At 44.3% G+C, this 233,958-nt stretch overlaps 1 protein-coding gene across 1 annotated transcript; it reads right to left on the bottom strand.

Moving 5' to 3' along the window:
- Positions 1-40,569: 40,569 nt before the first annotated feature.
- On the bottom strand, positions 40,570-185,255 carry ITGA8 (integrin subunit alpha 8). The gene is made up of 30 exons (XM_056114641.1): positions 184,959-185,255; positions 184,207-184,340; positions 166,043-166,143; positions 161,375-161,498; positions 156,298-156,359; positions 155,121-155,166; positions 152,766-152,891; positions 150,973-151,017; positions 148,842-148,885; positions 146,465-146,521; positions 144,786-144,838; positions 132,381-132,586; positions 130,750-130,941; positions 109,542-109,587; positions 106,313-106,420; positions 100,397-100,452; positions 99,455-99,609; positions 94,129-94,266; positions 93,632-93,699; positions 91,873-92,020; positions 87,288-87,380; positions 81,975-82,054; positions 77,555-77,635; positions 73,027-73,132; positions 70,108-70,266; positions 58,871-58,999; positions 54,618-54,731; positions 50,027-50,128; positions 43,177-43,299; positions 40,570-40,688 (listed from the first exon to the last, which is right to left on the bottom strand). The coding sequence occupies exons 1-30, from the start codon at positions 185,129-185,131 to the stop codon at positions 40,602-40,604; spliced, it is 3,156 nt and encodes a 1,051-aa protein (XP_055970616.1). The 5' UTR covers positions 185,132-185,255; the 3' UTR covers positions 40,570-40,601.
- Positions 185,256-233,958: the final 48,703 nt, after the last annotated feature.

Consider the following 233,958-nt stretch of genomic DNA (forward strand, 5'->3'; position numbering starts at 1 on the left):
GGACCCCACCCTGAGGTGCTCAGGGGCTGTTCCTGGCCCTGTGCTTAGCATCTGGCAGTGCTCTGGGGACCATATGCATCGCAAGCGCCTTAGGTCCTATACTATTCTGGGGCGAAATGAGTAAGATATTTCAAACTGGACAGGGTACACAGACACAGCGCTTTTATTTATTCCTATTTAAACGTTTTAAAGATGATGATGATGATGATGATGATGATGATGATGATGATGATAGTGTTTCAGGCCCATGATCTGCGGTGCTCGGGGATCCCTCCTGGGAGTGCTTGGGGGTCCGTATACGTTGCTGGGGACTGAGGCCAGGCTGACTCTGCAAGGCAAAACGCCCTACCCACTGCACTCTCCTGCCCTGGTTAACCGGCTCTCCTTACGGTCCACTGGTGTCACACTTCTATTCCATTCTGAGCTGCTGCTCCCAGCACACTGTGTCTAACTTGTACCTTCCCATGGGTGGGCATGCACAGGAAATGGGACACTCTGCAGGCACCCCTCGCTTAGTAAAAGCTTGCCTGATGGCAGCCAATTCTCATTGACGACAGCCCTGGGCTCTCGTTTGCCACAGGAACTGAAAAGTGCCATGGTACCCGGCGCTGGATGCTTTGTGAGTGTGCTTGGGGCAGGGACGCGGTTATTCAGTGTCACACGTCATGGTTTGACGTCATTCCCTCACAGGAACGGCCTTCCAGGGACGCTCCCCTCAGCCAGTTTGAATGGAAGCCAGGGGAAGGAGTTCCTGAGTCCAGTGAACCCTCCGTGGGCACCCAGCACAGCCAGTCACCCTCTGTGGCTTCTGTCCCTCCAGCCTCACTTGCTCTCTGGCCAGTTCAGATGCCTTCCTCTAGGGCCTACCTCCGTCACCAGGTCATCCCCTTGTGCTGGCTTTATCCCAGCCCGTACCTCCCTGGGTGGCCAGGGGCCAGTTAGGATGATCTCGACCCCCAAGATTAAGGCCTTGGAGGGCAACCGTAAGGCTTTGCTTCTCTGCCCAAGCCTAAGAAGATTCTGGTAGGAAGTGCAGCAAATTTGCAGCAACTTTTGATGGAATTCTATATTTCTTTGACACTTTCTGCAAATGCCAGGGCATTGAAATAAATTTATTCAATGTCTTCCCTTCTTAGAAAAAAAAGTTTATTTAAAGTTTATTTATTTAGGGGTTATGGTGCCGCCAGCAGGTCAATCTATACCTGTGAGGCGAGTGCATCAGCAGCCTGATGGCGCCTTCAGACTTCCAGATACCCCAAAATTGCTGCTGTGCCTTTGGCCAGACCCCAAAAACTTGGGGCAAAGATTACCAAGAAAGTAAACGGCCAAAAGTTAGGTATGTGGGAGACACACCCACAAACCACCTCTGGCTCAGCTATATAATTGGAGGTATGGCCTCTCTGGTTCCTGATTGAACTGCTTAATGGCCATGATCCCAGAGACTCAGAAACAAATCTCGAACCCCAGTGGCTTTTGGCAGAAATGCGTCTGATCCCTGCAGTAGGTTACCGGTGCTGGACCAACCCAGGTGGTAATAGGTTTCGTGCCTTGGCCTGTTCCCCCTGGTGGCTCAGTGGCCGTCATCCTCCAGAGGCCATTGGACAGTCAGGTTTGGGCCTGCAGTGACGTGACATGTTGGGCCTCAGGGGATGGGGGTGGAGCCGGTCCTTTCCTCCCCATCCCAATGAGACCCCAAGTCATCGCCCATGAATGGCCTCTCTGGCTCCTGATCAAGCTGCTTAACGGCCATGATCCAAGAGATTCAGAAACAAATCTTGAAACCCAGTGGCTTTGGGCAGAAATACGTCCAGACCCTGTAGTAGGTTACTGTCGCTGGGCCACCCCAGGGGGGAAAGGGTGTTGTCCCTCTGCCTGCTCCCCCTAGGCGGCTCGGTGGCCACCATCCTCCAGAGGCCACTGGACAGTTAGGTTTGGGCCCTCAGTGACAAGACACGTGGGGCCTCATGAGATGGGGGTGGAGCCGGCCCTTTCCTCCCCGCCTCAGTGAGATCCCGAGTCGCCACCCATGAACGACCTTTCTGGCTCCTGATCAAGCTGCTTAACAGCCATGATCCCAGAGACTCAGGAGCAAATCTCGGAACCCAGCAGGTTTTGCAGAAATCCCTTCTAATTTAAGTGTTAAAATTTTGGAATTTCAAAATCGCATGGCCACTACTGCAGCCACGTGGCATCATATGTTATTCATAACCATCAATAGAAAACAAATTGTCTACTGTTGCCTTTTCAGCAGATCTGAGTGTTGGGGTAAAATCACAAATAATAATGGTGGGTCTGGTGTCAAAATATTGAATGTGATCAAAGTAGAGAGAGAGTAATGTGGAAATCATCTGCCCCACAGGTAGGGGGAGGGTGAGGGATGGGGGTATACTGGGGTTGTTGGGGGTGGAGAATGGGCAATGGTGAAAATACAGGTGTTTCATTGTATGACCGACACTTAGACCCGAAAGCTTTGTAACTGTTCTCACGGTGATTCAATAAATAAAATTATAAAAAAAATAAAAAAAAAGTAAGGTGGAGTTCATGCCCAATGCAATCAGCTAATCAGTGGCTGAATAAATAGCAGTACTCCTACATAAAAAAAAAAGTTTGTTTATTTATTTATTTTTTATTTTATAACGTAGTTCACAATATTTGATTACATTTAATATTCAAACACCAATCCCACCACCATTACACCTTCCCACCACCATATTTTGAATGTTTCTATCCTGAACCCCAATCCCTGCCCAAAAGCAGAACCAAAATAATATATTTTGTATTATTTGTTATGAAAAGCTGCTGAAAAATGTCCAAAAAATGTATCCTTAGAGGAAAGAGTGTGAAGATTGTTGTATTTCACCTAGGGGCCATTAAGCCCTTTTATAAGAGATCACTGACATGTTGTTAAAGGTTGAGCCTTGTGTGCTTTATACCTGTAAGAAAAAAAAACTTTCCCTTTAAGATTGGTTTCTTCCTACTTTGAACCCCATCAAATGTGGTGCAGTACTCTTGGACTATGGGTAGGGTGTGTCCTATGAAATGTTGCATGGCCGCATTTGCATCTCCTGTAACTCAGTGGTCATGCCCATAAGCCACCCATGGCTGGCACCAGATAATCTCGTTATCGACCTCCATTCAGATCACATGTCCTTCTCTCCTGGAAGGGAGCATAACATGATGCTTGCCATAACCATGCCGCCAGACCCCATGCCAGACTGTTTCACTCAGGGCGCCCCAGAGGGGGCGGGTGAGAGCCATCCTGGCCCCAATGGACCCAGCCCCTTGGAGCTAAAAACCTCCAGAAAAAAAGTTTTTACAAAGCCTTTGCACCTAATTTTATTTTTCAACTTTTAGCTTTTTTGTGTTTTTTTAAATGATTAAAAAATTATTGTCTTTTACCCACCATGATTTACTGTTTTTTTTCAATGCTCTCCATGGTAAGGGTTCGCGCAAACAGCACTCTATTACCAGATCTCACCCCCAACCCCAGAGCACTCGCTTCCCTCCACCCTTGTAGGGAGGGGTCACTTCCTTTCCTGCCATCCCCATGCCCAACCTCACTGCCCAGATCAGTTCCATTCTGTAGAGCAGGTCTTAGATTCTGTTGCTTTGAGTATTTGTTGTTCCCATGTGGTGTGCTTTTATCGCCTGCATGTGAGGGAGACCATATTCTGTGTCGGCCCTTCTTCTGGCTGACTTCACTCTGCATGAGACACTCTAGTTTCACCCCAGGAGTGGAAAGTTAAATGATTTTGTCTTTTTTTACAGCCAAGTAGTCCATTGTGTATATATACCATGGGTTTTTTTTTAATCCAGTCATCTGTTCTTGAATATTTAGGTTGTTTCCAGATTGGCTATTATGAGTATTGTTACAATGAATATAGGAGTGCAAATATTCTTTTCTGAGGAGGGTGTTTGGGGCCTTGGAGTAGACACCCAGAAGTGGAATTGTTGGGTCATAGGTAAGCTCAAATCTTAGTTTTGGGGGATGTGTTCATATTGTTTGTCTAGAAAGGATGGACCAGTCGACATTCCCACCAGCAGTGGAGGAGATTTTTTTCTCCACATGCATACCAACACTGGATATTTTCATTATTTGTGATGTGTGCCAGTCTCACTGGAGTGAGGTGATAGCTCATTGTTTTGATTTGCATTTCTTTTGCTGATGAGTGATGCAGAACATTCTTCTTTAAATATACCTGTGGTCATCTGTATGTCTTCTTAGAGAAACCTTCTGTTATTCTCCCCATTCTTTAATGGAGTTGTTTGTTTTTTTCTTGTTGAGGTTTACATTTCTTGTAAAACAAATCTTGCTAAAACAAAACACCACTTTCAAAACATCTCTTCAAGGTGGGGCCCTGGACACAGTATCTCTCTCTCTCTCTCCCCACCTGGGTACCAGGAAAATAGGCAACAGAGGGCTGAATGTATTTCTCCAGATTGCTTTTCTGAGAATCTGCACTGAAGGAATGACTCCGATGGTGGATGTTTTCGGCTCCTAAGGAAAAATGATGATGTTGAGGCGTGTGTTAAGAGCTGTCTTTCATTCTTGAATGTCCCAGGGATAAGATTTTAGAGTTGGTTATTAAAAGGACTATGAGTTCTCCAGTAAGAAATAAACATTCACCTGCACCCAGTCCCTGAAAACAAGTGTGTCACATATTATGAAATCCCCAAAGTTCCAAGGACTCCACATATCCTATCGTTGATGGAGTTTGTAGACCTCAAGCTCAGAGAATGGCCTGGACTTTTAGATGTCAAGAGGTATTTGATGAGATTTGTTCATGATCTTCTTGTGGATGAAATGGAGGTGGCACCTCTCCAGTATGACCCCCCTAAGAGACATATGGTTTCTACTTTGTAGAACATCGAGTTCAATGAAATCCATGGAGAACGGTTTTCAGCTTCATGTTCCGACTGTTCCACAGCTCTGGAGATTTATGAATGTAACTTGAGCAGGACAGGCAGAGAGGGCACTTGAGTCCGGGAGATGTGTTGCAATGCAGTGCCCTTAAGTCTTTTTATTAAAAAAAGTTTTTATTAGAGCACCAGGATTTTACAAAGTTATTCATCATTAAGTTTTGTCTATGATTCTTGCTAAAGCTACAGGCCAGTTTGGTTGAGTTATGCTCTCCATTTGTGACCTAGCCTGTGACACATAGCCTTGTCAGATTCTTCAGGGCGGGTCATCTTGCATATTGAAAGCGCATTGGACAAAAGTGTCCCAGTCACAGAGAGAGCCCAGTGAAAAACACATCTCTCAGCCTGCCACCAGGACAGACGGTTGTCTCCCCACACTCCCGTGGGTCATTAGGGGGTGCTATGCTTCAGTTCTTGGAGGCCATGGTGGCAGCCAATGGTGAGGACGACTGTACCTGAGGGCCCAAACATGGGCTCCAAGACTGCAGGTTCCTCTGTGGCTGGTGATTCTAAGACATCGCGACTCTGACCCAGAAGCAACGAGCGTTTCCTGTTATTCCAGGACTGGCGCCAAAGCTGGCCACCCACCGCCCTCAGACCACCCTGGTGAGGCCAGTGGCCTCCTTGGCCTCGGCCCCTGGGCCTCCAGGCTTCTGCCTGCCACACTCAGAGGAAGCGGTCGCCCTGAATCTCGAATGTGGCTAATGGCTTTCTCTTGGTGTTCTCGCTCAGGGCCTGCCTGGGAGAGCTGACCAGGCTGGGGGTCGGGGCCATAACTCCTGGGGGCCACTAGGTCGATGCTGTCTGCTTTGTTTTCCTGTACCCTGAAGCAGCCTGTAGAATAAACAACTCTTTCCGCTCACAAACCAAGACACCGAAAACAAAAAACAAAAAACAAAAAAGAAAAAAAGAAAAAAAGAGAAAGCAAAAGCCTACTCGGGCCCAACTGCTGCTTTCCAGGACTCATTTTTCGGGTTCCTATCTGACATTCTCTCTGATTTCTGGCCCTTGCAGGTCTCGCACTCAGGAGCCGGGCACAGAGACCACAACATTAATCCCCTTCCTTGTGGGAAAGAGGCTGAGTTACAGGAATCTTCTGTGTTTTCGTAAAGGTTGTTTCCTTACAGTAATCAAGATTTAAAAAATTCCACCAGGAAATATTTCCATTCCTGGTCATGCTTGATATCATGCGTCGCTTGGAATGGGAGGAACGTAATTAAAACAAGCAGGGGATCCAAACTCACGTCGAAATAGCCGACCTTTTGAGTGCCAGCACAGGAATCGAGAGTTGGTATCCCTTCCTTGCCTCCCTTGGTCTTTCTCCCCAGCTTTACGGATTAAATTGGTGGCTGTTTTCATGTGTCAACCCATCGACGGATGCACAGGTGTGCAGGGACCACTAAAAAAAATGCAACTGTTGACAGCCCCCCTTATCCCCCCCATCCCCCCGCCCCTGCTGTGTTCTTGCTGCTGCTGATTTCTTTAGGACAAACATAAGATGTTTGCAGAACACAAATGCTTGTAAAATGTAAATACCATTTTGAAGACCAGTCCCACTGCTCCTGATTAGAAATCATTTCATTTTCTTGTTTACCCAAAGCGCATTTCTCAGAAATCGCTGAACCTGGAAATGCTGAACAAGTCTTCTGCTCTTCTGGCTCATTTAAGGGACTCTACCCCCACCCCGCCCCCTTATATTTTTGGTAGAGAAGTTTTTTTTTAATCTTAAGTCCTCTGTCCCCTTCTCTCACCCCACCCCGCACCCCACTCCTGCTCGGTGACCTCAATTCTGCTGCCCGGGTACCAGGGTGCTGTTTGCATTTGCTGCTCTTCCTTGCTTGTTTTCTGTACGCCTTTGTTTCCCTGGTCTCTGATTTCATTCCCTTAATGTCCACCCTGGTCTCCTCCTCCCGCCCCTGACTGCGTGGTCATTTCTGGGACTCACCTTTCCTGCTCCCATCCTCAGTCACTGAGCACTCCTACCTGGGATGCCGCCACCGCAGGGTCCCCCCCAACTGCAGAGCCACAGGCACCACCCTTGGGGCCTCCAGAGCACGGGGTCCAGGCTCCCTGCACAGCCACACTGGCCACACGGAGCCAACCCCTGGTCCCCAAGTCTGGTCCGCTTATCTTGTCTCTTTCGGGAACACAGCTTTGTCTCTGGCTGGTGTAGGAGACCCCCTTGAGAAGAGACAAGCTTTCTTGGACCCCGGCACCCAGAGGCTGCCCCTTTGACAGCCAAGACGGAGGCATGTTGGCACATCAGAGAAGCAGGAGTGTGCCAGGGAGCTTGGTAGAGAAGCAGGATGTGTGCGTGTCTGGCTGAGGGCAGGCCGTGTGCTCGCTTGGCTGAAAAACAGGACCCCTGACACAGGGTGTGTGTGGGAATCAGTCAAGAGGGGAGTGTGGGGCTTAATTTTCAGCCCCTGTATCAATCAATCAGTTGTTTAACTCTTGGATGTCTGTTTTACTATTGTTTAACTGTCTAATCTTTGTGTTTCTTATTTGAGGGGTGGTTTCTATATTAGTCAATGAATTGTTGACCTATTGCCCTGCTAATTGTCCTATTTGGTAATCAATAGATTACTTTGCTAATGACTTATCTTTGGGCTTCTGTATCTGGCCATCTTGTTTGCTTGGCCTGGGAATGGGAGGTGAATGGGGTCCATAGAAAGCCGGTTTGGAGGCTGCTCTGCTGTTCAAATTCTGGGCACAGGGAGAACGGTCATTGCTCCATTGATAAAGAATTTCTGACTTACACCTTTCAGGTGTGCTCACTTCCTCGGCCCTAACAGCTGGTTCTGGGCACAGACGTCTCGGGTTTCCCTCCTGGCCTCTTTCAGCCCCAGGTGGGGGCTGTCCCTGGGGTCACACCCCAGCTGTGATGCTTGCTTGCATGGACCTGACGGGAGTGGGGTGGGGTGGCAGGCACCACTGTGCAGGGGCCTCGGGACTGTGCGTGGTGGGGTGGCACAGCAGGGGGCCCTTGTGACCCTTCATATGGCCCCCAGCCTCCCGCACCCGGGCCCTGTCTTTTATACCTGTCTGTAGTATGGAGACGCCCGGCGGAGTGGCACACGTGTCCTCCTGTTGTTCCCCCTCTCTCTAGGCAGCTTTGTCCTTCCTTACAGCAGGGACCTGTCACTCAGGCCTCTTCCTGCGTGTGGACATGAGGGGATCCTGGAGCCAGGGACACTGCCCCCTGGCCCCTCCCCCCATTGTTTGCCTCTTGGCCTCCCAGTCAGTGTCCCCCACGCCAGGTCCTTGGGCACTGCTGCTCCCTCCTGTGGACACTGCAGGTTTCTCCAAGGCTCCCTCCTGAGATGGGCATGGGGGGGGGGGGGGAAACGAGTCCCACGTGGTGTACTGGTGAGCACCGCAGCCAGCTCTGGGTGCCAGGTGGGCTGTGTGTGTGGGGGGGGGGTTGAGGGGGGCAGGGTGGCCACCCCAGAGACCTGGGCCCTAGGGTCTGTCCGTGTTCTCCAGCCTGGAAATACCTCATCACCTCTGCTGTAGCCTGTGACCCCTTTTCTGGGGTTCACTCATCTGTGGAATCCGCCTCTTCTCTTCGCTCTCTCCCCTGCCAGAACCCCTATGTCTGCTTTAACCCAGACCCTTGTGACTGCCTCCTTCGCTCCCTGCTTGGATTTCAGCAGAATTCATCTGTCTTGGAGGCCGCACCCCCACCCTGCTTATAGGCGCCTCCCCATGCAGCAGTTCACCTAGGATCAAAGACTCAAGGGCATCTTGTGGGCCCAAGTGAGTGCTCTGGAACACCCGGCCCCACTCCCCCCCACCCCCCCCCCCACCCCCCCCCCCCCCCCGCCCCGCATCCCTCTCCCACCCTTCTCCGGGGGCTTGGTGGCTATATTTGACTTCCTTTTAATTTCCTGTTGTATCCTCCCCCTCGAAATGCCCTTTCCCCTCCTCTTCTGCCTCATCACCTCTGCTGTAGGCTGTGACCCCTTCTTCCGGCCTGTGACCCCTTCTTCAGGCTGTGACCCCTTCCGCCCTGTGACCCCCTTCTTCCGGCAGCTGCCTCAGGCGCTCCTGCTCTCTGCTCCCCTGTGAGTTCCCTTGTGGCTGCCAGCGGCTTCTGTGTGTGTCCCTGAGGCCAAGTCTTGACACAGCTTCTCCCAGTCCGGAAACTTGCTTTCCAGGCCACACTATGGTCTCTTGGTGTTCCCAACATCCCTGACCCGGGGTCTGTCTCTCCTGGCGGCTGGATCCGCCCCACAGGGCATTTGGGCAGTGCTCCAAGGCAGAGTGCTTCCTTCATCTCTGGTCCTTGTAGACTGTGCTGGCGTTTTTTCAGTGAACGTTGGGACTCTCGGAGCAGGATGAGCAGGTTCCGTCTTTCATCTGGACAAGCTGTCCGCAATAGTCGTTCTGTGAGCAGGGTCCCTTAGTTCCCCCCACAGGCCACTGAAAAGCCCCCCATTTCTGGCTCACCCCACTGTCTTGTCCGCGGCAAGTCGGCCTGTCCCATCTGCGTGCCTGGTAGGATGCTCACCTTCAGCCCACGGTGTGCGCTGAGTCGCCAGCATTTCTCCTGGAGGTTCTGTTGCACTGCGTGGGTCCCAGCCCACTGCGGGAACCTGTGCACAGTGGACAGCTGGCCTCAGAGGCATTCTTGTCCCCAAGGCACGCGAGACCTGTGGGTCCTGATACCCCACTATAAGCAAACATGGCGTCAGTCTTGCTCATTCCCAAGGGTGCTGGGATTTTGGGCTTCTGTTTTATGGACTGGAGGGGATTCATGAAATCTCACATTTCACGAGTCTGCAGAGAACTGAAGTCTCTGCCTGCCTGCTAGTGGCACAGAGCCGGACCCCAAGTCTCTGCCTACCCGTTAGTGGCACAGAGTCAGACCCTGAATCTCTGCCTGCCTGTCAGTAAAGCAGAGTTCACACATGTTCCCCACATCCTCTCCAGGATTTACGTGCTTCCCGTGTCCTTCATCCCTTCACTGTTTTCCTTGCTGTCCCCTCAGACATGGAGTGCCCAGGATACCTTGGCCCTGGGGCTAACTCTCAGGGCTGCAGGCCTGCCCGGGGCCCCTTCTTAGCCTTTGATCCTCTGTCCAGGCTCTTTCTCACGGGATTCCCAGTAGCAGAGCTGCTGGCTCCCCTATGGCTGGGGCAGACGGTGCCTGGTTCACACCGTGGCCTTGCCTTACTGGGCATGTGCCTTAGGCTGTAGAGCCACTAACCTGTCCCCAGACCCAGACCCTTTTTGGTCTGCACGAGGGTGGTTTCCTGCTGGAAGACGCTGGTCTCTTGGGCTGGGGACTTGCTCAAGGGGTCTTCGTGTGTGCTGTCCTTGGGCCGTGGGTGGCATGGCTGCACGGCTGCGAGAAGCAAAGCAGAGTTTCATGCTTCAAATTCCATTTTGTTCCTCTCTGGGTCTCCCTTTAAAAAAATTAATTTATCTTTATTAAATCACCGTGAGATACACAATTACAAAGTTGTTCATGATTGAGTTTCAGTCATACAATGTTCCAAAACCTGTCCCTTCACCAGTGCACGTTTCTGGCCACTAATGTCCCCAGTTTCCCTCCCGCCCATTCCCCCTGTCCCCCTCCCCACCACACACACCTGGCCCTGTACCCACAGCCTGCCTCTATGGCAGACACTTTTCTTCTTTTTCTTACTTTTCTTTTAGATACTGTGTTTTGCAGTACTGTTACTGGAAGGGTATCATGCATATCACTTTCCCTCCTTTCAGACTCAGCTTTTGTCGAGAGTGATCATTTCCAACTATCATTGTCGTGGTGGGGTCCCTTCTCTATCCTAACTGCAGTTGCCCTTGGTGGCAAGCTTCCTGCCATGGACAGTTCCCCTGGCCCTTGTTTCTACTGTTAGTAAATATCCTGATTTCCTTGAACGTGGCTTCCTTTGCCCATCTCATTTCCTTCTTTCTGGTCACAAAGACGTGTGATGATCAAGTGAATTGATTCATTTCTCACCAAACCAATTTCCCACGGAAAGTAAATCACACATCTTCTTACCTTTTCATCCCTCTTTATCGTAAATTAATTTTTTTTCCTAAAAAAAAGGAAGCACTATAACCACAGGGTTGCAGACTACCTTACACCAAACAGCTGGATTTATCGAATCATCCAGGTGAAAGAATTTAGCCAGTGCTCATTTCTCAGGGAGGGGTGTTGCTTAGTTTAACTCTGACAGCTCAGACAATCTCTGGCATTCTGAGGAGATGTGAGAGAATAAGGGCAATGCAGCCCCAGAGCATTTGTTTAGGCTTCCCCTCCATGCCACGTAGAGTATCGAAGAATCCTGACCTACGGATGGACTGCCTTACTCTTTATCTTCTTTATTGTTCATTGGTGAACTTCACCACCTTTTCAGAGTCTCAAATCCTCAGCTTTACCTCACTGTTTTCCCAGGGACTAACTCTAGGCTTTTCCTCCCCCAACAGCCTCCCCTCAATTCCTCCCTTGAGGAGGAAGAACTTTCTGGAAGAAATGGAATCACACCTATACTTGTGGGGGTCAAATTTGTCCCTTCTCAGCGGGGTTCCTTGTGATATGGGGTTCCACCTGATGTACCCCACGAGTGTGTTGGCTTTCTGGCTGAGTTGTCTATGGAAACCCCAAATCATGTTCAAACGGGGTTCAAGGAATGGGGGTTGGTGGAGATCTCTGCTCAGTAGTCAGGGTTTGGCCTTGCGGAGCTTGTTCGGTACCATGGGGGAGTGCAGGAACCCAGCACAGCTGTCAGCCTGAGGAGTCCTGCTCCCCGAACCCCCACAGGCCCTGCTGCTCCAACCACTTTATCCCAGCTACGCGTTCCGGCTGTCTGGTTGTTTGCTTTGGAAATGTCACAGTCGGTAATTGGAGAGAGGATATTAGAAAAAGGCTCGGGAGTCTTTGGGGGACAGACAGCCTCCTGCATGTGGTCTGAGAAGAGGAAATCACTATAGATAATATTTGCTTTTTCTGCATCCCCCAAGGACAATAAAACAGAAACAGGAATAAGGAGTAGAAAAAAAAATAGAACCCTTGTCCCCCCAAACAAAACAACGCTGCTATTTGTCTACCAAGTGAAGCCATTCCAGCCTCTTTGGTCCATCAGGGACACTTGATCTGGAGCTGACTGCATGCGGGGGTCTCAGGAGAGAGCGTCCCTCCTCCTGCAGCCCCTGGACCCCTCCCCGTGCCTCTGGGGGCAGCCTGAGGGCTGGGGGCTGTTCATGTCCCCCGGGTCTTGGTCCCTCCTCAGGCTGTACCATAAGGCTCTTCACTTTGGAACTTGGGGACGGTTTTGCGGTCAGGGCTGGAGGGTGGACGACAGTGTGTCATGTCCCAGCAGCACGGCCTCGCCCCCTCCCCGCCAAGATCCCTGAGCATCTGTACAGGAAGGGCTTGACCTGTGAACTCTCCACTGTGGGAATCCAGGACCCCAGGCCAGGCCGGCCGGCCATGGATCCCTTCTGCTCAGGACAGCGGGCACTGGATGTGATCTGGGGACCCCTCTGCCCCTTTCTGCTGGAGCAGCTGCAGCCCCCCAGGGCCCGGATCATGAGAGGCTTGTTCAAGAAAGGGCCCCTTCCCCCCAGAGCTGGTTTGCGTCGCTTTTACTCGCCACCAGGAAACAGATTCCTGTGTCCCTCAGCTGGGCTCTGCGTGAGTCAGGAGATGGACAGAGCCTGATCAGTGGCCCTGGAAGGCCCCATTGGACCAGGGGAGCTGGAAGGCTTGAGTGTGGCCAGGCCCTTGGTGCTCTGAGGGGAGTCGGCCTGGCAAGGAATGATGGATTTTTCTCTATGTCTCCTCAGCAGATTCTGCTCAGGTTGGAGCTGACAGAAACGAGGAAAGCATTTGATTATTTAATCTGAAGTGGGGAGTCTGAAGGGGCTGAAGAGATGCGTGTGGCTGAGAGGAGGGAGGAAGCCAGAGTATGTTTAGGATAAACCCAGGAAAGCCGAATTGAACAAAAGGCACGGGTTGTGTGGTGTAAAAGCCTGCCAGGCCCATCACTGCAACTTGTTTCAAAAAAGGAAGAAAATAACAAGAAAGGCAATGCCAGGAACATGGGTCTTGCAGGAGCCTTCTTGTCCCCAGGGCCCATCTGGGGGTGTTAGGGCTCTACCTCTGTGCTGGGTCACTGTGGGGTTCGGGGGAGAAGACTCAGGGTGAGGTGCAGGCACCAAGATGTTGGCAGGAGAAACGCCCGTGTTGGGGTATGGAGATCCGTCAGCCCATTTCCCACCACGCCGTGAGGGGCCCTAGGTGTCCCTTATCTGTTGGGTGGAAACACCCCAGAGAGCCTATCAGCTCTGGGAAGGCGGCTGTGGGGGTGGATGCAAGGTCGGGTCCCAAGTGAGTCCCCCAGGCATGCCCTGCCTCATGCCATGCGGTCACTGGCTGGGAGCACCTGGGGGGTTGGGACAAGTGGGATGATGGGTTTCAGGGCTACCAGGGTCCTCCTGAGTAGTCATTGTCTCTTCCTGTGCTTGGTAGTTTGCCCGAGGAATTCTCCAGGCCAGCACAGTGGCTGACAGTCCACTAGAGCAGGCTGTGCTTCTGTGGCTCTGGGAAGAAGCCCAGGGGTCGTTGCTCTGTCCTCGCCTTTGCATACTGAGACTTGCTCCACTGTCCTCCCCCTATCCCTGCACTCTGCCTCCCTAGCGCAGTGGGGGGCGGTGGGGAGCTGACCTGCTTGATCACTTGATCACTTGACTTCCCGTTAATTATCAATTTGCTTGAGCAGGCGCCAGTAATGTCTGCATTTGTCCCTGTCGCATGCTAGTGTAGCTCAATGGTGTCTGTTTGTTCTAGGAACACAAAGAGCCTCAAACCAACCGTTCAGGATCTTGATGAAGAAGTCTGACCATCTGGTAGGTGGGCGGCCACTCAGTCTTTTGACGTCTGGTGGAATCCAGTCGGTAACGGCTCTAGTCCAGCGGTCGTCTCCAAATCTCATGTCCAGCCCATCTGATTTTCGACGCCTTGGCAAACGAGACAGCGTCCCTGATTCTTGACCGTTGACAGAGGTGGGAACTCCGGATTCTTTCTCTCATTTGAGTGAAACGTGATATTCCAAGCATAGCTCTTTGGATTCCTCTTGAGGAGACCTGAATAGTGTTCTCATCCTGTTTGCATAGGGCCCAGGTCTCTGAGGCTTATGTTAATGCAGGAAGAACAGTGGAATCGAAGAGCTGTGCTCCGAGCCGGAGGTTCTTCGTCTTCTTTGCTATTTCTTCGATGCTCTTGAAGGCATTCCAAGCCACTCTCTTCCTCCTGCGCAACTCAGGTGCCAGGTCATTCGTCATGTTGACTTCTCAACCTAGGTACACATAACCATTGCATTCGGAGATGGTCGTTCTGTTGAGAGTGAATGGAGCGTCAGGAACGAGGCTGTTTCTCATAAACATTGTCTTTGAGATTCAGCTGTAGTCCGACCTTTCCACACTCATGGTCGTAGTTGGCCAGCATTTGTGCCGCTTGGCTAGTGTTTGGTGTTATTAGAACGATGTCCTCCCCCCACCCCTGCACCCTGCCTCCCCAGTGCAGTGGGGGCCGGTGGGGAGCTGCTCTGCTTAGAACCTTTAATTCGGGTCTCGGGCTCTGGTGTTCTCTCTGCTCAGCCACTGACACTGGAGACGAGGTCACTGCTTTAAAAAACAAAGTTTGTATGTCTGATCATGAAAGTATACGTGGTGTAGAATATTTGGAAAATAAAGAGAAGCAGCAAGAAGGAAAATATCACTCATGCTTGCTCAACAACTCATGGCCCCAATTCTTAATTTTCTAATGTTTCATTTTCTTACAATTTTTGTCTCTATGCTTTTTTTATATGTCAAAGTGAACACTCTTGCCTGCCATATGGCAGATCTGTTTTGATTCCCGGCCTTACATATGATCTGCCAGGAGTGTCTCCTGAGCACAGAGCCAGGAGTAAGTCCTGAGCACAGAGTGAGGAGTGATTCCTGAGCACAGAGCCAGTTGTAACTACTGAGCACAGAGCCGGAATGACTCCTGAGCACTGTAGGTGTGGCCCCAATTATATTGTTTTTTAATTTCACACAGCACCATATTAGGGGGATTTTTAAGTTCCCATATTGCACGCTTATCTTCTATTTATGTGATGAGGTGATGCAGTTGTCTTTGACTCAGCTATTAAGAACTAGGTAAGAAAGAAATGGACATTTTAAGATTTGGGGCCTTACTTGCTCTAGTTTGGGTTCTCATCCCAGGTTGGTACTTGGGGCTGTTTCTGGAGGTGCTTGAAGTATGGTGCAGTGCCAGGGATTTAACCCCAGCCGCCCACATGCAAAGCCTATGCTGCAGCCCTCAGAGCCAGCCCGGTAAAGGAACTTGTAAGGACATTGAAGAGTGTAAGTTTTCATCAAAACATCTCAGAAACTTATTGTTTCAACTTGGAGTATTTATCACTGTATTACTGTATCACTGTCATCCCATTGTTCATCGATTTACTCGAGCGGGCGCCAATAATGTCTTCATTCGTCCCAGCCCTGAGATTTTAGCAGCCTCTCCTTACTCGTCTTTCCCAACGCTGTCGTATTGGAGACTCTTTTGGGGTCAGGGGAATGAGACCTGTTATTGTTACTGTTTTTGGCATATCAGAAGCTTGCCAGGCTCTGCGGGGTGGGCAGGATACTCTTGGTAGCTTGCCGGGCTCTCCGAGAGGCATATATATGTATATATATACACATATAAATATATATTTCCCTCTATGATTTGTTGTCTACTGTCTGAACACCATCAAATGGTGGTGATTATGGAAAATGGGTAGGGAGTGTCTTATGATGTGTCTTTTGAGGCCACGTGGTCCAGGAATATGTTCACTCATGTGAGGTTCGGCCCAACCGTGTGGAAAGTGGCCTGGAGGGTGGCAGTGGTTAGGTAGTGGAGATCGGCTGCTGGGGCTTCATGCCTTGGGGTGGGGAGGGCTCTCAGCCGACTGCCTGTGGGGTGCCCCGAGTGAAAACAGCCGGTGCAGAGTCCAGTGGCATGGTTAGGGGGGCCTCATTTTATGCTCCCCCCCCCCCCCCCCCCAGGGCCATACCATGGCATCCTGGAGGCTGATCCTGGTGTCTTTGCAGACCCACAGCTGAGAGTCTCCATTGTCCAGGAGATGACCATTGGTTTCTTCAAGCATTTGTGCAGAACTGTTTTGCAGGTAAAATCCTCATGGAGAACATTGCTTTGTGAGTCTGCATGGGGTTCCCCAGATCTCTGGGTGGCTACAGTTTTGAAGTAAGCATGACACACATTTATTTAGCATGACTGATGAGGTAGGGGAAGTCATCTGATCTGTTCACTGCCCGTTTTCAGGACTTGCCCCTGTTCTCTCTCACGGGAGACCCACGGAGGGGCCCAGCGTCTGCCTGGTGCTGTCTGAACATTTTGTCCACGCTTGGTGCTGAAAGCACTTGATCACGTGCTGACCAGGGGTGGGGGGAAGGATGCAGTGGGAAGGAAGGGAAGGAGAATCCATGGGCTCCTCCATCCTGCTGTAGTTCTTCTGCACGTGCAGAGAATGGAATGGTGGCCCCAAGTGTTACCCATCAGAGCATTCAGAGTACAGAGGTAAGTGGAAATGCCTTCCTCCAGCCCAAGATCAGGGGCCTGTCTCTGTGGGAAAGACCCTGCCGGACACTTTTGTGGTGTCCTGTCATTCCACGCCCTGTCACCAAGTGGGACTGCCCACTCCTGACTTCGGGCATTGGGTATCCCACTATTGTTGGCCTCCCTCCTTCCCTGCCATCCTCCGTCCTCCATCCCTCCCTCCCCTCCCTCTCCCTGCAGCTGACCAAGTGCTGGTCCTGGAGTGAGGCATGTACAGCAGAATGGGTGAATGCTTCCCTGGTTATTAGTTTGAGCCCAAGTTCTGGGGTGTTTTTCTCCAAGCCTGGGCACCCCAGACTTAAGACTGAGGCCCTAGTTCACCCCCATGGAAAGAGGCCACCTCCTGGCCATGACCTCTGGAATGAGTGATCACCCAGGTGGGCTTGGAGAAGTGCCTCCATCCAGAGATGCTCAGAATATTGATGTGCTTTCTTAACTTCTGAAAACGGTCCCTTCCCAGTGTTGGAAAGAGTTCCCGAGCCCCGGTGACTAACTGATTACTCCAACCTCCTGGCAGGTTCCTGCGGCAGTGGGAAGGGAAATGCCATTGGCATAACAAACTAAGCCCCTTTCAGGGAAGAAACGATTGAAGAAGTTGCCAGAAGCCTTGGGTCCAAAAGGGCGTCTCTAAGCTCTGTTTGCTCCTTTTATTTTTTTTAAGTGAATCACCATGAGGTACAGTTACAGACTTACAAACTTTCGTGTTCGCATCTCAGTCATACAATAATTGAGTACCCATCCCTCCACCAGTGCCCACTCTCCACCACCAATGATCCCAGTATCTCTCCCACCACCCCTCTCCCCCCCCCCCCACTCCACCTCTGTGGCAGGGAATTCCCTTTTGTTCTCTCTCTCCTTTGGGGTGTTGTGGTTTGCAATAGAGGTATTGAGTGACCATCGTGTTTGGTCTATAGTCTACTTTCGACACACATCTCCAACCGGCGCGGGTCCTCCCAACCTTTTCTTGGTGTTCCCTTCTCTTGTCTGCTCTTGAGAAGACGGCTTTGGGGTGAAATGCCAGCCGTTGGCCAAGGGCTACACAACACAAACTCTTATCTCAATGGTCCAAACTTGCCTCCTTAGACATGAACTCCGAGCAGGCTGGATTTCCTGACATCCTGATCCGACATTTGTAAGTCATGAAAGAGCATCTGGACATGTCTATTGACTGTTTTAGAAGCATTCATGTTTGCAGCTGCATTCTTGGGTGAGTCCCTGCACCATGCTTGGAAGACCCCAGAATGATTCACTTTGTAGCTGAACTTTCTGTTTCTTCATCCCCTCCTCACCTTTGGTCACCGCTGACCAGTCTTCTGTCTCTCTATTTTTTAGTTTAGAAAGAAAAAAAAACTTTGAGCATAGTTGGTTTCTTAGATGCCACATGTAAGTGAAATCATATGCTATTTGTCGCTGCCTCTGACTTGCTTAGCATAATACCCGTGATGTGGTTCTTCTAATTTAAGGAAGTGGGAAGAGAATCAGTGGGTGAGTGTGGACCTTATACCAGGGACTTGCAAGTGTGTTGCAATCGTGTTGATTTCCTGTTGATTCCTGGTCCCAAGAGCAGATCAAATAACTTCTGCCTGCCTGGTTTTCATTATTTAAGACTAAAATTAGAATAAAGTCGCTTCTGAGAAGATCAGAGCCGTGAAAGGCCAAGTATGGGCGGCCGCTTACATCATCAGCGCCACGGCCCATCCCACCTGCAGGACCGCATTGCCTATTGACTGCAGACGCCGGGTCTGGTGGGCCAGTGCCCTCAGCGACAGAGCGAGCTGATTGGTTAGGTGCCAGGCAGGCAGCACTTGTGTTTGCTGAGGTGGGAAAGCGCTGACATTTCAGCCCTCTTGAAATGGACTGGAGGTGGGTCTGGCCAAGGGCTGCTCCTGGGGCTGCCCCTGAGGCTGGTAAGGGGCCAGTCCCCTGTGCTGCTTCCACAGGCCCCTGTTCTCAGGCAGTCTGCTCCTGGTCCCTGTGCTGTGGCCTTCCCAAGGATGGTCTGTCTGAAGCCGAGATTTGCCTTAAGGAAACCTTTCCTAGACACACTCTTTTTTTAAAAAAATTTTTAAATTTTTATTAGTGAGACACCATGAGTTACAGTTGTAGACTTACAAATTTTTGTGCCTGGGTTTCAATTATACAATGATCAAATACCCATCCCTCCACCAGTGCCCATTTCCCACCACCACTAATCCCAGTATCCCTCCCACCCCCCATCCTCTCCATCCTACCCTGCCTCTGGCAGGGCATTCCCTTTTGTTCTCTCTCTCCTTTTTGGTGTTGTGGTTTGCAAAAGTGGCATTGAGTGGAAATCATGTTTGGTCTATAGTCTACTTTCAGCATGCTTCTCCCATCCTGGGAGGATCCTCCCAACACCCTTTATTTGGTGCTCCCTTCTCTATCTGAGCTCCATTTTCCCCTAGCATGTAGGACACACTCTTGAAGGTGCTATAATAGAGGGTAAATTCTCTTTCCTTTTCAAACTTTGATGGGAAAGAGGAGATAGAAGTACAAGGCCTTGGTCAGAACCATTGGGTCTAAATCAGGTCTTTCTTCTTCTTCCTTTTCTTTTCTTGCTCTTGTCTTCCTAGGAGACCTTTCCTTTGTTAAGGCTTGTTAAGGCTTTCCTTCTTGTCTGTTCCTTCCTGGAGGTAGCACCACTGGAATCTGCTTAGGGGCGGTTGGTCATCAGCTACCCTTGTTGGTCCCAAAAAGGTCTCTTCCCAGTCACACTTGTTCTCTCTGGACTCTCACAGAAACAAGAATAGCTCTGGTAGCTTCTCTGCTCTTTGTTTTATTCTTATTTATTTATTTTTGCTTTTTGAGCCCACATAGCTCAGGACTGACTCCTGGCTCTGTGCTCAGCAGTCCTTCCTGGTATGCCTCCAGGGACCATACGGGATGCTGGGGATCAAATCCCGATGGGCTGTGTGCTAGGCAAGCACCCTGCCCACTGTACTATTGCTTCGGCTCTTTTCCTCTCCTTATTTAAGTGCCTTTTTCCTCAAGCTATATTTGATTGTTTGTTTTCTACTGACCCAAACAAAATATGTTGCCAGCCTTGTAGACAAGTGTGTGTGTGTGTGTGTGGGGGGGGGGGGTATGAGAGCAGAACCACCTGAGGGAGTAATATCAGTAATATGTTATATTGGCATCAAACAATAGTTTCCAAATAACACAAATGATCTCATCTTCCTGGGATCATTCTGATGAGTGGACAGTTTGATGAGTGGAACAATTTATGTTTCCAGATGTACAAATGCCTATAGTGAAGAAAGTTCTAGTCTGAAGATGCTTGTGGGCACACAGAAAATGTGCACACACACGAGTGCACAACACCCACACACACCCACACACACACCATGAGGATCCAGGCCAAATGAAGCAGCGTGCTCAGATAGCCAGAGGAGTGGGCGTCTGGTATATTTTCAAGGTTCTGTTTTGGTGTCAGATTAAGTGGAGATAGAACATCCATTCATTTAGCAGAGCATCTGGGATCTTTAAAGCCAGGAGGAGTCACACCATTTATCAATCTTCATTTGCTCACACCACGGTGAGACAGGGACAATCTCTGGGAAACTGTGACGGGATACAGATGTTCCCTGTGGCCCCTTAGCACTGTCCCCTACCCCCACTCCCAACTGCTCAGCTCCACCCCCACTTCCTCAGCCTCCCCCCCCACCCCCAAGACTTGCCCCTTGTACCCTGGCCTGCTGAGCGAATGCTGACATGGTCTTTGGAAGCAGAAGTGCGCCAACCCAGTTAGGCATCCTGCTAATCCTCCTCATTCCAGGAAATGACCCTGCTGGGAGCTGTTGGCTCTGGGGGCCAGGGGAAAACTTCCAATAGAATAAACATTTATGCTCTTAATTAGCAGCTGGCCGGGAGAATGGGGGGACCCACCCGCTGTGCAGGACCCTCAGAGGTGCAGGTGTGCTCTCCCCCAAGCCAGTGGAAGGCTTAGGAGAGTCACGTGAGTGTTTGGCTGCTTTGCAGGTAGGAACAGAGTGGAATCCTGCTGGTGTTGCTCCACTCACACTTCCTCCTCTAATGCAGTACACAGCGGTGCTCAGTGAATCGTGCAGGGTTCAGTGGGATCAGTGGAAAGCCAAAGTTTCCCACCTTCATTTCCTTTTAAATTCCTTCATGTAGCACTGTCCTCCCATTGTTCATTGATTTGCTCGAGCGAGCCCAGCAATGTCTCCATTGTGAGACTTGTTGTTACTATGTTTGGCATATCTAATACGTCACGAGGAGTTTGCCAGGTTTTGCTATGGGGGCGAGATACCCTCGGTAGCTTGCCGGGCTCTTTGAGAGGGACGGAGAAATCGAACACGGGTCGGCCCAGTCGTAAGGCAAACACCCTACCAGCTGTGCTATGGTTCCAGCCCTTAAATCTGGAAGTTGAGACGCAGCAGTCGGAAGCATCCGGAGTGCTGGGTGCACTGAGGCAAGCCCGCACATCCTCTGTGCCAGGTGAAAGGAGGTTACAGTCCCTTTCTCCTTTGTCTAGGGTGGAGAAGACAAGACTTATTTGAACTCCTAAAGCACAAGCAGCAGTGAGCTGGGTGAATTAAAACTCACTGGACAAGGGGTTTTAATTCACCTCATTCCAGGAAATGACCCTGCTGGGAGCTGTTGGCTCTGGGGGGCCAGGGGAAAACTTCCAATAGAATAAACATTTATGCTCTTAATTAGCAGCTGGCCGGGAGAATGGGGGGACCCACCCAGTGTGCAGGACCCTCAGAGGTGCAGGTGTGCTCTCCCCCAAAATCAGGATATTTTGCTGAAACAGTTTTGATGAGAGAGAGAGAGAGAGAGAGAGAGAGAGAGAGAGAGAGAGAGAGAAGGAGAGAGAAGGAGAGAACACATTGGGGAGATTTTCTCTGGATTTTCTCTGTTGGCTTGTGGAGTGGTCATGAGGCCAGACAGCCCTTGTGAGAATCAGTTTCTATGATGGAGGTTTAAATTACTTAAACCAAGTGGGTTAAATCATTTCTACCAAGATTTAACTTCGTGTCTTTCTGTGCTAAGGGTTGACTCCTGGCTCTACACTCAGGAGCATGAAGGACCATGTAGGAGGCCGGGGATCGAACCTGAGTCAGCTGCATGCAAGGCAAACACCCTCCCCATTGAACCGTCTCTCAGGCTCCCACCTCATTCCTTTTGTGTGCCTCCCTTTGTGCCTGCCCCACTGCTGTGTTTGGAATTTTCTAGACCTGCAGGTCCTGATTGCTGACTTCAGATGAAAGTCATGCCATGAGCGCCCAAGTCAAGGTGGCCCCTCTGAGCACCCACGCGTCTTTTTTTTTTTTAATTTTATTAGTGAAACACCATGAGGTACAGTTGTAGACTTACAAATTTTTGTGCTTGGGTTTCAGTTATACAATGATCAAGTACCCATCCCTTCACCAGTGCCCATTTTCCACCACCACGGGTCCCAGTGTCCCTCCCACCCCCCATCCCCCCATCCTACCCTGCCTCTGTGGCAGGGCATTCCCTTTTGTTCTCTCTCTCCTTTTGGGTGTTGTGGTTTGCAAAAGAGGCAATGGGTTACAATCATGTTTAGTCTATAGTCTACTTTCAGCATGCTTCTCCCATCCTGGGAGGATCCTCCCAACACCCTTTATTTGGTGTTCCCTTCTCTACCTGAGCTTCCTTTTCCCCTAGCATGTGTGGCTTGCCTCCAAGCCATGCACCCACGTGTCTTGCTCTGCAGCAAGATATGTGAGTGTCGTCGAGGAAACTTCCCAGTGGCCCGTCTTGCTCCGGTGACCTCTCTTACCCTCTCACTTTATCAGCTCATCTCCCAATCAGACACTTTCGCCCAGTCGGCTGTGACTATTTTCAGATTTATGGAAGATATTTCCCCAGAAATGGCTCTCAAAATGCTCTGTGCCATGTGGCCCCAGTTGCCCACTGTTTCCCCACTGGGCTTTCCTTCAGATCATGTCCTGAGGGGTCGTCAGCCTGGGCATTCTCCTGCAGGCTCTCCTTGGGGGAAGGGTCCAGTGGACCATCTGGTCCTTGCCATCAGGGCGTGGACCAGAGGAAAGCACAGGAGCACATGCACAATTGTTTTGCCTTCAGGCAGACAAAGGCAAATGGGACAGAACAGCCAGGAGCCTGAGACCGACACTCGGGGGCTGCATGGCCTCCAAGATGCTTCAGGAGGGACCTACCTGGGGTTGGCCCTGGAAGGTAATGGTGGTGCTGAGTCCCAGGCAGGAGGGCAGGGGGCAGAGGTACGGCATCAAGGTGCCTTGAAGATGCAGCGGTACCTGGGGGCATTAACATGCAGGACCCTGGACTGCAGATAGACCCAGGGGTCTGATCCCCCTGCCTTCATTCCTGGGACTTTCTCTCTGGAGAAATTTTCAACACTTCCTCCCTCCCCTCCCCCACCATCCCTCTTCCTACCTGCCTTCCCTGTCTGCCTGCTGGTCACTGGCCCCAGCTGGGCTTTCCCTTCCCTCCTCCCCTCGTGGCCACTACAGCAGAGAAACCCCCAGACCAGTCCCCCTCTCCCGGGCCTCCTAGGCCAGTACGGTGGGCTCAAAATCCCCCACCATGCCCTGCCTCCTGGCCCCTGCAACCTGGGTGTATATTTTCGCTTGCCCCCTACATATGACATGAGCAGTTGTGCTCAAATGACCTGTGGACCCCAATTTAGGACACTCCCCAACCCCTCTCCCCGTGAGGGGTGCCAGCCCACACAGCTGCCTCCTGAAGCCCCCGCACTTTCCTTTTGCATGGACACAACTGGGTCCTCAGACTCTGGCTCCGGTCCTCCCTCCCGGCTCCTTGTCTCCACACCTCCTACTCCTGAAAATCTGTGCTCCTCACCTGATCCCTCTTTTCTGGGAACACCTCCCACATCTGGAGGGCTCTGGCTTCAGGACAGGTATGTTTGAGGTTCAGGTCCCCACGGCCACATTGCCTGGACCTTCTCTCTGTTTTCATGCCCACAGCGCTGGGACAGGCCTGGCTTCCCATTTCCCAGCTAACTCGGGCTCGGCTCTGTTGGCCCTTTAGGTAGTTGCCAATCTGATTGGGGGAAATATGACTCTGAACTTGGGCAGGAGAATCTGATCTGCTTTGATCTCCGCAGTATTTCTCAGCGTCTGTATTTCCACCTTTGTGAATTGCCTCTTTGTTTTAGCCCCCCAAGTGAAGAGTTATTCTTTCTCATTGCTTTATAAAGTGCCCTTCTCTAATCACCTTGAAAAACGCATTACAGGTATGTCTCCTAGCTGATTATCTCCCTATAAACTTACATTATGTTGCGTCTTTTTCCCCTCCTCAAAGCCAGAAGGAAGTTTTAAATGTATTACAATTTTTAATTTAATTTCTGAGCTATTGTCCCACTTAGATATCTGTCATGTTAGGATTATTAGGGGCTGGAGCCATAGCACAGCGGGTAGGGCTTTTGCCTTGCACACAGCCAACATGGCCAACCTGAGTTCAATTCCTCCGCCCCTCTCAGAGAGCCCGGAAAACTACTGAGAGTATCTCGCCCGCACGGCAAGGCCTGGCAAGCTACCCGTGACGTATTCGATATGCCAAACACAGTAACAACAAACCTCATGATGGAGACGTTACTGGGCCTGCTCGAGCAAATCGACGAACAACGAGAGGACAGTATCCAATTTTTGAAGAATACATTGATAGGATTATTATGATTTTTTACATGTAATTCTCAGATATATTCAGAATTTATATGGGTATTAGGTGGGAGATAGGAGTTTATCTTCATTTCCCCCATCAAGATGACCAACCATGGTTTCAGCAGGATCATATCTTTCTCCACAAATCACCTACTTAAATGACCTGGACATTGGTGTGTGTGTGTGTGTGTGTGTGTGTGTGTGTGTGTGTGTGTATGTGTGTGTGTGTGTGTAAGATGCCTCTGTTTGTGTGTGTGTTCATGATGCCTCTATGTGTATGTGTGTGTGTTTGTGTGTGTGTTCATGATGACTCTGTGTGTGTGTGTGTTCATGATGCCTGTGTTTGTGTGTGTGTATTATGTGTGTTTATGATGCCTCTATGTGTGTGTTCACAATGCCTGTGTACATTGCGTCCAGTTGCTGGGCTCCCCACTTTCCCTCTGTGGTCTCTCATTCTGTCCCTCTGTATGTTCTGTCTTGCTGTCATGTCTCCATCCTGTGCTATGATAGCTGGCGAGTGACTTCCCTCTAGAGTGCAATTCTCCTGTGGCCCTGCCCTTGCGCTCCCAGGCATGAGGATGGGATCAGAACCTTCGGCTGCTGCCCTGGGGACAGTGGTGGACTGGAACTGGGGCATTCTTTTAGCAGTTCGGAAGGTAGGGGGACAGTTTCAGAATGGAGGAAGTCTGCAGAGCCACTGGGATCAGGCTGTTCTGAAATCCTGAAGCTTGAGTGTGTAAGTCTGTAACAGTGAAGATTCTAGAAACCAACCCGGTGCCTTCTGGGTAGAAAAAGGAGGGAGGGCTAGAAAAAGGAGACTGTGATTTTGAACTCTGTCTCATTCCCATGTGCTCTCCATACATTGAAACATCCCACATTCACAGCTTTGTGATCCCCAAGTGGGATCCCTGAATCTTAAATAAAGAATGCGGGAAATGACAGATGGCAAATCTGAGCACCAGAGCAGAGGATGCTGTGTGCCCTGCCTATCTACAGAAGGACAAAGCCTTGTTTATGCCTATGAGGGAATTCTTATAATAGTTTCAGGGTGCTGAGGAGAGGGGTTCTACCCTGGTGTCTCCTCTGGGCTCCATCCTACCCTGTACCCAAAGTGAGCCCTCTCACTGGTCTTTGCTCCTCAGATATTCCTGTTTCCAGCCATGGACACTGTTGTGCTTCCTCACTCAGCTCAATCACACAAAATGTCACCTGCCAGAAGAAAGCGGGCTGGGACAGCAGCAAGTAAGGTTTGGGTTAAGCCCACCCAAAACAGGTGGCAGTGGGACCCTTAGGTGCAGAAGGAAAATGGTTACACAGGTCAGGTTCCAAGAAAGCAAGCCTTGGGGAAGACTGGTCTGTGATTGGGGGCAGGCAATCTTTTGTTGCTGTGCATTTCTGTGGGAACTAGATTTCATCTAGACATCGAGATGGCATGGCTGTGTCCTGTGTCGTGTGGGGATTTAGGGGCCAATCAGCTCTCAGAGGTGACCTGCCAGGTTTTCAGAGCCCAGGGCTGCTGTGGGAGGTGGCGCATTTCTGAGAGGTGGTGTCATCAGGAAGTGTGCGTGCATGACGTGGGATTTCTCCACAGCACTGCAGATGTCTTTAGACACCTTATTTCTGCTGCGAGTTTACCAAATCAAACCCAGATTTTGCTCTGAGAGATTCAAGCGGGATGGTTCCCGCGTAGAAGCATGGTCAGAGTGAGTCAAAATGAGGCCTTCATTAGTGTCCAATTGTGCTTTATCGTTTCCTGTGTCTGCATTCTTGAACACTACCAGTCCTCGGGGAGGAAGTGAACAAAGAAGATAATTTTAGTTTAACTCTAAGGAAAAAAGGCTTGTGTGGTCATCCATAGTGCCCCTGAGGTAATCTGCCCAATCCAAAGAAGAGCCTCAGCTCTATGTAGCACTATATATGGTCTCTCGAACTCCACCAGGAATGATCTTTGAACACAGAACCAGGAGTCAGCCTGGAGCACCACTGGGTGTGGCCCCCAAACTAGGGAGACACAAAACCCACCACACAAATAAATAAAAAGGCAAGAAGGAATGTGCCAAATTTCATCTTAGGGCTTAAAAGCCATTGGTGTAGAAGGAGAAAGAGAGAGAGAGAGAGAGAGAGAGAGAGAGAGAGAGAGAGAGAGAGAGAGAGAGAAGAAAAGTATCTGCCATAGAAGCAGGCAGGGGGTTGGGGGTGGGGGGTGATGGGAGGGAACTTGGGGACATTGGTGCTGGGAAATGTACACTGGTGGAGAGATGGGTGTTAGAACACTGTATTACTGAATTCCAATTACAAACAGCTTTGTAAGGGTCGATCTCATAGTCATTCAATTAAAAAAGTTTAAAAAAATTAAAAATTTCTGTCATGCCAGGATTGTGTAGCATGAGAAAACACAACATTGAATGACCTAGGCTTTCATTCATTTCTAACTGATTTCTTACCTTGTTTCTAATAAATTACTCATGATAAACCAGGAAAAAAAAAACAATGGTGTTGATATGGGTCTTTATTTGGGAAAAAAATCATAATTTCTGTTGCTCTATATTATTAGTGTGTTTGCTTAAAATCACGGTGTGTAAATGTTGTTAATAAGGGTATGGAAACCTTATGGAAGGAAAGCTGAGGAAAGGAAAAAAGGACAATCAGGCAAAATTTAGCAAAACTCTCTGTCCAAAAGCAATCACAATGAAATCGGATATGTTTTCTTCCAGTTCTTTCTCTGTGCAAGGTCTGAAAAAAGTCCCCCACCCCCCCTTTCCTTTCCTTCTACTGAAGTCATAGTTCTGACATCTGGGATGGGGTGTCATGCGTGTGCCTGGCACTCTTGGTTATGGTGCTCGCGTTGAGTGTGTGCCAGGCCCACGAGGGCACACACATGCTCCCCCGCATGTGTGTGGGTCCTGGCAGAAGTGCCTTCGCATCGTTTCAGACGTGGGGCCCCCATACCCCTGGTGCCAGGCTCAAGCGCAAAGCAGGGAGGCTCAGAACTGTGCTGGGCTTGGAACTTGGGTCAGCTGCACGCAGGGCAAGAGCCTTACCCCCATGTTAATTTTTGGAGCCCAGGAATCTTTGGCCTTTTGCTAATGATTTCTTAAAATGTAATTTTTTTAAAAAAATTGCATTTCCTTTGTCACTGCTGACATTTTTGAATGCTTATCAGTCATTTAAATTTTCTCTCCAGTGAACTGTGAAGAGCCCTTGCACTTCCTTCCCCTCCCCCACCCCCGCCCGCTTCCACCCCTCCCACACACACTCCCCTTTTTTTCTGTTTATCCAGGTACATTCTGTGTTTTGATAACATTAACTTATAATTGGGAGGGAGGCTTAGGGATCTGCTTTAGAAGTCAGGTCGCCTGACTTCAAATGATGGGTGTGTCAGTTACCAGCCCATGCTCTTGGCCAAGCCACCCCACTTGTATATTTCCAAACCAAAACATGGAAAGGATGATATAATGGTATCTAGCTCATGTTGTAAACAACTGGGATGTTATAGTCCAGTAGTAAGTATCTGACAGAGAGCAATAAGTACTATGGGAAGCAATTGTTCTTGTGGTAGCTTGTGAATATTTCCCTATCTGCTACTCATATTTAGCTTGGTGTTATCTTCTGTAAGTTGTTGGGTTTTGGTGTTTTTTTTTTCTTTTTGGACTAAAGCTCATCTATCTCTTCAGCACCTTGGAGTTGCACGTCTTATCTGCAAGACTTTATCTTCCATAAACTTTAACCTAAAGTTAGGAACAGGTTCTGTTTATTTCCACTTCAGTTTTCTTATTTCAGTGCGCTCCAAAGCATGTGGGTTTCTCTTTTTCCTTTGCTATCTGGTTGGGTGGAGAGTGTGGGATGGAAATCTGTCCCCTCCATGGCAGAGGCAGTTGATGTAAGCCCTCTCCACTGGCCAGCTGGTCCCCAGGGGATGGTGCCTCTTGGATCCCCTTGCCGTGGTGTGGAGGAAGGTCATTGCAATTGAGTGTGTCCATGGCCCAGGTCCGTCACCCTCTGTTCGGTGGCTCTGGAGGATGACTGCTAAGGCCGTCTCTGCCCTGGATAATGTGTCCTCTGGAGTACTGGGCCTGGCCAATGACTGTATTGGTAGGGAACTAGGTAAGAGAATTCACTTCTTTTATTCTTTCCCCGATTGTCCATGTTGGCCATCTGTTAAGGTTCCTCGGTTCAACCCTAGTGTCCTGTTAGGATTTTGCCCACTACAGCAATGGAACTACCACAGATCAGATGGCACAGACAGAGCTTTTGAGAGAAGAAAGGCATTTCAGCTGACATAAGACGGGGCTTGTGAGTAATCCAGTTCCAGGAAACAGCCTGACGAGTGTCCACAGTTGATTGCCTCTCTTGGGGAGTTGCTCATTCGCGGTGAAAGTTAAAGGGTTCTTTCAGCAGTCGGAGGGGAACCGGCTGAACGTGAGCTCACGTGCTGTGCATGGAGGAATATTTGTGTTCCGTCTGTGGGGGAAGGAAAGTGAAGGGGAAAGGAGGGAGTCGAGTGCCGCTGTCAACACATAATTAAAAGGATTTTTTTAAGGTCATGTTTTTAAGGGACCTATGATTCTTGGGAGATAGCAAGGATGAAATGCAGCCTGAGCTCCAGAAGCATTGAAAGAATTTTTAGCTATTGTATACAAAACCCTTTGACCTCCATACTAAGACTTGTGCTGTGCTTTAAACTCCTTTAAAAATAGCCTGGTTATTGTTGCGGAGGGCTGGCCTCATTTTTCACCCACCTCCTATAAATAAGAACACCATGGCCTGGCCTTGAAGAAAGCAGGAATGCTGAATGAAACACATGGCATTCCTTATGTAACGGCGCATTAATGGGAGATGGGGAAGATTTTAAAAGCGTAGAACTCCACCTCACACAATTGTAATTATCTCCCCCTTATCTCGTGCTCAGTGGACATGTGGAAACAGTTCCTTTGCTTCCTTCTGATTTGCTCGGAGCCCTTTGGTGCTGCCTACTCTTGAAACCCACTTGAAGTCAGATGCGACGTGGTGTGTGGCTGACGTGAGGGTGTGCCTGTGTGCTCCTGGCAGGCGTGGGGAGCACGGATGGGGAAGGTGTTGCCATTGCAGGGTTTGTGTGGGGTGTCCTGGCCTTGGTTCTGTTTCTGATCAGGGGGAAACCTGTTCCAGCTGGAACCCTCGGCAGGAAGTGTCACTTCCCACCCACTCTGTTTTGGCTGATCTCGTCTCCTGTCTTTTGGGTCCTGTTCAAGGCGAGGGGCCAGAGTATGGCTTGAGGTTGTGGTTAGACAGCGCATATGCTCTGCCAGGTAGCATCCATTCCTTCAAACTTATTTGGAGATAACTAAAGCTGCTGGAAAATTTGATTGCAAGTAACTATTTCAATATTACTTCAAGGTTATCTTATTTGTGGTCTGTTCATCCATGAGACTGTGGCTCCACCAGCAAGGGAGCACTTTTTTGGTTGTATATGCAAGAGTCCAGTGTTTGTTCATGAGATAATTCAATATTGGCCTTCTTAAGCAAGGGTTTAGTAGAAAGGACTCTGGAGAATGAAGAAGTTTTGAGTGGTATGATAGAAGAAATTTCTTTTCTTTTCCTTTTGGGTCACACCCAGCGATGCTCAGGCTCTGCATTCAGGAATTACTCCTGGAAGTGCTTGGGGGACCATATGGGATACTGGGGATTGAACCCAGATTGGCCCCATGCAAGAAAAATGCCCTACCTGCTGTGCTATCGCTCTGTTCCCAAGATTTCTTTTTTGAACCATGGAGTAGGTAAAATAATAGTGACTCTCCTACCTAAAGCTCTATGTTTGCTTTCCTGGAGTCTGTGAAAATACTGATGGGCTGATCAGTTGGTCTTAAGAGAAGGGGATTCTCCTGGGTCATCTGCATGGGGGTCTTGGTCATCACCAGTGTCCTTTAAGGCCAGAGGGAGGCAGAGCCAATGAAGTCACTGGGCTGTGAGCTTTGAGGAGGCAGGGGACATGGGCAGACACTATGCCATGGGGCTTCTCAAGGGAATAGCTCTCCTGATGCTTTGATTCTAGCCCAGTAGACCCACCTCATGCTTGCTACACGCTGCCCTTGAGGATTTCCTCTCCTGTGTTAAATATGATGTGGGTCTGGCTGATTGGAAAAGCCACGCTGCCTGGTCATTGTTAGGGCTTCAGGTGGCACATAGTTCTTAGGGAAATTTAAAGTGAATGACTTTGAAAGCCGGATGCCCAGGACTGCCCAGAATGTTCTGCTAGCCTCCCAACCAGACAAGCCCCTGGGCAGGTCAGTGATTTTGAGTGCGGGCTAGCTGAGAAACATTAGCACTACTTCGGCTACTTAGAAGAATGAAAGTTGGGAGTGTTACGTGGAATTGGAAATTGAACCAGAAATAATCTTTCTTGGAGAGAAATAGTTCTGCATCCAGGACAGGCAGCAACCCAGGACCCTCTGCCTCTGTGTTCTGAGTGTAACTCTGCCCTGCTCTGCTTATGTAGCCCCCCCTCCAGCCTGGCCAGACTTCAGGAGAAAGGCCCCCGGCTAGCTGCTGTAGGACCCGCATTCTCTCAGAGCTTCATCTGTGCCCGTGTAGTAGATCTCCTCTCTGCCCTACTGCCTTTTCTGAGGAGAGCTTAAGGACTTAGCCCTGGAGATGCCTCAGCTGAATGCCACAGGGAGCCAGAAGCCAAAGACCATCTGGCTCCGAAGGAGAGAGGCCGGGGAGCCAGAGGACGCTGCTGTCGAGTTTCTTGGTTCAATGAGCGAATACTTTTCTTTTCATGCATACCCCAGTTTCCACTAGGTCGTCCAGTTCATTCACCTCATTTGTACCGAGGAGGCAGTGAAAGTGACAGAAACATCTCTATGTTGTGTGGTTTCTTATCTGTGTATGTATAGCTGTACACACATGTACATGCATAGGCATCTAAGCGTAATAGGTGTGTACATATAGATATGTGTACTCCTATGTATATATCCACAGGTATATGGAGATACATGCATATAAATGTGTGCATGATATATGTGCATATAAGCAGACATGTACATTCATTCATGTATGTATGTGTGTATATATGTAAATGTGTCTATCATTGCATGTATTTTCTTCCTAGAGTGTAAGTTATTTCCAACCAGTTGATTTATTTGTTTAGGTTTTGGGACACGACCAATGGTGTTCAGGGGTTACTCCTAGCTCTGTGCTCAGGGATCACTTTTTGTGGGCTCAGGGGACCATATGTGGTGGGAAATAAACTGGGCACATTGCATGCAAGGCTAGTGTCCTATCCACTGTACTATCACTACAGCCTTATTGACCAGTTATTTTTTTCATCTTCATTCATGCCCTCCTTCCCTCCCAACACTGCCGATTGTTGCTCTGTGTAGACATTTGCAGGGTCTGCTTGTATCTCTGCCCCTGTGATTCTGCCAGAAAGGGGCGAATGCTGTCTTTGACAGTCAGGGTTATCTCAGGAAGGCAGTGCAAGGTTATGGGATTTTGCTGTAACAAGTGTTACTTCTGTTTCTGGGTCCTCTGCATTCTAACATTGTTGGCATGATAAAAGTTTCTCCATCTTTTGAAAACAGAGCCTATTAAAACTTGCAGATATCACCCAGAGATCATTTCTAAAGTGCAGTGAGTTTTTTTTGGAGCCACACTTGGTGGTTCTTGGGGGACCACGAGGTACAGGGGATCAAACCTGAGGCTCCTACCTGCAAAAAAAAAATACCTAGATTTCAGTGAATGAACCCATTACATCTGTGTGTGCATGTGGGCAGAAGGGTTCTATCCATATTTAACTGATCTTAAAAACTCACCAATCTACTTTTATATTTAGCAGCAGTTTTATTTGTTGAGGTGTAATCAGCTCCTCCCCATCTCCCTCTTTTCTCAGCCTCCCCAAATCCCCCCCGCCCCCCCGCCACTGGCTTCACTTCATCTCTGAACATGTCATCACTTTTCCTTGACCCAGACAGAGTTCCAGTCCTCAAAGGAACACTGTGCTCCCTGTTGGCTACCCATCAGGGAGTGAGTCAGGGGCAATCCATTGTTCTAATTGTGCAGAGAGAGCATCTTGATGAGAAGAAAATGCAGAGCATTTCAGCATCACACAACCCAATGTGCATAGGAACAGATGTCTCAGAAGACCTGCCAGGTTGAGGATTCAATTGGAATTCTAGTTGCTGGGAGTTAATCCTTCATTCCTTTGGGTTCCCAGAGAAGAAACAGAATTAGCCCATCAGCCTCTGAAGCAGTGAGAGGGTTAAGCAGGAGGACCCCAGAGTCACCATCCAGTTAAAACTTTAACTCTAGCTGTATCACCCTATTTAAGTTTTTAGAATTCCTGGAGTTTGTGACCTCTCATACTCTGTACCACTGATGTAACAGGAGTCACACACCACACTGGATGGGATGCAAAGCTGAGGAGCTGAGTATCCCATTTCTCAGAACATGACTGAATTTGGAGGCTGGGCCTTCACAGAGGTTATGGAGTGAAAATGAGGTCCTTGGGTGGATCCTAATCTAGCATGTCTGTGTCAAAGGGAAAATGTGGTTGCAAGGATGTGGAAGGAGGAGGATAGGAGATGCACCTGGAGGCCTCTGTGGAGAGAGGGAGAGCTGGAGCAGGAGTGCCCAGGATAGCCAGCAGCTACCCAACAGCAGGACAACCAGAAGTTTCCCAGCAGCAGGGAATAGCTCCTTCCCGAGTGTGGCTGGCACAGCTGACACCTAGATTTGGAGTCTCAAGAGCTCTGTAATCAGTTTGTGTGGTTGCAACCCATCCTCAGCCCTGTTTGTGTTACTTTATTATCAAACTTAAGAGCTAGTTTGAGAAACGTTTTAAAAATTTTTAATCATTAAAAATTCTTATAGAAATAGGACTAGAGAAACAGGGCTAATACAGTGATTAAGGTATTTGCACTGCATGCCACTGACCGGGTGTGATCCCCTGCAATGCATGGTTCCTTTTGGAAGCAACTTCCAGTGAAGAGCTGGGAATAGCCCTATCTCTCCCCCCAACAAAACAAACAGAATTAAAAATTATTTATTTTTTGGGCTGGAGCTATAGCATAATGGGTAGGGCGTTTGCCTTGCACACAGCTGACCTGGGTTTGTTTCCCAGCATCCCATATGGTCCCCTGATTCCTGAGTGCAGAGCCAGGAGTAACCCCTGTGCATTGCTGAGTGTGACCCAAAAAGCAAAAAAAAATTATTCATTTTAAAAAATAAGTTCATTAAGGGAAGGAGAATTGAAGTATAAAAGATTTTAAAGCCAGGAAGATCCAATTTATTATTATTATTATTATTATTATTATTATTATTTGTTTTATTTGGGGGAGAGGGACACCTCTGACTCTTCTCAGATCTTACTGGTTCTGTGCTTAGGGATCACTCCTGGCTGGGCCTGGGCGGCCCTATGGGGTGCTGGGGATGAAACCTAGGTTGGCAGACAAGTTGTGTGGAGGGCAAGCGTTCTACATGCTATACTGTCTCTCTGGCCCATACAAAATTATTTCTTTGAAACCCTCCCTCAAGTGGTCTGGCAGGGGCAAACCCCAGGCTGGATGATCTAGGCCTGGGGTTCCCATACCACAAGCTCAGAACATTAAGGACATTCCTACCATGCCCAATCATGGTGCCAACAATGAGCTCATTAGGTCACAGTTGATTAGGTCAGAGTCAGAATTGAATAGGGTTTGTGTTAGGAGCATTTCCACCTGGGTTTGGGCCAACAATCATAAATAACAGAGCCTCCTCATCAACAACCACCAAAGGCTGTGTGCCAGGCACATGGAATTTTGTGGGTGTTCATGCGAGTCATAGGGTTGTTATCATAGGAGCATGTCTGTGTCTTATGTGCACTGGCTACTCAGAACCAACCGTTGGCTTTAACGTCCCTGGGGATAGGGATGGGAGGGGAGGGGGTTACTGGTTTTATTCACCTCCCAAATGAGTCTAAAGTTTCAACACTTTCAATGTCTCCTGCTAAAGGAACCCATCTTTTCATGTTGTTTGAATTCCCAGGTGCAAATATTGGGGGAAAAGAACAAGAGGTTTTAGTGAGTCTCTGTCTGAGCACTTGTGGCTGTTAACCCCAAGTTTTCCTATTTCGGTGCTCCCCAAAGACTTAAGGATGCCATCTCACAGGGCAGGCCTGGGTGGGCTGCATCTTTGACGGAGCAAGTATGCAGCTCCCAGGGAAAGTGGACCTGATTCCAGAATTCTGCAAGGAGAGAGAGAGCCTTCTATTATTCTACCTGTTCTGCAACCTAGATCTCAACTCAGAGTTCTCATGATTCTGCACAGTTAAGGTCCATCTACTTATCAAATGGCCAGAAGTAAACCAGAGACCAATCACAAACACCCAACCGTGAAGCTCTTTAGAGTGCAAGTTCATTCTCCTTTGTTGGAGCAGGTGCTAATAGTGGGGATAACCCAAAACAGAGCCCTCTAGGTGCTGTGAGGTGGCCTCACACCACTGTTGATACTGGAATACTGATTTGGTCACCAATACCAATATTTCTGAGCCTTTAGTTTGGTTTTGATTTTTTATTTTTCCCTGTCTAGTACCCATAACTTGGACCACCATTAGCTTTTAGGTATGTCTGGGTGTTGGTATACAAAGTGAAGGATTCAATTCATCCTATTGCTAGCTTTAGGCTACAGAGAATGGCCCAGGTACTGGATTCCTTTCTATACAACTCATGAATGCTGGCCAGAGAAATGATGGGGATTTAAATATTTTAAAGGGTTTGATCAATCAATTGATTGCTGCTGAATGGGATGACAAGTCTTAGAAATCAAAATGAAATTTAATGTACCAAATGATGGTCCTGAATTACTAAAAAGAAAAAGAAAGTAATATTTGAAAACAATGGCCAAAATATCTTAAAGTAGTATCACTTGTATCACTTGTCATCCCGTTGCTCATCGATTTGCTCGTGAGTGCCAGTAATGTCTCCATCGTCCCTGTCAGGTGCTAGTGTAACCCAATGGCATCTGCTTGCTCCAGGAACACAAAGAGCTTCAAAACATTCATTCAGGGTCTTGACAAAGAAGTCTGACCATCTCGTAGGTGGGAGTCCTGTGGAATCCAGTTGGTAACAGCTCTAGTCCAGCGGTCATCTCCAAATCGCATTATGTGTTTGGCCCATCAGATTTTTGATGCCTTGGCAAACGAGACAGCATGATTCTCAATCGTTGATGGAGGTTGGAACTCCAGATTCCTTCTCTGACTTGCATGAAACATGATATTCCAAGCATAGCTCTTTCGATTCCTCTTTGGGAGACCTGTTTTCGTAGGGCCCAGGTCTCTGCGGTATATGTTAATGCATGAAGAATGGTGGAATTGAAAAGATGTGCCCAGAGCCAGAGGTTCTTCATCCTCTTAACAACTTCCTCGATGCCCTTGAAGGTGTTCCACGCCGCTCTCTTCCTTCTGTGCAGCTCAGGTGCCAGGTCGTTCGTCATGTTGACTTCTCAACCTAGGTACACACAGCTGCTGCATTTGGAGATGTTTGTTCCATTGAGAGCAAATTGGAACATCAGGGACTAGTTTGTTTCTAATGAACATTGTCTTCGTGAGATTCAGCTGTAGCCCGACCTTTCCACACTCATGGTCAAAGTTGGCCAGTATTCATGCTGCTTGGCTAATGTTTGGTGTTATTAGAATGATGTCATCAGCAAAGTAGAGGTGGTATAGCTGCCGACTATCTATCTTCACTCCCATTTCTTCTCATTCCAGTTGTCACATGATGTTCTCGAGGGTGGCACTGAGGAGTTTCAGTGAAATGGTATCACCCTGTCAAACCCCTCTCTTTACACTGATGATCACTTCCTTGTAGAATGGTGAGATCCTAGTGGTGAATCCGTAATACAGCTCATGGAGGATCCTGATGTACTGAGTATGAATGCCCTGTTTGGTTAGGGCTTCGATGACCACTTCAGTCTCAACAGAATCAAAGACCTTCTTTAAATTAATGAACGTTAGACAGAGTGGCATCTTGAACTCTCACGAGAAACCTCAATGAGCTTGGTCACCATGTGGATATGGTTGATCGTGCTGGATCCTTTTTGGAACCCAGCTAGCTCGCAAGGTTGTCCTTTATCTAGTGTTCTGCTGATCCTATTCAGGATGACTCGAGTGAATAACTTGTAGATGACGGGCAATAGGCAGATTAGGCGATTATTCTCCAATGTTGTGGATGTCTCCCTTCTTGTACAACAGAACGATCCTGCTGGTTTTCCACTGGGACAGAATCTTGCATTCAGACAGGTAGTGTGTGAAGAGCTGAACCAGTGTATTGACGAGTACTGGTGACAGATTCTTCAGGTGTTCAAATCTGATCTTGTCTGGACCGGGTGCTGTACATTTCTTTACTGATGAAATGGTGTGTCAGATTTTGGAAGGGAGAATGCTGGGAACGACATATCCATCCTGCGGAATTTGGTATGTGGGCAGGTGGATGTGGCCATCGAAGAGATCCAAGTAGAAGTTCTGGATAACCTTTTCCATTGTCCTTCTGGAAGATGTGATAGATTCATCAGGACTTCGGAGGGCAGTCATCTTGGTCTTATAGTTGGCGAAGGACAGGCGGGTGTTGAGAATACTTTTCCTGGTTTCTGCTACATTGGCTAACACTGCTGCCGATGACAATGTTGGCAACGGCAACATTGCCAACGTTTCCCTAAAATGTTACTTCCTGGGAAAAATACTCAGTTTGGTGTTCTCAATTTGTGATTGATTGGTGAACAACTATTCAGCAAGAAGTGGAGGATGACCCAGCATTCATAGTTCATTTGTTGAACAGAATATTGGTACCTATAATAATGATGTGCCGTGTAACTAAAATTAGGTAAATGTGGTTGTACCCTGGGACTTTGTCAGGGAAGCTCATCCCAGCTGTCCTGTCCCTATTCTCATGATTATTCCTGTCAGTGTAGAAATGGTCATTCACTCATTTCTATTCATCCTATGAATATTTGTTGAGCACCGACATTATCTATCAGATGTTGGTACGATGTGTGGGAGACCAAAGTGGGGGAGGATGTGCTTGGTTCTCATTGAGGGCCCTTCCCGATGGAAGAATGTCCTGAGAACAGATGGGAAAGCCCAGTAATTCACCGAATGCCCTTGATGAGGAAAGGGAGTTTTCAAATTAAGCCTAAGGCATGAGGGAAAACTTCGTAAAAGAGCGAAGACTTACCTCTGAGTGAAACTTTCATAAAATATGGTGGAAAGAAAAGCAACTGGTCCTATCAAGATGATGGATGTTTTAGGAATGATGAACTTTAAAAAATATTGAGATTTCACTGACCTTCTAAAACTTACCCATTTAAAGCATACAATTTATTGCTCTTGACTCCGCATGGGTGGTGCCAGCATGCCCACCCAGGAAGTTTAGGATGCTTCCATCACCCTGGAGCAGCATGGAGGTTTTGCTCCTTTGGATTTTTACCATTCCCACTGGAACGGGGAAACGGTATGAAGACAGGAACCTTTGATTATTCCACATGGAGACACATTCCACGGCTTCCGGAACAAACAACAGGGCCTCACATTCTGTCTTAACTTTTATGTTTATTAGTGACATGGTAAATGGGTACATGGGTATCTCCACACATTTTCTACACAGGTATTTAAATAAAATAGGAAAAAGAAAAGAGTGTATTCCAAGAGTGGAGTATGGGGGAAGGCCACTCAGACAGGTTGCACTGTATAAAAATCTCCACGTTTATAAAAGTTGTTTGTCCACATCTGGGGAACCAGCTTCAGACTTGCTGAAGGACTTCCTCAAATACAGACAGGCTTTAAAAGGCACGTAATGAAGTGAGGCAGCATCTGCAATGTTGTGAGACCAGGCAGGGCTGGTATGTTGCTACAACATTCTCAGGAGGCTGCCATAGGGGTTGCTGACAGACAGGCTGCTGATGGACGGGTTCACTTGACCTCAGTTTCCCTTCCTCCCTGGGGCTCCACATCTGAGTGACAGTGAGGTAACCTCTGTGAAGGCCTGTGGGAATGGCACCAGCCCCTGAGCACAGAGCCCCTTGTGGCCGGAGCCAGGAGGAAGGTGTTGCTTGTTTCAGAAGCTCCCACACTCTGATTGGACTTGGGGATTTGGGTGTCTCTTCCTCCCACTGTGCTTTGTATTTTCCCTGCTCTCAGGACCCTGCAATGAGTGTTTGCTAAAAAAGCCCATGAGTGAGTTTTTTTTTTCAGGGATCTGTTATGTCTGGATTGATTAAAAATAAAAAATCCAGAGCAACTAATCGTTATGGGTCAAAGGTCAGGGATGGTGACAGATTAGGACATTATTTAGGGGCTCTTGCAGGACCTCCCTCTAAACATGTTATATACCTCTGGTCTCTTCCCTGTGAATCCAATCCTGCTGAGGATCTAGTACCTAGCACCCCCACAGGCTGGTGTGGGCCCCTCAGACTCTGTGAGGTATGTGCAGTTCTCACCCTCAGATAGGAATGTCTTCTGGGAGTCGGACTTGGTTCCCAGCAGCCTCACTGATGCTCAAGAGGGGTTAATTCCCCAGCTAGGGCAGTGTGATCTGTCTACACCTGTCTGACCTGACATGTCCCAGCATCTACTTCTCAAGGAGTTTTCCACCAGAGCCAACCACCTGGTCTCTGGTTTAAGGCAGGCATACATAGAGTCTGTGTGTGCAGCTCTTACTTCAAATCAAGGGTCATTATTAACATCAGGATGCAGATGTTCCGAATACCTTGTAAAGTTCTGATTGATGATACTTAAGATTCAGGATATTATTTTAAAAATAATGAAAGCCAGTGTAAACATGCCTTAGATACATAGGTCTATAAAATATTGCACATACGTATAAAATTTTTTCAGCATTTCATCAGAGTAATTTTTCATCATTATAAGAAGAATACAAAATTGTGCAGACTATATATGACTTTGGTCAGTTTTACTTCAAAAATGGCATCATTATACATGACTATGGATTATTTACAAATGTTGTAAGCATCAAGTTTTTGTGGTGATTAAATTCAAGATGATAGGAGAGTAGCTTAAGTAAAGATTATTTCCCAAAATTATTGGACTATCAGAATTAACAATCAAAATGAGTAGTAAAGCTAGAACAGGTAATTCTAAATAAATTCATTAGGAAGCCATTTCCTGGGTTTATCTCACATCTGCTTAACTTTTTATTTCCTTCCGGTTTATTGTTAACAAGTGTTGTCTGTATATATCAGATTGAGGTATAGCATTTATTCCCCAGCTACATACTGGAGTTTCTTCTTGTAGATATTAAAAATTGTCCGTGCACTCATTCATTGTACTGGTGTTTTGCATGTACTCTAGATATGTTACCATTACTTTGAAGCACTTCGAGGGATCAGGAACACCTTGATATTTATGGATTAGTCAATGGCAAATTGTTTCACCTTGTTTGGCATTTAGAGCTACACCTGGTAGGGTGTGGATGCAACTCTCTAGCTCCATGTCGGGGTCCAACCTGGGCCTCCTGTATGCCAAGTCTGTGCTCAGCCCCCCGAGTTACCTCGTGAGCCCAAAGATGATGTTTTTGATAAGAGGAAATATTAGTGCAAAGTGTGCAAAGCTAAATCAAGCAGTTGTGAGCCTCTGGACAGTGTGAATAAACGTAATTTCACCAGAAGGTGGCAAGATGTGAAGTGAAACTGTCTCCCAATACCGTTTTGCTTTTCCTTTTAGGGTGTCTAATATCCCCAAGTAGCTCTGTTTATTTACCTGGCCATAATGCTTGTCTTAGAAGGACACTTAGTGAGCGGGTTTGAGAACTAGTTAGCCACATCGAATTCAGATCCTAGATGGCTTCGGTCAGCCTAGAGAAATGGGAAATAAATAAATAGGTCTCCTGGCTTACAAGATTCTCATTGTCGTTTGAAAAGTACTTTCACAGTACTAACAACATAGGCTTATCTCCCTGAGCCGGAGGGTCATCCACAATGCTTGTTTTCCATCGGGAGGTGTGAGAGAATTCCACGGGATACAGTAGTATTGGAAACTTCCGTCCTAGTTCACCTTCAGAAGTCTTATGTCACTCAGCCATTTCATCTTGGCGAGTTGGGTTTACCTGGAAAGCAAGCTCGGTTCCCATGCCCAGAATGTCTGCCAAAACAGGCTGCTAAAAGCAAAAGGAGTCAGCCACGATTGCAGAGTCAGTCACCGGTGCCCAGGATACCACCTTCCCTGCTGGGGGAAGTGCCAGCATCTCAAGATCAGCTCCTGGAAGTGCTGAGAGTCTCCAGGGCCCTATGGTCCCCAGCTCACCAGCAGTATGCGGGTATGGGCACCCCCTGTGCTGCACACATCTGTCTGTCTATCCATCCATCCGTCCATCCATTCCTTCTTTTCTTTGAACTGGACTCGAGCTTGAGTTCTTTTTGGTTGCAGATGTTGCCTGTCAGGCATCTGGGGTTTTCTCATTTGTCAGCTGTTCCCTGTCAGTTACATCCTCTTGTGGGGGTCTTGACCTGTCAAAGAATCCGCACTGCAACAAAAGAGAGGGAAGCAAAGGCATGAGAATCAGGGCCCTTGGCATTTGCAAAACACATCACCCTAAGTTCATGGCCACTCTGTGTTTTTCTGAGGGACCCAGAGTTCTGTGGATAGAATCTGCACAATCAGGTCCTCCAAATGAGGAGGTGACCTCATTTGGCAAAGAGAAACTTACAGTGCAGGACAGTGTCGGGTGCTTCCCCCAGCCATATCCTGGCGGGGGAGGCTGCCTGTGTCACACAGACCACATGGGAGTCACACACAGCCCCAGGTATCTCTCTGCTTCGCAGTGTGTTTTCCAGAGTAGCAGCTGTGTTAGCTGCTGACTTTCCCTGGGCAAGGGAGACTGCTGAGATGTCCAGTCACCCCCCCGCCCCAGGACAGAGCACAGCAAGGTGTGTGGAGAGGGGTGGGGTCCACCCGCTCACCCATCTCTCAGCATTGGGTGGAGTTCATAGTACATTAGAATGTTTTGTCCATGACACTTTGTAGATTTTCTGAAGCTCTATCAACAATTTAGGAAAGAGTGGCTCTTAGGACCTTCATTCTCCTCAATTATTTGGAGTAGGAGCAGATGTCTTTTCCTTAAAATGTGGAATATCATTTATTGTGTGTGTGTGTGTGTGTGTGTTGGAAGAATCATATCCATGGCCATGGAAAATAGGAATTAGGAAGACTGGTCAATGGTTGGAACTAACCACAAGTGTGTGTGGGACTCTGGGTAGATAAGAAAGAGAAAAGACTGCTATGACAATATCGCTGGGAATGATCATGCTGGACAAGAGATGAGGGTTAAAGGTAGGTAAGGGATATTCTGGATAACCTTTCAGTATCAGTATTGCAAACCACAGTGAACAAAAGGAGAGAGAAGAAAAGCACCTGCCATACAAGGCAGGCAGGGTGTGAGGTGGTGATGGGGGAGAACCTGGGGACACTGGTGCTGGGAAATGTACACTGGTAGAGGGATGGGTGTTGGAATACTGTTTGACTGAAATCCAATCATAAACAGCTTTGTGAAAAAAATTAAAAAAAATAAAAATAAAAAATCACTGTCATTGTCCTATTGTTCATCGATTTGCTCGAGCGGGCCCAGTAACGTCTCCATTATGAGACTTGTTTTTACTGTATTTGGCATACCGAATATGCCACGGGGAGCTTGCCAGGCTTTGCCGTGTGGGCGAGATACTCTCGGTAGCTTGCCAGGCTCTCCAAGAGGGGCGGAGCAATCGAACCTGGCTCAGAGAGGCCGGCTGTGTGCAAAGCAAATGCCCTACCGGTGTGCTATCGCTCCAGATTCAGAAAAAATAAAAATAAACACTGCAAAAAATGTGGAATCTTAGTTCTCACTGATGGGTTCTTGTATTGGAAGGCCAACCCAGCAGTTGGGACTTTCTAATTACGATGATTTCTCGGAGAGTGGTGGAATGGGTAGAGCACTATTCTTCATCTGGAGCCTATCATCATATCACAGAAATAGAGGTACTATACTCGTGGTAATGTAAAAGTCTAGTTCTATTTCTAAGTATCAAAAAAGTCTATTTTTGCTATTTCATAGTAGATTATGTAGGCTCAGAATAGCACAAAACAGCCGATAATGGTCTTCAAGACATCATTTAACCCACCAGGCCAGGTTTTCTCCATTTATTAAGCATACCACATGCTTTTAATTAAAAGTGATTTTGGAAAACTACAGCAATAGTAGTTAACTAACATGCAATCGGTTCATTACTCTTTTAGTTATGTCAGTGTGACATTGCTTCTATTTTGCAATCAAAAACTCCAGGAAACTTGGCAGTTGTGCTGGTTTGGGGGCCAGAAATTAATGGCTGTTGTAGACTTGTAAAAAAGCAAACTTTGATAAAATACACGAAAGAATAAGTTAAGTCTTCCTACTGAATGAATTGGCAAGATCTTAAAAAGAGGAATAAGTTCAGAAATATTATAACATGAATGATTTATTTGGACTAATTGATAGTCCAAGGTTAAAAAAAATAGAAATTGCTCTTTATTAGTTGCATCTGTGAGGGCTTATAAAATTATCTTGAAGGATTGATGATTATACCAAGTCAGTAAAATGCTAAAGAGCTTGGTTAATTAAACTAGACCAAGAAGTTCATTATAACATTATTGCTCTAAGCAATAAGAAAGAAGATCATAGGTCTTAATTAATCATGTCTCAGTCTCTATATGTTTATTTACCAGAAATGGAGATAAAAGCAACATTAAGCAGCCCCAGTCTTCTTGAATGTCAACGACGCAAGCATATTAAGTTTGCCAAAGCAAACAAGGTAATGATGTTCCTTTTATGTCTTTTAGACTGTTACACACACACACACACACACACACACACACACACACACACACACACCAAAGCATGCCTTATAGCTTTAGCACTGTCTTTCTAAATTCCTACATTTATCTTTTCAAACTCCCTCAGCCGCCTCGCAGTTCAAAGATAAAAAGAAAGTAAATAAACTTACCTTCCATAATGCTAAGGTCAAAATGGCCAGAACCAGTAATCCCAGAAGTATTGCTAGTATTATTACCCATAATGGGATTGAGAAGGAAACATTTGGGGTTGCCCAAATAACCGATGTCTTAATCTGAAATAGAAAACAAATGAATGCTGATTTGAAAGCTGGTAATATAAAGCAGCATTTACAAATATAACATGGGGGAGGGGATAATTATAATAGAACAAATTTTCTGATGCAAGTCATCACTGGGGTGGGGGAGGGCTTAAAGAACTTTAATATGGAATCAAAAACACTAGAACATTACTGGATTTCCCAGCATGGGCACAGAACCTTGGTGGGTGTTTGGTCTATAACAGCACAGGGAAACAAAGCAAAACAGAGCAGAATAGGAATTTGTTTGATCAGCCAAGAGTTGCATAGGAAGGTCCTTCAACTGGGCCAGGACTTTAAGTACCAGTGGGGATCTATGACAGGCCAAGTCTTGACATGTTTGTCCACAGAAATGAGGGAATCCCACTGAAAGGGAGCAACTGTTCAGTCGGAGGTAGGAAGCCAGGCACCTCATCATGCAACCCTAAATTTCACAGAGGAAAGTGGGTCCCAAGGAGTTTCAATGATTCATCCACGTAATCAGCAAGTGTGGCCTCCTTGGCCGGGACTCTGTTCCATCAGTGAAGGACAGAGTGGGGTGGGATGGTGGGGGAGGGGGGACTGGGAGCTTAAGCCTGTAGCCCAATTGCAGAGGACTCTAGCTCCCCAAGGTGAGTGTGCTGCCCTCATCCTACCCCTGACTTCCAGCTCCTGCAGAATGAATCTTTCTGTTCTCCACTTGCAAGGGATGCACTCTGGACACCTGCAGGACCAGCAGGGGCGCAGGCTCTCCAATGCCTTCTACCATCCCTGCCTCTCCCCCCGGGGGCTGAGCCTCTGGAGGCCCTACAAATAGAGAAGCTGATGATTATCTAACAAAGCCAAGGAGACACCTGGCCAAGCTCTTTCCTTTGCACTTTGGACAAGGCCCAGAGCCACGTGTGTTTAGATTCGACACGTATCATGGGATCATGGGAATGTAAACTGGGAAACAACATGGATCTTCCTCCAGAAGTTAAAGATGAAAGTTATAAAATAACCCAGCAATCTGCTTCAGAGTATCTACCTGATGAATATGAAAACACGAACCTCCAAAGTTAAGGTTACCCCAGTATTTGTGACAGAGTAGCTAAAACACAGAAGCCACTGAGGTGTCCCTTGGCATATGGTTGAATAAAGAGGACAGGGGACAGTATACCAGGACATGTGACTCAGCAATGAAAGGTAAAGGTAAAGGCCCTCCCGTTGATCGTCGATTTGCTCGAGCGGGCCCAGTAACGTCTCCATTGGAGACTTTGTTGTTACTGTGTCTGGCATATCAAATACTCTCGGTAGCTTGCCGGACTCTCCGAGAGGGGCGGAGGAATCGAACTCGGGTCGGCCATGTTGGCCGCTTGTAAGGCGAACGCGCTACCACTGTGCTATCGCTCCAGCCCTACAGCAATGAAAATAAAAGAAATTTTGTCAGTCACAGCAAAATGCAAGGAACTTGAGGGGATTGTGCCATTTAAAGTTTTTTTTTTTTCAGCACTGATGGGAAATGAATGATCCAACAATCATTGGAGCAGGAGATGCTGAATGGGGTCTCTTGAGTCAGGAGTCAGGTGTACAGGACACACACCAGATTGACTGTTTTTTTTTCTACATGTTGCCCCTGTTGATTCTCAGTCTCATCTTGAAAAAAGTCTGAACGCGGCTGTTCCTCAACGCCCCTAGTTCTGAAGTTCTTGTGAGGAAGCTACCGTCCTCCTGCTCCCACTAACACAGTTCCTGGCCACCATCCCTCCGCGCTGCTTTCCGAGTGCCTCAAAGCTTGTGCTGGTAGGACACATTCCTCTCTGTCATCGTATGTAATTAAGAGGACAGCACAGAAAGGGTTTTTCCAAGAAGGCAAATGCGGGTCAAGGGTGTGGTTCAAGCAGTGGAGCACATGCCATGCAGATGGGGAAGAGGGGAGCCTGGAGATCAATCCCCGGCACCACATGGTCTTTTGAGCACCACTGGGAATAGCTCTGACCTCCGCTACCCTCCCACCCCCTCCACCCTTCAGCGTGGCAGGGCCAAAGAGCAATCACGAGAACCCTGGGGGAGGAGGAAGAGGCAATTTTGGTGCTGCCCTTCCCAGCCTGCATTCTGCATGCCCTACATAGACGTCTTGTCTTGAGCATGTCCATAGGGCTTGGAGGCTGCCCAGTCCTCTTAGTCGAAAGTGGATACAGCCACAGCGACCTTATTTCACACCAAGGGTGACCTTACATGCATCCTGGATTTTTCCGAGTCAAAAGGTGACTACAGCAAGGATGGTGAAAGAGAGAAAACCCACCACAGAACCCAGGCATTTTTTCTTGTTCCCTGTGCAGGAAGGAGGGGAATGGGATCCCTTTGCCCATGACATAGATGTGGCATGAAGGACATCATTCTGAGGACAGTGAGCTGGGACTCCTGGCCACAGCAACAGGCCACTTCATCTGCAGGTGGGATAGGGCATGTGCGCCTCTGGCATGCTTCGTGGATGCCTTCACATCTATTTAAATTTGTGCTTGTGCATTGGAATTACAGAAGGGTTTGGGGGAAGCTTGGCCAAGAAACAGAGTATTGGAAAAAGCCCAAGTGTTGCACTACTCAGTATTTATATTTGCCTTGCAGATCATTTGGCCAAGAGACTTAGGTTTATTCACTGGATAATAAATAATGAGAAAAACAGGTCCTTATTTTCTTAGAGTTTCTGAGGACAAAATCCTGATTTATAGGGAGCATTTTTCATTCATTTCAAATAATATTGATTAAACACCATGTTTTGTGAAGTTCAGTTGGTGTTATCATCAACTCCGGGCTCTAGATCAGGGAGTTTCAATAGGAAGATGATGCAAACCACATGTGAAATTTAAAGCTTATGGTGGCCCCATCCCCAAACTGGATAAGACAATGGCACTAATTTTAATAAATGTATTTCATTTAAACTAAGTGCCAAGATTTATTATTCTAACATATAGTTGACATATATTTTAATCAGATATTGGACATTTAAAAAACACATCTCTAAAATTGAGTATATATGTCATAGGTGTAATATAATAATGGCTATCTGGCCAAGTTTCATTTTATTAAATTCTTTCACCAAGAAGGTGACCCCAAGGCAGAAGATGGGTTTATTTAGGACTAAAGTTTTGCTTTTGAGAGTATGGGTTTGTGGTTACAGGGCTTTTAATAAACATTCACGGTGAATTTAAAAGTTGTTCTCTAAGTTGGTGCTTTTTAAAAGAAAGGGTATGTTGAGTTATGGTGGTGGTAAAAATTTAGGAGGGAAGTGAAACTGCATGCCAACAAATCAATCCATTTTAATGTGTCAATAACTCAGAGCTCTTTAAAGAAATTGACTTTACCAATTCATTGATAATTATCTGCAATTTTAGGAAGTGGGGCTCATAAATTGTAAGTGGCTTAGATGCTTTTAAAGTGATGCTAAGTAGGAACATTTAATCTTACCTTCATCAGGCCATAAATCTTGTTCCTCATTACTATGGTTGAAAGACCATAAATAAATCTTTAATATGTCTACATTTTATCACGGGGACATTTATGATATGTTGTTGTATATTTTGACAAAATACTAGGGTAGAAGGGAAAAGCTCCCTTGTATTTGCAACTATAATTAATGTTGACATCTGTATTTATGTATCACAGAATCTTGTGTAAATACACTTCAGTGGGATCACAAGAATGTTTTAAGTCAGTGTACCAAAACACCCTACCTGCAGTGCCATGTAGAAGAAAACAACAACAGAAAACAAATGAGTTGAACACACATTTTAAACAACACTGAAATGGCCCCTATGCTGTGTAAGTTTGAATTGCAACTTAATTAAAAAAAACCCATGTTAGGGTCTTGAAGTATTACAATTCTTGGAATTAAACGGATTCACCATTGATGTGTGAGTTTTAATTTTGTTATTAATTTTGTATGTGCGTGTGTTTGGGTCAGTGCTCTGGGGCTGCTCTTGGCTCAGTGCTCTGGCATTGTTCCCAGTTGTTCTCAGGTGATGCTTTGGTGATGGGGATGGAACCAGAATTTCCTACATGCAATTCATACTCAACACTTTGAACTATCTCATTGGCCCCTATGTATAAGTTTTTAAGTAAAGATTGTCCTAAATTATTTTATGATAACTCCTTTTGTCGTTATGCTAGATAATAATTCTCCCTTATAGATGTAAATTGTAGAATGTTTTTGTCATATGACGCAAAATTCCAAAGTTTATTGTTGAGCCAAAAGAGTGTTCCTTTGACCGAGTAATTTATTTTCATTGCTGCATTGTCGAAATAATGATTTGGTGTCTTCCCTCATGCGATTAGTATCCCAGGAAGACTTTGCTTGTTGCGTGCGAGTGCGCGCGCGTGCACACACACACACACACACACACACACACACACACGGAAATGGCTAGCTTCCCCAACACAGTAAGCTTATAGAGCTTCAAGAAATGCAACTATGAGCAACTATGAGTTGAAAAGGGGCTACAAACAAATGCATCATCCCAGACTAGGGCCTTGGAAACAAGCAGATGTGCTGGAGATTCACTAAAGGAGAAAGAACGGGGAGCTTTCCTTCCAGCTGATGAGAGATCAGGGCTTCTGATGAGCCACCCTCACTGATTCTTCCACCCTAACCCATCAGCAAAAGCTTTGAGGAAGTCCCAAAGAAAATAGCGCACCAACACTAAGCACAGTTCTTTCAAACCCTGTCCCAGAAAAATCATTTCCTGGTATCACTGGCTTTCAATGGGCAAGACCTCTAGTGAGCCAGGGATCTTGAAATGTTTTTCCAATAAGACTTTCCTGAAAGGTGCGGTAAATCATCTACACAAGATAACAAGGCTTTCAAATATGCAGTAACAAGCCGGTGGGGCTGGGGAAGGCATGTGTGGGATCTCTTTGGGGGCTCCTTTGAGAGACGCGGAGAACAGCAGGCTGTCACCTGTGGCCAGGACAGAGAGCGCCCCACTGGAGGCGACTGCCTGGAACATGTGTTTCTGTTATGGAACACATGCTCAGAGAAAACCAAAGGCCCAGATTTATCTTCCCTCGAGCAACGAGCCTTTGAACGTCTCTGGATGAACGCTCAGTGTTAACCCCCACAAAGCCTCTCTTTTTTAGGTTGAACATAAATCTAGACTATAGCAGACATCTCGTGAGAGTTGAAGGAGGCGAGCTAAATGAAGAAAGCTGTGGCGAGGCTGGCTTGTAGATGCCACCAAAGTTTCCAGAAAGAGTTTGGCTGAGCAAACCCCTGGACGTTCCCAGCCTTCCTCACATAGCCAGAGAAGGCCCAGATGTCTGGGGAAGCTCTCTAGCACTTACTGGGACCTGAAACTCGTTCCAGGTACAATGTGTACAATGTGAGGGTGTAGATACACTGTTCCTTATCAATCTTCTTCACAGTTCTTTCAGGGGAATGAGGAAGGACTCATTGCTCTTGAGAGGGAGAGTCACTTTCCGAAAGTTTCCTGACCAGGGTGAGGTGGTGTCAGGAAGAACCTCAAGAAGATTTGTTCAGAATGGCTGGAGTTTCTTCTGTGCCTTGTTAGAGGTTCTCAGTCTGGGCTCCACGGCCTAGTCCTCACAGAATGCAGCAAACCCAGCTTGGGACCCACCTCAGAGCTACCGACGCCTGCTGTTTGGGGCACAGTCTGAGCTTGTGGGTATCTGTACAGCGGCCTGAGGAATGAGCCCTCTGCAGCCTCAGGATTGAGAATCACTGACTGGATTCCTTTAAAGCACTCAAACTAGATTAGGCAAGAAAGGTGAAGCATCAAATTTCATTGAAAGACCCAGGCTGATAAGAAATGGCAGTAGCCATGGCTGGACTTGGAGGCCCTTCTGACAGAGCTTCGCAACACCGTACTGGGCAGAGGATACCTGGAGGATTCTGATGAAAGGCAGATTTGGACTCCCTGAATCTACAGGGAGGTCTGTTGCTGAATTTCTAGCAAAATAGTGTGAGGAAAAATGCTATTATTCACGCCCTGTTATTTGGGAAGTGTACATTTAGATTGAAGGCTTACAAATTGGATTAAATGAGACTAACACTTTTCCAGACTAAACTAAGGAAAGTTTTTTTTTTTTTTAAAAAAAAGGCAAGTTCTTTCTTTCCTTCTTTCTTTCTTTCTTTCTTTCTTTCTTTCTTTCTTTCTCTTTCTCTCTTTCTTTCTCTCGCTTTCCCCTCTCCCCCTTTCTCCCTCCCTCCCTCCCTCCCTCCCTCCCTCCCTCCCTCCCTCCCTTTCTCTTTCTTTCTTTCTTTCTTTCTTTCTTTCTTTCTTTCTTTCTTTCTTTCTTTCTTTCTTTCTCTCTCCCCCATCCTCCCTCCCTCCCTCCCTTCTTTCCTTCCCTCCCTCTCTTTCTTTTCTTGGGGGGGGCATCATATCCCACCATGCTCAGGGCTTATTTTTGGCTCTCTGCTCAGGGATCACTCTTGGCAGGCTCAGGGATTTGAGGGGTTAAACCTCAGTTGAACATGTGCAAGGTAAACGCCTTACCCACTGAACTATCATTTTGGGTTCCAAAGGAAAGTTTTCTTAAATCAAGTAACCATTTAAATCTAGAACAGGCTGAACAGTGAATAAAAATTATTATTTATGATTTTTTTCAGCACCAGGGTTTAAAACCCAGGGCCTCACACATGTGCTGTACCACTGAGATACATCCTTGCCTGAAGAGCCTTTCAATGAAACAATCTGAGCTTGTATTTCCTTTCAAAGATACTCACAGCTATGCTTCCTTCCGGGAGTTTGGCTGGTTGATCTTTATAAGGCATCTTCTTGACTTCAAAGGACACCAGGGATGCAAGAGAATAGGGGTCATTTTTCCGCTGAAAGTAAAAATATTTATTTAGATTTATTTTACATTAAGCATTAAAAATTACACTGGCAGCCAGCCAATTGTCTCCCATGCTCTCTCTTTCTAAAGTAAAATTTCCTTCCTTTTTTTCCCGTTCACTTTCATCCCCATTCATTGTCTATCCATGCCTCCGTTATTCATCTATTCCCCACCCTCTGTTCATCCGTCTTCAGTTCAGATATTCACAGAACTGTTCGTGCAACCATCCAACAAAGCATCCTTTTACTGATAAGAAACTTTGTCCTCTGATTCAAAGATGTGGTATAAGAAGGTTAAAATAAAAACAGATTATCAGAATCATACAAAGGAATAGCACAAAGATTTTTAAATGTTGTTGCTATTGCTGAGGGGCTAAGGCAGAAGTAGAGTGGGAGACACAATTCTTGTTAGCTGATCAAGGAAAATATTTTAAGAGAGAGAAGGGTACTGGCTTATAAAGAACTTGACCACATTTTCTCTTACTGGGAGCCCAGCACAGAGGCTGGACACAGTGCTATTAGGATTTCGGGTTACATGGGGGACTGTCCTGCGCATCATAGGGCATTTAGCAATATCCCTGGCCTCTCTGCTCGTTGGTACCACTCCTCCAGTTATGATCGTAAAAAATGTGTCTAATTATTGCCACCCTGTCCTTGGAAATCCAGATTCTGTTGGTTAAGAACCTGTGACCTAGAACCATACAGTATTTTAGACAAAACTTTCCATGTAAAGCCTTTGGCTTAATTGGTTCTTGTATTTAACACAATAGAGTCAGGGGAAAATATTTAAGATTAGCTCAAGGATAGTCATTTTGAGATTTGAATTTCTCCACTCCATTTGACATCCGACAATAATTGAATCTATTGAGTGATGAACTGGAACTGGCTCATAATGGCTCTTGAGAAAAGAATGGTAAAAGTTTAAGACTTTTCAGTGCCAGCTTAATAGAACCATACAGTTAAACTTACATATAGGGGTGGAGCAATAGCACAGTGGGTAAGGCATTTACCTTGTGTGTGGCCGACCTGGGTTCAATTCCCAGCATCCCATATAGTTCCCTGAGCCATGCCAGGAGTGATTCCTGAGTGCAGAGCCAGAAATAACCCCTGTGCATTGCGAGGAGTGACCAAAAAGCAAATAATAATAATAATAATAATAATAATAACAACATAACTAAACTTACATATATAAACCTGAGTTCATCGATTTGCTCGAGCAGGCCCAGTAATGTCTCCATTGGAGACTTTGCTGTTACTGTGTCTGGCATATCGAATACATCACAGGTAGCTTGCCAGGCTCTGCCGTGCGGGCCCTCTGAGAGGGGCGGAGGAATCGAACTCGGGTCGGCCATGTTGGCTGCGTGCAAGGCAAACGCCCTATCGCTGTGCTATCGCTCCAGCCCATAAACCTGAGTAATTTACATTTTAGAAAAGGTAATAAGCACCCAAGACTCAGCATTTCCTAAAGATTTCATTGCGTCTTGCTGGGATGGATGCGCTTGGTATTCATGTCTGTAAGGGACAAGCGAGCGGATGGATGTATTTCTTCCAAGCCTGGATTCAGCGATGCCACATTGGCAGCTTGGAACCCACCTTGCTGGGGATATTTACAGCATGGGAATCAGCAAATATTAAAATAATTTTCATGTTGCATCTTCTTTCTCCCAGAATGCAGTTTATTATTAAATAATAATACTATCACATTAATATCTATATCTCTATCACATTGCTAGCTATAATTCATTGTTGGCTTTTTTTGAGACCAAGTCAATTTGTTAGATGTTATTTTCTTAAAACCCATTCTCAAATGATATATTTTAAAAAGAAAACATTTTTTACAGTTTTTTTTCTTGATAGCAGAATTTTTTTTCTCTTCAACAGTTTCCATTTCCTCTACATGATAAGGACATCCCAGGGTATGCAAAACTCTAAAATACTTAAAGTCACTATATCTTTGGCTTTTTCTTTCTTTCCACCCCTGCATTCCAAGATAAGCAACTGTATTCATTTAGAAATTCTTTTTTGCTTGTTATTCTCCTGCTGTTCTCTTATCTTCTGGCGGTTCCATTTTAACGGAAAGCTCTGAAATCTTAGTTTTGTGTCTGTGTGTGTATGTGTGTGTGTGTGTGTGAGAGAGAGACAGAGACCTAGAGAGAGACAGAGAGAGACAGAGGCAGAGACAGAGAGACAGAGAGACACAGAGAGAGGGAGAGAGCAAGACAGACAAAGACAGAGGGAGGCAGAGCCAGAGATGGAAGTATTTTATAAAACGAGGAAATCTTTGTTCGGAAGACTTTTATGTACTTGATGATTTAAATATGTGTTCTTTACCATACTTGCTGGCTGACACAGGAAGCACATGACAAACTCTGGTGATGAGATTCTGTGTCAGGGTCATAATAACACACGCAGGTGTGGGTCTAGCTCTCAAACCTCCCGTGATTTTCTTTTTGTGTTTCAAGTTCAATCAGGGATTGATGGAAAAATAAATGTCCTGTGCTTGATCTTGGCAAACAAAATGTGTGAGGATGTCAGGCCCCTCACTGGAACCAGAGGGAAAGTCTTCATCCTGCCTGATTCTGCGTTGGTGAGCAAGGACGTTTCTTGAACAGGAGATGGGATTTGAATTCTACAATGTAGATAATGGAGAAACGTGTTTCTCGGAGGGAATTTTCCTTCACCTGCTTCCTTTCCACCTCCTGCTCTGGGCCAGTTTGATTCTTGCCCCCACTTCCATCCATCACCAACATTTCCTGTTGTTCCCACTAGCTCCCAAACCATCTAGCTTTGCCACAGAAACACCTGGGGTCAGGCTATGACTTTCCGATTCAGCAGGTTTGAGATAATGCTTGATTTGTCCACATTTCTGACTTTCCCAGTTTTAACTTTTCTCTATTACTCTGCTCTCCAAGAAGGTTGTAGAAGAATGGATGGCCTCAGGTGTGATTCATAATGTTTCTGTGTTCTGTGCCCCTCATGTGCATGGAAGCATTTTATCAACTCATTTTATGACCTCAGATTGGTTATTCCAAGGTCTTCCCATTTGATACCACCAATTCGACATCAACTCATTCAGTCATGGAATGAGACCCCTCCGATTAGAACAAGGTACTTAGGAACTGTTAGAGGTCTGTTCAAAGAGGGCTGCTGATCACAAGGAGGATGAGGGACAGATGTTCTTCCTTTGCTCTTCAGCAGTGCAAACTGGAAGTCTGGGACTTGGAACTGTGGCAAAGAGTCAGTTCACAGGACAGCCTATGGATCTGCAGTTTTTCATTTTAGGTTTATCCTCCCAAATCAAAATGTCTTCTGTTCTCAAAAGGAAGATGCATTTTGATTTTTCATTTCTCAGATGCCCCAGACCTCTGAGGAATGGAAATGAAAGCTTGTTGGCTGTGACCAGCTGGTTCAACATTGAAAAGTTCTACTTATCTTGCATTTATTGATTCCCTGTGCAAAGTGGAATGCCTTGTGCTATGTTCTTTGTGTAACTGCTCTATTCTTAAGTTAGAAACAGTCTCCATTCCCAAATAGCAGTCTACTCAGGTAATACATCTACTGCCAGCTCCTGGAGTCAGTATTGAAATAGCGGCTGCATTACTGTGTTACTACCCCTTGATAACATCTTTGGAAGCTTGAGCTTGGCCCATGTAACCATTCCTCCTCAAAAAATGCCCCTTTCCTTTGCCCGTGCCAAGTCACTCTGGCCGTAGTTTGCAGACCACTGCCTGCCTCTTCTATGCTTTTGCAGAGTGCTTGGCTTAGGGCCACTGTGCCAATAAAAGTTAGGGCATTGATAAGGAATGGCGAGGAGAGTGAGATTTCTGAGTGGGTTCAAGTCAGAGCATGACCAATCACAGCACCAGCTTCCCTGCTCTGAGTTCCTTCTGGAACATTCAGTGCATGGATACACTCAGCGCAGGCAGGTTCAAAATTCAACACAATGTCTCTTGTGAGAGGACTAAGTCCGTGCCAGACTGGCTAAACATTAAACTTACTAAAAAGGTTTTTGTTGTTGTTGGTTTTAAAGCCACAACCGGAGGTGCTCAGGACTGCCTCCTGGCTCTGTACTCAGGGAGCCCTCCTGAGAGGACTCTGGGGACCACCGGTGGTTTTGGGGGTTGCGTGGAAGGTGAGCACCCTAACTGCTGTCCTATTCCTCTATCCCTAAACTTATTCCAAATGAGGATGCTGTCTCCTGTGACAGTCACCACCAGGAAACCATTCAGAATCAACCTTGATAAAATCTTCCTGTGACCAGAATGTCAGAAATCAAGGGCATGAGGAATTGCCAGCTGTTTACCCTGGATCAGAAAATGTTTCTCTTCTGTGGAAGTTGCACGATAAAACTATCAAAGATGTGTGTGGGGGAGAGAGTGTGTGAGTGGTTGAGAAAGCGTGCAAGAGAGCCTGTTAATGAGAGCACAGGGGGGAGAGGAAGCGAGAGGGGCGAGGCTCCCTGGGGTTCCCCTATTCCATTACCTGGAGAAACGTCTCTGCCCAGAGCCGGGATCGGACTTTCAGGACCACGCTCTCTCCTCTTGCGAGTCGGCTAACTGCACAGGAAATCTGTAAGCACTCGATGTTTGTGCAATTCTGCGGAGAGGAAAGACAGGAAAAACAGCAGAAAACCAGTGCTTTTGTGATGGAGAAATCATTATTCCCCCCACATTAAATGATTGTTATTTGGGGGGGCACACCCGATGGTGTTCAGGGCTTACCCCTGGCTCTGTGCTCAGGGATCACTCCTAACTGTGCTCGGGGTGCTGGGGATCAAACCTTGGTTTGCCACATGCAAGGCAAGTAGTGCCTTACCCGTTGTACTGCCTTGTTAGCCACCCCCAATTATTGATTTAAAACCTCTTTGAACTGGAGCTCCCAAGCACTGCTCAGCATGAACAGGAGTCACTCCTGGCTAGCCAGGTTGGAAAGTTCCAGCACAGGCCCTGCAGTGTCCATGGTGCCCAGCACCACCCCTGGGGTGCCCAAGTCCTCCCAGAATCATTAATATAATTGTCAATAATTTGTTCTTCATTCAATAAGAGCAACGGCATTGAAGCAGGCAAGATTGGCAGGAACATTGCATCCATGTATGGTGGTAATGGGAGAAGCCACACTACGGGAAGTTCAGTGAGCAATCGTGAATTATTGTTGAGGGTAGTTGAAGAATTTCCTGCAGCCAACTGGGTTGTTGGCTTTGCTTCCTCAGCGCTTAGGTGTAGGTTCCTTAGGGCTTTCCCAGCATCTGTTGTGGAATGACCAAGGCCTAGGAAGCCTCTGTAGAAGGACCCGGAATGGAGGAACTCTTTAAGACCTCCACGGAGACTGTGACATCATCTCCTGCACTTTCCTCTCTCTCAAGATGACTTTCTGGTGATGAGGCAGGATCTTCGGTGAGTCCTTTCTTCAAGGTGTTTTTGAAACCACATTCTAGAATCGCCGGCTTAGCATGGGCCACTGATGTCAGAACTGCAGGTTGGTGGCAAGTATTGATGTCTCTAACTCTCTGCCTTGGGACTGCTTTTTCTGGTGGGGTATGGCCTGTTGAGTAGGGATCTTGGACACCTCACTGTCTGTCCATTTTCCATACCAGGCACTGGGGTAGCCTTCTTGAAGGTCCCCTTTCACTGATTTGAATTTATATCGTGCCCAATGCTATGTCCATTTTAAAAAATGTCTCCAGCACTGATAAACACAAAAATCCATATACCAGCTATGATGTGAAGGGACTAGTTGACATTTTACATGGATGAATTGTTTCAGCGCAGAGGATCCAGAGAAATATACTACCACGAAATCTTTTTTAGAGAACCTCAGAGTTTTCTTGAAAAAAAAAAAAGAACAACCCCCACCAAGTTCTGCACGATGGGCATTTGATCAGTTATGGCAGGACCAGATTTCTACAGGAAGTGCCCAAGTACAGGGACTGGGCTGACTTGTTGTCCAATGGTTGGGTACTGAGAGGTGTGGGGTCACAATCTTGTCTCCCAAAAGGCTCTCCTGCCTACCTCAGGGCCTTTATGGATGGACTGTGTGAGCGAGGCTACCTTCTGGAGTCAGAGGCACAATTTTATAAGCTCCCTGGGATGGTGGGATGTAGCTTCCAGTGCACTGGCTCTGCTGGATGATACTGGGAGAGGAATGCTTGGGATGAAGCTCCAAGCAGGAGAAACCATCAGTGAGCAGGACAAGAGGGGTCCTATCTTGGTTCTCTTGGTACATCTCTTGGCGATACCAGATATGAGACCAGAGTATGTTCAGTAAAGAGGAGAAAAGGTATTAGGAGAGGCATGGACGGATGGAAACGAGAGAAAAGAGACGCCAAATTATGTGCTAAAGGATCTTCCAGTTTGTGCTGTAGAGACTAGGGAGTCCACAAAGCTTTGAGAGTGAGGGCTAGCATCAGATGTGTGTCTTAGAGGGACAGATGAGAAGAGAGAAAGAAATGGGAGACCAAGAGAGAGGGAGAGGGAGAGAGAGAGAGAAGCAGGAAGGATGAGGGTCTATTGCAAGAATTTCAGTGAGAGATGAAGAAGGCTCTTGAAGAGAAGAGCAAGATCAATCTGAAGGAAGTTTTGAAGGTGATGGGGAGGGGGCGGTGGAAGAAGCTCCTTGAGCTGGGAAACTGGGAAGCTCTGGCCAGGGGTTTGGATTCTGGCATGGCTGAGACTGGGAATTCAAGACAAGGGTCCTGGGAGGGATCATGGGGACAGTTCACAGTGCTGGACTGGGAGTGGCTCACACACAGCAAAGGCAAAGATGGCAGGTCATTCCTGGCGGTGGCTGGAATAAGGATCAGGCAAGACATGACCTGAAAGAGCAACAAAAAAGAGGAGGGGGCAGTGGGGGTAGATGAAAGTGGAATTCTGAGATCAGGAGCAGGGCATCGTGGGCAGAAGCGAGGTCAGCACAAAGCTGTAGGAGGTAGGTCAAAGGGAGGAAGGGAAGCAGAAGAGAAGGTTTGGGGGGATGCCAAGGAATGCAGTAGTTTCAGGAAGTGGCTGATAGTATCAAATGATGGAGAGGATTAGAAGGATAAGGTTTCCCTAAGCAGAATAGGGAAGGGATGGGGTGATAACTATCAAAGCAGCAGGAGGCCCCCATGGGGAAGGCAAAGATATTCTTAGGCAGAAGAGAAATTACATTTCAGTGTCACTGACTCCATTTTTTTGCTATGCAAATTGGAACTTCTGATCCCAACTGGGATGTTGGCATTTTGCACTTTCAAATTCCTAATCAGAAATGTGATTCAGTAAGTTGTTTTTAACTAAACAAAAACTGTAGGAGGTCTTATTTCCGCTTTTGATTTTAGAATAAACTCTGCATAATCACTTTCTCTCCAGAATTGTTTGACTGCAGGATATGGGAAGGTGGATGCTTTATAATTTTTTGAACCTGAGTTCAATTTTGAATTTCCATTTGGGTTTTAATTTTGAATAATTTTGAACCAGAGAGAGAGAGAGAGTAAAATTTGAGTGAACAAAATCAGATATGGAGATAAAGAGTTGTCTTGCTCTCATCTGTAAGTGATAAATCTCTGTGATAATCAAAAGTCACCTTGCCTTAAAAATCTTTAGTAAGAGCAGACGGGAAAGAATCTAACAAAAGAGCCCAAAACTTTTCCATAGTTTCTATTCTTGGGCTTCCTGCCTGCCTCTGTATACTGGGGAGATATACACCACAGTGGAAATTAAAAAATCAGTTTGAAACTCTATTTCCAGCTTGTCAGTCCTCCAAGATCTGGATAATTGGCTGTCCAGGGGGTTCTCATGAACGTACTGGCAATCTAGTTCATCATAGCTTTATTTTCTATCATTCCTCCTGGAAGAAGGTTTACAAAAATACTCAACATACAGTTTGTACATTTGTCCCAAATTAAATAGCATTTTGATTGCTTTGTGCTTTTTTTTTTTCTTGTTTGTTTTTTGAATCACAGAATCCTAAAAACATGCAGGGACTTGCATCATCTACCAGCTGACAGAGCCTTTTGCCACACAACTTCCTGTGCTCACAATACAACTTCCTCTCTTGATTTCATTTGGGCTTACTCTGTTAGACTTGCTTCTTTGACTTCAGACATTTCCGCACTTGAATCTCATCATGTGGTCAAGATGAACTGGGTGTCAGTGCGTGTGTGAGAGCCCCATGAGAAAACAAACCAAGAGCAACACTTGAACCCTTCTTTAAGTGTGCAGGTGAGGGGCCTTCCCTGTGGGAGAGTCCAGGAAAGGAATGAGCCCTTATTTGCAAGCTGGTCCTGTGTTTTATAGAAGAACTATGGCTCAGGATGGCTTCATCACCAACCTCCATGCTAAGTTTCCCCAGGGACTTTGGCCCTTAAACCTGGACACTCCATTCTCCTCCTTTCTGGCCTCCCAGCAGCGGTGAGGCCCAAGGTCCGCTCAACACCCTTCCGTGCAGCAGGTGTGGGTCGTGGCTCACATTTGTCAGACTCTGCCTGGCCCTATGTCTGCGGACGAGCTAACAACAGGACTTTGATTTGTTCCCATCACTGTTTCTCCAGTGCGGCCTGAGTGGCAGGTTTAAGGAACGCCTGTGGGACATAGCAAATGCTCCTTCATGTGCAGAGCAGAGCTCCCTTCGTTTATGTTCTGATATTATGTTCTGCCAAAGGCACAGACATGTCTGCTCACGGCAGGAAACTGTAAACCCCCCCCCCCCACCACCACCACCACTTCCCTAAATCCAACATGCATGATGCTGGGGTACTGCACCAGGATTTTGGAGGGGTTCTGCCTCTGGGCCTCTAGCACGGGCACGTCTCTCTTCCTGATACGATGAGGGATGGTGGAGTTGCTCAGGAAGGCACTGAGCTCAGGGGTGTCCTCCGGGGGAGCAGCAGGCTGCAAAGAAAAACAAGAGCCATCACCTTCAGTGGCGGTCATGCTGTTACCTTCCCATGCACCTGGAAATCTGGGTATGTGTTTCTCCCTGTGGGGAGGTGGGTGCACACACGCGTGCAGGGTCCACGGTCAAAGTTGCTGCCTGTTGGCAGAGCCTGGTGTTCCATTCTCCTGGAGTTTATCCAGCACCGACCAACATCTCCAAGGTTCCTCTGGGAAGGAGAACCTGGAAAGTAAATGTCATTTCCCCCAAAGGACAGAAAATGTGGGAGCAACTTTCGAGGCGGTCTTTTCTTCTGATTTTCTGATTCACCTGTGCAGAGTGGTGGAGAGAATTGGGGGTGGGAGGCACCTGTGGATGAGGAATCTATCTGGGGGAGCCTGAGCCCCACATCCTGTCCATGGATGAAGTTCCCCCTCAGGGAAGTTTTATGTTCCAGTTTTTTTAAAACCTGTATTTTCTTTTCAATTTTTTTTGGGGGGTCACACCTGGCGATGCTCAGGGGTTACTCCTGGCAGTGTTTGGGGAACCATACGGGATGCCAGGAATCGGACTCGGGTCGACCACGTCTTTGGGAAAGATGACTTTCCCAAAGCACACCACTTGAACTCTGGACCAGCACTGAGCTTGTTTGGGCACTTTGCCAAATGTTCCAGAACTTCCAGTGTGACCCCAAGCTCCAATCCAGATACATCTGATGATTAAACCAATATTTTGAAAGTTCTATTAAAACCCAGAAGATCCCATTCACGTCCTTGAGTCGAGATGAATGGATCTAGAATCCTAATTTTTTGCACCCACCCTTTTCCTTTACCACAGGCGGGGGGTGCACCGTTGAGGAGGACATGAGGAAACCCTCAAATTCTGGAAGCGTTTCCAGTACCCTGGAAAGGGTCCAGGCTCTGGCCTGATGGCATGCACAGCCTTCTCGGCACTGGCCTCTGCCGTGCTCAGCGGGAGCCCGTGCCTCTGTGGCCTGCCTGCACCCCTACCTACTGCTCCCAGGCCTCAGGGGCTGTGCGCCCCATCATGGATCTGCTCCCCAGCAGGGCCTGTCCAGCTTCAGTGGTCAGGGTTGCCCAAGGAACGAGAAGCATGTAGTGTCCTGAGGACAGAGAAAGGACAAAGACCCTGCCAGGCAAACTAAGACAGGAGCGGGAAGTCAGAGATCAGAGGCATCCCAGGAAAGCATGGATCATTGACAGAAGCTTCCGGAAAAGCAAGTCGCATGCATCCAGAAGTCATGAAAGTGGTGCTCAGTGTTTGCTGAGTGTCCACCTGCCGAGTTGTGGTCACTCTCTGCAGCACCGATGGCCTTGGGGTCACTGTGCTGCAGGAGCTACAGAGCCGACGAGAGTGGACAGATGGTCCCATCCTTTGACAAAGGATGAGGAATGGCCATTTGACAAAGGATGAAGATTTTATGCTGCTGGATACTAATTCCCCTTGACTCAGAGATGAGGCAGCATCTCTCCCCCACTTCCCCCCCATGAAGCGGAAAACACAGTCAGTGCAAAACAAAGTGAAACATGAGGTTTTTTGATCTTGGAGTGTGGGGGAGAAGCTGGGCTCTGCCGTGCCAGGGACCACCAGGAGCTCCTCAGCTGCATGGGAGCCCCGGCTGCTGGGGACAGATCAGGTCTGTACCCCTGATCTGGAGCTAGCTCCCAGCCCCCAAACACTGATGTTCTGAATAGTTCCTTCTAAAGGAGACAAAAGATGCTGACTTTAAACTTTGTGGGCATCTGGAGGTGACACACTCAATAAATGATGACATTTCTACAGATGTCTGCTGGACATTAAAAAAAAATGCTGCAGAACTGCATAGTAATTTAGAAAGACTTTTTTTTGGAAGGAGGGAGGGCAGATTACAAAATAGTGTAAGTGTTTAGATTATCTATATATATTTTTTGGTTTTTGGGCTACACCTAGCAATGCTCAGGGCTTACTCCTGGCTCTGTGCTCAGGGATCACTCCTGGCAGGGGTCCGGGGACTTTTACATGGTGCTGAATTTTGAACCAAGGTCAGCTGCATTCAAGGTCTTAACTTGCATACTATTTCCCTGGCTCCCAGATTCTATTTCTAAATTAAAGTTGGATATATATACTTTTCTTGGATATTTAGAACTAGAAAAGGTATATGGAAGAATAACTCTCTCTACTATTGAGAGTTTATGTGGAGAGTTTATGGTACTAAAGATGCCTTGTTTGGGACATGGAAAGTATTATGCTGAGTGAAATGAGTCAGAAAGAGAAGGATAGACATAGAATGACTGCACTCATTTATGGAATATACAATAACATAATATGAAACTGAAACCCAAGGACAGTAAAGACAAGGGCCAGGAGGATCGCTCCAGGGTTGGAAGTCTGCCTCATAAGCTGGGGGAGAAGGCAGCTGGGATACAGAAGGGATCGCTAAGTCAGTGATAGTTGGAGGGATCACTCGGGCTGGGAGATGTGTGTTGAAAGTAGATAAAGGACCAAACATGATGGCCTCTCAGTATCTGTATTGCAAACCATAATGTCCAAGGGTAGAGAGAGAGAGACAAGAAAGATACAATACAGGCAAGAAGGAAATTGTCTGCCATAAAGGTAGGGGGAGGAATGGGGTGAGGGGGGTGGGAGGAATACTGGGGACATTGGTGGTGGAAAATGTGCACTGGTGGAGGGATGGGTGTTCAATCACTGTATGACTGAACTCAAACATAAAAACTTTGTAACTATCTTATGGTGATTCAATTTTTAAAAAAGATGCCTTGTTAAGATGTATTAGTGGTAATGTGATTTTTAAAAGTTCTCTTAATAATTGCCAATGAACAATAAAATAGCAAATGAAACAGAAAATATTAATACATAACTGAAGAACAGATGTCATGCAAAATGAGGTGGTGACATTACTACAAATTTAAATTTTAAATGCTTTTACGTATTTCCTGGCACCTGCTTACAAAGAACAGGTGATATTTATTGTTGTTATTGTTTTGTTGCTTTGGTTTCCCAAGAAGTTGGCTGGGATGTGGTGCAGTTCAGGCCCTGTAGAACTGGGGGTACTGGGGCCACCCCAGTAGGGCCAGCGTGGAGGGTCAATTAATTGGCTTGAAATCAGGTCCCAGAGGAGTTTAAGAATGCTCCCCTCACCATTGAGCTTTTCCCCTGGCCTCAGATGCTTCCATTGAAAAACCCCCAAAAGCCCCCCAAGCCCTCTAAAGGCTCACATTTTATTGTGATCAGAGTCCAGGAAAAATAAGGAAGTAGGGCTAGAAGATCATGGAAGGGCTGAGGTCAGTCATGGAAGCGGAAACCGAACCATACTACTGGCCTCCTGTTTGATTTGAAAACAGAAGAAATTCAAGTTGGTTTATGGGATTCAAGGGTGGAAATACTAAAGGGAAAGAGGTTGGGGAATGTGGGTGATTTTTGTTGTAGAAAAGTTAAATTTGAACCAGAGGAAGAACCCTCTTCTTCTTCTGCAAGAGTAGGAGAGATGATGAGAAGAGAGGATTAGAAGGGGTGTGTGTGTGTGTGTGTGTGTGTGTGTGTGTGTGTGTGTGTGTATGAGAGAGAGAGAGAGAGAGAGAGAGAGAGAGAGAGAGAGAGAGAGAGAGAAACTGGACTCTCTGAAGATTCTCTTGCTTCAAGTCATGGCTGACAAGAGCAGAAGGTCTGGGACGAGGCTGGAGAGGCCGTGAGGAGAGTGAAAGAATTGGGAGAGGCCTTGAGGAGAGTGAAAGAATTGGCACGGTCAGAGGCCTTCCCCAGAGGCTGACTGAGGAGATGTGTCCCTCATGATGCCCTAACGCTTGGGGGCAGATGCACAACAGGTGGTACTGGACATGAGTGAGGTGGTCTGGGCAGGGTGGCCAAGAGAAGGGCAAAGCAGGGTGGAGAGAAAAGATTCCAAGCAGCTGGTGCGGGGTTTGTGGCAAAGGAGCTTGGCCAGGGCATCATGGTGAGGGGGCTGGCTGGGCAGACTCCGAGCAAGTCTTCAAATCAAGGCAGGAAAACCTTGTGTGTGTGGGGAGGGGGGAGGGGATGGAGTGAGAAAATGATCAAGAGACAGAACTAGACGCTTGGCTGCGGACTTGAATATTTCAGTGGCAGGGCAGCAAGAGGCGACATTCAAGGAGCTGCTGGATGATGAAGTACCTAGAAGTGAGGTGCAGGTCAGCCTCATGGTCTCAAGAACATTCCAGGACATAGGGAGGGTCTGGCACAGGGAGAAGGGCTTTCAGCCAAAGAGTTATTTGGGGATAGTCTGTGATAGAGAATCTTCTGGAAAGGCTTCCATGGCAGAAGATGAAAATCGGAGTTTAGACAGAAAATTAGGGAAATCTCTAAGGTTCTCTCACATGTTTCCATATTGTTTGTGTATGTAGTGTTTGAAGTTTATTTTAGCTGCGTCTTCCAGTCACTTGAGAATGTATTACAGTGTGACCTCTGTAGGTCATCAAACCACAGAGGTGACACCCTGGAAGGGATGAGGGAACATTTCTTTATTTCCAAGACAGAGATTAGGAGGAGGAAGAGGAGGGAGACGAAAAGGAGGAAAAGGTAGAAGATGAGATGGAGGTGTTGGTAGTGAAGGTGAATAAGAGATAGAGAAGGTAGAAGAGAAGGATGAGAAGGTGGAGGAGGTGAAGAATGAGAAGGTGAAGGATGGAATTGGTGGAAAAGGAAGTGGAATTGCAGGGGACACAGGAAGCAGAGGAGGATGAGGAGAAGGAGGTCAAACAGGAGGTAGAGAAGGTAGAGGATAAGGATGAAGAGAAAGTAGAGGGGGAAGAAGATAGAAGGAGAAAGAGGAGGAAGAATAGGAGAAGGGAAAGATGGAAAATGAGGTACAGGAGAAGGAAGATGAGGGGAGAAGGAGGAAGAGGTGGTGGAAGAAGAAGGGGAGGAAGAATAGATGGAGGAGGAATAGATGAGGAAGTAGAGGAAGAATAATTTTAAAATAATATTCCAAATTGAAGCCTTTCCACTTCCTGTGTGGTTTCACAGGAGACGGCTGGTATTGTGTTTTATGACCATTCGCCAATATGCATATGTGACCTCTCAGGAAAACACAGGACTTGCTCGGTGCTGCAGGATGAGCTAATAGGCAGCTGTGATTGAGGAAACTCACATTCACCCCCTTTTCCTAGCTTTACTTTACACATTACACATTGGGCTGGAGCGATAGCACAGCGGGTAGGGCGTCTGCCTTGCACGCAGCCAACATGGCCAACCCGAGTTCGATTCCTCCGCCCCTCTCGGAGAGCCCAGAAAGCTACCGAGAGTATCTCGCCCGCACGGCAGAGCCTGGCAAGCTACCCGTGATGTATTCGATATGCCAGACACAGTAACAACAAAGTCTCCAATGGAGACGTTACTGGGCCCGCTCGAGCAAATCGATGATCAACGGGAGGGCCTTTACTTACTTACTTACTTACTTTACACATTGAGTAATGGCATCTTGACACTCCATTGCCTTCAAATGGTTGGCAGAGCAATTTTTCGCAAATGGTATTTCAGAATATAGTTAAAAAATATTCAACCCTGACCCATCAAAAAACCAAAAAAAAAAAAACCCACAAAAAACCCAGCCAACCACCTAATCAAAGAACACTCTGCCTCAACAAGGAAGAAGTCATCCATGAAAGAAAGTCACGCTGAGCAGCAAAGGTTTAAAGCCCAATTTTTAGACGCAAATGGGGAACCTGGTGAAGCCACAAGTGTGACCACCCCTGGCCACCAGGGGAGGGCGCTGTTCACTGAGAGGCTGGTGGGAACCACCCAAGTATCTTCACTCCCTTCTGCAATGAGGAAACAATTGTGAGTCAATGTGGTTCTTGCCCCAGCTGCTGCTCAGACTCTGACCCCAACAGGAGTTTTGCATTTTCATAACTCCTCACTGCAGTCCTCACTCTGGTACAGGTTTAAATTTATGGACGAAAGGGGGATCATGTAGCGAGGATGTGCCGTCCAGTTGGGAAGGCCGCGTTTGAAGAGAGAGGCTGGTGAAATAAGGATGAACGGCGCTGGGAACCACAACAAACGTGACTCAGGCCCTTCCCTCCCTGTTTGTGATTTGTTGGGAATCTGTTTGGATTTCAGGTATTCCTAGAACACAAGAGATGGTGGGGTTCTCTCATGCAAAAGTCTCTGTAATTAAATCGAAGCAGAGACAAGCCTGGGGCACCCATCTGCCATGTAATTGTCCTTTAGACATAACTGTGAAGGTTCTTTTGTGTAAGAAAAAAAAATGACACTAAAAAAATGTCTTGGAAGTTCATGAGAAGCATAATTAAAAGAACTGGTTTACTTTTTTGAGTTGGAGCTTTTTGGTCAAGGGACTGCATATGGTTCCCTGAGCACTGTCGGAGAGAGGAGTAAGCCCTGAGCACAGTTGGGTGTGACCCCAGAGTCAATCAATCAATCAATCAATCAATAAGCAGTAAAATATAAAAGAGGATCTGAAGGCTGTTCTAGCAAGAAATTAGCCCTGAAGAGTCATTTTCTCTAGTGGCTGGGAATAGACCGGCAGGTACTATTAAAAATAAAAAGTGAATGAAGTGAGAGAGAGACTAAGAAGAGAGAGAAGGAGAGAGATAGAGATGGAGACAGACACAGAGAGAGACAGAAAGAGACAGGGAAAGACAGACAGAGACAGAGAGAGGCAGAGAGACTGAGAGAGAGAGACAAAGAGTGAGACAGACACAGAGAGACAGAGAGAGACAGAGAGACAGAGTGGGAGAGAGAGAGAAAGAGAGAGAGAGTGCACAAGAGAGGCAACTGAGACTGTTGTTCTAGGAAGTAACAAGTGTCCAAGAAGCCATACGTAACCTGAGACAGTAGTGAAGGAAGAAAATGCTCTATGGCTAAGACAAAAATTTGTGCGTTTGTGAAGCCAAGCCACTGTGGCTGGCCCACACCATTAAGCATAAAACACAGCAGTCTGTGGGGCCAGAGGCTGGAGCGGGTTCTGGGTTTCTGCTCCCCAAGTCCCTTCTCTCTGGCTTTCTGTGGGAATGGCCTGGAGCTGGGAGACTCTGTCCAACTGTCGCCTCTGCACTTCCCCTGGCTCCCAAGACAGTTCTTCACTCATCCTTGGTGACGGTCTTGTCAGGGCCGCCCTGGTTGTTTGTCAGATGTGTTCACCTCAGGAGGTTTCTTCTCGAACTGAGGCACGCTGTGTGTGGTGAGTGAGGGGTCACCTTTCCTGCCTTCCTCTCCTTCCTGCCACCCTTTCACCCAGCATCTCATCCTGGGTGCTTTATCACAAACCTTAGAAATGGCAAACAAACATTGCGCTCTTCACACAGCCTCGGGCTTGCCCTTTCAGCTTCATCTTGTTTAGAACTGGCTGAAGGGGAAAGGACGCACCCCAGTCCCAGGAGGTTCACCCAAATAAGAAAATTGGTGGTTTCAAGTCATTATTTTACTGCCTTAAAAAGAGTTGAGAAAGACTTGACTCTAAAATTTTTATTCCAAGAAGGAGCTGGAACAAATTAGATTTAATGGATTGGTCTGAACGCAGCAAACAGCTGACTGGTTCAGAATTTTTTTTGACGATAGAATGTGGAGACATGGTTACACTCAAACTCCTCTCCTTAGGTTCCATCGGCAGCCCTGCCTGTTGCTTGCACTCCTACGCTTAGACCAAACTGAAAAACAGACTTGGCTGAGAGCTGCTGTCCAGGGAAACAGACCAAGGCGCCTATCCATGGGAGCAAAAGTGGAAGGAATGACTTCCAGCTCCATCCCTGGGGAAATCTTTGTCACAGCATTTCTGTTATGTAATGAATTGGGTGTAAGATGCTTTCAATTGAAGATTTCAGGTTTAAAAATGATCACTGATGCATCACAGAACCAATGGGGGGACATTTATTCATAAGGACACAAAAAGACCAGAGAGATAGTACAGAGGTTAAAGCTCTTATCTTGCACACGGCTGCCCCAGGTTCAATCCCGGACACCACACATGGTCCCCTGAGCACCATTAGGAGTGATCCCTGAGCACAGAGCCAGTAGTTAAACACTGAGCACTGCTGGTTGTGGCCCCCAAACTAAGCAACTCCCACCCCCAAAACATTTTATTTCTACTTTCTTAAAGAACTAATAAAAAAATAACTATGGGTAAAACTACATAGACTCTAATAAAAAATAACAATGAACTTTGATGCAAAAAACTGAAATTGGTATTAAATTGAAAGCCATCTACTAAAGAAAATAAGACATAGTAGATAATCTGTTCTTTACTAGTTTCCAATTCATATTAAAGATAGAATAGATTGCTTAGCAGTGTGTATTCTAGGTATAAATGAATGGTCACATGAAATGTGATTTCACTTAGAAATTATTTACTATCTTAAGAAGAAACTAATTTTCAAGTACTCTCAATTGTTTATAGTCCCTTAAATGAAATATACTGATCATTAGCGATAGCACAGCGGGTAGGGCGTTTGCCTTACAAGCGGCCAACATGGCCGACCCGAGTTCGATTTCTCTGCCCCTCTCGGAGAGCCCGGCAAGCTACCGAGAGTATTGGATATGCCAGACACAGTAACAACAAAGTCTCCAATGGAGACGTTACTGGGCCCGCTAGAGCAAATCGACGATCAACGGGAGGGCCTTTACCTTTTTATTAAAAAAATAAATTTATTGATAAAAGCTCTTTTAGACTCTGGGTCATGCTTATTAAATATAAGCAAAAGAAATCTGAGAACCTGAAAGTATTTCAAATTTTTCATGAATTGTTACAGTGTTTTAGGGAATTATCACTTTGTAGTATGACCAAATCTTCATATGTCCATTTCTCATAGATTGATAATTTTATAAATTACATGAACTGGAGAGATAGCACAGCGGGTAGGGCATTTGCCTTGCATGAGGCCGACCCGGCCAATCCAGGTTTGATTCCTCTGTCCCTCTCGGAGAGCCCAACAAGCTACCGAGAGTATCTCGCCCACACGGCAAAGCCTGGCAAGTTACCCGTGATGTATTCAATATGCCAAACACAGTAACAACGGGTCTCACAATGGAGATGTTACTGGGTCCACTCGAGCAAATAAATGAACAATGGGAGGACAGTGCTACAGTGCTACATAGTATTATTGCACACAACTTATATAAATTATCTAATAGTGTAAAATTCAATAATTAAATTGCATTAAAATTAATTAGTCTTAGATCTGAAATTAAGGCATAGGCTGAAGAATAATTGGGTAGGAGAAATATAAGTGCTTAGCAGATACTAAATTTGCAAGAATCTGTCAACATTTAAGGCAAGCAATCTATTAGTAATGTTTTGTCACTGTAAATGATCATTAAATTGCCAGGAAGCAAATACAACTCAGGACCAACATGGTATACATTAAACAAGTTATACAACACAAACAAGCCTATCTAAATAGTGTCAAATATATTAAGTAAACAGCACACTCTAAAAGAGTTGGGAATTTTCTGCATGACTCTGTGCTCTGAGGATGACCAAAATCCAGTTTAGGTTACTGCAGAACCGGATATGTGAAAGCTTTAGTTATTAGATATTAGACATTAGCATTTGAGGATGTTATTTTATAGTAAGTTTCTGTCCTTGAAGACATTCGAGTTATCTCAATGAAGAGTCAAGAAAGAGGAAATGGGGCGGGGGTGGAATTCTAGGGAGGAAGTAGTTAAGATAATTTTATGGGATACAAATGGCCTATTTATTATTTCCCCATAAAGGAGTCGGCTTGCCACTCCGTGGGGTCTTTAATGCGGAGCCTCCTCTGAATGGAGGGCGCACTGGTGGGAGAAATAAAGTCTTTTAGGGCGGGCACTGCCCTTGTGCCCCTGAGTGACAGAGAGGCCAGCTGGGCCTGGGTTTCATGAAGCTGCTCTCTGCGTTGTTTCTAACAGAGGCACTGTCCCCGCCAGCCACCAGGGCAGTGGCCATTGTCAAATGAAGTTCTCACTGTGTGCATCTGACAAACCACTTTCATAGAAATGGGACATTTTCAAGGACTTACGGTAATGAATGTCTTTCCTCCCTAGAGGAAAAGTCATAGCATGCATAGATCTTTGGTGTGTGTGTGTGTGTGTGTGTGTGTGTGTGTGAGAGAGAGAGAGAGAGAGAGAGAGAGAGAGAGAGAGAGAGAGAGACAGAGACAGAGACAGAGAGACAGAGAGAGACAGAGACAGAGAGACAGAGAGAGAGATAGAGAGAGATGTCCTTTGGGGGGATTTAAGGGATATTCAAGTCAACCAGGTCTAATGATGCAGCACTGTTAAGGCCCCGTTGTGCCAGGAACCACCAGGGCCACACTGGCTGGTGTTCCGGAGGCTGTGTGGTACTGGGGATGGAGCCCTGGTCAGGTGTGCACCTTGCATGAGCTCTCACCCCAGTATCATCTCCCACCCCACATGTTTTTATCTTAATCTGAATGGGCTCATCTCTACAGCCATGTGAACACCTCAGTAGATGAAGAGAGACCAGCAAACCAGCATCCTGTCAATCAGGGAGGGATGTGGCAAGGGGCAGAGCTTTTGAGACAGAAGGGATTAGAACCCATTGAACCCTTTGAGAATGGGGTCCACTAAAAACCAGGGACCTGGAAAATCCCAGCCTTGGGGTGCTCAAGGCACTGAGGTGGCCTTTGGAAAATGGTTGCTAAGTCACCACTTCCTGTCAGCAGCATCTTGAAAAGCCCAATGTGGCGGCGATCCTCGTGCCTTTTGGCAGCAGACCAAACAAAACTTTAAAAATAGCACTTTGTATGAATTCTTCAAGACATGACCCATCTATTTGTGATTTTGCTTTCATTGTGCGGCTGGTTCACACATTCTATAAACCAGATAGAAAAGGTTCATATTGAAAAGGTTCATACTGAAAAGGTTCATATTGAAATAATATACCCCGACCTGGGCAATAAAACTAAGAGAAGTGAAGATCACCTAGGAGTGATATTTAGCAGGGTCTGATATTTTACAATTATACATCAAAAAGAAAAGATTTGATTATCAATTATCATTTAGTTATCATTAAACAATTTTAACCATTTTTTTGGAAAGATAAGCCACAGTCTTTATGCTTTTCTTATAATGAAACAAAGTCAACAGAACCGCAGTTAAACCAGACTCCTACCTTAATGTCTTCTGGGTTGATATCAGGATGTGTTTGACACTGCAGAGGTCCCAGAGTTTGAATATGGAAAATGTAGAGGAGAAATTCATTGCGGGCAGAGAATGGCCAGCCCACTTCCAGAACTGTGTCGCTGATGGTGCTTGGTCCTATGTTGTGCAGCTGTGAGTGAGGAGAATTATCGTGTCATTGACAGCCTAAGGTGGGACAAGGAGTCTCAACTCCAGGGTGGCTGGATCCACTTTCAGAGCACAGATTTGGGGTTTTAAGTCCACTGGACTATGGTCATGGAAATGAGGAAACAGCCTTCTAGGGCAGGAGAACTTATTTAATTAATTATTTTAGTTATTTTAATTGAATTGCAGTGATATACACAGTTACAAAGTTGTTCATGATTGGGTTTCAGTCATATAATGTTTGCAACATCCGTCCCTTCACCAGTGTACATTTTCCATAACCAAGGGTTCCAGTTTCCTTCTGCTCCCAACCCTGTCTGCCTCTATGGCAGGCATCTCTCTCTCTCTCTCTCTCTCTCTCTCTCTCTCTCTCTCTCTCTCTCTCTCTCCTCTCTCTGGCAGAAGGAGTTCTTAAGGCAGGATGAGATGGTGCTTAAGGGCCCTTCAATTTGTTAAATTCTCCAAGTAGATCTCAGCAAAGACCATCTGAACCATCTCCAATAATCATGAGGTTTACCAAAATTTTAGATGAATTTAATCACAGGGTTAGAAATGCATTTTTAATGATGTGCTTTCAAAATCCAGTCCTTCTTGCCTCACAATGAAATCTGCCTCTTTCCCTGACTACCGACTTGTCAATTGCAAACAGATGCTCTCTCTCTCTCTCACTCTGGGTCTCTGTCTCTGTCTCTCCCTCTCTCCGTGGCTCCAGCAGTTCATGGCAAGAGCACAGTTCAAAGCTCCTTCTGTTTTAATCAGCAGATCTCAGGAAAAGAAAGGCCGTATCTTGAGAAAAGACAAATGTTTGAAACCCAGGAATCCTGTACTTAAAGGACACAATACAGCTTGTAAAAAATGCACCATGTGTATTTAGAGTTACTGAGGTTTCAAAATTCACTTCAGAGTTTGCCGGGACCTTTTTGCCTTGGCTAAACTCGCTCTGCTTCTGACAAAGACAATAATCAATAAGGTAATTTATAATGAGCGTTACTTAGTAGGTGGATCATTTAATTCACATGATCAGAACAGCATGTCATCAATTGACAATTGGGGTCTATTTAGGGACTTGAAATTAGCATGTAGGGAAGTTTTTTTCTTTTCTTTTTTGGCAATACTGATCATTACCCTAAAATTTTATGATCTCTTTATGCTAAGATTCAAAGGAGGGCTGCATGAGAATGACCTTGAATATGTTTCAAACTTTAAGCACTACCATTTTTTTGGCAGAAAGTGGTATATATCAAGTCTAATAAATTATTTGTCAGCAATTCTTCCCATGAGATTTCTAATCGGAGTGCCCCGGGGACTGTGTTATCTTTTTGCTATCACGAGAGTCTAAGGTCCTGCTTTGATCTGGCTTTGGACAGGATTTAGGATTCGGAGCAAGATCAGGCAGCTGACAGGTTTTTCCTGCTGACGCTGAGCAGAAGCTGATGCTTTGTCCCCGTGCATGGGGCCAGCTCATCCGTTTTGAAATGGCTTTAGGGTCAGCCCCAGAGAATGCCACTGGTGTCCCTGGTAGTTTGAGATGAATATGAAGGTTGCAGCCAGAATTACTAGGTCAGGGGCATGAGTCACACAGACAAGTGAGATGAAGCATAAATCAAAAGGAGCCACAACAGAAAACGGCTGAGAATATAATTTTTAATCAAGGTTCCATTCCTGCTTCCTTGAAAAAAACACGAATTTTTCATGAACACCATTGACTTTGTAAAAACAAAATAAAAGGGGCCCGGAGAGACAGTGCAGGGGTTAACACATGTGCCTTACACTATGCCTGGGTTAATTTACATGTTGGGGCCAGAGTCATAGCACAGTAGCTTTGGCGTTTGCCTTGCATGTGGCTGATGTAGGTTCGATCCCTGGCACCTCATGTGGTTCTCAGAGCCTGGCAGAGCCAAGTGTGAGCCATGAACACCACTGGGTGTACCATACCCCCAAACCAAAAAATTTCATGTTTTTGATGATGGGTCAAGTTTCTTGTGTTTACATAATTTAATACCCATGGTGGGAATAGATCATCAGGTTACTTTTATGTGCTTTTGTTTTGCCTTTGGAAAATATATACTGGTCAGTGGATTATATAACATTCCAGAATAAGTAATTTAGATCTGATTTGGTTTCCTAGAATAGAAAAAAAAATCCTTATCTACCACACATATATCTTATATGTACAATTTTTTGAGGCTATATCAGTAAATAATTGATGACATTTTCTTTCTGGTAACTTCTGCTTGGGGATTTTCAGATTAAGAGGTGGCTGGGCTTTAGGGGCACCTGAAAATATGAGAAACAAAAGGAAGTCTAGGGAGCCCGTCATTTTTATTCTTGGGTTGTTTTAACATTAGAAAGAGCATTGGGACCAGGGCAATAGCACAGTGGAAAGGGTGTTTGTCTTACATGCAGCCAATCTGGGATTGATCCCTCGCATCCCATATAGTCCCCTGAGCACTGCTGGGAGTCATTCTTGAGTGCAAAGCCAGGAGTAACCCCTGAGCATTGCCAGGTGTGACCCAAAAAGCCAAAAAAAAAAAAACAGGTGAAAAGGGCTCAGAAGGAGTGTCTCTCGCCTCTTTCCTACCTGTGAGTATAACTCAATAAATCTAACAGCTCTGAGCCTGCATGGTGTCCTTTAAAATACTAGGAAGTGTTTCTTAGTAAAGGATATACAAACCCCCTCCTCCTTCTCTCACGCACCCCCCGACCCCGGCCTCCCCAATACAACTCTGACACAGACAATAGCTACCTCATAAATATGTTCCACCAGTGGACCAACTTCTTCCTCTGTGTGGGGCTTCTCTTCCGGCTCCCAGTTGTGAATGGGCAGGACAATCTGCAGAGGGTGGGAAACCCTGCAACAAGGAACATGAGGTTGATGGCAGCTGAGGGGACACAGCAGGCATCAGCAGTGTACAGTGTACAGTCACAGCAGCAGAAAATCAGGGTCTCCGCGTATTGGGGAAACTGTTGCTAGGCAGGAAAAAGGATTGTGGCGCTGAGGGAAAGAACTAAAGGGGTTGAGAGGACCGGAAGCAGCCAAGCAGGTGTTCAGTGCCAGTCTCCTGTCCAGATACAGGCTCTGTACAGACGCTCAGCTCTTGGGCACTTGAGAGCAGAGGGGAAAGCACTGAGGTGAGTGACAGATGCACGTGAAAATGAAAACATGTGCATCGCATGCCACCTCCTCCGGTGGGTAGGGTACACGCTAGTGAGCATGGGGGACGGAATGAGGAGCTGCCTGTTTGAAGCCATATCAAGAAATGTGAGCGTTCCTGTGTGTGGATACAAATCCAGATGTCAATGTGGTGCGTTAAATGTTTATGTGTGAAGAGATACTGCTTTTAGTTAAATACTTTCGAATACAAAAGTGGCTATTTATACGTTCCCCTGCCTTGTGGATTCCAGTTAATGTGCCCATGAAAGCGAGAGAGAGAGAGAAAGAGAGAAAGAGAGAGAGGATCGTTTTTTGCCTACAATTTATACTTAGCAAGTTAACACTGAATGAATGAAGTATAGGACATGGAATATTCTCTAATAAAAATGATAACACATCACAGTATCATTTAAAATATTATTAAGAAGAATTCTATTAATAATAACACTTTCTCAGGGGGGAGATAATAAGGAGATCAGTCCCTTGCATGTGACTAATCCTGGCTTTATCCCTGGTATCTAGAACCTCCAAACAAGCTCTCAAGGTCCATATATATATATATATATATATATATATATATATATATATATAGTCCTCCAAGCACCTCTGGGAGTAATCTCTGAGCACAGAGCTAGGAGTAAGTCCTGAGCACCAAGGGGTATGGTCCCAAAGTCCTCCCATCCCAATAACGCTTTCTGGCATGTTTTACAAAAATGGTGATCTTAAAAGAACTCCTAGACTTTTATGTAAAAGTAACTTCCACAGAAAGTATCTCTCTGGCAAGCAGATGCCTTCGAGAAATTTTTCAGGATTTCCTGTAATTAGTAAAGCCACTAGCAGCTTCAAATATTATCATTTTCCCCCTCCTCTTGCTAATTGCTTTCTAAAGTAGAAAGTAAAACTTATCAGGTTAAATTCTGACCCTAGGGTGAGTCACTTAATTTCTGTTTCTATTTTGACTTCTGGGATATTATGATAAACTCCTGGGGTTGTATGCCCAAAGGATTGGAAAGCAACTACATTACTTTTTCTGATCAAGTTTTCTGTGTTTGTTTACATTATCTTTCCGAAGGGTGAGAAAAGTACCTTTAAACATTGACAGCTGAAGTTACTGTCTAAAGAATCAAAAAGAGTGATTCCTTAAAAAATCAGTTTGGACCAATGTTTTTGCTGAATCTTTCCAGGAAGTTTTGCAAAATGAGAACAAACTGTGGTCAATTTTTGGTTGTGAATCCAGCAACTAAAATGACTTCACCACATAAATAACACAATTTTAACAATCTGATTATTGGAAAAAATGAATAGAAAGCATGTCCCGTCTACTAACTTAAAAACTGCTACGATGATTGATGACAAAAATACATTTTTAAATGTTTACCTAATAAAATGGGCATGTGAGAATAAATAGTTACATTAAGCCTTAGCTGCCTTGAACTGATGGATTATGGACTAGAAACAGTTTCTAATTTAAAATTTATTTTGGAATTGCAAAGCAATTCCAGTTTAATTTTGTTTACCAAAATGAGGATAAATAGCTTAAAGAAGACAAGATTTCATATACACAAGTTGTAAATTTTAAAAAGATAATAAACTAAAAAAAATCATGCTTAGGTTTCTTTTCTGGTTTTTAAAAATAGTGATTTTTTATCCAGAAGAGGGCAGGGATTAAACTGAAATTGCAGAAAAAATGAAATACCTAGATTAGTTCCTAATATTTGTAAATCAAACAAGCTACTTCCCATGAGCCAACACGTGAGTTTAAGAAAAAAAATCACAAAGGAAACTAGAAATTGTTTTGAGTTGAATTACAATGAAAACCCAACATCCAACATCCCAACCTACCAGGATATGCTGCTCAGGAAGTTCTTGCAGAGAAATTTACAGTGCAGAAAGCTTATGTAAGAAAAAGTAGTGCAGTCTCTAACTAAAGAGAGGGGAGTGGGGGGTAGGGAGGGAAGGAGGGAGGGAGAGAGAGAAACAGAAGAGAGAGAGAGAGAGAGAGAGAGAGCTCCAAATGAACAGAACAAAGGTTATCACGACAGATACAGAAGCCAGTGGAATAACAGAGCAAGAAAATTTAAAAATCAATAAAGCATAAAAGTGTATAAAAAGATTACTTAATTCTAAACAGACTGATCAGTAAGAAAGCAAGAAGATACAAATTGCAGATATCAGGAATAATGAGGTGCTATCATTAAGGTCCTACAGACAGTAACAGGAAAATGAGAAAATATTATTAGTAACTTTATGCCAAGAATCTAACAACCTAGTTGAAATAGACAAATTCCTTGAAAGAAAAACTCACAAAGTCCATTCAAAAAGACAGTTAATATGAATAGCCTTACACCTAAGAATAAAATGGAATTATTAAAAATCTTCACACAGAAACAAAATTTTAGGTTCAGGTGCCTTCGCTGATGAATTTTTACCACTTAAGGAAGAAATAATACTAATTCTATATATTATCTCCTAGAAAATAGAGCAGATTGAAAAATACTTTCAACACATTGAATTGTGCTAACATCCCTCTTATTTCAAAATCAGAAAATTATGTAAGCAAAGAAAACAACAGATCAATATTTCTGATGAACAGAGATGCAAGAAAATTAACAAAATTAATTAACAAAAATATAGCAATTATAATACCATACATGTATAGAATTAAGTATACATATAGTGTATAGTACAGAGTATATTCATATACTATATATGACTATAACATGATATGAGATACTTATTGTAACTGTTTCTTCCTCAGAATGCAAAATTCAGTGGGTATAGTACAGAGTATATTCATATACTATATATGACTATAACATGATATGAGATACTTATTGTAACTGTTTCTTCCTCAGAATGCAAAATTCAGTGGTTCAAATTTCAGTCACAAAAATTTTACTCCTTTCATGGTTATACAAAGGACGATGATTTAATTATCTTCATGGCAGAGAGAACAGACTAGACAGAAGCAAATAACCATTTACATGAGGAATTCTCAAGAAAACTAGGAAACAAGAGGAAGGTAACAGAAAACACCCTGCATTGAGCACCAAACATCATGGTAAAAAGGGCTTTCCTTGTGGGCATAGGAATAAGGCTGGGGATCTTGACTTCTGGGCAGCCCTGTTCTGGGAGTCCTAGCCTGCACAGTGAGGGAAGAAAAAGGAATGAGAGGTCAGCTATGGAGTAAGCAACTTAACCTTGACCCCAGTGAGCTCACTGTCCTCTAAGTTCTTGAATATTGTGCCCAAGAAGAAGGTCTATCTTTGTTTGCTGGAACCTTGGGTCATGCTGGATATTCTTAGTTTTTTGTTTTCCTTTGAGGCCACACCTGGTGGTGTTTAAGGATTAATACTGGCTGTGCTCAGATGGTGCTTGGAGAACCACCTATGATGCTGGGAATCAAACCCAGGTCTGCTACAGGCAAGGCAAGAGTCTCCCCCGCAACACTGCATCCTCCCACCTTGCTCCCCCCATTGCCCTATCTCTCCAGCTCCTGCACTGGATATTCTAATATGATTTAGGGTGGGGGAGGGTCCAATGTGAAAGGACATTGTGATTGATCATAGGAGCTTTGCCCACACGATATGCATACTGTGGTTAGTTAAGTGGTCAGCCGATCAATCATGCCTGGGGAAAAAAGTGTTAACAGTTTCTGAACACTGAGTTTGGGGTGGGTTTTCCTGACTGGCGATACACTACACACCAGAAGACAACACATCCTGACTCCATAGTCCCTGTGTTTTATTACTTCCTAGATTTATGGTCTTCTTCCTTTTGTTGATTTTAATCTGTTTATCTTTCCCCTGTAATTCATGGGCACCATGGGAGTGGTTGCTTTCAATGAGTGCTGAGAGTTCTCAGCAAATTATCTAATACTTTGAGGTTCAAGTGATAGTATAGCCTTTAAAGTGTTTTGATAGTCTTTGTTGATTAGCATATGGGGTACACTGAACTTACCAATCAGAGACTAATGATGGGTAGAAAAGAATGAACATTTAGAACTGCTACCTCTAATGCATTAGGAGAATTCCATGTAATTTTCACTAGGGTTTTATCATAACTCTGACATACAGAAAGCCGTGACCATAACCATTCTGACACCTCGTTTACTACTTACCCTCTGATTTCCACTTGAGCTACAGCAGTGATGTTGATTTTCACATCCACAAAATTACTGCCAGGGTTGTCCTTGTTGGAACTAAAACACAGTCACATATGATTGAAATATTTTCTCAGATGTGTTACTATAGTATATGATCTTAAAAACATTTTTTTTTTTAGAAAGCAGTGGCATTTTCTTTTCTTTTCTTTTTCTTTTTTTTCCTTTTTGGGTCACACCTGGTGATGCTCAGGGGTCACTCCTGGCTCTGTACTCAGAAATCACTCCTGGTAGTGCTTGGGGGACCATATGGGATGCTGTGAATTGAACCCAGTTCAGCCGCATGCAAGGCAAATGCCCTACCTGCTGTACTATCGCTCCAGTCCAGCAGTGGCATTTTCATTCTAAACTATGAACTATCAGAACCCTTTGTAATGGAAATCCTAGGATCAGTGATGACCAAAATTACTATGTTTCTATGAGCAGAAAACTCAGTAGAGATCTACAGAAGCAGACACATGTTTCTTTCCACAGCTAACCCAAAAAGACAGTGTGGTGAGTTCATTCTTTAAACTTCGACCCTGGGCAAATTCTTTCGCTGCTCTGCTCATCATGTTCAGTGCTCCTCAAATAAGCAGGGACAGCATCGACTCCTGATTTTCCATGCTAATAAAGGGGAGAACTGGCATGAATAATCCAAGAGCAGTCCATAATGGAAAAAGCATTTGTGTTTGGCTCTGGAATGTATCATGCCATACATTGTTTTGGCAGCAAATCGATCTCCCTTTCAGTTTACTTCTCAAGAACATTAAAGTAAGTCTACACGCACGACATTCACTGCTTGTGCACTGGCTGGCCAGGGTCAGGGGAGAAGCAAATTAGAAGCTTGGCCAATGGAGAGTAGATGCAATATGCAAGGAAGTCGGGCTGGTTTGTACAAAGGCAATTCCGAGATGACACAGGTTTGCCAGATGCATCAAGAGCCCCAAGAACTAAAGTGCAGAGAGTGCTAATTATGGGCTCATGCCTGGCATGGGTGAGGATCTGAGTTCCAACGTTGGTAGGGCATGATCCTCCTGAGTACCCCATGTACAGCTCTGGTAACTCCTGAGTATGACCAGGGTCACCCTGGTAGACCCCAGCACTGCTGGATACAAGCAGTTCTGCATCTTGGGTTATTACATCAAACTGCCTGGCCCAAGTATCTCTGGGACTGCTCTCTGGGTTCCCTGATTAATGCTTGGAAGGTCCCCTTATCTGCTTCCCCTCCTTCCTAGAAGGGCCATGTTTAATAATATGTCTTTGAACTGGGTAAAATTAAGTTTGTCATTTTATCTCAAATAGAATTAGATAAGCACATAACTTATAGGAACATTTACATAAAGATGTTAAATACTCATTTATAAACACACATTTGTGAGTAAGTGCAAATCACTTAGCAAGAAACCTGTACTGTCCAGCCCATTGCCAGGCTTTGGGTTCAGGTGCTATTTCATCGATTGCCCTACTGTGCTTTCAGCCCTGGAATCTTCCCCAAGATTATTCATCTGTAGCCCACCAAGTGGTGACACCACCACTACTAATAGACTGAGTGCCTATCCAGGTCTCATTAAAAGAATGCATTCTCTCTCTCTCTCTCTTTTTTTTTTCCAAAAAAAATCATTGCAGGTGGTAGGGCAGGTCTTGATTAGCTTTCAAAGCTCTCCAAATTCAGAGGCTGGAAAAGGGACGAGGGGGTTGACTTTAAAAGGACGGGGAAACTGGAGGCTGGGGGAGTTCCCACAAAGCTTTGGAAAAAGTGTGATTGTGTAAAGCGATAACTTGTGTGTGCTGGCCACTTAAACTGCAAGCACGCATAGGAGTTCTAAACAGGCAAATGTCAGGCTCATTTCCTGTCATGGGTATCACTGTGATGAGCCTAGACGGACTTGTTCACAAAATTTTGAACCTCCACTTCCGGGCCACTTTATTGTGATCACATCTGTGGTGGATCAGCCAAGTAAAAAAAAATCATCCCATATAGTTTATTTATTTATTTTTCTTAAAGGCAGGATTTTCAATGACTAACCACTAAGAAGGCATTAAGTAATTCCACTTGTTGCAAACTCGGCTGAAAATGGGGGCTCTTTAGTTTGTAAAATTGAAATCAAATGGTCCTACCTATTACTTGACTTTTGTTCTATTTTCTATGCACCATTTCTGTGCAGTAGTGGAACTTACTGTGTGTGTGCGTGTGTGTGTGTGTGTGTGTGTGTGTGTGTGTGTATGTGTGTGTGTTGCAGGGAATTTATCCTATAATTCTGTTGCATTCTGTGTTTCTGTTGATGGGATTTCCATGTCCCGGAACATGCTGACATGTAACTTGGAGGCAGGCATTGAAATCCTCCAGGGCAAGAGGCCTCTGATGTTAAGTTGACAGAGGCTGTTTGGAAATGAAGAAAAGTGACAAAGCTCAGGGGATGCCTCTAAGCTTTGGCTAATCAGGGTCGTCCTGTGCCCACACAGCTTTGGAACTGATTGGCTAGATAAGTCCATCCTACTCTCTGTCGCTGAAGTCCAGAGTAAGGAGAAAACAGTAAGAATTGTGTGTGGTACTTTGGTTCTAGATATTAACTTTCTCTGAGGACACAGATTTCATAGTCCTGCAGAATCAGTGTGACAGACAGACAGCATGATGAAAAATGGAAATTCAATGGCCCTTGTGTAGTGAGAGCTTGTTCTGCTTTTCAATTCCCCCTTCCCCCCAGAACCTAGAAATATAAACAAGGCATTTCCCAAAGGAAAATTACTGGGACTGCCTGAAACTTTGGGGAACATCACATTTTTTACAGATACTTGAAATGATTTAATAAGCTTTTGGTGAAAATATGGTTTTTTTACAGAAGAATCTATTCCATCTACATCTCATCACTCATTTATGGGGGGGGGGAACTCTAAGATTAAACAGGAAAACATTTAAATTAAAATTTTAAAAGAACAAAAATACTCTCATTAAGGCCACAAAGGTCCTCCTGAATGGAAATTTCTAAGTAACTTTGAAAATCTTCCTCCCTCAAAATCTAGCATGAAGTTGGGGTGGAGGTTGACATTGTTTGCGTGTATGTGTGTGTGTGTGTGTGTGTGTGTGTGTTTATTCTTCTCTGTTTTTATAAAGTTGATGTTAAAAATATGATATGTTGGGCTGGGCACAGCAGGTAGGGCATTTTCCTTGCATGTGGCTGACCTGGGTTTGATTCCTAGCATCCCATATAGTACCCCAAGCACCGCCAGGAGTAATTCCTGAATGCAGAGCCAGGAGTAACCCCTGTGTATCGTCAGATGTGACCCAAAAACAAACAAAAAAACCCAATATGTTGATATCTTAACCCCTCATTGAAACAGCTGTTCAAATGTCATCCATAGTGCAAAATAACTATTCTAGAAGTCCTCACACTCAAAAGATACTTCTTGCACATCAAAAAGTATGTTACCTTACTTGGCCTAATAACATTCAGAAACCCAGTTTTGGTTACTGACTTCAGAGTCATTTTCTTGTCAGAACGGGAGTTCAACATGCTGGGCAGCATGGGTGATATCTATATCTGTAGAACTTTGAAAACTGCAGCGCATACACACTCACACAGATATGCATATACCTCATGAGGTACCTAACTTCACACATTTTCATTTGCCTTGGTCTCTGATTGATTCCATTCCTTCACTTTGAATACAGGTCTAAAACCATTAAATGAATCCCATTATCACCTAATGGGTTGAAGTTACCAGCCAGAAAGCCCTGACCCACATCACGCTCTCCACTTGGGATATCCTGCTTAGCAGATATTATTTTTGTCCATGATGGAGTGAGGAGAAAAGACAATGAAAACTGGCAAATCTGCACCTGACTCTCCCAAGAGCATGAACTTAAGAGTAGGGAGGCAGAGATAGGGCTCTTCTTTTGCCTGCAATTGCTGGTCTTATTAGGTCCTCTGTCTGCTCAGTAACTCAGTCATCCTGGAGAAGTTAGATTTCAAGCTCGCAGAGGCAAAACCTATGATTTTGTGGGCAGAAATGTTGTTCTTGGGGTTGAGCTGACCCCCACCTGAAATCACAGTGGGGTATGTGAAGGGATATTGGAAGGAGAAGGAAGAGGTGGGTGTAGCAGATGGAGGAAAGGTGGAGGAGGGATATGCGGATAGGCCAGGATAGAGGTTATTACAGGTTATTACAGATTCACATCTTGGTCTATAGACTGACTCTTCCTCAAACCCCCGAATGGTGGATGTAGGGGAGGGGGTGGTATGGAAATATCTGGGCAACACAGGAAAACTTTGTCAAAGTTTGGGCTCGTGAATCAGAAGAGCTTCAAAAGAGAAGCAGCTTAACCAGTTGCATTTGTTTGACTGTGGATGATGCCCTACTGAATGCTAACGATGATGGAGGCATTTAGAGGGCTGACCTTCTGATTTGCAGGCTGAAGTTAATGCTCGTGTTTGTTTTCTCCAGATGTGGAACCGTAAATCGGAGGCCCAGAGAATACTGAAAAGCAAACAGACACATGACACTAAGTTATTGCAGAAGAGCATTGGGGAGGGGCTTGCATAGAATTTTTATTTTATTTTTTTAACATTCACCCTCCTTGGGCTTCTATCCCAGGCAGATGATCTGGGACAGAGATCAGAGCCCCTTAGACTCCAGGCTCCACATGACATGGGTCTCTCTGTTCATCTGAATCTTCTCTTGTCACTTTTCTCACATGCTAAATTGAAACCAACCTAAATTGGAGGTGAGGTGACTGACTTAGAAGTAGCAATACTTCTAATGGCCCTTTGTGTACGTACTTGTGCCTACAAAGTTGGAAGATGCTTCTGGTATCAGGACAATTGCTCGAGCGGCCCAGTAACATCTCCATTGGAGACTTTGTTGTTACTGTGTTTGGCATATCGAATACGTCATGGGCAGCTTGCCAGGCTCTGCCGTACGGGCGAGATACTCTCGGTAGCTTGCCGGGCTCTCCGAGAGGGGCGGAGGAATCGAACTCGGGTCGGCCATGTTGGCTGCGTGCAAGGCAAACGCCCTACCGCTGTGTGATAGCACAGTGGGTAAGGCGTTTGCCTTGCAGGCAGCGGACCCAGGTTCGATTCCCAGCAACCCATATGGTCCCCCAGCACCGCTAAGGGTAATTCCTGAGTGCATGAGCCAGGAGCAACCCCTGTGCATTGCTGGGTGTGACCCAAAAAGCGCAAAAAAAAAAAAATCAGGACAATTAAGAAAGGATAAAGATTCCCAAATTGTATGTGCAACATATTTCAGCCATGGTTATAAGTCTTGAAATGGAAATAGGAGTGAGTGTGTCTTCTAAGAAAATGTACCAGGAAAAAAATAACGTGCTAGAGCTAGGTTAAGCTTCTGAGTGTACGGATTATTTTCTCTGGCTTTATTTTCCTAAGTTTTTGAATGGCTTCTAGCAGTTTTAAGAGTTGGAGTTTTAAAGCTTGGCGAAAAATAAATCCAATGATAATATAAACTCAGGATACAAATAGTAAGCTACGTCACATAATTGTATTACTCATTTCCCCACATGCTATCACATGCTATCCCAAGGCTCTCACATAACCACAAGTGCCACTGGAGGATGTAGAGATGAGATTGATATTTTATACCCAGGCAGTCATCTGAGGATTAGGGAGATTAAGTGTCTTGCTCCAGGTACAGAGCAGACGAATGGCAGAGTTGGAGTTGAAATTCCTGCAAACTGACTTCAGAGCTTGCACTCACAAGCACTATAGTAGGAGGCTCAGAAATAAGGAAAACTCATGTTACTTGGAACCTGTAATAATATCAATGAACAGTGAACTTGTCATCTGTATCAGATGTTGTCATTTCTCTCTGAATGTGCAATGAGCCAGGCTCTTTGCTACTGATGTGATATATATATTATAATATATATATATATATATATATATATATCATATCATTCATTGCACTGCTCCCAACCTTCTTCTGTTTCAACTTGATGTGTACAAGTTATCTCAGGTGAAAAATACAAGGCTGAAGTTTAGTATCAGCCATATGAAATTATGAAACTTGTGCATCCTTATGTCTTAGCCCTGATGGACTCCTTTATAATTCCAAATATGCCATTTTTTGTAAGACCCCTGCAACCTTATAACACACTCTTCTCTCTTCTTTGGAAAACTTTAGGTCTTTTCCTGATTTTTCTATTTGGCAAATACCCACTCATGCTTCACAGCTTAGGGCAAGAGATGTTTCCTATAAAACATCCTCCAATCCCACAGAGAAGGTAGGACTGAAATTTATCTATTTTTTTTCTGTCCTCTTTACCCTCCTTCAATCACTCAAAGTATGGTAGTACCAATTTTTGAGTTTCTAATTGAATGGGAATTTTGATTTTTATCTTGATGTTGTCAGATTAGTGTCGTACCAGGCATGTTGGAGAAATACAGAAAAACTGGTGGTAAGAGCGATAAGAAAGTGTTATTTTTCGCATACTTCTGGTGATAGGGATTCACTATCTTGAGATTCACTTTCCTTGCATGCTAAACCGAAACCAACTGAAGTTGGAGAGAAAATTGACTCCGATATAGCAAGACTTCTAAAGACCCTCAGTGTGTGTTCTCAAGCCTTGTGTACGTACTCATTTTGTTCTTCACTCAGCTCATGAAGAAATACAGTGAGGGGGTGACAGTTTCATACTCTTTAAGAGGTGGTGTTTTTAGATAGCTCTCTGGTCCTGGGTTCTAAAGTGCCTTTGCTGAACCACCATTTTAATTTTTTTCTGCACGTAACACTTCATGAGTTTCTGTGAATTTTGTAAAATATCACCCTATAAATATTTTCGATTTATGTCAGCATACAATGTAGCTCTTATATAAAGATGCCATCCCTACACACAAATGAGAAGTTAAAGTTCCTCATACTATCTTGAGCGTATTGTGAAATTAAGGTTAAAAAGTCACCAGAAAGCTCTATTTTTAAAATATTATCAGGAGTGGAGTAAATATTCCTTGCTATTTATGAGACTTTTCAATTATTAGGACTGCTTTGACATTTGGGATCTTACCACAAGGCACTGAGAGTTTTACTTTTTAAATTACCAAATGAAGAAATAAATAAAAGTGTTTTATAACAAAACAGAATGCAATAAAGTTTGATGTGTTTAAGGGCACTGAAGGGTGAGATAAGAAAGCTATTAGGTTTCCTCCGCTATAGACCTCAGAGATAAACGAATACAAACAATTTACTTCCTTGACTTCAAAAGGTTATTTGCTGGTAAAATGGATTGACATCCTTTCACATAAACACATTTGTGGTTAAGACCACACTGCAATTTTGCCCTCCGCTGTGACATTGGTGGTGAGTTTTTGTCCTATGCTTATCCTTATTCGGTGAGAATATTCCATGATCTCTGATCTGGAGTGAACAGTTTTAAAACTGAAAAAATACTGCACGCCTGGATCACTCATAGCTGCTAATATCATGCCACCAATGCATTCATTTTTCTTTGACCTTACATAGACCTCTTCATATTAAATTCAGCAGTTGGATGTTTTTTTCCCTGAAAACTAACAAGAGGATTTATTAGCTTCTAGATAAAAGGATTCTAATGAAAAATGTTCTGATATCTCAGTATAGACATCCCATTCTATCTTTCATGACTTTGCTTAAAAGTCTCATCTGTTATTCATTAGATTTTTATCCAAGTACTTCTTACAGTTTTGCTTATGGCACAGAAGGTAGAGACTGTGTTTAGGCCTGGTTGAGTCTTGATTCAGACCTTCATTACCAATGAGACTTTGGTCAATTTGTTTAATTTTTCTGAGTCTTATTTTTCTTTCTGCTTAAAATATTTGACTTACTGTGTCATTGGTGGGTGTAAAAAGTCAAGAAAATAGTGTAAAAACACACAGTAGAGTTTGCTGATCATTGGTGAGAAACACTTATCTTTCTTTTTATTTTTTACTTCTTTTGACCTAAGAAGTGAGTTTTTCTAATGACTTAACTTTGGAAGTTCTTAAATACCCATAATCAATGCAATATAATTTATTATAATCAAAAATAAAAAAAGAAAAAGAAAAAAAACAAACCTCAAAACCATTATTTAGTCACATCCTAAAATAAAATTGGGAATAGGTACAACCTGATTAAGTGTCAGATCCTTAATTTAATGTGTGAAACACTGGACAAAATGATTCATTTTATGGCTTCTTAGCATCTTTAAGATGTCCAGGTGCTTCTGTCATTCCCAGAGGAGAATATGACAGTTAGCAATGGTGATAGAATGTCCTTGAAAAGGTTTATCTCAAGGACCAAGAACTACTTGGAATACACTTTTGGGACAATCCTAAGCAGTTACAAATGGTCATGAATTTTTGTTTTTTTTTTAAATTTGCTTTTTGGGTCACACTTGGCATTTCACAGGGGTTCTCCTGGCTCATGCACTCAGGAATTCCTCCTGGCGGTGCTTGGGGGACCATATGAAATGCTGGGAATTGAACCTGGGTTGGATGCATGCAAGGCAAACGCCCTACCCACTGTGCTATTGCTCCAGTCCCAAATTGTTATGATTTAAAAAAAAATAGTCCATTTCATTCACAGTCATAAATATCTAATTTAAATAGAGGCATTGTTATGATTTGTTTCTGTAGTGTTTGCAGATTTTATGGCTTTGTGAAATAATAGCTTGGAAGTTCTTCTGTTACTGTGTAGATTATTAATCTACGCAGAAAATTAATTTATTGTTCACAAATGATCTTGAATGGGGAGTTCCTAAAAATAAAAGGAGAAAGAAAAGCTCCTTAATTTTTTCATGAGTTCTTACATTAGTAAGCCTTTCTTTTTTGTACCACGATTTTTAATATATGTTAAAATTAGATGCATGGAAAATAGAGCCTTGGTAAAGCTGATTCAAAAACTGGACTGTGGTATTATTTTAAAACAAAATATTTGACTATGGATTTAGTAACTTTTTAACATCTTAATATGAAAATTGGGCTAATAGCACAGCGGGTAGGGTGTTTGCCTTGCATGCAGCCAACATGGCCGACCCGAGTTCGATTCCTCTGCCCCTCTCAGAGAGCCCGGCAAGCTACTGAGAGTATCTCGCCTGCATGGCAAAGCCTGGCAAGCTACCCGTGACGTATTAGATATGCCAAACACAGTAATAACAAAGTCTCACAATGAAGACGTTACTGAGCCCGCTCGAGAAAATCGATGAACAATGGGAGGACAGTGACATGTGACAATATGAAAATCATTTTTAAATGGCAAACCTATGAAATAAATATATCAAAAACAAAAGTTTCATCACTAAAATCTTGAATTATGTGATTTTTAAGTCTTTTACTCGCATGCAGCTCTTTTTGAATACTAAGAAACAAAAACATAGTAAAATTGAAAGGAAAAATATCCAAAGGAAAAAATCCAAAGGGAAACACAGTTTTGTGTCACAGCTTTGGTTGTGACTCAGAGTCATGAAAATCGAGTGTCAAGGGAATAAACTTTATCAGCATTCACCTTCTCTGTGTTGGAACGTCATTCCCAGGGATGTTGGCTTTATTCCCAAATCTCACCGCCCGTGATTTGCTGCATCTCACCACCTGTGATGTGTGCATCTCACCCACCTCCATTTCCTGCCTGCTTCTGTAGCTCAGGGCTAATGGCGGGGTGGAAAATGGGGGGGTGTTGCTTGGGGGAAGTTCTCTTTCGAGTTCACTGAGAGAGCAAGCAAGGGCTTCTGGTATTCTCTTACATTTGTTCCTGCCACCATGGGGTTGCCCAGGTCACACACCACCATCCTGCTCACATTGTCCATCCGGTACTCACAGCTCAGGGGTCGCAGTCCCTGCAATGGAAAAGCACACCGGTGTGGGGTTCAGGGGGCAGAATAAATGACCACCTGTCACAAAGGTGATGTGGTGGTGGTTTCGGGGGAGATCGGGGTAGAGGTCAAGGTGGGGTGGTGCTGCTCTTGATTTCAGACATATGTGTGGGGCTGTGCCCGAGCATTCGTTCGTGCCCATCCACGCAGAAGAGAAACTCTAGGAAAGAACTCCGAGTTTCCTTTGAACAAGAAAGGCACTGCCAGGGTAAATGACCTTCCAGAGGAAGAAAAGGATTACTGGGGTATTTCTGTGAACATCTCACCAAGAGCCTCTATGAGAAGCACAAACACTTAAATGTGACCAAGTGGACTTATTCTTGCGAAGATGGAAGGACCCTCATGCACGAACCCTTTGTCACTGTTCAGAAGTCAACTGTCTGGAACACACGTTGCACACAGGGTGGGTCTGCTTTGCCATCACACAGTCACTCTAGTGCTGGCCTTCAACTCGCTTAGGTGGGAAGAAAAGCCCTTTCTACTTAGCCAGTGCTTTTTATCACCTTCTTCCCCGTCCCCCCATCCCCGGGAGTGTGTACAAGCTCAGGTGGGGGAACAGAATCAGGCGCTGTAGAAGTTTCTAAGATGACACCAGTGGGCAGAGGAAGAAAAGTCCACTTCGAATCACTACTTTGCTCATGATCCACGCTGCATTCTCAATCTGCTCTATGGGTCCCCATTTTTCTTTACTCCATCCCCTTTCCATCCCTTAGACCTAAAGTTCATCCTCTGCCTGTGGGGAAAGCAACAGATGTCCACTCCTGACTGGACTGCATGCTAACTGAAGGGCTGCCGGTCTCTCCAGCCTGCTGTCCTCGTTCCCCGGGGGTGGGCCTCCCCAGGTCCATGTTCCCAATGCTCCCTGTGAAGACCATGAAAGCGGGGTCCCAGGACCAACTCAGTGATCATCTGTGAGCAAGAGATGATTGAAAAGGAAGGAAAGTTTCCCAAACTATGCTGCAGCCCTTTCTTTCCATTTTATGAACAGACCACCAAGCCAAGCAAAGCCATACAAACCCTAGGTATCTCGGGAAGCAAAATATCTGTCAGCAAATGAGATCAGTTTGAAGAATTTGGAGGGCTGTTTTGAGAACAGAGGCTTCAGGAGGGCAGGGAACTCGATACCAAGCAGCAATAGCCCCCAATTTCCCCTAAAGAGGGACCTACAAGGAAAGCACGACAGACTAGCACCCCACTCACTATGTTCCTCGCCCCCCGCCCGCCCAGAACAACCCAGGTCCCCGTTGGTGTCTGTTCTAGCGATGAGAAAGGAGTCACTGATATACTCATTCCAGGGACTATTCATTCTATTATTTGTTTTTTTTTTTGTTTTTTTGGCTTTTTGTGTCACATCCGGTGATGCTCAGTGCTTAATCCTAGCTCTGCACTCAGGAATTACTCCTGACATTGCTCAGGGGACCATATGGGATGCTGGGGATTGAACCTTGGTTTGTCACATGCAAGGCAAACACCCTTCCCACTGAACTATCGCTCCCTACATATTCATTCTAGGTGAAGCTAAACCTTGGCAGATAGCTGGTCAGCATCGCTCTTCTCTCATGCTCTGCTGGGCTAACCCTCAGGCACAGACGTGCTTGGAGCTAAAATGACCACATTAGCCCCAGAAGCAGGAAAAAGCACCCAGCAGGAGCTTTCCAAAATTGCCCCTCTGGCCCTTGACTATGATCCAAGGATTTGATTTCTATAGTAAATATTTTTATCTTATCTAGAGGTTAAGAGTTATAGGTACATTTCCCTTTGGTTTTCTAGAAATAGCTCCTTCACATCAATCAAAGAGCTTTCCTCCCCCATACCATCCACCGGATTTACTTTTTAACCTGTACTTCCTCTCAGAATAAGAGAAACAATGATTGTTTTTCGAGATATTTCTAGATTATTTTTCCCAGTTGTTCCCAGGGACTCTTGTTCGAACCCATTTTTAGCTCTCAGAGGATTAGTCATTCTTTGAAAAATATTTGCCATGTACCTACTTGTACCATGTCCTGATTAGAAAAAAAAAAGACCCCAATCCCCCATCCTTATGGAATTTCCAATTATTTTTACAATTATAATGAATAAGCACATGCACTCATATCAAGCAAGGGAAACCACAATTAGCATAATGTGTCTCATTTTATTTCAGAGATCTAGGAAGGTCATGCACATTATGTAAGCAATCAGAGAATGCTTCCTGAAAGAAGTGCCAGCTGTTGGGGGCCAGTGCAGGTCAGAATTCAGGACCAAGGGCCCACCTAAGAGTTCCTCTATAGAATAGCCTTGTAAATGTGGGCTTTTGCTGAATTTGCCCAACTATAGGACAAGGAAAGTAAGAACATTAATAATAATTGTTATCCTTATTGTTAAGTTTAGAAGGTCACCTCAGAGATGTCTAGGGATAGTCTCGATTAAGTTTTCCAAGGAAATCAAGAAGCAGCATTTATAATTTTCCAAAAGATGAATGTTTTCATCAAAAGAAAAGAAACCCACATGGCCAGATAACCCTCTAACACTTTTTCTCTTGAAAAAAAAATAATTCTTTAAGAAAGCAAAACATAAATGTGAACAGAGTTTTAAATTAAAAAAAGGTATACAAAATCCAAGTGTCATAAAAGCAAAGAGGGCATTAAAATGTGGCTTAGTCATGTGACATTCAAAGGCTGAACTTGGTCTCTTCCCCAGGGGAAACCTATGGCGGCAGAGTCTGGGGTCCTTTGAGGTCTGCATCATGTGTGTGGTGATGCTCATGGGCAAAGATAGAAATGATAAATGCTTGCCCATGTTCTCTACAGCAAATGGTCCACTGCATGCTTTGTTAAAAGGACTTGCTAAGATTATGAAAGAGCTGAAATAAAAATCAATTAAGCCCTGGCATATTTTAAAAAATATTACATATTTGAACTTCATTTTTATATATTATCTGTATGCAGGTATAGTCATTGGTGATTTTTTCCACCCTACACATTCCTTTAATAGAAACTAGTGATTTCATAACTGTTAAAGATACTCGATTATTTCTCATCTGGATTGGTTTATCTTACCCAGGAGGTAATTCAACCTGAACATCAGTCAGGAGTGACTAGAGAATTTTGTGTTCCCTATGTCTTTATTTATTTATTCATTTATTTGGCATCTTTGGATCATACCCAATCCCTATATTTTTAAATGCCTTGAATTACCAATATGACTATAGTTCATTGACTTGAGAGGAATTTTTGTAATAGTGACAATCTCCTGAACTTCTGAGAGCATGAACTATCTGAAAGGTGGCAGGCCTTAAATACCTTTCAGTTCACTAAACAAATCATCAACAAGCTGTTTGAACAAATCCCAACTGTGGCCTTGCCCCAAGTTGTGAGTTGGTCTGTTTCTGGAACAAGCCCTCTGTGAGATTTTACAAGGAACTTGGATTGGTTTTCTCAGCCAAGAGATAGAAACCACAGATGAATGGAGGGCCCAGTACATGGGAAAATGCACCTTCCAATAAGGAAGGGAAAGACACTGTTGTTACTTTGACCCACAATGGCACTGTAGGATGATGTTGAAGCCTGGCTCCCCCAGCTCCAATCCCAAAAGGCAGGCCAGGAAGAGAGTGAAACAAATGTATTTCCTTTCCTGTTGACTGTCTGTTGGATGTTATCAGAGCCCAGCGGGGATTGGTTTAGAACTTCTTCCCTGAGCAGTAATGAAAACCAGATCTCCAGGGACCCGCCTGGGACTTAAGGATCTCACAACAAAGACTTGGAAAGTGGGGTGGGGTGGGGGCTGGGGGTCACAGCTGAGAGATCCCTTGGGTAAAGGTCTTCTTTCAACTAGTTGTGTTTTCTCCTGTAACTCACATCTCTGGTATAGGCACTATATTTCATCACACAATTCGTGCAGGTTTTATACTCATCTCTCTCTCTCTCTCTCTCTCTCTCTCTCTCTCTCTCTCTCTCTCTCTCTCTCTTCTCTCTCTCTCTCTCTCTCCTCTCTATCTCCTCAAAAAAGTGGCGTGAGTTCATTATGTGAAAGTCTTTTGGACTGAAAACAAACCAACAGACAAATAGGATGCATTGATTATGGTAGAAACTGGTAGCTTAGCTTTATGGCGAGGACTGGTGTTAATTAATAGTGTCCATGCGGATCTTGTCATTGTGGTCCTGTCCTTAAGGGTGCGTCTGAACTCCCATCTCTGGGTTCACTGCTTTTATGATGAATGACAGCAACAATAATTCGTTCTGATTGAGAAATAAACTGTCAGCTAGGATGGCTCTGTTTAATACCAATTTGAACTAAAAATATATACCCACGTCAGCGGTCAGTGGGTAAGATGTGTGCCTTGCACGTGGCTGATCTGCGTTGGATCCCTCGTACCCTGTATGGCCCCTGAATCCTGCCAGGAGTAATCCCTGAGCCCAGAGTTGGGATTCCTTACTCAGCTCTTCCCTTCCTCCAGTGACTGGCCAGTGGTAGTTACCTTGTTGCCACGTTCAATGCCCACGTAGTCAGCTTCTTCTGGAATCATCACAAAGAGTTCCGCTTCATAGGCTCCTTCGCCTTCATTCCTTGCATTGATGGTGAGCATCAAGTGATTCTCATCTCCAATGATTAGCTGATGCTTATCTCTGAAAATTCAGTTTAGAAAGGACCATTAGTCATGGCTCCAGGCCATTTGACTTGAGGAAGTATCCGGGGAGTCTAAGAAGGAAGATGGGCACATTTAAGGCACATCCAAATAGAGGATGGATCAGTAGGAGAGAGCCTGTGGAAAGAATCAAGAGAACCAGATAGAAGATTCTAGCAAATATCTGGTGGTGCCCTGGTAAATGTTTTGCAATCTTCCCCCCCCCCCAAAAAAAAAGGTGATTTGTCAAGCGTGTTGAATGCCAAGGTGTCTGTCCTCCCAAATGGTCATAGTCTAGCCATCAATATACTTAACAATCTGTCTGCCTGGGGAAACTCCTGACAATGTAGAGGCAGAGAGCAGGAAGAGGGGCAGTGGGGGAGACAGAGTGATGTAGTTTAGATAGGCAATGTTGACAGCCCCTGAGAGGGAAGAGGCAGGCTCGTGGAAGGAGGCCTCCAAGTGCAGAGGAGAGTTTGGTTGTGGGGTGAGGGTGCCTCAAGTGGAACTCAGGGATCTGAGGCGACTTCAGAAATATCAGACACTCCAGCTGCTGTGTGGTCCAGTGCTCAGGCCCAGATGTGAGAGGCACTGCTGGGCCTGATGGTGCTGGGGGTGGGGTGGGGAGGGGTCTGGGAAGTGGTGGGCGGGGGCTAGGAATCAAATAGGGATCAAATAGATCAATAGGTGCTAGGGATCAAACTCAGGTCCTTGTATGCTGGAATAGGTACCCCTCAACTAGTTCCATAATCCCAACCTGTGGAATGAGGGTTTTGAGGCATTTGGAGGAAATTTAACTCACTCTGAACTTCACATCAAACCAAAACTTGGAAGTGCCTGTTTCAATGGGAATCTAATTTAATCCAAGTTTTGCCTTAGACATTGGCTACACCAGGCAGACTCAGGGGCAGGCAGTGTGTGTGTGTTTGTGTGTGTGTGTGTGTTTGTGTGTGTGTGTTTGTGTGGTGGTGGGGGGCTTCCCTTTGAGAATTGTACACTTAGGCAGGGAAAGAGACCAAGTTTGCCTTTTCCACATGGGCTGTTTTGCATCTCTGTCTCATTTCTTTTTTTGCATCTCTGTCTCATTTCTTTCCATCAGAGCTTCATGATGGGGTGGGAGTGTCCTTCTGGGCCAACCATTTGTTGTTTGTTGTCTTCTCTTTGTTTTGGGACACAGAAAAGTGACTTCCCCTTTCGTTCAGGGGTCAAACTGAACTCCCTTTAACCACTTGGGGAACACTTTTGAATCAGGGGATGCTGCCAGAACTTTTTGGCTAAAGGGCAGCAGAAGGAATTTGCTGGGGTCCTTTGCCCACAAGATGCTGGCAAGTAAATCCAAGGGGGCCACCCTGTTGATGAGTTTCCTTCTAACAAAAACATTTCCCCCCACTTTTGCTGAAAGACAAAATGGGTCTGGGGGTGTCGCTCAACACCACCAAGAGCAGAGTTAATCCAAACCATCAGTGGAACAGAGGTTCTTCGAGCTCCAGAATCTCACACGGGCTGTTGTTCTGTTATGCGGGGAAGTGTGAACTTTTCCACACTGAGAAGCTCTGGGTGCCACCCCGTGTCCCATATGACCACAGGCTCTCAGGGACTCACGGAAACTTACGGTCGCGCAGATAGCTTCAGGTCTGGGATGCACATGTTATCCTCCCCACAGTCGACCAGGATGTGAGCCTGGGATGTGCAAACAGACATCAGGAATTAGCTGGAGACACTCGGGACACTTGTCCTTGCATCTCAGCAATGATTTGACTCAGTTATGCAAGCATCTATGTCCCTCTGCATGGCTCTCCCTGGCTGGAAAGCCTAGGCCCAGCCGTGAACTCCCCACAGAGATGCGTAGGCCCCTCAGCTCCCGTCTTGGTTCACTCGTTCTAGTCTGCCAGAATAGCTGTTTTGGCAGCGTGGGGAGATTACTTGGGGAGATTACTTTCACGACAGTGGGGTTGTGCGAAGTCAAGGGACTCCTGAAACCTCAGGCGTGCCATGACTCTCTAGAGATGACAATATTCTCAGGATCCCAGATCACGTGCGGGAATAGAAAATTGGATTTGGGGTGCGGGTCACAGGAGGTGACGCCCAGGGCTGGTCACCAGGACTTACCTGCTCACTGACTGTGCTGTCCCGGTAGTAATTCAGGATCGGCGCCACTTCCAGGCCTTCATTAAAAGTTGAGGCGTCCAAACTGTAGTTCAAAGTAATGTTGATGGGAGATAATTTGTCTCGGAATTCAGCTTCGTCCTCGGGAAGAGAATCACAGGTTCATGACAGGCTCTGGGAAATAGTGGTCAAGGTGGGTCTGTGGTGGGCCAGCAATGCTGGCTTATAGCCAGGGACCATGAGTGCCAGTCAGTCTCTTGCCTGTGTCCAGATGGTGGATGTGGTGGAGAGTGACCCCCATCTCAGGGCAATCTGATTTTGGGCCTCAGGCCTCAGAGATAGTACAGGGTTAAGGCTATGCCTTGTGGGTGGCCCAGTCTGGTTTGGTCCCTGACACCGATTGGTCCCTGAACTTTGTTGGGTGCAACCCTGGAGGGCCCCTAGCATCTCCTGGGTGGTCTGTGGGGTTCTCAGCACCACAGGGCATGAGTAGCACCCCATCCTCAGACCCTGGCACTAAACCACCAGCCCAGTTGGCCAGTAATTGCCAAGGGGAATCCCTAGGTTTCCCCCCCACACACACACATGCACACAGATTCACACGCATGCACATGTGCACAAACACACGCACACACATGCACACACATGTGCATAATACATGTATTTGTTTATAAGCTTCTAGATGGACGCCTTCATATGGTGGCTTCATCCAGAGACCTGCTGCTTACAGGATATTCTTTGTCCCCAAATAGCTCACACCTCTGGGCCCGCTTACAAAATGAGGAGTGGAACTGGAGCTGTCCCATAAAGGCCATGGACAGTGGGTGTGAGGAGGATCTGGGAGACTCTGGGGCTCATGGGAAGAAAGCATCGTCATTCCTCCCAGCGCCTCCTAAGCTTCACCTCACGGGAAATCCACTCCACTCTATGCCACGGCATTGCCCCCAGACAAAGAGAGAGCTACCACAGGCTGGGGGTGGGGGGGGGGTGGTGGTCCCAGGAACCCCCTATGGCATGTAGTGGGGAGTTACCGGGGTCCTACCCCAGTTTTCCATACTTAGAACAGGGGTTTTTGACCTCTTAATCTTGTGGACCAGTAAAAATAGAAAATATGATTTCCCAGACCACTAAGGCTGAAGCAAAAATACATTATTAATAATAAGGTAGTTTATGCGGCTGGGAAAAGAGCGCAGGACCCAGGGTGCAGGCCCTGACATGTGTAAAGCTCCGAGTTTGATCCCTGGGACCACAACTCCTGGTGGTCCCAGCCTGACTTTCTCGAGCTTTTTAAAATTTTATTTATTTATTTATTTATTTTTAAAATTTTTATTAGTGAGACACCATGAGGTACAGTTGTAGAATTACAAATTTTTGTGCTTGGGTTTCAATTATACAATTATCAAATACCCATCCCTCCACCAGTGCCCATTTCCCACCACCACTGATCCCAGTATCCCTCCCATCCCCCAACCTCCCATCCCACCCTGCCTCTGTGGCAGGGCTTTCCCTTTTGTTCTCTCTCCCTCCTTTTGGGTGTTGTGGTTTGCAAAAGAGGCATTGAGTGGCAATCATGTTTAGTCTATAGTCTACTTTCAGCATGCCTCTCCCATCCTGGGAGGATCCTCTCAACATCCTTTATTTGGTGCTTCCTTCTCTATCTGAGCTCCCTTTTCCCCTAGCATGTGTGGTTGGCCTCCAAGTCATGGAGCAAACTTCCTGGTACTAATCCCGGCCACTCTTGGGTGTTAATCTCCTATTTTGTTACTTTATGTTCCTCAGATGAATGCAATCTTTCTATGTCTATCCCTCTCTTTCTGACTTATTTTGCTTAGCATGATACTTTCCATGTAGTACAACTTGTATGTAAATTTAATGACTTCATCTTTTCTAACAGCTACATAGTACTCCATTGTGTAGATGTACCAAAGTTTCTTTAACCAGTCATCTGTTCTCAGGCACTCAGGTTTTTTCCAGATTCTGGGTATTGTAAAGAGTGCTGCAATGAACAAACAAGTGCAGATGTCACTTCAACTATACATTTTTGCCTCTCTGGGATATATTCCCAGGAGTGGTATTGCTGGGTTAAATGGGAGCTCAATTTCTAATTTTTTTTTGATAATTTTTATTTTATTTTTTTTAAAGTTGTAGATTTACAATTTTTTGTGCTTTGGTTTCAATTATACAATGATCAGATACCCATCCCTCCACCAGTGCCCATTTTCCACCACCATGGATAATATCCCTCCCACCCCCATCCCCCCATCCCCCCTGCCTCTGTGGCAGGGCAATCCCCTGTGTTCTCTCTCTTCTTTTGGGTGTTGTGGTCTGCAAAAGAGGCATTGAGTGGCAAACATGTTCAGTCCATAGTCTACTTTCGACATGCATCTCCCCTCCTGGGAGGATCCTCCAAACATCCTTTATTTGGTGCTCCCTTCTCTATCTGAACAGCCCTTTCCTCTAGGATACCCGGCTGGCCTCTAAGTTATGGAGTAATCGTCCTGGTGCTGATCTCAGCTATTCTTGGGTATTAATCTCATACTTTGTTACTTTATATCCCCCAGATGAATGCAATCTTTCTATGTCTATCCCTCTCTTTCTGACTCATTTCGCTTAGCATGATACTTTCCATATTGTACCACTTGTATGTAAATTTCATGACTTCATCTTTTCTAACAGCTACATAGTACTCCATTGTGTAGATGTACCAAAGTTTCTTTAACCAGTCATCTGTTCTCAGGCACTCAGGTTTTTTCCAGATTCTGGGTATTGTAAAGAGTGCTGCAATGAACAAACAAGTGCAGATGTCACTTCAACTATACATTTTTGCCTCTCTGGGATATATTCCCAGGAGTGGTATTGCTGGGTTAAATGGGAGCTCAATTTCTAATTTTTTGAGAATCGTCCATACTGTTTTCCAAAAGGGCTGAACCAGTCGGCATTCCCACCAGCAGTGAAGGAGGGTCCCTTTCTCACCACATCCGCGCCAGCACCGGTTGCTTTTGTTCTTGTGCATGTGAGCCAGTCTCTGTGGTGTGAAATGATATCTCATTGTGGTTTTGATCTGCATCTCCCTGATGATTAATGATGTGGAGCATTTTCTCATGTACCTTTTAGCCATTCGGATTTCTTCTTTGAGAAAGTCTCTGTTCATTTCATTGCCCCACTTTTTGATGGGGTTGGATGTTTTCTTCTTGTGGAATTCAACCAGTACTTTGTATATCCTTGATATCAACCCCTTGTCGGATGTGTATTTGGCGAATATCCTTTCCCATTCTGTAGACCGTCTTTGTATTTTGGTCACTGTTTCTTTTGAGGTGCAGAAGCTTCTTAGTTTAAGATAGTTCCATTTGTCTATCTCTGTTTTCACTTGCTTGGCCAGTGGCGTGACATCTTTGAAGATACCATTAGCATCAATGTCATGGAGGGTTTTGCCAACTTTTTCTTCAATGTACCTTATGGATTCCAGTCTGATGTTGAGGTCTTTAATCCTCTTTGATCTTTCTTTTGTACATGGACTTAGGCAGAGATCTGAGCCCACTTTTTTGCATGTAGCCATCCAGTTTTGCCAGCACAATTTGTTAAAGAGGCTTTCCCTGCTCCACTTCACTTTTCTTGCCCCCTTATCAAAGATTAGATGACATTATGCTTGGGGGGAGATGTCAGTAAATTCAACCCTGTTCCATTGGTCTACAGCTCTGCCTTTGTTCCAGTATCATGCTGTTTTAATTATTACTGCTTTGTACTAGAGTTTGAAGTTAGGGAGGTTGATTCCTCCCATTTTCTTTTTCCCAAGAATTGCTTTAGGTATTCGTGGGAATTTATTGTTCCATATAAATTTCAGGAGTGTTTGCTCCATTTCTTTGAAGAATGTCATGGGTATCGTAATAGGGATCACATTGAATTTGTACGGTGCTTTGGGAAGTATTGCCATTTTGACAATGTTAATTCTCCCGATCCATGAACAGGGGATATTTTTCCATTTCCTCGTGTCCTCTTTTATTTCCTGAAGTAGGCGTTTTGTAGTTTTCTTTGTACAGATCCTTTACTTCCTTAGTTAAGCTGATTCCTAGGTACTTAATTTTCTGGGGGCACAATTGTGAACGGGATTGTTTTCTTCATGTCACTTTCTTCTCTTTCACTATTTGCATATAGGAAAGCCATGGACTTTTGGGTATTGATTTTATAGCCTGAAACTTTACTATACAAGCCTATTGTTTCTAGGCGTTTCTTGGTAGAGGTTTTAGGGTTGTCTAAGTATAGTATCATATCATCTGCGAATAGTGAGAGCTTGATTTCTTCCTTTCCTACCTGGATGCCCTTAATATCTTTTTCTTGCCTAATCACTATTGAAAGTACTTCCAGTACTATATTGAACAGCAGTGGAGAGAGTGGACATCCTTGTCTCGTCCCCGATCTTAGGGGGAAGGCTCTCAGTTTTTCCCCATTGAGGATGATGCTTTGCCATAGGCTTGTGGTAGATGGCTTTAATATTGAGGAAAGTCCCCTCTATCCCCATCTTGAGCTTTGAACCATCAGGCTTGGTATCACCAGGAGTGGCCCCTGGACCCCCAGCATTGCTTGAAAGTTCCCGGACAAAAGAATAATTCTCTCTGCATATTTATAAGAGCACCCACATGATCAGGGTGGACAGACCACGTGTTAAGTGGTAATAACAATTTCAAGGACTGGCAGAAAATCTCTGCAGACTGGCTATTGAAAACCACTGTCCTAGAATGTGCTGTGACCTTTGGGCTCTGCCCCCAGAGTCCCCTCTCTAACCAGGTCCCTGCTGGGGGAGAGGAAATGAGAAAGAGTAATGACACCCGTTTGACTTGTCAGGAGCCAGGGTTCCTGGGTTATAAAGATTTTTATTGCATGGTGGGCTTCAGAGTTATTAAAAAAGCACTCTGGTTTTAAAACATAATTATGAATTACTTTTAATAAAAGCTTCGAAGGCCCGGACATTTTCCTGAGTTGGCGCTGACATACACATTGATAAAAATCTAGCCAAGCGCGCGTACATAGGATAAAAATGCAAATACATTTCATTTAACTTTATATATTTTTTTGTTGGGGGGCAGGGAGGAAGTTATAAATGAAAACCACCTGAGTGAGAACTATTATCAAGATTGCGTTGGGAACAAAAAGAAGTCTTTGGAATGAAGAAATCCCGTATGAGGTTAAGGGATGCACAGCCCGGAGGGAGATGGCAGGTTTAGGCGCACCTTCCCTCCCCTGCCCTGGGGTGGGGGGGGGGGGGCGAGGGCTGCCTGCTTGGGGCCACAATACCGGATGGGAGAGCACCTGGCAGTGATCCTGGGACACTTACTCGAAGGTAGACGACAAAGGCCCGGCACTGGAGGGATTTCCGCTGCTGGACTCTGAGTGGGAAGACCAGCTGGGACTGGTGGTTGTCCAGGAAGAGTGTCCTTTTAATCGCCCCCTTCTGCTTCAGGGAATCTAACTGCACCTCAGCCATCAGGCCTGGGGGACAAAGCACAGCAGCTGCCATCAGAAGGGGAGAGAAACTCAGCATGGACATCAATTTCTGGGCGAATGTGCGGACCCAGGAAGCATTTTGTTTTCAATTTTTCATAGTTTGGATTCAAAGCAATCAATACATATGATGGGAAAAATTATACTCAAAGCAGTCAATACATAGGCTGGGAAAAATTATATTCAAAGCAATCAATACATAGGCTGGGAAAAATTTATAAAGTATTTATAAATTTTTAAAAATTTTTAATTAGCACAGTGGGTAGGGCATTTGCCTTGCATGCGGCCAACCGGGCCGACCCGGGTTAGATTCCTCCACCTTCTTGGAGAGCCCTGCAAGCTACCGAGAGTATCTTGCCCACATGGCAAAGCCTGGCAAGCTACCCATGACATATTCAATATGCCAAACACAGTAACAACAAGTCTCACAATGCAGATGTTACGGGGCCCACTGGAGAAAATCAATGAACAATGGGAGGATAGTGACAGTGATATAAATTTATAAATCAATGTATAAATTTATATGCTTTATAAATTTTTAAAATGTTGTTGCTTGATGGTTTTACACCAGTCACCGTTTCCCTCAGGAATGAGATCTGTGTGGACCAGTGATGTGAAGACAGTCCTGTCCATCTTGACTGAAGTTTCCATATGTAGGACAGAAATCTGGAGAGCCGGACAGGGCTCTTCCATGTTTTCTGCAGTCTGTGCAGAGAAATGCTTCCTGCTGAGTTCCTTAGCAGAGTAGAGAATAAAAAAATGGAAACAAGCTCACCGATGGTGTTGGAGATGCTCTGGCCAGTGACGGAAGCACACACTCTTAAAGAAAAGCTGTAACAAAGAATAATCCACGATGGGTTGGTTAACGACCTCATGATTCTGAAGTAGAAGCTTGACCTCCCTCAGATACAACCCAGGTGTCACTCCGCCCGCCTACACTTCTCCTGGTATTACCCACATACATACCGAGATAACTAAACACATATTTATCGAACTCATCATATTTGTTGAACTCACTAATCTAATCAATATTCCCTATTCCAAAGGTAATATTTCAAAAATATTACAAAAACATTTCTAAAATATTACCAAAATATTTCTAAGATATTACAAAAAGATTAAAAACATAAACAGTAAAAATATTACCAAATATTTCTAAAATATTGCAAAAGGATTAAAAATATGTATCAAATAGTAAAAATATTACCAAAATATTTCTAAAAATATTTTCCAACTATTTTGAAGGTAATATTTCAAAACTATTGCCAAAGATATTCAGATTTAATTAGTGGCTGGCTTGGTCAATTTGCTGCTGCCCTTGCTTACTGAATGCAGGTGGGTCTCTTTGTTGGGCTAGGGGACTAAGCCTGGATGGTGGGGCAGCCTGCTGGTACCACCCAGAGGTCAAGACCAGGCTCTCCCTTTGAGGAGCCAGGAGACACATGGCAGGGCCAAGTGTCCGGGGCTAGGTTGGCCGGGCAGGTCAGGATGCAAAGTCAGCTTCAAAACTGGGACTGGATAGCTAGAATCTGGAAAAAACCTGAGTGCCTGAGAACAGATGACTGGTTAAAGAAACTTTGTTACATCTACATAATAGAGTACTATGTAGTTGTTAGAAAAGATGAAGTCATGAAATTTACATACAAGTGGTACTACATGGAAAGTATCATGCTAAGCGAAATGAGTCAGAAAGAGAGGGACAGACATAGAAAGACTGCATTCATCTGGGAAACATAAAGTAACAAAATAGGAGACCAACACCCAAGAATAGCTGAGGTCAGTACCAGGAGGTTTACTCCATGGCTTGGAGGCCAGCCACACACGCTAGGGGAAAAGGGAGCTCAGATAGAGAAGGGAGCACCAAATAAAGGGTGTTGGGAGGATCCTCCCAGGATGGGAGATGCGTGCTGAGAGTAGACATAGACGAAACATGATTGCCACTCAACGCCTCTTTTGCAAACCACAGCACCCAAAAGGATAGAGAGAACACAAGGGAATGCCCTACCACAGAGGCAGGGTGAGATGGCGGGGGAAGGGGGGTGGGAGGGATACTGGGATCAGTGGTGGTGTAGAATGGGCACTGGTGGAGGGATGGGTATTTGATCATTGTATAACTGAAACCCAAGCACGAAAATTTATAAGTCTACAACTATACCTCATGGTGTTTCACTAATAAAAATTTAAAAAAAAACTGGGGCTGGGGTACAAGGGGCCAGGCATTCCCTTGCAGTTGAGTCCCTGGCTTCCTCCCTTCGTGTGTGGATGTGGACACACCATAAGGACAATAGAATTTTCTTGAATTTAATCCTTTGGGGTGTAGTGTAGGATGATGTGGTTAGCTGGCAGGCCCATGGGGCGGGGAGGGGGGTGGTTTGCATGGTGAACTGCCAGGGTCAGGGGCAGTTGGAGGCCATGATCAGTGGGAGTTGGAAGAGGAGGAGGAGGAAGAGGAGGAGGAGGAAGAGGTGAAGGAGGAGGAGGAAGAGGAGGAGGAGGTGGTGAGTACATGATGGGGAGTGACTGTGTCAAGCTCAGAGCACATGGACATGCCCGAGAAAGGCCAGCACTGGAGGGCAGATGTGCACGAGAGACACCTCAGGGTTTATTTTTGTGTATTAAGTTTTCCTTCTGTTTGGTGATTTATTATCACTTTATAATATTTCAGGGGTATGGCTGAACCTCTGTGGCAAGTACACGTGGTAGCTTTGAAGAGACCTTTCTCCTGGTCTCCAGAGTTATCTGTGGAGACATGAGAGAGGACCAAAGCTTGAGCCAGAGCGTCAGCCCTGCTCACCTTCCTCCCGGAAAAGTGTTCCCCTGCGACCTTCTGCCTTGGAGCGGGGGCTTCTTTCCCTGGGAAGTAAGAAAGAACCTGGCATACTTAGGGATGATTAAGTGATAGTCTTAGCAAAATTTATGGGGCAAATGACTATGAGATGACTTGAATATTTCTATAAGATCACAAAGAAGTAAATGCTCCCTAATCACACTTCAATGACACGTCAGTTTCCTGTGTCAAATGGCAGGAAAATGTCTCCCATCTGGGACTCATCTGTCTGCCCTGACCTCAGTCAGAGTCTTCCTTCAGGGTTAAATAGTTGCCACACGTCAGTGAGGCAGCGGTTTCCGGAGCTGTCTTTGCTATTATGGGCATCGATACCATCTCTCCTGAGGAATCCCCAATCCAGCCCCCTTCTCCTTCCATGAGACTTATTTCAAGAAAGAGGAATCATTTATCGCAGCTTCACATTTGGTGGTCCATCCCTGGCTTTTCAAAAATTGAAAAAAAATTTTTTTGGAGGAGCCCACTTTATTTGGAAGTACTTGATTCTGTATTAAAGTCATAGACATAGCATCATTATATTTTTAGGAGACAAATTCCCATTTGTCATGATAATATAAACATGCAAGTTGAAATAATTTCAAGTAAAGTATCTTGTTATATAAATAATTCTAAAGCAATACAGTTGCTGAAGAAGAAATAGATTAAAGCTATGAATGTGACCAGGATTTCCTCCTTGTGAAGAAGTGTTTGAAAAACATCATTCACTGAAGGGTTATTCAGTATTCAAATTTTCTATCAGGATTATACATCATATTCTTAGTTTCATTCTCTGTTACCTCCTCCTTTCCCCTTCCTTCCCTTTCCCTACTTCCCTTCTCTGTGTTATTTTTCACAGAGTCTCAGAGTTATTTTTTTGTTATACTTGTTTGCTTGCTTTGGTAATTTATATCCTACCTATGAGAAAAACAAGCTGGAACTTGTCTTACATTTTTGGACTTATTTCCTTAGTGTAATCATCTCAAATTCCATCTATCTTGTCCCAAAAGTCAAGCTTCATAGTTTGAAGTGGTTGAGTAATATTCCATTGCGTTTACATTCCACATCCGGTGGTTATCTTATCTCTCTTTTTTCACTTAACAGAATCACCTCCACATCCATCTATTTCCCCCAAAGATAAGATTTTATCTTTTGTAAATGTCAGAGGAGTATTCCATGGAGGATATAGGCTAGTGTCTGGACCCACTTATCCATTGATGGGCAGACACGCTGTTTTTCATGTGCTATTGTGAATAGCGCTGCTATGAATATAAAGGTTCAGACATCTTTTCAAATTCGTGTTTTAATAGTTTCAAGTCAATACTTGTGAGTCACATTGATGAATATTGTATTCCTATTTTCAGCTGAAGATCTTTTCCTACTGTCCTCTACAGAGGCAGTACCAATTTACTTCCCTAGTGACAGACAGCATAGGAGGGTTCTGTTTCTCTGCAACTTTACCACCAGGGTTTTTGCTAGAGGTTATTCTCACAGTTTCACCAGTTAAATGAAATTGTTTTTGGTTAGGGTTTGATGTGCAATGAGGCAGGACAGTACAATTGAGATTCTCTAACTTGTCCTAACCCAACGCATAATGTTAGAATAAGGCTTTGGTGATGTTACGGTGTTCATAAGCATGTAGGTTGGAGAAAGAGCAGGGAAAATGGAAAACAGGATGTAGAAGTACAATGCTATTCATTTTTCTTTCTAACCAATTTGATCCTTCTCAGTAATGGTAAATACCTGATTTTCCATAAATTAGGCATACCTATAGTCCTTTCCAGATTGGAAAAGTGGATACAGTTATAAAATAAAAATGTTTTACTAAATAGTTTTATTTTTCCAGCTGGTTAATACCAATTATATTAATATTTCTGAGCTGGCTTTCATTTTGTTCCTAATTTAGAAAAGCCAGTAGCAGATACTTTATAAAAACGACACAGCTGTTTGTAAGACACAGAAATGCACATTGATGGAAGGGAAGAACCATTTCCAAGTTAGAGTTTACTTAACACTTTTCAGATGGACAATACAAGCTTATATCAAATACAGACAAAAAATTACAGCATAGAAAATCAACAAATGTCTTCCAATCATTTGGGGGAAACCCGACCTAAATTCCTAGAATAAATTTTAAAAGTACCAGAAAGACACATTCTCGATTAAAACAGCTGTTAATTTTCTATCTTTTAATACTCTGAGCCACCATTCAAAATATTTGCACATGAAATTGAAATGTCATCTGGAAAAGCCTGTGGCAAAACTGAATAGATAATCCTAAAGGCATAGATCATCTGTTTTCCCACGAGACAAGGCACCCTCTATATTACTAATATGATTTAATACAACAAGAAAGTGAAGCAAGAAGACATATTTTGGATGAAAATGTAATATTCTTTCTATACAGCTAAATCAGAAGTTCATTAAAACCACTTTAGTTTTATCAAAAATTTTGAAAGTCTGAAAAATCCTTAAAATCAAACAGTGCCGTTGAATCAGCAATTTTTTCTAGCAGAGTGTCACATCCATAACCGAATTCTGCCTGGACATCCTTTCAGGGGCGAATGTGTGAATGTAGGTTTGTTTGGGCCAACAGTGCCGTTTAACACTCATGCCCAGGGAGCTCTCACGGTTCATTTCATGTTTATTTAATCATGCCAGGGGAAAGGAGAAATCCTGGCGCTCTCTCTAGCTTTCTCAGATCAGGTTTTCATTATAATATTTTATGGTTTGAAACCATTTTAAAATGTGCTTGGGGCATTTCCCAGCTCCTTTCAAACCTGATCAAGGAAGTGTCCCCAGCTTGGGAGCTCCCAGCAAAGAATGTTTTACAGAGGATTCCTCGGGGTCCTCTTTACTGCCCCCCCTCCCCTCCACTTAGGAGGCTGTGGTTCTGGGGAACAAAGTCCTACCTAAGGGCCATCAACAACACATTGCAGTTGGCTGCAATTGACATCCCAGCAGAGTTGGGAACGAGGATCCTGTGTTCAACCACAGCTTCTGGGAATCAAGGGCAGGTCTCAACTTGCCACGGAGTCACAGGGGTTTCACAAGGCAATACCCTGTGGGACAGACTCTGGACCCACAGATTGAGAAATTCAGAGTCGACTCCCTGGGCTGGCTGGCAGGGGTGAGTGTCAAGGCTCAGAAGAAGCACCTGCAGAGGGTACCCAGGCTGAGATTACCAGCAGGTCTGGCCAAAAGGCTCTGATTCTCCTCCCCCTCTCCTGAGGATGGGACCCAAGGTCACAAAGACAGATTCCAAGGCACAGAAACCTCTGTGTGCCCACGTGTCCCTTGATCCAGCTGTCCGGGCTAACTTACAAAAATGATACCAGTTACGGAAAACAGCATTGCCACCTGAAGGGTCCTTTCTGAAATAGCCTAATGCAAATGGATTTCTCAATGGTTTTCTTTCAGAGTTTCAGATTGGTTCATGAATATATTGGTTTGCGCAGCAGCTGAAAGGTCTCTGAGGTTAGTGTTGTTGGGAATTTCCTCCAGTTTGTGGGTTGGCGGGGGCTCCCCAGCAGTGCTCAGGGGGCTCAAGGGGCCCAGGGCCCAGAGAGATAGTACAGTGGGTAAGGAACTTGACTTGCACACAGATGGCCCAGGTTGTATCCCCTGGCATCCCATAGGTCTCTCAAAATCAACCAGGAATAATTTATGTGTGCAGAACCAAAAGTAATCACTGAGCATCGCCGGGTGTGGCCCCCTAACAAAACCAGAAGAAAAAAAACCCGGAACTGTACCTATGCAGCACGGATGCTCTCTTGGAGCTCCTTTGGAGACACAGAGGCTCAGGGTCCCAGAGAGCAGTCTCAGAAACTGGTTGCTGGGGAGCCCTCTTGGGATGAGGAATGCACTCACCAAGCCACGGGGGCCGGATACTCGGTTATCTGGCAGGTTTTGTTGTCCAGATTGATAATCATTGGGTGCAGCAGAAGCTGGGCATCCACGGTCACCACCGGCCTCGCCCTGTGGGGGGAACAACTGGGGTTCAGCGTGTCACCGAGCCCACTCCCCACTTCCCCCTCAGATGCTGTGCCAACACTTGCAGCCTCAGTGCCAAGGATCTGCCTCATGGGAGGGGACAGGTGACATCAGCGACAACCCACTGCCACCAAACACATTGGTCTCTCATGACTATAGATGAGGGAGGCCAGAGTGCCCATGGTACCAAATTGTGGTGGACATGGATTTGGGGGATACTGTGCTGTAATGCTGCCTTGGCATCTGCCCTTCTTCCTTCCTTCATACTGGAGGGGAAGCATCTTCCTGAGGTTATGAACAGTCTTGCCATCTTTTTCTTTTGGGTCACAGCTGGAGATGCTCAGGGGTTACTCCTGGATCTGCACTCAGGAATTACCCCCGATGGTGCTTGAGGGACCCTATGGGATGCTGGGGATCAAACCCAGGTTGGCAAGCGCCCTCCGCACTGAACTATCTCTCAGGATCCCCAGTCTTGCCGTCTTGATGGTGGGTTTTTAGCTTGGCAAGTGTTGTAGAAGTCAAACTTCACAGATTAACTTCCCCACTAACACCAGTGGGAACATCAGTAGCTTCACCCTGTACCTTGGACATCACAATGGTTCTCAGTGCCTTCGGAGCAGAACAAACTCCATGGAGACAGCAGCAGTCAGCACTATAGTACAGCGGGGAGGGTGCTTGCTGGGATCAATTCCTGGCACCCCATACGGTCCCTTCAGGAGTAATCCCTGAGCCAGAGCCACGAATATGCCCTGGGCACTGACACGTGTGACCGACAAACAAACAAAAACACCAGGACACACCCATAGATCAATGGGAACTGAAGACTCTGGGAAGAGCTCTGTTGCCTTTGGAACGTTCCACAGGGCAGCCGTGATGGAGGAGAGGGACTAAGGGGATAACCAGACAAGAAAAGAAGGAGCAGGGCATGAGAACAGGGGAGGTTGAAAGCTTGTTTCCAGGAGGTGAGAGCAGGCAATGGCATGGCCTGGCCAGGAGGGAGCCCTCTACGGGGACTGCATGCTGTCTTGGGCACCACTTTACACAGTTTTACTATGGCCACATGGGTCCCTGGAGCATTTTCCTAAGCTCCTTTCCTTTCTCCATGTTCCGTAATTTTGTCTTCCATATTATGTCAGCCCCAGTCCTGGGTAATTGGGAGACAAGACAGGATTAGCCACAGCAGACACTGGTGGGGAGGACTGGGAGGAAGCCAGTCTCCATCTGGGAAGGTGGGTCTGATCCTGGTGCAGGGGTGAGTGGAGAAAAGAGGAAGGGGGACCAAAGTTTGGGCCAGGGCACTGGGGAGACTTGAGCCAAGGCTGCCCCTGAGAGGAGCAGCAGGCCTCACAGTCAGAATCTATATTGGCACCCCCGGTATGCCCAGTGATTGCCTAGACCATGGCATCCCTGTGGTAAAATATTCAGAGCAGAGTAGCTGTGGCAAGAGTGTCACTGCATCAGTCCTGAGGGCTCCATCTTCCTGGCCACCACAGACAGCCCTGTCCTGTGGACCCTTGGAGAGTTTTCACCATCTCTACCTCTACGGCCAGAAGGGGAGTGTGGCTGGTATCCATCAACCCTCTGCGGACATCATGGGATGGAAGAAGTAAATCTTTGTGTTGTTTTGTTTGGTGGCCACATGCAGTGGTGCTCAGGGCTTATTTCTGGCTTTGAAATCGGGCATGGGGTGGGTGGAGAATCATGGGATGCCAGGGATCATATCCAATTCAGACACATGCAAGGTAAATGCTCTACCCACTGTACTTTCTCTCCCTGAAGAAGTAACTCTTACCCAGGTGGGGAAACCTAATGAGAATCTCTGGGGCTTGGGGTAGGCTAGCACCTCCTTCCCTGCACAACCCCCAACCCATCCTGCCTCAGATTTCTGTTTTTTTTTGTTATGAAAATCTAAGCTAGATCCTTGTAGTCTGAAGAAATGTAGTCTGGAGAAATGAAAAAGAGGGAAAAGAGTCTAAACTTCCTGAGTAGCAGTGATAGCTTACATGTAATTGACATTGAGACTCTCCTTTTAACAACAACAACAAAACCCCCATGTAAATGCTGTTAGCTCCATTTTATAGATGAACAATCTGAACCTCAAAGTTATAGGAATTAGCCCAAGATGATAAATGAATGTGTGTGGAGGGACCAGGTTTTCAATCAAGATCTGTCACATCTGAAGTGTTTCTCGTCACTTTGCTTTGGGGGAGTGAGAGTAACCAATTCCTAGGCTGTTCTGTTCCTTAATTTAGTATCCACATTGGTTACAGAGACTTTGTAGTCCCCACTTGATACCTTTCTCTGTAAGTATTTGCCATGTAGGTCCAAAGTAAAGAGAATTCAAATATCATAACATCTGAGAAGTGTATTGTTTTAGAAATCCTGTTAAGATTTCCCCTTATTCTTCCTTTTTCCCCGCTTAAATATTGTTAGTAGGGACTGGAAGTTTGTTGTTTGTAAAATGAAAAAGGGTATTTTGCTAATTGCGACAATGTGGCTGAGCCTTGAGAACATTATGGTGAATGAGCTAAATGAAAGATAAATAACATATGATCTTGCTTGTAGGTGGATCTACAAAACAAAACAAAACAAATGAGAACACAAAATCACCCCAAACTCATAGATATAGAGAATAGACTGGTGGTTCCCAGAAGAAGGAGGGATGAGGGTGGGATATGGAAGGGGTGAAGAGATTCCAAAAGGTCTCAATCTCCTGTTTTAGGATTACAAGGTCAAGGCCAGGGAGCTAGGACAGGGGTGAAGGCACTTGCCTGTATGTGACTGACCCTCGGTTGAGTACCATTGTTGGCTGTGGCCCAAATTCCCAACAACCCCCCAAATAAAATGACTAAGTCCTGGTGTTGTTACCACACAATATGGCAACTTAACCCTATACTGTGTATCTGAAAGTTGCTAAGAGAACAGTTAAACATTTATAAAATTCTTTATATCTCTATGCATTGATGGACACTAAAACTATTATGGTGGTCTTTTAATAATAGACACAATATTGAATCATTATGGTTTGCCCCTGAAACTAATATTATATCAATTATATGTTCATCTAAAAAAGCATCAACATTGGCATAACCAACCCATGACCTACCTGTAAACGGCTACTTTTCCTGTTCCAAACGCACCCACAATTAAATCTAAGAAAACAAAAACACACATGTAAAAACAAAATAGACACATGACACATATGAAAAGAACAGTTAAAACTCATAAGCCCAACCAGCATTTTCAGTGAGAGAATCATAAAAGTCAGAATACAAATCACACCTTCCTTAGAAGACATTTTGGAAAGGATATGGAACTCTCTTTAATTCAAAATGATTCAACACCCAGTAGATTTGAAACTCCTCTGGTTTTATGAAAACCAACTTTCTATGAATGTTTCACTCGATCACTTGATCACTTGACATCCCGTTACTCATTGATTTGCTCGAGTGGGTGCCAGTAACATCTTCATCCCTGTCACGTGCTAGTGCAGCCCAGAGGCGTCTGCTCATTCCAGGAACACGAAGAGCCTCAAACTAAATCATTCAGGGTCTTGACGAAGAAGTCTGACCATCTCAGAATGGGTGGTGGCCACGCGATCTTTTGACGTCCTGTGGAATCCCGTTGGCTCTAGTCCAGCAGTAGTCTCCAAATCGCATTATGTGTCCAGTCCATCTGATTTTTGACACCTTGGAAAAAGAGACAGCATCCCTAATTCTCGATTGTCAATGGAGCTTGGAACTCTGGATTCTTTCTCTCACTTGAGTGAAGCATTATACTCCAAGCATAGCTCTTTCAATTCTTCTTTGGGAGACCTGAATAGCATTCTCATCCTGTTTTCATAGGGCCCAGGTCTCTAAGGCATATGTTAATGCAGGAAGAACAGTGGAACCTAAGAGATGTGCCCGGAGCAGGAGTTTCTTCCTCCTCTTAGCTATTTCTTCAATGCTCCTGAAGGCGTTCCAAGCCTCTCTTTTCCTCCTGTGCAACTCAGGTGCCAGGTCATTCGTCATGTTGACTTTTCGACCTAGGCACACATAACTGTTGCATTCGGAGATGTTAGTTCCATTGAGAATGAATGGAACATCAGGAACGAGAATGTTTCTCATAAACATTGTCTGCGTGAGATTCAGCTGTAGTCCGACCTTTCCACACTCACGGTCGAAGTCGGCCAGCATTTGTGCCACTTGGCTAATGTTTGATATTATTAGAATGATGTCATCAGTGAAGCAGAGGTGGTGTAGTTGCCGACTGTCTATCTTCACTTCCATTCTTTCCCACTCCAGTTGTTGCATGATGTTCTCGAGGGTGGTGCTGAAGAATTTCGGTGAAGGGTATCACCCTGCCGAATCCCTCTCTTTACATTGATGATCACTTCCTTGTAGAATGGTGAAATCCTGGTAGTGAATCTGTAATACAGCTCACAGAGGATCCTGATGTATTGAGTTTGAATGCCCTGTTTGGCTAGGGCTTTGATGACCACTTCAGTCTCAACAGAATCAAAGGCCTTCTTCAAATCAATGAACATTAGCCAGAGCGGCATCTAAACTTCCAAGAAACCTCAATGTAAATTTCATGACTTCATCTTTTCTGAGAGCTCCGTAGTACTCCATTGTGTAGATGTACCAAAGTTTCCTTAACCAGTCATCTGTTCTCAGGCACTCAGGTTTTTTCCAGATTCTGGCACTCATCTGGGAAACATAAAGTAACAAAATAGGAGACTAACACCCAAGAATAGCCGAGATAAGTACCAGGAGGTTTACTCCATGGCTTGGAGGCCAGCCACACATGCCAGGGGAAAAGGCAGCTCAGATAGAGAAGGAAGCACCAAATAAAGGGTGTTGAAAGGATCCTCCCAGGATGGGAGGTGCGTGGTGAGAGTAGACTATAGACTGAACATGATTGCCACTCAATGCCTCTTTTACAAACCACAGCACCCCAAAGGAGAGAGAACAAAAGGGAATCCTCTGCCACAGAGGCAGGGTGGGATGGGGGCATGAAGGGTGGGAGGGATACTGGGATCTGTGGTGGTGGAAAATGGGCACTGGTGGAGGGATGGGTACTTGAACATTGTATAATTGAAACCCAAGCACAAAAATTTGTAAGTCTACAACTGTTCCTCATGGTGTTTCACTAATAAAAATTAAAGAAAAAAAGAAACCTCAATGAGCTTGGTTATCGTGTGGATACGGTCGATTGTGCTGAATCCTTTTCGGAACCCAGTTTGCTTGCATGGTTTTCCTTCATCTAGTGTTTTGTCTATCCCATTCAGGATGACTCGAGTGAACAGCTTGTAGATGACAGACAACAGGCAGATGGGGCGATAGTTGCCAATGTCGTGGATGTCTCCCTTCTTGTACAGTAGTACAGTCCTGCTGGTTTTCCATTGGGACGGAACCTTGCATTCAGGCAGGTAGTGTGTGAAGAGCCGAGTCAGTGTATTGATGAGTACTGACGGCAGGTTCTTCAGGTGTTTCGGGTCTGACCTTGTCTTGGTCGGGTGCTGTTCGCTTCTTTACTGACAAAATGGCGTGTCGGATTTTGGAAGGGAGAACGTTGGGAATGACATATCCATCCTGCAGAATTTGGTATGTGGGCAGGTGGACATGGCTATTGAAGAGATCCAACTAGAAGTCATAGATAATCTTTTCCATTGTCCTTCTGAAAGATGTGATAGATCCATCAGGATCTATCACATCTATGAATGTTTAGGAAAATTATAATACTGTCTCTCTGGCTTTCCAGCGTCAAGGCACTCATCTTAAAGAAATGCAAACAGGAAAGTCATGAGCTGCTGTCAGCTTCTGATACACATTCTTATCCCCCGTTTTTCCCAGCATCAACCTGGAGAGACATCCTGGATGACATTTTGGTGCCATCATTTGTGCTTCACTAGTAGGTGAGGAGTGAGTGTGTGCTTTTGTTATCCTAAATAACAATAACCAAGATGAATACCATCATGACATGCCTACTCCGGGTTAGGGGTTCTTCTAAATGATTGACCTTCACTTGAGGAAAGTCCCTAGGATTAGCTTCACTTTGTAGGTGAGGAAGGCGTTGACCGCGGGAAGAGGCTGGGTCCCCAATGGGTTGGCAAAAGAATGGTTGCAGGGGATTGGTGGACTGTTGCTCACTATGAACTTGAAGAGATATGAATGAACTCTGCTCTTCCAGCAACCCTGCACCAGACAGGCATAACGTAGGGCCCTGGGCAGCCTGATCTCTATCTGTGGGCCAACCGTCTATATATGGCACACTACATAGGGAAGTTCCACAGTACGAAGCAGAGTCAGAGAAATGAAATGATTTACTCTTGGCTCCACAGAAGGTGAGCTACTTCTGTAGACACAGAGGATTGGCCTTTTAGGGATAGCCAATGAATTTGGGGTCTCGGTTTTCTGGAAATGGCCAAGAAGACTAGACAGTCAACTTCTTAGAGGGCACGAACCCCTCTTCAGCTCTTAGGGATGGACAGGAATAAAGAGAGAAATCCGCCCCCCACACCCCACACACACACTCCCCAGTAACAATGTCAGGCAGCCAGAGCAGGAACTTCAGAAATGCCTGTAGGATGGGAAGATAAGTAATAACAAGAGAATTAAAGAGGTGGGAGAGGAGGGAAAAGAGCATGATTTTTGGACCGGCTAGTGTAAGCCAGAGGAAAAAATCCTGCTGGCTTTTTGCATGGACACTGGAGAGTGTTTGGAGAGAAACACACACACACACACACACACACACACACACACACTCCAGATTCTAGAAACTAACAGACTGCATCATGTTTGAGATGTCGAGAGCCCTCTGCTACTGGTAAAGACCAAGAGCCTTTTCCTTTCGGAACCTTCATTCCTGTGCCCTTGGATGGGAATTTTCCTACTCTGGAAAAAGAAAATAACTGGCAAAACAGGCCACAATTTCTTGAAGAGAATGTGGCCACAGTTATTCAGAGGCCAAGAAAACAGTTATCTACCACGAAAGTATGTTTATCTTTTGAGACACCACCTTGGGCCCATGCCTGCTGGAAAGGCCAGAAGCATTTATGCAGAAACTTCAAGCGAGACCAGATCTCTAGGGGAGGAGAATTGATTTTCTGTTTTGTGTGTCTGACCAATTTGTCCTTCGAAAATATGTGATTTGTTTTGATAAGTACGATGTGGTTTTCATATGTGTGTGTATGCAGGGCTATATACTTGTTCCACAATATGTTTGTATAGCTATGGATCATGCAAATAAGCATATACACATACACAAAAATATTTTCTAGAAATTGTACCTAACTCCATTGTGCTTTACATAATGTTTACATGACAATCTGAAGTCAAAGATATTTTGAAGATTAAAAAAGCAGAGTATGAGACTGGAGTGATAGTCCAGCAAGTAAGTGACTTGCATTGCACACAGTCAGCCTGGGTTTGATCCCAGCAGCCCATACTGTCCCCCAAGCACCCCCAGGGCATGAGAGCCAAGTGCAATCCCTGAGCATTGCGATCCAAAAACAAAACAAAAGAACCCTTCCCTTGTCTTTTCTTTCCCTTCTCCTTGTTCTTGGGATGACCAGAGACTGAGCTCATGGTTGATGTGGGGATCCCAAATAATAGTGCTGCCAGGATTGTGCTTGGTATATGTGTGTGTCTGTGTGTTTGGCGGGGGGTGGGGGGGGTGCCAAGAATTGAACTCATGACCTCATGCTTGCAAGGCAGGTTCTTTTGCCACTGAGCCATCGCGGGGCTTGACCCTTAAAATAGGTTGCTGATAACATTTGGATTCATCACTGCAACTTATTTCCCTCTTTAAAATAATGTTTCCTTTCTTTATGGAAACTTCCTAAAGGCAAAATCCAAATAAAAAGAAAACTCCCCTGTCCCTCCCTCCTTTCCTCCTTCCCTCTTTCCCTCCTTCCATCCTTCCTTCTCTCTTTCCCTCCTTACATTCTTCCTTCCCTCTGTCCCTCCTTCCCTCCCTCTCCCCGCCTCCCTTCTTTTCTTTCCACTTTAACTGGTGATTAAAATTGGTTCTTTCCCTTTAATCCTGAATTGTTGTCAAAAGGCTGAGTCTTTTGTTATCACCTCACATTGCTGGAAAACATAGCTTATTTTCCTTTTGTTTTTTGATAGAACAACTGAGAATGTTTATGGATACAAACCAGGGACATTAGCATGAAAACAGGATCAGTTGGCGAGAAAAAATAACCCTAAGCATGTGAGGTCATAGGAGAGGTATTGTACTTCTGGTTTGTATTTTACTGCTCCTAAATTGTTATTTTTAAATAAAGAAGAAAAGAGACAGTTTTTTTTCCCCAAAAGTGGTCCTGGAAAGAGGGGGCCTGATTTCATTTGTCCAGGAAGGAAACTTGAGCATCCGAAGGAGAGTTCTATATGCATCCTCTGTTTGGAGGGTGGATTTGAGTTGAGTGGAGGTGTGTTTGGAGAATGTATTTGAGATGCATGGAGATGTGATTAATCCTGGGAGAAGCAGGGAAGGAGGGAGAACAGGAAGAAGAGAGATGACAGTAGGTGGGTAAAGATCACCCAGAGTCATCTCCTGGAAGCATTCAAAGCACTGGCCCTGCATTTCATCAGCTAAGCAAGCCTTCCGCCTGCTCCCCACCACCCTCCCCAGACCCCCATATCCTATTTCTTCTCTCCAGGACTTACTCTCATCTGCATAGAAAAACACTAATGCTGAACTTTGTTCTGAAAATGCCACCTGGCACTTTCTATTTTATCTTGGATTTTATTTTATTTTTTATTTATTGATTTTGGGGCTATACTCAGCTGTGCTCAGGGCTCATTGCTGTCTCTGCAACTCAGGGATTACACCCGGTGGGTTTGAGGGACCACATGTGGTGGCAGGGATTGGAAACTGGTCAGCCACATGGAAGGCAAACACCCTACCCACTGTACTATCACTCTGGCCCCTAGTTTATATTTTAAAAGCAGTTACTCTTTAAGAATAATTCTGGACAGGGAGGAGAATCATAAAGAAGTTCCAAATAAACAAGAAACAGTCAGAAGAGAAGTGAAATAAGCAAGAACAGTTTGTATTGTGTCTGTCTGCTAAGGGGTGCGTGGCATCCAGCACTTTTAAGAATGGATGACATGGGGCTGGAGAGATACTTGCATACAGCCGACCCAGGTTCAATCCCCAGCATCCCATATGGTTCCCATGCACCACCAGAACTAATTCCTCAGAGCAGAGCCAGAAAGAACCCTTGAGCATTGTGCTAGGTTTGGACACAAAGCAACAACCAAAGAATGTATGACGTCTAGGGACGAATAAATGAGAATTCTTACTATTGTTGATGTCTGTCATAGTGAATGCACACAAATTATTGTTATTTTTTACAAATTATTATTAAAATATTAATAACGAATTTAATGTTGATATTAAAATAGCACTGTAGCACTGTCCTCCAGTTGTTCATCGATTTGCTTGAGTGGGCCCAGTAATGTCTCCATTGTGAGACTTGTTACTGTGTTTGGCATATCAAATAATATTAAAATGATCACAGTCACGGTCCTCCCGTTATTCATTGATTTGCTCAAGCGGGCCCAGTAATATCTCCATCGTGAGATTTGTTGTTACTGTGCTTGGCATATCAAATACGTCACGGGGAGCTTGCCAGGCTTTGCCATGCGGGTGAGATAGTCTCGGTAGCTTGCAGGGCTCTTCGAGAGGGGCGGAGGAATCGAAGTTCGATCAGTCATGTTGGCTGTGTGCCAGGCAAACGCCCTACCTGCTGTGCTATCGCTCCAGTCCAATATTAAAATATTATTTAAATTATTATTATTAAAATAAATAATAATATTATTATTACATTCATGACAAGGAATGTAAAATTAATTAACAAGGAAGGGCCTCTTTAGGAAATCCATGACAATATTAATTTTTGAATACATACCCAAAATGGGATTGCTGTATTATATAGTAATAGTTTCTTTAGCTTCTCTGAAAATTCCAGAGATAATTTTTGAATTGTTTTGCTTAGAGTCATATATTTTATGCAGAAAACTGATAATTAGATAACATAAACAACACTACAAATGGAAATTTGGAACCATAACTTTCAGGCAGAAGAAAAGCAAAAAAAAAAAGATCTTAGAGGTGAAATTTCTTGAAATTTATGTGAAAGGCTACTGTGGTGGATGAGATGAGTTATGAGCAAATAGAGAATGGAGCAACATGTGATATGGAGGGTAGCTGAAAGTCAACTTATTTTACTCCATTACATTACATATGAGAAATTTTGTATTGGAATGGAGAATTCCAATCAATGGTGAAATTCTCTTTTAATTAGCACTTTCATGAAACAACTATAAAATGTACAAACATGAAAAAATTTTTAAAAATCTATTCACAATCGGAAATCACTAGAGTACAAAGAAATGTGGGCAGACTAACCTTAAAGTCACAGCAGAGTCTGGCAAGCTGTCCATGGCATATTAGATATGCCAAAAACAGTAACAATAACTGGTCTCATTCCCCTGTCCCTGAAAGAGCCTCCAACATGGCAGGGTTGGGAAAAACAAGTAAGGAGAGGCTGCTAAAATCTCAGGGCTAGAACAAATGGAGACGTTATTGGTGCCTGCTCGAGTAAATGGATGAACAATGGGATGACAGTGATACAGTGATTATTAAAATGAGAAAATTTCTAATAATGATATTATAAGCAGGCAATTCCTACAAAAATAAGACACTATGACCAGTATATCTGAGAAAATGCTCAATTCACTTGTCACCAAAGAAACGCCAGGGAAAGGACCCCAGAGACCCTGCCTGTGACCTTTCTAGCTGGAAAAGGTGAAAGACCAGCATAGAAGGTTGGCCAGAGTGGTGGGCTGTTTGCAGGATGCCCTTCAGTCTCACTTATCAGCCTGGCTGTTGTCATAAATGACCTGAAAACCTTTGACTCAGCATTTGTGACCTGAGGAATTCATTCCGGGGCTGTATCAAGTCATAATGCAAAGGGGCAGCCAACAAAAGCTGACTCTCAACCAGATAGCAGGGTCATTTCCATTGGGAATAGTCTAGTTTCAGCCAACAGTACTGTGATCTAAAGGGGTCTGGAGGAGGGACCCAGGGGAGGGAGAGAGGTGGAGGGACCCAGGCATGCTGGTGGTGGACTTGGTGTAGAAGGGCAGTGCAAATACAACTAAAATGATACTAGTCTATAGTTAAAAAGAACTGGCATTGGGAATGACTCCTGAGACAAAAAGAGAAAAAAATGAATTTGTTTAAACATTTCAAATACACTAATTTGTGTGTAATGACTAGCCCATTGGGGCAGATAATTTTATTATCCCTATTTTTAAATTAAAAAAAAAGAGTTATAGAGAAGCTTAAATACAAGAGGCCACTTCAAGTTTTAATCCCCAGAAGTCTGGCTACATAATCCATAGTCTTAACTATTTTTACTCCACTTTTGCTTCTTAGTAGCATATCTGTACACTATATTTTTCTTGAAATCTTTATAAAATGAAGATGTATTTTATAAATATGAAATGGCATCCTTTTTCATAACCTGATTTAAGAGCTTTGCTAAATCCTGAAATCCATCCCAGCAACCACCACTATAATCAAGATTTTACAATAACCCCATCATTGAAGGAGATCCCTAAGCTAGTCTATGGTCAGCCTGCTCCTATGTGCAGCCTGTGGTCAAACCTCCTCATTAGTTTTCCAGAATGTTCTATACCTGGGGGTTGGGGGTGGGGGCAGTCAATAGTCACCTTTGGGATCCAGCTTTCTCCACACAGATGAGTGAGTGTGGGAATCAACTGTGCTGCTATATATACCTTCTGGCTCTTCCTTTTTCTTGCTCAGTAGTATTCCACGCTGTGGCTGGCTCACAGACGGTTTGCCCCTCCCTGGCTATCAAAGGACTCTTGTGTGGTTTCCAGCTTTCAGAAAGTCACTCCAAACGTCAGTGTACAGATTTTTCCATATCTGTTGGCTGATTTTGATTTGTAGATTTTCTCCTAATGAATCTCTCTAACATCTTCGAAGCCTTCTTTTATTATTTTTACATATTTTTTTTGTTTTATTTTGGGGCAACACCTGGCCACACCTGGCTTACTCCTGGCTTTGTGCTCCAGCATCGTTCCTGGCAGGACTTTGGTGCTGGGGATGGAACTTGGGTCAGCCACATGCCAGGCAAGAGCCTGACTCTTTACACTATCTCTCAAGCCCCTGAGGCATTATTTCATGTGTAAAACTTCCGAGTGCAAACAATCAGGAATTCTAAATTCTAGTTCATTCTAACTTTGACATCCTAATGACTTCGGACAAGTTGCTAGTCACAACGGAATCTCTGGTTAAGTCTTCAGGAAGTCGGGCGCTCAGCAGAATTGGATGGTCTCACCGAACTCTGGGATGGCCTTGGCTTCTGGAGTCCACTGTGCTCTTGACGATTCGTATTTCTCTGGCAACCCTCACAAAAGCTGGTTTCTGATGTCCACCCTGGGTTAACCAGGCCCGAACAGTAGACCTGGGCACCTCCAGGACACAGAGGCCTCAGCTCACAGCCCAGAGAACTTTGGCTTGTGAGGATGCTGCTGCATCTCTCAAGGCTTCTCACCCTGCTCAGTCCCAACTCTGCTGAGTCTCTTTGCAGACCACAAAAGACAGTGAGACTTGTCATGTGATCCCGGGGATCAGAACGCACCCCCAGTCTGTGATGTTAAGAAAAAGATGGAGATGAGCACAGAAACCAATCTCTTAATTATCTGACTCTCAGTAGAAATACTTCCAGGGTTAATAAGTAAAATAGCAGAAATCCAAAACCGCACGGCTGCAACAGTGGCCGCGCGACATCATTTAATTCTTGAACCCAGCTGTAGAAAGCAAATCATTTCACAATGCTTTTTCAGCATGGCTGATTTGGGGGAGGTAAACTCTAAATAATAATGGTGCAACTTTTATCGAAACAATGAAGCTAGTCAAAGTAGATAGAGTGTTAACTAGAATTCATCTGCCCCATAGGCATGGGAGGGGGGTCTATTGGGGTTCTTCATGGTGAAAAATAAGTATTGGTAAAGGGAAATGTGATTGATATTTGCATAACTGAGACCTAAACCTGAAAGCTTTGTAACTTTTCCCACAGCGATTCAATAAATAAATAAATAAATAAATAAAAAAATAACAATGTATCTAACATAGTTCAATTAAAAACAGTTTTAAATATAAAAAAAAGAAAAGAAAAAGATGGGGATTGAAAAGCCTCTGTGAAATGATGGGGTCCTGAGATGGTGTGTAAATACGGTAATGTTGACTTGTAAGTGGGTTATGCAATTGACTTGTGACTCTGGAAAAATAGCTTATGTCTGTGGGAAGCAGGCATTTAGATAAGTCTTTGTGTTTGGCAAACGTGTTAATCTAAAAATAGAGACTGCTTTTTCTTCCTTGCTTTTTTATTGCAACATGCAAAATATTAGTGAGAGGAAGGTTATGAGTTTGAAGGAAGAAATGTTTGAAAAATGCATAATTTTATCCCAGAAAGTAATAATCCTAACAATCTGTCTGAAATGCTTCCAAATGAACTCTGGAGGAAAACATTTATGAGTTGGAACCTGATATTAGCTTGCAACACTCTAATTTATCGAGGTTTATTTGCCTTAAAAAAAATCCTACACCAATAAAAAAATAAAGAGTGAAATAGCAAACAATGAGTCTGTCTGATGAAAATAGCTTCTTATTCACTGTTATCATCGTCTGAGTACAAAATTCAACCCTTTCTTTTTTGATGATCCCATTGCTGTGGTCTATGTCATTGTGTCCAAAGCATTTCATTTCCTCCCTGTTGTGGTCACACTTAGAATCTCTGAGCTGTCTGGTCTGTTGTGAAATGTCTTGGAGAAAAGTTTATTTTTTTAGGCCGAGTCTCATTTATATATGGCTACCTATTGGCAGTGATTTTAGAATTTCCACAAGAGCCTGGGCTCTCACAAGATAATTATTCCACACTGTTGATAAAATTCTATGATTGACACCCCAATGGGTCTTGGTCTAAGTGGTATAGACTGAATTGGAGACTCTCACCCACAAGCCCGGTACCTTAGACGTAGCTGTCTTTGGAGAGAGGGTTTTTAAAGAAGTACTTTGAGTTAGCATGAGGTTATTAAAGTGGGTTCTAACCTAATCTGAGTAGCATTCTAGGAGAAGAGGAAATCTGGATCCAGACACACACACACACACACACACATACATACACAAACCATGTGAAGACCTGGGGAAATGAAGATCGGCAAATCCAGGCAAGAGGCCCTGGAAGAAACCACTCCATCTACACCTGATCTTGAGCTGGGAGGCTCTGGAATGATGAGAGAAATGTCTGCTGTTTGAGACATACAGCACATGGAGATTTGTATCAACAGCCCTGGCAAATCTACATACTAAAAGATAAATTTATAGATGCAGGCAGAAGATAGAACTAAGGCTTTGCAAATATGAACCTGGAGGTTCAATACCTGCAGTTAAGAATATACAGAATGAGGGGCTGGAGGGATAGCACAGTGGGTAAGGTGTTTGCCTTGCACGAAGCCCATCCGAGTTCAATTCCCAGCATCCCATATGGTCCCCCGAGCACCGCCAGGAGTAATTCCTAAGTGCATGAGCCAGGAGTAACCCCTTTGTATTGCCGGGTGTGACCCAAAAGGAAAAAAAAGAATACACAGAATGAGAGGTGTTAAAGAAGACCATTTATGCTGGTGGGTCCCCACAAGGAGCACCTGTGTTCAATAACTCAGTCTGCAGTGTTGCCAGGAGTCAAGTCCTGATTAAGTTGCCAAGGAGAAAACAGGGAGCAGGAAGCCCAGGTCTTACTCATCCAGCACTGAATCAACTTTGCAAGGGAATTTGGTAAAAAATGTAGCACCCACTGAGTCCCCATTCCTGGGTGTGACTCTCCCACACCAGGGACCAGGTGAAGTGAGATGAGAACAAAGTGAACACGCAGAAGTGTGAGGCTGCAGGGAAACTGGTTCATATCTCCCTTCATTCACAAATACTTCCTAGGTGACAGCCATTGCACAGAGGACCAAGGAGCTCAGAGTGAGCAAAACCAAATCCAGCGTTTGACCTCATCTAATTAATGACTGGTTTGGTAGGATGAAGAGACATTGGTCAAAGAAACACACACTTTTCATTTTCATCTGAGATCAATGCTTTTAGAGATATTTTCAGGGAAGTCTTCCTGAGAAAGTGATGTTTGAGTTGAGTTCCTATGTGGAAATCAGTTTTTGGGGAAAAGGACAGGATGTGTAGATAGAAGGGAATTACACCTAACTGTGGCTAGAAATCCGAACCAGGGAGAGGGCTCAAAGGCATAGAGTGCATGCTTTGATGCAGGAGTCTCGGCATATCCTACAGCACCAGATGGTTCCCCAGCCATCAATCCAGAAGCAACTCGTGGGCATCTCCAGGAGTGACCCCAAAATCAACATCCCAAACTAATTAAAAATTACTCATGGAAAGCACATGAGAGGTCAGAAATAATGTGGAGAGAGTAGGCACAGAAGATATTACCTATGCCCCTACATTCTCCTTCCTCCCTATGAAAAGAAGCACAGCAGAGCAGTATGTTGTCTTAACAGTATCTTTCTGAAGAACTTCAAGAATAAATTACATATTATCATATATATAGGGGCCACGGGTTTCAGGGAAAAGCCAGATTCTATGGCTGAATGGAAGCTAGTTCAAACTTAAATGTGTAGATTTCTGATTTTAGGGCCAGTGTTGTTTTGGAAAAAAACTTGAACCAACCCCTGATGCTAACAGTAAGTGAATGACTGAACAAACTGAAAAATCAACAGCTCTTTTTTTGATCCATAAAATAAGTGAGGTGCTAAGGGCCTTTTAAGTTGGAAAGAGTGACAGGGGAGCATTGAAAATCACAATTTATCAAACTTGGAATTTAAAACAATGGAAAAAAGAACATGGAAGACTCTAGTGACAAGAAAAGCAGAGAGATGGAACTTCTAAGAAACCAAAAAAAAAAGAGATCAAACATACTAACATGAACGAAGAGTGCCTTTGATGGGCTTATTAGTTGATTGGATAAAATCAAAGAGGGAATCTCTGAGCTTGAGGATAACTCAGTGGAGACTCCCAAGAAAGGAAGATAAAGAGGGGGGAAAAAGAGACTGAGGGAAAAGAAACACTGAATTTCCAAGAATTGAGGACTGCCGCAAAAAGTTTAATGTGAATGTCGAAAAACCAGAAGGCAAATTAGCTTAGAATATGACACAAAAAATATTTAAGTTAGGAGGGATGGAGAGAGAGCTCAAAGGGCTGAGAACATCCTTTGCATGTAGCAGGCCTGTGTTTTATCCCTGGCACCTCACGAATACCCCAGGGAACCCCAAGCACAGAGCCAAGAGTAGTCCCTGAGCACCACTGGGTGTGGCCCCAAAACAAACAAAACAGAACAACCAACAGTTATGGAGAATTTCCTTAAATTAATGTCAGACTTTCCTAAAATTAATGCCAGACTACAGATCTGGGAAACTTCAGGAATACCAGAGAGGATAAAGAACACAACACCAGCACAATGCACCCTGACATATCATTCTAAGTCTAAAATCAAAGACTTAAAAATCTTAGGGTCAGAGCAATAGTACAGTTGGTAAGGTCCTGAGTCCTTGAGTACAGAGCTAGGAGTAATCCCTGAGCACTTCTAGGTGAGACTCCAAAACTATATAGACACACGTGTACACACACCACACACACACACACACACACACACACACACACACACCCCAGAATATTTGGGAGGGCTTTACAGCAGGTAGGGTGCTTATCTTTTATGCAGTCAACCTCAGTTTGATTCCTGGCACTTCATATGTTGCCCTGGACCCTGCCAGGAGTGATTCCTGGGTGCAGAGTCAGTAGTAACCCTTGACCATCGCTGGTGTGACCCCAAACAATTGAAAACCTGAAAAAAGTCAGAAGGAGAACCTTATTTATAGAGGGACAAAAGCCATTCACAACCCAGATCTGCAAATCTCTGAAGAGAAATGAAAGTCCCATTATAGATGACATCGCAAACATAGGCCAGTGAATTTATGACTGTCCAGTGACAGTTGGATCTGTCAGATTCATCAGAGTGCTTGTATAATTTATCACCTAAGAGTCGTTGTAGCTTAAAATCAATCATGGTATAAATATTTACCACAAGTACATTGGTAAACCCTGCAGATAAGGACTTTAATTTTGCTCCTGGATGTCGAATTGTCAAACATTTTACACACCTCTGAAAATAAAGGGTCAGCTGGGGGTTGCTTTTGTTTGTATGATTAAATAAAGTAAATCTTCAGGGGGACACTGAGAAGTTGTTTGACTGCAAAAGGGGCTGTGGAACAAGTAAGTTTGTGAACTTCCAGAGAGAAGTTCACAAACTTCTCTCTTGCCTCTGGGAGGCAAGTCAGTCAAGGTCTTGAATTATAGAAGCAGAGAGTTTAGAATTTGAAAAGACCTTAGAAATTGAGTTCCCATTTGACCCAGTAATACCACTCCTGGGAATATATCCCAGAGAGGCAAAAAAGTATAGTCTAAGTGACATGTGCACTTGTTTGTTCATTGCAGCACTCTTTACAATAGCCACGGTCATGGTCCCGATCCTCCCGTTGTTCATCGATTTGCTCGAGCGGGCCCAGTAACGTCTTCATTGGAGACTTTGTTGTTACTGTGTTTGGCATATTGAATACATCACGGGTAGCTTGCCAGGCTCTGCCGTGCGAGCGAGATACTCTCGGTAGCTTGCTGGGCTCTCCGAGAGGGGCAGAGGAATTGAACTCGGGTCGGTCATGTTGGCTGCGTGCAAGGCAAACGCCCTACTGCTGTGCTATCGCTCCAGCCCAATAGCCAGAATCTGGAAAAAACCTGAGTGCCCGAGAACAGATGACTGGTTAAAGAAATTTTGGTACATCTACACTATGGAGTACTATGTAGCTGTTAGAAAAGATGAAGTCATGAAATTTACATATAAGTGGTACTACATGGAAAGTATCATGCTAAAGCAAAATGAGTCAGAAAGAGAGGGACAGATATAAAAAGATTGCATTCATCTGGGGAACACAGAGTAACAAAATAGGAGATTAATACCCAAGAATAGCGGAGATAAGTCCCTGGAGGATTACTCCATGGCTTAGAGGCCAGCCGGGCATGCTTAAGAGAAAAGGCAGCTCAGATAGAGAAGGGAGCACCAAATAAAGGGTGTTTGGAGGATCCTCCCAGGATGGGAGATTCATGTTGAAAGTAGACTATAGACCGAACATGATTGCCACTCAATGCCTCTTTTACAGACCACAACACCCAAAAGGAGAGAGAGAAAACAAAAGGGAATGCCCTGCCACAGAGGCAGGGTGGGATGGGGGGGATGGGGGTGGGAGGAATACTGGGATCCATGGTGATGGAAAATGAGCACTGGTTGAGGGATGGGTATTTGATCATTGTATAATCAAAACCCAAGCACAAAAATTTGTAAGTTTACAACTGTGCCTCATGGTGTTTCACTAATAAAAATTAAAATAAATATATAAAAAAAAGTAGCATCCTGTCGCTATGAGGAGAGGAAAGAAGGCCTAGAAAGAGTGGCTATTAATGCCACATGGTCTGGGGACAATTGGTTCTAGAACTCAAGTCTTTCACCTCTCTTTTCATTTTTTTAATTCTGCATTATGATACTGCTGGATTTGAGCCCAAGTTTCAGTTGACTTAATTAATTCAATTTAATCTACATTTATAATATATTTTGACAAGAAATTTAATATTCTAATTTCTATTATGTTTATAATGAAATTACAAAACTCTTTCTCAATGGGAACATAATGTTGTTTTTTCATAAAACCTTGAGTGGCAGTTTGAGAAATAAAAATAAATGGTGGCCATGAGATTTTAAGTGAGTTCAACCTAAATTTCAAGTTAAATTCAAAGAGCCGCAGTGTTGATTAAAAGGCAGTTATTCCCCTTGGTTAAACCATCTTTTGTTTCTTTGTTTCTTGCATGGGTAGGATCCCCCTTACTTGGTTGTTTGCTTACACAACATGCTTGTGCTTCGCATGAGCACACACACACACACACACACACACACACAATACTCAGTAAGCGAGATGATGGGTCATTTTATTCATTTGGTATAACTGTCTGTGATGGCTTCATGCTATAATCATTGGATATTAGGGCCCAAATGAGACCACGATGGTCTTGGCATTCAGCCCATATTTTCCTCCCATTTTTATTGACTGTTAGGTTTCTACTCCCCAACAAAACCTGCACTTCCCCCGGCCTCACTCACCCAGGCCTGGACGGCGCAGTTAGCAGATGGCCTTGTTATATAATCATGTTTAACTGGATTAGACTCAACCATTGAATTTTAGGGATTCCTGACGATTACAGCTGTTTCTTCTCTGAAATGCTTTCACTCAAATAATGTATACAATGTACTGTTCTGGTCAACGCTAGTTTTCTAATGAGCACCAGTGAAGAAGCTTGAATACATCTATATTTTAAATAGGAGAAATAATTTTGGTGCCAGAAATGAAAATACTCATGGGCCTTATTTATGTCTGTGTGCCAATGACAATATTTATCATTAAGAAGTCTAAAATAATAGTGAGTGGCTAAGCAAGATGTTAGGAAAATTATCCCAAACATCATTTCTAGAGTAAAATCTCTGACTCTCCCCGAGTCTGTCCTTTATGCTGTATTTTTCTTTGGATCCAACTCAAAGCATCTTTAACATTCTCTTACCCACCCCCACCCCCATTCCTTTACCTTTTGTCACAAACAGTATTACAAAATCTTATCATTTTTTTTACATTTGTCAGTTCCTTCAATTATCATCAACCTTATTGAGCATATTTATATGAAATTAAATATTTTTAGATGACTAAGGACTTAAGAGGGAAAAGAATTCTCATTCCTAGGGCCAGAGAGATAGTATAAGGGTTAAGGCACTTCCCTTGTATGTGCCTCTCCTCAGTTCAATTCCTGGCATTGCTTATCATCCTCCAAGTTTCCCCAGGGGTGACCTCCAAGTACAGAGCCAGGGGTAGCCCCTGAGCACCTCTGGATGTGTCTCATTTTTCCCCTCCAAAGAATTCTCACTCCTCACTCAGTAAGTCACAGTTGTGAGAGGCAGGAGAAATATTTCACATCTTATCTCCACTTAGCAGTGGGAAATGGGATGGAATGAGAAATGAGATTCCTTCATATCGCATGACACCCTTGTGATATTAGGGTAGCTTCTACTGGCGATTCACAAGAGGACTTATGAGGGGTTCCCCTTCCAGCAAGTTCTCAAGACTCATGTGATCACTCTATCTATTTGTCTAGGACACAAAGAGTATCAAGTTTAGTAGGTGAGTGAAGTCTGAGACTGTGGAGTCTGAATGAGCAAAAAGAAATAATGACTATGCACAAGAAAAAGAAGAACTCTGATCTACATACTCACATTTGAAAACTATCACTCATTCAACTCTGTTCTCAGTATGCGCATTTTAAACACACAACCGGCCTCATTTTTGTATTACATGATTTCATTTCCTTTCTTCCCCAACCTGCTAGGATCTAATTTTACAGAAAAGGAAACTGAAGCTTCAGCGAGCTTCAGTGAGGTCTTAGGAAATATTCTCATCTTTTGCAACTGGGAAACAGGGCAGTCAAAATGACTTTTGCCTCCTTCCAGGAGTAACCATACTGGCAATTTGGAAAAAAGACTCTCAGGTAGGGCTTGATAATCTGAGATCGAGTGAAGAAAGTGCCTGAAATTAGCTCAAAGATTCTTATCAGAGGAGACAAGTGCACCTCTAACTTCTCTTGGCACCGACACCCCATAGTACAAACACCCCACTGCAGCATGTAGAAGTGCCCTGAGTGATAAGATTTGGCAGGGATGAACGAGCTGGTCCAGTGCCACCACTGGGGTTTGGGGCTTTATTGTTTCAGAGGCCAAATGGGTGATTTTGGTAATGTCCAGGCAAGACTGAGAGCCACTTGTACTAGCAGAAGACCAGGCACACACCAGCAGGGGGAAGTGCATCTGTTGAATGGCTTTTGCTTCTCATAGAAGGCATACCAATAAGAAGGCAGAATACTTAGGTTTGAAGGAGCAGGCTGCCAGAGAGAAAGAAAATCCCATTTCCTTTAAGTTCCAGAGGCACTGGTTTGGAAAGTCCCAAGACAGATCCCAGTGACCTAGGCTGTGGTCAGCATGCCACAGTGCCCTTTGGGGAGGTGAAAGGAGCTTTTTGCTCTTTCTTAGGAGAAACCAAGAAGACTGCAATCCTGTTAAGTGATGGGGTAACAGGGTGCCTAGGCGGAAAATTAACAGCAACTAAAGGAGGGACTTAGGTGGGCATGCCTAAGGGAAGTCTCAGAATCCAAAAAGAGTCTTCTAAGGGCATCAGATTCTCAATATTGGCATCACTTGGAAGGGAAAACTAGAAGAGGCCAAACTAGTATTAGGAACAGAACACAGAGACCTTTGGGTCAGTGGTCACTACAAGAACCAGTAGATTTGCCAAGAAGCTCGCATAAAGACCACAAAAGTCTGGAGTCAGCCTTCACCCAGCAGCTAACCATAGCTGAGGGTAGAGGTGGGCCACTCTACCGATCCCCAGCAAGCAGGCATAACTTTTGGACACCATTTTTGGTACAGTGGCCATGGCCAGAGCAAGGGAGTGTCTGAATTTTGAATAAACACTGAAATGAGTTAGATTCAGTCTGAATCTAAATGTGATACAAGCATAGGACTTTCTACCATAATGGACATGGAAGTGTGGGTGCTAAATGGAATTCATTTATAGAAAAGTGAGTTATGATACAAGTGACTTGTAGAGTTAGTGTAGCTTACTTGCAAATTTCAAACCTGCTTTCCTAGTTAGGAGAATCGGGTAGCCAATGTTAAGATGAAAATGTTTCTCTGAGTGGCCTTCTTTCTTTTTTGGGGGGTGGAGGCATACTCACTGATGCTCAGGGGTTAGTACTCCTGGCTCTGCACTCAGAAATTACTCCTGGTGGTGCTCTGCTCAGGACACCATATGGGATGTCAGGGATCGAATCAGGATTGACCACGTATAAGGCAAATACCCTACCTTAAATGACCTTCGTTCTGCAAGAAGATGCGTAACAGAAAAATGTTTTGGGGTCATAAAGGACAAGATCTCTCAGTTCCATCTAAGAGGCAGAATTGAAACCAGAGCTCACTGCAGATGAAATCTTTCTGAGTTCTTTCCTGAGAGATATGCAGATGAAATCTTTCTGAGTTCTTTCCTGAGGGAGAATCTGATGAAAGTGGCATGGGTAGCTGTCTCAGTAACATCACAGACAGATGCATGCACCCATTATCACCATGAGTTCACTTTTGCTTCTTCCAGCCCTTCTTTTAGGAGCCATTGAAGGAAACTGATGATCTCTCTTCTTGACTATGCCAAAGACACAGCCCTTCTGCTGGGATAAGACTCTTCACAACATAGTGAAGAAAATGAAGAGCAACAACTCTCTAGCACAACTTTATCCCCAAACTGCCACTCAGGAGTTGAATTGTATTGATGGCCCTGAAATCCTTGGGGAAGAAATCATACAAGGGACCTAGATTTGGGGATATTTCAAATACAATCAAATATATTATATAGGACAACTCCTCTCCCCAGAAAATACCACCAACCATCAGTGTGATCGGTATGATATAACCTTAGAAAATTTGTGTAACTAGATGCTCTAGAAAGTGGGACAGGTAGGGAGCAGTTGTTTGTCATATACAGGTGCCCAACTACATGGAAGTTCCTGTTTGACAAAAAAAATCCACCTGTTTTTGTGAGCCAAAAGAACTCTGCAACAGATTTTTGCTCTTGCAACTGAAGCAAAAATAGCTTCTGAAAGACTTTCAAAAGGCAGTGTACCCTGAGCAAGAGTGTTCTCTTCATGTCCCCTCCCTTCCCGTCAAACTCCTTCCCTGGGAACTATTTTTTGGAGACTTCATGTTTACCAGGTCATTACTGTTTTGCTGCTTTTACTAGATATTACTGTTATTTCAGATTTTATGTGTAATTTGGTAGGTTATTTTGGGGTTCTGGGAATCCTCAAAAATCTTTTTTTGTATAAATGAGAGGTAACTGCTTCTTCACTTTACATCATTTTGACTTGGGAAAGGTTTCATAGGAATGTGGCTTGGAAATTAGGAGGAACCTGTAATACTAAATCTGCCCTGTACCCTCTGTAGGGCTATGCTAATACCAGGAAAGATTTCAGGAAATTTATAGAAATATGTTGTGGTCTCTTTTTTTGCATAATCCCAGAGGGGAAGAGAAAGCCAAAGTATTGAAATTAGTGATGTATATTTAGGCAGTAAGTTTATTGGAATACGGCCCTAAACCAGAAAAAATTAAAAAATCTCTCCATATGGAAAACACCCTATTAGGGAGGAGATGGTGGAAAGAGATATGGTTTTAATAAATAGTTGAAGCCGTCAGTTAACTACTAATGATTTCTAAGTATTTATTGAAACCATCCAAAATAACCAACATAAAAGTAAAAGTTGAACCGTAAAACTGAGAAGCCTGATTTTTCTCTGCTAAAAACCCTGATTACAAAAACAATCTTCTAAGACAAATCCATATTTTCCTACAGCATGTACTAAACTTGAGTTATTTCTCTGTGCTTCGTTGAGTTTCCATGTGTTTTCAAAACGAATTAGGCAATCAACAATAGTTTGTGATTCCTCTCATAATCCATCTCCTTTTACTCAATGTGCAAATATCCAACCAATCTTGAGAGAACCCCCCCCCCACCCAATGTTGCTGAAAAATACTTCCACTCTGGAAATGTCAGCTTTATGGCAGAATCGTCAAGCTCACAATGTAATTAATAAGAAAAGGAACTTAAAAGGGGATTATGGGGTTACAGTGAATTGCTCCTCAGAAGACAGCTGAGGCAAGCGTTCTGTCAGAGGAGACCAAATTAGTGAGGGGGTTCAAATAAAAGTGTTTGTCGCAGTTTTGACAAGTTTTATGTCCAGTGCAGTTTCCTCAAAAGCCAATGTGCCTTTCTAGCATTTGTCTCTTGACAGGAAAGGGAGTGTTTGTTTTGTCTGGTTTCAGATTCTCATGAAAGCCACTTTGGAATCACATGTGTGCATGTGTGTGCATGCCAACACCCCCCCCCACACACACACACATACACAGACACACATGCACACACACATGCCATGGTTTACCTCGCCTGTACGAGAGAGACCTACTTGCACATGATGTATTTTCCAGAGAAGAGATTCTTTCTAGGAAGCAGACTGTCTCATGGGAGAAAAAAGAAAACTGTACCTGGGTAATCATTCTTGTCTATGTCTGAATCGCCTCTCAGAGTGAAGCCAAATCCGGAAGGGACAGCCTGGGAGGCCCAGGCTCCTTGCAGAATCTGGGAAGGCTTGGGGTTTAAGCCATCCTTGTTCCCGTTGTAAATGAGCACTTGTCCCCTCCGATCCTTGCCCGCAAAGGGGACGCCAATGGCAATATCTGCAAAGGGAGGGCAAGAGAATGTTTGACACAGAGAATGTTTCAGACACAGGATGAATCTCAAAGTTCCGGGCAAATCGAGTGCAAATGTGGTTAGCTGGCTTTCCCAGGGGTGCCCTGTAAAGGGGTGGCAATAGCATAGCTCTGGCTTTGCTCTGTCCAAGGGTGTGGGATGCAGTGCAAACAGCCGTGAGCCAGACTCTGCTAGGGAGAAGTTTCTGTCTCAGGGCTGGGCATAGCTAGTATGGATATGGACATAATCAAGACAAGGTGGAAGGTGGGAAATGTAACACAAGACACCTTAGACTTAGTGATGGGATGAATAATGATTGATTGTTAATTCCAATTAGACACCAGACCTGGTGTCTTTGCTGTTGTTTACTTATTTAAGTGAAGCAGCACAGTTTTTTGTTTTGTTTTGTTTTGTTGTTTGCTTTTTTGGGTCACACCTGGAGATGCACAGGGGTACAGAAGTTACTCCTGGCTCATGCACTCAGAAATTACTCCTGGTGGTGCTCGGGGGACCATATGGAATACTGGGAATCAAATCCAGGTCAGCTGCATGCAAGGCAAATACCCTACCTGCTGTGCTATTGCTCCAGCCCCAAAGCAACACAGTTTTTATGAAATGGAATTTACTTAGAAAGACATGAGGGGAGAGGAAGAGAGGAGATGCATGTTCAAGGGAGGGTGAGAAGAAGGAGAAGAGGGATGTATTGTTCAAAGTGAAATGCTGGGCCTGGATAGGAAGAACAATAGGTTTGAGTGTGGGCTTTGGATGCGGGCGGCCTAGTTCAAGCCCACCATGCATGTTCCCCCGGGCCCTGCCAGGAGTGACCCCTCCAAACTGGGGGTGAAGCTATTTAGATGTTTGTAAATAACTAATATAAAGTAATTTAATATTACTTTATATAGTAATATAAAGAACCACAATCCTGAAGCAAGAAATTAACACAGTTTCACTGCTGACACAAAGGCTAATTTGAAATGTAAAGACCAACTAAAATTAAACTTCCTCTACACATTATGATATAGTTTGATCGGGAGGCAAAGCACTTGGTAATATATCAACACACACGTATTTGTTCTCTGAAGGGAAAAAGCCAATTCACGAGTTCTCTGCATCACTAAAGCCAAACATTATCTTTCAAAAGACAACCTTTGCCTTTATTTAGAGCTCCTCTTCAATGACTTATAATCAATGTGAGAAAATTGTCCAGGTAACCTTCACATTCATCTAAAACACAGACACTTTCCAGGGCCTTGATCTTTTTGGCAGTTTATTGAGAAAATGGTCTGCAGAATCAGAGTGCAGAAACCCAGAGGGCATTGTCTCCTCTCTCTCTCTCTCTCTCTCTCTCACACACACACACACACACACACGCACCCACATATACACATACACGCATGCAGGCACTCCATCCACTGGCCCCAATTACCATTGTATCCATCCTGGTTCAGGTCTCCCAAATGTGCCACAGCGCTTCCGAATCTCCCAAAAACTTCAGAGCCGATGAGCACCTGTGGGTCTCTGAAGATGAGCGGGCTCACTTGCAGGTACAGATACACCTGCCCTACTTCTCTGGGGTTACTCTCAAACTCCCGCTCCATGAAGAGAGGAGCCCCAACCAGTATGTCGTCCATCCTGTGGGGAAGGGAGAGAGATGTCAACACACCAGCAGAAGGCAGTGGGTGTCATCCCCACTTTTAACCAACCCGATACAATTCCACTGGGATTCTTCCTTTATCCCCCTGTGACATTTTAGAATCATCCTACTTCTTGCATTGTTATGTTGTTATGTCTATGGAGTAGAATGCTGTAAGATAATAGGATTTGATAGAGGATGCCATTGCACCTTTTAGCTGTGCTTAAAAAAATAACTGCTCTAAGAAAACCACAAATATTTCAGCTTTTTAATGTGTCCTAGTATGGTCATGCAAAAATTGAACCAAAAGCCCTAAGTAGATCTTTCAAAAAGTAAAGTCAAGTTTGTCTATAATTTCTAGAACTCCACTTATAATGATGTTTTCTTGTAGTAGTAGCTTAAAAACCAATTTTTGTCCCCTTCATTTTTTAAAATAGTTATCTCTACTTAAATAAAACTAAGACCAGAGAGAATTATAAGAAGGCACAACTTGCATCCCAGATGAGATTCTAGAGTTATCCTCTATAAGTGTAGATATTATAGCAGAAAAACTAGTAAGTCATTTTTTTGGTTGAAAAATCAAGAGACAGACATGTAAGAAAATTAGTTGAACACAAAGACATAACCAGACTATAAGCAAGCAGAAAAAAAAGCAAAAGTGGTTACAAGTATTTCTTTCTCAGAGGTGGATGGACAGGAGGACGAATAGAACCATCTTCCAAACTTTATGGTTTTCTAAACAATGCATGTAGTGTTTTTTATTTTTCAAATTTTTAGAAAAATTTATCAACAGAATTCAATCTATGATCTTTACTAGTGGTGTCTACTAAAAGAAATGCCTTTAGATTCCCTCATCTTGAGATCTTGGATCTTAACATAAAGATTCTGAAAACATATGCCAAATTCTCTTTCAGACAGCATGCATGCTTTTCTGAGGCAAGAGAGAGGAAGATGGGAATGCAGTAATCTCAGGCAGAAGTACAAATTGGCTCTTGACTTTCTGTAGAAGTTCGGTGATATGCTGATGTTTGCCAGATAAACCACTTGCTAAAATATAATCATTGATAACAAAGGCAGAAGTGAGATGGGAGCATATACTGAGACAGGATTTGTCCTTTATGGGGTAATTGGCCTGCATCACACTAATTCCCATCCACTCCTCCACTCAACTGTTCCTCTTCCCTGTCGAGTTCATCCATTGTCTATCTCTTGCTACAATTCAAGAGACATCTGGCATTTCACTCCATTTAATTTACTGTGCTAAGTCACTTAAAGATGGACTATTATGTCAGCCCCATTTACTATTAATTTGCAAGTGAGGTCAAACTTTTGCTCCTATGATTATAAACGGGTGTGGAGGGGCTGGGAGTCTCTGAGGAATTTAAATGAAATGCCGGATATTGCATAGCATCTGAGTCAGCACTTCGAAGGAGCAAAGGGAGGCTGTAGAAGAAATGGCACTGGATGACTGGTGCACCTAGAGGTCAGCTTTTTGATTGGCAGTGCTGTGAACTGAGGTAAAGGTTTCTGAATGGAATCAGGAACAGTGAGAGGTAAAGGTGGATGCTAGAAAGTGCTGGAAAGATATTAGTGGTTTTTACTGACAAGTAAAATATACCCAGAATTCTCTAAATCAGTTATATTAAAGAGCAGTAATAATGTGTGTTAATAATGACATGAAATATGATTGTGTTGTCATTGTACATGACAACATATATGACAATAGGCCCTCAAAATAATTTTCTGTTCGGCATCATTTTACTAGAATGTTGATGAGATAGAAAAGAATCTTGGCTAATATTAAATGAAACAACAGTATTTAAAGTCTTGGTTTCATTATATGTTGTTTTGTTTAAAATCACCATTTCCGGGGCTGGAGCAATAGCACAGCGGGTATGGCGTTTGCCTTGCACATGGTTGACCCGGGTTCTATTCCCAGCATCCCATATGGTCCCCTGAGCACCGCCAGGGGTAATTCCTGAGCGCAGAGCCAGGAGTAACCCCTGTGCACCGCCGGGTGTGACCCAAAAAGCAAAGAAAAAATTTACTTTAAAAATAAATAAATAAATAAAATCACTGTTTCCAAGAATCTATTCATGACATTCAGAATGTACTGTTCAATGTATATCTATAAATATGTTTGTCTATTTGTATATACGCCTATATAGTATAGTTATATAATCAATATTATATGCATGTAATGCAGAATACAAATAATAAGAAAATAGACCATTAAGACTGAGCACAATATCTGAACAAACTCCTTGTCAGAACAAATATATAAATGGCAAATAAGCATTTGAAAAGATGCTCAGTATCATATGTTAATAAACACTTGGAAATTTAAACACCAACAAGAGATTTCTAAAAACCTATTCCAGTGACTAAATTTTTTTAAATGCTGGCATAGCACTAAGTGATTGTGAAGCTATGAAGCAAGCAAGGGAACTCTTGTTCCTTGTTGGTGGAAATGCAAAATTGTCAAGCCATTTTGAAAGACAGCCTGGCAGTTTCTACAAGTTAAGCTTATGCTTGCTTAAACTGTGCTCTTATGTAGTTACCACAAGAAGTTGGAAACATGTCCACACAAAAACATCCCATTACCCAAATGGGAAGCAACCAACATATTCAAGATATCCCCCATAAGTGAATGGATTAACAAACATTTGTACATCACACAGTGGAATATTATTCAGCAATAAAAATCAATGACCTATCAAGTCACAAAATGATCTGGAAGAACTTCAAACGCTCAACTATGATATTCTAGAAAAGACAAAAATATAGAGACACAGGGCTGGAGCGATAGAACAACGGGGAGGGCACCTTTCTTGCACATTGCCGACCAAAGTTCAATCCCCAGCATCCCTGAGCACTCCAGGAGTAATTCCTGAGTGCAGAGCCAGGAGTAATCTCTGAGCAGTGCTGGATTTGGCCCCAAAACAAATAAAACAGAACTAGAGAGAGTGACATTAAAATGATGAACTTGGTCAAAGTAGAGGACACAGATGGCTGGAACACAAGGCATGCCCAGGACAATGAAACTCTTCAATTTAATAGTATAAGTGATGCATGATATTATGCTTTTGGAATAACTCATCAAACTGTATAACACAACAAGTGAACTCCAATATTAACTCTTATTTTCCATTAATAATACATCAGTAGGGGTTCATTAGTTGTTACAAACCACACTAATGCAAGATGTTAAGAGAAAAATTGATGGAAGTGGAGAAATATGCATGAATATTTAACTTTCTACATACGTGTCTAATAGTAGTAGGGTTATAAAGGTTTTATGGTAATTATTAAAGAAAATGTACGATATTTTTACACTTTAGCAGTGCAAACAGAGTTTCTTCTCCATCTCCTCCTCCCCCAAGAAAAAAGCATAATACATTCCCTTTCTCCTTTTACTACCTTGTAAGAGCCAAAAAGTAGGCGAGACCTAACTTTGGTACGGCCTGGGGCCTTGAGCTACATCCAACTTCCTTAGGTGATCATTTATCTACTACAGCCACAGACCCAAGAGTTGGAAAAATGCCCTGAGTTTGACTTGATCGACCTTTGAGAAGGAAGTGGGTCTGGGCGTGAGGTGGGCCTGAGGAAAGGCTATTATTTTAGTCTCAGATTCCAAAATCCAAGTTGGATTGCTATACTTAGGTAAAATGTTTTCTTAACAATGTTCTAACTACATTTACTTAAGCAGAATTTCCATTGCTTGCCACCCTGTATACAAACGATTTAGATTGGTATTTAAAAATCTTGGTCTACAGTCCATCAGTGGACTGTGAAATAAATTTAGTGGATCCTGACTGTGCTCTAGGCTGAGAGGAAAGCAAAGATTTGGTCCTTCCCACCCTGGCCTTCCCTTGTAAGAACCTGATTGGCTTTCATAGTTCCAATTGCCAATGTAAAAGTGCATTTGTTAAACTTCTCATTGTGTGTGCGTGCACACACACACACACATACACAAACACACACACATGTGCACATGCGTACCAGGCGACCTCGTAGTTCAAAGACATCTAAAGCCATTAATTCTTTATTGACAAGACTGTCCTATAACGGAAGAACAAAGTAGTATAATTGGGCCCTCTGGGTATGATCACGAGGCAGGATCAACACAACAGGCTCACTACATTTCTCTCTGCCTTCACCAACTTCTAGGAATGGGAAGTTATCTGGTCTATCATATAAAAGACAGCAGCCCATCCACGGGCACTTCAGATTCTCAGAGTAGTAGGACAATCTTGATTTATTATTTTAGAAACGTATTTCCCAAGCTCCCGGGAGAGAACAAGGCAGAGTCTCCTACCCTGTGCCTGACTATCCTCACCAGGGCCCAACAGCTGAAGACCTCCGGGCCCCAGCCAAGGCCATGCTGGGACCACTCTCCACACACTTGCATGAGCCTCACGCATAAAAGAACTACCAGAGGAACCCAGGTGAGTGGGACCTGGGGCTGAGATCTCCAAGCCTGCACAGTTTGGGACTGTACCTGCCAGTAGCTAGACAGTTACACCCACCAACTGCCGTGTAACCCCAACAACGGTCAGGATCCAGAGATTATCACACTCAGCTCCCGGAAGCGTGCGGCCGCATTTGCGGCCGCGCGACATCTTATCATCTCATTCCTACTTTGGACAAACTGGCAGGCTACTGAATATAACCTGCCCACACGGCAGAGTCTGGCAAACTCCCCGTGGCATACCCAATATGCCAAATACCAGTAACAATGAAGGGTCTCATTCTCCTAACTCTGAAAGAGCCTTGATATGGCACTTTTTAGAAAAAATCTCAGGGCTAGGACGAAGGAGATGTTACTGGGGCCTGCTCGAGGCAATCGACAAATAACAGGATGATTGTGATTGTGATTGACTGATTTCCCAAGATATTTGAGTGTAATTCTTCTGAAATGTTCTAAATGCCAAAAAAATTAAAAAGGAAAACATTTGTTCTTAATTTATAATTGTATTCTCATAAGGTTGTGCGACAATAATTGCCCCAAATCTAATTGGTACAATGTGCCTTATAGAATGTTTTGGTTCTTAATGCTAATATTATTTATATTAGCAATACCACTGGAGAGTCACAACATATATTATTACTTCAGTTGGTGTTTTAAATCTAATTTGTCATCCATCTGAGGATTCTCAAATTAATCGAATAGGTCTTGACAACTAGTCTTTTAAAAATGAAATAGAATATAGTAGAAATATCAGAGTGAATGTATTACACATGGTAAGGGTAGATGTTGTCTGTCCTATGAAGTTTTTGTTTTAGTTGTGTGTATGTGTTTACAGTGTTCAACTTATATCTAATTAGGAACCATCAGCAAAAAAAAAAAGAAAATTTTTTTTCTAAAAACCCACTGCAGTAGGGTATGTGTACTAGAAACTATTTCAAAATTTGTCACATTGTTTGAAAATATACTGCTATTTGAAATTTAAAATATTAACAAGAGTATTTTTATTGATAAGAATGTGATTCTGATATGTCTAAGACTGCTCTAGAGTTAATAGCAACTCAATTTAATAGTTTCATTATGGCTGGAGCGATAGCACAGTGGGTAGGGCGTTTGCCTTGCACGCGGCTGACCTGGGTTCAATTCCCAGCATCCCATACAGTCCGCCGAGTACCACCAGGAGTAATTCCAAGAGTGCATGAGTCAGGAGTAATCCCTGTGAAATGCTGAGTGTGACCCAAAAAGCAAAAACAAACAAACAAATTGTTTCATGAAAGGCAAGAACTAATACAACTTGTCAGTTTGGTTTCAACCGCTTTATGTTTCTAGATTTTCTGCTTAATACAATCATGACACAACTTCTCTAAAAGGATGGAGCTGGAATAAATCTAGTACAAAGTAATACACATTCCTGTTTCCTTTCAAGTGAATTTTCATGAAAAAAAATGCTCTTAAGCTAACAGACTGCTAAGAATCTCTTTAAATTTCATTTCTTTGGACCCCGCAGAGTCTAGAAACAATTCAGTAGATCAAATTGTAAATCTGTGGAATCTCTGATATTGTATAAATAGTATAAGGTTCAAAAGCCTGAAGAAGACAAAGGGAAAAAAAGAGCCAGATTTGCTTGCTTAGGCTTATGATGAAAAAATACCATCTCCGCATCCTGTTAACTTTGTCCAGAAATTCCTGACAGAGTTTACATTGTCACTGTGCGTAGCTCTGGTTATCTTAAGATAAAATTCTCCCAGCTTGTTTATACTTTCAAAACAGTCCCAGGCATGACACTACAACCACCTACCAGTATGTGTGGGGCTGGTCTAAACTTGAGGAGTTCTCGTGTTACACCTGGAGATTTCTAAAAATAAAAATGAGATTCCCCCACCCCCACCCCGCCTGCCCTCTGAGTTAACTTTGGTAGGGCCTTCAGTTTTGTTAAAGAGTTGGTTAAGGTGACAATACCAAAGACAGTTGATAAGATGAGGTAGACTTAACCATCAGTTCTTAAGAAGGTCTTGACTGTTAAGATTCCATAAACTGTGGGATTGATATAAGCAACAAACGAATCAGGGAGCTAAATGATTTATCAATTTTTTTATTAGAAGTCACCATATAGCAACTACTTAGATTCTGGGTTAAAAGTAAAAGGTCTATTTTTTTTTTAGAAGGCTGCCGGAGTTGGGGAAATTGGAGACAATGGTGAAGGAAAATAATGGTGGTGGGATTGGTGTTGGAATATTGAATACTTATAACAAATCTCATGAACAACAATGGTTTTTTTAAAATTAATTAAGTTTTTTAATTGAATCAAGTGAGATACACAGTTACAAAGTTGTTCATGATTGGGTTTCAGTCATATAATGTTCCAACACCCTTCCCTTCACCAGTGAATATTTCCTACCACCAGTGTACATTTCCTACATCACAAACAACTTTGTAAACCACATTGCTTCTGTAAAGTGTAAGGGGAAGTTTTTTTAAAAAAGAAATTTAATCAACTCTTTCAGTCCCCACAAAGAATACATCATATTTAGAAACCTTATAAGTGTAAAATAAAACTTTATTATACTAGAAAAAAAAGAAGGCTGCTGGAAAGTTAAGATTTTTTAAAATGACATATATATTTTTTAAAGTTATGATTTCTTTTTTCAAAAGGTGAGGGATTCAATCTCAATTCTAGTTCTAAACTCTGCTGGGTGGCTAAAACTTCTAGCTAATTCCTTACTCATGAATAAATGTTGAGAAAACTAGAAGAGGGTTTTGGAATAAATACTTGTGGGCTGAGAGATGATACAGGAGTGAGATGTTTGCCTTGTTTGCTGCTGACCCCGGTTCAGTTTCTGACCCCTCCAATGATCTCCTGAGCCCACTAGGGGTCACTCCTGATCATACAGCTGGGAATAGCCCCTGAGCACGGCTAGCTGTGGCCCCAACTTCCAGAAAATCCCAAAGCTAGCATTAACAGATTCTGTAAAATTATTTTTGAATCCTAACTAATGCGTAAGCAAAATGCAACTGACTAGTGTGGCTTTTTAAAATCTACTCAAACCGACTTTTCATATATGTCATGACACTAAAAACCACAATGTTTTTGTTCTTGAGTCATTTTTAGCCTCATTAAAGAAAATTTAAACGTTGTTTGGATGAAAATAACTTTGAAATGATTTCATGTTTTTATAAGTGGAAATAAGACCTTCCTTATAAAAATAATTGAAATCAATCATATCCACATTTAGTCTTAATAGGAATGTGGGATTCTTAATAGACAAAACACTTAAACACAAATATATGTTATTATTCTACCACGATCTCTTATTTAAGGTAATTCAAGTCCATGTCTTCTCAATTCATAAATAGCTATAGATAACTATAGCTAGAAAACTCAATTTGTGTGTGTGAGAGAGGGCAAGAGCAAGGAAGGGGTAGAGAGAGAGAGAAGGGAGAGAGTCACAGAAGTTAATTTACAGAAATCAAATTCACAGAAGCAGAAAATAATATAGCAGTTACCAGGGCTACACAGGAGGAGCAAAGGAGATATTGGTCATCTGTGAAAGATGAGTAATTTGTTGAGCTTTGCCGTGAGGCATAATGATCAGAGTTAATGTGCTTTAGACTGAGAATTGACTCAAAGAGTAGATTTCAGATTCTCTCTTTATACACACAGATTTGTTAGTTACCTAAATGTAGAAGTAATTTCATTATGCATCTATCTGTTGAAACACTGTGTTTTATGCACAATTTCTTTGTTCAAATTAAAATATGGAAGGTATTGGATTTCTTCAGTGACAAATACAAAATTTATTCCACTTCCCAATTCTTAGAGGATGTGAGAGGCATGGTACTCATCTCATTTGATTAAAAAACATATAAAAATTCTTTATGAATTACGAACTATTGAACATGGAAAATAGATGTTTATTTCTCTCCTTTATAGTGCTTAGTAAAAAGTTCTCTGTGCAACAAGAAATAAAATTTTTGGTAAGTCAGCAGAAGCTCTGGGAATCTTTTCCCAATTAGTGTGTGATCTTGGAAAATTTATTTAACCATTGTGTCTGGGTTTGCTTCTGGGGAATTTTAGGTAGCTTCGTTAAGTTGTAGTGTGAATCTTCCTATGTCATATGATAGAGAGACAGTGAAGCATCATCTCCATGAGAAAATGTTGTGGCTTAAGATCATACTGGGTTCTAGAATTGTTTTGGTAGAGAATAAAGAGGCTGGCATTTGAATAGCTAACAAAGAGGAGACCAAATATATATTATCTAGGACAGGCACATACAGGAATTTATCCCTGTTGCATCAGCCTATAAGGCCTCAGGATCTCTGCTAGAAACTTCCACAGTGGGAGATGCATGTTCCCACCCCTGAGCTTAGTGAGTCATTTGCCTGTCTGCATTGACCTGGCCAGGGAAGTGAGATCACTGAATGTCTCCGTTCTCAGTGGTTTTCAGCCCCCTTGTCCTAGCCTAGAGTCACCAGATGCCAGGCTTTCCCTGTGTCCTTTTGCAAACTAACAATATGGAGGGTTGTTCGAGAAACACAAGGGAGTGAATCACATCCTTATTGTTGTAACTTATGTTGTGTCTTCATCTGGAATGAAAAACAGCATCTCTCGTGGTCTTGTCTATTGGCTTCCAAAGCACACCCATTTATAACGGAACCTTGAATTGACGTACGGGTCGGTACTTAAACAGAAAATCCCATACAGACTGAAAATCTATGAACACTTTAGGATGGAAATTCTTAGCTCATGGATATTTTTCCCATTGCAAATCAGAGTACACAACCTAATAAAAAAGAAAGAGCAGAGCATTTTTTTTTTCAAAAAAAAAAAGAACATCAAGAAAGAATAAATCACTGGAAACTCTCTGTGTCGGTTTCTACCATGTTGTTTTGATCAGCAGGAAACCAGTGAGGGCTTTTTTTCTCACAAGTTTTCTTTTTCTATTATGAACATGAAAAAAAAAAACCCTAATTGTTGTCACAAAACTGTGCTGTAGACTAGAATGAGTTTCCAGGAAGGAGACAATGGCCTGTAGGGCCTATTGTGTAACAGGGGGTTGATGAGGGAGCTGGAAGTCTCTGAAGTCGATGGAAGGGGGCACACTGGATTCATCTGGGCCCCTATGCTGGTGACTGCAGAAGGAACAGCCTCACTCTTGATACGTCTCCATCTGTTCAGAGAAACATGCCTGTGCTCCTCCCCAAGGCCACGGTGTGATTCTGGGTTGCTGAAGGAAACTTCCAGAATCTAGATGGTCTGCCGCGTTTCCAGAGTTTGACGCTTCCCCCATTTTCTTTCTAAATGACTGAAACTGTCATAACCAACCCACCAGAACCTCCAGTTAGGATTAATAACTGATACTCCTCAGTGGTACCTTTTTATTTTCACAACTAACCTGGAGATGAAAGCAAATTCGTTTCCAGCCATTCACTCCAGGGCAGGTTGCATTCTCAGCCCACCTCCACCTGGGTTCAGCCACGACTGTGTCTCTGCTGTGACCCTCTCTCATGCCTCAGCAGGCTGATGGCCACAGGCTCCCCAAAGACTGCCCAGGCCCAGGCCCACGTGGCCTGCAATGTGGAGTTGGGAGCAGCTATGTCCTCACTCAGAATCCTGCAGGGGCTCATGGCAAGTTGCATCCTCCTGGGGACTAGACTCCCCATCCACAGTCCAGTTGGTTGACACTCTGGACGGCAGTTTGGAATCAAGAAAGTAGCTGCCAGCTCTTCCTTTTCCTGCCTCCATGGTGTGCCAGCAGCTCTGCAAATGTGTCCTTTCCTCCAGAACAGCCTTCCCAGAGTAGCTCCTGACTACTCCCTCCATCCCTCTCATACTCTGATCTCTACCCTGAGGACTTTCCTAACTACCAGAATTCAAATGGCCCATCCAGACCAGGGCAGAGCTCAGGGTTGGAGCATGCATTTTGCAGGTGGGAGCCCTGGGTTGGTCCTAGGAACCACAGGTTCTCATCAACCTGACCACAGGAAGTGGCCCTAAACACTGAACAGTGTGGCCTCTAATTGGCCCTGCTGATGCTTCTAACCACCCCCACCTCCTCTGCCCCGCTTTTAAGTTTGAGTGGAAGGCACAGAGTTCCTATGTTACTCCCTCTCTCTCCACCCTACCTGTGTGCTCCCTCATGATCAATACTCCACAGAATGATCCTTCAGTTACACTCAGTGTACTACACCTACATACCACTGTCACTCAAGTCCAGAGTTGATGTGATGGTTAATTCTTGGTGTTGGACGTTCATGGGTTTAGACTACTTTATAACGGCAGGTTTCCACCTTTGGAGTACTATAAAGAAAAGTTCCGTGGGCTCTACCCACTTGTTTTTCTCTCCCTGCTATGTCCTGGCAACCTCTGATTTTTTTATTGTTTTACTATCTCCATAGCTTTGCCTTTTCCAGAATGTCATACAGTTGGAGTGATACCATGTGGAAACATCTCCAACTAGTTTCTTTCACTTCACAATCGAATTTGCATTTTCTTCATGCCCTTCTGATGACTTGGGAGCCCATTTCTTTTGAATGATGAAAAATAAACAAAATCTGTATCTGAATATACCATTTTATTTATTGATTCTCCTATTGGGGTGTCATGGTTGCTTTTAGTTCTTCTGTTACGTTTCCCATGCAGGACACATCACATGCTTTTTACCTGACTTATTGTTTGCCTGTATCTGCCAATCCCAATTCCAGTGTAACCTTTATGAGGGTCAGATTTCTAGTCTATTCTGTGCCCGACATCTAGAACAGGACTCCTGGTATGGTAAGTAAGTGTTTGAGAAATACATGTTCAAAGAAAGGAGAATAAGAAGATATTTACCCAAGGTTAAAAGAAGTATTAAATTTTTATCAAGCCACAAGCTACCACAAGATAGAAAAAGTACAATTTTAGAAATACAAAGGCTAATGTGTATCATTAATGTAGCAATATACTTATCCCAGATCTAGAACATACTGAGAATTCTTCAAATATTTGATTTTACAAAAAAAAATGTAAGCTTCATAATCAGAGTCACAGTCTGTTTTGTCACTGAAATATTTTGAGCAGTGTTGGGAATATACCGGCTGCTCCAACAATATTTACTGGGTGGATAGTTTGTCCATGTCAATTTACTGGTTTTCTTACTTCTGTGTTTTAAATCAGTCAGGAGCTCTTTTAGTGAATCAAAGAAATGCCTGATAATTTATTTTTTGAGGGAATGACTTAAACACAACTATCATTTATCATGCTCATTGGTCCTTGCTCAATTAAAATTTACTGCCATGATCTGAAAAAAAAGATCGGTATTATTTCATCTTTTCCATGGGTGCTTCAAATATGTGAGTGAAAGCAACATCAGGAGAAAGAAATCTATTTGTGTGCAAATGTTTTATGTATGTATTCACATGTGAAAGGGAACCCTAGGAGTAAAAGAGAGACAGATGAGAAAATTCTTCAAAGACTATGGCTTTTGAATGGCCCAGGACCAAATTAAAGAGAAAGTTAAGTGAAATCCTTCTAGAAATGGTAGATGTGGAACATCTCATCTCAGTCCTAAAATAGGATAATAGGAATTCCTTAGTAGATATAGATCCTGCCCTGAACCCCCTCCCCCCCAAAAAAGCTAAAACAAGAGAGCTTTTATTATCTTTTGGAGGAAGGATATATTTCATGAAGCAAAAACAAATAACATCTTTATGAATAAATATCTAGTGGGAAAGAAAACCCTTATTAAACTTACCCATCATTATTAATATCTGACACTGCGACCGTATATCCAAAATAAGAGGCCATCTGCAAAGAAAAATTATTGGATTATCTACTTTGCATGAACATAATTTGATATTTATCTCTTAGTGACCCCCCAAAAATTAGTCTCATTGTGACATACATTTGCAAAAAATTTACAGACACTGACAATTTCTTAGATCTGGAGAGTCTTCAAGTCCTTTAGCCTAACCCCTCACCCAGTGTTGAATCCACAGTAACCTAGGCATCTATTTGGGCATCTTTGTGAGATGCTGAGCGTACTGGCAAGATGCCTAAACTTTCTGAGGATACCTACTGAATAGCAATTTCTCCCATGTTTCAGATCTTAAAGTTTAGGGCCAGAGTTAGTTCTGCATTTCCAAGATTCAGCCCATAGTGACATCTTGACAAAACTTTTATTTCCCTGTTTTGTATTCTGCCAAAGTCTTAGCTGATTTAGCCCCTCTTCACCTACTCATTGAATCAGCTTATAATCCATTCTAAAGGTTTTCACCAAAGGCAGTGACTGGCCAGTGTTTTTCACTCTTCCATGTCCAGGATAGTGTCCAGCTCAGAGTAGCTGAGGGTGCCAAATGCCCTTTGCAGAGGCGATGAGTACATCAATGACTCAGGTCTTGCAGAACTTCCATTTCTCCACCTCTTCTTTCTTTTTTTCAAATATACAAGGTTGTCCTTGATGGAATATTTCACTTCCTCTCCCCACCCATTCATATGTTGAAACCTGATTCTGACTGGGATGGTACCAGGAAGTGGACCTTGGGGAAGAGATGAGCACATGGAGGTGGAAGCCCCCATGAATGGGACTAGCGCTTTCATCTGAGACCCCGGTGAGCTTCAACACGTGAGGATTCAACAAAACACACGTGTTGACGAAGTGGAGAGTAGACTGATCAGATCTGGCTTCCCAAACCCAGACTGTCATCAACCATATTTGCTCCTTTAGCCACCAAGCCTATGGATTTTTAAATTACAGTAACCTGGAAGAATTAGGACCCAGGTACCAGGTACCAGGTGCCAATTAAATACACTGTTTATATATATAATATATAATTGGCTTGAGAGATAGTATATCAGGTAGCTCATTTGCCTTGCAAGTGGCCAACTCAGGTTGAACCCTGACATCCAGGGGTGATTCCTAGTGAAGAGCCAGGAGTAAGCCCTGAGTACCACAGGGTGCCTCATTTCCCTTCCCACCACACCAAATTCATATCTATACAAATCTGCTTCCCACTGCACTTTGAATGAAACATTGGCCCCTAAACACCAATCTGGTGGCCCAGTGAGCTTATATGTCAGCCACTGTCCTTATCACTTACTTCTGTCTCATCACACACACACCCCAGAGACCAACTATGTTCGAAGTCTTGCCCAGCTGCTGCATCCAGGTTGCCACCCGCTCCACATTTAGGGTATTTTTTTATACTATCACTGAGCAGCATCTGAAATGTTGATGGGTGCATATTTATGGATCAGACCATCCTCCACCCTCTCCCACTAGCTCCACTGGTCTGAGTTGGTGACAGTCCCCATGTCCAATGAATTCATTGAATGGGTTCAGGAAATAGCTATTTTATAAAAGATCATAAAAGCAGTACAACATCTGTTTAATACAGAGTGACATGGGCTACTTGATATTAAAAATATCTTCACCTGTTCACCAGTGAAATTTTGAATGAAGGTCATATCTGTGGAGTTAATGATGGAAACCTGAAATCATAAAAATTAAATAGATTGCATCATTGGACATAGAATTGGGAAGCATTTCTTTTACTTGGAATTTCAATCATTCTTAAGTTCTTATCAGAAATTTTTAATGGTTAACTGTATGTAAAACAAAAACATACACCTGTGATAATAACCTTAAAAATAAAAGTCAATTCTTAGGTCAAGGTGTGTGGTTCAAGGCACAGAGCACAGGCCTTAGTCATTGTGATCCCCAGAACAATGTGTCCCTTCCCACCACCTCCCTGTGGCTCTGTTGGTCCCCAAGAACCACTGGGCCTCCAGCATTGCAGGATGTGGCCCCCACAACATGAAAAAATAGCCAAGTGAACTTTTTATTTGTGGTTAAATCCATGATCCTTCTTGAGAACACACATGCTTATTAATCATAAGTGTAGAACAAAAATTTGAATTCACGACTGCTGAGAACAATGAGTCCCATGGTCAGTTCATTCTTCTCATCAGGGTTTTTTTTTTTGTCTCAATTCATTTCTGTATTTATGCGATTTGGAGAAATTCATTATCCTGGTGTTTAGTAAAACCATGACATTTTAAAAACAGTCTCCCTGGAGCAAAAAGAGCACTATTCTTTTTATTCACAACCCCAAGTCGATAGCTGGTATATAGTTAATGAACTTTAAAAATTATGTTAAATGTTTTTTCTTTTCATAAAATCAACTTTCCTTTTCCTTTTTTTTCTTTTTGGTAGGAATGATTAATAACATTTGGGTTTGAGTATGATCCAGGCTGCTAGAAAGTTATCTTTCTGGAATCACCTCCCAGGATCCTGAGCTCACTGGATCTAATGGTCAAACAGCTGATCAGACTCATCAGGGCCTTGAAAAGCTCGTCACAGTGGATCTGTCCCTCTTCTCCAGAACCAGGAGAGCATGTGAGAAAGGAGAGGCAGGGCCTGGATGCAGATACCAGGAGTACACAGGGAGTTGGAGGAGAGTCTGAGGTGTGGTTGGCACATGCCACACAAAGGCAGGACCCCAGGGGCTGGGGAGGCCAGGAGACACTTCCCCTCAATGCTGTGAACAAGTTACACCTTCCAACACCATTTCCTCTCCCCTCTCCCCACCCTCTCACCACACACTTGATTGAAACACTATGGTTTAAGAAGTTGTTCATGATAATTTGTTCCAGGCATTCAATATTCCAACCCCACTCCCCCATCACTGTCACCTTCCGTCCACTATTGTCTCCAACTTTCTCAACTACCCCTCAGCCTGACCCTGTAGCAGGCCCACAATAATTCATTTTATATTGCTTGTTACCATTAAATCGAGAATAGAACGGTCAAAAATATTTTCCTAGAAGAAAATGAGTGAAAATTGTTGCATCTCACCATGCAGATATTAAGTCCTTGTCTGAGGGATTTCTAAAATGTTGTTACAAGTTAGTCCTTCGGTGTTAATGTTTTTGTCAGTGGTTGGCCTCTATGCTACATCCCACCCAATCTGGGGTGTTCCTCCTGAATTTTTAGTTGTTGTAGAGTTTGGAGATATTGCATGGCTACAAATGTGGCCATGTGCTCCAGGAAGTCCAGAAATTTTAACTGGTGGTCCAGCTGGAGTAAAAATTGTAACTGGGCAGTGGCTTTCAACACTTTGATTTCAGATTCTGCATCCTAGAACTGTGGGTCCACAGACTGGTATGGTTCGAAGTCACTCTGTTTATGGTCATTTGTACAGAAACCCTAGGACTCAGGGACATGACATCGCCTGAGACATGCTTGATGCTAAAATGGGGACTGTATCACCAATGACCCTCTCCAGTGATTCCTGGATTGTGCACAAGAATGGTTGGGAGAGGGGCGACACTCAGTGGACTCTGGGTTTGGTTTAAAGCCTACCTGTTGATGGACAAAACTTTTCTTAATAATTTTGAATCTGGGACTCTATTTTCCATTTTCGCTGGGTCCCACAAATTATGTAGCTGATCTTGCTTCTTGGGCAGAAAAAAAATGAAGCTAGCCTGATTTGGTTTTATTCTCTTTCAGTAAACAAAAAAAAAGCACAGATCCATATGGAAAGGTATTTATTATTTGTTTCTGTTTTGTTTGTTTATTCATGGCACATCTGGCATTGCTCAGGGATTACTCCTGGCTCTGTGCTTTCCTGTCACTTCTGGTGGTTTTCAGGGGACCATGTGGTGTCAGGGATGGAATCTGGGTCCCCCTCATGCAGTGCCTGCACTCCATCCTTTGGGTTCTCTCTCCAGTCTTGAAAATATCTACAAGCTATATGATGCTTCTTGGCATGGGTAAGTAAATACCCTAGAACGCATTTCAGGTACTCACGTATCCAAAGTTCTGAGCTCCTCTTGGAACTCCGGCAACCAATTCTAGAGATTAAGAACAGTCATTCAGAAGGGGTGTGACACCAAGACTTTAAAGCTACACAACCAATCAAAGCTACCACTCTGGCATTTTAAACAAATAACTAAGGTGCAGGGTACTGGAAGTTTGAAGTCACTGTTCTTTATTTGCTTTTGCTTCAGACATGGACAGTAGAAAACAAAACACAAGTGAGCTCTGGTGATTTACCAGTGTCCCCAGTCTCTGTGTACTTCTTTTCCTAGACCCAGAGCCTGACTTCTCAACTCTGAGCAGGGCAGACCTTGAAGATTAAGCCCAGCTCTGAGTTCTCTGGCTTTTACTGGGGTGGAAGTCCTTGTACTAGCATAGATAGCAACAGTTTGGGTTATCGATGGGAGAGTCTCATGTCATAAATTAAAGAGAGTCTGTACGCCTGGAGCTGTTTGTAGCAGAATTAGGGAGTAACCTGGCAGCCATAGGTGCCTGGCAATGGGGATAAGTAAGAGTATGTTTGCATGTAAGTGAGAATGGCCAGCAGGAAGGTATATGTTGGGAACCAGAGAGATAGTGCAGTGTGTAGAGCATTTGTCTAGTAATCAGGTAACCCGGGTTCAGTCCTCAGCACCCCATATAGTCCCAAGAGCACAGGATAGATCAAGCACCAACAGGGAAGGTGAGGAATGCTGCAGAGTTGGGAAAAACTCTGTTCTCTGGATGGAAGGCCAGAAATGCTGTCAGCATGGCTAGAAAACAGCTCAGTTTTCAATCATCTTTATTTGTAGGAATTAAATGCTCCTGGCAGTTAAAAACAAACACAGCCAAATATAACGGAGCTGACTGATGTCAGGATCGGACCTGTCAACTAAGAGACAGGAAGGGGTCATTATGCCATTTGAATTAGGTGACAGCCGCCACTTCTTGTAGCCCACAAACACAGAATTCTTTATAGCAACTCATCATCACAATCAGAAAGTCAGAGCTTGCAATCTCCTCTGGGCACAGCAGTAAGGAGTTATTAAATGTAATGTTGATTAAAGATATCCACCATAATTGTCTAATCTCTTGAGACAGTTAATTTGCCTAGAGTCTAAGACAAATTAGCAGAACTGTCACTCAACTATAAAACACTCCACTGGGAGAGAAGAAAGGAAACTTTTCTTAGATCCTTTATAATAACTCATGGCAAAACCTTTCGAGTTCTCTTAATACCAGTAAAACATTCAGGAAAAATGTAGATCTTAAGCCTCGAAATACAGGAATCAGACATTAGCCACACCAGGGAACAGCCTGGAGGAACCTCCAGTTTACTAAACATCTTCTACCTGCTGGACAATGCACTGTGCTTTATAATATCTCCTCATTGAGATACTCACAGGATATCCCTATGAGTATCTCTCCTATAACACACACAGAACAGTTGGCTTAATGTCCATGCTTGGTGAACAGTAGAACTTAAGAACTATAGATTTTTATTGCATTGACTAGATTCTACAAAGATTAATTGATAATTTGCTTTTTCTATTGAATTACCATAAATTACAAAGTTACAAAGATATTTATGTTTGAGTTTCAGGATTATATTATTCCAATGCCAATTCTTTCACCAGTGTCCACTACCAGAGGGTAATCTATGGTAATCTATTACTACCAATGTAATCAGGTTCTCTCCCATCCCTGGTAATCCACTTTTAAGAAATTCTTTGAAGGCAAGATATATACATATATATATATATATATATATATATATAGAGAGAGAGAGAGAGAGAGAGAGAGAGAGAGAGAGTTCAAAGGGCACATGCTTTGCATGTGAGATGCCCAGGTATGATTTGCAGCACTGCATGGTCCTGGGCACAATCAGGAGTGACCACTGAGTACAGGTCCGATAGTTACCCCCAAAGCACAGTGACCCCAAATAGCCAAAAGATAGATATTCTTCAAGACTTGCAAACCTGTGCTCAAGAGTTTAATGATTCATTATTCTAAGAAACATTAGCATGTGCACTCGGGATTTCATTTATAGATTTTTTGAGTAGCAAAAGAAATAACATAATTCAAATAACTTAATAGATCATTTTACCATTTCCTCTCTAAACCCAAAGCTCAGCTGTCTCACCTTGCTGAGAATCTCCAGTGAATTCTCCAGCTGCAACTGAGTATCCTGTTTTAAGGAAAAGAAACCAATCACACTCAGAGGCTTCACCATTATGCTTCCCCTAGAACAATAAAAGAACTGCCAAAGTAATTTTTGTGCAAAAAATCTTGACACATGTTGAAGACATTTAGATTTATAGCCAGGAAAAAATTAATATGAATATTTTTAAATTGAATTCTAGAATTGTATAGATCTATTTCTTCTGAGTGTGATAATACAGTCAGATTTTGGAACACATTCCAGAGCAGGAATGCCTCAGAATCCGTGTTACAGTGGGTTATAGCAGTCGTGATACCTTGGAAGGCAACAGACTCATTTATGACCATGAAACTATCAACGGTCTTGGGCACAGGATTTGTTCCTTCTGGTCATCTAACAGGTCTTCTTCCTAATACATTTCATGGTGATTTCCACAAATCTTACTTAGCTCTATTGTAAGGTAAGGTAACTTTAGTTAAAAAAGAATGTCTTCAAGTGAGCCAAATGCCAACAGGGTGCCAAAGCAGGAAAACTGTACAGACAAACACCTTTGAGCCACTTGCTCATAATAAAATCTGAGAACTTTCTAACCATTGAAAATTCTTCCATTGTTGCTCTTGAAATCAGAAAGAATTATTATCTTGTCTCCCCATAAGGAACAGGGCAGCCACACTAATATATAGAATCCATCACTGGCAAAATAGTTATGAGCCAAATATTGTTATGGAGCCTGCAATATATTTCTCAAGTATGGCATATGGCCGGGCTGAATGAAAGAGAAGGAAAAGTTGAGTCCACTCTAAGCTAATAAGAAAAATTGCATAAAGTTTGCCAAATAATACCAGACCAATCAGGCATCAGAGTGGCATCTACACGTGACAACCTCGTCTTTTTTTTTTTTTAATTTCTGTATATTTTCTTTTTTTTCTTTTTTTATTAGTGAAAAACCATGAGGTACAGTTATAGGCTTACAAATTTTGTGCTTGGGTTTCAGTTATACAATGATCAAGTGCCCATCCCTCCACCAGTGCCCGTCATCCATCCCCATGGGTCCCAGCATCCCCCCCCCTACCCTCATTCCCCCCCCCCCCCCCCCGTCCCATCCTGCCTCTGTGGCAGGGTATTCCCCCTTGTTCTCTCTCTCTTCTTTTGGGTACTGTGTTTTGCAAGAGAGGCTTTGAGTGGCAATCATGTTTGGTCTATCGACTACTTTTAGCATGCTTCTCCCACCCTGGGAGGACCCTCACAACACCCTTCATTTGGTACTCTCTTCTCTATCTGAGCTTCCTTTTCACCTAGAGCCTGTGGCTGGCCTTCCATTCATGGAGCAAAATTCCTGGTACTAATCTCAGCCATTCCTGGGTGTTACTCTCCCTTTTTGTTGCTTTATGTTCCCCAGATGAATGCAATCTTTCTGTGTCTATCCCGCTCTTTCTGACTCATTTCGCTTAACATGATACTTTCCATGTAGTACCATCTCCCAAAGCTGAATCAAGAAGATATAGAGTACCTGAATAGACCTATTCACATCAAGGAAATTGAAACTGTAATCAAAAGTCTTCCCAAAAACAAAAGCCCAGGCCCAGACGGATTTACTAGCAAATTTTTCCAAACATTTAAAGAGGACCTATTGCCAATTCTTCTCAAGCTTTTCCAGGAAATTGAAAAAACAGAAACTCTCCCAAACAGCTTCTATGAAGCCCATATCTCTCTAATACCAAAAGGAGACAACCTCGTCTTTTAAGAAACAACAGAGGCCATGCAATGGCTCTTACCGAGGTAGCTATCATCGTAGGAAGCTGGGGCCACTTCCGTCTGTTTTTCTCGAGCCAGTTTCCTTAGGATATCCTTAAATGAGTAATTTGCAATGATATCTGCAATATTGGCAGTGATCACTTGGCCTGCATTTAAACAAATCAATTCATTGATTGGATAAAGACATACACCCTCCCCCAGCTCACACAGAACATCTGAACATGGAAGATGCCTTGGATATGTTGATGATCCAATGAGTATCCAACAGCTTGCAACTCAATAACAAATTTTCTGCTAGGACTGCAAGGTAGAGCACTTTATGCAGGTGAAGTTTCTGTGATGAAGCATTTATTCTAGAATGTTCTGGTCAAAAGACTTTGAGATATTTTGCTAAAGTCTAGTGTCTTAATGGTGGAAAAACTGAGGTTCTTGGAGAAAGATTTGTTCTAAAGTCAGCTATGGTCCAGGTCTCTTTTGACATTGTAATAACATGCTTTGTAGTCTCATAACATCAGGTATATTGGATCTAAATCATTGACTTAATAAGTTAAAGCATGTCAATGTAAGTTAAAGAAAATAATGCTATAATTTTTGAACTACTGATACTAAAATGTATATATAGAACATAAAATTACAATGGCAGAAGGCTGCAAAGTCTGGGGGATACAGAATTTTAAAAAATAAAAGAAGGAAGGAAAGGGGAAAGAGAAGAAAGAAAAGCAATTTTCACTACCAACATTGATATAAGAACTTGGATTAATTTCTTGCAAGTAGAGTTAATATCAGAAGTCTTGAAATCTGGTTGGTTGTATTAGAGTTGACAGAATGGTTAGAGAACTTTCATGACAAGGAGTTCTCTGCATCCCCCACTTATTATGGATAACTAAAGGTTTGGAAAGATGATTTTGTGTGCTTTGGGAGAAAACTTGAGAAATGCCTTAGACAGGTAACATTTAATAATAAAGCTAAATTATTTCTTGGTAATTCACACATAATTTCCTCAGTATTTCTGATTGAGACCCCAAAAGAAAAAATTGTCAAATCAAGTCATAAATATAATCTTCATAAATATATCTAGGGGCTGCTCCTGAAAGTACTGCTGTGATATTAGGACAATAGCATTTACCCAAGTTATGAACTAGGTCTGTAGAATCTGCAAGTTTTCGTGGTTTAGAGCTGAATGCCCTCTTTCCCTCAACTTTGCTGTTTCTTTGAGTTTCTCCTGTGAACTGAGTTATGTGTGAGTGTGTGTGGTGGGGGATGGGGAGGGGGGGGAGAAGGGGGTCATAGGGGTGTTGAAAATGAGGAACATTTGGGGACCTGAGGGAGGGAAAAAGGGATGGGATCAGAAATGACCCAAAGACAGTGGTAGAGGTTCAGGGGTACTTTGGTAGCAGTTGTATGCACTAACTTTGAACATTAATATCATAAACTTAAACACTATTTACAAGCATATTTTCTAATTATAATGAAAAAAATGAAAATCTTTCCATTTTTTATTATAATTAGGTCTTCTCACCTGGACTTTCCTCCTTTCCTGTGACTATCACTGCAGCCATAGGACGTTTCCTAGGGTCCCTCCTGTCTTTCAGCAGATTCTGACTCAGGTTTCACATCTCAGTTCAGGGTAACTTGCTCCCAAATGAGTTTGCCTTGCGCCTGCCTCTGGCCTTTGTGACACTCTCTCAGAACCAGATGATTAATTTTTCCGTTAGTGCATTCCTGGTGTCGAGCACCAATGCCTGGGTTAGCCTCCATCCATAGCTGCTGCGTCAATGAATTAACTGGCAGCAATATTTTTTAAAAAAATCATTCTGATAAAGCACATGGTGATACGATACGATGCCTCATTCATTTGAAAATATGAAGATTCCCATCACACACAAAAAAGTCAGTGTTGAGAAGGAACCAGTATGACAATTATAATTGGAAATGACCGCTTTGGACAGGAACTGAGTGTGAAAGTAGGTAAAGGGAAATGCATGATAACCTTTCAGTATCTGTATTATAGACCACAAAACCCAAGAGGAGGGAGGCAAGAGGGAGGTAGGGAGGGGGGAGGGAGGGAGAGAGTGAGGGATAGAGAAAGAGAGAGAGAAAGAGAGAGAAGGAAAGTGCTTGCCATAGAGGTAGTAGATGGGGTAGAGGCAGGGAAATTGGAATCACTGGTGGTGGGAAATGTATATTGGAGAAGGGACACGTATTAGAACATTAATGACTGAAACCCAATCATGAACAACTTTGTAACTGTGTATCTCACTGTGATTCAATTAAAATATTAATTATTTTTTTTAAAAGTCAGTATTGGTCTGTTCTCCCCTCATTTCCAGATGAGGACCAACAAAAGGGCCTGCTTTTCTGCTCACAGAACTTACCTTGCCAATAAAAACTTCCAGGTCCTCCCACGATGAGATCTCCGTTCTACAAAACAGAAAGAGAGGCAGTTGGATAGGGAAACCTGGTAATAAATCACCGTACTCTAGCCATCTATTCAACATAAAATGAGACATAAAAATAAAATAGTGCATTCTTGAAGATGCAGGTCCTTTTGAATCGACACCAGTTCATGTTCTTCCCATTACTTAGTGTGTTATTTGAAATCATTTTAAAGGTGAACTCTCTCCCCCGGGGAAGATAGAAATTCAGTGTTTTGGTGCTGCCTTGGGTAAGCAAATATTGACATATTTAATACCGTGCAGTTTAGCAGACAAACGAAATAATAAAAGAATTCAACTCTTCTTTCACTCAAGGCCACACAATGTTGTTTCTCCCATATATCTACAAACCTGTCACCTTCCCAGGGGAGCCAGATATAAATCTCGACCAGCAAATACAACTGTTCTGTACTGGTAGCCTTGCCTTCCACCCTCTGTTACCTTCATTTTCAGTGGAGTGGGGGAAAAGCCCATGATAAGATAGTGAAACTTCAGACGCATAGAAGTTTTCTCTCTAATATTTAAAAAAGAAACCCTCTGCATAGCCTTCCATACAGTCTCCTTGGACATCTCTGTGTTTATTTTGCAAAACATGATGTGGACTTCATACTAATATTAAATCTAATCTAATCAGTTGGTTGCTGCTCAGAGAAAAAAGCTTATAGGTTGCTGTGATCTTTTCAGCTGCCACGAGGGGTGGGAAGATCTTTTCATCATAGACATTCTGTACTGTTTATCTTCTAAAAAATTTTTTGTTGTTGTTTTGGGGTCATACCTGGCGATGCTCAGGAATCTGCACACAGAAATCACTCCTGGTGAGGCTCAGGGGACCATATGGGATGGCAGAGATCGAACCCAGGTTGGCCGCATGCAAGGTAAATGACCTATCCACTGTATTCTTTCTCCACCCTCTCTGTATACTATTTAATTGGTCCTTACTGCAGAGATTGCTTTAGTCCAGACAAAGAATATACAAAAAAAAAAAAAAAAAACAAAGGAAGTTGCCCAGGCTAGAAAACTACTCAAGTTCTTGGTGTTGGGAGGGTAGAGGCAAAAGTGGAAATGAAAGGCAGAGGGATTTTAAAATATCATATAAAATAAAAACAAAAGAATTCACCTTGTAGAACTCCAGGCTAAAACCTGCTTGGCAGTAGCCCTGGCCTTCGGGATCAGCATTGCCTAGAAAAATAAAAATAGATCGATGTTATAGAGTCATCATTTCCAAGATATATTCCAATGATCCTTTCAGGAGAGCCTCTTGTTTATTCATAGTGTTCTAAAAAAACTCTTTTTTTCCAACGGGAAGGCTTGGGCTATACCAGGCTGTGCTCAAGGTTTACTTCTGGTCCTGAACTCAGGGTCACTCCTGATGGTGCTTGGGGGACTGTATGTGGTGATGGTGCTCAAACCCTCATTGACTGCGTGCCAGGCAAGTGCCATACCTGCTGTAGTGTAACTCCAGCCTCCAGGAGATCAATTTTAAATGAGTCCATCAGCATTAGGTAATACATTAATAAATTAGGTAATTCAGTGAATCTTCTGAATGGGGACTGTGCAATCAGGGGCGTCAGTAGGACCATTGTGATTCACTAGAACATTTCCAGGCAGGTTTATAAATTCTAGTCAGCCAGCATGTGAATTCTCAGGATATATGCATTAAAAGGTTCCAGGGCATACATTCAGATCATTATTTCCTATTTACCCTTTGTACTTGAAAAGCATCTCCACAATTTCTGAAGTGCTTAAAACTAAACCCCAAACATGGCTCAGAATGGGGGACTCGTGGGGAACTGTGTGGTTAAGTGTGACCAACATATACATATTCCCTCCTTTCTTAAGGACTCCTGAGTGGAAAACAAAGCAAGAGGCAAGAGGAAGCGGCTGTCACCACAGGAAAAGGACACGCATGGGTTTCAGAAACTTTGTGAAATGGATCTGGCCTTCCCCACTCTCCCTACAATCTTGACTCCCCTTTTCTGGCTAGGTCTTAGCACCGATTTTAGTAGCCACCATTGGTTCTTTTCAGTAGCTTCCTTGGGTGTGAAAGATTCTTGTTCTAGTTCTTACACTGGATTATTTGGAGGAGCATTTAGAAATGATTTGTTAACACACAAACCTTTCTTTCAACTCCCTTTTAAAAAAAAACCTCTGATGTTTTATTTCCAGTACAGTAAGTTTTTCAAGTGACAGGGGGTGCAGTAGGGGGGATTGTGAGCATTTCCTTAAAAATTTTTGCTTCAAAACAAGTAGAAAAAAAACAGTTAAGAGGCAAATACTGATTTTGCATAAAATGTAATGAGAAAACAGCCATCCTCAAATGTTTAAGCACTGGTTCTACTTGGAGGTGAGAGTCTTTCCTTTGCAAAGTGGTTTTTCTCTTAGGATTGTAGTTTTCTGAGGGTTGGAAGAATCTCTCTTCCCAGAGCATAGATAACTGTAACTGTGATGTTCCAGAAGCAACTCAGAAATCCAGGGCATCAGGCTGATGGCTCATTCCTATGGGCTGATTTCCAAAATGGAATGGAAGGGTGAGCAGAAGTTCCCTCACCCCTAACCCACCCTGAATTGTGAATAACCGACTGACTGAGCTCTGGACATTAATATGAATGAACCTATTAGCGTCCATGTTGCTCCGGGTATTAATGGACAAGGTTTGTAGTGTGGAATTAACATAAGCGGCTTCCTCAATTCTCTTTTGAAAGTAATATTGCTGATGTGCATATGCCAAGCTACTGACCATATGTCCCGAACAGGCTGGCTTTGTGTTAATGAACTGTGAACCCCTCAGAGAAGACAGGAAGCCTACTGCTTGGAGGGGGTCGAGGAGGAAGAAGAATTCACAGCCAGAGAGAGGCCAGGAGGATAGGAAGACTCTGAATGCGTCCCGCGTTGCAGGAATTCTGAGCCATGTACTTAACTATGCTGCAACTCAATATGAAGTTCATCTTACTTTTGTGCAGCTTTTCTTTGATTTAGGGGGGAAAAAAGATAAAGGAGAGAGATTGGCATCATCATTTGCCTGTGGACCACACGGTGGAATGTACTGGAACTCACAGATTCAGATCAGTGGCTCCAGTTCCCACTGTGATTTTCAACACCTCGAGTACAGATGGGCTACTTTGTCAACAGAGTGCGCCCCCTCCCCCCCACAGCCTTCCTTACAGAGCAGCTGGGCACAATGGCAGTGCAGGGATCAGCCCGAGGATACCCCAGAGGAAGGCATCTCCCAAGCAAGGGGCCTGGCAAGGATGCACCCCTTGTTTTAGCTCTGGCAGTTTGTGGTGATGAGGAAGACTCCAGTAAGCCGTGAGAAATCAGTGCACAGGGTCAATGAAATCATCTGATAGCGTCTTTCCCGATTCTCCCTGTATTACATCTGAGTCAATACTGACACTCAGCTCTACCATTAATTGCCTGGGTCAGTTCGGGGTTTAATTGACCTCTCTCCCAGACTTGTATCTTCAGCATGTCCACACTGGTTAGCCTCCTTCCAGGCCCAGGAGCACACTGCCTTGAGTGGATTGTACATCAAATTTCCTTTGGTGGATGTTGCTCAGGCCTGGGAAGATCCCTTCTCCCCACAGCACCCATCTGCTGAGCAGACAGCCACCAGGCCCTGCTCCCCACCCAGAGCTCCCATCCCTGCTTCTGACCCTGGCGACAGTTTCTCTTTGACTCTCTGAAATGATATTTAGAGCTTGTTTATTCACATGCAGGCAGTGTGCCTTCCCTTCTGGAATGTGAGTTCCTTGAACTCACCAAGTATTTGGTGCTCTGTTTCTGAAATGTAAATCAATTCACTCTTAGTGAGTTTAATATGAATGTGTATGAATAGACACTTCTCTAAAGACCCACAGATGCCCACAGACACGTAAAGGAAAACTTCAGCATTGCTTAGCATTAGGAAAACGCAAACAATCCCCATGGGTGTTATCACTTCACACTTGTGAGAATGGCTAGTGTAAAAAAAAAAAAAAAAACAAAGAAATGAATGTAACAAACAAAAAAACTGGATACGTGTGTGTGTGTGTGCGCGCGCACACACACACACAGGACACAAATGTTGGTGGGATTGTATATAGGTGAAACTAATAAAGAGGAAACTTTAAAAAATAAAAGTGAAAATTCCAGGGCCTGGAGAGATAGTACAGCAGGTAGAGGTCTTGCCTTACATGCAGCTAACCTGGGTTCAAAACCCAGCACTCCCTATCATCCCCTGAGCCCTGCCAGGAGTGATTCCTGAGCACAAAAAAGGAAATTTCTGATGATCCAGCAATGCTTAGGCATCTAGACAAACAACCTGAAAACACTAATTCATAACAGCATTATTCTTAGTAGCCCCAGCGTGGACTCCACTAACATGGCCAGCCCCAGATGACTAGATAGTGGGACTGGTCTGTGTACTCTAGGGAATATACATGCTGCCATTAAAAGAAATAGCATCATGCCTTGGGGGATAAAAAGAGTGGAACTGGAGGTGATTATGCTGAGAAGTGAAAGTCGGTTACCAGATGGTTTCACTCATAAGTGGGATGATCTGGCAACTAAAGCAAAGAAACTGGCAGGAAGCAACAGGACTTACTCCTAGACTAAACTTGGTGAAAACTGTGGTAGTGGACAGAAGAAAAGGGCAAGCTGGGGTGAGGAGGATGGGGACAGGGGTCTTTGCAGGAGTGGGATGGCACTGGACAGTTGGTGAATGTGCTGGGTAGTCATTAAAGGGTCGAGGTGAGCCCTGAATTTCTATAACATTACACACCATTGATAGATTAAAAAAAAAGAATCTACTTCCCAAGCAGACTTAAATGTCATTTGGAAAAAATGTGTTTATTTGCACATTTTTCTAATTAGAAAAGCTAATAAACTTGTAAACAAAAATATAGGATCCTGGATAGAATGAAAACATCATTGAGGTTTATTACCTCGAGGGAGCCCTATTTTACTATAATTTAAAATAAAATCCCAATTTCACTGATTGTTCATTCAGCTGATGTGGTAGTAGGTAGTGGTGGGCTTATGTTAATATTTTTAAACAGTACAGCAGCCTCCTTCCTCTCAGAATCCTTGCCCAAGCCCCACTAAAGAGATCTGCTCCCCTCTGGCCCTGTAGGAATGATCTCTAAACTCATCAGTTTCTGTATTAACCCTGGGTATCACTGATCCACTCATCATTTTATTTCTAACATTACCTAAACTGACCTGTACACTTAGAAAAAATTCACCCCAAATGGGAAACATTTTTAGTTTTAATTTGAATTGAGTTGTATATAAAAAAAATCAACATTCCCAAGTGAGTCCTTAGAATCTTCTTTCTAATGCCACTTCTCCCTGGTGTGATTTTGCAAACGATCAAGAATAGAATGAAAAGCTGTAGTTTTCTGACACTGCAGTATGACACTGGAAAAGTTGGAAGGGCAGGGCTGGAAGACAGTCCAGTGGGGAGGACGTTTGCCTAGCACATGGGCAACCTGGGTTTGATCCCTGGTCTCTCATAGGGATCCAAGTGCTTCCAGGAGCAATTCCTGAATGCACAGCTAGGAGTAACCCCTGAGCATCATCAAATGTGGTCTCCAAAACAAAACAAAGAGTTGTAAGGACTCTCAGTCAATCAGTCATATTCTTCCAAAGCAATAGGATATTCCTTCTGCAAAGGTGTAGTGAACCAACTGCCATGGCCCAAAGGTGACACTCTCCGACTTGATCTCAAGCACAGGTGCTGAAGATTCCAGCACAGCCAGGGGAGACTTAGGCTCCAGGGCTCTGGAGTATCTTGGAGAGATTAAACACCCACTGGATAACGACCAGCCAAAGAAAGGAAGAACACAGGCTGAACAGAACTTCTGTGCCAACCACAGCCCCATAGTCACATGGGCTATCCTGGCAACAGACTAGCTGGGTGGGCAGTCAGCGTTCTTAGCATCACAGAGTGGACTCTAGATGCCAGCAGAAAGTTGAAAGCCCGTGAGAGGATCCAGTCAACTTAACTGTAGATTCTGAAATTTTTATCAACCGTGGAAAAGAACTACCAGAATTTGATGTCTCGGTCGTTATGACTCAGCAAGACATTCTGCAAAAGTCCAGTTTGACTCTCATCCCTTCTCCCCAATGACACCATGATTTCCCAGGAGTGGGGGTTATGCAGAGTCCACTGTCTCCAACAGCTCAGTGTCAGTTTCAGGGTCAAAATCACTTACTGGTGCGACATGGAGAGTACTCAGCATAGGCGCTGAAATTCTGAATTGCCACATAGCAGGTGCCAACTGGATCCTTCTCAGCTGTGGGTTTGAGAGTTCTCCAGTGATACAGAGGGGCACAGGCCTGAGAAATGTCAAAGAAAATACACATTTCTTTTAATTTTTTTAATTTTCTTTCTGTGTTTTATTTTATTAGAAGGAGAAAATATGAAGGCACTGTTGATTTACAAAGTTATTCATGATTGAGTTTCGAACAATGTTCCAACACCGATCCCTTCACCTGCGTCAATCTCTACCAACATTTTCTTTCTCTCCCACCACCCAACTTGTGACAGGCGTTTCTTACCGTTGTCTCAGGTCTTTCCCCCACCTATCCAGCTCCCCTGTGGGCCGCATCCTACTGAAGACCCGTTCTCAGATTCTGTTGCCTTTGAGCGTTAGTAATTCCTCTGCTATGTTTTTGTATATGAGACAGATCATTCTGTGTCTGTCCTCCCTCCAACTCATTTTATTCAATAGCATCTTTCATGTTGCCATTGCCTGACTTCATCTTTTCTTACAGCCGAGTGTATTGCATTCTGCACCTTAGTTTCTTTATTCACTCATCTGGTCTTGGACACTTAGGTTGTTTTGAGATGTTGGGTATTGTGAGAGTGTTGCATAAACACGGTTTGCAACCTGTTGTGTGGACTTGCCTGTTTCCCACTGGGTGTGCCTCTCTACACTTTCTACCAGTGACTTGCATTTGATCATGTTCCTGCTCATCGAAGAATCCTGGGGTCTACTTGCTCACTCAGTAGTTTTTGTTCGGTGTAATTGAAGGGGAGAGAAAGCATGTTTGCTGAAAAAGCTAAACTGTGCTCGTTTCAGCGACTTTATAAGATGGATCAAAGAGACTGTAAAAGAGCACATGGGTGTTGGAACATTGTATGGTGCAACCCAATCACAAACAGCTTTGGAATGCCCTATCTCATGGTGGTTCAATAAAATAAAAACTTAATATTAAAAAATTTAAATAAAAGTGAAAAAAAGCACATATGAATAACCAGAAGCATTTCCAGGGCACCAAACATTGCCTGCAAGATAACTCACAACAGTGCAAAGCCCCACCAGAGAGGGGGAAACTTACTGAGATAAGTGACAAGAAACTGAAACAATAGGTGTGAAATCATTCCATAAATGCCTTCTAAGTGCGACAAAGCCAAACCCTGGAGGAACAGGTCTGAAATGTCTCGTGCTTATTTCCAGCTAATATTAAATTAAATAAAGATGCATATGTACTACTACACAAACATTTGTTCAGACGTTGGAACTCCTTTTAAAATGGGTTTAACTGCCTACAACATTTAACATAGGGGTTTTGCATATAAAATGTGCTCAATAAATGGATGTTGAACTAAATTCAATGCATGCCCATTGGAGAGAGGTTAAAAATTAGCTTTGCTATTCAAAGTACTTGTGAATCCATTGTTACAAGCTCTGTATTTTATGGCAAATAATTTATCATAGCAGAAATCTAGCTGCTGCTTCATTCGCAGCTTCTAATTTAAGGACTATTCCTCTGGAGTAAAAATGAAACATACTTTCTGACATCCTGCCTTAGATATTGTTGGTGGAAATAGATCCTGGAACAATATGGAAAGTTCTTCCCTGCTTTTCACCCCAACTCACTCATTGTTTTGTGTCCACATTTGCTGGGTAATTTTCTCTGGCTTTCTGCATGATGTAGTCACAGACACCCCTTCTGCAGGGGGCTGGGTAGGAAATACATGCCCCTTCTTTAAGGAGCAGTGAGGAGGAAACTTTGGCCTCCATCCCTGCCAGCACCCGCTGTGAGCTTCTTTAAGCAGCAGTGAGCACAATTGGGAGAGTGTTTGCGCTCCCTTCCTCTCCTCGGACCTATGAACTTCCTTCAGATTTCTCCAATTGCCTCAATGTCGCTGATGGTCTTTTCTCCTTATGGCTGAAGAACTATGGTGCATTTAATTTTCATATCTCTGTCATCTTAGATCCGAAATCTTCTTTAACACAACCTCCATGTTCCTCTGCTTTTGTCACAATCTCAATGTTGAGGACATGCAGTTAATTCATTCTATAGAAAAGACTTCTGATTATCTTTGTGTCCTATTCCCTTGTCACTGAACTCAGGTGTAAAGTTTTGAACAGAACTACCTCTTGGGGGTGTCTAGTTCTTCATCTTTTGATCATGCAGCCCCACAGCTCTTAGTCCCACTGTTAGGTTCCATGGGCACCTGTTGGACTTGCTGTTTCAATATGCTCTCAGCGTACTTCACCTATTTCCCGCCCTCTGCTGCCTGCTCTCACCTGTAGTCTCCCTGGAGACAGCCAGAGCCCACAGAAACTCTTTCTGGTGTTTTCAGGCAGTGGGCGCCCCAAAGGGATCCTTCAAATATCTGCTAGCCTCACGCTGGTGGGAAGGGACGGGGGCGGGGGGATGCTCCTATCCACACTGAATACACACAAACACACTCATGGTATCTGAATACTCACCATGATGCTCATTTGCAGCATTTTTGTTGTTTTGAAAATTAAGACACATCGAGTAGAATTTAACTCTATTCTGCTAAGTTTTAATACTCCAAGAGAAATACTAAACCTAAGGAGTAGTATATATTATCTTAATTTCTATCACATGATTTTTAAAAAGGCAAGCTTGCCCTCATGTTATTATGAATATAGTGTATTTTTTTAAATTTTTCTCAATGGTTTGAAGATGTCAACAAATATCGAATAGTTAGCAGTGATATGATGCAGATAAATTTTAGGACAAAAAAATCAATAGCCAAATTCTATTTTAACCCTAAAATATATTCTACTTAGCTTGTACCACTAAAGAATAAAAAAGGCAGATTTTCCCTCTTTTTTTTTTAACCAATTCTGGAATATTAAAACTATATGAGTGCAAGTAGAATTCTACAGAGAGACATAGGGAATGCTAGATTTGTAACAAGAGCAGTCTATCTATATTTTAAACATTATCTGCTTTATGTCAAAAGTCCCTTTGGGGGGCTCACCAAAGACCAAATAAAGCAAAGCATTTCCTTTAGATCCTTGCTCTTATTAAATCATAATTCAAACAGATTTAAACAAATCCTAAAAGCCAAAGTTATTTCTTTCTTGTTGTAAGGAAATGAAAGCCAATGGTTTAAAAAAATTCCCCCAACAAAAAAATTTCCAGATGCACTTAGCAGAACATTTATTTTTCAATAACATGGACCTGAATCATTGCTCAAAATAAGTCAAGGAAATTATGAAGTCATAATACTTCAAAGATACATATTTAGGAGGATTCTTTTTCTCAGTTTTAATTTTCATTTAATTTTTAATTAAAAAAATTTCAATGCGGGGCTGGAGCAATAGCACAGTGGGTAGGGCATTTGCCTAGCACACAGCCAACCCGGGTCCAATTCTCAGCATCTCATATGGTCCCCAGAGCACCGCCAAGAATAATTCCTGAGTGCATGAGCCAGGAGTAACCCCTGTGCAACTCTGGGTGTGACCCTCCACAAAAAAATTTTAACGTATTTCGGGAACTGTGAAACCCAGGTACATTTTAATTAATCAATGCGTGTGGTGCTAGGGACCCAACCCAAGGCCTCACACATATAAGTTGTGTTCTGTACTTCTGAGCCACCTCCTCAGTCCCAGTAGATATATTTTTTAAAGAAAAAAAAAAGGGCTGGAGCGATAGCACAGCGGTAGGGGACTTGCCTTGCATGCAGCCAACATGGCTGACCCGAGTTCGATTCCTCCGCCCCTCTCGGAGAGCCCGGCAAGCTACCGAGAGTATCTCGTCCGCATGGCAGAGACTGGCAAGCTACTCGTGACTTATTTGATATGCCAAGCACAGTAACAACAAAGTCTCCAGTGGAGACGTTACTGGGCCCGCTCCAGCAAATCGATGAACAATGGGAGGACAGTGACAGTGACAGTTAGTTTTAAAAAGGAAAGATGAGAGTATGGAGTACTGTTCTTTAGCATCCTAATAGTTATGATTCTGTTTTCCTGGTCAAACTTAAAACAGCTCTTTCAAGAAATTGTAAGCAATGAAATATGAACCTCTTACTACCTCTTAATAAATACCTCTCAATACCTCTTAATAAAATATGTACCTCTTAAGAAAAAAAGGTCTTGTTTCTCTATCTCACTTAGTTGTTTTAAAATATTTGCAATGACCTAACCATCTGGATGAATACCTCTTGATAAAATATGTACCTCTTAAGAGAAAAGTTGTTATTTTTCTGTCTCCCTTAGTGGTTTTTGAAATATTTGAAATGGTATAACTGTTCTGGAAAACAAGCCTTTCCCTCTGACTTGAATGGGTTATTTCCTTCTCATCAACTCTGGTTTCTTTTTCGTTTGTTCATTTGGGGGCCACACCCAGCGGTATTCAGAGCTGATCCTGGCTCTATGCTCAGGCATCACTCCTGGTAGACTCAGGAACCATATGGGGTGTGGGGGACTAAACCCAGGTCGACTGTGTGCCTGGCAAGTGCACTCCCTGCTGTGCTTGGTTCCAGCCCTAATCAGTATGGATCTTTTTCTCTGAGAGGACATGTTCCCACAGGAGAGGATGTTGGCAGTTCCACCATTTCATGTGATCCTGCATTCCAGAGCAGCCTCCTTGAGACCCGAGCAAATACTCACCACCACTTTGCCTCTGTGAGCTTTAACGGTGGCTCCGAACCACTGATTGGATTTAAATTCGATGGGTTCCCTGGTCCCATTAACTCTGATCTTCCGGTTGTCTGAAAAAAAAAAAAAAGAAAGACATCATTAATTGTTTGTAAAACATGGCGACCAAGTTGGAGCCTCACCAAGGACCAGAGAGCTCAATAGGCTGAGCGTGTGTTTGCAGGTGGCCTGGGTGTGATCCCTGCCACCATATTGCCCCCTGAGCACCATGTGACCCCGTATAACCCCAAAAACAAAACTAAGAAAGGGACTTGCCAACCCCTTTTTCACACACAGGAGAGTTCCCTTTAATTGACTCTAAGACTGTAGCGAGGCGTTCATTTTTTAAAAGAATGCCAGTCAGGTGAAAAGATTGTTTGGAACCTGACCATTTACACCTTAGGTGAAACTGATTCTAAGAAAAAAAGGAAGTTTCTACTCTGAAGCTGCAGTAAACCTGCAAGATGCCCGGGTTGTTTTCAATCCACATTTTTCCCATTGATTCTATCAGAGGGGCTGAAGAGATAGCACAGTAGGACGTTTGCCTTGCATGCGGCCAGCCAGGCCGACCCAGGTTCGATTCCTCTGCCCCTCTTGGAGAGCCCAGCAAGCTACCAAGAGTATCTCGCCCACACGGGGAAGCCTGGCAAGCTAACTGTGGTGTATTCGATATGCGAAACACAGTAACAAGAAGTCTCACAATGGAGACGTTACTGGGCCTGCTCGGGCAAAAATCGATGAACAACGGGAGGAAAGTGCTAAAGTGAAACTGCTAATTCTATCAGAGCAAAGACCTGCTGTTTGTAACTGCTCTAGGAGTTCTGAAGCATTCCCAGCAGTGAAGCACGTGGAAAGCGCACAGGCCTGAGAAGCGTGAGCTTGCTGGGCCTGGGTTACAGGAATCAGCAGGAAACACCAAGGCCTTGGGGTATTTGTCTTTGTTTTTCTTTTCTCTTCTTTTTTTATTGAGAAACCGTGATTTACAAAATTATTCATAGTTGAGTTTCAGGCATACAATTTTTTGGTTTTTATCCACACCCAGCTGTGTTCAGGGCTTACTCCTGGCTCTCTGCTCAGGGATCTCTGCTGGCAGGGCTGCGGGGACCATTTTGGTTGCCAGGGCTTGAACCCAAGTGGACTGCATAACAAGGCAAGCCCTTTCCTATCCCTCCATCCTCCAGGCATACAACTTAAACATCAATCCATCCCACTACCAGTGTCAGATTCCCTTCATCAGTGTCCCCAGTTTCCCTCCCACCCTAGCTGCCTCCTTTACAGGCACATTTTTAAGTTTGGCGGTTGTATTTTGGATCTCAGTTTTGCTGGCTCTTTGGTTCAGATATGTTGATATACCACAGCTCTATACTAACGTGTCCAAGGCCCCTGGCCCCTTTATCCCGCAGGCCTCTGAGAAGGACAGGGAAGGGAAGAAATCAATGGGGCGAAGCCCTTGGTTTTGAACTGAATAACGTGTCCCTGACGCCACCAAAAAAGGCTTCAACACAGTTTTATATCCACTCTGCAGATGAAAGAGTGAGAGACCATCTGAGTAGAAGCCCACTTATAAAACACTCTAGGTCTTGAGAGGCAGATAACCCTTCTTTCACCCCAGATAGCCCACCCACCTATTCCCCCCGTGGTTTGATATGAATGGTACCAACTGCGGCATCAGCACTGTGAACTCTGAGGCACATTTGTACCATGGCCTTTATTTGTGTGTATTTCTCTTGGTGTATGTTTTCTTTATCTTCCTGGACTCTAAAATGCATTACAAAACAAACCTTTAACTCCTATTTAGTGTAGCCAAAACATACACATAACTAACCTTAGATTGAGTTTACATATGATTACAGACCAAAAAAAAAAAAAGGAAATGCATTACATATACAAAAATATGTATACTCAGTCTTAATTCTGAAGCATACATTTTGACACATTTGTAGAAAATTATTAATTTCCTTCCTCAAACTCTTAGGCTTTGATGTTCGAGGGGATTACAAGGAAAATAAGTTCTGGAAATTTTCACCCCGAATGTACACAATTGGCAAAGAATAAGTGCTACCTACTCATTAGCTATAAAACTGGAAATATAAATATTTCTTTTTTCATTGAGATACATGGGAATGTCACTTGGATACAGGAAGTATTAGCCCCAGGATCTGGCTGATCTTGGTGATTCATTGCATCATTTTAAATTTCTTCTGAAAAATGTGGTGGAGATACCTTCCCTTGCCTCTTCCACTGGTGACCCTAAAGCTCAACTGAATTGAAGCTGGTCATGTGAGACCACAGAGCAAATCAGAAAACACAAAGCAAGGAAGTTAAGATTGTTCTTTCTGGAAGACTGTGTGGCCAGCACTCAAAACTGGCTGCTTGGAATGTTTACTTTCACGTTTGCTCATTTGTTTTGGGGCCACTCCTGGCAGTGCTGAGGGCCTATTCCTGGCTCTGTGCTCAGGATTGCTCCTGGCAGGGCCTGAGGGACCAAACTGTGGTCCTAGGAGTTGAACCAAGGTCGACTTCTTGCAAGGCAAGTGCTTTGCCCCACTGTATTCCTGCCCCCCAGGCTTCTGTTTTATTTCCCAAACTCGAAGTAAGGCCCTGGTTTCACAGGGCCAAGCATTAAGGTTTGGTTAGTTGCCCATGTCTTCTATAACAGAAGACTAGTTACCCCCAGGTACATTGTCAACCCCGGAGAATTCTTATGAGAGCCAGTATTTCTAAGAGACAGTCCCTAAGCCACTCCCTCCTAGTACCATAAGCTATAAAAAGAAAGCAAAGCCAGACCCTAGGAGAAGGAATATATCGCTCAGCAGTGGGAAGCACCCATGCCTTAGGATCTGGGTTCAGTCCCCAGCATCACACACACAAATTGCTAAAGTTATCTAATTGACAGAACACCACTGACCATTATCTAACACTGAGTTAAAATAAATAAATAAATGAAAATCTGGGTGGACATTCTTTTCAAGAAAAAGCTCAATGTATGTCATCTGTAAACGAGCTTCCACGTCAGTGTAAAGAGGGCTAGAAGCTAAAGAGGCAAGAAGGATCTCAAAGGCCTCATCAGGAATTCAGGGAAGAGGCCTCATGGCCTATATGTTCATGGAGAGATACCAGACCTCAAATTAATAACAACTTCATCTGTGTCACCTAGTCATTGGGCAAAAGAAACAACATTCACTGTTCTTGAGTAAACTAGCCAATGCTGCAACTTGGAAACATTCATCCAAATTTCAGAGGGGATTTTTTTATTTGTACACCAGGGAATTAAACTTCTTGGATTTTACTTCAGAGAAATAACTACACAGAAGCTTTGAGATGCGATTTGAAGCTATCTCCCACACTGTTATTGACAACAAAAACTGGAGCCATTTAAAATGCTCATAAAAAGGGGATTCAAAAAGAAATGTGTTACCTATAAAATAGACTTACTATCCCACTGCTAAACATGAATGACAGATGTGAACGCACCATGACCGAATAATATCTCCGAGGCTTGCTTTTTCATGGTGAGTCTTTCTAAGGTTTTAGATAAGTGGAGAAACAATCACAGACTTCATAGAACAAACACTTGTCTCTCACCAGCTAGAACTGGCAATAGTTTAGATCAGAGAGAATCAGATGGATTTGACCTAGATGACCCCCCTTTCAGAAAAATAATTCCTCAGCCTCCCCCCATGGGAACCCTCAGCCACTTCCATCTTCCCCCATCCTAGCACCCCCTGGCTTGCCCAGCAGCCCTAGTTTTAGCTCCCTCAATTCCATTCCTCTCCCCGTCTCCTCCAGAGTGGGCACCACTCCCTGAGAGCTAATGTGAAGCTATGGAAGAACAATCTCCTAAATGATCTCTCTGCTTGCTAGGGCATTTGTGAGGGCAATAGAAAACCAAACCAAATATTTTCATGTCCCTCGGTGCCACATCCAACCCAGTGGAGTAGAACTGATTCCAGTAGGATTCCACAGAGTGAGACGTCATGAGGGACATGCCTTCGGACTCCTTGAACCCACTCCTGATGCCTCACAACACCCATCCCTAGGTAGAACCACTGGTCCTAACTCTTCTCTTAAGCTGTGTTGGTCTTGTTGGCTGTTTGAACCGATGGTAACACCAAACACTTTCAGCAGGAAGCTTAGGATGAGTCCTTACAAGGACCTGTATTCCCAAATTCCATTCCCTAATCAATTCCTATTGTTTAGCCCCCCTTTTTTTAGTTGCAGAGGTTACTTTGGTGAGTGCTCAGGGGGCATACCTGGCAGGATTGAATGCAGGTCTGTGGAGACACTAGGCATGCATTTTCCTTTTTGAACATCATCCCCAGTCATGTTTCTTCTTATTATTCTTGCCCTTTCTGAATTGTAACCCTTATTTCTTTTTTGGAGGCTAAGGAGGTCTTCACGGGGTGTTCATTCCAAGGGCCACTCCCAGTGGTTCTTACCCATCCAGTTAAATGCTAGGGCCCAATGCATTGGGCCAGGGATTACCGGGGTCAATCTGGAGTTCTTGAGTGTATCAGATTCTTACCCCAGAATGTTACGGGAACCTGTAGTGCTAGGGATCCAACTGGGGCTGGCTGCATGCAAGGAGTGTGCCTTAACCCCTGTACTCTCTTTCCATGCCCTGGTACAAACTTCTTCAGCCTCAGTTACTACACTGCCTCCTAACTTGTTTCTCTTCCTCCAAGCCTGTCACCTTCAAATCCATCCTCTGTCCTGAATCAACATTCTTTCTGAGATGCAAATATTAACTTTTTAAATTATTGCATCAACGTGAGATACAGTTATAAACCTTTCATGATTGAGTTTCAGTCATACAATGATTGAACACCCATCCCTCTACCAGTCTACATTTTCTACCACCAACGTCCCCAGTATCCTTCCCGCCCCTCCATCCCATCCCACCTCCTGAACAAACATTCTTAAAACCAACCCATATCCCACCTTGACATTGCCAGTATCTTCTCATCATTCCCAACCACAGTGAGGTTTTTGTTTCTTTTTTTCCCAGTCCCTTGAATTTCTTCTACTTTCATCTCTAGACATTCTCACACTTGTCTGAATTATCTGGGATCAAAGATCTTGGTTCTAGATATACTTGGGGAAATGAGAATTTTAAATGTCTCCTGTGGCACCCCAAGACGGTGAAGAACACGGCATGCTCCTGTTTAGAATCTGATCATTTATTTGCTTCAAGAAATAATGAAAACCTCTCAGCATGGGCATCTCAGGAAGCAAACTAAATGACATAAATCTCTTCAATATGATCTCAAAAGCAAGGCTTCTCAGCACAGGATATGATTGAGTTTCAGGATGAAGGTTGTGTAAACTGTTCTCCCCATAGCCCTGGAAAGTGTATTTACGTGGGCTTTTGGTGTCTGGTTGTATTTTCCTCAGGTTTTCATGCATATGGCCAGATGATGTCGTAGTATAAAGGGTCTCAGCCCTCATCTAGGAAAATGGTTCACATTGTTGTTAAAAGGCAGGGTGGGATGGGGGGGATGGGGGGTGGGAGGGATGCTGGGACCCGTGGTGGTGGATGATGGGCACTGGTGGAGGGATGAGTAATTGATCATTGTATAACTGAAACCCAAGCACAAAAATTTGTAAGTCTACAACTGTACCTCATGGTGTTTCACTAATAAAAAAAATATTAAATAATAAAAAAAGGTCATTAAGAAAAAATGTTGTAGCAGATGAGATCTTCAGAATTAAACTTTCTGCATTGATACTGTGTCAAATGGAAGATTACCCCTGGAAGGAACTGATCACAGATCACAGATCATCCTGTTAATCGTCGATTGCCTCAAGCAGGCCCCAGTAATGTCTCCTTCATCCTAGCCCTGAGATTATATTCAAGGCTCTTTAGGAGAATGAGACCCATCATTGTTACTGGTATTTGGCATATTGGGTACGCCACGGGGAGTTTGCCAGACTCTGCCGTGTGGGCAGGCTACATTTGGTAGCCTGCCAGTTTGTCAAAGTAGGAATGAGATGTCATAATAAGATGTCGCGTGGCATTCGTGGCCGCGCAGTTCCGGGAGCTGGTTTTTATAGTCGCTGAGTCTTGGCCGCTGATGGGATTACACGGCAACAGGGGGCCAGGTGGTGGGTGTGACCCCCACCTACTGGAATTTGGAGGATCTGGGTGGAGGATGCTCGACTCCAATCCGAGTAGGCTTGGAGATCTCGGCCCCGGAACCCACGTGGCTTTGTCCCTCTGCCGGTACCTTCAGGTGTGCAGAGAGTGGTCTCAGCATGGTGGTGGCTGGTCCTGGAGGTCTTCGGCTGCCGGGGCCCTGGTCAGGGTGGGGAGGAAAGCTCAACCCGCTCCCCTCCAAGGGGCCCCGGTGAGGAATAGCCAGACGCAGGGGCAGGAGACTGCACTGTTCTCTCTCCGGGAGCTGGTTTTTATAGTCTCTGAGTCTTGGCTGCTGATGGGATTACACAGCACCAGGGGGCCAGTTGGTGGGTGTGACCCCCGCCAAGGAACCCCGGAAGGAACTGGAGAGATCTTAAATCTTATCCCAACCAGCAGGATCACACGATAGGATGAGAAATGGCAAAAAAGTTTTCCTTCCACAGAGCAATTCAGATTTCTAAATTCACCCACCCCTGGTGCATTGCCTGGCAATCCTATGACTTCAAATCCTTTCTGAGACTGTTCACATTTCCTCCTCCCAGCCTCATCCTTCTCCACCTCATTCTCAGTTGACAACTTTGCTTCCCTATTTCACTGAGAAAATTCAAGAAATGAAAATCATTTTCTTCTTCCATGAAGCAAATAAATTAACTAATCACTCTCCCATATTTTGTTGCTAAGGACGTTTCTTTTTGCCTCTTGACTTCAGCATTGGGCCACACCCAAAGGTGCTCAGGGCTTCCACCTGTTTCTGTGGTCAAGGATTACCCCTGGGGAAGGTGGGGACACTGTGGTTCTGGGGATTGAATTGGGATTGACCGCATGCAAGGCAAGCACCTCCTGTACTCTTGCCCCTGGACATTCCTTTTAAAAGCGAACCCCTCCATTAATGTAAAGCTTCCAGCTGTCCCCAATCATCTCTTCATGAATTTGTTCCCTCATGGGCCCTCTTACTTTCAAGCATCATGCTTTCCCCTCTTAAGAACTAGACCACAAATGTGCCACAATATCTCCTTGCCCATTACATTTCCTTGGTTCCACTTATAACACAAATTGCCAAAAAAAGCAGGGGGTGGTGGGTGGGTGGCTATTCATCCTTGCTGTCTCTGTCTTTTGGTCTGCTTCTGTTCTCAATATACTCCACTGTAATGGCTTTTGCAGCTACCAATAACTTTCCATTGCCAAATCAAATGTTTAATCTCAGTCCTCATTCCGCTGAAATTCACAGAACTTTCTTCACTGGTTTCACGGCTACTTTCCCTAACTGACCACTCCTTGGTATTTCTGGTAATCCTAAATATCTTTGCGTGATAAGACTCTGTCACAGCCTTGATCTTTCTCCTCTCCACGCCTTCCCACTTCTCTCTCTCTGCTTCATTTTCCCTGAGTCTCCTCTTTTGCCTTCCTTCATACTCACTCCTTAAGTCAAGAGCTTAAATGTCAGCCACATTCTTGTGACTTCCAAGTAAAAATCTCCAAGCCTCTTGCCTGAGCTCTGAGTTTATTTATCCAACGACCCATGTGACATTACTTGGATGTCCAATAAGTATCTCGGATTTCACATATCTGGACTCAACTTTTGATATTTGCTCCAGCAACTGCTCCTTCCCCGCTGTTCCCGATCTCAAACCCAACTCTCCCATGTCAGGTCAGAATGTTCTCTTTCCCTTATCCTCTGTCTGATCTACAGTGAATTCCTACCAACTGCACTTTCAATTAAATGCCAAATCCAGTCATTTCAACCCAAGTGCCATCAACCAACCCAGATCATACTTTTCTTTCTCCTTGCTTCTATGCCTGCTTGTTTACAGTCTGTTAAAGGGATCCATCCAACTAAAAAATTAATATGTTATTACTTCCCTATACCAACATGGACTTTCCATTGCTCTTAGAATAAAATTAAAGCCATGATTACATCTCTGACTACATGACTTACCCAGACCTATTTCTATATCCTCCTTTCTATCTTGCTTCCTCTGACTTATTTCTCCCTTGCCTGCCAGTCTCTCTCCATTTCCTAAGCATACTCTCCTCCCAGACTTGCTTTTCCATGGTCTAAAACATTTCCCACCTCATTAGTGTATGGTCTCTTTCCTCACTCAATTTTGATCCTTGTTCAAATATTACCCCCTTTGTAATACTTTCTCTGACCACCCATGATAAATAAAACAACCCCCCAAACTTCTACATCTCCAGTCTCAATCTTTATGAAGAGATTTGGTTTCCAGGAAAAGGGAGTTGAGGTTTCAGATGGAATGAAGATTGCTTATCACCTAACATGAAGAAGAAATCTGCTCCTGGAGTAAGTGGGTTTGAATCTTGACATCACACGGTCCCCCAAGCATCATGCAGCCCTGGAGGCCCTGGAGCCCTGCCAGGTGGCCTGGGTCTCCTCAGCACATCCATAAGTCTTTGGATTGAACCTCTGAACCAGAGAGGTTCACTGGTGGGGCCTCTGAACCTCCTAGTCATTGCTTGAGAGCCTTCCCCATTCCACCAGTAGGTGTATTGTAGACGACGGCCTCTAGACCATAAGTTCCTATTTTCAGCATCTTGAACAATGTCTGCAGAAACTAACCCTCTTCTACTTTACTACTTGCTCACAGGAAACTTTATTTTTCAACTCCTCTGTGCCTTTTATATAATATTTTCATAAGTAAAAATGAGTTCACATTAAGCAAAGGTAGGATGGAGGAAGATCCTATGTAGGACTTAATCAAAATCAAAGAAAAAGATGAGTTTAAAATCCATTTCCCTAAGACAACCCATTTCACTGCATTTCTGGTCTATAATGCTTTTGTTTATTTGATTATGGGTCTATATTCAGCGGTGCTGAGGACTTATTCCCGGCTCTGTCAAGAATCACTCCTTGTGTGTGGTGCTTGGGACCACAGCAGTTCCAGAAATTGAATCAGGTTTGGTCACCTGCTAGACAAGTGTCTGCTGTTCTTTCAAAGGTTATGGGTACAAGTTGGATAGGTATGGATAAGCCAAGTATTATATATTCCAATAAATTGGAACTGCATTCTCAAACCCCGGCACAGAATCATCAATCCAGTTGGCTGAGTATCACTGGGGTGGGGACTGGGGCAGGTCAGGTCTCCTGAGCACCATGTGAGAGGCCACAAACAAAAACCAAAAACCTCCAGTTACCATTCATGACTGATTGAGAGCAGAGCTTTTATATTAGGAAATGTAGCCTCACTTAGTGAGTTTTCCTGGATGTTCAATTCTATCCTATGCCTTCTATGTTGTCTCAAATCTGCATAATTACCCAGTGCTGTGTGCACTGCTTTTTCCTGATGGTGTCTATAAACTGTCCATATTTTAAACAGAGCATGAATTCTTTTCTTCTGACCAGATTCTCTCACCCAGTAACTAGTAACTGCCCTCTCGGACCACCAAGCCACGTTTCAGTAGATTTAGAGATAATCAAGAATGAAAACAAATTCCAGGATGTGTCTTCTTTTGGGTTTTGGACAAAGAAAATTGTTACTCTAAGTATCCTTAGCCTTTAGTTTATTTTAAAACATAAACACCTACAAGTAAATAACTGCATTTCTCAGTACTCAACTGTTTCCACCAAAAACAAAAGGAGCAAGTAAGGTTGCCATCAGTCAATAGAGTCTTCATTTATGTCCTTGTATTGTTCATCTTCAGAACACGTTGGGGACCATGCCAATTTTATTGTCTTTTTTTTTTCAATTAAAAAGCATCCCAGGGGCTAGAGGATAGTACATCAGGTAAGGTTCTTGCCTTGCACATGGCCAACCCAAGTTTGACCCCTAGGGCCCCATGTGGTCCCCAGAGCCCACCAGGAGTGATGCCTGAGCTCAGAGTCAAAATTAATCCCTGAGTATCATCAGGTATAGCCCCCCAAAACAAAATCAAAAATTTCCTTAGACTATGAAGGGAGTAACTCCAGCTTTAATCCAATTTTCCTGGACAGAGAACAGTAATTCTGGCCTTCTGGTTTTTCACAGGTTGTAGATATGCCTTAGAATTCAATGTCTTTTACATCATTGGGACAGAAGCATGTAGCCTTTGCCCACAGGGTCTTCACGTGGACCTTGACTCTTAACGACCATGTCAGACTTTGCTGTGTGCTTCCTGCCCTCATTTCCTTGACCCTCTAGGCTGTTCCGGAAAATATTCTTTCTTGGTGCTAAACCCTCCTGGCACATGAAGAATCTGTGGAAACTTTAGTAATCATTGTGGAAACATGGGTCGTGCTGGGAATTGTAGAAAGAGGGAAGCCCAGAGCACCAGGAAACGATTCCTGGAGATGAGATGATCTTGGCTGTTGAGAGACAAAATCTCAGCCAGAGGCCTCGGGGATGAAGAGACCTGTGAGATCTTTGAAAGAGAAGCTGAACTAGGCCAGACTGTGCCCTCTGAGGAGAAAAGTTGTGTAAGCTGTGGTGAGAGGGGCTGGCCTGGCCTGGAAACATCTTAGGGCAAGTTTCAAGGCTGACCACTGAGAGAAGTAGAAAGTAAACTAAAGCCCATATGATTACAGAAGTGACCCCAAGGCCCAACTGGATCACTGCATTGAATCTATGCACTCTAGAATTTTCTATACCAGGTCCTCACAGTTCTCTTCCTACACATGCAGTGACATTGTTGAGCTGATGCCATCCAGTTCTATAGGTGCTGACAAGTACATAGGGTCCTGTGTCCACCATCACTATCAAGGTATTGAATGTCCATCACCCCCAAACTCTCCTGCTCTAGCCTTTAAAATTATTCATCTTTCACACACTCCATGTCTGGCAACCCTATTTAGGAAGACTTATCATTTCACTGATGCCCAGATTTTACAAAAACAGTTTAACAGGTAACTGATCATTCTCTTATGTTTATGGACCTGAGAAGTGTCTCCTCTGGCAGAGCTCACTATGGGCAGCACATTTGAGATCTGAGATCCAGGAGTCAGCCTTTCTGCAGGGCTGAGTGCAGGTAGGTCTGGAAGCTGCCTGCTGGATGTCTGTAGCTCAACACTGCAAATTAGAGACTGTGTTTTAGGGATAAATCTCTTAGACTGGGCAAATCGGGATATTCTGACCTCACCACCTTCCATGTCCATATGGTGGAAGGCACAGTGGAAATGATCTTCAACCTGCTTTAGGGCTGCATTAGACAGGGACGTCCAATTGGGTGCACAAAACCTGTTTCAGTAAAGATGCATGTAAACTGAATTTCAAAGACTGAGTGCTTTTAACAAGTTGAGTAAGTAATTCTCAGGTCTGTCTTCCTCAGAAACCCACATTTGTGTATGTGGCTGGGCCTGAGAGGAGCTTTGGGGGTTCCACCAGTCACTGCACTCACACGGGTGTGGGGGAGCCTTTGCAGTTGACAGGCAGAGGGTGACCACATGTCACCTTGTCAGAGCATGTCACCTTGTCAAAGCGCATCTCTCTGCATTCCGGATAACAGCGGGCCACTTCACCCCTCTTCTCCCTAAAAGCTGCGGCTGCTGTGTGGGTTGCTTCTGCCCAGTGCCAGGAAGCCTGGTCCCTCACACAGGCCTCCAACTTCTTGAAAGAATTTTGCAGATTAAGCAGCAGGCGCCTCGCACTCACCCTCCTCAGCTCGCAGTAGGGCAGGCAGGTCTGGTTCCCATTTCTAGTTGGAGTTTCAAGGACTTCCTTTCTCTAATTGCTTCCTTGGTTGCTCTCAGCCCGTCAGACTCACCATCACCTCCTTCTCCTATCAGGACTCAGTCGCCTTCTGACACAAGAAAGTCGGAGGCCACTGGCGGAAACTGAAGCTGTTGGTTTCATCTGTCTGGCGTGGTCTCCTGCCCTGGTGAATTGCTTCTAGAATAAAGTGTACCAAGCCCCCCCTCCACCCCTCCCCACCTCCCATCCCAGTCAGTCCCCAACTGGTTCCACTTACAACATTCTTAATTCTCAGAAGGGGCAGGTTGTCTTTGGACTGCTCATCCCTCCTTTAAGTTGCCACAGAACTTTCTAGAAGACAGATTTCTGCTCTCCCTGAGTTCTGTCACATCAGCTTTATTCCAGCGACTGCCACTCCCTTCCATGGACTCTGGCTAGCTCTGCCTTACATTGTTCTGTTCTTTGTTCCTGAAATAAACCTGATTTCGTTTGGAGACAGTCAAGAAAGAAAGACTTCTGCGGCCAAGATGTTGCTGAGCTTCCCATGCGGCAAAGGACAACCCTGTCCTATCAAAGGCCCCGCGCCACATGCCCCAAGCTGCTCCTTATTGAGGACACACTCCACACAAAGCAGAACCGACCCCCAACCCCCCCCCCAAAAAAAAACCAAAGGCTTCTGGTCTCCCGGCTCACAGAAGTCTGAACAAATGCTCACCAGCCCGGCCTTTGAAATCAATCGCCTTCACCAAACTGTCTTCCGCTGAAAGACTATTTTAAGCAATGAGATACTCAATGAAGGCCAGACTAAAGCTGGTGGGGTTTTTTTTTGGTGACTCCCAGGCTCCACGGCGCCTCCTACTTCTAGGTCCTTCACAGCCAGCGGGTTCCACATGCTCCTCCCTTGGGGCTCTGAGAACCCTTCATCAGCACCAGCCTCAGAATGGGTCACTTACAAGTGCATCCACAACCACCCCAAAGTGGGCACAGCCCACCGGTTCCTCTTGCTGCCACTTGTCTTTCCACCACTCCAAAGGCCAAAGAGGGGGTACCAAGGTTCATTTTTCATTCCATTCTCCCCTGACCCACAGACACATGAGCGTGGGCGCACACACACACACACACACACACACACACACACACAAGCACGCATGCACGCATGCACACACGCGCATGGAAGTGCTCACGCATGCAACTGTTAATGAGTTCTTAGTTACTCCCTGCGTAGGTTTGGACAACAGAGGGAAACAGGAAACAAGAACCCTCTACAAGGTCTGATGTCCAGGGAGGAGGCTTAAATTTGGCAGATGCCCTGTTTTGCCTTGTGTCAGCTCTGAGCACAATTTAGAGAAGCTCAGACTCAAGTGAGAAATCCGGTTGTGGAGGGTGGAGGGAGAATTATTCCAGTGGGGAGGGAAGGACCGCAGGGAGGGGAGAAGCTGTTTGGGAACCCTGCATGTTATACAGAGCATGAAAATCATTTCTGGGCTCTCTGCACCTCCCACCTCACTCACCCTTCCCCCCACACCAGGATCACAGATTTGTATAACACTGGTTCTATGCTGCTTTCTCAGTTTGCGCACTGATGGCAAGTAAATTTTGGGTTTTTTTTTTTTTAAATCTGAGCTCAATCCAAAAGTGAAAATAAATTGTTTCATTTTAAAAATTGCCAAACGAAAAGCAAGTTTGGATTTTCTCCTTTCTTTCTTTCTTTCTTTCTTTCTTTCTTTCTCTCTCTCTCTCTCTCTCTTTCTCTTTCTTTCTTTCTTTCTTTCTTTCTTTTCTTCATTCTGGGTAAGGCAGTTGACCTTAAATAAACTGAGGTTCAAGATCACAACCAGATTCAGGGAGTCAATTACAGGCCAGTTTCCTTCCAAGTCTAGGCCGAGAGTTTAGTAGGTTACGGGAGTGAACAGTCAGTTGCAGCTACCCCAGTGGCACTGATGTGCTGAAATAGTCGTTGGAAGGTCAGACGCCCTGGAAGGCCTTGGATTCAGATGGAGTCAAAGCAGATAGGCAAGATGAACTGGCGCCCTGGGCACTTACTATCTGCCTGTGCCAGCTCAGTCGGCGCTTTTGTGAGCATCAGACCCTTCCTAAGTCAGTAAGAGAAATGGTCTTCCCATTTGTGAGGAAACAGAACACTGCCTCCAGCTGGCAGAGAGGAAGCAGGAAGTAGCAGACTGGCCACATGGAGAGGCAATGGGAGGGGCGCATATACCCACAGGTTCCACCGAAGACTGTGTCCGTTACAGCAGGCTTCTGGAACTCACTGTCCCCGCTGTATTTACTTTCAGACCTCTGGAGGACCTTTCCATGGAGCACTGGGAATCCAATGGGGGCTGGTGGGGAGGGATAGTAAGGTTGGGAGAGTTAAGGCGAGTCAAACTCCAGAAGTTCTGACCCTGGTTTTGTGGCCTGGGGATTAGAGCTCGCCCTGTGCCTGGGAGGAAGATGAGGTGAAGGGGTAGAAAGACCTCCTTCCCAGCCCTGCTTCTCTGTGCGTTGGATGTATCTTTCTTTTGTTTTCAAACCCCTGGCTTTAAGGGGCTGGAGTGACAGTACAGTTGGATGGGTGCTTGCCTTGTATGTGGCTGATCTGGGTTTGATCCCCAGGACTCCATATGGTCTTCCGAGCCCACGATGAGGATCCTTGAGTGCAGAGCCAGAAGCACAACCAGATGGGACCCCAAAACCAAAATACATAGTAAACACCTTGATGTCAAGTTCCTTGCTCATAAGGTGGGTTGTCCGTGCCAGTTTTGTGGGATGGGTCTGCAATTAGACACACAAGTGGCAGTACATTGCAGGTGGCCAGTAACTCAAGCTCAGGATGGGCAGTGCCCGGAGCTTGGCCTCTGCTCTTTGGTTTCAGGCCATACTGTGCTCACAGCTCCCACAGGGCCATGGGCACTAGCCCTGTGGATTCCTGCTCCCATCCCTTTGTCCCTCCATAGTCCCTGGCAATCCCAGATGTGGGGAGAGGGGCGGGGGCGAGGACATGCTGCAGGTTCAACTCCCAGCATCACCTGAACCCCGGACCTCCCCATGGTGCAGTCCTGAAGGCTCCCGAACACTGTGGGATGTGGTCCCCGCGACCCTGAGCACTGCAGGGTGACCCAGGCAGTCCCAGGCAGTGGGACCAGAAGCAGCACAGCATCCGAGGTCCCTGGCTCATTGGTTGAGGACAGCTAGGAGGACCCCCCCCACACACACCTCCTGAACACAATTTGGGAGGTCCCCTCCAATAAGGAAAGACTGAATGGAAGGAGGTGTCAAGGATGGCTGATCCCCACTCAAGAACAAACCAGGAAGCACCTCTCCTTTGACCCCACCACCCCCATCTCAGCAGTCACCAAGGTTCCTGGGCCCATAGTACCCCCTGATGGTGAAGGTGGGGAATTTCTTTTCTCCACCTCATTCATCTCTCCCCTGTATGGGGACTCCCCACTTCCATTCAGGGATCTTGGGTAGATCATTATCCAGCAGGGAACAGATATGTGTGGCCTGCCTTTTTTAAAATTTCTTTCCCATTTCTTGCTCAGTTAATTTCATAAACACCCATAAATTTTGGCGCGGCACCTTCCATGTTTCCCTCCTGCCACGTTTCCCTCCTGCCACATTTCTCTCCTTCCATGTTCCCCTCTCGCCACATTTCTTTCCTTTCGTGTTTCTCTCCTCCCACATTTCTCTCCCGCCATGTTTCCCTCTTGCCACGTTTCCCTCTTCCACATTTCCCTCCTGCCACGTTTCCCTCCTGCCACGTTTCCCTCCTGCCACGTTTCTCTCCTGCCACGTTTCTCTCCTGCCACATTTTTCTCCTGTCATGTTTCCCTCCCGCCATGTTTCCCTCCTGCCATGTTTATTTCCTTCCATGTTTCTCTCCCTCACCTCCCCCGAACGTTTGTATTGAGATGCCACAGTTTAAAGTATTGAAATTGTTTTCAGTTGCAGAACTGCTGTAGCAATCCCCATTCCCAATACACACAATGTGTCAAGGTTCCATCACTCTTATTCCACAGTCGTCCCCTCTCCCACATCCCTTTAGACACCTTTTGTCTCTTTATGACACTTTAAACAATTATGATGATGGTTGGTGGCTAAGTATAATCGTACACCTATCTGTCAAGAAAAAAGCCCACCCGCTTTGAAGTAAGTAAGAAAGATACAATGGGAAAGTCAGAAGCCATAGGAGATGCCCCCATGGATATCCAGAGAGTGCCACACTCCATTTCCTCCAGATAACACTAATTCTCTTGACAGCCTTACTGTGAGTCCCTTTGTTTGATTTTTATTTAATTGCCAGAATACAGAATGGACCTTGATTGTCCCTTACTGTTTCACTGCAAATGTAATTCGGCTACAATAAGGGTAAAGAACATTCCTGTGGGCTAGTCTGGAAAACCAAGCATGGGCTTTTCAGCATTAGTCTCTATGGGAAAGGACATTCAAGACTCCATTTGAGTTGCTTCACAACAAACTTTTGGAAAATATTAGCTATTATAATTTAACACTGGAATTTGGAGGCTGGGGTAGATCCATATTTAAGAATCCATATTGTCTGGATTTGATACTGAATCATGCCATCAACTGGATTTTGTGCCCCAGTAGGTATTCGGGAGTGAATTCTCAGGACAGGGGGCTGAGATAGTACCGTGGGTAGAGTGTTTGCCTTGTATGTGGCTAACCTGGATTTGATCCCTGGCATTTCATATAGTTGCCCGTGCACCGCCAGGTGTGATTCCTGAGTGCAGAGCCAGACACTGACTCTGCCCAATCACAGGAGAAACCAACTAGATACTGATTTGATATGTTACAGGAATCTTCTAAGTGATAAATTATTTCTCTGACTACCGATGGCTTCTTCATGAAAATAAATCAAATGTCCCCAAGGAAAATGCTTATTTCCCTTTATTCAAGCTCAAATAACACCAGTGATGATTTGTATCTGTTAAGATTTGAGTTAAAGATACATTGAAAAAATATCTAAAGTATTTTCAAGTGTTAATTTTGCTACAGATTATTAAATTGCAACTTATTAAATTCCCCCTTCTACTGATTTAAGAAGCTAACATATAATAAAAAAGATCAAAAATCCTGATTAAACAATTCATTGAAAGACTGTTTTCCCTGCCAATTAACTTCAGGGGTGTAATCTTCCAGTTTGTAATAGTTAAACAGAAGTAGAAATGTATTAAAATTTGCATAAAATAACTGAATTATTTTATCAAATGGTAAGGAGCTATTGTGACTATATATAGCTACATGTAAAAACATAATTTCAAATACATTTTAAAATAAAATACATTCCTAATTTGGTCATAATTCAAGGTACTGCTCATATAGGATTTTTTTCCTTTTAAATGATTTCCATATTTTTCAAGTTGAAGTTATTTTCTCCTTTAAACTTAAAATGCAAATCAGTTGAAATAACAAATACCACCATCTGATTTCATCAAAATTCTGTGAAATTGGATTTTCTACATCATTTCTAAATGCACACTAATGTTACAATAATGAAACATGATGTCATAAAAATGGTTGAGAAGTACAAAAGGTATTTCAAATGACTGTTCACCAAAGAACGTTCTTTGAGTTGACATTATTCCTATTCTGGAAGAAAAAAAAAACTACTTGCCTCCTGATAGCACAGCCCTTTTTGAATAAGTGGAGTTTTGGAGGTACAAGTGCAAAACCCTCACTGTTAGTGTTTTTGAAAGCATTACGTTTAAATTATTTTCTCAGGACCCAACGAGAAAACAGAAGAGGAAGCAGGACCAGCCTGAATTGTTTAAAATGTATTTTCCCTTTAATTAAATAAGAAACATCTGTCTAGGGATTTTGGAAATGAATGTAATCCATCCACACTCTGCCTGTACTCGTTTGCATCCCATGTCCAATATTTTGAAAGAAAATTCTTTCTTCCTGTAAGGAATTAAACAGCAAGGGGAATTTGGAGGGGAGATGCCTGGTCTGCGGAGGCGGTGTCTGCGGCCAGGGTCTGGGCACGGGAAACACTAGGACGGTTCCCCACCCCCCCAGACCCCGTAAAGCAACCCAAATCTCTGCAGAATTAAGGTTAGCGGGTCACCGGGGTATTTTCTGCAAAGCATCTGCTTACCCTGAAAACGCCCAGCTTGGGGGTGGGGGGAGGCGCCTTAAGGATACAGAAGTTCCTCGTATGCACCTGAGCACCCCAGGATTGCGTCCTGTCTGGGGTCCCCCAGCAACCTGTCCCCTCCCTTTTGCTCGCTTTATGCAATGACCCCACCACGCACGGGGCGCCAAGAGTGGCGGGGCGCCTACGTTTTGGGGAAGCAGCCCCCTAACCCGCGCCCACCCTCAATCCCTAGTTCAGAGGGACCCGCAGCTGCACTCACTGGTCAGGTCAAACGGAATCTGCCTGCAGCGCGTCGAGTCCTGGGCGGGCCAGGGACAGTAGTACACGGCTCCCCCTTCCACGATGTTAGGCTGGCTGGTGTTGGCTCTGGGCGCCCCCACCAAGACACTGGCCCTGCAGAAGGGAAGGAGACCACCGTCACTCTCTCCTGGCGGGGGTGTTCCCCCAGCGAGACTGGAGATGGGGATGCTGATGCTGGGGGCGTGGGCCCGATGAACGGTCAGATTCGGTTTCCCGGGACTGCCGGGAGGTGTAGCGGGTCGCGCGTTTGGTCCAGGTGGAGCTCTCGGTGTGCCCCGTGAGAAGGACAGATTGGGGTAGCCCGAGCGCTGGGGACCTAGAGTAGCCGCTTGTCGCCAACAGCAATTGCGCCAGACACTTAATTGTTCCAGGCTCTGCCGCGGTCGTGGAACGAGTTCGGGGCTCCCGGGGCTCGTCCCCGCACTCCCCAAATCCCGGGCTCTGTACGAAGCGCCCGTGTCTGCCACGGAAACGGACTCCCCGGTACCTGCGAGTCCCTCACTGGTTCCGAGCGCACCCCGGGATTAAAAATTAAAAATTCAACTTGGGGGAGGGGGGAAGAGGAAAGTTTGCGGGGAGCGGGCGGGCCGGGCTGGAGTCCCAGGCCTCGCCGTCGCCCCGCAGGTCTGCCCCAACCCTCCAGAGTCGAGCGTGGCCGTGGTGGTGGGGGTCCCCCGCGCGCCCATCCATCCCCGGCCGGGGGCCACTTACGCGCGCGCCGCAGGTAGGTGGAAGTCCACCGCGTAGCCGAAGTAGCTGCCCTCGGGGCCGCTGTACACCGTGAGCTTCTCCACGTCCAGGTTGAACGCCTGCAGGGCGGGGGCGCACAGCACCCCCAGCGCGACTGCCCAGCCCCAGAGGGGCGCCAGGACCCCGGCCCACATCGCCCTCGGCTCCCAAGTCGCTGGCAATCGCGGGGTGTGGGAGGAGAAGCGGGGGGCTCGGGTCGGTGCGCGCGCGCGCGCGGCCCCTCGGCGGCGACTGTCCCCCCACGCTCCGCTCCCCGCTCGCTGCCCAGGCCGGCTCAGGGGGGCTGGCCGAGGGGATCCGAGCCCTCCTTGGGCCGCAGGCGGGGACCCCGCGCGCTCGCGGCGCCTCCTAGCGGCCGACCCCGGGGGTTGGGGGGGGGTGCGCGCGCGTCGCCACCGCCGGGCTGCGTCTAGCTGGAGCGTCCCGGGAACGCTCGGAGTTGCGCCCTGCGACCCTCCCAGCCGTGGCTTTTGGAAGCTGTGGCCCAGCCCCACTTCGCCTTCGGCCCGCCTCCCGGGGCGAGCCCAGCGTGTGCTCCGGCTCCCACCCCCGACCGAAGGAGGCGGAAACCTTTCCCGTGCATCGTCCTCTGCAGCCCGAGCGCCAGTCCGCGTCGGTGGGTGCCTTTGTGGGCCAAAGGAGAAAGACCCGCAAGGTCCGCTCCTTCTCGCTGCGGGGGCGGCGACTCTGCAAAAGAAAACCCGGCTGCTTTTATTTTGATCTTTCCCTGAGGCCCTTGGGCGTGCTCAATGACTTGGTAGTAAATCGGTGTGACCCTGTGTTATTGTGATGAAGATTGGCAAAGGCTGGAATGCGGGTGTGGAGAGCGGATCCCCAGCAGGGTGGATGGTGTAGGTTGCGACTGACCGGAGTTCAATCATGAGTCGCAACTCCAGGGGAGTCTTGTCCCCTATTAGGGAGCGGGTCAGGGATGAATAGGCGGAAGAGAGTTACGTGGGGTTTCATGGCTAGGGCTCCCAGAAGCGGCCAGTGCCTTGCACAGTATTTGAAGGAGCTTTGGCAGCCCTTGTAGACTTAGGGAGCAATTAGAGAACTTTTTAAAATTTTTTTGCTAGAATGGAGAATGGAGAAGTTGAGGGAAAAGATTGGCTGCAAAAACTGACTCAGAGTGGCGGGCGAAGTGGTTGATGCTCCTGGGACCCAGTCTTTGCATGTGCGTGTGTACGGGGACGGGGGCGAGGGGAGTTGGTAGTCCCAGAGTTTGATGTGGGTGTGGTTCCTCTATACCACATGGTCCCTGGGCATCCCAGCGCGGCCCGCCCCCTCATCCTCAGAGACCAACAGTGGGTCAGGGAGCTGTGGGAGGGGATCTAGGCATGAATGAGTTGTTTCTGAGGCAGAGAATTGGGAGCAAGAAGTCTTCTTGGAGCCAGGGAGCTGCTGTAGGCAGAAGGGCCCTGAGCATGCCTCCAGGATTTGAGGGTGTCGAGAGGGACCCTTCTTAGTCCTCGGTGCGACTGCGCTGTGGAGAGAGAAGGCGGGACAGAGAAGGATCAGGAGAAGGACAGGCAGACTTGAGACTCCTAGGTAGAATTAAGGGAAGGAAGAAAATTCCGCAGGGAGGGGGTAGAAGGGAGCCACAGAGAAGAGAATGTGGCTACAGCAAGGTGGCAAGGAGAGAGAATGAGAGCAGGGGAAGGAGACCCAGGCCTTGCTCAATTGCAAATCACAATGCGAGGGCCCCAGAGGGAACAGAGGTCAGTGCAGTCCAGAGCAGCCGTGTCTGTCCTGGTGGTAGAGACTGGGCAGCCTGTCTCCAGAAAGTCTCTGAGCCTGCTGCAAAACTGGACTTTCTCATCCCTCTTCCACCAAGACTCATTTGGTCAACTGAAGTAATGTTTTGTCTTTATATTTGCTTGTTCCATCCCTGTAAAAGTACTAGGAGTGGCCAAGCAATCCAAAGATTACCCAGCAGGTCATCAGGTCTGGTTATCTGCCTGGATAATCTTTCCCCAGGTGAGGACCTGATTGTAGATGGGAAGAGACTTCTGTCTCAGTCCCAATGACTCTGTTGATCAGCTCATTGTTTAATACAGTGATGTACCTAAATGTCAATACATAATTCACATGCAACATAGGCCTGGGCAGACTCAGAGCTGACAGACTCAGCAACACTTAGGGAATAACTTCAATTCCATCATTTTCTGGTACAGGAGTGTAGGAGTTAGGAAACGCATCTCAGCCCAGGCAGATCTCTTGTTGAAATGGATCAGCTCAAGAGATGGGAAGGTGGAAGCCATCTTTGCTGTGTCTTTGGCCCATCATATGGCTCCTGGGATAACCTGAGTGACCAGTTCCATAGTGCTGTGTGTGGTCTGTGGAGGGTAGATGGCATCTTACCGGGTTATCACTTTCTATTATTGTCTTCGATGATTCCAGCACATTCCTAATTTTATGTTCAAGATAGAGTTAGTAGGGGAAAAAAAATCCAAGCTATTGCCACATAACTGTATACACTTAACCTGTTCTTTTCCTCAAAAGCACACTTCCATTTTTAAAAATTTATTTATTTATTTTTAATTGAATCACTGTGAGATATACTTACAAAGCTTTCATGATTGAGTTTTAGTCATACAATGATCAAACAATCATCCCTCCACAAGTACATTTTCCACCACCAGTGTCCCCAGTATCCCTCCCGCCACCCCCATCCCTCCCCATCCCCCGTCTCTATGGCAAACAATTTTCAATTTTCTCTCTACTTTGGGACATTATGGTTTGCAATACAGATACTGAGAGGCCATCATGTTTGGTCCTTTATCTACTTTTAGCACACATCTCCCATCCTGAGCGATTGACAATCATCATTGTCATAGTAGCCTCTTCTCTATCCCAGCTGCCTTCTCCCCTAGCTCATGAGGTAGGCTTCCAGCTGCAGAACAATCCTCCTGGCCCTTGGAAGCACACTTCCTTTTGACTTACACAACAATTCTCAATTCTGAATAGTGTCACTTTCCATTTTACAGATGTCGGCATTGGAGCATGCAGAGAAGCAATATTCTAAGTGTGGGAATATCTGATAATGAGTAGGGAACAAGGAAGCAAGAGACTTGAACTCAGACTGGTCAGAGGCCAGAATCAGGTTCCCATGCAATTTCTTTGTACAATATATATTTTTTGTGCTTTTGGGATAAAACCTGGCGATGCACAGGGGTTACTCCTGGTTCTGCACTCAGGAATTACCCCTGGCGGTGCTCAGGGGACCATATGGGATGCTGGAAATCGAACATGGGTTGGCCGCGTGCAAGGCAAATGCCCTACCCGCTGTGCTATTGCTCCAGCCCCTCTTGGTACAATATTTTAATAAAGGAATTAGTTGTATTTATTTATTTGAAAATAAATGACGGGCTGGAGTGATAGCACAGCGGTAGGGCATTTGCCTTGCACGCAGTCAGCCTGGCCGAGCCGAATTCAATTCCTTCGCCCCTCTCAGAGAGCTCGGCAAGCTACCGAGAGTATCTTGCCCACATGGCAAAGCTGGCAGGCTACCCGTGACATATTCGATATGCCAAACACAGTAACAACAAGTCTCACAATGGAGATGTTACTGGGCCCACTCGAGCAAATCGATGAACAACGGGAAGACAGTGCTACAGTGCTATTTATTTGAAGGGGGGTACACTTCAAGTGGTGCTCAGAGGCCTAAGAGCCCCCTCTCAACAATTCTTAGCCCACCTCTTCCCAGCCTCTCCTCCCAGGCCATTTCAATGCAAAGGCCCTAGGAAGTGGTGCTGCTCTGACTCTGTGATTCCAGGGTCTATCCAGGTCCTACCAGGCAGTGCTCAGGAGTCTTCAGATCTGAATCCAACAGTGCTTGAGGGCACCATGCGGTGCTGGGTATTGAATTGGGGTGGGCAGGTACCTTAACCCCTGCACTGTATCTCTGGCCTCATCTGTGGGATATTGTGGAAAGTTAGACGAATAATAAAGAAGTTGCCCTTCAGAAGGCAAAAAGCTTCTCTGAGCAGCCCCTCTGGGCAGGCCTGTGAGTAAAAGGTGGCCTGGGGCAGCCCTGTGCTTTCCCAGAGACCTTGAAAATGGGTTTGGTGGCACCTTGGTATTCAGACAGGGAAGGAAAAGCAAACTAAATCGGAGCACTTTGACCTCCCCGGGAGGCCAGGAGGCTGGGAACGCAGTAAATCTTCCAAGAAGGGTAAAGGAAAGTGGCACTGTGTGCAGGCAGGAGACGGCTCTACCGGGTCTTGGCTGTTTCACACTCCTGACATGTGGGAGCTGTGCCAATCAGTAAGGCCTGGGGTCCCGTCCAGAGACACGCAGACAGTGATAGGTCTTACACTGAGTGAAAAGACTGACATTTGAAAGATCTACCAGCACTGGTTTATTTGTCAGAAAAGCAAATCTGGGAATTGTTTATTATGCATGTGAGTACACGTGTCTGTTTATTAGTGAGGACGGTATACTTAGCAATTTCCCTAAAAAAGAAAAGGCTCAAGAGGTCAAAGATGGAACAGATTGGGCCCAAACATTCCAAAAATAAATAAGTAAAGAGCACCAAAGGGCAAGGAGGTGGGAGATCTCTGGATTATAGCCATGAACAAAGTGTTTAAAAATAGAGATGGTGCAACCGTTAGCCATTCTAATAGAGGACTCGCTCATAACTTCACCATCACTTACTGTTTCTATTTTAAAAGTCATTGCTTCATATGGTAAAGTGTGATCCTGCCTTCAAATTAAGAGGTTTGAGAGGCCCTGTAGGTTTTTATTTGTTTTTGTTTGTTTGAGCACCCAGCCATGCTCAGGGCTTACTTCTGGCTCTGCACCCAGGTACCACTTCTAGTAAGCTCAAGATACTGTATGGGGTGCTGAAGAACAAAGCTGGGTCAGCCACATACAAGGTGGCAAGCACCCTACCTGCTGTATTATCTCTTCAGCACCCCCTACATGGTTAATCCATCCATGAACCCCCAATATGCAATGGCAGCATAATCTCAAAGTTTCCCTAGATGCAACAGAAATGCAATCAACTCATTTATTTCCTTCTTGCATGAAGAGAGGGAGCCTAATGGGGCGGGGGGAAGTCTAAGGTATTTCTCCTCCCCACCTATCCTCGGCTTTTCTGCAATGTTAGAAATAGTGGATTACAAGAAGCCCGTCACTTCTGCTTCTGAAGGGAAACAAGTTTTCAGCCCGTTGAGTGTTTGCTCACATAAGCTTGCGTCTGCAAAATTTCTATTCTGAGCCCTGGAGGGTGATTCTCATCTCAGTAAAATTATTTTTTTGTTCTTTTTGATGATTTTGTTTGTAATTCTCTTTTATGATTTCCCTTCATGATTTTATTAGCCACTTTCAAGTCAAACTTGCTCCCCCCACCCCACCCCATGGCCCCCTACATTGGCAGACATTCAAGCCCAGCCCACAGTTGGTTCAACTGAAGGAAAATTCCCACTAGTCAAAACCAGACTTGGTCCGATCTCTTTTTAGCATGAGACTTTGAAACACAGCTTCGTACTTGAAGTGAAAAGAAAACAATTCTTCCTCTCCAGGAAAGGTAGCTGAGGAGGAGGGCGCTCTTCCAAAACTTTGGCATTTGGGTGATGCAGCTTTCCCAGGGGCAAACCCCCAGGGCAGCCGGCCATGTTCTTAGGATCCAGGCTTCAATGAAAAGCCAAATGGTCCAGAAACCTGGGAATCCTACATGCTTAATGGACTGGTTAGAAGGGCATTTTAGGTATCTATTAGCCAACGGGACTAAAGCTGATTTCTAGGAGGCAAAATTCACATATTAGTTGTGAATTTGGAGCGATTGATCCTCCTAAGAGCTTCTGTTTAAGCCCAGTGCCGAAGGAGGTTCTGGGGCTTTGTTATGAAATCCCTTGAAGCTGTTGGGCTGGGAGAAGGTTCAGAGGGTCGAGCGTGGGTTTACATACTAGATCCCTGGGTTATGGTCTTTCCTTCAGATGCGCCCCAGGAGCACTTCTGGGTGTGGCCCCCAAACTAGGAAAATCCACTAAGATGTGAAGGTCTGGTCCAGTATCTCTCTGTTCTTTGGGACCCTCATCACCTGAGTTGCTGTCCCCAGGCTGCCTTAACAGAAGCTCATGGGGGGAAAGAGGGGTGGGGAAAGCTTATAAAAAAAAATCCATGACTTCAAGGAGCCAGGTGTGGTTCAGTGTCAGGGCACACCTGTGCGTGCCCTGGGTTAATCTGTCCCTCAAAATCTCTCAGGCACTGCCATGGGCATCTCCCACAGCAAGTGAAGAGGAAAGAACCAAGCGCCCATCTTGTATTTCTCATGGATGTGGAGTCTGGACACCTGTGGGAAGCAGGTGGGGAAACCGAGATCGCAGGGTGCTGCCTGGGGGTATATCCTCATGTACATTCTCGTGCAGCCCTTGGGAGAGATGGGGTGAGGGAACCCCAGGGAGGAAGTCTCTCTGCTGGAGACTTACTTCCCAGAGTTGTCCCCCATGCCCCGCCCATTCCATCATATTGGGAGTTGATTTCAATATCTAAATTTGGGACACACAAATGTTTAGTCCATTGCACCAAGATCTGGCAACTCAGTGCCGTGGGGATGCCTGACTCCCCCTCATGGCTACGAGGACAGCAACTCAATGATCATGGGGTCCTTGATTGCAGGAAAGCAGCCCAAACCTTTGGGGCAGCCAAACCTCCTTTATTGAGCCCTCCAGGGGAGTCAGAAAAGGATTCCTAAGCCACAGGATGGGTGCAGCGGTTGTTGATGGGGTGGGGTTTGAGCCACAGACATGGCTACTGTATCTCTTCAGACTTTGGAAGAGAGCAGAGAGGACATCAGCCTGCCTGTGAGCCTACTAAAGTTCAGGGTTTTGTCATGGAGAGAGTTTGGGCACTGGGTAGAGTTCTGGGACTAGAGCATTGCATGGGAGAGGCTGGGAGCTCCATCCCTGTCACCACAGCAAGGAGAAACAATCACAGCTATTTAACATGACTTTCATGATGAGGTTTCCAAGTACGGAATTGCTCTCACCCACCTTTATCTCTAGCTTTAGTTCCTTATGGCTTTATAAGTGAGGTGAAGAAAACAAGACCAGAATTAAGAGGGAGGAAGGGAGGCAGGAAGGAAGGTAGGAGGGAAAGAGACAAGGATGGAAAGAAGAAAGGAAGGAAGAAAGGAAGGAACAATAGAGTGAAGGAAGGAATGATGGAAGGAAGGAAGGAAGGAAGGAAGGAAGGAAGGAAGGAAGGAAGGATAGAGTGAAGGAAGGAAGGAAGGAATGATGGAAGGAAGGAAGGAAGGATAGAGTGAAGGAAGGAAGGAACAATAGAGTGAAGGAAGGAATGATGGAAGGAAGGAAGGAAGGATAGAGTGAAGGAAGGAAGGAAGGAAGAATAGAGTGAAGGAAGGAAGGAAGGAAGGAAGGAAGGAAGAAAAGAGGGAGGGAAGGAAGGAAAGAAGGGACGGAGGGAAGAATAATGGAAGGAAGGATGGAACGAAGAAAAGAAGGAAGGAAGTTGTCTCATAAAATCATTATTTTTTTTTCTATTTCAACTAGCTGCAAATCTAAATCCTATTTACAGTTCGTCCATGTCAGTGGTCAACCTCACTTTTCTACCTAATTTTGTGGCTTTGATCCATTCCACGCAACGGTCTGTATATTATGTCTTTGGCCTTTGCCAATTCCCCCCTGCAGATGTGTCAGCTGAGGAGATTCTGTTCCTCCCCGCCCACCTGGAGCTTCTGACCTACTGAGAAGCAGGTGGCAAGCAGACTGAATTAAGTGGACAAGTGCCACAGGCAAAACTCCCGCTGTGGAGAGAAGCAGGGGCTGGGGAAGGTGGAGTAGCTCTTAGGAGAAGTTCCTCCTTGAAGACGACAAGCTGTGCAACAAGGCGAGCAATTGTTCAGACCATTCATGCCGTGGCTCTAGAATACAGGGATGGCTGTAACGTGGATCCCCAGGTCTGTACAATGAGAGTCCCAGTGGCTGTTCTGGAGCTCCTCAGGTCCTAGCAGGCTTCATCTGTGAGCACTGAGTCAAGTGCAGGCACCAGAGCCTGGAAGGTGCCTGTGTCATCCATGGCCTCAGTGCACTGCCATGCAGGTACCATACTTCCGAAGGCCTCCGACATATCAGGACAGTTTTCCATGACAGCAGCGGCCACTGCTCCCTCTGGCCACGGCCCTGATGACTTTTATTCTCTCTGTGCAGGGCTACCCTAGTCTATTTCACAGTGACCAGCCATTGGAGAGAACAATTTGAAGGTTAAAAGCACATTTTTCTTTTTTGGTCTTCTACTTAGATGTCTTCTACTTAGACGCTTACAACGTGACTAATTGACTTAAGTTGACCTTTCTGGTTTTTATTGTTTTGACTTATTAAAAAGTGCATCCCTTTCCCAAAGGCCTCTGGGCACATGCGCACGAAATAGAAATAGGACAAGTTAAATTAAAACCAGCACAGTCAAGTTAGAATGCTCTCCTAAAGGAAAACCAGAGATGCAGAGAAGCGTTCATTGCTGGAAGGAGAGAATGAAGCCAAATGGATTAAACTCGGGCTATTTTTCAATTGCTTTGCAAGGAGCTCTCCATCTGCCTAGGTGATAGAGTGTTTGACTAGGAATCTCTGCAGGAGTCTTTTCACCACAGAGAGACAGGAACTAAGTTGTAATTCTTTGTATGAACCTACTGAGATTCCCTATGAAAGTGTTGTAGTAATACTACTTTTTGTTTGTTTGGGGGCTGCACTTGGCAGTCCTTGTAGTGTACTCTTGGCTCTGTGCTCAGGAATCACTCCTGTAGGCTCAGGAAAACTATATGGGGTGCTAGGGATTGAACCCAGGTTGGCCACATGCAAGGAGAGCTCCCTCCCCACTGTCCTATGGCTCCAGTCCCTCTTACTTATGCTTCTAATGAGACCTGGGTCACTAATTCAGTGAGATCTTTTCATTCTCTCCCCAAGGGCCTACCCTTCCCTTACGTACTTATTATCCATAAGGTACTATGTATTTGCTAGAACTTGGCCGCAAGATTGCCCTATACCTGAGCACTGTGCCCTTTGGTTCTTGGTTGGTATTTCTCACGGTGATGGTCACGGTCCTCCCATTGTTCATCGATTTGCTCGAGCGGGCCCAGTAACGTCTCCATCATGAGACTTGTTGTTACTATATTTGGCATATCAAATACGTCACGGGTAGCTTGCCAGGCTCTGCCGTGCGGGCGAGATACTCTTGGTAGCTTGCCGGGCTCTCTGAGAGAGGTGGAGGAATCGAACTCGGGTCGGCATGTTGGCCGCTTGTAAGGCAAATGCCCTACCGCTGTGCTATCTCTCCAGCCCTCAATTAACACATTTTGGGGCAACAGCAGATTATAAAAAGGTTTTCAAATATTTTAAAAGTAGTTTGGAGGTAACCAGTGATGTTTTAGGAATACTCACCTGACAACTATGTAAATGGGGAGCAGTTGAGGATAGTACGTAAGCTTGTTAGCCTATATTTGAATAAAATAAAGGTCAGAATCAAGATCATGCGGTGCAGAGAAGGATAATGCAAGTTTTATTCATTGTGCATGACTACAGTCATTGTATTTCCGGTAGTGTAGCACTTAAGTCTGTAGACTAGTGTCTTTCATATTTTTTTTTGTTTTTCATCTTTTAAAAAGATTCTCAGTCATTTTATCTTCCAATATACTTATTGTCTCTCTTAATTCCTCTTGAGACAGGAACTGGCATCAGAGTCTAGCCTAAATTGTTATTTTATTTTCCATCTGTTTGGTTCTATTTTTATATTGATAATATTCTTCCAATTTCCCTTCCAGTTTACTGACTGCATGTCTAAACTGACTAGCTGCTGTTAAATCAATTAACCAAGTTACATACATAATTTAGTTATCCTTAATTTTTTATAGAGCTGATGTAGATAATTTTATTCTAATAGTTGCCAGTTTTCCATCAAGGTTCTTTTTGTTTTATTTTGGGGTCACACCTTATGATGTTCAGGGGTTACTCCTAACTCTGCACTCAGAAATAAAATTCTGATGGTGCTCTGGGGAACTTATGGGATGCCACGAATCGAACCTGGGTTGACTGAGTGCAAGGAAAGTGCCCTAACCTCTGTACTATCTCTCTAAAGTTCTTGATTTTGTTTCTCATATCATTGAATTCTTTCAGGGTGATTTAAAAGTTTTGTCTGTTGATTTTATTATACCAATTATGGGGCATGGATCTGCTTATATCATTGTTTCTCTTGTGTTTTGATCATATGTTCTTTTCCCTTCATGTACCTCCTACATAAGAATAATTCCCCTAAGCCCTTCCCATTCTGACCTCTTGGGAGTTCATTTTATTGGAAGATTCTTCTCCCAAAATATTCTTCCAGAGAAAAATAACTTCTGATGTTGCCTACCAGCTCTGAATTTTCTTCCCTTGGACATTGGCCCGATAATTCCTAGTGCCCAATAAGTGGTCAAATGCTCTTGAGAGCACTGCAAAATAACTTTGTTAAGTTTTAAATTATATGGACCAAGAGGTCTAGTGTTTGTCCCAAATATTCAGTCTGACATTGTCAGATTTTAACTCTGGGTAGTTTGGGTAAATTAATTCTCCTTTAGAAATAGAAAATTATAATGCAGGACTTGGTTCAAGGGAAAAAAGTTAGTGTCAGATACTTTGAACTTGAAGTATTCTCTATAGACTCAAATCAAGTTGTCCAATATTTGGTTTGAAACACAGGACAGAATCTTCATAAATACATCAACCTTTATTTCCCCCGTGAAGAGAGGGACTCTCCGAAGAGGGGACATTTGGAAAGAAGAATTCATGGAGGGGGTTCCCAATAACAACTTAAACAAGAATTTCGGTAACAAAACATTTGATTCTAGACCATATGGTGAAATAAATTATCATGAATACTATTGCCAAGTGAACCGTGTCCCTCCCCCAGACCCACATGTTGAAACCCTTATTGTTAATGTGAATGTGTATGGAGATAGAAGGTCTTTAAGGATGTCATACAGGTGGACTCGAACCCAATACAATACTCTCACTATCTCCATTCTCTCCTCTTCCCTCTTTCTCTTCACTTGAGCACAAAGAATGGGGGGTGGGGGCAATGAGTCTACAGTGACACAAGATGGTGATTGTGTGTCCAGGAGAGAGGTCTCATGGGAAATGCCCTCACGGGCACCATTACTCCAAGCTCTGTCCTTCAAAACTGTAAGAAAATAAAAGACTGTTGCTTAAGCCTCCCAGTTTATATAATTTTATTTTAGTAACACTAAAGTAGAGTTTCTCGACCTTTTGTTCATCAGTGGTTCCCTTCCAAACTTTTCCCCTTCCTTTGGCACCTCCCATACTACTGACCCCTATTGATCTCATGCTAAGGCTCCCTATTGATGCAATTTTTACATGTCGCCCCTTTGAAATTTTCTGGGGGCCACAAGGAGTCATATGGAACTCCTGGTTGAGAAATGCTCTTCTAGAAGATGACTCCCATATGATGATATAAATAATATGATTGAATGAATATGTGGGGACAAGAATTTCCCTACTGAATATTTTTTAAATGAAAAACTCTCTAAATGTTATTTTAGGTACCATTTTTAATTTTTAAAAGTCTGAAGACCGTCTATCTTCATTTCCATTCCTTCCCATTTCAGTCATCGCATGACATTCTCGAGGGTGGCACAGAAGAGTTTCAGTGAAATGTTATCACCCTGCCAAACCCCTCTCTTTACATCAATGATCACTTCCTTGTAGAATGGTGAGATCCTGGTATGTAAAATCTTATCACACCGAAGGTTGTGTGTTCACGGGCTCACTGGATGGCACAGTCTCACTGCCTGCGTTCGGTGCTCTTGAGCCGCTGTGTGTGGCCTGGATCGGAACGGCTGTTGGCCAAGGGCAGACAGAAGAAGAAACGAGGGCCAGGCCAGTCTATATCAATAGTAGTTTATTCCAATCCTCTTCACTCCTGTCTTTCTCTGCCTCCTTCTCTCCTGGGCCCCAATCTTGGAACCTCTCTCCTTCTGGCTCTGACTCTGGATCTCTGGAGCCCGGGCTCTCTCGCTTCTGACTCTCCTCTCCAAGCTTACGTCTTAGTTTATATAGCAGTCACATAGGCAGTGACATAAAGGTGGGTTGAATACTGAAGAATCACCAAAGAGAGGTAAGACCACTCCTCCAGGAGATTAACTCAAGGATAAAATCTCATCTACAGAGATTACTTCAGATTACTAGGAGATCCGCTCAAGGGTGGGATCCCAACAAGGGTGTGTTCTTCCCTCAGTTAGTAATCTACTTAAATAGTTGTAATAAATTTACTTCTAATATTTCTAGCAATGTCATTATGTATGAGCACAGTAAGAGATATAAATTTAGTTTGGTTCTTCCTGAGAACATCTCACTATACATTCTGCAGTCCTCAGGCCAGGTTAATCTCCCTAGCTCCAGCAGGGTCCTAGTCTTGTCGTTACTTACTTTTGGATCATGACAGCATTTGTCCATGATCATGCCCTCAACTTATAGTTGAGTATTGTGGCTCTTTGGCCTGGCCCATTTCGATGCCAGGGTAGCTCACAGCTTGCCCTGGGTCCATTCAGTCCCTCGTCAGGACCCTGCTTTTGGGGTACTAGGAACTAAGGGCAACTGAGTCAAGAAATCAGATGTCCAGGAGTAAATATTATTCGGAGTCAATCAACTCCCAAGTTACAAAGCATAATATTAACTGTCTTCCTGTGTCCACACAGAAAGGACATTGCTTACAATACAAGTTCAGTGTCCTTAGATGAGTGTGACCTGACATACGTAAGCTACCTGAGGAAGGACAAAAGAGTGTTATCCTACACTTGTAGTGAGTTTGTAATACAGCTCATGGAGGATCCTGATGTATTGAGTTTGAACGCCCTGTTTGGCTAGGGCTTCAATAACTGCTTTGGTCTCAACAGAATCAAAGGCCTTCTTTAAATTGATGAATGTTAGACAGAGTGGCATCTTGAACTTCCAAGAAACCTCAATGAGCTTGGTTACCATGTGGATATGGTCAATTGGTCAGCAAGTACACCACCTCCTCTTCACTGATGACATTGTTCTAATAACACCAAACATTAGCCAAGTGCACAAATGCTGGCCGACTTCGACCATAATGTGCAAAGGTCAGACTGCAACTAAATCTCACGAAGACAATGTTTATGAGAAACAAACTCATTCCTGATATTCCATTCTCTCTCAATGGAACGAACATCTCTGAATGCAGCAGTTATGTGTACCTAGGTTGAGAACTCAACATGACGAACGACCTGGCACCTGAGTTGCACAGGAGGAAGAGAGCAGTGTGGAATGCCTTCAAGAGCATAGAAGAAATAGCTAAGAGGATGAAGAACCTCTGGCTCTGGGCACAGCTCTTTTTTTTTTTTTTTTTTTACCTTTTATTGTATTTTATTTTTTTTAAAGTTGTAGATTTACAATTTTTTGTGTTTTGGTTTCAATTATACAATGATCAGATACCCATCCCTCCACCAGTGCCCATTTTCCACCACCATGGATAATATCCCTCCCACCCCCATCCCCCCATCCCCCCTGTCTCTGTGGCAGGGCAATCCCCTGTGTTCTCTCTCTCCTTTTGGGTGTTGTGGTCTGCAAAAGAGGCATTGAGTGGCAAACATGTTCAGTCCATAGTCTACTTTCGACATGCATCTCCCCTCCTGGGAGGATCCTCCAAACATCCTTTATTTGGTGCTCCCTTCTCTATCTGAACTGCCCTTTCCCCTAGGATACCCGGCTGGCCTCTAAGTTATGGAGTAATCCTCCTGGTGCTGACCTCAGCTATTCTTGGGTATTAATCTCATACTTTGTTACTTTATATCCCCCAGATGAATGCAATCTTTCTATGTCTATCCCTCTCTTTCTGACTCATTTCGCTTAGCATGATACTTTCCATATTGTACCACTTGTATGTAAATTTCATGACTTCATCTTTTCTAAGAGCTACATAGTACTCCATTGTGTAGATGTACCAAAGTTTCTTTAACCAGTCATCTGTTCTTGGGCACTCAGGTTTCTTCCAGTTTCTGGCTATTGTAAAGAGTGCTGCAATGAACAAACAAGTGCAGATGTCACTTCGACTATACATTTTTGCCTCTCTGGGATATATTCCCAGGAGTGGTATTGCTGGGTCAAATGGGAGCTCAATTTCTAATTTTTTGAGAATCGTCCATACTGTTTTCCAGAAGGGCTGAACCAGTGGACATTCCCACCAACAGTGAAGGAGTGTCCCTTTCTCGCCACATCCACGCCAGCATCGGTTGCTTTTGTTCTTTTAAATGTGGGCTAGTCTCTGAGGTGTAAGATGGTATCTCATTGTGGTTTTGATCTGCATCTCCCTGATGATTAATGATGTAGAGCATTTTCTCATGTGCTTTTTTGCCATTCGGATTTCATCTTTGAGAAAGTTTCTGTTCATTTCATTGCCCCATTTTTGGATGGGGTCTGGGCACAGCTCTTTAACTCCACCGTTCTTCATGTATTAATATACGCCTCAGAGACCTGGGCCCTATGAAAACAGGATGAGAACACTATTCAGGTCTCCCAAAAAAGAATTGAAAGAGCTATGCTTGGAGTATCACGCTTTACTCAAGTGAGAGAAGGAATCCAGAGTTCTGACCTCCATCAACGATCAAGAATCAGGGATGCTGTCTCGTTTGCCAAGGCGTCAAAAATCAGATGAGCTGGACACATAATGCGATTTGGAGATGACTGCTGGACTAGAGCTGTTACTGTCTGGATTCTATGGGATGTCAAAAGATCACATGGCTGCCCACCTACGAGATGGTCAGATTTCTTCATCAAGACCCTGAAAGAATGGTTTGAGGCTCTTTGTGTTCTTGGAGCGAACAGACGCCATTGGGCTACACTTGCACATTACAGGGACAAATGGAGATGTTACTGGCGCCCCCTTGAGCAAATCAATGAGTAACTGGATGTGAAGTGATCGAGTGATCAGAAATCTAATTAAAATAGTTTGGATACTATGGGAGCTTTAATGGTGGACTTGGTGTGGTTATACTGTACCACTAAATCTCTTGGTTTGTACTCTTGTAAATCAACATTGCATTCAAAAGAAAATACCACAGTAAATTATTTTGATAAGACACACATATGAAAAATTATGTTGAGACAGCCCCTTAAGAATGTAATTGACGACCCCAAAAGCCAGCCACCGCCAGGACCCCAGCCTGGGGTCCACTTCCACTTCTGCAGCGAGTGCCGACTCAACTAGTTGTTGTCCCAACAGGTCTCTGGGCTAGCATCAGAACTGGCTGGGGGTGTGGCAACCACTGCAGGGGTCGTGGCCTCCTCAAAGTGGGCGTGGCCTCTCTGAGGCAGGTGACTGCTCACACAGCAGCAGTTATATTTTCTACTCCCAGCACTCTGGACTTTCATCCCAGCCTTCATCACCTAATTCTGTGGAAAAATTCCTGCCCACCTCAACTACAATACAACAATAATCTACTGGCCTACTCCAATTCTGACGAAAGACCAGTACACAAGAAGCTGTATAAGCCCAATATTAAAGAGCACCTCCTCCAAAGCTTCACTAGACGCCCGTCATAAGCCAAAGAATAATGCCTGTTGCGGGTACCAGGACTATTTTCCAAACTGCAATGGAGCCGCCCTGGATCCCAGGCAACCTCTGATTCCAGAAGTCACGCCCATAACCCACTCCCAGTGCCATCTTACAGCACACAGCAGCAAAGAAAAAAAAAACGGCTGGAGGGCCCCACAACTCCCAGAGAATTCTCCAGGCCCCATACAGAGCTGATATCACCGGGAGGTCCCAGATGGGGTAGGTGCTGTCTCCCTGCCTTCTCCAGATGGAATCCTGGTGACCATGAACTTCTATAAGCATGACTCTGGCATGCGGGTACCAGGACTATTCTCTGAACCTCGCGGCTTCTTACGCGACTGCGCGACATTTCCTATATGCAAAGTGATCAATGGAAAGTAAATGATCTAGCATTTGTCCCTGAAAATCAGACTTGAATGGTGGTGGGAAAATCTGAGCAAAAGATAATGCCCAACTGAAATACATCTGGACTGTGTATTTAACTGTGGTGCTATGCCGCCCTGGGAGGGGAGGGGTGTCTTTCCCTCCACCTATCCCTCTTTGCAGCAGCAACATGGTGGCCTGCATCTTTTAGAGCCTAATGAACAGTCAGGTATGAGACTGCATTGATGAGGCACGTGGGGCTTCATGGGATGGGGGTGGAATCGGCCCTGCTCCCTGCCATGACAATGCTCCAGGTTGCCATCCTCAAACACCTCCTCTGGCTTCTGACTGACCATGATCCCAGAGGCACACATACCAATCTCGGAACCCAGGGGCTTCTGGCAGTAGTCCCTCTAGGTTTATTACTAAAAGCAATAGAAAACAAATTTTCTAATGATGTCTTTGTGGCAGGTCTGAATGTTGGGGCAAATAACAATGTCGGGTCTTTTGTCATAATATTGAATGTGATCAATAGAGAGAGAGAGAAAGAGAGAGAGAGAGAGAAAGAGAGAGAGAGAGAGAGAGTAAAGTGGAAATCTGCCACACAGGCGGGAGGTGGGTGGGAGGGGGGGTATACTGGGGTTCTTGATGGTGGAAAATGTGCACTGGTGAAGGGATGGGAGTTTGATCATTGTATGAATGACCGAGACTTGAACTGAAAGGCTTTGTGACTGCTCTCATGGTGATTCAATAAATAACTTTAAAAAAAAAAAGAAGAATGCCTGAGAGGGAGGTCACACTCTAGAAAGGAAGAAGGTTGACCACCATCGACTGACCTTACCCAGAATCCTTTTCCACGATAAGAGGGAGCAGTGCTAGTGAATACCAGGGTTTTACACTAGATAAACAAAACAACTTGAAGAAACAGTACAAATCTCCACTGCAAGGAGAGGACGAAGAAAAGAGTCCCAAATCCTTTACCAGTATTATTCACAAATATGCTCTCTTCGATAAAGAATTCCAAGACAAAATGCAGAGGATGGTCAAGGAACTATTCAAAGAATCAATGGAGGAGATATCCAGAAAACTAATGGGAAAAAAATAAAAGAAACATTAATAACAGATAGTAGAGAAAATACAGGAAGAAATGAGAGCAGAAATAAAAAAGCTACAGGAAGAAGTGTCACAAATAAAGGATTCGGTAGACGAAATTAAAAACTCAGTAGGTGTCCTCAGCAGTAGGATGAATACAGCTGAAGACAGGATCAGTGAGCTTAAAGATGAGCAACAGAAATCACATAGGGAACAACAAACAATGGGTAAAGACATCAAAATAGCTCTAAGGAGAATCAGAGACCTAAGGGATGACGCCAAGAGGAACAACATTAAAATCATCGGAGTACCAGAAGGACAGGGAGGAAAACTCAATGAAAAAGCCACAGTCAAGGAAATCATTGCTGAAAAGTTCCCAGAGTTAAAGAATGCATACATCCAGATCCAAGGAGCCAGAAGAGTGTCAGCTAAAAGAGACCCTAATAAAAACACTCCAAGGCATATCATAGTCAGAATGATGGATGCTGTGGATAAGGACACAGTACTGCAAGCAGCAAGGTCAAAGACGGAAAACACATACAAAGGAGCACCCCTTAGATTCACAGCAGACCTATCAGAGGAAACCTTCCAAGTATGAAGACAATGGTGGGGTATCAGGAAGATAGAAGTAGTATCAACAATCTTTTCATACCATGATGCACTAAAGATAGAAGTGAATCACACAAAGACACCGAGAAACAAATAAAAAACCTGGAAATTAAACAATTCAATGTTGAACAATGAGTGGGTCAGGAAGGAAGTCAAAGATGAAATCAAAAGATACCTGGGAACAAATGAGAATGAAGACATGAGCTACCAGAAACTATGGGACGCAGCTAAAGCCGTACTAAGAGGAAAATTTATAGCGTTGCAAGCATTCCTAAGGAAAGGAGAAAGGCCCTACGTAGATAACCTAACCACACAGCTCAAGATCTTAGAAAAAGACCAACAAAAGAAAACCAAGTCCGGTTGAAGGAAAGAAATAATAAAACTTAGAGCATAAATTAATGACATGGAAACCCAAGAAGCAATCCAAAAGGTCAACAAAACCAAGATCTGGTTCTTTGAGAAAATAAATAAGATTGATAAACCACATGCAAGACTCACAAAGAAAGAGAGAGAACCCTAATAAACTGAATCAGAAATGAAAAAGGGGGCATCACAACAGAAACCAGTGAAATTCAAAAGATCAGAGACTACTTTGAGAGTCTGTATGCCACGAAGCAAGAGAACCTAGAAGAAATGGAGAGATTCCTATAATCTCCCAAGATTGAACCAGGAAGACTTGGGATACCTGAATAGACCCATTCATATCAAGGAAATTGAAGTGGTAATCAAAAGTCTTTCGAAAAACAAAAGCCCAGACCCAGACGGATTCACTAGTGAATTCTTCCAAACATTTAAGAAGACCTTTTGCCACTTCTCAAGCTATTCCAGGAAATTGAAAAAAAAAAGGAACTTTTCCAAACAGCTTCTATGAGGCACATATCTCCCTAATACCAAAAGCAAAAAAAGACACCACCAACAAAGAAAACTATAGGCCAATATCCCTGATGAAAACGGATGAGATCCTCAATAAAATATTTGCAAATAGAATCCAACATCTCATCAAAAAGATCATACACCACGACCAAGTGGGTTTCATACCAGAGATGCAAGGATGGTTTAACATTCGGAAATCAATCAACATAATCCATCATATCAGTAAAAGTAAAGATAAAAACCATATGATCATATCTATAGACACAGAGAAAGCCTTGGACAAGATTCAGCACTGTTTATGATGAAAACTCTCACCAAAATGGGTTTTGAAGGAATTTTCCTCAAGATAGTCAAAGCCATCTACAACAAACCCACGGCAAGCATTATTCTCAATGGGAAAAATGAAGGGCCTTTCTGCTAAGATCAGGGACAAGACAAGGATGCCCACTATCACCACTTCAGTTTAACATAGTACTGGAGGTACTTGCAATAGCGATTAGGCAAGAAAAAGACATTAAAGGCATCCATATAGAAAAGGAAGATATCAAGCTCTCACTATTCACAGATGATATGATACTATATCTCGAGAATCCTAAATCCTCTACAAATAAACTCTTAGAAACAATAGACTTATACAGTAAAATCACAGGCTATAAAATCAATGTCCAAAAATCCATGGTCTTTATGTACGCAGATAATGAAAGAGAGGAAAATGACATGAAAAAAATAATCCCGTTCACAATCGTGCCCCCAGAAATTTTAATACCTCCAAATCAGCCTAACTAAATAGGTAAAGGACTTCTACAATGAAAACTACAAAATGCTACTTCATGAAATAAAAGAGGACAAGGAAGAAATGGAAACATAGCCCTTCCTCATGGATAGGAAGAATTAACATTGTCAAAATGGCAATACTCTCGAAAGCATTATACAGATTCAATGCGATCCCGATAAGCATACCCATGAAATTCTTCAAAGAAATAGATCAAGCACTCCTGAAAGTCATATGGAAGAACAAATGCCCATGAATAGCTAAAGCAATTCTTGGGAAAAAAAGACATGGGAAGGCATTACCCTCCCCAACCTCAAACTCTACTACAAAGCAGTAATAATTAAAACAGCATGGTACTGGAACAAAGCCAGGGCTGCAGACCAATGGAACAGGGTGAAATATCGTACATACAATCCCAAATGTATGAACATCTTATCTTTGATAAGGGAGCAAGAAATGTGAAGTGGAACAAGGAAAGCCTTTTCAACAAATGGTTATGTCAGAACTGGACAACCATATGCAAAAAAAAAAAAAATGGGCTGAGACCACGACCTAACACCATGCACAAAAGTCAAATCAAAATGGATTAAAGATCTAAACATCAGACTAAAATCCATAAGGTACATTGAAGACCAAGGTTGGCAAAACCCTCCATGATATTGAGGCTAACGGTATCTTCAAAGACGACACTCCACTGACCAACCAAGTGGAAACAGAGATAAACAAATGGGACTATCTTAAGTTAAGAAACTTCTGCACCTCAAAAGATACAGTGACCGGAATACAAAGACAATCTACAGAATTGGAAAGGATATTTACCCAATACCCATCTGATAAAATGTTGATATCAAGGATATACAAAGCACTGGTTGAACTCTACAAGAAGAAAACATCTAACCCCATAAAAAATGGGGTGACCAAATGAACAGAAACTTTCCCAAAGAAGAAATTCAAATGGCTAAAAGGTACATGATAAAATTCTCTACATCACTAATCATCAGGGAGATGCAGATCAAAACAACAATGAGATATCATTTCACACAACAGAGATGGCCCACAACCAAAAGAACAAAAGCAACCGCTATTGGCGTGGATGTGGTGAGAAAGGGACCCTCCTCCACTGCTGGTGGAAATGCCGACTGATTCAGCCCTTTTGAAAAACAGTATGGACAATTCTCAAAAAATTAGAAATTGAGTTGCCATTTGACCCAGCAATACCACTCCTGGGAATATATCCCGAAGAGGCAAAAAGTACAGTCGAAATGACATCTGCACTTCTATGTTCATTGCTGCACTGTTCACAATAGCCAAAATCTGGAAAAAACCTGAGTGCCCAAAACAGATGACTAGTTAAAGAAACTTTGGTACATCCACACAATGGAGTACTATGTAGTTGTTAGAAAAGATGAAGTCATGAAATTTACATACAAGTGATACTACATGGGAAGTATCATGCTAAGCGAAATGAGTCAGAAAGAGAGGGACAGACATAGAAAGATTGCATTCATCTGGGGTATATAAAGAAACAAAATAGGAGACTAACACCCAAGAATAACTGAGATAAGTACCAGGAGGTTCACTCCATGGCTTGGAGGCTAGCCGCACATGCTGTGGGAAAAGGCTGCTCAGATAGAGAAGGAGCACCAAATAAAGGGTGTTTGGAGGATCCTCCCAGGATGAGAGATACTGAAAGTAGACTATAGACTGAACACAATTGCCACTCGATGCCTCTTTTGAAACCACAGCACCCAAAAGGAGAGAGAAACAAAAGGGAATGCCCTGCCACAGGTGTGGGGTGGGATGGGGAGATTGGGGGTGGGAGGGATACTGGAAGCATTGGAGGTGGAGAATGGGCATGGGTGGAGGGATGGGTACTCAATCATTGTATAACTGAAACCCAAGCACAAAAATTTTTATGTCTACAACTGTAACTCATGGTGTTCCACTAATAAAAATTTAAAAAAAAATGTAATTGACTAGAGTAGGTGGTTGACCTCAGTTTGATCTCTAGCACCACACATGGTCCCTTGTACACTGCCAGGAGTGATCTTTGAGCACCACAGGGTGTGTCCCCAAAAACAATGAAAGAGAGAGAAAGATAAGAGAGATAGAGGAGAGAGAGAGGAGAGAGAGGAAAGAGAAAGAGGAGAGAGAGAAGAGAGAAAGAGAGAAGAGAGAAAGAGCGAGGAGAAAGAGAAGAGAGGCGTGAGAGGAGAGAGAGGAGAGAGGAGAGAGAAAAGAGAGAGGGGAGAGGAAAGAGAGGAGAGAGAAAAGAGAGAGAGAGAAAAGAGAGAGGAGAGAGGGAGAGAGAGAGCAAGAGTGAGAGAGAAAGAGAGAGAGAAAGAGAGAGAGGAGCATGATTCCCTGGTCCTTAAATAAGGGCGGCAGGCATCAACCACCAACAGGTCCTCAGGCGGGACATGCAGAGGACAAACCGCCCAGGGGCAGTCATGCTCTGGAGCACCTTTGATGGGCAACAAAGAGAGAAGCGGCATGTTACACTCAGGCTCTTGCTTCTGATTGAATCAGGGCTCTTGCTGCCATTGAATCCGAGAAGGACATTGGACAACTCAGAAGCAAGAAGTGCTGTACCAACTCTCTGTCCAACAAAATTCAACAGTGTCCGGGTCACCCCAAAACAGCAGAGCCTGGAGAAGCATACCTGTAGGGAGGGCCCTGGTGGGAACATAAGGACGTCTCGGGCTGAGGGATCCCGGGGAGGCTCCTGGAACAGAGACCAGAGTGAAACAGTGAGTGAGGTCTGAGCTTCACTCAGGAATACACACACGTGGGTGAGATCCTTGGAGCCAGAAATAATCCCAGTTAGGGGTCAAGAGCAACATCTGGGCGCTGGGAACATATAGAAGCTCTCAGTTCTAGTTTGTGCAAAATTTCTGTGCATCTAAAACCATTCTCAATGTAAAAGTCTATTTTACAATAAAATATAGGTGCAGAGCAATAGTACAGCAGGTAGGGAGTTTGTCTTGTATGTGGTCGATCCGGGTTTGATCCCTGCCATCCCATATGGTCCCCAATGAGCTCTGCCAGGAGCAATTTCTGAGAGCAGAGCCAGGAGTAATCACTGAGCCTGGCTGGTTCTGGTTTGTTTGATGTCCTTCTCTGATTCAAAAAGCCAAAACTAAATTAATTAATTTAAAAATAAAATTAAAATATGGAGTTATCCTCTCCCAGATGACTTCTCTTCTGTCGTGTTCTTTACAATATTCCAAAGGAAACATTTATTTGCTTTATCCGTGGAGCTTGGTTTCTTCTCGCTTGGCAGGAAATCCATATTGTCAATTTTCCTGCTGTATCTTGGTCTCCTGGCAGAAAGCTACAGGTGGTGCTCAGGGACCAGCAGGATCAGACCTGGGGACAGAATCATGTTGGGGATCGGACCCAGGGCCTCAGGTATGTGGTCTTCTATCACTTGAGTCACATCCCCGGCCAGTACATCGAGCCTCTTCGTTCATAGGAATGAGGAATTCCCACGGGTGTATTTCTGGTGGGGGTTCTTTCCTAGGACCTTGGTTTAATTACTGAGAGTTGGGTGCTCCTTCTCTCGAGCATGATGTATATCGTGATTATAATCCTAGCTCATCAAGCTGTGTTTGTGAAGGTTAAATAAAATTCATTCTGAAAAGAAAAATGAGTCGCACCCAGAAGATGCTTGAGTGTTTGCTATTACTAGCTGCTAGGATTGTAAGTGCTTGGAATATGTTTCTATTAAAACACTGTGTTATAATGGGCTATGAGCTTTTCTGTCTTTTCCACTTGATTGTGTCTGCCGAAGGGAAAACAATCTTTATTCTCAAATCCTCATTTTTGTCCCACAGGTGGACTTTCAAGACCCCCACTCCAGCCCGGGTTTGAAGCCTTGCCCCTTGTGAGGTCATCAATTTCTTTCTCCCTCCGTGAAGAGCCTCTGAAAACCCCTGCAAGCCGTATTTGCTTTGAGATGTTTTGGATTAAATCCTCTATTGTCTTCCCCTACTTTGAATCCTTTTGTTCTTTCTTTTCCCATGGAGACACTCCCAGAGTTTCCATTTTATTTTAAGATGATGCTACTGAACCAGATGATCCAGCTTCATCCTTTACTGCACAGACTCCAAAAGAAAGGGGGGAAAACATGCATGAGCCATGGGATTTCACAAACACTTCTACCCTTTCTCTTCCAACCTCTGTCAACTGCACCGTTCCAATAGCACTCAAAGTAGGTCTCCAGCTGCCAGCCCCCATTCCTCCAGGGTCTTAATGCTGGCCTTCCACCAAGAACTTGCTTCAGCTGTCCTGGCTGCTCATTCCCTTAACCCTTTCCTCCCCTTGCCTCTCACTGTGGGAATTCCTCCCCACAGATCTCATTGACGAGCTGCCTAGGGGCCAGAGGTGGGTCACAGTGATGGAGGCTTTGCCATTGCTCCCTGCTTTCCCTCCATGTGTGATGCTACTCTGTTCTTCCCAGGATGTACCAGGCCTGGCTCTCTCTTGAGCTCCAGAGTTTCCAACTGACCAGAGGCCATGAAGCAATGATGTGCTGGAGACAGAATGTAAACATCAGGACTGTGGGTCCAGGACGTGTGGATCCTCGGCCACGATCTTGTGGATAAGACTGCTCATTGGAGTAAAGACCATCCTATTTTCTGTTTTCTCCTTCTTCTGTTCCAAAAAAAAAAAATACCAAACCCAACTTTGAACAAACATGTACAAGGACTCCTCATAACAACTCTAAAGGGAAAATGCAGGTTATTTTTGCAAAGGCAAAAGGAGCAGTTGGCAGCCACTGGTTGCTCTCTGAGCTGTTGCTCTTATCCACTGGTAAGTCTTTAGCTTAGTCTGTTTTTCCTGCCCCTTTGAGGGGAGGGTTCCCAGGTGGAACAGGTGGGATGGGTAGGCACTGATTGGTCCACCCAAACAGTCTGTGCTGTTATTTCTGGCCATGTGGTTGGTAGGGATGAGGTTCGTGTCTCAGGTCAGGCCGGAATCAATCAGTAGCTGGAATGCTCATAGCTCCCTTCCTTGGTTCAGGTGCTTAGAGAGGAAGACAAGAGCTGAGAAAAGAAAACACTTCTCACCTACTCCCTGCTTGAAGAAAACCTGGGATCAGCACAGATAAATGAAGCCAGAATTCTGATCGGACCCCATTTCCCTCCTCCACCGTCTACCTCCCATCTTGACTTTTCTCTGACGTGAGTCATAAATATTCTTTATTGTTTAAGTCACTTTGAGTTGGAGTTTCCTTTTAGTTTCATCCAAAATCATACCATGTGATGCAAGTAACTTCTTATGTTTGAAGCAGATAAACCTGAAGGATGCAAGGAAGTTTTTTCAAAAATGGATTTCACAAGAAACTGAAATTTTTTTTTCTAAATTACCTAGAAGAGTTTGAACACCCAGAGATCATTATCAAATAAATTTGGATCTCAAGCGCGCACACGTGCACGTGTGTAAGTGTGTGTGTCTGTGTCTATGTGCATGTGTCTATGTGTGTGTTGATTGGGGTGGGGAGTCGTTTTTTTCCCATATGAAGGTAATTAAGGATGTGAGTTCACAGTGAAGGGCCAGATGTAGCAGATACCCACTTAATTGGCCCAGACCTGCTGGTTGCAGATTGTAGTGTTCAGTTGTCTTAGATTCTGTTGCTAAAAACATTCCCGATTCTGTCAGACAGCACTGTTTTGGAGGTTTGCCACCCGAGACAGGGAGCTCGCTGTAAGGGAGATTTATATTCTGGCTGGGGACTATCACACAGCACTGGATTATAATAATACAAGAGTCAAGACATCAACTCTTTGTGCAATTAAGCACACGGTTACCACTAGGCTTAAAGGCACAGCACTCTTGTTAATAACTAGTAACAAGAGTGCCAGCCATCAGTATATAAAATGTGTGGGAAAGAGCCTTCTCTGTAACAGCAGGTACCTGTCCAGGGACATTCCTTCCATGTCCAATTCAGTGTTCCATGGGGATCTTCATCATTTTAGGACACGCAGAGTCAAATCTAATCAGGAACCCTGTGTGAGACATCCATCCGCGTCCTGAGCATTGTGCCCCTGCCGTTCCCAGTTGCTTGGCCACCCACATCCCCTGCCATCAGAGCCAAGCCAGTGGTAGCAGGAAGCTGCTTCCTGCCCCTTGAGTACCAGGAAATCCCTGGTGCAATCTCCAATGTCGCCGGCAAATCATTGCAATTTGTGTTCAGTTCTATTTGAAAGTAAACTCTGAGAACTTAAAAAAAAAATCTAATCAGGAATCTGTCGTGATGTAGCAGAGAGAGACTCAGTTTGACCAAATTGAAAGATTGAGCTGGACAGGGGTTTGCCCTGTGCCCCCAGATATCTCATTATATTTTCTGTTTCCCTCTTAGCTCTGTTGGCCCAAAATGGACTTGCAGAACAATAACGGTAACGGTGGAGTTTTCAATCTGCTCTCCATGAGAAATACAAGGGAAGGAGAGGTCTGCTGGGCAGCAAGGGGATGAGCTAATAGAAGCACTGACCTTCCTCTTAGATTTCTTTTCTTGCTAATGACTGTAATGGGGGCTGAGTGATAGCAGAGTGGGTAGAGTGTTTGCTTTTCACACAGCCAAATCCGGATCAATTCCCGGCATCCCATATGGTCCCCTGAGCACCACCAGGAATAAATCCTGAGTGCAAGGCCAGGAGTAAGCCCTGAGCATTGCTGGGTGTGTCCCCCCCCCACCAAAAAAAATTAAAATGACTGTAAGAGACAATTGGGATATGGAGAGAAAAAAATAATATATTTATTAGCATGTGAACAAAATGCATCTGGGTCTCTGCTCACATCTGTTAGAATGAATAGGGCTCAACTTGGGTCTAGTGTGAGCAGTGAAGAGCATCGAAATGTCCTAAGCCTCAGAAGCCAGTTTTTAAGGGTGTGGGGCCCCTGTACTGTATTTTCTGACAGGAATAAAGAATGTGCTTGTGAGAAGTCAGCCTCCCTGGTTTGTTCAGCAGAGTTTGTGGTTCCAGGAATCTAACCCAGGTCAGGTGCGTGCCAGGCTGCTCCCTTCCCCTGTCCATGTCCTGGCCCCCATGCAGTCCCTCTTCAGGAGAGATCACGGTGACCTTGACTGCATGGAGCTGAGTCTTCATCCCCATGATAGATTCTCCCACATGTGGGCCTGCGAAACTCATAAAGGTGGATGGGATCCATGGTATTACTGAGTTCCTCCAAAGATATTTTCATTTGATTTCTGGGAAAACAAATGTGTAAGTCCAAGTCGGACATGAGGCTTGCAAAGCAAATATTCTGGAGGTGTGCAGCAAGCATGGGGTTGCATGTCCCACCCCCTGACCCTGCCTGCAGCCTACACTTTGCTTCCATGTAGTAGGAACAGGAAGGGTGTCCCTTGTGCCTCAATCAGGACCCACTGCCTACTTCCACTGTAGGTAGACAAGACCTTTATGTGATACTCTTGGTCTTTCTCAATCGTCTTATCGACTTCCCTTTCCAAAGGGAACAAGACCATTGCACTTCAACTCCTCATCCAAGAAAGACTGTCCAAATAATATTCTTGGGGAAAGCCCTGGAGAGGAGATTAAATGATTCTTTTCCCTGTTTGCCTCTGGAAGCAAAATCACCACAGTGGGAAATTAAAGTCTTTGTTGAACCTCTTGGTTCCCTAGAGAGGGGATCTTTGTCTCCCATTATTCACTATATCCGAAGCACCTGCCTCCACACATTACTGGGGGGACATCACTGGGGCACTCCAAGGCTCAGCTGCCCACAGAGCATCATTTTCTATCCCAGTTCAGTAGGACGTGGTTCTGGAACAGTATACAATGGTTCTGCCTCATGCTCATTTGCGGAGTCGGGAAAATGGACATGTGCCAGTGTCTCCCCACCCTGAACATTTGGACTGGGAAGTCCAAACATAGCCCCAATGCCACATGTGGGTCCCACATCAGCCCTGATGCCTGAATGTCTTAGACTCCCCATCTGTTTCCATGTATCTGCTATGTCTCCTATTGCTATATGGGCCTAAACTTGCCCTTCCTTCCTTCCTTCCTTCTTTCCTTCCTTCCTTCCTTCCTTCCTTCCTTCCTTCCTTCCTTCCTTCCTTCCTTCCTTCCTTCCTTCCTCCCTCCCTCCCTCCCTCCTACCTCCCTCCTACCTCCCTCCTTCCTCCCAAGAATCCACCAAGCAGCCCTCTTCCTGGCTCTGGTGGGGGTGATTCATGGGACTCAGAGATCAGAGCATTCCCTTCAGAATTACCGTTCACTTCTGGCTGCTCTGCTGCCATACCTGGCACCGTGTGCCCCTCAGAGTTGGGGAGCGTTAAGGATGCTATTTCCGTGGACAGAGAAGGAGTACTGGTACTGGTGTGGGGTCTGGAGGGAGGGGACCCTGGTGAATTTGGATTCACCCCCTCGCCCCAGACACATTATATATTCTGTTCACCCAGCCAGCAGATATGGACCACTCTTTAGTCTCCAAAGTAACAGATCTAGTCTTGAGGGATTTGTCCCTGTGGTGTTGGAGACTACCAGGACTCAAGCTCTTTGCTCCACCACACCCCCCTCAGTGTGTGCTGGAGAGGTTCAGGGCACCCAGGGGTAGGAGCATCTGTCAGAGGGAAGTCGGGGGACCCATCTTCCACCAGAGAACCATTCTTGGAGGCTTTAGGGTTTGCCCTGGATCAGCAAGGGATGTGGGAAAGAGTCTTGCCAAGTAGGAAGTGGTTGGTTTTCAAATCAAGGAGGGCTTTTGATGAATCACCCCACTAGAACCCAGTGCAGTGCAATAACCTTTAACAAAAGTGATTTTAGTGATGACCTTTGACTTTGAGAAATGTTTCCAGGTTCTGTTTATCCCCTGTAGCTCTGTAGCACTGTCCTCCCGTTGTTCATCGATTTGCTCGAGCGTCACCAGTAACATCTCACAGCAAATTGTGAGACTTGTTGTTTTGGATACGTCACAGGTAGTTGCCAGGCTTTGCCGTGCGGGCGAGATACTCTCGGTAGCTTGCCAGGCTCTCTGAGAGGGGCAGAGGAATCGAACTCGGGTTGGCCATGTTGGCTGTGTGCAAGGCAAAACGCCCTACCTGCTGTGCTATTGCTCCTGCATTAAATCTTTTCTCTTCCCCTTGGCTTCTAGCTGACGGCCTTCTGCCACCTGTATTTTCTCTCCATCTCTTCCCTCCTCAGCCCTCACCTCTTTGATTGCATTCCTGGTGGGAGTTTTCTGCAGGGGTGGGATTTAAATTCCTCTCTTAGATGCTGTTTCACACATCTCTAGTGAGTAACCAAGAAAATTTGCTTTTTCTCTCTCTCCTTCCTTCCTTCCTTCCTTCCTTCCTTCCTTCCTTCCTTCCTTCCTTCCTTCCTTTCTCTCTCTTTTTCTTTCTTTTGCTATCGATGTTTCTAGCCTTCTCCCCAGAGTCTCAGCATAGGTGGATTGTGACCACACTCTGGTTCTTCCTCAATCAGGAATCCACGATCATACGAACTCACTTCGTGTTTCGAATCACCTTTTCCCAGTCCTCAGCTTTGTTCTGAAGCAGCTGTACTGAGACCAATGCTGCAGTTTCTGTCTTCAAAGCCCTCAAGCAAAGGTCAGAAAGTGACTCATCCACTTGCTTTGGCACATCTCTGAGTAATGAATCCTAACTAATGGGAAGGGTTTGCTTATCCCTACACATCATGGCTGCACAGTTGTGAGCGGGTGTGCTGTGTCTCCATCTTTCTCTTTGTCTAGACTCAGCTATTTGGGTTCTCTTTGCAGACAGGATTCTTCCTCTGACTCCAGGACCAATTGAAGTCCAGTTGGGTGCAAGGATTGGAAGATGGTGTGGCGCTGCTCCATCCCATGGACTGATGTAGAAGTCAATTGGTGGGGGATGAGTTCCAGTTGCTAAAAAGACCTGTTGTGGTGGGTGTGACCAGAGAGGAGTGGACGGAGCAGTGATGGGTGCTGCCAAATATGGAGGAAAAGGAGGAAAACTTTGGAGGTGCTTGATAGAGGGGCAGGAGTGTCAAAGGCTGCAGCTGGTGTTTTGATTCAAAAGGAGCTTCCAAGAGCAGCTGGGGGTTGAGGGATGGGGCGGGGGGGGGGGGGGGTGGAATGGTGTAATAGCTTCTTGTAAGGTTCTTGAGCAGTTTCAATGAGAAATTGAATTCAATGAGAAATTCCAAGTAGGTCCAGGCTAGCGTTTTCTTCTGTTTCCATGATATTCTGGCCAGATTGGATCAAGAAGGCAGGGAGAGGGGAAGCAGAAGTGGAGATTTATTTAACTCTCTAAGAAGAAGAAGAAGAGCAGGGATGTTAAGCATACATCCTATGTTTTCTCTCTGTCTGTCTGTCTCTCTTCCTACCCACCCCCTCCCTTGACACCCCAAGTGGTGCTCAGGCTTCTGTCTGTTCAGGGATTATTCCTGGCATTGCTTAGCTGGGAGGCACATCTGCTGCTGGGAATCAAGCCCCAGTCAGTCACATGCCAGGCAAGTGCCTTACCCATTGTGCTAGCTGTTTGCCCAACTATTCTCTCTTAAAAACTCAGACCTCTTTTGTTTGTTTGATTGTTCAGGACACACCCAGCAATGCTCAGGGGATACTCCTGGCTCTGCCCTCAGGAATCATTCCTGGCAGGCTCAGGGGACCATATGGGATGCTAGGGATTGAGTCTGGGTCAACCCCGTGTAAGGCAAGTGCCCAGCTATACTAATCACTTCGGCCCCTCAGACCTTTCCACTCTCAAATCAATTGAACAAAATTCCCGTCATGGGAAACCTTCACTCCATAAGCAGCAGCTTTGTTGAACGACTCTTGAGGCGGTCTCCTGTATTCGAGAGCTCCGTGAAGCTTGGGAGACTTTCTGAGTTTGTAGGAGTTTGCCCTCTGATGATACCTCCTCTTCGCGCATTTGTTTTCTGTGAAAACCTACAGCTTCCCAGGTACTAAGAGAAACGGAAGTTGGTGGGGTTGTTTTTTTTTTCTTTTTCATTTAAGTTCTTGGACATTCTCTATGCTCTCCCCTCCCTCCTCAAAGACACTTCAACATTTATGTTTAAATTAGGAACACTTCAGATTTTAAGGGAATTTAAAATGTTTAAATTCTTGTTGATCAAATCTACTTTCTTCCATGACAATCATTATATTGTCAGAGTCCATCTGTCGTCCCATCATCCTGGCACCAAGGGTCTGTGAAACAATAATGTCACAGCCGTCACTAGCTTCAATGACCCAGGGACCATGGCCAAACTCCAGTCTTGACTCCAGCGGTAAAAACATTACTTACTAACATAACTGCATGATTTGCTTTTTATTAGCCACTTTTATTGTGTTTTCCATGCTAATTGTGAAGGCATGAAACTGCAGAAAATTCACAGGGAACATTTCTTTAGTGCTGGCAAATTGAGACCATGTCATGGCTGAAGGCCAGAGAGTTTCTCATATTGTAAGTGCTGCTAATATTTGTCTGTATTTTGACTGAGCCAGCATTTTTGAAATTATATAAATTGTTAGTTGTTCTAGAGATTGTATTTTATTTTTTTAAAAGTCCAATGGGAATATTTTTTATTTTATTATCATACAACTGACACATATTTATAGGGGGGAGAGCTAGGATAGAAAACTAATAATGGCTAGTTAAAAAAAATTAATTCATAGGAGTTGGAGAGATAGGATAGTGGATAGTGTGCTTGCTTTGCAGGCAGGCTGACCCAGTTCAATACCCAGGACCCTACGTGGTCTCCAAGCCCCACCAGGAGTGATCCCTGAGCACTTGTGGGTGAGCCTCCCTCCCCCAAGCCCCTAAAAGTTAAAAAAAAATGTCTTTAACTTTAAAATGTTTTTCAAAATAGGTTTATATTCCTTCTTTTAAAGCTGAAGTCTATTAAAACCATGGAGCAGAATCTCAGATCCTTTGCTCCAGCCCTCTGTGGTAGGGTGACTGTCCTTTCCACTTTGCCCTGGAGAGATTTCCTGGAATTCTGGCGTTTCCATTTTTAAAATGATCAATTTGGGGTAATCTGGGAGGGTTGATTGCACAGAAACACACTTGAAAAAGCAATACTTAAAAAATTATTAGAACTTCAAGAGATCACAGTAGACTTCTTATATGAATCATTATTCCCAAGTTTTTTCAAGAGGGATACTAAAGCTTAGAAAGGTGTTTTTCTTGTTAGTAAGTATCCTAAAACATCTAAATTATTTTTTAAAAATAATGGGGGTAGGACTGAGATGTATACTATTTGTCATCATAGATGATAGGGAGTGTTTTCTAGTTTGTCATCTTTTGGGGGGTTCTTCCTGGCTATGCTCAGGGGTCCTGGGGGTCCCTCCCAGCAATTCTCAGCCAGCTGGGCCAAAGGTTCAATGCAAGGACTTGATCACATGGTGTTTCTTGGGCCTTGAGGGATTATTGGTCACCTGTGCCACCTCCAAGATGCCTGGGAGAGGCCGCAGCATGTCAGGCAATGTTTGGGGTCAGCCAGGACTGTACTCACAGATGCTTAGATCATGTGGTGCTGGAAATCAAACAGGAAGTCCTGTATTTAAGGCAAGCACCTTCACCACTAGACTGTCTTATTTGTCAAGTCACTGTCCTCCCATTGTTCATCGATTTGCATGAGCGGGCCCAGTAATGTCTCCATTGGAGACCTTTGTTGTTACTGTGTTTGGTATATCGAATACATCATGGATAGCTTGCCAGGCTCTGCCGTGTGGGCGAGATACTCTTGGTAGCATGCCAGGCTCTCCGAGAGGGGCAGAGGAATTGAACTCGGGTCAGCCATGTTGGCTGCATGCAAGGCAAATGCCCTACCACTGTGCTATCACTTCAGCCCATCTTTTATTTATTTATTTATTTATTTATTTATTTATTTTGAGTCACACCCAGCAATACTCAGAGGTTACTCCTGGCTCTGCACTCAGGAATTACTCCTGGAGGTGCCCGGGGGACCATATAGAATGCCAGGGATCGAACCCAGGTCAGCTGCATGCAAGGCAAACGTCCTCCTGCTGTATTATCTCTCTGGCCCCTAGACTGTCTTTCTGGTTCCTGACATTCCTTTCAAATTGTACTTATATTTTCCTTTTCAGGGGGAAGGACATACCCTGTGGTACTCAGCGGTTACCCCTGGCTCTGTGTTCAGGAATCACTTCTGGTGGTGTACAGGGAACCACATGGGATGCCAGAGATCAAACCCAGGCAAGTTCCCGCCCTCCTATATTATTTCTCCAGCCCCATTTGTGGTTGTCTATACACCCAAATTATCCAATTTATGGCCTCTTTTCATCCACAGAAGTGGCACAGCTGGGGCACCTGGCAGCTCTCTCTTTAAATGAGGTGCCCTTGAGCTGTTCTCCAGAGTGGCTCTTAGGTCTCCTCTTATGAAAGAATGCACCCAGTCTTCTGTCTCTGGCACCTCTGTGACTCACTGCAGGACTGTTGGTCATGGCTGTCTCTGTGTCTTCAGAGAAGTATGTTTTCAAAGTCTAGACCTATCCTTTGAGTTGACTGGCTGAAGTCAGATGAGTTCTTTATGCATTTTGTTGTTTTGTCTAAATTCATTTGGTCATGGTGAAGAAAAGGGAATGTGTTTGAGTTGAAAACTAAGAGTATGAGATTTGATTCTGTTATCTGTCACCCAGACTACCTTACAAGTTCTCCAGACCTGAGTGAAAGGGAAACCCTATTTTGTTTCTTTGGTGCCTACAAATGTCAATATTCCAGGAAAGAAAAGATGGTGCAGGGAATAAGGCACTTGCCTTTTGCACAGCTGATTCCAGTTTGATACCTGTTACCACACATGGTCCCCCACGCTCCACCAGGACAGACCCTGAGCTCAATCAAGAGTAAACCCTGAGTGCAAACTGAGTCCTCTCCACCTCCCAAAAGGGTAAAGGTCAACACTCTAAAGTCTCAGAAGATTTTTGGTTTTGGGGTGGTGGCGGGGAAGTGGGGGAAACTATACCCTGGATCTAGGCTCAGTGTCACTCCTGGAGGGATTTGGGGGATCATGTGGATTGCTACAGATTGAACTTGCGCCGGCCAGCCATGTGCAAGGCAAATTCCCAACCCACTGTGCTATTGCTCGGGTCCCAAGACTCAATCTTCTCAGGGAAAGGTTCTACCCCAAAGCTGCTACTCTAAAATGCATTCAACGGAAACTGGAGCAATAATATAGCAAGTAAGGTACTTGTCTTGGACCAGCCGGAGTTCAGTTCCCAGCAACCCATATGGTCCTCAGAGCACCACAAGGAATGATCCCTGATTATAGAGCTAGGAGTAAGCCCCCAAGCACCACTGGGTGTGGCCGCCAAACAAAAACAAAACAACACACACAAAAACAAACAAACAAACAAAATAAACAAAAAATGTATTCACAAATCTTGCTGCTTCTGAGCAGTCTTAAAGTAAGCCACATATCCAGCTGAGATCTCTGGAACCTTCTCAGGATGCGGGTTGGCATCCAAGCACCCCACCCACATGTGACATCCTCTGGCACACAATGGTCCAGCTCTACAGCTCCGCTACTGTCCCAAAGAGATGCCATGCTGCTGAATCGTTCCAGTTCCACAACTCTAGACTTGTCAGTGCAGACAGCCTCATAGGAACACAGCAAATTAGATGGGAAAGTTTCCTAGAAACCCATTAAGCTCAATGAGTGAAAACAGCAGCCAAGAAGGCTCAATGAGCACCAAACAGCTCAGTAAATCCTCAGACAATGGCTTTAGTAACATATTATGAGATGTATGTTGTAACAAGCAATATAAAGTAAAATATTTTGCGCCTGGTAAGGTGCAGGCTTGGGGGTGGGTGGGAAACTGGGCACATTGGTAGAGGGAAGGTCACACTGGTGGCGGGACTGATGTTGGAACATTGAATACCTGAATGTAATGCGAACAAATCTGAAAATCATGGTGTTTCATAAAACATAAAATGCAATAAATAAATAAATTCATTTGGCCACTCAGTGCTTTTTGATTACTTGAATTCAGTCCATGCATACTTAGGATGGTTATTGATATATGAAGATTTTCTATAGTCATTTTAGCATTTGTTTTCTGGTGTCACTAATCGCTTGTTAATATTTTGTGTGTGAATTTTCTTGTTTCTGTTTTTTTGAGATATAAAAATCTCTTTTCAATATTTAATGAAAATACAGTGGTGTGAGTTTTCTTTGCTCTTCTGGAAAAAAGCCTTATTCTTGCCATTGTATCTGAAAGTGAGCTCTTGAGAGGTATATTGCTGGCAGGCAGTTTTCATCTTAAAGATAATGCCTGGTGGCTTTGGGGGTCAATTGGGGATGCTGGGAATTGAACCTGGCTAGGTGCATGGCAAGCAAGCGCCCTACTCGCTGTGCTGTGCTATGGCTCTGGCTCAAAACACTTTCACTTTGAATCATTTCATGAAGTTGGAGGTCATGGTCATTCTTTTCCCCAATTTTAAATTCTATTCATCATGAATGAATTTTGAATTTCAATCTTCATTTTTCTACCTTTATTAAGATGATGGTGATTTTTTTTTTACCCTCCAATTTGTGTCATGCATTATTGATGTGTGGATGTACAGCCCCCTTTCATCCACGGAATGACCCCTCTCAGAAGTGTGTGATCCTCTTAATGCATTGGTTTGTTCCGTTTGCTCTGCCAGCATTTTTGGTTTTGACCCACACTAGGCAATGCTCAGGGGTTACAACTGGCTGTGTACATAGAAATCACTTCTGGTGGTGCTTGTGTGACCATACGGGGTGCCAGGGTTTGAATCCAGGTTGGCAAACACCCTACCCACTGTACTATTTATTGCTCTAGCAGGTCCCTCTCTGCCCCCCACTGTCCCCTACTAGCATTTGTTAAACCTATGTTTATCAAAGTAATTGGTCTGTATTTTTTAATATATTTTCTTCTCAATTCTTATCCCTTCCCATTGTGCAATGTGCCAAGCTCGGCATTCATACACTTCATGGTGATGCGCCAGGTGTCACACACACTTGGTTGTAGCACAGGATAACCCATGTGAAGACCTGGTGATCACACATGTCAGTGTAGAGCAGTGCAGTGAGTCAAATGGTCTTCTAAAACATTAGCGTCTTATGAATTTAAATCTCAGTTCACTTTTATTAGTGAGATTTTCTGGTTTTTCGCTTATTATTAATTTTCTTTTTTTTTTTAAGACAGAAATAATTTTATTCGTGGTTTCCTCTGAATATTATATATATATATGCTATCTGAAAATTTCACACGTGCCCTTTTATTTAATTTAGCCCATTTTTTTATTTTTAAATATTTTATTTCTTTATTGAATCACTGTGGGAAAAGTTACAGAGCTTTCGGGTTTAGGTCTCAGTCATGTAAGTATCAAACACATTTCCCTTTACCAATACTTCTTTTTAACCGTGAACCCCAATAGAACCCCACCTCCCACCCCTCCCAATTCCTGGGAGGCAGATGAGTTCTAGTTAATACTCTATCTACTTTGACTAGATACATTGTTTCGATAGAAGATACACAATTATTGTTTAGAGTTTACAACCCCCCCCCCCCCCCAATCAGATATGCTGGAACAGTGTTGTGAAATGATTTGCTTTCTACAGCTTGGTTTAAGAATAAAATGATGTCGGCTATTGTGGCTATTGCGGCCGCGCGGTTTTGGATTTCTGCTGTTTCACTTATTAACCCTGGAAGTATTTCTATTAAAAGGTAGATAGTTAAGAGATTGGTTTCTGTGCTCTAGAGTCGTGGCCGTGCCGGAGAGCCGCTCGTGGGGGGCAGCTGGTGACCTCGGTCGGGCGTGAAGGACGGCCCAGAACGCCCCCCTTCCCATGAGGCCCCCGCTGCCCCCCGCCCCCGGCTCAAACCTGCTGTCCACAAGGCTCCCGTGCGGCCGCCATCTTTCTTTCCAGAGAGGAGCGGGCGAGCGGGACAACACCCTTTCCCCTCCGGGCAGGTTTGGTGGCGCGGTTTAACACATAGTCCATTTGCTTTTCTGCTCCAAGTGGCTGGTTCTCTGTGCTAAGTCCTTGTGCTTCCGGGGCCGTGGACGTGCCGGAGAGCCGCTCGTGGGGGGCAGCTGTGACCTCGGTCGGGTGTGAAGGACGGCCCAGCACGCCCCCCTTCCCATGAGGCCCCCGCTGCCCCCCGCCCCCGGCTCAAACCTGCTGTCCACAAGGCTCCCATGCGGCCGCCATCTTTCTTTCCAGAGAGCACTAATTTTCTTGTTAACATTTTGTTTGATTTCAAAGTGTTAGCATTAATATTTTCTGTAAGACTATTCCAATGGTGATGAATTACTTCTTTTTGGAAGAAAGATTGAGCAAATAAACTCTTAGTTCTGATAGAGAAGTCTGCCAGGTAGAACATTATTCATTCACAGTTTTTTTTTCCTTTAGCCCTTTGGATATATCATGTTTGAATATATCTCTAAATGACATTCCCTATGAATTGCAAAGTTTTTCCTGAAAATTTCTTTCAATTTATACTTTTATGGTGTTTTTCTTGTACATAATAAGGTTTTTAAAAAATTTTTTTGCTTTAATTTTTTTTTTGTCTTTTTGGTATTTTCATTATAGTGTGTCTTGTTCTGGGTCTGTTGGATGCTTTGTGACTGTGAATCTTTGGGTTTTCTGCATCTGGGCATGTTTCTTTGGTTTACGGAAGTTCTTAGTTATTATTTCTTCAAATAACCATTTGCTCCTTTCTCTCTGGATTCAATGGCTCCTACTGGAATCCATTTGTCATTGCTCCATAAATTCCTTAACCTTTATTTAAAACACTTTACTCTCCAATGAGGGAATCCTTCTGCTCAGTTTTGAAAAGAGATGGACCTTTCTTTGCTTCATCAAGTCTGTTGCTGTTCCTGTCTATCAAATCTATTAATTCTTTGATTTTATTTTTTGGTATTTGCCTAATATTTAACTCTTTGATTTTTTCTTGTATTTTCTATCCTGAAGTTTTAACTTTACTCACACATTGTTTTTCCAACTTTATGGAGTGTCTTCAAAATTATTTGAAATTTTATTCAGTTAAATCGCCAATATCCATTTTCTCTTTAAAATTTTTATTTTAGGCATTCTGATTTATAGCACTATTAATAATGGGGTTTCATGCAAACAGTGTTCCAACCCCACACCCTCTACTGGTGGCTTCTCCACCCTTACCCCCAAACCTCCACCCACCCTGTCAAGATACTAATATTTTTGTTTGTTTTTGGGCCACATGTGGCAGTGCTCAGGGGTTACTCCTGACCCTGTGCTCAGGAATCATTTCTGGTGGTATTTGGGGGACTATGTGGAATGCTGAGGATTGAACCTTACCCACTGCACTATCTTTATGGCCCCAATTTCCATTTATTAAGGTCTATCCAGCAGCTTAGACCACTCAGCCATGCTACCTCCATCAACTGGAGCAATAGCACAGTGGGTAGGGCGTTTGCCTTGCACACGGCCAATCTGGGTTTGATTCCTCTGCCCCTCTTGGAGAGCCCAGCAAGCTACCAGAGTATCTCGCCCGCATGGCAAAGCCTGACAAGCTATCTGTGACGTATTCAATATGCCAAAAACAGTAACAAGTCTCACAATCTGTTGTGAGACATTACGGGTGCCCGCTCAAGCTAACTGATGAACAACGGGAGGACAGTGCTAAGTGCTACAGTGCTATAGTGCTAAGGTCTATCCATTCAGGTTTTTTAAGGGCCAGGGGAAGGGTTGGCTGGAAAGTTGTGTGTGTGTGTGTGTGTGTGTGTGTATGTTTGTGTGAATATTGGGGATACATTTGGTGATACTCAGGGATCACTCCTGGCAGTGCTCAGGGAACTGTATACAATTTTGGGAATTTAACCAGGAATGCAAGTGACTTAGCCCCTGTACTCTCTTTCTCTAGGGCAGATTTTGCTTGTTTTATAGAGAACTTCCCCTCTGTTCCTGACCATTAGCTGAAACAATCATTCCTCCCAGACAAATAGGGCAGTTCCCTGTAGAAAGACCTTTGCAACTCTTCCCTTATCTCTGGCTGTCTCAAATCATTGTCATCAAGTCCCTTCTTTGTTTAAGTGACTTCCGATCCTGAAGGTTATGACCACACCGGAGCCCTTCTAAAGGAGAGCATTTTATTAAGTCCCAAGATCTAGGCAGATTAGAAGCCAGATTGTCAGACAGCCATGTTTCACATGTGCAAATAAGCTTTGTTTGGGAAAGAGGGGAATTTCTGTCCACTGACTGCACCAAGCCCTGGAGGAATGAACAGCCAGTGAAGAACTGTTTGTCACAGTCATATGAGGTGACTGGTGAATGCAAGTTCCTCTGGTCCTCAGAAGCATTTCATCAAACGATGGTCCCTTCCTAGTTTCTGGAGAGCATTAGTGTCTGCCCCTAGATCTGTGTTGAAATTAGGGTTTTGCCCCTCAGGTCACAGATTTTTAATATAATCAAGAAGTTTTCATTCTCATGGGAAGGGTTCTTCTGTTTGCTTCTTTCGTACTGTGAGTCCTTATGAGTCCTTTTATTTGCTACAACGTAGTGGGTCCTGGGGACTGTAGCACTCTCTGGCTTTTGGAGCTAGATGGTTTTTTCACACCCCTCCCTCCCCTGGGAGTCCTGAAAGTTAGGGTTCTGTCTGTTGAACCAACCCATCTGTCCTTGGGGAGAAGCTGGCTGCAATGAGTTCTCTCCTGATGGTAACTCATGATGCTGAGGATGGCTCTCTTGCAGTTCTGTTATGAGGACAGATGGGTAAAAGAGTGCACCCTAACCCCAAACCTAATTTAGGAAATAAGAGAATAAACAGGAGCCAACATAGAGAACCAGTTTGTCTTCGAGGGTTCCTCCCCACCTCCACCCCATTCTCCAATTGTGGTTTGTTGAGTTTAGTAGAATTAAAACTGAGTGTCTCCGTCATATGTTGATGTTTTGTGGTTCCCATAGAGACAGACTTTGTCTCTACATTGTGAGTTAAAGTTGTGAAGTTCTTAATAGCAGTAACAGACAACATTTAGCTTCACATCTGTTTTAGAGCTACACAGAACAAAACATGAGCATGACTTCTACTATTCCCCGACGCTGAGAGTTTTGAGGGTCCAGCATGCTTCTTCCCTTTCTTTCTAGCTTTTATCTACTTTTTGCTTGAACAGGGTAGACTGAAGGGATGACAGGGGCAAGACAGCAGGACGACTGCAGACATGGCCAGCAGACAGGATTTTGCCCTCATTTTTCAAGTGGCTGAATGGAGTAGTCCATGCTTTCCTTTCCATTCTTCACTCTGGTGCTCAAACCATTAAGGATAAAAATTAAAACCCCACTAAATGGCAGTGGTAGATGTTTTTCCTTATTTAGTGATGCTGCCAAAGGCCGTCAACCGGGTCGTCTTCTGAGTGTAACTGAAGTTATTTCACGAGCACTGAAAAAAATGTCAAGTGATTTCTCATTTTGCTATGATTTTTTGTGGTAGCAAATTGTTGTCTTATCCCAAACAGGCCTGTTTGCGATTTGCTTTGGCTGTAAACCAATGATAAAAGTAATTTGCAGAGTTCATTGGATCCTGATAAACAGGACAATTGTTGTGTGGTGAGTCCTTGAATGCTTGCGAGTGTGTTGGATTTTTTGTTTTTCTTTTCAGCCTTAGTGCACCAGCTTCCCAAAATAGCCCATGGAAACACAAAGACCTTCCACAGTTCAGGCTTTCCTGGAGTTTATAATCAAGTCCATGCACATGGAAAGCTTTCTTCAATTCAGAAAGATTGCATGGAGTAAAATGAACCTTAGAGGGAAAATATAAATGAGAGATAGCAAACATATAGACAGATTTGTCTGATCAATGCAGAATCATCCAAAAAACGCAGAACTTCTGTGATGGATCAGGCAGTATGGTGTGCCTTCTAACAGGAAGGGCTGGGGGGAGGCCCATGGGGGGAGGCCTTGCTTGGGCAAGGCCTTGAGTTGGATTCCCAGTGCCACGTGGTCCTCTGAGCAGTGCCAGGTATCACTGTTGTGGTTCATAACATGCCCCTCTTACCCCTGGCACAGTCAGACACTGGTTCCCAGGACTGGGCCCAAATACCAAACCATCAGGTTCATAACTGCCAGGCTGAGCAAGGTCAGAGTGTCACGCATTAAAATAAGAAGGGAAAAATTGAGACAGAAAACACAAAAGGACATGACAAAATTAGGCAGTAACTGTGCCAGGAATGTTTGATACTCCCTCCCTTCTCCAACTCCCACCATTGGTGTGTTGAAACCCGCTCCCCAAAGGGCTGGTGTTTGCAAGTCCTGTCTTTGGGAGGTGACTATGGAGGGTGGAACCCTCAGATTGGTCCTCTTACAAATGAGACCCCCGTAGGGCTCCTCCTTTCCTGCCGTTGTGTTTATAATGAGAGGGTTGGTCCTTCTCTAACACCGACTCTGCCCATTCCTCAGCCTGGGACACTCTAGTCTTCTAGCCCCTTGAAAAAATGAACTTTCTTAGAAGCCCCCAACATCTAGGGTATGAACAGGCCCAGACAGAGACCTTCTAGCAACTTCCTCACACATTTCCAATTTCTCTTTCACACCTGCCTTTAACAAATTGGAGATCTTAACAGGGATTGCCCCCCCCCCCCCCCAGTAGTGAGAAGGGACTGAGCTGGGACAAAGGAGCAAATCCAGCCCAGTAGCCTCAGGGCAGGCGTTCGAGCTCTGGGGGAGATGTTCTTCACTAACAGATGCTCCCTTCCCAACCTGGGTCCAGCCACAAAGGGCTTTGCTCCGTATTTCTTCCCCACTCTCTGATGTCCTACACACACAAAACATCCTAACATAGAATCCTAACTTCACAAAAACACATGGGAAACAATTTGGAGATCTCTTCGCTCATGGATTCATTCAACATAGATTTTCCACGTACCTGGCGTGACCCAGATGCTAAGAAGGCTGAGAAGTGTCCCTCCTGTCTGGCCTAAGGACTGAGCACAGGGATTGTGGGCTGGAGGCCTGGGTTTGATTCTTGGTGCCACAGGGTTTCCTGAGCACTGCTAGGAGCAACCCAGAGCATAGAGCCAGAAGTAGCCCCTTAGCACTATTGGGTGTGGCTTTACAGAAGAGAGCGGGCCTTCGAGTGCCTTGCACTCTTGGAAGGAAAAGTAGATGATGATAGAATCCACTAGAACAGATAAGGAATCACATTGTGAAAGGTGCCCTAGAGCAGGATCAAGGGGCAAGGGAGAGAGCGGCTCCTGGCCTGTGATTGGTGAGGGTGACTGTGATTTTGCTCTGTGTGGACATGAAGACATGGGACTGGCCAGTAAGAGAATCTTGGGGATAGATGTGAAGGACTTGGGCATTGAGCCATGAGGGGTCTTGCATCCCCACTTCCCCCTCCCCCTGGGAATGTCTGATTTAAGGTTCCTGACTCCCCCTTTCCTCTTAAAAATCCTGGACCATGCCATTGACTCAGTCTTCTCCCACCTCCCTTTCTCCCCAGGCTCACTCACTCACTGATCAGATACCCAGCACCTGACTCCAGCTCCCTGGTATGAAATCATGTCCCTCATCACATACCCCCAGTTCCCAAATGACCAGTATCCTGTGCAGTCAAACCAAAGCCATTCACCTTGGAGGTTTGTCTCCATGTGAGTGACAGTCCCTGTTACCTTGAGGAGTCCTTCCTGTCCTCCCAATCCTGTGCCCCCAACTCCCTGCTCTGAAAACTTTAGCTGCAACTGATTGGATGGTAATGTCACTCCCTCCCACATTGGCTTTAGGAAGGGGTCACACTAGATACTGTATTTATAACTCTTACAAGCGTATCAATTTTCTTTTCAGTTTTTGGGCCAGGGTTTCCTTTTGGCTCTGTGCTCAGGGATCATCTCTGACAGGGCTCTGGAGACCATGTATGGTGCTGTGGATTGAATGTAGGTTAGCTGCTTGCAAGGCAAGAGGTTCTCTGGTTGTACTATTTGCTGCTGTTTCTCCCCACCCCCCATCCATCATCCCAGCAACTTAAGGGAAAAATCAGTTCGTAAAAATCCCCATTACTCAAGAGGGAAGGAGCTCTAATAGATTATAAGCATTATCTCAAATAATGATTCAACTCACCCCTGTGGAGTTCTTGTCCACACTCCTCCACTCCCCCAGTAAACTGCTATTAGAACTGTCTTGTAGATCCCCCATAAGTAGATCCTGACCCTATCTCTTGGTTAGAGAACATCAGCATTAAGATATGCTCCATATTGCTGAGGGGAGGAACTTCCTCCCACGTCAGTATTTGGTGATCAGAACAAGGATCACCAAATAAGGATCTGATTTGAAATGGCTTTTCCTGGGATCGGAGCAATAGTACAGAGGGTAGGGCATTTGCATTGCATGAGGCTGACCCAGGTTCAATCCCTGGCATCCCATATGGTCCCTCAAGCGCTGCCAGGATTAATCCCTGTGCAATACTGCTGGGTGTGACCCCAAAAACAACATTAAAAAATTTAAAAAATAAATGGGTCTTCCCAGACATGTTCAACTTCCATGACAGTTCTAATGTGACTGTTGTAATGACATCTAGTCACTGTCCGTGACATCTAGTCGCTGTTTCCGAGAAGGTCAACACTCAGACAAAGATTATCCAGGTGAGATCCTAGACCTCATGGGAATCTCCTAAAAATCATGACCCAGTTCCAGGAATAGTTGGAAACCTTGGAATGCATCACTGCCACTTACAAGACATACACATTTGATTATTCAGATAACTAAGATATGTTTCTTTGGTTTTCATCCATAATTCCTGATCCAAACTCCTAAAAGTTTGGCTTGTAATAAATGTTGTGAGTGCTCAAGGCAACTTTTGTTCCCCGAATCATGTGATTTTTGAAAGCACTTAAGGATGGGCTGGTTTCTAGAACCAACCACAATGAGAGGGTTGATGCTTTTAGTTGCACCCTCTCACCTGACAGGAGAGAGAGGCTGGAGGCAAAGTTAACAATGAAGGCTCAATGGTTTACCCAGTCAGGCCTATGTAATAAGTTCCCAGAAAAGTCCCAAAGCTCTGGGCTTGGAGAGCTTCCAGGCTGGTGAAACTGGGAGCCCTCTTGATGCTTTTATAATCAGCCAGTGGCTAAGTAAGTGAACTCTTTCCAGAGTTCTGAGTCACCATTGCAAATTAATCAAACCTCACAAAGGCAGAGATAATGGAAACTCTTGATTTATAGTCAGCGGGTCAGATGTCCAGATAACAACCTGGATTTGGACGCATTGAATTAGGTTTTGGGTCTACACTTGGTAACTGTGGTCACTCCAGGGGGAGCTCAGGGGACCATGCAGGACTTGGGGGTAGAACTTGTCCCTCTAGCATGCAAAACATGTAGCCCTTTGAGCCATCTCTGTCTACAACAGACATTTTAAAAGGGGTACAGTTTTGTGCCAAGAAACCCTTGCCCTGTAGATCCTGATCTTATCTCTTGGTGAGAAAACATCAGCATTAAGATACACTCTTGATATTGCTTGGGGGAGCAACCTCCCTCTGGATCAGAATTTGGTGATCAGAGCAAGTTAAGGGTCTTATTTGAGATGTTGTCTTTTCCCAGCTCATCCCAGTAGATTTGGATATTATCTCTTAGGAAGACAGTAGCTTGGCTAGGATAGTCACTGACAGGCAAGTAAAGGGACAATGAATAATAATAATAATAAAACAATTACTCTACCTGTCACCTATTATGAGCTAGAAAATGAATATAGTATATTTAGAATTTCAACAATGGCCCTTATTCCGGGTGACTGTAGAGATAGAACTAAGCAACTTGCTTCCTGGATACGTAGCTAGTGACCGTTCAGAACCATGCTGGGGCTCTCTTCTCAGAAATGTCACTGTGTTAGCTCATAAACGAAACCAACCACAAGGAAGCAGTGTAGATTTCCATCAGGATCTTGGACTTGGGTAGATGGTATTCATTTCCTTGGAATTGTAAATAAATAGATAAGAAACGTGACAGTGATTCACTCGCAGAAGGAAAAAAATGTAGCAAAGAAGGCCCTCCCGTTGATCGTCGATTTGCTCGAGCGGGCCCAGTAACGTCTCCATTGGAGACTTTGTTGTTACTGTGTCTGGCATATCGAATACTCTCGGTAGCTTGCCGGGCTCTCCGAGAGGGGCAGAGGAATCGAACTCGGGTCGGCCATGTTGGCCGCTTGTAAGGCAAACGCCCTACCCGCTGTGCTATCGCTCCAGCCCAGTATTCGATATGCCAGACACAGTAACAACAAAGTCTCCAATGGAGACGTTACTGGGCCCGCTCGAGTAGCAAAGAAAATGGGAATATTCTAATGTTTTTTTTCCCCTGAGACTAGTGTTGATTTTTGACAAGGCTTATTTCCCCTATTAATTTTTAAATATATATATATATATGTATTTATAGACAAGATGTTTTAGTTTAATGCTATGAGACAGCTGGAAACTGCTCACATTTGCTTTTTCACTCAAAAATATTTGTTTAGAATTAGCCAACTGATTTAATGTGTAACATCAGTGTGAACAAGAAAAGAAGGGCAACTGACGGGAAGAAACTATTACTGACGGATGTAATGCACGTGCTGATAGAATGAGTTACTATTCCTCAGTAGAGACTTTTGGCATTAACCCTGATTCCAAACATGGTGAAAGAAATGTTTCTACTGTCAGTCTTAGGTCAACGTGCCTTGGTGGCACAGCATATTTTTTATGCTTAGAAAATTGTTGTCAATTATATACCCTGATGAACTAAATGCTAACTTCTATGACAGGAAGTCTTATATTTTCCATGTGATGCTTAGTGTTAGCTTTACAAATTCAGGACTGGTGAAAATTACGTGTGGTTCAGGTGTTCCCACAGTACATGTGGCAATTGTGTGGTTTACATATTATCTTCTTGATGTGGCAGATCAAATATGAATTGGTCCTTTTGTAGGAGCAAGTGTGCTTTAAATAGAATCTTACGCATAGCAATGTTCCGTGAGTTCTTGTGAAGATGAATAGTATCTTCAAGCCCAATTTACACAAACAACACATAGAAAAGTCATTAAGTAAATCACCCGTACTCCTCACAAGGGGAACTAGTATTCAGAGGGGACATAGGCCTTTTTTTTTTTCTTTTTTTATTGGGCTGATCTGTGCAGCACTCCTATCTTGGAAGGTAATTACTTCATAATTGTTTCTTGAATTTTCCACTGGTTAATTTTTGAAATATAGTTGACTGTGGATAATTGAAACTCAGATAAAACCACACATAAATGAAGGCTTTTTACAGCAACATTGTGCTAAATCTCTCTGGTGTAGTGCAGTTTAAGGTCAGTATTTTCTTGGTGCCTCTGGTTCAGCTATGAAAGTGAGGGAATTAGTCCTCTTATTTCTCTCTCTCTCTCTCTCTCTCTCTCTCTCTCTCTCTGGGTCTCACTATTTGTGTTACTTATCTTTTTGGCCACACAGGTGATGCTCTGGGTTTCCTTGTGGCTCTGAGCTCAGGGATCACTCCTAGTGGGCTTGGCAGACCATATGGGATGCCACAGATCAAACCTGGGTCAGTCACATGCAAGACAAGTGCTCTACCCACCATACTATTGTTTCAGCCCCTTCTGCTAGCTGTTACATTTTGAAGGTGTTCTCAATTGAGTGGATATTTATAAATATTCTAGCCTCTTAGATTTTTGTCAGTCACATCTTGTCCCTTACTACATGCTCTGTCTATAATCCATTTGATTTGAGGTGCCATCCCGTTTCTCTCTTGGCTTCTGCTTGTGTGCAGTACCTTGCCCATCCATCGCTTTCTTTATGTGTTCTTATATTTGATGTGAGGCTCTGGGAGGCAGCACTTAAGTTGCATTTTGTTTTTCCCAAGCCCACCCAGCCTTCTTTGTTTTAATTGGATACATTGGTGGAATATATTCATTGTCGTCTTTTCAAGCTGATGTGTTTTTTTCTTCTCTGCTCTGTGATCTAAGATTTTCTGTAGCAGTATCCTCAACTTCTTCTATCTTTTGTATATTGCAGGTCTTTTTTCACTACCCGGAGGTTTACATAAAATCAAACTTATACTTGCCTATTCAAAGTCAATGACTTAATTTGAATGCATTCCAATATTTTTTTTTGAGAAGTTGTTGTTTGTTTGGGGGTCACACCTAGTTGTGCTCAGGGCTTATTCCTGACTCTACCCTCAGGATTACTCCTAGTGGACTTGGGGGACCATACTGTTGTGCCTGGGATCGAACCCGAGTCAGCTGCATTCCAAGGAAGAGCCCTACCTGCTGTACTATCTTTCTAGCCCCTCTAAAGTATTTTAAACTCTATAAAGGAATGTTCTCATTTCTGCCATGTGTCACTTTTTCCTTGATAGGTCTTAGTAGGCGATATATACATTTATGAGTTTTTTCCCCCCTCAGAGAACCGGCTTTTGGTGGTGTTGACTTTTTGCCCTGGTCTGTTTCCTTGATTTCTGCTTTTTAAAATTGTCATAGTTCAGGGTATTAGTGTGTTCAAAGTTGTGTGACCACAATCGCTATCTATCCTAGAATATTTTCATCACCACAGCCAGGAAACTCCATATGTATCAATAATCTTTTTTCAGTCTTACACTCCATCCTTGTCCCAGCCCCTTGTGACTGCTAATCCCCTTGTCACTATGATTGGTCTACTTGGGACATTCTGTAAGTGGAATCATACAGCATGTGGTCCTCCGGGACAGCCTTCTTTAATTAGCACAATGTTCCCGAGATTTATCCACATGGTAGTAAGTAGTAATTCATTCTTTTCTAGTGCCAAATATATGCTATCTATGTATATGCTACATTTGTTACCCACCCATCAGTTGATGGACATCTAGAATGTTTCCAGTAAAACTACTGTGAATAGTCAAAAGACTGTGTGTGTGTATCTCTTTAAATTACATACACACACACACACACACACACACACACACACACACACACACACACACCATTAGGAGCAGAACTGCTGGGTCATGCTCTTTGTCTCTATTTCTGAGGCACTGCCTTACTTCATATACCCCCCACCAATAATAAGGGGCTGGAGTGATAGCACAGTGGGTAGGGTGTTTGCCTTGCACGCAGCTGACCCGGCAGACCCAAGTTCGATCCTTCCACCCCTCTTGGAGAGCCCAGCAAGCTACTGAGAGTATCTTGCCCACACGGCAAAGCCCGTACGGTAAGGCCTGGCAAGCTCCCCGTGACGTATTCAATATGCCAAACACAGTAACAACAAGTCTCACAATGGAGGCATTACTGGGCCCGTTTGAGCAAATCGATGAACGAGAGGACAGTGCTACAGTGCTACCAATAATATGAGGCCACTAGCTTCTTCACATCTTTTTTCAACACTAGTTGTTTGTGGATCTTTCTGATTAGAAATCCTCTGGGGTGCTGGAAAGTACAAAGGTTAAAGTATTTACCAAGCATGCAGCTGTGCTCATGACAGTGGTTCAAATCGCAGCACTGCATATGGTCCCCACCAAAAAGAAACAAGAAATATCCCTATAGATGCGAAGTGCTATCCTGTTTCAATTTAAATTTGTTAATATTTTGAGAATCTTCAATTTACTGGTCAACTACAGATTCCTGGAGTTAATACTCTTGAAATGACTTACCTATTTAAGAACCTGTCTTATTCACATCCTTTTTTTTTTTATAAGAAACCACCGTCTAACACAGTTTCATGAAAACTGGGAATTCTAGTTAAAATGAGTTCTCCAGGGGCTGGAATGATAGTACAGTGAGTAGGGTGCTTGCTTTGTCTGATTCCCAGCACCCCATAAGGTCCCCAGAGCCCTACCAGGATTATGCCCCTCCCCCATAGCTCTCCACTAATTTAAATTTTTGCACGAGTTCAAATTCATTCCTTTGTATGTGACTATCTTTGAACATTATTTACTCTTCTTTAATTCTTGATATAAAAACCTTAGTTTTGCATATCCCAGCTTTTACTACTCTAATGCACTTAAAGGTATTTCCTGCTTAGTATTGCTTTATTTACCAATCCCCCCTTCCAGTTTTGTGCTGTTTCACTGTTGTTTTGTAAAAACGTGAATTCCCATTACAATTTTTGTTGTTGTTGTTGGGTATTGTGCTCTACCTGTCATGCAGACTAAAGGTAAAGTCCCAGGTAGGGGCATAGGAACACCTTCAGTCTTGGCTCAGCTTTTGGACCCAAATGTTAGGGTCCAGTATACTCAAGACCTCACAAAGCAATGAGTTTTGAAGTATAAAGTTTTATTTGGCACGAGTCAAGCAAGTGTTGAGTTCAGAAAGCTGAGAAAGCTGATGGTTCGGCACTGTCCCCTCTAGTAGGAAAGCAACCTCCTCCTTTATTCTTGAATCTTTTTTCTCTTTGATTTCTGCAAGTCGCCCAATTGTTGGTAGTCTAGCTAACTTCCTGGTGACCTTTCACTTGATTGGCTGCCTCCAGCAGGTTTGTGCTGGGTAAGTGCCGTGTCAAACTCTCTACTGGTTGTGACCATCTGGGGGTTCATGTCTCATCTCTCTCCAAGAACTGGCAGACCTCAGCTTTCCACATGCCATTGTGCTTCAGGGTTTCTAGCTAACTCTGCAATCCTGAGATATGCCTCAAGGCCATGGTCATGACTGTACAAATTTTACACTAAGCAAGCTTTGGGTGCAGAATAGCTGCCACTTCAAAATGGTGGTGCTTATGCTATGCTGAATAATACCTATTTTCTCTGGAGGTAGTGGGGAGAGCCCCACCCCAACAGCG

This window comes from Sorex fumeus, unplaced genomic scaffold (assembly GCF_029834395.1).
Source record: "Sorex fumeus unplaced genomic scaffold, SorFum_2.1 ptg000026l, whole genome shotgun sequence".
Classification (NCBI taxonomy): Eukaryota; Metazoa; Chordata; class Mammalia; order Eulipotyphla; family Soricidae; genus Sorex; species Sorex fumeus.

What these genes read in the sequence shown, in the direction of transcription:
- ITGA8 (XM_056114641.1), bottom strand. Translation starts at nt 185,131, where the DNA reads ATGTGGGCCGGGGTCCTGGCGCCCCTCTGGGGCTGGGCAGTCGCGCTG. An exon ending in CACTGGAGATTCTCAGCAAG is followed by an intron (nt 148,886 to 150,972) that starts GTGAGACAGCTG and finishes CTTAATCTCTAG; the next exon opens with AATTGGTTGCCGGAGTTCCA. An exon ending in TATCCGGCCCCCGTGGCTTG is followed by an intron (nt 100,453 to 106,312) that starts GTGAGTGCATTC and finishes TCTTTGTTACAG; the next exon opens with CTTTTCTTTAAGAGTGTGTG.